Source organism: Limanda limanda, chromosome 22, assembly GCF_963576545.1.
Source record: "Limanda limanda chromosome 22, fLimLim1.1, whole genome shotgun sequence".
In the NCBI taxonomy this organism is placed as follows: Eukaryota; Metazoa; Chordata; class Actinopteri; order Pleuronectiformes; family Pleuronectidae; genus Limanda; species Limanda limanda.
In genome coordinates, this window is record NC_083657.1 from 5,662,724 (window position 1) to 5,910,683 (window position 247,960).

Genomic DNA, 247,960 nt, shown 5'->3' on the forward strand with positions numbered 1-247,960 from the left:
AAAAATGAAGGGGTGCCAATAATGGTGAGCAGGACTGTAAAATAAAATATAGTATACTTATAGATAGAAAAACAAAATAAAGAAATAAAGGAACTCCAAATGCTTACAGAACTATTACACATGTAGAAGTTGATTCCATGAGGAGCATCATTTATAAATCCCATCATCTCAGTAAATACCAGTGCATCAGTCTGGTTTGTCCTCTGTTCAAATGTTGCTCAGGACGACTCAGACTGTTCGTCAGACTTTTTTCTAAAAGAGGGGAGATCTACTACTGTTGTTTTGAATCTGCACTGATGGGGACAAATCATCACAGAAAGACCAACCCTGCAGTGATGGGTTAAGCTAATCGAAGCTAATTGAAGCTAATCGAAGCTAATCTTCAGGAAAGCTAAATAAGTAGCTGACAGAAAGAATATTCCTTTTTAAAGGTAAGATCTCTCACTTCCTCGTCCACCTCACTTCCTCATAGTATTCGTATCTTCTTCAAACTGTCACAGGAAACACCTCCAGTTAGCTAAGTTCACCATGCTAGCTACTTAGCATGCTAACCGGTGCTAAGCTGATGTTAACTCAATGGCAACCGAACCTTTCAACTTTAGCATCAGTTTGGCTAAAGTTAGCCGGGAACAGTTAGCTTGCTAGCTAGCTAGCTGCTTAGCCCTCTTCAGATCATTCAAATGGATTCATATTTAATAATCACAATGATGTGTAAGTGTGAATGCATGACATTAACTTGTAATAGAGTATTTATATATATATATTTACTTCTGCAGTCTGGTGACAATAAAGTGTAAATATATAATTTCTATCTAGTAATTAACACCACCTCTGTTAAACAGGTATTTATTCTACATCCTGTTTCTATGAATAGGAGCGTTTGATTAGAATAAAAGCTTTTGTCACATTATAGGTAATTGTATAATGTGATATAGTAAATCTGAGAAAGGATTTATCGTAAATTAACAAGATAGAAACGTCTAGACGCGTGAAATCAAAACAGGACAAATCAGATTTATATAAAATCCTCCAATATATAACCATACATGTTAAAGAGACACTGTGTGTACTATTATACAAACTGTATTTTTTTAAAGGCTCTGGGTTAGCAACTTAATATTTATGCAAACCCCAGAAGTGGGAGAAAAGGACTGAGGATGTTTATTGACAAGATTACGAACATCAGAAGTTGTCGGAGGAAAACAAAACTTTGTTTGATCATGGTTACTTCAGGGTGAGACTTGCACTTAGACGTCTCCTGTTGTGAGTGCTGGGTGTAGTCACAGATACCAAAAGAGTTTTGAGTACAAATTTTCCTCCTAAATGCGTGGGTGACATTAACCGTTTCTGTTTCTATGCTGTTGACAGGAGTCGATACCATGGAGGGAGGGCTTCCCTGGCTCAGACAAAACACACCTGGTGCTGGTGGTGTGACACAAGGAATAAAGGTCGCCCCGGCGCCTTTCAACATGAACCAAAACCGAGCAGTGGTCCTGCCCCTGCTCTCTGAGAATCAGATGCTTGTGTGGGTGCACCTGAACCAGATCGACCTACAGCTGGACAGTGTAGCAGAGCTCGACAAGGCCTTCGACGTCTTCCCGTATCTGACACAGAAAGAAACCGCTGTGCTGGCGTGGCGCTGCTCCCTGCACCCAGACCAGGTGAAGGAGTGGTTCATGGCACAGAGGCTCCGCTACGGCATTAGCTGGGACTGCGAAGACATCCAAGAGGTTCAGAGGAAGTTCAGTCAGGGAAAGATTCGGGGAAAGAAAGAGGTGCAAACCCAAACTACCCAAAACAGGATGCATGAGGAGGTAAAAGAGGAGACAAGTGAGAAGAAGGAACAGAAGAGAGGGGTAAAAGAATCTGGAAGGAAGAAGGAGGGAAAGGTCCCGGAGAGCTCAAAACTGGGACGAGATGGGAGGGCTGTTGAGCTACTGAAGAGAAAAATGATGCCGGAGCTACAAAAGAACAAAGAGGAGGATAGTGAGGTGGAAACTCTTGTGGAGGTCAGAGAGAAAACTCCGAAAAGGCGCAAAAGGAACGCCGTGCCAAACAAGAAATCTTTAACCAGAGAGAAGAGGGCGACGCTGCGGTTGGCTTTCTCCGACTGCCAGTATCCAAACGCATGTGACTACGAACGCCTGATGAAGACGATCTGCATCCCTCGGCAAACGTTGGTGCAGTGGTTCAGCGACACACGCTACTACGTAAAGAAGGTTAGGCCAGGCTGGATGAAGAAGGAGCAGCACAGCAAGGCGCTGGCCAACATCAGGCACCGGCAAAGGAGCCGCTGAGACCAAGGAAAACGCAACTTCGAAGAGGAAGCTTGAGAGGAAGTAGAAAATGTGCGTTCAGATAAGAAACGATTGACTCCGCCTCTGCAGCCGAAACAACGGGAAAAGGAACGAGGTCAATGACGTATATCGGAAGCATCGTCTACTTTGTGATGTTTGATAACCAGTTGCCATGTTGGATGTTGTGAATTGGCCTGTTCCTTCATATGGAAGTTATTGTTGTTGTTATACTGTCGTTAGTTGTTGATTAGTATGTAAACAGGCATGTACAGCATAGTCGTGTTATAGTAGTTATATATATATATAGTTATATAGTCGTGTCCCACTGTGATGTGCAGAGGTTTTTATTGTCATTCAAGTTGAAACACTTTCATTGATTGAACACGGGTCGTTTTATCATTTTTAAAACATTAACAAACACAGTCAGTCGTGTTTTTTTTAACTAATTACATGAATATTTTACAGGAGATGATGTTAACGATATGATAAGAAAGATAACCACACACGGTTACAGTGGTAATCCCCTGGAATCCACATACATAAAGTTGTGCCTAAAGAGAGCTTAGACCTAAACTAAACAATTGATTGTGAAGGGTTTTGCATTTTTGTGTGTTTTATTCTGTATAATATTTACAATTGTTCATCACATTGTATAAAAGTGTCACTGTGATATTAACTCAAAAGATGGTCAGGTCATTGTTCTTCTACCCCCCCACCCCACCCTCTCAAAACGGATAATTTAATCAATACAGAGAAGCTTACTCGTGAGAAAAAAAAACATTTCGGACATCAAATCAACATCAGACCGAGTTGCTCTTCTTCACGTGTAAAAAAGAAAAGGTGTCCTGGCCTCCTCAGTTCCAGCTGGCCGTGTACTCTGCCCGCTGCGGCTGCCAGAACTCGGCGCCTTCGATGATGCGGCGGATCATTGAAGCGGACGTGATGAGCAGGTGTCCGGCGGCGTGGAGGAGGCCGGAGGCCACACGCAGGGCTTCTCTGAAAAACAGGACAGAGAACAGGAGTCATCAGAACAGTTTTCTACTGTAAACACCCAAGTCAAGCATCATTCCATCATTCCATCTCTCCCCTGACTGCAAGCTGCTCTCATTTCGGACCTGGGACTGGATTTCAAAACTCTTCCTGTCTTTTCACATCTTCTCAGTGAGAAAACTGGTTCCTCAAATATTAAGTTCAGTTTTGAGTTACTTTACATAAAACGTTCTTTGTTACTTGATAATCTACTTCAGAGAGAAATATTGTACTTCATGCTCCAATGTATTAATTTTGCAGCTGTTTAAATACCACTACCATTTACATAAAAGACAAAAACCATATGTTTATATCATATAAATGTGATGCATTGTCAAAGATTAAACCAGCAGTTACCAAAGGTTTTTTGGGCTTGTGGCTCTTTACCAACAAAATTGTTAGCAGTTCCAACAAGGGATATTTAACCTCTGACCTTTTCAATTTATATTAATAATCCTTTGAGGTTTAAAAGTGGCAATGACACGGATAACACTGACTGAACAACAGGTTGTGATCTTGCCTTTTTTTTTTTTTTTTTTTTTTTCTCCATTAGTTTGATGTCTGTTGTCTTTGTCCATTTTATTTATTTTATTCTTCTTTGTCTGTGTGAATGAGTGGCTGTTCGAGGGGATATAAATGAAAATGTTTGTAAATTCGTCATAAAGTTTGATATGCACTTGAAACGTCAATAAAAATATTGTTAAAAAAAAAAAAGTGGCAATGACAGGAGACATGAAAATATAAATTTGTGTCACAGAACATTGTTGGACTCAATTACTTGGTTGTCATTGATCTTAGTCTATTTAAAATAGTTTAAAGTAGCTCCACTTCCTCCAGCTACAGCTTTGATAAGTTTTTGAATGAAGAACTTTTTATTCATGGAGTGTCGGTACATATCCTTAAATGGCATCTGCCTACTTGAGAGGATGTTGCTTATTTGCTTAGACACCTCACCTGAGGATCTTCTTGGGCCCCAGACACTGGAAGTCGGCGCTCACAGAGTACAGCCCCTGAAACGTGGCCTTCACGCTCAGGGAGCCAAACATGTCCTTAGGGCTCATCTTGTAAAGGTCAAAGGTGACACGCGCTATGTCTTTCCCGTTCCGAGGCTTGTTGTTGTCGTGAGATTTGGGCACGACTGCACCCTGGATGGAATCAACGACAATGGTCACATATATTAAATATTTGTGATGTTTTGACGTCTTAAATCAGTTTGAAAGTAACTGTAATAACATGAATACATGTCGGCTTTGGTCACACGTAGGGTTGCAAAATTCCGGGAATATTCAAAGTTTGAAACTTTCCATGGGAATTAACAGGAATATACGGGAATTAACGGGAATTAACAGGAATTAACGGGAATAAACTGGAAATTTTGTGGATAATTTATACTAACTGTATTTACCTTGTCATATAGAGACATAAATATAAACATTTTGTTTCGTTATAGGCTGATTTGAGCCCTGAGGAAACTTTGGGCACTTGACTATATGCTTCTGCGTCTTTGTGTCATTCTTAACATAGGTCTTTGCACAGTATTTGCAAATGTTCACAGCCTTTCCTTCTACATTGGATGGGGTGAAATGTCTCCACACATGAGATAGTGCACGTGGCATTGTTCTGTAGAATAAGATCAGAAAAAGATTGTAAAAAAACACTAATGCAATGCCAGAGATATAAATAGTTAGCAGGCAGCAGGCCTCAATAGCCCTGCTGTAGTGTGAAGGATGCTGGGAGTTATCTGTGCATGTGATGGAAGAATGCACAGGGGAGGGTTGAAATTCAACGTGTAGCTATGCTGCATTACATACATCTTTAAAATAGAGTTTTGAATGATGTTTTTCTTGCTCAGCGTTTAATTTGCTTATTTTAATTTTTTTTTCAAAATTCCCCAAATTCCCGAGCTTAACTTCCCATGGAAAGTTTCCAGAAATTTACCGGAAACTTTCCGCCCCTTTGCAACCCTAGTCACACGTACTGTCTGGGATTTCCAGGTCTGTCCGGGCTCCAGGGCCATGAGCATCGTGTTGTCGGGCAGCGTTGTGAGGAACTCGTCGGTGTCCACCTCTGTGCCGTCCTCCTCACACACCAGGGACAGAGACACTGCAGAGAGGGACAGCAGCAGCGCCTGGTACACCTACAGCACAGGTACAACTTCCTGTTACACCCTCAAAGCAGCGTTCATGTCGTAACAGGGACTTGTCTTGATTGTAATTTCACTCACACAGCAGTTGTGTCGTATGTCGAGCAGAAACTATCTTTAACGTGAATTTTAAAGTTCATTTTCATGCTTAAAGACTACAGTTTAGAATCATGTTTCTTTTTTTGAGTTGAGGGTTTGGTTTGGTTTTATTTGATTTGATTTCTTTCCATTATCCCGCTCACCCGTTCTTTCAGCTCCTCCAGGGTCCCAGCTGTGATGCCCTTCCTGGTCGCCCTGTTGTGACAACACACTCTGAAGGGTCTCTGCGTCGGGGACCACACTCGCTTGGTCACTGACCTGAGGTCAGACAAAACATAAACGCTCGGATCTACATTCAATAATGATTATTTGACTCGGGGATCAAGCAAAAGGAAGCAATATTCATTGAATATCAACAGAACAAAACGAGTTGTTCACTCACTTGATGAAGGAGGATGTGCCTTCCATTCTGCTCGATGTGTTGTTGTCGCTCCCCACAGCGTGATTGTTGTGTAGCATGTTTGGTGGGAGATTTTGTGTTTGACCCAGTAATTGGACTTTGCTCCGAACCTGGTGATTACTCAGATACAGAACAGCAGGGGGTAAGGTTCATCTGGTCACAGTGTGCATGTGGTGGGTGTGTGTCTGTGTGTGTGTGTGTGTGTATGACCTGAAAGACATTTTTCAGCTTGTTTACAACATCAGCACAACTGATAGCAGATGTTTGAGGTTGATATCGATACCTGACAATTAAACACCCACATTTGGACCATACACACTAATTTCTATAGTCAGTTGATTATGAATTAAAATAATTGTTTTATGTTGATCATTTATAAATGTTTGGATTCCTTCAATCACTGGAAAAATTTGAAATAAAATAAACCATAAATCATAAATAAGGACAATTAATTTATACAGATTAATACAGAGTAAACCTGGGCCCACTGGTAATCCAGTGTTGTGTTTAGAGGATACAGATTTTTTTAATTAATATTTTTTAATATTTTGTGTTAATTTTAGGAGCATTATATGTATATAAACTCAAATGTACACCTGCCAACATTGGTATTACTTTCCTGCTCATGTGCTTCTTGATTTCTACACTTTTTATTCATATTTATTTCATATCCATAAGTTCCTTTTATTTCTATTCTATTTCTCCTCTTTAAAAATCACAATTTGCAAAAGCAGTTAAACTGACGTCAGTGCAGGAAACGTCTCTACGTCATAACCTGACAATAAAAACCAATGGGAGCGCCTGTGTAAAGTGATGTTGTGCTCGCGTAGGGGCGGGGACTCCACCATTTGAGCCTGTGTGCTTCACGTACAGTCCCGGAAGCACCGCCCGGCCGGGGACACGCCAGGTGGAGACGCGAGCGCTCCTTCAGATGTGACTGAAGGCGGGAGGATGAAGCAGAAGTTTCCTCGGTAGCTTTGTTTTTCAGCGCGTAGACAACAACAACAACAACAACAACAGTCCGGATAACATGATACAAAGTAACCCGTCGGCTCCGGAGCGAATGAATATCTCAGCGGTGTCTCGGTGATATCTCCCCCCGGGTAACACCAACGGTTTCCCGTCAGGGTTCCTCGCTTCTGTCGCTGACTAGCGGAGCGACTGGTTCCAAGCTGCTAAGCTAACGTTGGCTTCCACGTCAGGTTTTTACGTGATTCCACTGGTTTTAACAGATTTTAACAGCGGGATGGCAACGAGGAAACCTAAAGATACTGGTGAGTGTGACGATGGTTTGATTGTTTATTATTTAAACTGGGAATCAAGACGAGGAATGGAAGGTTTGATCCGCCAGGGTGTTGAACAGCTGGTGTCAGGCTCCTGCTTCAGTCAGTCGGTTGGTCAGTTAATTCATCAATTAGTCAGTTAGTTAATTAATCAATAATTTAGTTAGTTGGATTTATTAACATCCACCAAAGTCCCACCACGTCCCAGCACAATCCACTGTGTCACTGTGTGTTCTGGATTAAGCAGAATCCTTCAACTAGACCTGGGTGACAATCCAAAATAAACAATCATAAAAAGACAGTAAATTATGATCTGCTAAATCAAGTATCCATAGACCAAGATCATTTAAAAGTATTGGCTAAAGAAAATGATTTAAAAGATCTAAGTAAGTAATTTAATGGGTCACTCAGTCAGTTGGTCAGTTAATTAATCAATTAGTAAGTTAGTTGGTCAGTTAATTAATCAATTAGTAAGTTAGTTGGTCAGTTAATTAATCAATTAGTTAGTTAGTTAATTAATCAATTAGTTAGTTAGTTATATTAACCTCCACCACAGTCCCAGTTCCACTGACAGTGTCACAATGTGTTCTGGATAAGTCAGAATCCTTCAACCAGACCTGGGTGACACATCCAAAATAATAATTAATCATATGACTGCAGCTAGAGGTAAATGTGAGTTTAAAATCAAAGACAGGAAATTTAAATCTGCTAAATCAAGTCTCCACAGACCAAGATCCTTGAAAAGTATTGGCTAAAGAAAAGGATTTAAAAGATCTAAGTAGGTAATTAAATGGGAAAACCTAACAATTTGATGTAAGGCTGTTTTTTTTTTTTAACAATATTTTTTATTGAAGTTTCAAGTGCATATCAAACTTTATGATGAATTTACAAACATTTTCATTTATATCCCCTCGAACAGCCACTCATTCAAACAGACAAAGAAAAATAAATAAATAAAATGGACAATCAGACATCAAACTAATGGAGTAAAAAAAAAAAAAAGCAGGATGATTTCACAACCTGTTATTGATGTAAGGCTGTTGAATGGGTTTCGGTGTGTTCTCTGTTAGTGCACTCAGTTGTGTGTGTTTGTGTTTTGTCTCCTTCACAGATGTCAGCCTCCCCTTCGCCGCCCTCCAGCTCCTGGCCCCCCCCATGCGCCTGGTGTCGGCGGCCCTGTGGAAGGCGCTGAAGCAGCGGGACGTGATGCAGTACGGGACCGTGGAGGAGTTTGTGACCCTGGCCTGTGACTCTGTCCCCGGGATGCTCACCGTGAGGCACCAGGGCAAGCTGACCCTGGGGCTGAGAGGACGGGTGAGACACCACCACTTTTAATCTGACACCCTCTCTCTGTATTAGGGTAGTTGACAAATAAGGGTGAAACAGTATTTTTTTTAATAAAGTTCTAATGAGGATTACAGTTGTATGAAATTATAATGTTCAAATGCTGAATTTTTTTAAACTGCTAGTGTTCCGTGGATTTTTTTCTATAATTTCATTGTGGTGTGACGGCCACAGGACATTTCCATCCTTGTGGCCATTTTGAGTCATTGCTATACAATACTGACCTTAGCTATTATGCTAACTGAATAATAACACAGTTTAACCTTAATATGTTTAATTAAATTTAAAAAAAATTTGTTTTGCTACAGCCGTCACACTACAGGACTCTCAAAAAATGACACATTCATTGTCTGACAGAAAGAGTGAAATTTATGAAATTAATCAGAGGTTAACAGTCACGTTTCAACATACACAGTACATTCCAACATCTGAGGGGCTTCCTGGTAGTGGGATAAACTAAGGGCCCCTATAGTTGTCCATGTAACTGCCGTTTCAAAAATCAGATTTTCCATGTCACGCCACAGGACAGCATTTGTGTTACGAATGTTATTTTGCTGTAAATACTAATATACTAGTTTTGTGCATATTAAAACCTAATATTAATAAAGTCATTATATACAATATAATTCCAAGGTAGTTATTACCTGCTCCAGATATTTCTGGTTTATTTTGTTAATATGTAAGTTTAATGCTTCACCTATGTTACGGTCACACCGCAGGACATTTTGCGTATTCACCTTAAAATATAATCAAGACATAACAGATATTTCATACAAAATCATAAGTTTAAAACAAAGTACCATAATATGCATCACATCCATGTGTTGTTTAAGTGGTTAAATGCATCTAAATAAACATTCACACTTAATTACAGAAAAATCATGCGTCATGTCATCCACCCATTTACCTGGTTTGGTAATGTGCACGTCATCGTCCTCCTCCTCCTTCTTCCTCAGCTGATCTTAGAGCTTCTTCGTGGACAAGAACCTGATGTGACACTGATTGAGCTTCACATGAAAAGGATCCGTGCTCCGGCCGCCCCTTCCTCCTCCTTGGCTGCTGCTGTGGTATAAATAATGTCCAATTTCGTGATTATAATGTTAAAAACAAAATTGTATGATACACAAAGCATTCGTCCTCTTTTTGTGTCCCAGAGGAAGGACGTAAAAATCGCCAAAACAGTGGAAAGCTTCCATTCATTTGTTCACGCGCTGCTGACAGACCCGGCAGAGAGAGAGCAGTTCTTCAAGGTGAGTCCACACGGAGCTCGTGACTTTCATCTCCGTTCAGTCGATGTTCGCAGGAATTTAACGGCCGACAACTTTGACTCTTTTCTTCCGACAGGAGGAGTTTCCTGTGGAGTACGGTCCAAAGTATGACGAGGAGCTGGAGAAGCTGCTGTGGGAGTTTTTGATTCGACTGGACCAGCTGCTGCCAGTTCCCAACCTAGCTCAGGTGTGCATGACCACATCAACCCGGGTTTCGTTGTAGATAAAACTTTATTTATTTCTCTTTCATTACAGTTTTTAAACTTCTTAAAAGGTTTAACTTAGACCAGTCTATGTCTCATACAAGTGTTGAGAGTTTAAGAGTTTTAACTGATACAGATGAGAGCCAAGCTGGTCTCTAGTTATCCTACTTGGAAAATAAGTTGTTTTTAGGGGAACTGTAATATCTTCATTTCATTTGCCTCCAGACTGTGTCGTGGCTCAGTGATTCCCCCCCGGTCCTGGAGGAGTGCGCCCGGTCAGCCACCCAGCCGCAGCTCCTCAACATTTTGCTTCAGCATCAATCTTGTCTCGGTCATCTTGAGCCCGCAGGTAGAGTGAGATGGTTTCCTCCTGGAATGACTCTGACAGCAAGACTTTCATTTCAATTATCCATCTCCAATCATCTCACAGGGTTCCCACGGTACATGGAAACCATGGAATTTATTTTTTAATTTTCCAGGTTTGGAAAAGTCATGGAAACTGAGCAAAAGTGAACACTTACATGGAAATTGAAACAGTTGTCCTGGAAAATTTCATTGGATGATGTGTAAAATAGTAATAAAATGAAACTATTGAGCACAGAATTAATATGAGTTTATAAAAACCCTTTACATGTGAACAGCTTTTACTGTAGATAGAAATGGATGATCCCATGTTGTAGAGCATGCTCTTGGCATCCTATCTGGTATATTGAATGTTGGAATTTGATGCAGGAAACCTGGTGATATGGACTTTAAAAATATAGTTTCGGATTGGTGGACTTCTGGAATAATAACCTAGAAACGTTACTCGCGATCTCAATAGAAGGGTCAAATACATGCATTTCCCAGCCAACAGGGGAGCCTTGACATCTACAGTGAAACTTCTTCTGCAAGTTTATTCTCAAATTTAATTAGCTGTGTTTTAACTGTGTGGTAAACCTGGGTTTATCAACGTTAGTTAGTAATCAGTGCAATCTTGCTAGCTAGCAGCTTACACTAGAATTGTTAAGGTAATTTTTACCTTGCTTTTTAAAATACTAGAACTATGTTGATCCCCATATGTATTTCACTCATTGACTTTTCCTAAAACCGTGTTATTCACCACATTTAGGGGAGGGGGGCGCGGATGGGGTCGGAAAGCTTCAGGGGCCTATAGATCATCACTTAATAAGGGCCCCTTGAAAATCAGGAGGTAGCATGGAATTTTTTTTCAAGGCAAACGTGGGAACCCTGTCTCAGTTATTCATTGTGTTGTTTGTTTTTTACAGCATCTCTCCCTCCAAACATGGGAGACTCCATCCTGGATTCACTTTCTCTGCCACCGTCTGGAAGAGTGGCTTCAAATCCAGGAGCCGCCAAAGCTTCTGCAGGGAATCAGGCCGGGAAAGGCAAGACACCGTTTATACCTGTTATTGGACTCATAAATAACGAGGACGTACCGGTCATGGTCTCGGCCAGTAAACGGGCAGCCACCTCCAAAGATGCAACAAACTCAAAGTTCACTGTGGTAAAAGAGAGACAGAAACCCAATGATGGAGGGAGAGAGGGTGAAGAACAGCTGGAGGGGGAGAGGGAAGTCTCCAACAGCAGCAGAGGAACGAAACGCAAACAACCTGACAACAGACAAAGTGAATTCGACGAGGATGAGGAGGAAGAAGAGGAAGACGACGTTGCAGGCGTGACAAAATCTGGGAAGAGGAAGATGAGCAGCGTCAGGCAGGGAAGCGGTGACCAGAGAACAAGTGAGAGTGAGGAAGAGCAGCTGAACGGAGCAGCACTGGCATCGAGCATGACCCGGCTGGGCGTCCAGAGTCTCCACCTGCCGGACGACCCGTCCCTCTGCTCCCTTTTCGAGTGTTGTCTGAGAAAACAAGCCAGGATTATCATCGAAAAACTGCCAGTGGCGTCTGCCGGTGCCAGCAGGACGGGCGGAGGAGCAACATCGTTCTATAACGAGGACGTACCGGTCATGGTCTCGGCCAGTAAACGGGCAGCCGCCTCCAAAGATGCAACAAACTCAAAGTTCACTGTGGTAAAAGAGAGACAGAAACCCAATGATGGAGGGAGAGAGGGTGAAGAGCAGCTGGAGGGGGAGAGGGACGTCTCCAACAGCAGCAGAGGAACGAAACGCAAACAACCTGACAACAGACAAAGTGAATTCGACGAGGATGAGGAGGAAGAAGAGGAAGACGACGTTGCAGGCGTGACAAAATCTGGGAAGAGGAAGATGAGCAGCGTCAGGCAGGGAAGCGGTGACCAGAGAACAAGTGAGAGTGAGGAAGAGCAGCTGAACGGAGCAGCACTGGCATCGAGCATGACCCGGCCGGGCGTCCAGAGTCTCCACCTGCCGGACGACCTGTCCCTCTGCTCCCTTTTCGAGTGTTGTCTGAGAAAACAAGCCAGGATTATCATCGAAAAACTGCCAGTGGTCTCTGCTGGTGCCAGCCGGACGGGCGGAGGAGCAACATCCTTCTATAAGGAGGAGAATCAGAGGAGGAGGTCACCGGTCAAAGCTCCGACTCACAAAAGCAGGAGCTTCCAACTGGAGAAGCCGAACTCAGGCAGTTCTGGCTTGGATGACAAAGAGTAAGAGACACAGTGCAAACGTATGTCACGGCCTAATGTCCCAGTTTGAAACGCAAGAACTCAAACTCCAGCTGAAACAGTTTCCTTATGTGTTCTGGATATTCTATGAATCATATTCTCTTTTATTCATGAATGAAAACAGAATCTGGTCTGCTGATGTTTTAAATTTCACAATAAGGCAGAATCTGACATTTTAAGTAGATTTTAGAAGAGAATACACACAACTTATAGAGTTGTCACTTTTAATGTAGTTTGTTATTATTCAGTTCAAACCTAAAAACAACGGGAACAACTGATTTCAGTGTTCCTGTTTTCATTTGTTTTTTTTTCTCTGTCTCACTAAGATAGAATTAGTGATTTTAATATGTATGTACACTCTATTGTCCATTTAACTGCGTCTCATATAAAAATAAAAACATCTTTATTATTTCAGCGTTTCCTGTTTGTCTTTAAACTCTAATTATAAATGTTCAGGACAAAGCAAATCAAAGCGGCTTGAACTTAGAACTCAGTGTTTTAATGATGTTTCTACGTGACAGGAATCATCCTCTCTTGTCGAGTGCAAGCGGCTCCCCTCGCCGGCGCACTAACACAGGTGATTTCACAAACTGTAAACGGGGAATATTTTATATTTTCAATAGCGTAACCAATCGCCTGCTCTGGATTCAGGCTTAACTGCATTTGCTTTCATGTTTAGAGACGCCGGCCGCTGCAGGAGGAAGTGAAGACTACGTCGCTGATTCTGAGGATGAGGCCACAAAGAACTTCAAAGGGAGGGTGTGTATGATCAAAGGGGGAAGTGAAGAGAAATTAGGGCTGGGCAAGTTAACTAGTTAATTTCGAGTTAACTCATCACTTATTTAACTCAGTTAATTATTTTATCTCGCATTAACTCAGGTTTGATTATTTATTGTTTTATTGTGAAAGTCAGGCTTTTATTTTGTGAAAGTCTGTTGCTGACTGCTGCGGAACCGGAAAAAAGAAAATGATTGGCGGATAAACAACCATGGATAAGGCTACGGAGCTTTTAAATGGCCATTTTCATTTTAAAGTTCTTCCAGACGGCGGAGTCGACAGAACCAAAGTAATTTGTAGCCACTGCCAAGGTGAATTTTCTTATCACCGGAGAACTTCCAGTCTAAAATATCACCTAAATGCAAAACACACAGTTGATATCAGCAAATCATTCAATGAAACAGCGAGCGGAGCGAGGCTTCGGCAGACTACGTTAGACGCAGGGAGGAGTATACATTTTTCATAACGAAGAGGATAACATTTATGTAATTTTGTATTTGCTTTGATAACATTGTTAAGTTGAGATTTACACTGAATATTTTCTGCCCTGTATACAACTGCTACTGTATTAAATGCTGATGTTAAAAGTGTTTGCACAACAAATGTTATGGCACGTTCATTCATATGGCAGAACATTGAAAATAAAATTGCGCTATACACTACTTTTTAATTCATTATTGGATTTTGCGTATACAAATGCGATTAATCGTGATTAATCAGGGAAATCATGCGATTAATCGCGATTAAAACTTTTAATCGTTGCCCAGCCCTAATAGAAATATAAAATAAGTAGTAAAATACAGAGAGTAGTAGAGATAATTTACTAAATGAAATGGAAATTGAAACTCCTCTGATTTTTAAGATCATAAAACCCATTCTAAAGTAAATTAAAAATACACTTTTGCACTCTTCCTCCATGTTTTCTTCCCCTCTGTCTCCCCCAGCTGTTCATGAAGCGCTACTACAAGACCAAGCACGGCACATACGTTCCCACTCTGAGGGAGTACTGGAAGCCCGGGGGGGCTCGGAGAGACTTGCTGTCGCCTGCCAGTAAACGCAGGTGATGAAACTTCACCGCCAAGTTTAGTGAACGCCAGGATCAGGACTTTCTGACGGAGCAACCAGCTACTTAAAGTTATCTCGAGTTAAAGCTGTAACTGTTATGAACTTCAGTACTTAATGTCATCATGGAGAACGTGCCCTGACATGGCATTGACACCGATTATGGCCAATGTCATGCAAATATTAGTTTTTCATATTTTAGACCATTATTGTACAGTTAAAGTGTAAATATATATCGGACAATATCTATTATTTCTGTAACAAATACAATTTTTATACATTTCAAAGACGTGTATGTAACATGTTCTAATAAAGGTGTAGTGAAATTGTGAAAATGTCACTTTGTACAAACCTTGCTCAACTACATTAGTCAGTTGTGTATATATATATGTTTGTGTGTGTATGAAAAACGTGTGTTATCTGATGAAAGATGCATTGTTAAATATATTTTATTTAGAAATTGAAAAGGAGTTTATCAAATAGGCCATTTGTTTAAACTCACATCTTGATTAGGAATCTTAATAATCACAGAACATTAAGAAAACTCTCCCATAAGAGGATGATGTGGCCGTATTCTGGCAGTAATCAAATACACAAACAAACATAATCAACACAGACAAACAAGAATTAAGTGCACGTTTGTGTTGTTGCTGCTGGGGGCTCAGAGTCGACAGCCCATCCCCCCCGTCACCGTGACCGTCTCTCCAGTGATGTACGAAGCTTCGTCCGAGCACAGGAACGCGATCACGCTGCCAATTTCTGCTGGCTCGCCGATTCTGAAGGGAAACGTGAAATATAGTCATAAATTATTCACGTGTGTATATGTATATATATATAATACCAGGGACAAGTTGACGAGTGACTTGTACCTTTTGATACTGAGCTGCTTCTTGAACTCGTCCATCACGTCGTCATTTCCCCACAACTGAGACGAGACAAAGTGGTAAATTAAAAACACTTTCACCAGGAGGAACAAACGCAGGAAACAGAGAAGTGTAAACAGTAGGAGATTTGTAGGGTTTGAAGTATTAGTTATTCTTCAAACCCAAATAACTAATAATGAATCCCCCTGTCAATCCTGTCCTCACCTCAGACATTTCATTGGCTTTTTTCAAAGGGGAATTTTAATATTTTTCAATCAAGCCTTTTATTATATATACTGTTGCTGCCATTATTACTATATACTGCTACTTTATTGGTATAATAACTATCATATATAAATATATTGTATGTTATATTATATACTATATATACACTGTACTATTTTTATATACTGTCTAACATAACATTACCATCATATCATCAGTACTATTACCATCATCTTGCCCCTGCACCTTATCTACCTATTCATCTTGTGTTTCTGTTTTTATTCTTTCTACCTCAATATTTTTTATTTTATTTTATTGTATTTTATTGTATTCAAATATACCGGCTGCTATGACGACTTAATTTCCCTTCGGGGATGAATAAAGTAATCTATCTATCTATCTATCTATCTATCTATCTATCTATCTATCTATCTATCTATCTATCTATCTATCTATCTATCTATCTATCTATCTATCTATCTATCTATCTATCTATCTATATCTTATAGGTGAAAAAAATTACTTTTCTAAACTTTGGGCCCAAGTTGTAAAATACCAGAATTCCACTTTTAAAGGAAATATTATGGCTGTTACTAAATATGAACACTAGGGAGCAGCAGTGCCAACTAAATGTCTTACTTTACCTCTTTAGCTTTATCAGCATTATTACTCTGCTCCATTGTTCCCTCTAGTTTCTCTCTCTCTCTCGCTCTCTGTGTGTGTGTGTGTGTGTGTGTGTGTGTGTGTGTGTGTGTGTGTGTGTGTGTCCTCCTCACCCCAGCGCTGAAGCGGGTCCTGATGACTCCAGGGGCCACGCAGTTCACTCTGATGTTGCTCTGAGCCAGCTCGGGGGCCAACGCCCGGGTCAGACCCAACAAGGCTGTTTTACTGACGCTGTACGGACCCAGCGCCTGCAGCAACATGAATAAACTTCACTTACATTCACCACTGATTGTTCCTCCTATGGGACACAAGCACTGGGCACGATTTACTGGCCACTTGTACAATGTAAAATTAATAATTCAGAGTTGGAAAGTTAAAACAATTCAGGTGCACTGACCTGCATTGGTTGGTATCCAGCCACCGACGACACAAACACTACATTTCCACCTCTAGAAGAGAAAAACACAGACTTCAAATCATTTCAAATTCAACAGTGTTATAGTCTTTATTGTTTGCATCTTGCCGAGCACGTTCAAATGTATCATCTTCTCTCACTCACCCCCTTTTCTCCATGTGAGGCGCCACCAGCTTGGTCATGAGAAAGGCCGACTTCACATTTACAGACAGGATCTAGGAGCGGAAAAGATGTTTCATATAAATTCAAAATTGAAACACAAAGATAACGATGTATTAATTCTTCTGATTCATTCTAACCTATCCTGGTTAGCACCTTGTCCCAGACGTCCTCTGTGGAGTCCATGATGTTTCCGAAGAAAGGGTTGACCGCTGCGTTGGACACCAGGATGTCGATTCCCCCGCACTTCTCCAGAGTCTGTTTCAGGACACACAGGTTGAGATTATAAATGAGGTTATAAGTAAAAAATAATCACTGAAAGACTGAAGATTATGAGGGTTTCAGTCGACAGGAGTGTTTGATAAAACAAGAGGTTTAACTAGGGTTGCAAAGGGGCGGAATTTGGGGAATTTTGAAAAAAATAACTAAGCAAATTAAACGCTGAGCAATAAAAACATTATTGAAAACTCTATTTTAAAGATGTATGGAATGCAGCACACGCTGCACGTTGAGTTTCAACCCTCCACTGTGCATTCTTCCATCACATGCACAGATAACTCCCAGCATCCTTCACTCTACAGCAGGGCTATTGAGGCCTGCTGTAGTGTGCAGGACTAGTCAGGTAAGTTTCAATGATATCACTGGGGAAAATATATTAGCATGCTGATTGAGGATTGTTCATCTGTTCATCTAGCCTATTTCCATTCATTTATCCATCAATTGTAAAATATTTTCACAGACGATTCCAATTATTTGGCTAACTATTTATATCTCTAGCATTGCATTAGTGTTTTTTTACAAACTTTTTTCTCATCTTATTCTACAGAACAATGCCACGTGCACTATCTCATGTGTGGAGACATTTCACCCCATCCAATGTAGAAGGAAAGGCTGTGTACATTTGCAAATACTGTGCAAAGACCTATGTTAAGAATGACACAACGATGCAGAAGCATATAGTCAAGTGCCCAAAGTTTCCTCAGGTTTCAAATCAGCCTATGACAAAACAAAATGTTTATATTTATGTCTGTATATGACAAGGTAAATACAGTTAGTATAAATTATCCACAAAATGTCCAGTTTATTCCCGTTAATTCCCGTTAATTCCCATGGAAAGTTTCCAACTTTGAATATTCCCGGAATTTTGCAACCCTAGGTATAACTAACAACCCAGTCCTATTATGTTGCCTCCTCACCAGTTGAACCAGTTTCTCTCGGTCTTCCCCTTTGCCCACGTTACAGGTGGTGCCCGTCACTTGGATGCTCTGGCTCTGCAGCAGCGCCACGGCCTTGTCCACGTTGGCCTGGCGCCGGCTGCTCACCACCACGTGGGCGCCTCTCTTCCCCAGAGCCTCGGCTGCAGCCAGACCGATTCTGAGGACGGTGGATAGAGGAGCAAACATCATGAATGCGATGTTTGTTTTCACTTTCTTGAACATTAATAAAGCGTTTTCATGCATTTTTGTCAATTTCACCAGACAGGTTCAGGAGACTGGTGATTATGAGTGCGTGCAATTGATTCAGATCACAATCAAAATCAAGATCTGGTGCATTTAAATGTGGTTTCATGAGGTGACTGTTTGGCCTGGATTTAAAATGCAGGTGTCAGGAATGGTTCTTACCCATCTGTGGAGGCGGTGATGATGGCCACCTTTCCAGCCAGGCTGCTTTGGGACATGCTTCTCCGGGCAGAGACAGTGTTGGTCCTCAGGATCCTGAACACACTCCTCAACATCACCTGAGGACACAGAATGGACGTGTGTGTTAATGTGTGTGCGTGTGTGTGTGTGTGAGAACACTGGGGAAGTAGGGCAGAGGTCACCGGAGCTATGGCAGCTGAGTGACATGATCAATAAAGATTTCAGGAATTTAGGATTTTAATAAGTAATGGTGATAAACTAATGGAGACGTATTGATCCAAGCAGCAGTTATGATCCAACACTTTTTTACATGTGCAGGTAACTCGGTGCAAGTTGGTGCATTTGTGTTTATTTTGAAATCACGTAAACATGCATTAGTGCAGATGTGATCAGGAGCAGCAGCTCACCCTTCGGTTTGTGCAAGGTTCAACACGATGTTGTTCTCAGGAGGATTCGGTTAAAAACACACTCAAAGTCCAGTGTTAGGACCTTTAGCTACCGACGACTCACAGACACAGACAGTGTTTTCCGGGTAAAAGTCCCGCTGTCAAAATAAAAGCCTCCACCAAGCAGTCGCTCGTATTCTGTACTTTTAGAAATCAAATTCCCAATAAAATTAGAATGAGATTGAATTCAATGGAGGTGAAATTTGTTGTAGTATCCAAAAATAGCAACATAAAGTGGTTCGTTGTTGTATTTGTCGAAACACACAGCTGAGTCCTCTGATTTACGACGCTACTCGAGCGACCTCAAAGGCCACTTAGAAAAAAACGAGCCAATCACAGAAGCGCCTCACCGCCCGCTGCGCTCAGCCGCTCGATCTCACAACTCCCTGGATGGAGCTCACGCACGGCTCCGACACTCCACTTCCGCTTGTAGATCAGCGGAAGTACAGGTTCGCCAGGAGGGCGGCTACCGAGCTGTTGTCATCGGCGAAAGATGATTGAACGTCGATGGCCGCAGATTTTTTCACGCCTGAGAAGAAGAAGAAGTGATTCCACGCAGCGACGACGTGAAGGAAGTTTATCGTGAGAAGCTCCAGCGAGGTAACATCCTCCCGCCGCATTAGCTTCTCCATGCTAACGCTAGCTTCAGGAGCTAACGGGCTCCGGTGCTGTTACCCGGCGGTGCCATTGTTGTTTTGAACTGAACCTTAGATGAAGAGAAGTCATCTGTGTGCACCGATGCTAACTGGGATGCTAGCGTTAGCATCTAGGCCGCTAGAACGGGTATATACTGGCACTACAGCTCGCTACCAGTTCAAGTAGTCTAATGGTTTAGTCCGGGTATGCGGGCACATGCGGGTTAGGGTGCGGGTTAGCAAGCGGGTGCACGCCACTCGGTTATCTGCGGATGCTAAGCTAACGTTAGCCGAATGGAGGGGGGGAGGGCTGCGTGTGAAGTAGCGTAACTAGGCGTAGGGGGGGGACGGACAGGTGCGTCCCGGTGGCGTGTGTGTGTGGGACGTGTGGATTAACGTGCTGTGTGTGTGTGTCTGTGTGTGTCCGCGGTTTACAGTGTGTGTGATGGCGGCCGACGAGGCTCTCTCGCTGTGAGATGTCCCAGTCCCAGTCCCAGTCCCGGTCCCAGTCCCAGCTGAGCCTCGGTGGTGGCGACCAGTATGAGCCCCAGCGACCAGGACCTGTGAGATCCAGTTCCTCCTGAGGACCCCCCCCCCATCGACCCGACCACCATGTCTGTCTCCGTGAGTATTACCAGTCCTGGATCTGGATTGTGCATTTGTGCTGATTGTGACTCGAATCTGATGCACCAGGATTGTGTGTGTGTGTGTGAGATCCCTGCACCATCATATCTGCATGTATCATCTGGACACTCAACGCCTCCATTACAGTTTTGCGGGGGTCCCACATGGCCCCGGTGGTCCCCAGGGGGTTGGTTTAGAAAATGAAAGGGGGCTTGACTCCACTGGCAATTAAACCCTAAACAGTGAGGGACAGATGTGCCCCCCCCCCAGTCCCCCTCCCCCAACTCATCTCCCTCATTACCATTAAGCCCCTTGTTGTCCACTTGGTCATTGATCCCCCCCCACCGTGCCCCCCCCCTCCGCTTCATTACACAGCTGTGAATTTTCTAGTGAGTCGGGTGAATTTTCTAGTGAGTCGGCATGATAGCGTTTAGCATTTTCAGTCTTTTCATCCGTCCTCTTCCCGTCCTCTTGTCTCTCTCGGGGACGTCTTCCCTATTCACTCCTATTCACTCTCCATTCAACAACTCTCAACAATCGTCCTGTTTGTGCGTCTTCACTTGGCTCGTGTCGTGTCAATGTACTTGTTTGTGTTGCGGTGCACAGATGTGAGACACGAGCTTGTGCGACTTTAGTTTGTCGATTAAACTCCACTTCTTTAAGGCTGTGTGGTGCGTGTGAATAACTGAATGGGCTGGTCTGTGTTGTTGATGTCTCCTCTTGTCTCCTTGCCTCTCTCCTCTTGTCTCCTTGCCTCTCATCTTGTCTCCTTGCCTCTCTCCTCTTGTCTCCTTGCCTCTCTCATCTTGTCTCCTTGCCTCTCTCCTCTTGTCTCCTTGACTCTCTCCTCTTGTCTCCTTGCCTCCTCTCGTCTCCTTGCCTCTCTCCTCTTGTCTCCTTGCCTCTCTCCTCTTGTCTCCTTGCCTCTCTCATCTTGTCTCCCTGCCTCTCTCCTCTTGTCTCCTTGCCTCTCTCCTCTTGTCTCCTTGCCTCTCTCCTCTTGTCTCCTTGCCTCTCTCATCTTGTCTCCTTGCCTCTCTCCTCTTGTCTCCTTGACTCTCTCCTCTTGTCTCCTTGCCTCCTCTCGTCTCCTTGCCTCTCTCCTCTTGTCTCCTTGCCTCTCTCCTCTTGTCTCCTTGCCTCTCTCCTCTTGTCTCCTTGCCTCTCTCATCTTGTCTCCTTGCCTCTTTCCTCTTGTCTCCTTGCCTCTCTCCTCTTGTCTCCTTGCCTCTCTCCATCTTGTCTCCTTGCCTCTCTCCTCTTGTCTCCTTGCCTCTCTCCTCTTGTCTCCTTGCCTCTCTCCTCTTGTCTCCTTGCCTCTCTCCTCTTGTCTCCTTGCCTCTCTCCTCTTTTCTCCTTTCCTCTCTCATCTTGTCTCCTTGCCTCTCTCATCTTGTCTCCTTGCCTCTCTCATCTTGTCTCCTTGCCTCTCTCATCTTGTCTCCTTGCCTCTCTCCTCTTGTCTCCTTGCCTCTCTCATCTTGTCTCCTTGCCTCTCTCATCTTGTCTCCTTGCCTCTCTCAACTTGTCTCCTTGCCTCTCTCATCTTGTCTCCTTGCCTCTCTCATCTTGTCTCCTTGCCTCTCTCCTCTTGTCTCCTTGCCTCTCTCCTCTTGTCTCCTTGCCTCTCTCCTCTTGTCTCCTTGCCTCTCTCATCTTGTCTCCTTGCCTCTCATCTTGTCTCCTTGCCTCTCTCATCTTGTCTCCTTGCCTCTCTCATCTTGTCTCCTTGCCTCTCTCATCTTGTCTCCTTGCCTCTCTCCTCTTGTCTCCTTGCCTCTCCCCTCTTGTCTCCTTGCCTCTCTCATCTTGTCTCCTTGCCTCTCTCATCTTGTCTCCCTGCCTCTCTCATCTTGTCTCCCTGCCTCTCTCATCTTGTCTCCTTGCCTCTCTCATCTTGTCTCCTTGCCTCTCTCCTCTTGTCTCCTTGCCTCTCATCTTGTCTCCTTGCCTCTCTCATCTTGTCTCCTTGCCTCTCTCCTCTCGTCTCCTTGCCTCTCAGACGGTTTTAGCGAAGGCTCTGTTCGACAACACGGCCGAGAGCCCAGAGGAGCTGGCGTTCCGGAAAGGTGACATCCTGATGGTTCTGGAGCAGGTGCAGAGCGGCGGGCCGGGCTGGTGGCTCTGCTCGCTGCACGGGAGACAAGGCATCGCCCCGGCCAACCGCCTTCGACTCCTCCAGACCGCCCCGCCCCCTGGCTCGGACCCTCGCCGCGGCCCCGGGGAGGATTCTGTTTACCTGTCACCTGGTCCCACACTGGCTCGGTCGGCGGTCAGCAGCAGTGCAGAGGATGTCGATGGAGTGTATCGTTCCCCGCCCTGCGCGGGTGAGGGCAGAGGAGCGGGAGTCGCCTCGAGGCCCGGGGAGCTTCGCCGAGTCGAGGGAGGGCGCCCGCGCTCCCACTCCAGCTCTGGCACTCGGCCCAGACCCGACTGGGACGTTGGAGTGGGGGGGCGTCCGCGCTCGCCTTCTCTGAGGGGCCGAGGCACCGAACTGACAGGAACACTTTATCAGACTCCAGTGAGTCCCGTACCTCAGCACGCCAGGCAGCCTGGAGCTCTCGTGGCTGCAGAGTCGGTGTACCTCTCGCCCAGCGGAGCGCCGAGGGCAGTGGAGGAGCCGGAGGACACCACGTACTTAGTCCCTAGAGAAACACTAACAGATTCAGAGGACTGTTATCTGGTACCCAAAGGTACACCACTCGCAGGTGAAGATGTTTACCAGTCCCCAACTGGTGGAGTGGTAGCTGCAGCTGTCTGTTCTAATGGCCACTCTATGGTCAGTGGACCTAATGGTACCCCTCAGGCCAAAGTAGGCCAGGACTCACCTGGGATGTACCAAACGCCCACCCCCGTGGGAGCAAACCTTCACAGGACTCCAGCCTCACCCTTGACCCACCAGCACCCATCTCAGTTATCTTCTTCTCAAGTATCTCTCAGTGGAAAGGGAGTCTCAGCCAACCCGGCTGTCGCCAGGGTCAAACCCGGCCTGGCCTGTAACCGGGGGTCCCCATTGCTGGTCAGAGCCGGGCAGGTCAGGGGGCCTGGGTCACCGAGCTTCGCCCGCAAACCTCCTCCACCGGCACCTCCAGTGAGGGGAGTCACCAGGAAAGACGCACAGCAAGCAGCACCGACATCGGTCACTTCGAACTCTGTCCCCAAACCCACGGCTGCAGGTTTGGGGACAGAAGAAGACAAACAGAAGGAAACTCCTCAGAGTAAAGAAGAAAGGATGAATAACGGGCTGGAGAAAAGCAGCAATGCGATCAACAAAAACGGAGACAACCAGGATTACTCCGATTCTTTGGATGAACAGGTACGTGATGGAAACTTCACTTACACCCAGTGTGGTCCACCAAGGCGTGTGGTCATAACCGTTTATGTATTTGTTGCATCTGTAGGTGTATGACACTCCTCCCAGTGGCCGGTGGCAGCGCTCAGTTCCCTCTTCCCTCGGTGATGAGGACGGAATCTACGACACCCCTCGCTATGTTCCATCCCAAGCTGACTCTGAGTCGGAGGTAAAGATAAATGCTTACTTTGTGTTTCAAGGTTTTTTTTTTGTGTGTAAGAGACAGTTTACAAAGTAGAAAGTAAAGTTCCTCTCCTTCACAGAAAGCCGCGCTACTCAAACTCCGTCACCAGCAGTTCAGCCAAAACTTCCGCCCAATTGTTAGGTCACATAATGCATGTCTGGTGGCTAGTCTGGCACGCCCCATAGTAAATCCAGGTAAAGCATGTGCTGGAAGTCGGTGACTAATCAAAACAAAGTGGGCCGCCTGACCAATCAGAGCAGACTGGGCTTTGTCTGGAGTCTCTTGAGTAGATGTGTGCGTTGCTCGTTAAAAATCAACTTTAATTTATAGTTGCTGCATGTGTACACAATGTTTCTTTGCAATCTTCTTACCTCAAACATAAACCGGATAACTTTCAAATGTGTTTTGCACCTACATGTGATTTCTCTGTAACAACCACCTAGTGACACGGTGACCAGAGAGATGAGTTCTGGGAACTGTGGTGAACCGTTGAAGTCGTGTCTGTACACGTGAAGCCGTTCACCAACAACAGATGAAGATCAGATTCTCGTCGCATTTTCTTTCTCACATTCCGCTTAGTGTGTGTGTGTGTCTCCCCCCCCCCCTCCCGTCACAGCAAGGCCACACCTGTCTCAGTCTGCGCTGCCAGCCTGTCTATCCGGTCCGAGTGCTTGCTTCTATTTTCTCCCAGGCACACCCATCTGTCAGGGCTGAGCCGAGGCCGTGCCACCCCACCCCACCCCCAGCGGTCTCCCCCTTTAATGATACTCGAACACGACTGCCAGTTGTTGGATTATTTTTTCCCCCTCTTTGCCTGCAATTACTGTGTGTGGACTGCAGGCTCACCGCTTTCCCTCTTTGATGCTTAACCGTCCAAATGTGTGTCTGCCATTAGTGGTCAGTGACTCTTTGTTGCATCGACTGACGGATTTTAGTTTGACTTCACCAGTTCCAGTCAGATCACCCACTATAAACCAGTGCTCTAAAGGGCGTTTAAACGTACAGTGTCCCATTTTATTCATTCCAAACTAGCTCGACTGCTCAATGTTTCATCGTTTACACAGAAAGCCCACGGTCCAGAGAATGCATTGCGGGTATCATATTTCTTTCTAAGGTAAACAATACACCATTCAGGGTTCCTACAGTCATGAAAAACCTGGAATAGTCATGGAATTGTAAAATGTGTATTTCCAGGCCTGGAAAAGTCCTGGAAAAAAAGAAAATCCCCAAAGTTTTGGAAAAGTCATGGAAATTTGTTATATTCATATTTTCATGTCGTTCATTTACGCTGAGTTTTAAATAATTCATATGCTTTTAAAGAAATACGCTCAAAATATAAGCAGGCATACACTCTCAAACTAAGTTAATATTAGAGGGTATGTGTAAGGTATACTGTGTGCCTTAGAATTCTCATTGCTAGTTTAAATACTACATTTTGTCACGTTCTCATTTATGTTTGGACATTGAAATTTGGTTTAAAGTTGTGGAAAAGTCATGGAAATCCATATGTCAAAATGTGTATGACCCCTGACCATTTCAAACCGATTCCTTCTGTGCCCCTCCCCTCTCAGGTCTATGATGTCCCCACCATCACTCTGAACGTGTCCACGTCAGATCTTCAGCCGGACGAGGGGGACGATGAAGTCTACAGCGTCCCGACGCTCCCGGGTTTGCCTCTGGGACCCGGAGAGTCCACCATCAGTCTCTGTGGGGAGGACGCCGTGAAGGTCGGGCAAGTCTATCGGGTCCCGGCCTCTGAGAAGCGAGCCAGCAGCGGGGATCACAAACGAGACTCCACCGAGCCCGACTGCGGCATCTATGACATGCCGGCCCTGACCATCGAGGTCCTCCCTCACTCCTCCTCCTCCTCCTCCACCTCCACTCGCCGCCTCTCTTGTTCTAGTAACGGCTCCGGGGACGTGCAGTGGCGGGCTTCGCTTTCCAGCCTCGTCCACTCTGTGCTGAGCGCCGCCTCCGGCCCGGCCTCGGCTCTTACTTCACGAGACCTGGCCACCTCATTGGCTGAGATCCTGTCCACCTGGAAAGCCAGCCACGCAGGCGACCCGCCGCCACCTCTTCAGCAGGCCTGGGCTCGCCTGTCCGACCTGCTGCCGGCGTTGGCCGCCATCGGCAACGCTCCTCCGTCCGAGGGGCTCTTGACACTAGTCCAGCGGTCCCTCGAGGAAAGCGCTCTCCTCCTGCAGGCTCAGGGCCGACCCCGTCTACCTTCCCAGGAATCCCTGTCCCGCCGGCCGCTGCCCGCGCTCCCGGTGCCTGATGGGAAGTCCTCCGGAGGCGGGATGGGCTCTCGCAAAGGGAGCTGGATCCAGGAGCGCCCGCTGCCCCCGACCCCTCACCCTGCCTTCCCCTTGCCTCCTGCTCAGTCCACTGTGACTCTCACAGTGGGCCCCATCGATGGAGAAGATGATCCCAGCAATGAGTACGCCGGGATCGGCTTGACCCCGATCCCGGCCCCGGTTCCGACGGGAGACAGTGTTGGATACGTCAAACTGCAGGTCAGTTTTCGCGATGACGTAAAGGTATTTATTCCATGACCTTTGTTTCTATATTCTGATATATCTGACCTGATCTTTACCTTCCCTGTGCTCTTGATTAATGTTACCTGTAGTGATATTGTGATAAAACAATCACATGTCTCTGTAAACCTGCCTGACAGCTCTCTCCTCCCCACACTAGGGAAAACCTGATCCTCATTCTCATGTTCTGGCGGAGAACGGACTAACACACATGATCACTGCAGAGACGCGGGTGAGTCCAGTGATCACACGCAGGATCCTCACCTCCTTTGGTCTAAAAGCTGTCAGTCAATACGTCTACCTCTTTTATTGACATCCACTATTTTCAAAGTCCTGAACCACACAGAGCAAGTCTTCACAGATAAGACATTGATTCGCTCTGTGTTGACGGTGCACTCTGTTTACTAATGAGCAGTGTGACTCATTATTCCGGGCTGCAGCACCCCCCCTTGGCTCCCGACGTTGTGGAAACCCATGTTTACTCTTAACTCTATACACGCCGTGTTTATCCAGCGTTGCCAAACTTTATGTCACAATCCCCTTTGTGGATGTCTGACTCATAAATCTCTACGCTCATCTCTGTTTGCGTGGACATGACAGAATGTGTTTATCAAATCAGAGTTCCGTGTCTATCGCCCGGCACTGAGGTCACATGGTATTATTGCTCCATCTGCATTTTCTTCTGCTCCTTGCTAGATTCCTTGGTTACGCCACAGACAACTTAACAAGAGATCACTTGTAAATCTTAACAGCATTGCCTTTGCATTGAATGGAGGCTGCTGCACAATGGGGCACAGAGGAGTACAGTCATTCTCTCAGCACAGCCACTCGTTGACATCCTGTATGCATGTGTGTTGGTGTCCAACTCTCTCTGACTTAATGTTAAGCACAAGACTCTGTGCAGCTTAATTTAAAGAGAATTGACTGCACGTTGCTGATAATGTAGTTATTGTATACCTCGTGCTGAAGCTGAAAATATATCTTACTGAACTGTACACATATTAACAGCCTTCTGCCGTTATTCAATTAAGTTGTGAAGTCAAAATCAACTTGTACATACTAGAACCTTCTGTAAAACATTATCCTACTGCTTAACTAAAGTGACTCTATGATTTGACACATAAATCAGAATTTCTCCTGGTGTGGTCACATAAAGAGTCTCTTATATTGGGTATAAAGATAAATAAGTAAGTCACTATCGGTGGCTGAATCTGTCGTGTGACCTCCCTTTATGAATACCAAGTTCATCTTTCCTTCTGCAGCTCACCCCATCCCCACCTCTGCCCATGTCCCTCTCGCTGGAGGACTCGGAGCTGCTGTCCTTCTACTCGTCTCAGAGCCTGGCCCACCTCTCCTGCCTGGCCGACGCCATCGACGTGCTCTTCAGCAGCGTGCAGGGGAACCAGCCCCCCCGCATCTTCGTCGCCAGGGGGAAGAGCCTCATAGTGACGGCGCACAAACTGGTGTTTATCGGGGACACGCTCTCCCGCCTTCTCACCTCTGCCGACCTCCGGGCCAAGGTAGCCAGACACATCCCTCCTAACCATTCAGTTTGCATGACATTATTTGAGTGTATCCCTTGGATTATATCAAACTTGTCTAATAATGTAATGTGTGTTGTTATTTCTGCAGATCACAACCTCAGGGGGGCGTCTCTGCCAGGCCTTGAAGTCGGTGGTGGTGGCCACAAAGGGGGCCGCACAGAACTACCCCTCAGTATCAGCCACGCAGGAGATGGTGGACCGTGTGGCCGAGCTCTCCCAGCAAGCGGCGGGCTTCTCCACTCTGCTCCAGCGGCTGGCAGAAATATCCTGATGATATATCTCGTATCACTCGGCGATTCAAAAAAACTTTGTATAAACTACATATATATTTTCTTCTCTCTGAAATGCCTTATTTGTTGGTAGACTCTTTCGTTACCTTTCCTTGGAATGGGGGTTGGAGCAAGTGAAGTCGGACCCTGAGATGAGTGTTTGGCTGGGTTCTGCCTGTGCTGGGTCTGTCCTCCGACTGTGTGCTGGTTTCCCTTTTGTTTATATACTGACCTCTGTGCTTTGATACCGGGCACACGTGTCTTTTTTGAGTGTTAACTTATTGAATATTTGAAGTCCCTCCGTGGCTTTGAGTGTCCGTGCGGACTGCTTATCTTGGGAGCTTTACTTTATTATGTTTGCCGTATTCCCCCGACCCCCCCCTCACATGATAGCCATTTATCCTTCCTTCCTCTATTTATTTAGACACCGATCCCCAATTCCAAAAATAGCTCAGAAGGAAGCCTCACATCCTGTCTCTGGTCGTATTTGTACTGTGACACCTGAAAGGACTGTTGTGATATTCATTCAGAAACTGTTGAGGCAGCAAAGTGTTTTTGGGCTTAATATGGGAGAAGTGGAATCGGTTGTGGAGTGAGGAAGTGAGCGACTTCCATACATAATCTGTGCGAGTGTGTGTGTGTGTTGTGTTTGTGTCGTGCCAATCTCCCCCTTGGCAGGAGAAGATAATCTGCAGTACAGTTTGTAATCCACTCACTGGGGATTACATGAGTCATCTCTCAGTACACGGTCAGGTTAAATCCCTGCAGATTCTCACATGTCATGAAGACAGCCTCCTTCCCTAACAGAGATAGATGATGTATAATATATCGAAAAATAATGCAGCGACCAAGTGTGAGAGGTGATGGTCGGGGTGAGAATTTGTTCCTAATCCTGTTCTTTCCCACAGTCATGTGATATTCGAGCAGAGGCTCAGAAACCTGTTTTCCGAGGTCACCAGTCCCCACACGTTCTGTACTAATCTGCATGGTTACGTTTGTTTGACTTTGTTTGCTTTTTATGTTTATTTCCCATAAAACACACACAACACTGCATCTGCTAAGATAGTTTAAAGTCAGAAACCCGTTTGTAAAGGGAGTACGGTAGAAACTAAGGCTGGTTCTTATTAGAAACATAATTTATTGGTCATCGAAAGCCTCAGTTTGGTTATTTTTACAAGACAATATTTCAAAAAATATCCAAATGATCATAGATCCAGCCTGAGTAGAAACTGTGAAGGGAAGCACAGCCCACTTTCGAATTGAAATGGGGGAGTTTTGTATTTTACATTCATCAAACTGTGTTTTTCTGTCTCTAAGTGTTGGTTTTCATTCTCACCAGTCCTCAGGTGCACAGACAGCTCAGTCTGAAGCTGTCATGGAACTTATCGTTGACTGGAAGTGGAACAAACACGATATTTCTCACACTACACGTTAGATCGTACATGATTTACCTTCTGTATCATAAGTAATATAACCTAACCAAATCAGTATCGTCAGGGCATTGCATAATCATTTTTGTTCTAGTTGTGTGTCTCAGTATAGATCATCTTCTGTGGAGTTCAGTTTCTTCCTGCTGTTGCATTTTCTCTTCCTGCAGCGCCACCTTGTGGAGGTTTGCAGTGTTGAGTAATTGGACCTCTCCCTGCCACAACACTAATCTGTTCGTATGAAGAGAGCACGATCAGCAAGTAACCTTTAGCTACATATTTATTATGATCATTTTTACGTTTGCTTTTTACAGTTTGCATGGCTTTAACTTGCTTCAATTGTTTTATATATATGCACATCCTGCACCGGGAGGATCTACAACCAACACAACAGTTTGTTTTTTTGGAAAAAAACATCCTAAGTTACAGTTTAATAAAGATACGGCTGTATTTTCTTTTGTACAAAAAAAAGCTTCTTTTACACTACGTGAACCCATGTGAGTCTGTTTTCCATATCTTGAGGTATAGACAAGAAAACTTTTCTTCTACAGTAAAAACAGACCCAACCTACTTCTTTACGTTACACTACATTTTGATGTTTGTCTTGTATGTTCAGAATGCACAAATACATCTTTTGCAATTAAATGAAATGCGTTTGGTTCTTTTGTTATTATTATTATTGCAGTATGTGCCTTGTTGTGGTTAATTGCATGTGTGCTTTGCAGGAAACAGTGCATTTTAATTTCTTTAAAGTTTAATTTGTGAACAAAGGACAAGAAGAAACAGGATCAGCTCGGCAGTGCAACAGTTAAATGGAATTATAATAAAAGCGTTTACTATTAGAAAAAAAGTCAAATACAATACAAGGTAACGTGGTTATTGCATAAATTGATTTATTATATTATTATTGAGCCTTTTCAAGCTGGATGAACTTGGAATAAAGTTTGTTTGGAGGGTACATCGTGTGCCCCGGTCCGACCCGAGCGCTTCCGGAAACAGCCGAGTGGGGTTGGAGGGAGGGGAGGGAGGGGGGGCCACCGTAGTTTCGACAAGCCGAGGGAAAGCAAAATGGCGGACGACGATATTACGCTCGACGGGAAACCTCTCCAGTCGCTGCGAGTGGCCGACCTGAAGCTGGCTCTGGAGCAGAGGAACCTGCCCAAGAGCGGCCAGAAGAATGCGCTGGTCAAGCGGCTGAAGGGGGTGAGTGCTCCCCGGGGTGAGGGGCTCGAAGTCCGGGGAAGTTCAGCCGGAGCAGACCCACGGAGGAGGGGGGGTCGGGTGGACATTACGAGGCCGAGTGTGTGCACTGGGAAGCGGGAACACATGAACCGTGTCCTCCCGCTGAAACCGCTTTGAAACCGGTTTATTCTGGAAGGGACCCCGGCGGGAGGGGAACCGTCCGCCATTACGGCTGTTCCAGCTAATCCACAGCGACTCCCCGTGCATCGTGTGTCCGCGGAAGTGTGCACCTGTCAAGTCGAGGCCTAGCGTACTGTACATGGCCGCCGCGCTTTGTGTGTGTGTGTGTGTGTGTGTGTGTGTGTGTGTGTGTGTGTGTGTGTGTGTGTGTGTGTGTGTGTGTGTGTGTGTGTGTGTGTGTGTGTGTGTGTGTGTGTGTGTGTGTGTGTGTGTGTGTGTGTGTGTGTGTGTGTGTGTCGACGGGCGCGCGCTTGGCGATGTAAACACGTAACAGCGACTCATTCGCGTTGTGTACTTTCGAGTGTTGTTGTTGTTGTTTTTATTGTTGTTTTCGCTGCAGACTTTGAGTTTACAAACCAGCACAGGTTTCAGGGCCAATTAAAAACCTCCTGTTCGCCATATTCATGTAAACACGACACTTACCCCACGTATAGGAAGATCCGGTGTGTAAATAATAACACATTAAATCATATTTGTGTTCATTCATAGGTTTAAAAGTTGTAAGAGTAGATTGTGGATTGAGAAAACACAGGTAGAGATGGAATAACAATCAACACTGTAGGGTAATAAAGCAATATCTGTTATTATTGCGATATCAATAAAGTATTGCAATAACCAATAGTAGCGATCTATGTTCATAACATCTTGTCAGCCTGTTATATCAACTCTGCGTCACGTAATTATATGTTAGGACCACATGTAATATTTACTGTAATAACAGTGTCGTGGTTATTTCAGTGTCAATACAGCATTACAATAGTGTTTAGGAGCAATGAGGGAGTTTGTTTACAACCGATCCGGGTTTAAAACATCTTATTAGCATGTTATATACATACATATGTATATATATATATATACTACAACACAACCAGGCTATCACTATTGTGTAAATAATCAGAATCAGTATTATTTCTATTGCCACGTATATTTGCCTATATTGGAAATTGCCATGGTGTGGTTGGTGCACTGTACATAAAAACAAAACAACAATATAAACAATAAAATAATACATACAGTAAGAAACAGAATGGGCACGTGAGTGATGGGCACATAAGGCCCATCACTCACATGCTGTTTGATATAACTCTCTAGTAATAGAGCTGTATTCCAAGCCAGGATTGTTCGTTATTAAATCCACTTTGAGTTACTTGTAATTGAAATTAAAATTGTGCTTTATGGATTGAAACGATGACCAGAACTGTAAATCCCTGAGTTAGATTGTGTCCATAGAACTTTGCTGCACAACTCTCCCTTCTTCTGAAGTGTGTTGTTGACATTGGCTTTTGAATTTGTGGTATAATATCATGTAGCATAATTATTCCTCTTCCTCATCCCTGGCAGGCTCTGATGCTGGAAAACCTACAGAGGTCTTCCTCCTCCCACAGTGGGCTGCAGCCCAACTCTCAGGTAGGTGCAGATTATCAAAGATGGGCTTGCTTGCTTATCTTTAGACGACACGTGTGATTTCTGAGACGTTATTTCCAAATGTTGAGTTTTTTGTGTGTCTCTCTGTCATAGATAGGGGAGGAGATGTGCCAGAACAGCTTCATCAAACAGTACCTGGCCAAACAGCAGGAGCTCCTTCGCCAGAGACTTGAGAGAGAGGCCCAGCAGGAGGAAGATGATGGTACAACATGACACACAATCAGAAATCAGAGAGTAAACACAATCTGTTCTGTGAGAACAGCGTATGAATGGATAAACACACTCAGACACATAACAGCTAGCTCCCAAATTAGAAGTGTCAATAAATGTTTTTGGAAGAATCACGCATTAGATAGATAGATAGATAGATAGATAGATAGATAGATAGATAGATAGATAGATGGATAGATGGATAGATGGATAGATGGATAGATAGATGGATGGATGGATAGAGTACTTTATTCATCCCCGAAGGGAAATTAAGTCGTCATAGCAGCCGGTATATTTGAATACAATAAAATACAATACAATAGAATAAAATATAAAATATTTAGGTAGAAAGAATAAAAAAACAGAAACACAAGATAAATAGGTAGATAAGGTGCAGTGGCAAGATGATGGTAATAGTACTGATGATATGATGGTAATGTTATTGTTAGACAGTATATAAGAATAGTACAGTATATATAGTATATAATATAACATAATATATATTATATATGATAGTAATTATACCAATATAATAGCAGTATATAGTAATAATGGCAGCAACAGTATATATAATAATAATAGTAAATATAATAATAATAATAATAATAACATGTACACATGTATAAATATGTGTATATAGACTTACATATAAAAAGAATATACAGAGAGTATGATATAATATGATATGATATATAGTAGAGAAGTATAACAGAAGAAAAATTAATAAAGGATTCCCTCATCATGCACATACAACTCAATATTACTCAGCCACTGTTGACATTGAGTTTTTTTGAATCATTGGAAACAGAGAACAGGAGAAGGTCAAATTATGTTAGATATCAAACAACCCACACCATCTCTGTGTGGACAGAAACGTTAGGGAAATGGGTCCGTCCATTTTTGGCTGATAGAAAAGGATCCAAACGTTGTGTCTCGTGAATTCAAATCCGAATTTTGGTGCTGACACTAAAGCACGGCCTTGTTTCCCCTCGCTTACAGAAAGCCCAGCAGTGCCAGAGGAGGATGAAGACCACTCTGAAGACAATGACTGCTATGTCTCTGAGGTCAGTAACGTCCACACACTGAAGAATCAAACGAGCAAAACTAAAGATTCAGGGAAAACTAACGCTGTGAGAAATCTCTTTTCCTCTTAAGCCTCTCTATGTTCTACATCTCATGCCAAAATGTACCTGGTGCTTTTACAGATTAGGTTTTTAAATTGTTATCTATGATCTTAGAAGTGCTGGAACCATCATGAAATCTGACTTGTGATTATTTGTCTCCAGCCGCACCGCCCCACTCCCTCCCAGTCCAATCAGACCAGAGCAGAGGAGAGAGGAGGAGGAGCCTCTGCGATGAGTCATGGGATGATGGGATACAACCCTGACATGGGCCCCAGTCCCACTCTTCACCACCATGAGTCCCCTGAAGCTGCAGGGGCGAGGATGCAGCGAGCCATGGGGCACAAGGAGCCCCCGGCCCCCTCTCCTCCTCGGGCTGTAGCCTCCCTGTCAGTGCGCGTCCTGGGGAAGCCGGACCGCCAGGGGCTGCCCCCTGCTGTGCCCCGGGCCCAGGAGAGGGAGGGAACCGCCCCGAGTGAACCAGGGTCGGCTCATCCCGTGCTCCACCTGAGCCGATCTGCTGGAGTAGCAGGGGGAAGCCATGTCATTATGGATAGTGACGATGACGACGGTGATGATGAGTGTGAGGATGAAGAGGATTGGGGGCCTGGTCCTGGCAAAGCACGGATGGCTAACAGAGTCCCTCCCCAGCCGCAGCAGATGCCCCCCAGCGCCCCAATGGCAGGCGCAAGGTCCAAGCGCAAGCTTCAACCTCCGCAGCACATCCCACCACCACAGGTTCACCACACCCCCATGCAGCTGCGCCACCCCACGCCTCCGCCCTCTCCACCCCCAGACCTGTTCCCCCTCCCTGACACCCCCAAGCAGAGTCCACCAGACGCAGAGAACCAGGAGGGAGAGGGTTCTCAGCCTGCACCGAGGGGGGAGTCTGTCCCACCTCCTACCTTGCAGAGGCAAGACTCCGACTCCAGCTCTCGCTCCAGCAGCCCGGACCCCCCAGTGAAGAGCCGGCACGGACCCCTTTCTCTGCTTGTGCACAAGATGGAGTCAGAGGGAGCTTTCCGTGCATCTACAGAGATGTCAGAAGAAGCAGCTCATTCCACTGCTGGGTCTTCCAGTGAGTCACCACTGCAAAAACTGGAGAGAAAGAGGCAACAAGAGACCAGAGAGATGGAGGAGGAGAGGCACCTGAAAAAAGAGAAGGAGCGAGAACGACAGCTGGAGCAGGAGAGGGAGAGAATTAAGGCACAAGAACAGGAGAGAGAGAAGAAACGCCTGGAAGGAGAGAAGGAAAAGGAGAGAAAACGCCTGGAAGAAGAGGAGAAACGGCGCCAGAAAGAGGAGCGAGAAAAAGAGAGAAAACGTCTGGAAGAGGAAAAAGAAAAAGAGAGAAAACAGCAGGAAGATGAGAAGAGACGAGAGGAGAAGCGGCTAAAGGAAGAGCAGGAGAAGAGACAGCAGACGGCCAGGAAAGCGTGGGTGGTGGTAACTGAGCCACAAGATTCAGGTTCCTCATCTGATTCTGACTCCAAATCAGACTCGTCTTCATCACAATCCTCCTCCTCCAGGGACAAATCCTCCCCTGCCAGGCCGATGAAGGTCAGTTATGGACAAGAGCATTGATAGATATTCATAAGGTTTAGTAATAATGATAACAATCTCATCATTGATCATTTTTCAATCATGTTTATCCCAATTTATTGGAGAAATTTTCAGTATTTTATTCGTTTCAATCACCTCACATTATTTCAGCCATGTGGTGTTTTGTTTTTTTTGAAGAATGCATTTAAAAGCATATTGCGATTTGTATTTCAACGTTTTGTCTTAAATGATTTCACAGAAGGTAAAACAAGGACAAGAAGCAGAGGAAGGAAAAAATACCAACCTGAGTAAGGAGGTGGAGAAACGACACCTTTCCCAAAGGTCAGTAACAGTCATTAAAATGGAGAGAACCTTAATAACAAGTGTCGTTGAGTCCTCGTAATATTCGAGGATGAAGTTGAAGTCACTCCAGCACAATGAACGATTATTATAAATATGCACACACCTCCCTCTTGCCTTTTCTATATTTTTTACTGTGTTTACTGTGCATGCTATTGATTCAATTCTCTCTAAAAGGCCTTTGTCCCTCTTAAACTTTACTTTGTAACTATTTTCTGTTGCTAACTGCCTTTTATTAACTATTATTATTTCTTTTAAGTTAAAAGACAGATTTTTTTAACCTTAGTGAAGGCTGTGGTTTAAACTCTTCTGTATGAGCAGAAAATGACAAACACTTGATAAACAGCCAAACATTTTACAAATCTGAGGTTATACTTCTTCACTGTCCTCGATATATATAATGAACCTTTGTTATATCATTATCACTAGTTAAGAGTTTTGGTAGAATCACATGAAATATTTACTACGACGACGGAGAGGACCGTGTCTACACTGAAGTCAAATAAACTCGGTTGGGTCGGAGCTTCCTCGGTTTCTCCTTAACTGTTAAGTTATATTCAGCTTTGTTTCTTGGCTATTGCTCGGACAAATTTGATTTGTTGCATGAATGGCTGCTTTAATTATATTAGTATATTTTGTGAGCATGGACAGGCATGGGGAATCTAAATATGTGACACAGAGTCGATAACATGCTTACAAGATGTTTTAACCAGGGGTCGGTTGTAAACACACTCCCTCATCGCCCCTCATGGCCATTTGTTATACTGTATATTGCACTGATTACTTATATCGTTTATTGTCCAGCATGCTGTTTTCACAATCCTATCAATGATTCCCTGGTTCTACTTTTAGACCAGTTTTTAAATAAATAAGGGAATAAATTAGTCATTATTTTCCCCAAAAGACAAGTTTTTCTGTCACAGGAGACACTCATGTTGTCTAGATTGGAGTCATGGTAGACTCACATGTAAAATTTACGATAACAGACAGCACCTTGTCTCCACTGAAGTTGAATGATTGTGTTGTAGTTTTATCAATTTCTCTTGAACTATTAAGTTGTATTTGTTTCCCTGGACAAATTTGATTAATTTCCGGCTGTGTATAATTTGTCAGAGTGGACAGATATCTGAAACATGTGTCACGGACTTGAAAACATGCTCACAAGATGTTTTAAACACGGCTCAGCTGTAAACACATTCTCCTAGCTCCTAATTATAGCAGGTTGTATGTCTTGTCAGGCATTTGCACAGATGTCACAACCGACTTCTCCTGCTGTTCCTCCACCTTCCCGTGTTGATACTTTCCTCCAATTTTGATTAAATGCCGAGAGAACGATCCATTAGCGATTATTATCTGGAATGCGCCACATTTTAAACGCCTCACCGGACTTTTATTTTGAAAACCCGCCCACCGGAAGCTATCTTCTGCACTCCGGTAGACTTGACACAGGTCTGTGGAGCCAACATGGCCGCCATGCATGCACCGCATCCCTGATGCCGACGCAGTGTGCAGCTAATCAGAGGCAGACAGCACCCCCACCGGGTTGTCGTGGGTTCGAGTCCCCGTTTTCAAACGACCTTAAACCGGAAGAAGCGCTAGTAGCTGCCGGGGTGTCTGTTTCTACACCCGTGGTTTCCGGTCCAGGCATCATGCTGTCCGAAGGCAACAAAAACGGGTAAGAGAACACACCTGCGACCCCCAGATGTCTGGTTTTCATCCAGGATTAAATGATCCGGTCCCATCGTGTGGATCGAGATCGCCTGGGTGTGAACCGCTTGTCCTCGGTGCCGGTTCGATTCCCTGTAGTCCTCCCCCGGCCTGGTGTTCCATGCTCGTCCATGTGAGGAGCACCGGGGGTGGGGACGTCGTGAGTCTTTTGTTGGGTGAAGGAGCAGGAGGACGTGTGATCGCAGCCTGAAATAGCGTTTCGATGAAGGAACACACTGATGAATAAATGATGGCTTTCATAGTGGCAGTGATTTTTCTCTCTCTCCCCACTGACCTTAACACTGAGTCACGCCAGGTAGCCTCAAACAGGAGGTTTCTTATTCTGAACTGAGGATTTGCATCTTTTACCTGTCTTTGTATTTTTAGATTCATGTGTGTGTGGCTGTAGCTGCTGATGGTCTCACTGCTGTCGAGGGAGATCATTAAAGCAGCAGACATCTGTTCGCTGTACAGTCGGTGTGAATGGGCCCTGATGGTGTGATATCATTCTCTCAGCTGCTCTCACCCTCGTTCACTGGGAGCTGATTACACGTGTGATCTGATCAGTGACCACAGTTGTGAGAGTTCATCTTTTCTTGATTTCAGCAAATTCTGTTGAGCTGCAATGATTCTGAATGGATTCTGCAGCTCACACTAAACCTACGATCTCTTTATGTCAATTATTGTGTGAAGTAACATTTATTTTACAGTACATCTAACATATAGAGGTATTATTCGGCAGGTTGAAGCTGTACGTTACCATGCTTCTTAATTTCAACCTGTAGGTTTATGAATGTGAAGCTCTAGAACGCATCTATACAAAAACACGTTTAATTACCTATTGTGTTTTTTCTGTGCTCATTACCTCACTTTGGCCTGGCCCCTCCTGATCCTAAGGGGTTATATTTCTCGTAGACATCTGTCTCCCTTTATAGAGGGCACAGGTGTGCCCATGGTTTTGCCAAAGACTCACACACACACACACACACACACAGACACACACACAGGCACTGACATCCACACCCAGGGCAGAAAATAATTGGTGCCTAACTCACAAAAGACAAAGCTCAAAGCTGTGATTTGATATCAAAACCTGGAATTCACTTTCAATACCAACCGTTTCCACGTTTGATGAATGGATTATTTACCTCCGTCAGATGCACAATGCAAGGAGCCATATGCTGAATCAAAGAGGTGAGCGTGTGCTCCGTGATGGAGAGGAGGATGTGATCCTCCCACCTGCAGGGGGGTGCGGAGGAGGCTTTTGATAATGCTGGCAGGAGAAGTTGAGGGGGCAGCTAAAAATATCATGATCTTGTATTTGCTCTGTTGTAGATGACGGCATTAAAATATGAAGAAAGGGTTTTGGCTGCTGTGAGCTCAGAGCCGTTTTCAGACATGACCTCTGGGTAAAGTTCGGAGAATTGGCTAAGTAGTTTACCCAGAGTTTGACTTTCACACACGTGTCTCACTCGGACATTTGCGATTTCACAAGCACCGTTGTTTCTCTACTGACCCACTGAGAATCAGATGAAGACGACAAGCATCGAGTGAGCTGTGTGTGCGTCCCGGACGATGAGTTAGTTTGAGGTGTGTTTGTGACCCTGGGTGTCAGTTTGCTGGTGAGTTATTTATAGCTTGACCCAGATCACCGGCCTCCAGCACCCTTCCTCTGACTGCTCCAGTGTTTTCCTCGGTCTTGTCCTACACATCGTTTTGTTTTCCCTTCACACTTATCCTCACACCACCCGGTTCCAAGAGCTGAGCTGGAACACCACCATGTCTGGATTGAGTTCCCAGTGATTATCAAGGGGGAGCCCTATTGAGAATTGCTGGGATCGTCCTGTCTCACCGATCAGTCCCAAGTGACAACAAATGTGTTTCTTCTTCCTGCAGGGAGGTGTCGGAGCCCAGCGCAGCCGCCGTGACAGAGGTGGAACCAGACTCTGAGAGCTCCATGGCCGATCAGCCGGCATCGGGCGCCGAGCCTGAGAGCAGCGAGAACCGCCTGGAGGAGGTAAGGTCACTGAGGGTGGGGCTGCCTTGGTCTTTGTTCTGTCTCCCACTAACCGGCATCCTCATTCACATACAAGCATGTGTAGCTTAGAGGACGACTCAAAACCAACACAACTCCAATGTTTTCACTCAAGCCTTCTTGCCCCTGTGGAGAATTCTACATTCCTTTTCTCAACGTATAATTCACATAGACGATTGTACAATTGACGACCAGTGATGAAACAGTGGCTGAGTTGGAGTTGGGTCCCGAAGTAAAACAGGAATGAACTAAACCTCTCATTTGTGTTTTAATGCAACTAATGTTTCATAACTACCACGTGAATTTTGATGATCTCTCACACACGTCCATTATCTGTCTCGGCCTCTTAGAGGGATGTTAAGTGCTGCTGCTGCTAGAATACAAGTAATGATGTTAATAGAGTGATAAATTAGATGTTTGTGCTCTGCAGAGTGCATGTTCCTCACCCTACGGTTCCTGTCTGTTAGGAGGCAGTGAGAGAAAACACTAAACCCCAGCGCCCTGATGCACCAGGTCAATTATCAATGGCTGTTAATCGTCTGTGAGCGACTACGGCTCTCAGGTTTTATGGAGCATCCTGCACAATTGGCAAAGCACTGAACCGGTGGCAGAGATAGCTGGTGGAACAAATGGTTTCTGTTTATCTTCTTGCCTCTGCCTTTTTCTTTTAGGGACAATACCAGGATTTTCACACTGGATATGGTCCCATTTCTATTTTATTCCTTATTTAATACAATAGTTTTATAATATTTGAATTTGGTTAGCAGCAGATTATTTGTAGTGGAAGTATTTGATTCATGTTCGACTGCCGAAATTAATTAAACAGTACTACTGACTTAATTTCCCCCCCGTGTCACCAACCTTCCGCTTTTGTCTTTGTACGCTACTAAAATAAATCTTGGTGTGTCAGGGTCTTGGAGTCAGACCAGGGTATTTCATTTTATGCTGTCCTATGCAGTTTTCCCTTATTTAAATAAAAAACACTTTAAATTTTTACTTCCGTTTACACATTTACAACCAGATTAGACCACATAACTTTCTTGTTAGCAACGTAAGACTCTCGCAGGCTCATTGCATTGCATGTTATCTAGATTACCTCAAAGAATAACCTCTAGCCATCGAAAGTTATCAGGCATGTGTCCTTTTACCCTGTGTGTGGTTTTGATTTCTCCCTTGAGTTTGCACGAGTAATGGACCCTGACAGTGTGTGTAGAGATGCATCAGGGCTTGTTTCTGCTGTTTCTTTCACCCTCTCTTCATCCTCCCAGCTCTCTTGCTTCCTCCCTTCACGCTGCCTTTCTCTCTTTAACTCAGTGTCTCTCTTTCCCTATTTGCCCCCTTTACTTTCCATCTTTGCCTTTTTTATATCCCATCATGATCGCCTCTCTCTCACTATATATATTTATGGTGTGATTGCTGTTTAAAACCCCATTGATTGCTTTGTTATGAAGGTTCCCATGCCTCTTCCATTGCCCCTAATGGTACCTGCTGCGTACTACTACTACTACCACCACCACCACCACCACCAACACCTCCTCCACTCCTCCTACTCCTCCTACAACTCCTGTCCCGCTATGCCCAAGTGCGTCGCTGGTACCTGAATTAGGCCCAGAGTCTGCAACCGTATGGCACGAGTAAAACCTGAGCCTGCAAGGCCCCCCCCGTAGCCCTCCAGTGATGCGCTGAGCCAGCAGGAACTGCATCTTGCATCCCATCACCACAGACAGCAGCGGCAGCCATGGTAACTGCAGCAGCCCGCAGTCGCCATGGTAACCCGGCCTCGAGGGCTGGGAGCCTGCTCGTTGATCTGAACCGCACTGGACTGTACTGCGCTGTGTGCTGGTGATGAATGATGGGATAGGGGAAGGGGAGTGTGATCTAACGCTCTGCATCGCCTCCTGCCCCCCCCCCGACGCCCATTTTGAGGATGAGCACATGAGTCTCCAAGTGTCATCCTCCAACATCCGTGCTGCTGTCCTCCAAAAGCCAGATGCAGCACCGATGAAAGACAAAATTCTTCTGCACTCCAGTGTCATTTTCACTTCTACCTCCAGTCCCACACTGCCCTCTGCTTGCAGGGTTGAGTAATGACTTTGGACTGAGATCTGCTGTAATAACCCAAACTGTGACCAGAGCAGCTGTATGAGCACTATTTCGGGTTTAAGCTTCACAGCACATTGGAAGATAAGGATAAGACCCGTATCTGTGGATGCAATATGATTATGTGCACTCTCAAATATCTGGAACAGTGTTTTTGCTGCAGCACGGAAGGCTAGCAGTTGCCCTCTAACCAACCTTTTGAAGGGGGACATTCATTATTCAGCTGTGAAAGTGAAATCCTGTCGTCAAGCTGGATGTGATAATCACAAGAGAACTGTTCTACAGAGACATTTAAAGGACATCATATCAAGGACAAGTTAATGGACTAATCGTGCACTGTGGCTTTGGGTGCACGGTGCCATCGATCATCCACACGTGGCCCAAGAGCGCCGGGCATCTACACAATCCTCTGCAGCCACACTGTCAGTGACTCAGTGGCTTGTTCTCCAGGAAACCAAGATCCGCTGCCACCGCTGTGGACCTGGCAGACGGACAACTGGTGGTGTTATAAACATCTATCTCTTCATCTCATCCACAACCTGTGCCCTTGCATTTCAAGTGACTTCCCAATGATTGAATGGCAATCAAACCTATTTTTTCTGGATTGTAATTTTCCAAAGCCAAAAGCTCCTGGATTGCTTTTCCTTTTTATATCCATCAAAAGACTTGTTCCTGTGCTGTCAACTTGATAACAAATGCAAGGACTCTTCAACTGACCGTCAGGCAATCCAAAACACCAATGAACTTTTCAACCACCAACTCAAATCTTTTGGACAACACACAAACTCCTCGCAAGACAAGTTTTTGTCGTTTTGACATTTCCGATACACTCAAATGTCAGAAAGACTTTCAGGACCGTACATCGGAGAAGATGGACACCTTTGACTATAAATTCAAGCCAGTGGATTTATTCCCGATGCACCTCACAGATCATGGACTCCAGCAAAGCAAACCTCGCCCTGACCCTCATCAGAATCCACCATAAGACAATTTGAAACTCCCGGCTTCCCAAAAGACTGTAACACGACAAACGTTTCTCCCCAGCCCCATTCAAGAAAAAAAGTCCCGTCCAGTGATAAGTTCCTGCCTGGTGGCAAATCTGCACACTCTAATCGAGTATCGCCCTCACTCCTCTGCCTTCTCTGATTGGATCCTTGTTGCCTAGATACAGTACACACTGTCGTGCGGTTGGGCCATAGTCAAGCCAGTAAGGAAACAGGTGTCAAATGGTTTAATTGAAATTATAAACTGTAAAAAAAAAAAAAACGTTTTTCTTTCCTTATCTTTTATGTAAATCAGAGGAGTGAATTATTCTCCTGTTTTTAATTCTAGTATAAAATCTGAACCGACACATGTACTGCCGTTTGAATTTGGTATTTTGACACCAAGCTGAAAATGCTCATTATGCATTTGAACACTTGTTTAAATAGTTATTGGTGTATTGGTGAATGTCAACTGCAGTATAAACAGTCCAGACAGATCTTTGACTCTTCAACACTCCTCCTCTCCACCTCTGTTCACAGATGTCAGTTCATATTTAAAGTTTCATATTTAATGATGCTACAGATACTCGGGAATCATGTGCTACCATCACACAAGTTAGAAATTATTATTATTATAATGCCTGGAGAGCTGGCTCATACGTAGTTCACCCTGCCTTTGTTCTTCTGAACCACATTAAAGCTCCCAGATAATTACAGGAGCCGGCTTTGAAAAGGAAAATTAATGAGTAGCAGGTTAAATATTATTATGATTTGACATTAAACGTAGGGTTGGTAATTTGTTTCTGAAACGTATTTGATCTTAGAATCCTCTTCACATCCTGATAATCATCAACGTGTGGTGGGTGTGTTTTGGGGACGTAGCTCTGAAGAGAGGGTCGATGGGAGGGGGGGGAGAGTTGTGTATCAGTTGCTTTTCCAGGATTCACAACCCTAACTTAAACTATTTAGTATTTAGACTGGATTTGGGACTAGGGTTTGTATCACCTAGTCCTAAAAGGGAACTGGAATATATCTCTGGATAGGATTTACACAGATAGGATATGTTATAGGCTCACTGGATAGGACTATATCACAGATTGGGGCTCGTATCATTCCTGGTTTTCGTTAAAGAAAATCAGATGGAGTTACGATAGAGAAGGTTTAAGCACAGTAGTGTTGAGATCACCCCCCCATCCTCGAGAGAAAGTTCACCCAGTCAGTCTTGTAGAGTAACAGCATCAAATCAAAAACAGGCACTTTCTATTCCCAGAGTAGTCTGATGGACATTGTAATGTAATATCTTACAGTATTGAGATATGATCCAGTTTACACACAGCCCTTAATGCACATCATGGACACACACACACACACACACACACACACACACACAGACACAGACACTAGAGGGGAGCAGTGTATAGATTTATCTCTGTGTCTGTGAGCAGAAGGTGGAAGGCAGAAATGTGTCTGAAGTCTCACTATCGACCAAACCATCTTCTTCTTAATGTGGCACGATTGGAGCCTCCAGGTCTCTGTTACTTTAATCCCCCCTCCCCCCCCCGCACCCTCTCCTCCACTTGTCCTGTTTCACCTCCTCTCTGTTGATGTCTGGTCTGGACTCTGGTTCTCATCTCGCCCCGCACCCCTGGGGTTTCTGTATGTTCTCTCTCTGTCTCTCTCTCCTCCCAGAGCACAACTCCTAAGGCTTTCGCTGCCCGGAAGATATCCTTGACCAGTGAGTATACCACTTACATGTTCCCCCCCCCCTCCTCTGACTCCCGGATCAGTCTTCACTTAAATTTAAAATCTGAAAGAAATATCGCAATTTTGAAAGTGCTCATATTTGAAGTACAATCCAAGTCGGCAAATGCAAATCTCGTTAGGGGAATCTACAATACATCTTATTTTCACTGCTACTTCTCGATTCCTAGTATTTCATCTACATACTTTGCATAATATTAAATCAAATTATTTGTCTGAATTCCATTTTGTAAACTCTTTAGCCTTAAATGAGTAACTGTTACCCTCAGAAAAACCATTAGGCTTTAAATAATAAAACAGTCTCTTATGCTCTGAGCTTGCAGTGACTTTAATTTAAGTTCCTTTCAGTGTGTTTTCTCGCTGTCTCTCTCTCTCTTTCTTCTCTTCTCTGTGATAAACTACCTTTCTTTGACTCCTGCAGGCAGTAAGACGTCTCCAGCCACCGCGGACGGAGGAGCAGGAGAATCTGAGACGGCGACGGCAGCAGGAAGGAAGAGGCGCTGGGGCTCCAGCACAGCCGTCACTGCCAAGAAACCATCGATCAGCATCACCACCGACTCACTGAAGGTACTGATAGAAGACCAACATCCTGAAATCCTTATAGTTTCTTCTCAAGATTTGTATTGTGGCTTGAGACTCGCCAGTGAACTCTCCCTCCAACCTCCACGTGTCTGTGTCTCTGTGCTTCAGTCTCTGATCCCGGACATTAAAGTGAACCAGGAGGCTGTGGTAGAGCTTCACCCAGAGGAGCTGCAGCTGTCTGGGGACGAGGAGAACCTGGACAACAGCCACAGCGACCAGGACAAAGGACTGAAGATCAGACGCACCGTCACACAGGTACAGAGAGTTATATCAGTGCGTTTAGCTGGAACCTTTTTGGATTGTTTTCAGGCAAGAAATGAGAAGGTGTGGTTCTTGTTTAAATAGTTAAAATCACATATTCATTTCAAATTATTGTCCAATTTGAAGAACAGGTTGTTGTCAGTGTGTTTTGAACTGTCACGTGACATGTTTTTCAACCTGTTATTCCTCTCCAGGTCGTCCCAGGTGACAGTCAGGAAAATGGCCAGACAAATGAAGAGGAAGAGATGGAGAAACCGGAGAAGGAAAAACCGCGCCGGACTTCCAGAGACAAAAGGAAGAACAGTCTCTCCGAGGAAGCAGCGGAATCACAGACATCCGTCACTCTTGACGTCGAGGCGAAGAAAGGTAAAGTGACTCGCTGTAAAGTTTGTGGGCTTTGAACTGCTGTAAATTGTTGGGTATAAATCTCTTTGCTGCTGCTCTCTTGTCATCATCCCTCAGGCATCTCTCCCTCTCTTCTTGATTACACAAATTCCTGTTTTTTTAAAGTCCCTCTCGCTCTTCTTTCCCTCAGTTACTCCCAGCGACAGTCTGGTGCGTCGCTCCATCAGTCAGCAGAAGTCCGGCGTGTCCATCACCATCGACGACCCGATCCGTGCCGCTCGTCAGCCCTCGCCACCTCGAGGCAAAATCTCAAATATCATCCATGTGACCAACCTGGTGGGTTTGAAACTCTACATCACATTCAAAGGCACAAATACAGCCCAGTGTCTCCAAGTCCAAGTTAAAATGTAATCCCATAAAAAGATCCTGTTATATTTTAGTGTCTTCACTGAACTGGAGCCTGGAACTTTCCCCACAAACTCAAATTATGTGGTTGTTCGGGAAAAAAATTCCAGCTTTTTTTCCAAATCCACTGTACACATTTTTCGTGAATGAGGCGTATTGTGTTGATGCCAGTGGAAACCATATCACCATCATACCCATAATTAGAGTCAGGAGCGCTTAACCAGGTATTATGGCTGCAGTCAAGCATCACTTTAAGTTGGGGGCACAGTGCGTGACTAAACAGATGATGACAAGACAAGACATTACACATTTAATGACTGGTATTTGCACATTTTTTTATTCGTGCTATAGAAGCAAGACTTTAAAGTGACACATGGATCAAAGTATAACGCATTTCTTTTGCCACCCAGCCTCTAATAAAACAGCATCCAAACAAACAAGACAGATCAGAGCTAGTGAAACTGCAAAGATCATCACCATCGTGTTCCTAACTCATTTGAAATATCGGCCTTTCACCGACTTTGGTAACTGACTGGTTCTCTTTCCTCATCCTGAAGGTGCGCCCCTTCACCCTGGGTCAGCTGAAGGAGCTGCTGAACCAGACCGGCTCCTTGGTGGAGGAGGGCTTCTGGATCGACAAGATCAAGTCTCACTGCTTTGTCACTGTGAGCACGAACGTTTTCCCTTCTCTGTGTTGACATCCACCTGTGTGAACATGTATTTAACCTTCAGAAGGATTTCTCAGCCTTGTAACCGTTTCCCTCTCCTCGTGTGTCTGTAGTACGCCACAGCAGAGGAGGCCGTCTCCACCAGATCTGCCATCCACGGGGTCAAATGGCCCTCAAGCAACCCCAAGGTCCTCAGCGTCGACTTCTGTGAGCAGGATGAGGTAATGAACACCTTCAATCTATTAAATACAGATCTGCCAACCTTACAGAAGAGGCTGGGAAGCATATTCCAGCTTAACCTCCTTTAAAATCCTGGTTTATTTGAGACACACAAGTTAGATTTAAAAAAATACATTATTTATGACTTCAAATTGAATCCAGACAGTTTCTGAAAGTGTGGATGCCTCTTCTGTTGCTTTATAAAATATATATTAAAACGTTGTTGCCTTAAAGTCTGTATAAGTGCCCCAGTTAGTCCCCGGGTGATTCAGCATTTCTGTGCACCTGAGCTTGGAATGTGTCAAGTGGAAAAGGCAGCTATTGCTTTCCAAAGTAAAAGGTACAAAGAGTAAAATATTAACAGGTTTATTTTTTGAGCCATTTAAGATGAGCGTCTCAACACTGTGCTTAACGATCACAGGGGTTTTCTTTAATATGTAGGAAGTGTTGAGTCGTCCAAACTGGCTGAAGTTGCCCTTTTGTACCTGAGTCCATAACATCTGCATCACACACAGCAAATCTTCAAATCCGCTGCCAGACTTAAGCATCAGTTTCATCCAGGAATGGATTTCTGATGACGCGTTAAACCTGACTCACAGTGGCATCAGATTATTAATTCATCTGTTTCTAAAATCGTGCATCTCCATACAATCTGACATTTGTCTCTGTGTGTCCTTCCACAGCTGGACTTTCACAAAGGCATCCTGAAACCAGGCAAAGAGGAGGACCACGCCCCCCCGCCCAGCGCCCCTCAGAACCGGCTGCCCCCCCTGATGCCCGAGCGAGACCGGGAGCGCGGAGTCGCTGGAGTGCGCGACCTCTGGGCCGAGCGGCAGAGAGAGATGGAGCGCCGGGAGCTGGCCCGTGGCGAGCGGGAATGGGACCGGGACAAGGTCCGGGAATTCGCCAGACCGGGGGAGGACGGCCGCCGATCCCGATCCAGAGAGAGAGAGCGGAGGAGGAAGGACCGGGCGAAGAGCAAGGAGAAGAAGTCAGATAAGAAGGGTAGGAGAACGAGGAGGGAATAATGGTTGCTTTTTTAGACAAATACATTTTATACAAGTAACATTTCATCTGTTATTTCTGTGGTGATTTAGTTGAAACCGTTCAGCATCAACCGAAGTGTCAACTTTACACCAGAGAATTCACCCGCTTGTTTCCTCACTAACAGAAAAGGGAGATGAGCCTCCGGCCAAACTTCTAGACGACTTGTTCCTCAAGACCAAAGCGGCTCCATGTATATACTGGCTTCCCCTGACGGAGGATCAGGTGGGTCCGACACACACACACACACACACACACACACACACACACACACACACACACACACACACGTGTTTTCAGTCGTTCAACGTTATACTCAGAGTGTCGAGATTTCACCTGTGCCCAGAAAACTAATCGTGTTTTGTGTCCTCCAGGCGACACAGAGGATTTTGGATCGCAAGGAGCGGCAGAAGGAGCGCGAGCTGCGGTGCAAGCAGAAGCAAGAGGATGAGGACAAGAAGCGGGAAGAGGAGAGGAAGGAGAGGCTGAAGGCTCGTGAGAAAGAGGGCGGTGGCGGCGTGACGGTTGGGGGCGGAGTAGCCGCGAGAGGAGCCGACGGAGACCGAGAGAGAGACCGCGGCCGAGACCGAGAGCCGGACAAGAGGAGGGACAGCGGTCCGCGGCCCAGTCGACCTCCGGCCAGCACCGGCAGCGGCAGACGGTCCCGTAGCCGTAGCAACCCTAGGGACAGACGCCGCTGATTGGTGGGAAAGCTGAAGATTGAGGGAGAGAGAGAGGGGGAAGCAGTGTGGCGTAGGACACAGCAGACAGGAAGTCTTGGGGAAAGGAAGTGTTTCCACTCGGTGAATCATGTCTCGCCTCAGATTCAGGACTCGTGTCTGCTCCTCGCCACCTGCGCCCGCCGTGCTTTAATTCATCCACTTCGACGCCAGCGTTGTCTTCCAAACACTTCTGCCATGTCCCCGCCCCCTACACCTCACTTCTCACCAAATGTCGCTCACATGTTCGGTTTGTAGTGAAGTATCGGTCCGTCTCGCTCCTTTCTCCCTCCATCTTTTCTCCGTGTGTCTCTTAGGAGCGAAAATTCAGTCTTCATCCCGTAGAGAGCGGCAGCGTTCCTCCTCCTCCTCTTCGTCCACCTCCTCCTCCTCGTCTCCGTGTAGTGCTGTTCGTTTTTCCCCCGCCAACGAAAAGAAGCCGGGCAGGGCGGCGGTTTCTTTGGCACGACTCAGCAGTTTGTCCCCGCTGAGGTTTGGGAGCCCGCCTCTTTATTTTAGTTCTGTGGGTGAACAGTTCCTTCCTCCTCGGAGCCCTGTAATAAAACCAGTCCAGAATAGATCCCTGACCTTGAAATATGTTCCAGGATCAGTTTTAGCGTTACTCCTCTTTTTCTTTTCTTTTTTTTTATATACATATACGACTAGATCTACAGGCCGTTGTCGTCGCCACCGTGAGGGAAGATGATTTGTTTCTGTGCATCTTGTTTATTCTTTTCTGCCTTGGAGGTTTGTGTGTTTAAAAGCAGGTGACGTTTGAACGAGGGAATCTCGTTCTCCCACAGATTCCTGAAGTCTCCATAACTGTAACTTAGAATCAGCGATAGGAAGAGATGTGGTAGCAAATCTTGTGATGATACAAAAGCCCAAGTTGATCTTAAGTGGTTGATTTCACGGACGGGCTGGATTTCAAGTGGAGGGTTATTCTGTTACTGCTACAGGAAGCTGACCTTCGCTGCACTGACGTCTCCAACTACCAGTCCCTCCTGCCACCTTTCAATCATATATATATTTAAGAGGAGGTAAAAAATAAATAAAGTTTATCTTCTAATAGAATAATGGTTACAATTTTAATATTTTTAATTTAGTTTTTAGTTTAAAACACTTTGATTTTGTTGCTTTTTCTCCTCCTGCAAGTGCTGAATGTACCGAGAACTTAAAAATGAATAAAACTTAAATTGGTTATCAGCTTCTCTGCCTGGATGTTTCTTTCACCCATTTCTCACATGTTGCTGTTTTTCTCTTTTATCAATGAAGGGGGTGTTAAGTGCAAAGGAAAAGCTTGTGTCTGAATAGTGAAAATACTACTTTGTTTGCTTATTTTAATTATGTCAAGTTGACCAGATGTTATTAAACGGCAGCAAATCGTTCCGCTTGAGAATGTTTGACAGTTTCACTTGAATATTACTAAAACATTTATTTATCCTCCGCCGAAAAACTACTAAGTGGATGTTCATGAAACTTGGTGGAGTGATGCAATACCTTTTAAAGTTCTTCTCATTTATCACTTTGAGGGAAAAACTTGAAAGGGTCTTTACATTTTCGATTATAAACATCACAGGGTCTTTAAATACAATGTTCTATGTTACAAATTTGTCATCTACTAGTAGACAGTTGTCGGAACACAAAAGATGAAAATATTTATTACAACATACAGAAATTAAGTAATGTTTTTTCCCCAAATTGTACAGATTCACGTAACAAATCTCTTACAGTTAAGTCAAATTTAAGTGCAAAATGTTTTAGCAAAAAAACAGTTTAGCAAAATCCCTTGTTCTTCTACAGCAAACAGTAGCCACATTGGGGTAATAAAAAAAAATAACAAAAGCAGTAGTTTCGTTCCCTTATAACTATGATACAGTAATAGTACAAGAAGTACAGCAGGCAGTACATGTGACACACGGGGACTGATCCCAGGGAATCAGAGGAAATGTCTCATATCAGCAGTTTCATCTCCGAGAGGGAAACAGAAGAAAACGACGTGAAACCGACGCCACGACCAGCTTTTTCAAAACACCCGTTAGCTGCATAGACGCTGATCAGTGTGTGTTGTGAGGGGGAATGTTGTGTGTGGCGCTGGTGCACACCCGGCCCATGTGACAGGAGTGGCAGAGGAGGTGAGTGTCCAGGGGGAAGCACTGCGAGCCGGGCTTATCCGAGAGCTGCTGTCGACACTCCTGCGGAAGAAAGAGGAATATAAAGACAGGAAGTGAGGTCGGGAATCCAGGATGCTTCACATTAAAAGTCAGAGCCGAGCGGGCGGTGGCTCTGATTTGAGGACATTCTGGGGAAGGTAAGAGAAGAGATTGTGGGGCTTTGTCACTCACCTCGCAGTGATAGCACTCAAAGTGATAGTCCTTGTTCATAGACACGACCCGGAGGATCTCTTCACTGCCCTAAGACACACAACAGCAGAGAAACACTCACGTCAACACAAGAGTTTCAGGAAAATAAACAAAGCAACACGAGAATCTCTTCTGCTATTGGTGGACAAATTTCTTCAGTTATACTTAATTCTTCTATATCTACTTTCTTGTCTTTTAATATTACACCTTTACTCTCAAAAGCTCTTTTTCCCCTTTCAGTGTCCCTCATCCTTCACACTCACCTCAGTGGGTAAGATGGGTTGTAAACAGGCAGCACACTTGGGGGCAAAAGTCCTGCAGAAACAAAAGGAGGAAGTTAGACGGGGGAAGTAAACAGGAGCGCTCACACTGTTGAGTAACGTCATTTCATAACATCTCCTGGAAGTGAAAGACCCTGATGTCGACAGTCGTGGTTTCATGTGGATTTTTAAAATCACCCGTTTGTGTGATGTCGTTGCTTTGCAGAACAATTGAGAGCATGAGTGTCACATTTAAGAATTCATGTTGAAGCAGCATAACTCACTTGTTGTAGTCTGTGACGCAGTAGATGTTGCTGTGCTGGTCCACGGTGAAGGGAACGCCGTCCAGAGCCTTTGAGCAAACCACGCAGCGGAAACAGCCGGGATGGTACGAGTTCCCGAGCGCCTGAAGGATCTGAGGAGGAAGAACAGGAACAAGAAAATGAAGCAAGGAGAAATTCCGAGGAGATTATATGGCTGTAGGGATGGGGGGGAAAAATCGATTCAGTTACTAATCCCGATTCTTGTGAATGACGATTTTAAATCGCCACGCTGCCTCCCAAATCGATTTTTTAAAAATTAAAAAAAAAAAAAAAAAATTACGGGGGGGGGGGATATATGGGGGGAGCAACATCACCCCAGAGCATGTTGACCAGCTCTTGTTTTTGCACAAGAATCTAAACATACCCAAGCACTAGCTTTGCATCGCCTACATGCAAACAACAATAGCCTACTTTTTGTTTATTTCAAAGTTTATATTTTAAGTAAACTTTTATTCATTCTATTTAATTTATTGTTTAAAAGTAGCCTTAGTGGCATACATTTCTTAATCTGTCAGTTTGTGTGCAGTTGACAGGGGCTATACAATAATAGGGCACATTTTTATTTATTTTCTCTATTGGCTGCCCGGCAGTCATTAAGTTAACGTTAATATTTGAAATAAAACTGGTAAAGCTCTAAGTGAATTTGACTGTGTTGTATTTGAAGGAATGATTCAACATTTTTCCATGGTCCAGTATTTAAAAAAAAAAAAATAACCAAAAGAAATCCCAGGAAATCGTAATATCGAAACGCAATACTTACAGAATCGCAATACATATCGTATCGCCACCTAAGTATCGTGATAGTATCGTATCGGGAGGTCCCTGCCGATTCCCGTCCCTATATGTCTGTGACTTTGTTTGTTAGATAGTTCACAGGAAAATTGTTATTTTATTGATTTATGACCTTATTTCTTGTGATTATATTTCCAACTCGGGCTTCAACATGCCATTGCCCATCTGTGTTATGCAGAAAATAAGGCCCTGTGGTTCTCAGACTCCCTGGTAGCCCTGTGTTTATATTATGGGTTTTATGTGGTTCAAATATGGTAAAAACATTCAGAGATCATCAGCGCAGAGTCTTATTTCTCCATTTATCACAAACCCAAGGCAAACATTCCACTGGAATCTGCCGTGGGAACCCGAGGAGACGCCAACAAACAAGACGTCACTGACTTTCTCTGTCCTCTGGGAAAGAAGGGTCGGGGTGGGGGGGTGGGGGGGGTTCTTGAAAGGAATTCTGGGAAACAGGATGTAAGTTTAACTGAAAATTACCCAAAGAGGGTTAAAGGTTAGAGTAGAGTGGTTTAAATGTTACATAAGTCTTGGTGGGTAGACGCATCTGTGCCTCCTCATGAGGCACGTACACACACACACACACAGAAACACACACTCACCTGTTCGAGAATAAGATGGCCACACACACTACACTTCTCTGCAGCAGCCTGGAATCCCGAAAACTGAAACAAAGAAGATTAACATGACCACAAACGTTTAGATTAAGTCTTCTGGCAGATGTATGAAAAGTCCCTGATGGTGACTTATGATATTGTGTGTGTGTTTTTGTGTGTTTGTGTGTTGACGACAACCCGCCTCCACCTCATCTCTCACCATGTAATCCTCTTTACAGTACACAGAGCCACTGACATTGTAGAAGTCCTTGTTCCTCAGGGTGCGTCCTGCAGAGGGACAGAGGTTTAGAGAAGGTGTGGTGGTGGCGACAGGAATCCAGAATAAAGCTCCAATCCTTTAAATCATGGAAGTGTGTGTGTGGGGGGGGGTTGCACTCACCACAGGACACACAGGTGAAGCAGCGTGTGTGATAGAGGTTGTCCAGAGCCTGGCAGGCGTTGTCCGCCCCGTACACGCCTTTCCCACACTTCACACAGGTTCCTGCAGACACACACACACAACACACACATTTAGTGGAGAGTAATCACTTGTGTCTCTTAACACTTCGTTTACGCCGCATTCCAGGAGGATGCGTCTGAAATCCAACGCCACACAAAGTGTCAACACTTGTAAATCCCCGGGTTCGCACCACTGAGGGGGTTTTCACACAGTTGAAACCCGGCGGCCCGTGCCAGCGTGTGTGCTCATCCTCTCCAGTGTCTGTGCTGGAGCTCTGTCATTAAAAGGGAAACTCCACCGGATCCAACTTTTTGTTTTTTTTGGCCGGCGCTTCAGAGGGACGCCTCCTTTCTCCTGGAGACATTCCTTTAATTTTTTTACTTTGAGCCCAACAATTGGAGCCATTTTTTGGGATTAAAACAAAGCGGCGCTTATTCCTCACAACTTGCTTTGGTAGATTACAACAGAAACATCTTAACTCTTCAAGTCAATGAAAAAGATGCTTTGTGTTTTCCCCTCTTTTTTTTGAGTGAAGAATCAGATAAAAAGACTTTACTGACATTTCAGTTAGAAGGTAAATAAACATTTCTAGGTCAATATTGGAATAAGTTCGAGTTTGGCCGGTTAATGGCGACAAAATATATGGTTCACCAACTTTTAAAGGCAGCACCGAGCAACGTTTGATTCCCTCTCTTCACCTTTAGCTGTTCTATGTAACTCTGAAGAGTAAAGATGAACTAGATCAGCTAAAAAACAGATTTTATCTCCAATATTCAGCAGGAAAACTTTGAAACTATGAAGAATTCTAAATCAGGAGATTACAACAGAAACAACATCTTCTTAACACTTCAAGTCAATGAAACAGATGCTGTTTATTTCCCCTCTTTTTTTGAGAGAAGCATCAGATAAAAAGCCTTTACTGTCATTCCAATTAGAAGGTATATAAACATTTCTTGGTTTGTATGGGAATAAATGAGTTTTGCTGCTTAAAAGGCGACAAAATATATAGTTCACCCAATTTAAAGGCAGCACCGAGTAACGTTTGATTCCCTCTTCTCAGCCTAAACGTCTATTCTATGTAATTCTGAAGATTAAAGCTGAACTAGATCAGTTAAAAACTAGATTTTATCTCCAATATTCAGCAGGAAAACTTTGAAACTGTGAAGAGTTCTAAATCAGGAGATTACAACAGAAACAACATCTTCTTAACACTTCAAGTCAATGAAACAGATGCTGTTTATTTCCCCTCTTTTTTTGAGAGAAGCATCAGATAAAAAGCCTTTACTGTCATTCCAATTAGAAGGTATATAAATATTTCTTGGTTTGTATGGGAATAAATGAGTTTTGCTGCTTAAAAGGCGACAAAATATATAGTTCACCCAATTTAAAGGCAGCACCGAGTAACGTTTGATTCCCTCTTCTCAGCCTAAACGTCTATTCTATGTAATTCTGAAGATTAAAGCTGAACTAGATCAGTTAAAAACTAGATTTTATCTCCAATATTCAGCAAGAAAACTTTGAAACTGTGAAGAATTCTAAATCAGAGCTAATAAGCAGCTCCTCGGGTTCAGGAAGCCGGGGATTGTGGGTAAAATCCACCGCTCAGTTGTGTTATTTGCTTTTTTCTACAGTTAATCTTCCTCTGATAAACCACCGTGTGTTTGTGTGTGCCTGCAGAGGGCGCTGTTGCTCAGTGAAAGTCACACAGTTGCTGCTTCAGGTCAACACTTGCACCAAACTTCTTTCTCTTGGTCCCGACAGAGGAGAGTTCACACTGAGCACAAAGTGGAAAAGTGGTGCTGGAGCTTCTGTGATCTATTTAAGGGTCTGCCAGCGTTTTTCCCTTTTCTCCTTCTCCTTCTCTCCCGTCTAATGTGGCCGAGGGAGTGCCACACAAATCCAGAATTCCTCCCCTGTGCCGCCTCGGACAGTCCCTGGGATATTTAGGAACAGATCCGGCTCGCTGCCAAACCCAGAAACCAGAGGCCGAGTCTCCAGCTCAAGCTTTTAAAACACAGCGTCCAGAGCCACCGCAGAGAGAATAAACCTGGAAATGATGGAGTTAAGACTCGGAGTCTTTTTTAAAAGAGTTTTGTAGAATAAAAAACAATTAAGTATATTTTTTATGACTCGTTTTGTGTTGTTTCTACTAAACTCAACACTTTCTCGACAGATTTGCTCCGACTACACCTACGTCACCCTGGATTTGTGAGGAAATATTTGTTGTTTTTACTTTCTTTTTAATGATTGTTTGTTTTCTGGCGTTGTGACTCTTTCCCCCTTCACAGAGGTGTGTAGGTGTGTGTGTGTGTTTGTGTGTGGTTGTGTGTCAGCTGAGCTCTGAGCGTCTGTCTTGACGGCTCACGGCTTCTGATTCCTTCCTAATGGCAGAGCAGTACAGTATTGTATGTCCCCTCCGGGCGCACATACCTGAGCGGAGAAAACAGGCTGGAGCACACACCGAGGCAGCATTACACACACACACACACACACACACACACACACACACACACACACACACACACAGCAACACACATGAGTCACACACACACTGCATTACTGTGGCCTGAAGTCACTCAGGGGAAACACACCCTGCCGCAGAGAAACAATACACACACATATATTTATATTCATCCAGCCACCATAACACACTCCTATCCTGCTACACACACACACACAAACACACACACACACACAAACACACACACACACTGAGCCCTCGACTGCTGTGACTCACAGTAATGGTCACAGTTGTGTTTATATAGAAGCATGTAATTTGTGTCTGACTGTTACAGGAGCGTTGTGCACTTTAATGGTCGTGTAGCTACGCTGCATTAGAACCCCGGGTGCACGGCGCTGTGGCAAATCGGCAACGCCTGCGTGAACCACCAGCTGACTCCGCCCCCTGCCGTGGACACAGGTTCGATTCCACATGTCTCTGCACAGGCCCGGAGCTTTATATTCTTTCCTTACTTTAAGCATCATGCACCTTTCTATCTGCTCGTCTGGATCAGCGTTTGAAGCCTGAACTCTTCTTCTGCTTCTTTCTGCTCTGCAGGCTCCATCCATCCCTTCCATTAATCTGTCCATCCATCCCTTCACTCTTTCAACCATTAATCTGTCCATCCATCCCTTCACTCTTTCAACCATTAATCTGTCCATCCATCCATCCTTGCATCCATCCCTTCACTCTTTCAACCATTAATCTGTCCATTCATCCATCCCTTCACTCTTTCAACCATTAATCTGTCCATCCATCCCTTCACTCTTTCAACCATTAATCTGTCCATCCATCCCTTCACTCTTTCAACCATTAATCTGTCCATCCATCCCTTCACTCTTTCAACCATTAATCTGTCCATCCATCCCTTCACTCTTTCGACCATTAATCTGTCCATCCATCCATCCTTGCATCCATCCCTTCACTCTTTCAACCATTAATCTGTCCATCCATCCATCCCTTCACTCTTTCAACCATTAATCTGTCCATCCATCCATCCTTGCATCCATCCCTTCACTCTTTCAACCAGTAATCTGTCCATCCATCCATCCCTTCACTCTTTCAACCATTAATATGTCCATCCATCCCTTCACTCTTTCGACCATTAATCTGTCCATCCATCCATCCTTGCATCCATCCCTTCACTCTTTCAACCATTAATCTGTCCATCCATCATCCTTGCATCCATCCCTTCACTCTTTCAACCAGTAATCTGTCCATCCATCCATCCCTTCACTCTTTCAACCATTAATATGTCCATCCATCCCTTCACTCTTTCGACCATTAATCTGTCCATCCATCCATCCTTGCATCCATCCCTTCACTCTTTCAACCATTAATCTGTCCATTCATCCATCCCTTCACTCTTTCAACCATTAATCTGTCCATCCATCCCTTCACTCTTTCAACCATTAATCTGTCCATCCATCCCTTCACTCTTTCAACCATTAATCTGTCCATCCATCCCTTCACTCTTTCAACCATTAATCTGTCCATCCATCCCTTCACTCTTTCGACCATTAATCTGTCCATCCATCCATCCTTGCATCCATCCCTTCACTCTTTCAACCATTAATCTGTCCATCCATCCATCCCTTCACTCTTTCAACCATTAATCTGTCCATCCATCCATCCTTGCATCCATCCCTTCACTCTTTCAACCAGTAATCTGTCCATCCATCCATCCCTTCACTCTTTCAACCATTAATATGTCCATCCATCCCTTCACTCTTTCGACCATTAATCTGTCCATCCATCCATCCTTGCATCCATCCCTTCACTCTTTCAACCATTAATCTGTCCATCCATCCATCCCTTCACTCTTTCAACCATTAATCTGTCCATCCATCATCCTTGCATCCATCCCTTCACTCTTTCAACCAGTAATCTGTCCATCCATCCATCCCTTCACTCTTTCAACCATTAATATGTCCATCCATCCCTTCACTCTTTCGACCATTAATCTGTCCATCCATCCATCCTTGCATCCATCCCTTCACTCTTTCAACCATTAATCTGTCCATACATCCATCCCTTCACTCTTTCAACCATTAATCTGTCCATCCATCCATCCTTGCATCCATCCCTTCACTCTTTCAACCAGTAATCTGTCCATCCATCCATCCCTTCACTCTTTCAACCATTAATATGTCCATCCATCCCTTCACTCTTTCGACCATTAATCTGTCCATCCATCCATCCTTGCATCCATCCCTTCACTCTTTCAACCATTAATCTTTCCATACATCCATCCCTTCACTCTTTCAACCATTAATCTGTCCATCCATCCATCCTTGCATCCATCCCTTCACTCTTTCAACCATTAATCTGTCCATCCATCCATCCCTTCACTCTTTCAACCATTAATCTGTCCATCCATCCATCCCTTCACTCTTTCAACCATTAATCTGTCCATCCATCCCTTCACTCTTTCAACCATTAATCTGTCCATCCATCCCTTCACTCTTTCAACCATTAATCTGTCCATCCATCCCTTCACTCTTTCAACCATTAATCTGTCCATCCATCCCTTCACTCTTTCGACCATTAATCTGTCCATCCATCCATCCTTGCATCCATCCCTTCACTCTTTCAACCATTAATCGGTCCATCCATCCATCCCTTCACTCTTTCAACCATTAATCTGTCCATCCATCCATCCTTGCATCCATCCCTTCACTCTTTCAACCAGTAATCTGTCCATCCATCCATCCCTTCACTCTTTCAACCATTAATATGTCCATCCATCCCTTCACTCTTTCGACCATTAATCTGTCCATCCATCCATCCTTGCATCCATCCCTTCACTCTTTCAACCATTAATCTGTCCATCCATCCATCCCTTCACTCTTTCAACCATTAATCTGTCCATCCATCATCCTTGCATCCATCCCTTCACTCTTTCAACCAGTAATCTGTCCATCCATCCATCCCTTCACTCTTTCAACCATTAATATGTCCATCCATCCCTTCACTCTTTCGACCATTAATCTGTCCATCCATCCATCCTTGCATCCATCCCTTCACTCTTTCAACCATTAATCTGTCCATACATCCATCCCTTCACTCTTTCAACCATTAATCTGTCCATCCATCCATCCTTGCATCCATCCCTTCACTCTTTCAACCAGTAATCTGTCCATCCATCCATCCCTTCACTCTTTCAACCATTAATATGTCCATCCATCCCTTCACTCTTTCGACCATTAATCTGTCCATCCATCCATCCTTGCATCCATCCCTTCACTCTTTCAACCATTAATCTTTCCATACATCCATCCCTTCACTCTTTCAACCATTAATCTGTCCATCCATCCATCCTTGCATCCATCCCTTCACTCTTTCAACCAGTAATCTGTCCATCCATCCATCCCTTCACTCTTTCAACCATTAATCTGTCCATCCATCCCTTCACTCTTTCAACCATTAATCTGTCCATCCATCCCTGCAACCCTTTCATTTTAAGAGAAACCTGTGATCTGACACCAGGCAGCGCCGAGGACAATAATAACACAGAGAAAGCGGAGGCTGCGGCGGCGTGATGGCGTCCGTGACCATGTGACGCCATCGGATCAGATTCAGCATGTTGTCACTTCCTTTCTCCTGCTCCTGAAAACAATTTAAAAGAAAAAGAAAGTGTTCTCACCAAAGTACTCCTGCCGGTTCTCCGTGGCGTCCCGTCCCGGGTCCTCCTGAGGTTTGCCGGGCCCCCCCGCCGACGACAGTGTGGCGGCGCTGGGTTTAGAGAGCGCGGTGAGGGCGAGCGACTGCTCCTTCAGCATCAGACCCTCCAGGAGCCCGTCGCCCTCCAGGGCCGCGTCCCTCAGCAGGAGGCGGGTCAGCTCCTCCTGGTACCGGGTCCCGGGCAGGTCCGAGTACCGGGCCCTCTCTCCCATCGCGCCCCCCCCCTCTTTGCCTCTGGACCCCACCTGCTGCTCGTCCCACCAGTCCGGGCCCCCCCGGTAGCATGCGGCCGCCGGGCTCCCTACAGCCGGCGGGTAGGAGTGGCGACTGTCCTGGGCCCCCGGACGCAGCCCCCCGTCCAGGTACTGAGTCCAGGCCTCCACAGGGGGGACCCCCGGCCGCCCGGGGGGGCCGTACCCAGCCACACACCCCCCCGACTGCATGGAGGGGCACGCCTGCTGGGGGGGGAGGCCTCCAGAGGCGGAGTAGCGGGAGTCGTAGCCCAGGCTGATGCCGCTGGTCCGGTTGCTGCTGCAGCGGCTGCCCATGGGGCTGCCCCCCCCACCGCCGCCGCTGGCCGTGCTGGAGGCGAAGCTGGACCGGGGGCTGACCAGCACCGACTCCTGGAGGCTGAAGGAGGAGCACGGGCTCACGGTCGGGCCGGGGGGGTAGAAGAAGCTCCCTCCGACCCCCCCTCCTCCATCAGAGGGCCGGTGGGGCGGGTGGGAGAGGGACGCCGGCCGGGGGGTCTCCCACAGGTCGCTGCCCGTGCTCAGGCGCTTGTAGAACAGCGCCTCCTGCAGAGAGAGACGCTTGTGCCTCTCGGGCTCGGACAGGTACCCGGGCTCGGCCAGACCACCTCGGGGGGCCGAGCCGTAGCCCCCCGGGTACGGCGGCGGCCCCCCGGAGTGAGGCGGCGGCTGGGAGAGGAGCTGCTGGCGTTTGACCAGCTGCTGCAGCTCCAGGGAGTAGCGCCGCTGGTTCAGAGACGTCCGGGACCCAAACGCCCCCCCGACGGCGTCGCACTCGGGTCCCAGGCCGGACTCCCGCCGCATGTGGGCGTCCACGCCGTCGCCAAGGTAACAGGACGCCCGCTGCTGGGGGGAGCGGCGCCGCAGCGGTGCCAGGGTGGAGGCGTGGAGCTGCTGCTGCTCCCCCCCCTCTGAGGAGACGGTGCCCACCGGGGCGGAAGTCTGCGGTGAGGTGAGGAGCTGGGGGGGGGGGACGCCGCCACCCACCCCTCCTCCCCCTCCTCCTCCCCTCCCACCCGCTGGAACACATGCATCACTTGTGGTCGCAGAGGCAAGCGGGAACTGGCCGCCGGGTCTGGAGGGCGAGGCCGCTGCCGAGCCGGGCCCACCACCACCACCACCACCACCCCCGCCCGCCCCACCACCACCACCTCCTCCTCCACCGCCCCCCCCTCTGGAGATGCCAGCGTTGGCGTTGCTGTTGTTGGAGTTGTTGGCAGAGTCGTGTTTTTTCTTGGAGCTGTTGAATTTCACACTGCCCGAGTCCGTGAGCTTCAGCTTCTCCAGCAGCTTGCTGATGGGCCGGTCCATGATGAAGCCTTCTCCTTTGTGTGTCTGTGTGTGTGTGTGTGTGTGTGTGTGTCTGTGTGTGTGTGTGTTTTAAATACCTGTCTGGGCAAAGTCAAGTCTCACAGCTTCTCCTTGAAGTTACAGCAGCAGAACGAGGACGTTTAAAAGGAAACAGCTTCTACTACGACAATTGAAATGTCAGCGTTCAAATACTAATAATAACAAATCAAATACTATAATTAGAAGTAAAAAAAGAAAAAGAAAACTGGCCTTTGAAGTAGCTCAAAGCTAAATAACAATAAAAAAACAAAACGGATTGCTTATTATATATACACAAAAAACAATAAATACAAAAAACAGATAAATAAAAAGCGTTAAGACATTTCAGGGTGGTTACATGACTGGAGTCCTGGGGGGGTCCTGGGGGTCCTGGGTCCCTCTATGTGGAGGGTCCACTGGTGCAAGGGGACTGGGAGGAACCAGGAGCCATCCTACTGGGAGAGAACCACTGGTGCAGGTCACCTCAGTGTGGGATCCAGACAGGAAGCGATGGAGACACACATCCAGGGACCTACGGTGGTGGAGGGCCTCCTTTGTGGGCCCTCATGCGGCTCCACATCTGCATCTTGAAAAGTGTGTGTGTCTGCGTGTGTAGTCCAGAGTCTATGTGTGTGTCTGTGTGTGTCCGTGTGTGTGTGTGAACTTCCCTCTGGGAGAGAACCAGCCAGACAAAGCGGGATATCAACACTTCATGTGGGCTCCGGTGAGAACAACAACACGGATCCGTCCACTGCTGCCATTCATCCCCGGGAGGAAACGTGTGCTCGCTTTTAGAACAAAAATTAAAAATAAAGTAAAAAAAGTCCAAAAAGGAAGTGAAACTTTTTAAAAGCACCGGACTCCGGACAGTGTCCCCGGTCCTCCGCGTCCCGTCCGGTGGTTCGTCCCCGGGGGAGGAGAAGTCCTCTCCGGGACTCACATGAGGAGAAAACCCGGAGCTCCGTTAACTCCGGAGGAGAAGAGGCGGCGGCGGCGGAATCCTTCCCCGGGATCGGTGCACGGTGGCCGGCGGAGCTTCTTTCTTTCTTCCCCCTGAAAAGTGACCGACCGACCTCCCCCTCTTCTTCTTCGTCTTCTTCTCCTTCTTCTTCTTCTCCTTCTTCTTCTTCTTCTTCTTCTTTTTCAACTGTGTCGAGCTGTCCGCGGCGGAGCGAGCTGCTTCCGGTTGCGGCTTTTCGAAGTAAACTTTCCAACTTGGCACTGCAGGGGCGGTGCAAGAGTTTTGATCGCCAAGTCCAGGGGGGGCCTACATCCCTCCGTTAATTCACGGCATAAACAGTTTTTTTTCGTTTTGTTTTTTTTCATATATGTTTATTAGTTTTTAACAGGTAATACAACACAAAAAAAAACAAAAACAAGGCTCACACACATATTCAAATCCATACAGGCAGAAGATTCAGGGGTCACGTCCTATACAAGTAAGAAAAAATTAAAAACAGATAAGTAAAATAAAAGTATACAGAAATAAAAGTAAATCAATTAAATAGTAAAACAGAGTGCCTATTTTGAGGCAGAGCATTCTGAGCTATGATACAAACCCTCTTGTGAGAATGGTGGAAACATTCAGACCAACATAAGACAGAAAGGGTTCCCATGTTTTATGAAAGGCGGCATAAACAGTTTTAAAAGATGGATGGATGACGTGAATAACATCCAAAAGTGAAGCCAGATCTCGACTGCTGGCTCCAGTGTAGGTGGTAAGTCCGTGGAAAGCCGGGGAATTCAATGTGAGGTCCCTCACTCCAAGGGGCCCCCATAGGTTTATTAAATATAATCTGGGTTTGCATTATTTGATTCATCACTCATTTGTTAGAAATTTTTAACTTTTAAAAACAATACTTGAACTGTTTTGGTCTTTTCTTGCTAATTTGTTTTTGAAGCTATGTTGCTATTTAGTGTATCAAATGTTTATTGGTAATATTTATGAGTAAAAACATTTTTTTATAATAAACTACACTTATAAGTTACACCCAAAGAAAACTAACACCACATCACACGTTATTCCTGCTGTAAATCTGACCTCGATTCAGCCGATCCTCTTTTATAAAGGTGATGGACAAAATAATAGAAACACCTGGGGCCTGGGAATTGTTTTTCCGCCAAAGAACTATATGTTAAGATCACGTTTTATTTCACATTTCAAATATACTACTGCAGGAAAAACTACCACATACACAGCAGACTCGTCCCCTGTCAACACAGCCTTTGTATAGTTGGTGCACACTTTATTGTGAAGGAGACTTCCGGTGTGTGTGCAGCTTGACACCGCACTGCTGCTGGATCAGGGGGCAGCCGGAACACCTTTCCACCAGACATGGCTGTTTCGTCATTCATTCGCAAAAACTGCTCAGAGGAAGTTTCTGACCTGATCCTGCGAACAACTATAAAATAACTTATTAATAAAGCCCCTCGACCTGGAGACTCAGAAAGTTTGAAAGAGGGAAAGTTTGGTTGGATTTCTGGATAAAGTGAAAAAAGTTCTCCAGGATTTCTGCCATTTCAAATAAAGTCTTCCACCTCCCACATACTTGAGCTCATGTCTGGATTAGTTTTGGATTAAAACGTGAAGGACTGACAGTGAAAGAAGATCCTACAGGGAAACTTAACTTTGAAAATATACAGCAACATGTTAAACTTCTTACTTAACTTAAACAAACACAAGCTTTACCATTAAAATAAACTTAAAATACCCAAACTGCTCATTTAATACAGTCATAACACACTGTACATTACCACTGGGTTATACTTTAAGTACGTATCCCTATTTCTAACCCTCTATTATTGAAGTACTTTAATTCAAAGCCAGTTAAACAAAAGTATTGGAGTAAAAACTACAGTGTGTCCCTCTCAAAAGTACTTTAGTAGAAGTTATTGCACAATTAAGTAGGCAACAAGTACCTTGGAATGGTAGTAGGGGACAGAGTACGGTACTCTTACTTTACTACCTTAAGTATATTTAATAGCAAGTACTTTTACACAAATAAAAAAGAGAAGTGGTCCTTTTACTTTAAATATTTTAAGTATATTTAAAAGCAGGTGCTAACTTATTTTTACTCAATTAGGAAAGTTAACGTGGTACTTTAACTTTTACTTGACTGATGTGTTTCTCTATTTGCTAAAGTTCGATTCCACCACTGCTCATGATATGAATGATAAAGGAAGTACATTTAAAAGTATTTGTTTGTAACTGAGTATTATTACTGATTTAAGTGATAGTATTCAAAGTATATTTACTTTAACACTGTTGTAATAACAAGTAAACACATGTACATGTTGTTTTGTCACGTTCCAGTGAAGCAAGAGTTGAAACTGCGTCGTTTGGGGCAACGGCTCTACTTTGTTGCAGCGCCAGCCTGTGGAATGTGCGGAGGGACACGGAGCGGTGAGGCGGCTGCTGGATTTTTTCTCCGTGTGTGGATTCTCCAGGGACGATCCAGAGTAAACACTCCGCTGCTGCTGCACCACTGACTGGCTGTTGTTCCACAACTGACCTGCTGCTGCACCACTGACCCTTCTACCACTGACCTGCTGCTGCACCACTGACCCTTCTATCACTGACCTGCTGCTGCACCACCGACCCTTCTACCACTGACCTGCTGCTGCTGCACCACTAAACTGAAACTGCTGCTGCATAACTGACCGGCTGCTGCTGCAACACCGACCTGCTGCTGCTTCACTGACCCTTCTACCACCGACCTGCTGCTGCTGCACCACTAAACTGAAACTGCTGCTGCATAACTGACCGGCTGCTGCTGCAACACCGACCTGCTGCTGCTTCACTGACCCTTCTACCACCGACCTGCTGCTGCTGCACCACTGACCTGCTGCTGCATAACTGACCTGCTGCTGCACCGCTGACCCTTCTACCACCGACCTGCTGCTGCACCACTGACCTGCTGCTGCACCACTGACCTGCTGCTGCTGCACCACTGACCTGCTGCTGCTGCACCACTGAACTTCTACCACTGACCTGCTGCTGCACCACTGAACTTCTACCACTGACCTGCTGCTGCACCACTGACCCTTCTACCACTGACCTGCTGCTGCTGCACCACTGACCCTTCTACCACTGACCTGCTGCTGCTGCACCACTGACCCTTCTACCACTGACCTGCTGCTGAACCACTGACCCTTCTACCACTGACCTGCTGCTGCTGCACCACTGACCCTTCTACCACTGACCCGCTGCTGCTGCACCGCTGACCCTTCTACCACTGACCTGCTGCTGCTGCACCACTGACCCTTCTACCACTGACCTGCTGCTGCACCACTGACCCTTCTACCACTAACCTGCTGCTGCTGCACCACTGACCCTTCTACCACTGACCTGCTGCTGCTGCACCACTGACCCTTCTACCACCGACCCGCTGCTGCTGTACCACTGACCCTTCTACCACTGACCTGCTGCTGCACCACTGACTGGCTGCTGCTGCACCACTGACCCTTCTACCACCGACCTGCTGCTGCACCACTGACCCTTCTACCACTGACCCCTGCTGCTGCTGCACCACTGACCTGCTGCTGCACCACTGACCCTTCTACCACTGACCCCTGCTGCTGCTGCACCACTGACCTGCTGCTGCACCACTGACCCTTGTACCACTGACCTGCTGCTGCACCACTGACTGGCTGCTGCTGCACCACTGACCTACTGCTGCACCACTGACCCTTGTACCACTGACCTGCTGCTGCTGCACCACTAACCTGCTGCTGCTGCACCACTGACCTACTGCTGCTGCACCACTGACCCTTCTACCACCGACCTGCTGCTGCACCATTGACTGGCTGCTGCTGCACCACTGACCCTTCTTCCACTGACCTGCTGCTGCACCATTGACTGGCTGCTGCTGCACCACTGACCCTTCTTCCACTGACCTGCTGCTGCACCACTGACCCTTCTACCACTGACCCCTGCTGCTGCTTCACCACTGAACTGCTGCTGCACCACTGACCCTTGTACCACTGACCTGCTGCTGCTGCACCACTGACCTGCTGCTGCACGACTGACCCTTCTACCACTGACCCCTGCTGCTGCTGCACCACTGACCTGCTGCTGCACCACTGACCCTTGTACCACTGACCTGCTGCTGCTGCACCACTAACCTGCTGCTGCTGCACCACTGACCTACTGCTGCTGCACCACTGACCCTTCTACCACCGACCTGCTGCTGCACCATTGACTGGCTGCTGCTGCACCACTGACCCTTCTTCCACTGACCTGCTGCTGCACCATTGACTGGCTGCTGCTGCACCACTGACCCTTCTTCCACTGACCTGCTGCTGCACCACTGACCCTTCTACCACTGACCCCTGCTGCTGCTTCACCACTGACCTGCTGCTGCACCACTGACCCTTGTACCACTGACCTGCTGCTGCTGCACCACTGACCTGCTGCTGCACCACTGACCCTTCTACCACTGACCCCTGCTGCTGCTGCACCACTGACCTGCTGCTGCACCACTGACCCTTGTACCACTGACCTGCTGCTGCTGCACCACTGACCTGCTGCTGCACCACTGACCCTTCTACCACTGACCGGCTGCTGCTGCACCACTGACCGGCCCCAGATTCTGCTCTCTGCCGCTGGTAACTCATCAGGGACACATCACCTGCTCGTGATAAAGTCCAGCCAGGGTTGTCTGTGGCCCGGAGCCCCCCCCCCCCCCTCACAGAACCCCCCACCCCCCCCTGCAGCGGCTGCAGCCTCCAGTCTGATCTCAGCTCCTGCAGCCCAGCGAGTGGGAACTTGTCTGAAAAGCCAACAGAGAAATTCTTCTGGGCTTAGTGTTGGAGCAGTTCATACAAAAACAATACTTTACACACACACACACACACACACACACACACACACACACACACACACACACACACACACACACACACACACACTACACTCAGCTGCATAATATTTACACAGAGACACTTGAAGTCCTCTCCATCCATCCACATCAATCTTACTCTGCAGTGTATTTGTGTGATTAGCAGTTCAAAGAGCAAGCAAAACATTTAAACACAACTTCTCCGGAGAAATTCGATTTATGTGTTTATTTAAAATTCCTGCTGCTCTGCTCACACCTCACGTTCACACCAGATCATAACTTCTGACGAGGTGAGACAATCTGTTCCAGGGGTCAAGGGTCAAACACACGGGGAACCACCGCATTAAAGCGTATAAACAAGATTTCTCAACTTAAAAATAAGGAAATATGGAATATTAAATAGATAAATACAGAGTCATGGTATCACTATGACATCATCTGATTATTTTCTCTCAGACATGACGAGGTTCAGGTTGACGTTACACTTCTCACACTATGATTATAATATTCACAGTAACACTTATATTACAGTTAGTCACAGCCAGTCTAACTTTCTACTTCATAGTATTCAGGCTATATCCAGTGCTATTCAGAATTTGTGCAATTAATGATTCATAATTTTCTAAAAAGAACCAACGAGATCATTAAAAATAAAAAACATAATACATATTTTAAATCCTTATATAATTAATTACACTTTTTAAATGTAATTATTTAGTTAAGGGCCCATGTACAGTACATAACAAAGAGAGGATGTATTTTAATGATTAATAGTCTTGAGAATTGAATTGAATTGAATTGAAAACAGTAGAAATGAGCCCTGGCCCCCTCTCGGTGCACCTCTAGCTCCCCCCGGTGGTGGACGGTGGGCACTGCATTCCAACATGGCGGCCCCCGTCAGGACGCTGTGCTGCTCAGGTGAGACAGAGGTTATTCACTGATTGTGTTGTTTGTGTGAGTTGTGTTAAAACACCGGAGCCACGTGTGTGTGTAGATCAAGTTGTCGACCTATTTAACACAAAGTCAGATTTAATAACTATTGTAAAAGCCGCTGTAGCCACTGACGAGCTAATGCTAATGCTAACTGTTAGCTCATGTGAACTCCTGGCAGCAGTGAGGTGATGTTTACATTGATGTTTATATTTAAATCCCTGAGCTCTGATGACAAACTGAGTAAATAAAGACAGTTATTAGCAAAGTCTCTTCCTGTTGAACCCACAAACCACTTTAACCTGCTGCTGACAGGGTAAATACAGCTCTGAGCATTGATTTCATGTTGATTTCATGTTGATTTCCTGTTGTTTACATGTTGTTTACATGTTGATTTCATGTTGTTTACATGTTTGTCCTCTTGTTGTTTCCCAGTGTTGAGGAACTGCTCTCGAAGCTTCAGCACAACATGTGGAGCACAGGCCGGAGAGAAATGGAGGAAAGAGTAAGTTTCCTGTTCAGAGTACACTTACTGAGTACTGTGTTTATTATAATAATAATAATAATAATAATAATAATAGTACTGTAACAAGCAGTACTTATATTGAGAAATGATAACCAGAGCCTTTTTGTTTGTGCTAAATTATTTGATTTAAAAATATATAATTTATAGGATGTGGATAGATGAATGGACAGTTAAGAAAGTGAACACTGGTTATGGCTGCAAAAATGAAAAACGCATCAATTTATATTTACATCAATGTCTTCAGCCTCTTCACTTCTTTATCAGTTCATCAGACAAAGTGTTGAACCACAGTTGTTGGTAAAGTTTTGTCCAGTTGTGTATCTTCCTTGTTGTTTAACGTTTGTGTGGTTGCTCTCAGACATGGACTCGCTCGGAGCGGCACAGAATACGGACCTCTGACCGATTTACCTGACTGGTCGTTTGCAGGTATATATTACGTTATTCTTTGAAACATAATTTATATTCAGGGTTATCTTTCTCAAGTTTCTGATCATGACATAGAGGGAAATGAATGAATACGGAATAATAATCTTTTATGATTGTGAGTTATCTGGATGAAGAATAATCTGTTTAGTTTCTTTGCGTTTTGTCTGTAGAAAATCTTATTCGGTGTCTAATGTTTGGTTTTCAAGGTTGAATGTGAAATGTTTTGTATGGATATGATTTTACTCTTGTTTAGGTTTTGTGTCGCAAACTGTGTATGAGACACACTAATTATATTAAAGCTTATGTTGCCAAAACTTCAGCTTATGCTCTAAAGTCTGTGCTGCACCTTTGTCACTCTGATGTGCTCCTTGTAAATATGGGAGAAATCTGTGAAGGTGTGTAGTAAACAAATGTGTGTATCTGTGGCATGTAAACAATGTTTGTGTGTTAACTTTATCTTTGATGGTGGACAGATGGAAGAGCAGCTCCACCAATGAAGAACCACATGAGACGGAAACAAGAGAGAGAAGTTTTAGCTGTGAGTATCGTAGATTTAATTTTTAATCATCTCCATACGTATTATCATTTTTACAACTGTCTGTGTTTCTGCCTTTCCCTCGTTTTCCTTTCAGAGACGCATCGTGATGCTCAACGACGAGGTGGACAAAGGAGTCGAGAAGTGGAAATACAAACAGGGCGAGGCCGAACGACTGGAGGAGTACAAGAAGTCTCTTTTATTAAAACCCAAAGGGAGGCTACTAGTGAAGAAGAAATCTCAGAGTTGAAACTGACCATCCTGTGAGATCCTCATGTTGATGTTCAGCTCCGTGCACAGACTCATGAGGACGTCTCTGTTCGCTCCTGCTTTATAATTTCTGTTAAAATAAATGATTTTCTAATTGAAGCAGGTTCTGCTCATTTATTTGGGATCATTTCTACAGATGGAATGTGGAGTTAATGTCTCTCTGCTTCCACTAGAATGCAGCATTTCTCTTTCCAGGCCGAGTCGGAGCTCTAACGCCATTTTGTTCTGGTGTCGACACTAAATCAGGGAGTTGTGTTGAGCAGGCGGAGGAAGGGAGCAGCTGGCAAACTGACCCATGATCCTCTCTGCACGAGTGAGTGAAGGGCTCACACCTTGGCATGCTGCAGTCAGTCGGTGTCATTCCTCGAAGCACATGACCAAGGCCACAGCTCAGTTTGAAAAGGAAATAAAACCTTCATGTGGCAGAAGAGAGAAACACAAATCACTCCGGATGTTTGGAGTTAGAAAGTGAGCGTCTTTGGAAACTTTCTGGCTCGAATTAAGCTTTTTTCATAACTTGCATGAAGCTTCTTTGTCTTTATTTTTTCATGAGGCTTCTCCACCAACTGGAAGGAGAAGCTGGAGTTTGGTTCTGCAGCCTCGTGTCTGGAAAGACGATTTAACCGACTGCAGCCAAGTTGGCAGGAAGCTCCGTCCCACAGAAAGTGATATTTTCTGGTATCGGCTCAATTTTTTTAAAAGCCGTGGGGGAAAAAATATCTCAATCAAGCTGCAGAAACAATTAAATGTGTCATTGAAGTGTCAAAGCAAAAATACACAAATTCTTTTTGAGGTAGATTGAGTGAGAGGTTTAAATCTGTTGAAATCCTGATGATTAAACTCGACCTCTTGTCGTTTGCACTCTTTGTCCGGGGACATTGAGCAGCTGTGCTTTTTGTAAACTCAGCAATAACTTGCCGGGACTTTGACTCATAAACACACTATTTACTAAATGAGGTAAGCCTCTCCCCCTCTCTCTCCCACCCCCGCTCCCCTTGGCTCACCCTCACTTTTGCTCTCTTCTCCCCTCTTCCTCACGTTCTTCTCTCTCCCTCTCTGTTGCTGTCTGTGCCCGGCTCTGGTTGCAGACTTCAGCAAAGCTCCACTGTAATTAGGGTTTGCTGCAGCCGCTGAGTTGCAGATTCTTTTCTGTGGAGATGGGAGTTTTCTCCCCCCTTTGCCTCCCCTCCTCCCTTCCTCCCCTCCTTGTCTTGACTTCTTTCTTACCCAGTTGACCGAAGCAGCTGACTGCTGGTCACTGAACAGGCCACAGAGGGGGTGAGATGTTGAAAAAGGTGTTTTTAAGAAACGTCAAAGTGGTTAACAGAATTCATCCTCCCTTGCACCTGGAGCATCAGAAGACCTCAGACACTGAGAAATGTGCCCCCCCGACTCACCGTCTTCTCACATCCTGCTTTTCTGTGAATGTCTCTCCCCTCCTCCTCCTCCTCCTCCCATCCACCGACCCCCCCACCACCTCTCCCTTCCTCTCCTCCTCGTGTTGTTTTGGTTTTTTCCTGAAATGAGAACCAGATGTTGCTTATTGTGCAGAAGTCGCCGACAGAGGGGAGGCAGGGAGAGGAGGGAGGGAGACGGATGTTTTAGGGGGGGTGTTAGGTGAGGTCAGTCTGCGAGGATGGAGGATAAAAAGGAAAGAGAGGAGGAGGAGGTGAAGGACGAGACAGATGTGGTTGCGTTTGAGGATTAGCTGACAGGCCTGGTGTAGTTGTGCCCACAGACCAGAACCAGGGAGGGATTCCTGGCACAGCCGACTGGGGAAGGGGGTCGGGTGAGGATGGGCTGGGGCAGAGTCGGGGGGGTTTGTGGAGGATCTGATTCAGCAACTCGTTCCCAGAGACCGCTTCCTGACCTGGGTGTTCCTGGGCTGTGGGGCGACCCTGGGTTAGCACAGCCTGAACATTCTGAACACGACTGTTTGAGAAACGATCGAGGCTGTAAATGTCTTTGTTTGTTGGGCAGAAAACTTTGTGGTCTCTTAGAAGTTACTTCTTTTTTAAATAGTTGATTAGTTTCAGTCTTATTTCACGTCGGTCTGTTAAAATGCTTCTGCTCGAGTGGGAGTTTGAAGAAAGGCTTAGATCCTTTATTTGAATAAAAAGTACAAATGTATCGTAAAAACACGCAGTTGCATAAAAGTCCTGCATTAAAAATCAAGATGTAAGAATCCTTGTTTTTACACAATACAAAACTTGGTTTATTGTCTGTATATGATGTTATTAAAACAAAAGAGTTGAGAAGTTGTTTTCTGCAAACTTTAAGGTAAAAATAACTTAGATATCATTGTATTTAACTGAAATCCTACATCTTTAAGCCCTTAAGTTAAGGTCACTTGAGCAAATTAGTTTCTTTATTGTCAGTGTCGGTGTTTTCTCAGAAATGTTGCAGAGTACAAGTGTAAAGTAAAGTGGAAACGCTTGAGTTCTGGTACTGGACGTCCGGTAGGAGAAGAAAACCAGGAGGGAAAAAGAAGACAAAAAGTTACAGTAGAGAGGAAACTGAGCCATAATGTAGGTCACCCAAACAAGGCCTCAGGTTGAATTGCAAGCAGCTGTCCTGGCCACTTCCTGCCTGCATGGCACGGAGCAGGAGTGCTGAGCCTGACGGTTGCTCCTGCACCGCCCGGCCACAGCGAACGAGTCCAGCAGTAAAATGGCTGACAAAGACAGAGAAAGAGGAGAAGAAGCCAACGTGGCTGCCAGCGATGTCATCTGTGTTTATCTCCCTGACCTACGAGACAGGACAAGCAGATTCTTGGCAGATCGACACGGCAGCAGCTCCACACGGCTCGGTGCAAAGTAACCACGAGTTTATTGACTCAAAACTCATCTGCAGCATCTTTTGATGACTTTAAACTTCACAGTCTCTGGTCTGACTTCACCTCTGTGACGAGAACTCCTCGGTGGGAGAGCTGCAAGGTGAATTTTATAGGTCCCATAGTTTCCTAATCATTTCCTGGAAGAGAACAGGGAATTCTTAGCATGGTTCCTAGAGGGAATTCAGTTGTGGTCACAGGGAACAAAATTGGTGCATAACCAGTGAATAAACTCCAAGTTGCATTGTTAATAAATGGATTTAGCTCCAGATCATTTTTTCCTCAACCAGGACACCTCCAAATTCGAATCAGTAATGTTCACAACTGATTTTTAAAGCATATCATGTATATAAATGCTTTTTTTGAAAGCTGTGACTCTATGATGAGCTCTTGGTCGACTCTATTGTTACTGCCTAAAACTGCAGCCTAATGCAGTAGCAGCTGAGAGATCCGATCTGAGAACCTTCAGTGTTCCCACACAGATCAGCAGCGTCCTCACATCCATCAGACTGTCTGTCTGCAGAGATTCATCGCTCCAAACGGTTATTGTGCATGAGAGAGATCCACTGAGACAAATGGAAACACCAGCGTTTGGCCGGCGATGGAGGAAAGTGGAGGAACAGATGTGAGCAGGCAGGCGGGTTAGAGGACGGAATCGAGCACGTGATGCAGAGACAAGTCACATTTTTTATGACAACTGGTGCAAAAGAAATGTGTCTTTCAGTCTCTCACAAAATGATCCGGAGGAAGAGTTGAAATCTGACCTGCCAATGTCAACTCAAGGTCCGGTCACTCGCTTAATGTGGAGTATGTTAGTTTACAACCTAAACTCAGCATTAAATCTGCCATTACATTATATTACACGTGTCAAAATCCGATTTAAATCAAAAATAAAGCTGTAATTTCAAATGTTCTTTTAAGATATTTTAAGAAAGTCAAACACACTGCACCTTGGGCTGCAACTGCAAAATTTGATTAAAACCTCTTCAGGAATTTTCTTGTTTAAAAAAATCCCTCTGTGTTAGGATGCAACTTGGAAAAAGTCACTTGCATGAAAACAGAGCTTCTGAGAAACCAAACCACAACTGCAACGAGAGATATTTTCCTTCCATTCTTGTGGCTCTTTCGTCCTATTTCTGTAAATCTACCCCAGGTTGTTGTTGTTGTTTAGCTGCAAACTCCCAGCAAGGAGCGGGTGAAGAGTTAAAACACGAGAGCACGGGGGCAGGAGAGAGGGGGGGGGAGGAGAAAGAAAGAAAAGAAAGAGCAAAAACAGAGCAGAGATACTTGTGGTGAGAGGAGGAGTGGTTTGAGACTCAAGCCTCATAAAGAGAATTATTTTGCAATGGGTGAGGAAATAAGAGAGGGGAGAGAGGGGGAGAGAAAATCTCCAAACCAATAAAGTAATTTGTGTTTTTGTGGCCTTCTCACTTCTCTCACCTCTCCTGCCTTTTCCTTTGCCCACTGTTTGTCTTCACACGTTTTTACTATTGATTTTAGGGCGTAAACTTTTTCTTTGCATGAAACTGAACACACACACACACAATCACACACAGACACACACACTCGTCTACACACATGTAGCCTGCAGCCCGAGAGGCTCAGATGTTTCAGGATTACCAGATGCTCAGCTGGAACACACTTCTCTGAAAAATGTGTCCATTCTATCATATTTTCCGACTCATTCCTGAGCACATGACTGCAGGACAGCAACCGGCGGTGCAACTGAGCCCAGACTTCGAGGATTTGTCTCCGACCTTTGTCTCACTGCACCTCCCTTTTGTTTTAATCCAACATCTTTCCACGACAAAAGGAACAGCTTGTCCCCGCTTCCTCCCTCCATCCATAAATCAAGCCAAAATATCCTGGCTGTGAACTTTTGAAGCATCTTATCTTTGTGAAATTGTTTTTTTTGCACTTTGTAGTTTGGCCCATGTCCCATAAACTAACTTGGAGGAGGTGTTGCTTAGGAGCTATACTACACCGAGCCACCAGGTGGCAGCGATCAAGACACTTTGGCTCCACTTTTGAGATTCTATTGTTTAAACAAAGCAGGTTAGTGGAGGTTATTCCACTTTACTTCCACAAAAGTATTATTATATACAGAGCAACATTTATTCTTCTTAAATATCAACACATTTATATTTGGCTGTATTTACGGTTGTGCTTCAGCCTATTGTGTGTGTGTGTGTGTGTGTGCGTGTTGAGCAACAGGTTAAAGATTCTGAAAGCATTGGAAGAAAATGAACGACTGTTTGTAGAAAATAGTTTAATTTCACTTTATCTACTGAAATACAAAAGTGAAAAAACAGACAGGAAAAAAAAAAAAAAAAAATCTCATTCCACTTAATTGATATGATCATCATTATAAATATCATTACCATTATCATTGTTATTAACTGCATCAATTCACCTTCAATTTTGATTTGAGTTAAAAAAAATAAAAACCATTGATCACCATCATCAGTGTCAAAGTTCATAAATAGCATGGTTTGTTATTCTGTGCCAACATTCACCCTCTGATCGGATCTAATTCACCACGTGCTGAATGTAAACTGGGATTCGCCTCCACCATTGTCATGTTACGCCTCTGTCCAGCAGGACTCCAAATGACAATGCACAAAAAAAAAAAAAAAAAAAATCATAACCTTACCAACGAGAACAATAATAACAATAACCATACTTATAATAACAACAATGTCCCATAGCAACGATAATAATTACAAAAAAATTGCACCATATTGTTGGAAACTGTACCGCTCACTGACCGGTTCGGACAAGCAGCAAAAGAACTGGAATGTTTTCAAAGCCGTCGTTTGTGAGTTGAAAGAGAAAGAATCGAGTTCCCGTCTGACTGCACTGGACGACGAGTTCTGGAGTCGCAGAAAAACGTTTTTGACGCGACAATCAAGGGGGAAATCGCTTCTGATTGAACGAACATGATTCATAAATCACACGTGTGCATGTTCAGAAGTCTGAAACCATCGATACCAATATTCCACCTTCAGTCTGCTGCGTTAAATTCATCCCGAAAGAAAAAAAACAATAACTAAAACTTAACATCTTTAGCAGATGAGAGAGAATCCTGTTGATCCAGAATCCAGATTCATAATTGTGTTATTACTTAAAAATGTTAACATGCTTTATTATTCTGTCCGTCGCTGGAGCTCCTCTGTTCAGCCTCTGTCTGAAACACTTCGTTTAAGCTCCTGTCTCTTTAAGGCCCTTCCCCCTCCCTATGATGCCCATCCGGCTCTGATTGGCCAGATCAAGCATTACCTGGTTTTGAAAAGGGGCGTGTCAGATTAGCCAGTGGGTGGAGCATTGTGACATCACTATAGATCGGAAATATGGGCCGAACTACTGACGTTTCAGTGTTTTCTGTCGAGGAGAAGAGGCTTCTGAACTTTGCAGAACTTTTACATTCACAAAGGAAAGTAAAACAAAAAATCATATGTCTCCTTTAAAAATGTTCCACAATAGTGATGATACGATAATTGAGAACAGGCACCAAAACAGACAAACTTGTTTCAGTACCACACTTTGAGGAATGTGAATATTTGCTTCACTTTTTTTGCGTAAACAAAAAGAAGCCAAAGTTCTCACATGTTACACAAACAAAAGTACAACAAGTACTTGATGATTTGGATTTCTGGCTTTACCGAAAAAGTCTGAGGTTCTATTTAGTGGTAGAAAACAATATCATGCTAACACAGGCGATATTTCATGGTTCGTCTTTAGAACTTTGGCACTTTTAAGAAGCACTTTCTGCATTAAAATAAAATAATAACAACAATGGACTTGACAGCAAACATGAAACGATGGATTTATGAGTTAAAAAACAGAATAGTAAAGTTTCCAGGGGGCGGAGTCATGAATCAGACAGCAGTTCAGCTGGAGTCGTCCAGTTAAAGTGGAGGAAGCGTGGAGGGATGTTTCTGTTGGTTTGGATACCTGGGATGTGAGAGAGGAGAGGTGAGTCTTTGCATCTTTCCCTTCTCTACGTGAGACGGTGGCTTTGATCTTCAACCTCCTGACACAGAACATGTAAATAGTTAACATACAAATACGCATTTTTCCTGATTTCAGTTCCTTGGGCCTTTCTCCTTTTTTCCGCTCTGTCGTGGCAAATAAAAAACCACCGAACACTTAACACTGTCTTTTTTCCTCCGCTCGCTCTCTCCTCCTCTTTCTTCTCCTCCCCCCCTTCTCTGTTTCCATCGTCTCCCGGCCCTCGTTTTTTTTCCTCTCTCTCTCGCTCTCTCTCTTTCTCCCTCTGCGGCAGTCTCTCGGTCGCCCGTCGCTCGGCCTACACCTTGTCCAGGAGGGATCTCTGGCAGTAGAGGAGGCGCCGGGGCGTGCCGTACTTCCTGAAGAACAAAAGCGCTCCCAGGGTGACGACCACCAGCACCAGCAGCAGGAGCGGGATCACCACGGCGATGGGCCCGGCCCCGCCCTGCGACTCGTCCACCTCGATGATGATCACCTCCTCCCGACCCTTCTTGGGCTCCTCGCTCTCGCAGCCCATCCAGGCGCTGAGCACGGACTTGGGGTAGCCAGACTCCACCTTCATGTACTGGTTGTTGAACTTCCAGTACTTGTTGGCTTTGTAGAAATACGTGTAGGCTGCGGAAAAATGGACAGAAGTGAGTTCTCCAGGGACTCGAACATCCCTGACTGTCCATGTATGGCTGCAAATTATTATTTTAACAAATTTCTGTCAATACTGTTGTAAAACAACCAATTAAACTATGTATAAATGATCCATATGGTCGCTGATCAATTGAAAATCAATGATTTTTCGTTCTGGCTCTCGGGGAACTTACATCCATCCTCACTCATGATGGCGGCCTTGATGTTCTCGGGCGCTCCGCTCCACATGCTGATGGGTTTCGGGTAGCCGCTGTCCACAGTGCGAGTCTGCTCGTTGAAGCGGTAATATCTGCAAACGACACAAAGACAGAGCGGTTACAGAAAGAGTCATTTGAGGTTTTCTGGTCTCTTCTTATTTCTCAATTCCATTTTAGCATGTTTCTATTTTCGTCTATATTGTATGTAAAGCATTTAAAGCTGCAGGTGCCATACAAATACAGTTTATTATTATTATTAATATGAATATTAAACCAATCAAACTTTCTTTACAATTAAAACTTAGAGACGATATAAGTGAAAATATACTAGAAATGAAATAATAGACTTTTTGGAGGCTGAGTTGGAGGAATTTTGACTCATAACCTTAGCTTCTCTAGAATGACCACGGCCCCATACAGAGGAATTTTATCTTGAACATCTCTGTGCATGGGGGGGGGGGGGGGGGGGCGTCTTGTGGATTGTAAATGTTTTACATGTGTCATCACAGACTCATCTGTTTCAATGCTTTTCTGCATTTTAAATCCGTAGCTGTGGGTATTCCACCCTCAGCTGTTGGAAATCTGACTCAAGGCCAATATGCATTAAGCATGACTCAGGGAACTGAAATGCTGTGCGCTACTTTCAGATAAGCCCGGCGAGTTGTAACTGATCTAATCTTTGCATAAAGCTTGCAGGAATGTTTCTGATGCTTCTTATTGAAACCTCAGGTCAGGAGGGGGTGGAAATATTGGAATTGGACGAGGATGATGAGGATGAATCCCAGTGACAGTACAGTTCTTACAGGTGATATAAAAGCAGAGGTCTGATATCCATGTTGCTTGGACAGACTCACTTGTTGCCTCTGAAGAAGTACGTCTGTCCTGTGGGTGTGTAGAACAGGGCAGCGTCCAGTTTGTCTGTGGGGAGGCCGCTGCCCATGTCGGCCAGACTCTTTGGAGAATCCTTCTCCATGGTGGACTCGCTGAAAACCCAGTACCTGTCTCCTGCACACGGAGGAAAGAAAAAAGAACAGAAAGATGAGAAGGACTGAGAGTGACACCAGAAAGCCAATCTGGATTCGGTGTATTCTCCAGAGGGAACCTACCCTTGAAGAAGACAAACTTCCCATCATCCCTCTCGAAGGCGGCGTTGATGTTTGAGGGCAGGCCCTTCCAGAAGTGACTGATGGCCATCGGGTAACCGGCCAGCACCTTGTTGTTACGCACACGCCAGAACCACTTGTCCTGCATCACAGACCAAGGGGGAGAGAAACTATCTTTTAACGTATGATCCTATTTTTACTACTTTTTATAGCTTCTCTGCCAAAAGCGTTTTCATTTTCGAGGTTTTGCTTGCATGCTCGTGTTTGCCTGTGTGAGCTGTACCTTAAACACAAACTTCTCCCCTCTGAGGACAGCGATGGTATCGTAGTGTCCCTCGCAGATGTCGGGTCCGTTGTCTGGTTTTTCGGGTTTGGACGGTTTTGTGGGTCGAGGAGGAGGAGGAGGAGCCCCGGTTTTAGTTCCTGAAGCGTAGAGGAGAGAGAGAGAGAGAGGAGTGAGAGACGGATAATATGAAGTAAGAAGAGCGACGGTTAATCTTTCAAATGAGACTTGTTTAATCACAAAGGAAAGACAACTCGATATAAGGACTTTTGGAGATAAGGGGACGATGCTGGGTCTTTTTTGGACTTTTCCTGGAGCTCATGTCAGAAACCGACTTGAGAGAACGACTCACCATAGATGGTCTGGATGCCTCTGCGGTCGTCGTCGGGGAGCTGAAAGTTTTCGGTTTCAAACCACTGGTAGAAAGGCGCCATGATGGCAGACGGGTTGTTGGAGTGCTCCAGACCCAGAGCGTGACCCAGCTCATGGACGGCCACCAGGAAGACATCGTTACCTTCAGAGAACACAGACCAGGAGAAACTTCTGTTCAGTACGTTTTAGTGTAAAGTCAGATCCATCTCTTGTCGTCCACTCTTCCTTCTCTTACCTCCCTGGTCGTCGCTGCCGGTGGTCCACGGCTCTGCCAGGTCAAAGTGCGTGTCTCCCCCAATACCGTGTCCGGGGAAGTACGCGTGAGCCAGGAAACCGCCCTCGCCATCGAACGGCGTGCTGTCTCCATGAAAGCCCTCGGAGAAGGAGAGCATGATGTCGGCGAACTTGTCGACCTTGCCTCTGATGTGGCTGTAGGGGATTTCTCTGAAGGTCAGCGGGATGGCGCTCTCCCAAACCCGGAAGGCCTTTCGGATGGCTTCATACGTGGCCTGCTCCCCGATCTTGGGGGTGTAGTTCTGTATGCTGTGGGAGGAGAACAAGGAGATGCAGCGATTTTAGGGCTGGGATGGTTGGAGTTAATTCAAAATAACAAACTGAAGGGAGGCGAGACAGTAAGAAGGCACGGGACTGTCTTTTTATCTTTAGTTGACTTAGTGCTTCAAAATAAAAGCCTAAGCACGAAATGTTAAACTGGACAATAACAGACTTCAATGTTTAGTGGTTGGATAGATAGAAACATAGGAAGGCAATGTAATTACTTCTTTATTTAGTATCTTCAATAAATAAAGTCAAGTCATCGATTTGGGATCTTTAAGTTATTTCTTGAAGTAAAAATGAAAATAATTCAGTGGTTTCACGTCTAAAATGTGAATATTTACTGTTTATTTTTGTCTCCTATGATAGTTAATCAGAAATATTTATGTTTTAGACTGATGCACACAACAAGAAATTGGAATATGTCAGCTGGAACTCACAGAAATTAGTTTGAGACCAAAATGAAATACAAATGTCCTGTAACTTACATGATAAATCATATCCAGTGTGAATCAGTGTACAGGTGTGTGTGTGTAGCGAGTGTTTTCTGACCTGAAGGTCACCTCCGACTTGTCCCACTTCAGACCCTGGACAGCGTATCTCTTCCTCCTCAGGTTCGTCTTCAGCTCCGGGCCGAACTTGTCGGGGACGCCACACCGCGGCCGGCTCATCGCCCTGGCAACAGCGACAAGATATACACGCGTTTCAAACTATGTCAAATATTTCCACTGCTGTGAGGGAGACATATTTCTGTGAATGATAACCTTGTTTTTCGTACTGGCGTCATTTCAACTTTTGAATCCATAACTTTTAATAGTCACATATCAAACCAAGCAGCCATGTGTTATTGAAATCACACCATTGATCAGGACTCACTCTAACGTGTTGGCGTCTATGGAGCCGGTGACGGTCAAACCATAGAACCTCTGCATGCCGCTTATCGCTGTCTTGATGGCCTGTGGCGAGCGGAGAGCCTGAGCTCTGACGTCACCCGGAGGCAGGTAACCGTACGACTGCAGCCAAGCCTGAAAGAGAGAGAGGACCACGGGTTAGAGTTTGTTTGTGCAACGGTTAATCATTCGCTTCTTGGAGGAAGTCAAACTTTGAAAAACATCCCTGAGACGGTTTGAAACTGGTTTGGTATTTCAGTATTTCACGAAGACATTTATATTCATCAGGAAAATGCGTGTTATTCGACCTCGTTTACGTCCAACATTATCTTTCTCCACCAACTCTATGTTTACCCCGTTTATTGATTTCTTTCTTCTGTTTCTTCTACCTTTTTTATTATTATAGCTTTTAATCATGTGTTTTCTATTATAATGTACAAATATAATGTATTTTTTTTTTTTATGACCACAGACAAAAATCCAACAGTAGAAAGAAAGACACAAAGCAGATTTTCCATATTACAAAAACATCAAATACGTGGATCTAAAGTAGGAAGAATCATAATAATCCCTCTCTGATGAATCTGACACCTCCATTCTCATCGTTATGTCTCAAACTGAAATTGATTTAAGTTCTTAAGGAGACGCTGTGTAGATCGGTTATTGATAAACTCCCCAAAAAGCTAAAGAAATTAGGAGTTTCTCTTAAGTGGAACAGCAAAATCATAATCTGATGTTGTCTAAAACCTAAAAACAAACTCCTCATGGGTTCACACGAGGATACAATAGTTCTGCTGTATGATTTTATCTCTCCCTAAAATACAACATGCCAACACAAAGACACACAATTGAAAACATTAGCGTGAAACAGCAGGAAAAGGGGATTTAGCTGCCAAAATAAAAAATGCGGAGTCTTGTATTTTACACGTTGGAAATGATGAGGTGTTGTGCAACTTCTGTTTTGGTTTCTTTGTGAACGTCTGAGTCGTCAGATGAGGTTTCGTCAGATTTGCCAGAAACAACAGGAAAACCAGCAGAAAACATCTTAGTCAACAGAAAAGAAGGGATCGGCCGCTTGTGTGAACCTGTGGGAGTTTGACTGCTTCCAGTCAGCGTCAGTGCCTGTTTCAACCTGAGATCAGATGTGCAAAACAGATTGTATAGGGAGGTGTGTGTGAGTGTGAGTGGGTCAACTCAGCATTTTAAATGTGTTCCCTTCTCTTCATGTGACTGGGACATTAACTCGTTGCCAAACTCTTAACAAGCCAAAATCCTCACGTGTCCAGACAGGAGAGGAACCGACAAAAAACAAATAAAACACACAATGTGAAAACACTGACGTCTTTTCAGTCCCAGTGACCAGAGGTGTCAATTAACGAAGTAAAAATACTTTGTTACCTTACTTAAGTAGAAATGTTGGGTATCTATACTTTACTGGAGTATTTATTTTTCAGACGACTTTTTACTTCTACTTCTTACATTTTCACGCAAATATCTGTACTTTCTACTCCTTACATTTAAAAAATAGCCTCGTTACTCCGATTTAATTTTGGCTTGTTTTCATTCCGGTTTGTCATCGTTCCAAAACACACACAAAAAAAGGCAACACAACCTTGTTACGACTTTTACTTCCTCTAGATAGTCATGTTTGATTATTGGTAGTGTTGAGTCCAAAGGTCTCTTCAAACAATATATGTATTTGCATTGTAATAAAATTTTATAATTTTCAATAGGCATATTTGCAGTTCAAACGGGTAGCTTAGTGCATCCCACATTTTTCAACATAACATTTTAATATAACATTATGGTCATAATGGCCTTTAGAAAAATGTGTTTATTGGAGGAGGGGGGGTAGTGCACTAGGCCCCTGAGACGCGGCTTAAGAGTTTGTCCTTAATGGAAATTTTTTTTCCCTTACATTACTTTTACTTTTATACTTTAAGTAGTTTTGAAACCAGTACTTTTACACTTTTACTTAAGTAAAAAGCTTGAGTTGATACTTCAACTTCTACAAAAGTATTTTTAAACCCTAGTATCTATACTTCTACTTGAGTAATGAATGTGAATACTTTTGACAGCTCTGCCAGTGACCCACAACTGTATCTGGACCAACGCAGCCAAACAGAGAAAGCTGGTCGTCATAACGCTGGAAAAAGAGAAGCTTTCTGCAACACTTGGCTTCATCAAAGTTTAGGATCCTCCTCCTTATCCTTCTGTCTCTGTCCGTCCTCCTCCTTCTGTTTCTCTCTGTCCTCGACCAAAACCACCTCTGTTTATCTTTACACATGAAAAGCCGACCTATTCTTTCCACTGCCGGCTGCTCGTGGTCTCAGACTGGACGGAGACACTGCTAAAGGAATAGTTTGACATTTTAAAACCCCATTTACGTCTTTGAGCTGAACACAAAGCTCGAGTCAGGAGTTTCTAATATACATTAAATATTATTGCTTTCAAACCCACTAAGGGTGATGCACAAAATGTCAAACACTTCTCACGAACCAATGGGTGGTGTCACTTTGTTTCCAGTCTTTATGCTAAGCTAAGCTAAGCTCACTGGCTGCAGATTCATAATTAATAGATGATGCATGTGAGTTCTATCGATCTTCTAAAATCTTCTCTCTCTTGTTGGATTTGTTTTAAGTGTGTGTGTGTTTTCTTTCCGACCACGCATCTGCAGACACACAGTTGACACACATTCTCATCTCCACCGCACATCGAGTCGGTGGAATTACCCAGAATTCCTTCCCTGGCGTCACAGAATAACCCTCAGATATCTCTCTTTCCTCTCAGAGCCTCCGTCCAACGGGTGGAGGGGAAGCAGGGGGGGATGGGGGGTTGGATGGGTGGAGCCACTGGGCAGGACTACCTGCTCCTGCTCGGGCCGGGGGTGCACACACAGCTACTGTTCGTCATGTGGTGGGCCGAGAGGCCGGAGAACAAGGTTCACTTATGAGGCCGGCAGAGACGCAACCCCCTCTCCCTCCTCCCCCCCCCTGCATATCCCACCCCCCCCACCTTTAAGATTTCTCAGGATTATTTAAGCGTCTAGTTAATGTAATTTATCTCCTGACTCAATCGGCCTCTAACGTCGACCAAATTTACTCGCTCTGCCCGTCGGCTGAGAGCTGCTAGTGTGTCCTGTGGCTCCAGTGTGGTGACCAGTCTGCTTCTATAAAAACACACTCTCCCACACACACACACACACACACACAGCGTCAGGACCTCCACTTCTCTGCTCCTGCACCAAACTACTCCACACGCCGCCCACCTCAGGCCCGGGACGCCAGGTATCCCAGCGCCCGCCCCTCCTCCCCCTGGAACTCCCAGCAGCCACCATCAAAGCCTCTATTTATTGAGACTGGTACATGGCTGCTGGTATTGTTGGCGTCGGAGGAGCCGGGTTCGCTCGCCGCGCGGCCATGTGTGGTCACAGGGGCCGGCTGCTGGTTTGGTAAACACACCGCCGGGTCTGTGTGCGAGGAGCAGTGACATGAGGTCTGAATGTATAAAGCACAGACAGTGGGATGTAAACGTGGTGGGACAGGTTGGTTCAGTGGAGCTGCGTGATGTACACATGTGACCTGTGACCCTGCTCTGACCTCACGACCACTTATAGAGCTGAACCAGACAATTCATCAGATTGTTAACAGTCTATTAATAATCTATTCATTAGTTAAATGTTTATCACGGATGGTTAAGTGTAACATTCCTTTGACGTCAACAATCTGTATACTTGGAATATACCCCAAAGACTACATCAGAACAACGAAGCAATCGAAGATGGTTGACTTTGGACTTCTCCATGCAAGGAGAGTGATTGCACTATATTGGAAAAATGTAGAACCACCATCACTGGCAATATGGAAGAAGGAGTTGATGACTTGTCTTGGACTGGAGAGATTGACATACATTGTTAAACAGGAGGAGTTTGCTTGTATTTGGGAATCATTTATGTCATTTTTGACCAATGAAACGGATAACACTGACTGAACAACAGGTTGTGAAATGATCCTGCCTTTTTTTTTATTTTTTTTTTACAATTTTTTTTACTCCATTAGTTTGATGTCTGTTGTCATTGTCCATTTTATTTATTTATTTTTTCTTTGTCTGTGTGAATGAGTGGCTGTTCGAGGGGATATAAATGAAATTGTTTGGAAATTCGTCATAAAGTTTGATATGCACCTGAAACTTCAATCAAAAATATTGTTAAAAAAAATAATAATCTATTCATATGTCTGCCTCTTAATTGGCTGGATTTGCTGCTTATTTGGAGCTTTAAATTGCAGAAGCGTGAACAATCACTAACACTTGTAATAAGTAACTTCAGCTGCCTGGGGTTGGGAGGAGGTCATGTGTTAAAGTTTTATTCAGTCAAACAGTGAAAGGTAGAAACAGCTAACTTGCTAACAGACTAGCACTAGTGTGTTTTTACATTGTTAGAAGTCGTTTGCAACGGAAGTTATAGCAGAAATGGAAAAGGCCATGAGATAAAGCGAATGAAACGCATTTAAAAGGCGACCAGAATGAAACATTGTGTCAACAGTCAACACAATATATATCATATAAATGTAAAAAATCTAAATTTACTTGTATTTCTTACCACTGTTCTGCACCCTGGCCCCAGATTTGCTAAAAAAAAAACTATTATTTTGAATACATGAGCACAAAACTGAGCTCATCATCTCTATTTTGACACTGGTACTTTCCTCAAGATGGAACCTTGATATCAGGTGTCTCAGATGTTCAACAGATGTTTGACAAACAAGTAGAAGAAAAAAGGGATGATGGTGGTGATGTGCATCATGTCTGAAATTCCCCGTGTCCCACATGTGGTCGACAGCATCTACTGTCACACACTCCGACTCACATGAGTGATGATTTGATTTCCTGCTTGCACTATAAATAAATAATAAAACCAACCACAAGTTCCTACAAAACAAAATGGAAAAAACACAAAAAATCCCCTCAGCATTTATAGAATTGTGGTGAAAAGAATGTTGTCATTTTCAGGGGAAAAACTGTCATTGTGTTAGTTAAGGGATCATGTGGGTGTCTGTAGATCTTTGTGCAACAGAAGGAACCAGACGAGAAACAGGGAGGAGGGCATGATCCTGTGTGGACCTGGGTTTAACGCTGTGTTTGCATTTCGCAGTAATGTGTCATTGTTTTGTGTACGTCTGTTTTTCCGAAACTGCTTCTCTGATCCACAGGTTTTCTGGCTTTAGAAAAACACTTAAATCTCAGCTTGGCCTGAGGGTCGGGACGGACGGAGCGTGACGGACAGGCGGAGGATGATCTAAAGTGCAGAGTTACATTAGAGAAGAAGAGGTAAAGACATTAGAGGGGACGCAGCGGTGAATGAGAAGCTGGACGAGAGCAGAGGAGGCTGAGGAGAGTATGGCTGGATTTCAATTTGAGGGCCTGAGTCAGATGTTCCTCTCGCTCGGTGCCAACGGAAAAAACTGAGAGTTCTGCTCATGAGGAGCTGGATCCCACATCGCCTTCGTTACTTGGCTCCTCTGACCCAGTTAGCGTTCACCCAGGCCCTGTGTGATACTTCTTCTACACATCCACACTTCTGCTGGGTCCGATAATCAAACAATCACTGGGGGCTTTTATTGTGCTGAACGAAACCATATCAGACTGATACTTGCAATTCTGTTCAATATATCTATTGCAACAAATGACACTTATACCATATAAATGACAGTTTTCCGATACTTTAGTATTCAAACTTTATGCTACACTTGCAAGCTGTAGTTACCAGTATCCTATAAGACTAATCTTTCTATAATCCTATAAACTACAGGAAAAATAAACACTTATTTTATGCTCATACTTTATTAATATGTAATACACCATTAACTTATTCTTATATATCATTTTAATGGTTAATTCAGCTGGTAAACGCTGCTCCATTCTACACACCGAGTACTTACAGTGCACTATCTGATAAAACCTATTTGCTTTCACTTATGTCAATATTTGAATGGAGTACTTTTACCTGTAATAGACTATGCTCTATTTGTGGTGTTGCTTGATACTTTTTATTTCCAGCTAATGGCAGAGGTGAGGGTTGAGTTTTCCACTCAACTCCTAAAGAAGCCTTTACTTTAAATTATAATTTATGCTATAATATCACACATAAAAGTCCTTATGCAGTATAGTTATATATCCCGCTTGAGTTAATTATTGGTGACTTCATGTGGTTATGCATTGGTTACTTTCATTTGTAGTATGCTGAGTTGGACCAATAACAATAAAGCTATAACTGGAGCCATCTCCGTGACAACCGAGTCAACTTCATCAGCAGATTTATCTCTTTCAAGTCCTCCCTGTAGATCTCAGATCAACTCCCTCTCCCCCTTGAAGTCCATCAGGTTCACATTAAGGCCGATCCAGCTGAGTGCTTTGACATTTCTTCAGTGACAGCCGCCGCCTGCCTCAGCAGCGAGCACTGATCCCGAGCAAGGCCTCCTCTTTGATGCTACATCAACAGCGACTCTATGTCGAGATAAAGAGAATTGAACCCAGATGTGCGTTTGGCCACATCTGCAGCCCTCCGCTGAGCTCACGAGACGTGTGTCTCCAGATGGCAACGGGGAAATCTCCTATTTTTGTTTTGTTTCAGCCAGATATAGAGATATCCTGTTTTAAACTCTGTTGGTTTCCTCGCTGCCCACTTCCTTTCTCTCTCGCGACGTCCAGATTTGCATTTTCATTCCGGCAGAAAAGGTTAGACGAGGCAAAAAGAGAGAAGAATGAAACCAGATGATGGGAGGAAGGTGTGAGGGCCTCACTGAAGGATGGGTTTCAGGGAAGAGCTGAGGTCTTATTCCTCTATTTGCCCAGCTTCTCCTTTTCACTCAGCTTGGATTACGTGGGGGTTTAGTTCGTCGGAGTGAAGTCAGAGAGGGATGTTCAGATGTTGAGCAACGCCGGGAAACCACAAAATTCCCCAAAGTTCAGTGTCTCCGTCTGCTCAGCCCGCTCAGCCCCCCCCAACCCCATTAAAACCGAGCTCTGGCAACGCTAATTAAAACATCTTGTGTCACTGGAGTTTGTCTCTGCAGCTCCAGTTCGGTCGACTTTCTCCACACACACACAGACACGTCTATCTTTTGATCACAGGGTTCACGTGCAGCTCTCAGGTGAGGTCATCCTTAAGCCATAATTAAAGCTGACTGGTGGCTCCGGCAGCTTCACAACACCCGACCTGCCGCGGCACACGACACATTCACCTCTGACCTGATCTCCCAATAAATCCTGCACTCAGGGCCCAGCTGCATGTGAGAGGTATTATCCTCCAGCTGCGGTAAACACTCATGTTTTCTCACTTTGTTTACAGACATTCATCACCGTGTCGGTGCGTCGGCCGCGGGGGGGGGGCGGCAGCGGCCTGCGGCATCTCGTAAACCGTCTGACTCTCCGGAGTTATCCACCATGTCTGGCTTGACTCACACGCCAGCGGATTGTGTGGTCAGTGACTAAGGTCGTCCTTCGCTCCTTCCTGCATCCTGTGTTCTCCTTCGAATGTTTTTTTTTTACTTCTGCATTTATTGCTAATGGACGTTTTTCTCAGTGATTCAATTTCCTGTGACAGCTGACTATTAGTGCATCACTGAGAGACATGTTGTGTGACGTGCGACTCTTTGAGAGGCAAGTCTGGGAAATGATCACAGGACGAATCATTGGATACAATGAGCTGCAGTTGTTGGAGTTTTTACGACTGGATGTGATTCTTTGAAACTTGGTGGAAGGATGAAGTAGGAGTCAGAGAAAAAACATTAAATCTGGGAGCGGATTCACTTCCTTTAACGTTGCGAAATAGTTAAATTATTTGTCATATTTGTTGATTTCTCTGAGAGTAATACATTGATCTTGATTTTAGAAAAGGCGACCAGAATAAAACTCTGGGTTAACAGCCAACACAATATGTAACATAGGTAATTTTTATGATTTTAAATGAAGAAAAATCGAAATGTACTTCTATTTCTTACCACTGTTCTGCTCCCTGGCCCCAGATTTAATAAAAAACTACTTTTGTGAATACACAAGCACAAAACTGAGCTCATCATCTATATTTTGACATTCTTAAACGTTGCGAAATAGATCAATTATTTGACATATTTGTTGATTTCTCTGAGCGTAATTCATGGATCTTGATTTTAGAGATCAGGCGCGTTTACTGCTCCTGTCTCTGTGACTGGATGTGACCTCATGCTGATGTGTTCCATTCCCTTCCATGCACTTATCCCCACACTGCCTGTTGTTGATGTTATCTGCAGGGTGAGCTCGGGGACGAAGCACTAACCTTCAGGGCACAAATCTAAACAGAGCTGAGACCAGAGGCGCCCCTGGCTCCTCGCACCCGGTCATTTACCGAGCTGATGACCAAATGTGTTGTTGAGATGAGAGTTAACCTGCACTTTGGTGGAGGAGGGTTTCACAGGCCTACACTGTCCCAGCTGGAGAGACCCATGTCCAGCTTGTTGTGAAGGCGGACCCACTTCCTGGCCGGCTGTCTGTGCGGCCTGAAAACTATTAACCCCCATCCCCCACATCACCACCACCCACCCCCTCCTCTCTTTCTCAGAACAAAGCAGCCCAGCTGTGGTTTTGCAAACTGTACACCACCCCTACACGCCTGGTTCTCCTCCTCCTCCTCTACCACCTCCTCCACCCTGTCCTTCAAAAACAACATTCAAAGTTTGACGTGACATATTTTGTTCCCTGGATGAACTTTCATCTCCTTAAATCAGTTCTTATGGGAGAAAAACAAAGATCTGGAGTGTTTGAGGGAGGAAGAATAAACACAAGTATAAACAGTTCCTCCCTCCTCTTCCTCAGCTTCTCCCATCTTCAGATTGAGAGATTGAGAAATTGAAAGACCCTCGAGGTGACATCTACACCTTCATCCAACACAATAAAGCTCAGAATAAAATAAATATGTATGCAAGATGTAAAATTCACCATGAATATTGCAGAAAACGGATTCAAGAGAGTGATCACAGTGGACAATACAGCTCGATGACACATTACAGCATGGAAACATTGCATCTATGAACACAAGTCCATACTTCTTCAGGGTCTGAGTGTGTTTCTGTGGGACTTACCTCAGCTTTCAGCACGTCTGCAGAGACGGAGGTAAAACCAAAGCAGCAGACCGCACAGGCCAGGGTGAGGAGCTGGGGCAGCATTCTGGATTCTGCAAACTACCGCCCCTCCAAAACACAGGGAAAAAGTTCACAAAACTAACTTTCTACACGTCCTGGTGGGGAAGGGAAAAAAGTACCGATGGATGCAGGAGCTCCCGTTATGATGTGAAAACGTGGCAGAGAGAGAGAGAGAAGGAGAGAAAGAGAGAGAGAGAAACACGGTGTCGGATCCTCATGGAAATAAAAACTTCCTCTGCTTCAGATCTGAGCTGGAAACAACCGAGGAGAAGAGAAAATGAGTGAAATCATCAGGTGGCTGCAGCTCCTGCTTCTCCAAGTCTGTGTTTCCTGGTGGAGGTGATCGATCCCCACAGAGTGTGAGGACGTGGAGAGAGAGAGAGAGAGAGAGAGAGAGAGAGAGAGAGAGAGAGAGAGAGAAGGAGAGAGAGAAGTGGATTTTCCTCTGGGTCCTCCTCCAGATGTGGTGACGTCATTTTCCCCTCAGCTGGCTCATCCGCCATGAATTTATCGTTGATATGATTGAGACTCAGATATCAACATTCAGAATCAGAATCAGAAGGTATTTATTACCAAGTAGGTTTACACCTACCTGGAATTTGCTCTGGTTATTGGTGCATACAATGAACATAGAAACATAAAAACACAATAAATACACCACACAAAAGAAGAACAATAATAATAATAAAAAAACAATATAGATTTACTCACTATTTACTTCTTATTTACTCACTTTTTCTATCATTTATACAAGGTAGCATTAATTTAGACATAAACATATCTATGTAAAAATATATAAAAGATATAAAAAGTGAAGTAAAAAGTGAAATGCAAAATGAAAAAAGCAAAACAGTGAACAGTGTCAATTTGCAAAAATTGAGATTTTAACTTGACAACACGGCAGAAAAAAATACTTTATTACTCTGCTACTCTATTACATGTTGAAGCTACTTTTTTTTGTATTACTTTGGCCTGTGGTGATGCTGGTTATAACTTATAGCGTTATTATTACAGATATTTATTGAGCCCCTGAAGCTGCAGGTATTCGTGTGGCTGCAGGGGGCGCTGTTGCTCAGTAAGAGTTACATAGTGTTGCTTTAAAAATCATGCATTCGATATTTCACTTGGTAGAATAACTGGGAGAAAATGTACTTTAAGTATCAAAAGTAAAGGCAACTCCATTGATTATAGTACACGTGCTCCTGTGATTGCTCCTGGGTCCAACACCTTATCTTTCTCCCTCATCAGTTTAATGTGTCCAGGTTTTATTTGTTATAAATGTTAATAAACACAAAAATACTTGTGTTGTTTTTGTGAATTGAAACTGATGCTCGACACTGACACCTGGTGTTGAAGAATAAACATTTCACCTTAACATCTCCTGTCACACATTAAAACAAGCTTGTGTAAAAAAAACTTTAAAGTTCTAATTTTAAATATTATTTTTGTGATTGTGAATGAAAAAAAAAATCACATTTTGTTCTTTTTATGAATGAAGGAGAATAACCCTCTTGGACATCACAAGCCCCTCCCCTCCTGTCATGAGCTCAAACACCCGGAAGTGGCTCGGAACTTGTCAACAAGCGAGGCCGACTGACATGGTAACGTACTCTTCTCCTTCTTCCGGCCTTTTCTCACCACTTCACCGCTTCCAACCCGATAGAAGACATTTATTAATATACTTAAATACAAAGTGTTGATGATTTAAAGTCGCTTTCTCGGTGTGTCGCCGCCTGGAGGAAGCGAGGAAGCGGAGAGAGAGCACAGGAAGGGGAGGCTAGCTATTAGCTCCCGATGCTAACTGTTAAATCTCCTCCAGGGAGGTGAAGCGGCTCTCGACACAAACCGAACCCGCAACCTGGTGCTTGTTTCCCCGCGGTGACAACAGCAAGAGCCGGAACCCCGAGTTTTAATAGTTTCACTTTCACCGAGAAGGAGAGAAAAGTCTTTAACAGTTTGTTTTTAACTCGGAAATGGTGGCGAGCCCGGCGTCATTGTTGAGAAGCTTATGGCAAGGAAGTGTGTGTTTGTGTGTGTGTGTGTCCATTGTGTTACTCAGAGATCAGAAAAACCTATTCATATATCTGTTCCCCTTTTATATAACGAGATTGAATTGAATGTAATGTATTTTGAAATCATTTTCGCTGCTTAATTAACTGTATATCAATTATTTAGTTAATTAATCAGATTGTACTTGTATAGCTCATATTCACAATTAGTCTCATAAGGGTCCAGTGTAAGATTTAGGTGAAAGGGATCTATCGGCAGACATTGAATATAGAATAATAAACCGTTAAGAATTGTTGTTTTCTTTATTCTAGAATGAGCCTTTTATATTATTCACACTTGACCACAAGTGTTCTATTGATTGGTTAATTGATTAAGTCACAATCTTGACTATCAAATTAAAAGCACATTTAGAAAGCTGGTGTTATCTAACTTTTCTGATGTGTGTGTTTGCTGACTCATTTCTTCATGGGAGTGGACGTAGTTATAAAAAGTTATCGTGGTGAAAGTTCAACAGTTTCGGTTTCATCAGACAACCACGTCAAACACACCTTCCATTCAACTCCTCCTCTTCCTCTTCGCAGGTAAAGTCTTCCTGAACCACAACCCCTCCCCCCACCCACCCCCCGGCGAGATGGCGCTTCTCTGACCTTTTATTTTTACCCCTTTTTAAAGCCCTCTCTTACTTTTTTTTATATATATATGATTTCCAACCTTTTAAGAGGAGAAGCGTTATCACAATGACGGAGACTTATACAGTCCGAGCCCTCCTGGTTTTCACCATAGCAGGTGAGTGAGTTCACATCCACAACATCTGTGTGTTTCTGTCTTTAACTCTTTATCAGACATTTGTAATGTTTGCACTTTTCACGGTCTATCGCGGTTATGATCTGTGTCGCACGTGATTTGAAAACTGGTCTGACTCGTTGTGTTTTTTGTTCTGCAGCCTGCAGTCGATTGGATCCTGCCCTCTGCTCCGGTAAGGAGACGACGACTCAGCACTTTATCTCATGTTGTGTCTGTGGCTGTCGTGAAAGGATTCTCCAAAGTCACATTCTTGTTTCATACGTCCTTGTAACCTATGAATAGAGGAGATCCGACTTCTAAAGACAGTTCCCTGTTCTATTTCACTTTTCTCCTATTGTGAGGGTCTGTTTAATTAGATAGATAGATAGATAGATAGATAGATAGATAGATAGATAGATAGATAGATAGATAGATAGATAGATAGATAGATAGATAGATAGATAGATAGATAGATAGATAGATTACTTTATTCATCCCCGAAGGGAAATTAAGTCGTCATAGCAGCCGGTATATTTTAATACAATAAAATACAATACAATAGAATAAAATAAAAAATATTGAGGTAGAAAGAATAAAAAACAGAAGCACAAGATAAAATAAAATAAAATAGGTAGATAAGGTGCAGTGGCAAGATGATGGTAATAGTACTGATGATATGATGGTAATGTTATTGTTAGACAGTATATAAAAATAGTACAGTATACATAGTATATAATATAACATAATAATATGTATATATGATAGTAATTACACCAATATTATAGCAATATATAGTAATAATGGCAGCAACAGTATATATAATAATAATAGTAAATATAATAATAATAATAACATGTACACATGTATAAATATGTGTATATAGACTTATATATACAAAGAATATACAAAGAGTATGATATGATATATAGTAGAGGTATAAATCTAAGTATTTGACTATACAATAGATAATATAATATACTATGAGTGTAAGAATATGTAGACAGAGTATCTCAGATCCTATTTAGCATTACTTCCTTTTACTTCTTGACTAAACATTTATTTCATAATCAGTGTTTAGAGAAGCAGAAGTGATGTATTGAAACGAAGGTTGGATCATTTCTCCTTTGTTCTGCTGTTTCCTCAGCTCGATGTGGGCGTTCCCTTCAAGTGTTTGACGACAAAGTGGAACAGATTATGAGTTCTGCGTACCACAGCTGGTCGTACCGCTTCGGCTCGATCTATGACTGCTGGATCATCAGAGGTCGGGAAGGAGAACCCATCGTCCTCAGGTACAGATGCTGAGATGGCTCAAGAGTTGACATAATTTTTCTGCCATAGACTCCACTGTACTCCTTTTATTGTTATTCCAATCTTCAGCTCTGGCAAACCAACTATTGCTCTTTGTCGTAAAGGGAGGGAATGTTGCCGCTTTAAATCAGGTTATATGTTTCCTGATTAACCTTTCATAGCTAATCCCCCCATTCTCTCATTTCAAATCTTTTTTTTTTTCAGCTTTTCCCAGTTTTCAGCACGATGTAGAAAGGAGTCGGTGTCGATAAAATCCTCCCTTGGCGGTGAGCCGGTGGTCCTCTGTGGCTCCAAGCTGCCGCAGCCAATCGAGTTCCCAGGGGGAAATATTACAGTGATGCACCACTTCCTTCCACATTTGTTCCCGGTGTCATCGTTTCTCTTGAACTATGCCAGAGGTATGGTGACATGTTTGTTTCTGTAGAATCTTGTGTTTGATCATTTGCAACGTGCTCATCTCTTGTACCTTTTTCCAATGGAACTTATGTCTGTGCATTTCTGTCATAATCTGTGTATTCACCATCTTTTTCTACACATTCAGACACTGGTGAATGTCCTCTGACATCTTTTCAATGCGTCGGGGGTCGTTGCCTCCCTCACTCCTGGCGCTGCAACGGCCAGGTGGAGTGTCTCGGTGAAGGTCCCGGTCTCGGTTCAGACGAACAGGGCTGCGATGGAGACGAGGAAACTCCAGCCCCCCCAAAGCAGGGCAGCACACAGGAAGTGGGAACTAAAAAGGAAATGAATACCGAGAGAAACCACGACAGGGACTCTGAGAAACTCAGGGTCTTGGATAATAGTCAGAGCTCCGAAAGGTCAGAGGAGAGATACGCCGACTCTGATCCGTGGGCGGAGGAGGAGGAGGCCCAGGTGGATCCAGATCAGCCTCCGACCCATAAGGAGCTCGCCGTGACGCCGAGTCCCATCTGGTGGCCCTGCGGAGGACTCCTGCAGACCTTTTATGGGACATTCTCCCCCCCGGCCAATCGGGGTACTCCTCTGCTCTGTGTGTGGACTCTGGACCCTCAGGATTCCCGGCCCCTCAGGTTGGATCTGCAGCAGCTGCTCCTGGGTTCCAGGGACAGACTCACCGTCTACAACAGAGCGCAAGGCGAAGGAGATGTTATTAAAATTGTGAGTTTGTTCGATTCAGACATTTTTCTACTAATCATCTCTAAAGAAACCTTATGAATCATTCCCCATTGTAAGACAATGTTCCTTCCCGGCATGTTGACAGATCACCAGCGCCTCCAATTACAGTTACTTTAAAGATCATGCATTCGATATTTCACTTGGTAGAATAACTGGGAGCAAAATGTTCTTTAAGTACCAAAAGTAAAGGGAACTCCATTGATTATAGTACATGTGCTCCTGTGATTGCTCCTGGGTCAAACACCTTATCTATTTCCCTCATCAGTTTAATTTGTCCAGGTTTTATTTGTTATGAAGGATATGTTATTAAAATTGTGAGTTTGTTTGATTCAGACATTTTTCTGCTAATCATCTCTAAAGAAACCTTATGAATCATTCTTCATTGTAACACGATGTTCCTTCCCATCTCGACAGATCACCAGCGCCTCCAATTACAAAACCGTCCAAGCCGAGTCCCACACTGGCGTCCTGTCGATGGTGTACGAGGCGCTCTCTGGCTCGGAGGGCAGCGGTTTTAACGCCACGTTCCACGTCGGGAGCTACTGCCCCCCGTGGGAAGGTCGGTGCGGGGGGGCGTCAGGTGGCTGCTTCACCCAGGAGCAACGCTGCGACGGGAAATGGGACTGCTCCGAGACGGGCAAGGACGAGGAGGGATGCCGAGGCTGCAGTCCCAACCAGTTTGCCTGTGGAGTGGTGGGACAGAGGATGGTGGCGTCCAGTCACTTTGCCGGCCGGCCGGTGTGTTACCCGGTGACGGAGAGGTGCAACTACCAGCTGTACTGCGCCGACGGTGGCGACGAGAGGGACTGCACCGTGTGCCAGCCGGGAACCTTCCACTGCGACAGTGACCGGTAGGTTTGTGTCTGTTCATCCAGAGACTCTGAGACTGAAATTCAGTTCTGTAATTGAGTTTCAGTTCTCATGCATGAAGCGCGTGATAAAGATTAAAGTTCAGTCTTTATCTTGGAAATGTTTGTTAATCCATTTACTTCACCTCATGGTCCATACATTAGTTAATCTGGAGATTTTCCATCATATCAAAACTGCTTGTTTCACCAGATTTAAGTCACCTGTGAGCTATTGATGTTTAATGTTAAATTCTAATCACTCTGATTTAATAATTAAAAGTTAGTGGTCAAGGTATATTCAGGAATTTGACCACCAACTTTTTTTATCAAAGTGAGGTGTGTCTAGTGTGTTAGTCAGAAGGAGTGTGAAGATACACAATCATGTGAGAGCTTGACTGCATTTGCCTGAAGTATTGAGCATGAATTTGGTTTGTGTACGATTGTGTTGCTCCATAGTCAAACATTTTCGAACAGGACGAAGCTGAATCTCTCACTCTTCGTACTCTAACACACAAGTGGCCCATTGTCCCGTGTGCAGGTGCGTGTTCGAGAGCTGGCGCTGCGACGGCCAGGTGGACTGCAAGGACGGCACGGACGAGCTCAACTGCACCGTCATCCTGCCCCGCAAGGTCATCACCGCGGCAACCGTCGGCAGCCTGGTGTGCGGCCTCCTGCTTGTGATCGCCATGGGCTGCACCTGTAAACTGTACTCGCTCAGGACCAGGGAGTACAGGTAACTTAATTTTTTTGTGCATTTATCGCTTTTAATACTGCTCATCCCGCAGTTTCTGCTCAGTTCCATATTTGTTTTAGCTCTGAATATCTGAGATAGTGACTCACAAGAGGCGCACTTTGTTTTCATAACTTCTGGATTCGGTAGCTGCCAAAAACGACCAGACAGCCCCTCTCAAAGGCTTCAGAAACTCCCACAGCATGCGTCTTAGAAAGACACACACAAACTACCAGGTTGTTGTCTCAGCCAAGCCGCTCATGTTGTGTTCTCTTCGGAAAATTACACTTCTCAACTGAGTACAGCACTTAAAAACAAACCATGTGTGGTTTAGAGATTGTAGCCGTTATTCAGGATTGTCCACTTTAAAAATTAGCTATGGAACAGTAGATGAATATACGATAAAGAAGTTTATACTGTGGATGAATCTCTGGAAAACCCTCACATCAGAAACCAGTGTCGTGTGTGTTTGGGAATGTGTCCTAATGTGTGTTTTTATCCTGCAGCCTGTTTGCTCCAATCAGCCGCCAGGAAGCGGAACTAATCCAGCAGCAGGCTCCTCCCTCCTACGGTCAGCTGATCGCCCAGGGCATCATCCCGCCAGTGGAGGACTTCCCCACGGAGAACCCCAATGAGGTGAGAGAGGAGAGCGTCACCAGAGCATGTAGCTGTTTATCAATCTCCGATAATCAGTTCCGCTGATGATTGATCGTGTAGTTAAACTTGTTGAATGCTTACTACAGCTTAGAACATTTTGGGTACAATCGTTTTACATTATCATTGGTAAAGTCCACAAAATGTCTTATGTGGCTTGATTATAAGAAGATATTTTTGCAAATTTGGTTTAAAAAAGTTGGGGTTGTATTCAAAGAAGTCTCATGAATGTCGAGGAGTAACACAGGCTCCCACAGTGAGTGTTGCATTATGGGTTGTTTGTAATCTTCTGAGAACATTCCTAAGAAGAGGAGGGTCTTCCTAAAAGTTCTCTCATACTTGGGTCGATACAAGATTGTGCACGACTAGATAGATAGATAGATAGATAGATAGATAGATAGATAGATAGATAGATAGATAGATAGATAGATAGATTACTTTATTCATCCCCGAATGGAAATTAAGTCGTCATAGCAGCCTGTATATTTGAATACAATAAAATACAATAGAATAAAAAATATTGAGGTAGAAAGAATAAAAAACAGAAACACAAGATAAATAGGTAGATAAGGTGCAGTGGCAAGATGATGGTAATAGTACTGATGATATGATGGTAATGTTATTGTTAGACAGTATATAAAAATAGTACAGTATATATAGTATATAATATAACATAATATATATTTATATATGATAGTAATTATACCAATATAATAGCAGTATATAGTAATAATGGCAGCAACAGTATATATAATAATAATAGTAATATAATAATAATAATTATAACATGTACACATGTATAAATATGTGTATATAGACTTATATATATATATACAAAGAATATACAGAGAGTATGATATAATATATGATATATAGTAGAGGTATAAATATACTAGGATTAATAACCGACATCAGTCTTGTGTTGCAACGCAGACTTCAGCGTCTCGTTATAAATTCTCACACGGGCTTATTTGTTTGACCGTAACGTGAAAACACTGGAAATCAAACCCCCGAGCTTCAGAGGACCATAACAAATCCATTTAATGCTGTGAAGTTTGAAAGAAAGGAGTCGGTGTGAGAACCCGACAGGATGAAGAGGAGTGATAACCGACTCATTCTTCAGCCGTCCAGCGACACTGAGTCCACTCTCATCTGCAGCAGCTCCTGTGTCCTCAGTCTTAAAGTCATGTGCTCCACCCGAGCAGCTGACTCCCTTCAGGCCACAGCCGCCTGATGGAGATTAATGAGTTCACATTAAGGTGCTTTATTATTAGCCACAGTCGAGGTGATTTTTAGATGAGGGATTAACAAAGCATGTGATGTCTGATGGGGTCAGCCCCAGATACAAACTAGCTCTTTTTTTTTATTTATTTTTTTTTTATTGAAGTTTCAAGTGCGTATCAAACTTTATGACGAATTTACAAACATTTTCATTTACATCCCCTCGAACAGCCACTCATTCACACAGACAAAGAAAAAATAAATAAATAAAATGGACAATGGCAACAGACATCAAACTAATGGAGTAAAAAAATAAAAAAAAGGCAGGATCATTTCACAACCTGTTCAGTCAGTGTTATCCGTTTCATTGGTCAAAAATTACATGAATGATTCCCAAATACAAGCAAACTCCTCCTGTTTACCTTTAACAATGTATGTCGATCTCTCCATCAGTCCAAGACAAGTCATCAACTCCTTCTTCCATTTTGCCAGTGATGGTGGTTCTACATTTTTCCAATATAGTGCAATCCCTCTCCTTGCATGGAGAAGTCCAAAGTCACAAACTCGCTCTTTAAACTTGGATCAGTTTTTTGGGATTGTTTTAATGCAACTTGTGCAGAAATGGTAGAAGGAATCTTTTGACAATTTTCTGTTTCTCTCCCTCTCTGTCAGACCTCGTCTCTTTCTCTGAGAGGAATCCTCCAGCTGCTCCGCCAGGACGCCGCCAACTCCCCCCACCGCCGGCGCCGGCCGCGCTTCGTCCGCCGGGCCGTCCGCCGCATGAGGCGCTGGGGTCTCATCCCCCGACCTCCCTCCCGGCCCACTCAGACGCCCGGCTCCGCCCAGCAGCAGGCAGACCCCGCCCCCTCTGGCCAGGAGCCGGCGCTGACCACTCCCACCAGCGCCTCGTTGGCGGTGGAGGCGTTGAACCAGCCGGTGCCTCAGAAGCTCGGCCTGTTGGCGGCGTCCGAGCTGCAGCAGCATCAGGACGACGACGACGACGTGCCGCCTCTTCTGCTCCCGCTGCCCCCCCCGCCCGTGGCCTCCCCGCCTCCGCCTCCCTACGCTCCCCCGGCTCCGCCCCCGTCCGTCTCGTTCACCCCCCCGGTCGCCGTGCCGCCGAGCAGCCCCTCCCTCGCCTCCATCTTCCACACGCTGGGCCTGAGCATGTCCCTCTTCCGGGCGTCGCCCTCCTCCTCCTCCACCAACTCCATGCCCCTCTCCGCCTCGCCCTCCTTCTCCTCCTCCTCCTCCTCAGACGACGAGGTGCTGCTCATCCCTCTCTCCGATGACACCACTTCCGAGGACGACGTGCCCATGCTCACCTGAGCGGCTTCCTCCCTCGCCCGGTGACTCACACCCCTTCTCTCTCTCTCCTTTCTACGCACTAATAACTGAGTCTTTCCACATTCGTTTGAACTGAAGCACAGGAGGCGGCCCCCCAGCGAGACGCACCCCCCACTGTGCAAGTCCGGTGCCTTTTTCAAATTGCTTTAAAGTTGGATTTGTTGACCTATGGAAACAAGTATTTTTATTTTTTTTCAAAGTGTAAGTTTTAGACAGAGAGCATGGCTGATGTGAGCGTGAGTCGGGATCGGGGGTGCACTTAATTTCACGCCGGGCTGCACATTGAAGGTAAACTTTTTGCACAGAAGAATCTTCCCTATCCACAAAACTGAGGCAGGCGACTGTCACACTGAATGATGAGAGTTTTTAATGATGGAGAAATTGTTGTGTTTTGTATGGTTGCAGCTGTGTGAATGAGTTTATGTCTGGCGTAGACAGTGGAGTATGTTCGTAGATGTGGTCCATCCCCACATACTTCTGCCACTTGCATCCGGTCTCATGTTATATCCGATGTTATAATAGAAAGAGAAAAGATTTCCCCTATTTAAGTGCCTTTTCGAGGAGTTTCCTGTAGATGGCTCGAGGTGATTGAGACGATTCCCGGTGACACACAAAAAACACAAAAACACAAAAACACACGGAGGCACGTTTTCCTGACACGCATCAACACAATCAGTGACTTCACAATTTAAACACAATGCATGACTACTCTGCAAGCCGGCAATAACTTTTCGGGACCCTGTAGTTTTTGTGCACAATCATGGCCACACACACACACACACACACACGTGTACACTTTCTAAGCGAATGTATGTATTATACAAAAAGCAAATATGTCAAAAGACAATCTCTTTGGTGCCTGGTTTTAGTGTGTGTGTGTGTGTGTGTGTTTGTGTGTCGTGTGCACAGGAAGCTAGTCACAAAATCAACCTCAACTTGAATCTTCAGCCCCTGAGGGGATTGGGTCGCATCCTGTCACGTTTGGACACAGCAGACTTGTGGTGTGCCATTTGTATTGTTGTACATTTTACAGTGTTTTTATTTCAGCAAGTTGCTTCTGATTTTTTCCTTTCCTCTTAAGTTTTAATTTTTGTTCCCCCCTGTTGCTTTGATGAATGTATTGGTGTCGACGACGTAGAGTAGCCGGAAGTTTAAAATTTAGATGAAAATAAGAGAGAAAGTGATTTTATGATTTTATTAGGGTCAACTTCACTGTATATAAGTAAAAAATGTGGCTGAGATTAAACGATTTGCACTTTTAGTTTCGGCGTGTTGTGTTTGTTTTGTTGGTCAGTGAAGAGGCGCGGCCGACACAGAGGAGACAACAGGTGAGAGAGTTGTTGCTTTGTGTATTGTATTCAAACGTCCTCACTCAGACGCCTGGGTGAGCTCCTCAGAGTTTTGTCCTGGGAGGAAAACAGAAGTTGAGATCAGAACTCAGGATTAGAAGTGAACGCGTGGAGACACAGAGATTGAGTTCAGCTACAAGGTAATCATGATGACTGCTTTTAAATGAATTGATTTTGTAGGACAGGGATTGTAGAAGCTAAATTCTCTCAACATTTAACAGCAGGCCCAGTTTCTTCTGACGTGTTTGACCCTTCCAGACTAAAATTTGCCCTCTGATTTAGTCTGGTGCTGTTATAATTACTGTAGAAAGTAGAAACCATATTACTGCATTTTTATCATTGGAAGAAATCCTGGGGGTAGAAACATCTTTTTTTTAATATACTGAGTAAACTTTTGACTCATGTTTAAAATATTGGAAAGATACAAGCTAAATGCAGAGTCATGACTTTGGTTTAATTGAAGGACGAATAAATACACATCACTTTACATTATCTTCATTTACAATTACTTTCATATCGTACAAGTCAACTTTGACAGTTTAATTAACTTTGCATTTTTTCTGTTGGGGTAATTAACCAAACTAAATGACTACTTTAGATTATGCGTCAGCCTAAAATAGAGAAATCAAAAATACACTGACCTCACAAAAGCAGATTTTATCATATGTACTATTAGATTTCAGTTATGTATTTCAGATTTATGCTTTTTAATAATAAAAAACAGACAAATGTTACATCTCATTATGATATGAAGGAATTATTGTAATGTAATGTGTTTATGGCACCTTGTAACTTTAGATTTATACATACAGCTCTTCTCTATAGGCTGCTGGAAATGTCATTAAAGTGTCACTATGATAAATGAATATATTGGTTTGATGGGATCCACTACAGCCTGGAGTAAACACCCTGTGAGCTTCTGCTGCTCATGAGACTCGGAGACAAACTGTGAATCGTGTCCTCACTGTGACCTTTAAATAGATCCCAGCTATAATTATGACCTCCACTCCGGCCCTGAGGCTCCTGGTGGGGACCTTGGTGGTCCTGCTGGTGGCCGAGCCGCCTGGAGCTCTGCAGAAGTGCATCTTTGATGAGGTTCAGGCTCAGGTCCGAGTGGTCAGAGCTGCAAGCATCCACCCCCAAGGCCCCCCCGACGAGCCCACACCAGCACCCCCGACTGGGCCAAGGCACCAGAGGAGCAGCCTGGGAGAGATGACCTCTTCCTCTCCTGGCTCGCCACGGCCAATCAGGATCCACACCTGGATCCCGAGAGAGAGCGACCACCTATCAGACGCAGAGAAGGGGAGACTGGAGGCAGCAGTGGAGGAGGCTGTGAGGGTGGTGTCGTCTTTACTGTCAGGTGAGAAAACAACACACACACACACACACAGACACACACACAGTATAATAAACCCACTAATGATCTTTCATAGTGAACAGGGTTGTGGGTCCTTTGCTGCTCAGTAGAGACGTGAACAAATACTGCAAGTTCATCTGGAGCAATTCAAGAACAAGCAACTACAACAGGTGTGTGTCTGTTTGTGTGTGTTTGTGTGTGTGTAGTTATGACAGTAATGATGGGGAGAGCTCATGCAGACAAACAGAAAAGCCTCAGCCTCACACGTCTTCCCTTTAAAGCCCCACTTCCTTATTTACCCAATAGAACAATATAATCACAAATATAAAAGGAGGAGGGTTGTCATGAAAACTGATTTAAACTTTACAGATGTTTTTCTTCAGGTGTGGTCGATCCAACAGCAACTACAGGAATGAGACGTGTCTGGATGTGACAGTAAGTCTGAATAATTTAAATGATTTCCTTTGTTTAACTGGAGAAGACGTAAACAGCAAGTACCTGTTAGGTCTCTGTTCCTTGTTAGTGAGGGACACATCAAATAAGCACTGTTCAACCCCCCCGTGTTCTACACAGATCCCAGATCAGCACCTGTCTGGATGTGATATTTACCCAGAGCCTGACTCACCACTCAGGACTGTCCTCAGACCTGAAGGTCCCGGACTCCCAGACACCGACTTCCTGCTTTACCTCCACACACAGTCCACTGACAAGTGTCGGGCAGAGGTGAAGACTCACAGGAAACACAGAGTTGTGTACAAAGCACTTAAAGGTTTTCAATCCATTGTAAAATGTTACCAGGAAGCACTTTTCTGAGGGAAGTTACTGTAAGATGTGATCATTAGTCCAAAAGTACCACAGAACAATCAATGCTTATGCGTTTTGCCCTCAAACCACGTGTATGACTCTTTCTTAGTTTGTTCAGTAAGTTTAAGTGTCTCTGGAAACGCTGTTTTCTAAACCAAATAATATATGATACATAAAATATAGTTATTTTCACCAAATATCAGTTCCTACAACAGCAAATATGTTCATTATCACTCAGTTATTTACGATGGAAGAGAAATAAAGATTATCTTAAAGAATTCGAGTAGTCGTCAAATCCTGCTGCAGCTCTTTTATTTTTATTTACTGCCTCTAAATGTTTAGTGTCTCTTCTTCAGCCCAGTGTGTTGGCGTACGCTGCCGCCTGCCAGACGGACCCCCAGGGGCGACCTGTAGCCGGGGTGGTGGTCATCTGCAGGGACAGACTCTCAGAAGCTGCCTACAACCACCAGGCTACAGTACAGGTAAGATTTATCATATTAATAACTCTGAAACATGTTTTTAATATGTTTTTTCCAGCAGGATGAGATGGAAGGATGATAATGAGTGTGTTTTTTTTTACAGACTGTGATTCACGAGCTGTTCCACGCGCTGGGCTTCTCTAGAGATCTCTACCACACCTGGAGAGACTGTTCGTCCTCATCTACAGGTTTTCAACTGTTTTTAGATGTTTTTTTATGTCACTATCTAAAAAAAGAAATAAAACAGTCACTCAGGATTAGGGTTGCAAAATTCCGGGAATATTCAAACTTGGAAACTTTCCATGGGAATTAACGGGAATATATGGGAATATATGGGAATATATGGGAATATATGGAAATATACGGGAATTAATGAGAATTAACGGGAATAAACTGGAAATGTTGTGGGTAATTTATACTAACTGTATTGACCTTGTCATATACAGACATGAATATGAACATTTTGTTTTGTCATAGGCTGATTTGAGCCCTGAGGAAACTTTGGGCACTTGACTATACGCTTCTGCATCGTTGTGTCATTCTTAACATAGGTCTTTGCACAGTATTTGCAAATGTACACAGCCTTTCCTTCTACATTGGATGGGGTGAAATCTCTCCACATGAGTGCACGTGGCATTGTTCTGAAGAATAAGATGAGTAAAAAGTTTGTAAAAACACACTAATGCAATGCCAGAGATATAAATAGTTAGCCAAACAATTTGAATCGTCTGTAAAAGTGATTTACATGATGGATAAATGAATGGAAATAGGCTAGATGAACAGATGAACAATCCTCAATCGTGCATGCTAATATATTTTCCCCAGTAATATCATCGAATCTGACCTGACTAGTCCTGCACACTACAGCAGGACTCAATAGCCCTGCTGTAGTGTGAAGGATGCTGGGAGTTATCTGTGCATGTGATGGAAGATTGCACAGTGGAGGGTTGAAATTCAACCTGCAGTTTGTGCTGCATTCCATACATCTTTAAAATAGAGTTTTGAATGATATTTTTATTGCTCAGCGTTTAATTTTGCTTATTTTTTTTTTTTTTTTCAAAATTCCCCAAATTCCCGAGCTTAACTTCCCATGGAAAGTTTCCGGAAATTTACCAGAAAGTTGCCGCCCCTTTGCAACCCTACTCAGGATCAGTTTCATTGATCAGAAATGTGTTTGTGTTTTTCTTCGTGCAGCTCTGGGCTCTGGATGTTCACCTCGGGGGAAAGTGGTTCACTCTGATGGATCAGGTCAGATGAGGATCTACACCTCGGCCGTCCTCTCGGCCCTGCAGACGCACCTGACGTCCCCGGACCCGGAGCTGGGAGGCCCGCTGGAGAACCTGGTGCTGGAGCTGCTCACGTTCCATTCATTATCAATGGACGTACTCGTCGCCTGTTTCAAACTTCTGACTCCTTCCTTCAGGATGCACCAGGCAGAGCGTCCTCTCACTGGGAGGCCCGGGTCCTGCGGGGGTCCATCATGGCTGCGGAGCTGGAGGACCCGGCCACGGTCCGGATCGACCCGGTCACTCTAGCTGCTCTGCAGGACTCAGGCTGGTACAGGGTGGAGCTGAGCAGGGCACAGAGTCTGGTCTGGGGTGAGGGTAAGAAAAGATAATCTGCAGGATCACTAAAATAATGTTTAATAAAACTAAAGGAACAACAATTGAAGTCTGGATAATTAAAATGGGCTGATTTCTGTGTCTCAAGACTGTTTGATGGACAACAAACTATATAATTTCATATAAATGTGTGTTTTGTAGGTGAAGGATCCTCGTTTGGTTCCTTGTCAACTTGCCAACACAACTCTTCATCCTTTTTCTGCACTGGAAGGTTCATTCAAACTTTGTTTCCTCCAAAAACAACCTGTGCCTTCAAGGGGAACACTGGTATTGTGTTTATTGTAATTTGCTGATTATATTTCCAGCAATAATGTTTGCAATATTTTTCCCTCTCAGTGGACTTGGGTGTCATTTTCTTCACCTCCACAAGGGCGAGTGCCAAACCGATCCATACATGGAGGGGTGTAGAGTATTTAAACCGCTAAAGAATTCAGTGAGTTAAATATTTTTTCAACACAACAGCTTTTAAAGTGCAATTATTATTCTAATGTGTGATTATGGTGTTTTTTCACTGTTTTGCATTTTGCATTTAATTTTCTACTTCACTTTTTATATCTTTTATCTTTTATATATTTTTATATAGATATGTTTACGTCTAAATAAATGTTACTTTGTATAAATATAAGAAAAAGTGAGTAAATAAGAAGTAAATAGTGAGTCAATTTATATTTTTTTTTATTGTTTTTCTTATTTGTGGTGTATTTATTGTGTGTTTATGTTTCTATGTTCATTGTATGCACCAATAACCAGAGCAAATTCCAGGTAGATGTAAACCTACTTGGCAATAAATACCTTCTGATTCTGATTCTGATTTTGTTATTTAGCTCATCTTGGATTGACTTAAATGTGCATTATTCACCTCTATGCTCTGCACTTGTAGCTCTCTAATCCTGTAAAGCAGTAACTTCTCTTTATGTATTTATTTGTAATCTAAGCCTTTTTAATTTTAATTTTCATGCTTTGTCTTCATGCAGAGTGAATGCTGGAAAAAGGAAAACACCAGGCCGACACCTGAGCTCCACCGGAGCGGGGAGATTTGGGGCCTTGGCAGCCGATGCTTCTCCTCCAATCTGACCAGACAGGTGTGTCTGTGTGTGTGTGTGTGTGTGTGTGAATCCTTGTCACCTGCCTTTTTAAAAACTTTTCCCTTAGTTTCACATTATTTTCCTCCTCCTCTTCTCCACGAGCAGATGCAGTTCCTTGTGTCGAGCGGCTCAGTGGAGGGCCGCTGTTACAGACACAGATGTACTGGACCGAACAGATACCAAATCCAGGTGTCTGGCTCTGACTGGGTGGACTGTCCCCCAGGGGGCGCAATTCAGGTAATGAGACCCAACATGTAACAACAGTGTGCTGTAAATCATACCACTTTGTTAAGAGATGCTGTAAACATTAACTCATGCGTCTTTTTTAAATCCTCAGATAAATGGATACCAGGGTTTAGTCTTCTGCCCGGACAGGAGGTTGTGCCTTTACCCGGATGTCACTCCTCCCTCAGATGATGTTGGTGGATTTCCTCCTTCCAACACAAGGCAAGTATGATTTAAAAAATATGGCTTCCTCTCGTCTTACAATAAAGTAACTCATGCTAACTTTAAGTTGTTGTGTTTCTGTTCAGTGACCCCCACGGGATGATGAACTCGGCCCAGGACGGCGGCTGGTGGACCCTCAGGCCTCACACAGAGCTCAGTGTGGCCTCGGCGCTCGGCTTCACGGCGGCTGTCTGTCTCCTGGCTGCTCTCGCTGTGTCTTACAGGAAGTGTCGCTCCTGCAAGAACAGGGTTCGCACTGTTCCAGACGATCACAGTGACCTTTAGAAAATCACTGACCATCAACACTGTTAATGAGTCTTGAGTAGTTCATTTATTTTTTCTGTGCTGTTATTTAAGTGACGTGTTTATAAATAAATAAAAATGAATTCACACACACAGTTCATTTTAATTACAATTTTATTTTGACCACTTAATACTAGTAGATCTCTCATTATCTCTTATAATGTGGTAAAATATCACAAAAGAATAAGATGTTTTAAAGATGATTGTACAAACTGCTGTTTAAATGCTTTTATATTCACATTATCTGCTCCCAATTTAAAAATATAAATTATTTAAACATAAAGGCCCATTCTATGGGTTAGGGTTAGGGTGCAATATTTTTCCCTCTCAGTGGACTTGGGTGTCATTTTCTTCACCTCCACAAGAGCGAGTGTCAAACCGATCCATACCTGGAGGGGTGTAGAGTATTTAAACCGCTAAGGAATTCAGTGAGTTATATATCTTTTCAACACAACAGCTTTTTAATGTGCAAATATTATTATAAAGTGTGATTATAGTGTTTTTTGATTTATTTAGCTCATCTTGCAATTAATTAAATGTTCATTATTTACATCTATGCTCTGCACTTAGCTGACCATCAACACTGTTATTGAGTTTTGAGTAGTTCCTTTATTTTTTCTGTGCTGTTATTTAAGTGACGTGTTTATAAATAAATAAAAATGAATTCACACACACAGTTCATTTGAATAACAAATTTAATTTGACCACTTAATACTAGTAGATCTCTCATTATCTCTTATGATGTGGTAAAATATCACAAAATAATAAGATGTTTTAAAGATGATTGTACAAACTGCTGTTTAAATGCTTTTATAATCACATTATCCGCTTCCGAAGTAAAAACATAAATTATTTAAATATAAAGGCCCATTCTTGGATACAGAAAACCACAAATCATACACTTTAGGTGAAACACATCACATTATGATTATTTCATATAACAGATCCCTGTCCCCTAAATCTTAATGAGTGAAACTTTTAAGAGAGTGCCACTTTTATATCGGCTTCATTTCCTGACCCACACTGGGATAGAGGTCTGTCTGGGAGCCAAACCACCCAGACAGATTTTGTACGCTGAACTGGTCTGGCAACATTCACTCTTCAGTTTTAGGCAGAGGAAGCAGAATGGCACTTGGCATCGAGGGCAATTAATGTTCTTGCAGTTTTTTTGGTTGTGCTGCACCCTCATTCCACATGTCGGGCAGGCCCTGACTGACGGGCAGCCGGTGACACCCTCCACTGCAGGAAGACTGATGGTTGAACATATCTGCAGAAGCTCCAGGTCCTTGTTGGCACAGCCGTCGTTTTCGCAGCGGTCCAACCGAGGGGCCGGACCTTTCCACTCCGTCCGACACTGCCAGCAGAAGTAGTATTTCATCCTCTTAGAAGCATTGCATATGGTGCACTGGACACACAGGTTGGAGAGGTCCTTTCTCACCACATCCGTTTTGCACTTTGGGCACTGATATGGAAAACGGTGAAAAATCCCATCATATAAAGAAAGGAGTGCACTTGATTGTGTTTTAATTATCTGAATCGTAAAAAAAACAAATCCCTGGAGCACTCACGGGCTGACTGCTACCGAAGTCTGCAGCAGCCAGACGAGCCATGTTCTCTTCAAAGTACCTCATCTCTGACCTGGACAGAATGGCCAGTCGGCGAACTTCTTCATACAACAACTGCTTATTGCACCGTTTGGTTCCCTCTTCCAGTGCGTGACATCTGAACTTATAAATCCCCTTGAAACAACAACAGACAAAAGTACCTTAATTAAATTGCTTAGCGATCTTATAACAATAACATGTGACTCACTCTGCATGTAGTTATAATCAATCACATAATAGTACACCAGTGACATTACTTTCCCTTCTGATGTGTTTAAAAGTGAAAGTAAGTACAGGTTGTTTCTTATGTGGGTTTTACAAAGCTGGGCTCGAACTGGGCCGGGTCATTTTTACATTGTGTTGTCGATACTCTTAATTAATTAAAGGATCTGGGTTTGTCTTCTATCTCTGAACAACACACATGCTGTGGATGATAGCATGAGCCAGTGGAACAGGCTGTGTTTCTCATTTCATTTTCAAGCACGTTGTTTTAAACAAAGCCTAGAAAGAAAAAAACAAGTTTGAGTGAGCTACCTGATCCAGCTGCTTGCGACAGCTCTGTGTTAGAGAATCAGGGGAGACAACGTGTCCACAGGACATCACTGCTCGGAGATCACCATCATCTGAAGCTGAAGTGTACGACAGGAAGTCATGAGAAAAAGAGGATTCGTACAATCCAATGTTATAAGAAAAATAAACAGACAAATGAACTTACTAACAAAGGGAAAACAAACATTTTAGCATCTGTAAATGAACTTCAAACACTAGACACTCTTGTAAGAAAGGGAATAAATCTTACAATATGGATCCAAGTCGTTCTTTCTGTCGACTAACTCTAGAGTGGTGTCGCGTGGGTTGTATTTCTTCTTCTTCTTAAATCTCTTAGAAATCCTATTGATTGATGTACGGGAAAAACTCTGGACACCAGACAATAACAAACATAAGATTCACAACAGACATTTTCCCTTTACAACAGTTAGGTTGTTGACAACACTCGTTACTGATATTGAAAACAACTGACAAATAACTAGTTATCAAACAGTCAACATTCAAACTTCCCTGGTGTTCGATCTCTTTTACAGATGGATGCATGAAGCAAAATAAAGTTCTCATGTAATAAAGGATCTGTATTTCTTTAAGATTGGTAGTTTAGGCACATTTTTAATTATGTAGTTAAACAAATGCTATGCTGCTCACACTAAATATATATATCCTGTTTGCACTGTACATTATATTTATATTCTACTGCCATGTCCCCTCGTATTTTATTGCAAGTTTACTTATTTATTACTTTTACCGATTTATATTTCTTGATGATATTTTTTGTTGATAAATTATTCCCTAACAATGTGACCAAAATATTTAAAGCAGGAGTTTTAAAAACACACATTATAACACAATATAGGACATTTTAACACAATATAACCCAATATAACATAATGTAACACAATACTACACAGTATAACATAATATAAGTCAATGTAACATAACATAACACAATAAAACACAATGTAACACAATATAGCACAACGTCACAGATTATCTCGTGTTTTAATTATCTGAACCGTAAAAAAAACAAATCCCTGGAGCACTCACGGGCTGACTGTTACCGAAGTCTGCAGCAGCCAGACGAGCCATGGTCTCTTCAAAGTACCTCATCTCTGACCTGGACAGAATGGCCAGTCGGCGAACTTCGTTATACGGCAACAGCTTATTGCACAGTTCGGTTCCCTCTCCCAGTGCGTGACATCTGAACTGATAAATCCCCTTGAAACAACAATTATTAAACCAGTTAAAAGTTTGTCAATATATCTCAAAAATAGTTTTTGTCATTTAAGATAATCACATTGGTGTTTGTCCCATTGCTCATTTCCCAGTAAGTTTGGATTTAATAAGTTATTCGATGCTGTAAAAACAGAGTGACACATCTGCAAAGACTTCAAATGACGTCATCAGCACAAGATGGCCGAGTTCCAGTTCAAACATTAATTTCTGGGTAGTGGGAGGAGTGGAGATGAGTCATTCACTTGTAAAGTCTGTTTATGGGAATCACTGGACAAAAGTACCTTAATTAAATTGCTTAGCGATCATAGAACAATACAATGTGACTCACTCTGCATGTTATTATAATCAATCACAAAACAATACACCAGTGACATTACTTTCATTTTTATTGTGTTTAAAAGTGAAAGTAAGTACAGGTTGTTATGTGGGTTTTACAAAGCTGGGCTCGAACTGGGCCGGGTCATTTTTACATTGTGGTGTTGATACTCTTAATTAATTAAATGATCTGAGCAACACACATGCTACGGATGATAGCATGAGCCAGTGGCACAGGCTGTGTTTCTCATTTCATTTTCAAGCACGTTGTTTTAAACAAAGCCTAGAAAGAAAAAAACAAGTTTCAGTGAGGTACCTGATCCAGCTGCTTACGACAGCTCTGTGTGAGAGAATCAGGGGAGACAGCGTGTCCACAGGACATCACTGCTCGGAGATCACCATCTTCTGAAGCTGAAGTGTACGAGAGGAAGTCATTAGAAAAAGAGGATTTAATGCAATCCAATGTTATAAGAAAAATAAACAGACAACTGAACTAACTAACAAAGGGAAAACAAACGTAAAGCATCTGTAAATGAACTTCGAACACTAGCCACTCTTGTGAGAAAGGGAATAAATCTTACAATATGGATCCAAGTCGTCCTTTCTGCTGACTAACTCTAGTGTGGTGTCGCTCGGGTTGTATTTCTTCTTCTTCTTAAATCTTTTAGAAAACCTATTGATTGATGTACGTAACATCTGGACACCAGACAATAACAAACATAAGATTCACAAAAGACATAATCCCTTTACAACAGTTAGTTTGTTGACAACACTTGTTACTGATATTGAAAACAACTGACAAATAACTAGTTATCAAAAATGTTTAAATAACTGCAGTGGAGTCAAAGTGTAGTGTGACAGTATGAAACACAATAAAATGAAAATACACTTAATACTTGTGTGACTGTATTTGTTTGTGTTCTTAAAAAGTTGCAAAACGATAAAGCTACAACAACTTACCTTCGTTGACAGCGAGGTAGGTCTCTCTGTGGGTTTGTGTGTGTGTGTGTGTTTGTAGCTACACCAGCAGCTCACTTGGACACTCCCTCAACTACTTCCTTATTTTGTCACGTGGTTGTGTTTTTAATGTTCAGATGATTAAAAGTATTATATTGGAAATTAACTGATAAACTTTACGTGGACCACCTCGTTCCTACAGTTGTCTTTTGTGTCTGTAATTCCATTCCAAACTTCCCTGGTGTTCGATCTCTTTTACAGATGGATGCATGTCGCAAAATAAAGTTCTCATGTTAGAAAGGATCTGTATTTCTTTAAGATTGATGGTTTAGGCACATTTTTTAATTATCTTGTTAAACTGTACATATGCTATGCTGCTCACACACATATCCTGTTTGCATTGCTCATATTATGTCTCTTCTATTGTCATATCCCCTCAAATGTTATTGCATGTTTACTTATTTTTTACTTGTACTTATGTCTATTTCTTGATTATATTTTTTGGTGATAAATTATCCCCTAACAATGTGACCCAAATATTTAAAGCAGGAGTTTTAAAAACACACAATATAACACAATATAGGACATTATAACACAATATAACACAATATAACATAATGTAACCAAATAATACACAATATAACATAATATAAATCAATGTAACATAACATAACACAATACAACACAATGTAACACAATAAAGCACACCGTCACAGATGATCTCTTGGGTTATAAAGTTTTTTTACCCAGCAGCCCACGGTCTCCCTCCGCTGCTGCTCCTAGACGCAGGATGTAGAAAGTAGATCCTCTTTGTGTCGCACTTCTAGGAGGTGAAACTTCCTCCAATCGTCTCCTGAAGACTCAATGTGTCCCTCGACTTAAAGACGGTGTGTTTCCAGCTCGTTGAAACTTGTGTTGTCTCTTATATTAGATCCGTTTGCACCTGGAGGCGGAGGGACGCATCACCACCCGGCGGAGGAGCGAGGATTCAGAATGAGACTGATGTGAGATCTGATGGAGGACTCGTCTGGAGGACAAGAGACACAGGTTTGTGTCTTCAGGACGTTTGTTCTGAGTGTCATTGTGACGCTTTTATTTGTGTGTTTTGTGTTAATTGTGTTTTGTTTATTACTGATTGACAGAAAATGGAGGAAGAGTGAGAAGCTAAACTTATCTAGCTTAAGTTCTGGTGAGCACATGGTGCGTGGCCCTCATCATCATCATTAGTATCAATTAAAGTCTGGATACAGTTTCTCTTTATTTATACTTTATAAACAAGATGGAGATGTTTGAATTAGATACTTTCTGTTGTAGCTAAACTCTTTTCTGTGTCTCCTGTGGCTTTTTCCTTTCGAGGCAGGACCTCTGTGTTTGGGGCAGATGAGAGCAAAGTGGACAGTAAGTAAAACTTTATAATACTGTTACCACTGTGTTTTTACTTTAGTATCAAGAGACTGTCGCTTATTTGACTAATTTTTTCACTAATTTTGCTCTAAAACTGCATGAAATGTTCTTTAATGTGTCAACGTCATGTGATCGCCACAGTTAAAGGGATAGATCACCCAAAAATGAAAATTCACTCATTATCTACTCACCACTATGCCGATGGAGGGGTGGAGTCATAAGGGGTCAACTTTGTTGCAGCATAACGCAATTAGGGTTGCAAAATTCCGGGAATAATCCAAGTTGGAAACTTTCCATGGGAATTAACGGGAATAAATTGGAATAAACTGGAAATGATGTTGGAAATTTATACTAACTGTATTTACCTTGTCATATACAGACATGAATATGAACATTTTGTTTTGTCATAGGCTGATTTGAGCACTGAGGAAACTTTGGGCACTTGACTATATGCAGGGTTTCCCCCAGTGCTGTATAGGCCTGGCGGGCCTTACTCCCCCCCCCCCCCCCCGCCAGGCTAAGCGTCGCATGGTTTTTTTATTTAAAAAAAAAAAAAAAATCCGTCACTCGCGCACATCAACAACACTTCACTTCCTCATTGAGCCCCGATCAGAGACATGGCCCCGATCCCCAAGCAACCATCCTATTGGTCCAAACAGTCACATGTCCCACCCAGACGCCTTCACTGACCCTCGGACAACAGAATGCTCCTTTAACACAGTGTTTTACTGAACATACGTCGCCTTCACTGATCCTCAGACATCAGAACGCTCCTTCAACACAGTGTTTTACTGAACATAAGTCAAAACCGAACATAAACATAAACCTAGTCCGTTACACGATTAGGCTGCAGCTATTTGGTTTTATTTATTTAAAAATAGGGTACTTCTTATTTCATACATTTTCCAGAAAATATGAGGAGGACTCAAATAGCCCTACAAAGTTCTGTGTTTAATTTATTTCAAAGTAGGCCGACACTTGCCTGTGTATTTTGTTTGTTTGTTATTTTGTTGCTTGTCTGTTTGAGTAGCTAGCTTAAAGCAAAGAAGTAGTACGCATATCTTTTATTGGTAACCAAACTGTTACGGTTCATTGTTTCTGAAATAAGAGGCCTGACTGCTATGTTCACAGCAAACTTGAATTTTTTTTAATATTAAGTAGGGCTGCCACTAACGACTATTTTTCTATCGATTAATCTGACGACTATTTTATCGATTAATCTAAACGATTAATTTTCCTCCCAAAAAATCAAATTGACCATTTCAATTCAGTTAATTTTATTTCGATAACAACAAACTGTATGTCACCATATAATGCAGCACAAAACAAAATGTAAACAAAGGCTCAAATATTAAAGTGCAAAACTGTAGGTTTAAACTAGCAACTCCAACGTGATAAAAATAAATAAAAAAGAGGGCTTATAAGTTAAGTCAGCAGTGCAACTCAAAAAGATATCAAAGTATCTATTTAACCCCTTATCAAAATAAAAAAGTTAGGTGTGCATATTAAACAAAGTGCAACATGTTTAGAGTATAAGACTTAACACCCCCCCCCCCCGCGGGTGCCTTCTAGCAGCCCTACCACCAGGCTTAGCAAGTTTTCTGGGGGAAACCCTGTATATGCTTCTGCATCGTTGTGTCATTCTTAACATAGGTCTTTGCACAGTATTTGCAAATGTACACTGCCTTTCCTTCTACATTGGATGGGTTGAAATGTTTCCACACATGAGATAGTGCACGTGGCATTGCTCTGTAGAATAAGATGAGAAAAAAGTTTGTAAAAAAACAATAATGCAATGCCAGAGATATAAATAGTTAGCCAAACAATTGGAATCGTCTGTTAAATATTTTACAATTGATGGATAAATGAATGGAATTAGGCTAGATGAACAGATGAACATTCCTCAATCAGCATGCTAATATATTTTCTCCAGTAATATCATCGAAACTTACCTGACTAGTCCTGCACACTACAGCAGGCCTCAATAGCCCAGCTGTAGAGTGAAGGATGCTGGGAGTTATCTGTGCATGTGATCGAAGAATGCACAGTGAAGGGTTGAAACTCAACGTGCAGTGTGTGCTGCATTACATACATCTTTAAAATAGAGATTTGAATGATGTTTTTTTTGCTCAGAGTTTAATTGGCTTATTTTTTTTTTTCTTCAAAATTCCCCAAATTCCCGAGCTTAACTTCCCATGGAAAGTTTCCGGAAAGTTTCCGGAAAGTTGCCGCCCCTTTGCAACCCTACTCAGGATCAGTTTCATTGATCAGAAATGTGTTTGTGTTTTTCTTCGTGCAGTGCTGGGCTCTGGATGTTCCCCTCGGGGGAAAGTTGTTCACTCTGATGGATCAGGTCAGATGAGGATCTACACCTCGTCCGTCCTCTCGGCCCTGCAGACGCATCTGATGTCCCCTGACCCGGAGCTGGGAGGCCCGGGTCCTACGGGGGTCCATCATGGCTGTGGAGCTGGAGGACCCGGCCACGGTCCGGATCGACCCGGTCACTCTAGCTGCTCTGCAGGACACAGGCTGGTACAGGGTGGAGCTGAGCCGGGCACAGAGTCTGGTCTTGGGTGAGGGTAAGAGAAGATAATCTGCAGGATCACTAATATAATGTTTAACAAAACCAGAGTTTACAAAGGAACAACAATTGATGGACAATAAACTATATAATTTAATATAAATGTGTGTTTTGTAGGTGAAGGATCCTCATTCGGTTCCTTGTCGACCTGCCAACACAACTCTTCATCCTTTTTCTGCACCGGCAGGTTTGTTCAATCTTTGTTTTCTCTAAAATAACTTGTGCCTTCAAGGGGAACACTGGTATTGTGTTTATTGTAATTGGCTGATTATATTTCCAGCAATAACGTTTGCAATATTTTTCCCTCTCAGTGGACTTGGGTGTCATTTTCTTCACCTCCACAAGGGCAAGTGCCAAACAGATCCATACCTGGAGGGGTGTAGAGTATTTAAACCGCTAAGGAATTCAGTGAGTTTTTTTTTTTTTAAACACAACAGCTTTTAGAGTGCAATTATTATTCTAATGTGTGATTATGGTGTTTTTTACTTTATTTAGCTCATCTTGCATTGACTTAAATGTGCGTTCTTCACATCTATGCTCTGGACTTGTAGCCGTCAAATCCTGTAAAGCAGTAACTTCTGTATTTTCTGTATTTATTTGTAATCTGAGCCTTTTTAATTTAAATTTTGTCTTCATGCAGAGTGAATGCTGGAAGAAGGAGAACACCAGGCCGACACCTGAGCTCGACTGGAGCGGGGAGATTTGGGGCCTCGGCAGCCGATGCTTCTCCTCCAACCTGACCAGACAAGTGTGTGTGTGTTTGCGTGTGTGTATGTGTGTGAATCCTTGTCACCTGCCTTTTTAAAACTTTTCCCTTAGTCTCACATTATTTTCCTCCTCCTCTTCTCCACGAGCAGACGCAGTTCCTTGTGTCCAGCGGCTCAGTGGAGGGCCGCTGTTACAGACACAGATGTACTGGACCGAACAGATACCAAATCCAGGTGTCTGGCTCTGACTGGGTGGACTGTCCACCAGGGGGCGCAATTCAGGTAATGACACCCAACATGTAACAACAGTGTGCTGTAAATCATACAACTTTGTTAAGAGATGCTGTAAACATTAACTTCTGTGTCTTTTTTAAATCCTCAGATAAATGGATACCAGGGTTTAGTCTTCTGCCCGGACAGGAGGTTGTGCCTTTACCCGGATCTCACTCCTCCCTCAGATGATGGATTTCCTCCTTCCAACACAAGGCAAGTATGATTTTAAAAAAATATGGCTTCCTCTCATCTTACAATAATGTAACTCATGCTAACTTTACCTTGTTGTGTTTTTGTTCAGTGACCCCCACGGGTTGATGAACTCGGCCCAGGACGGCGGCTGGTGGACCCTCAGGCCTCACACAGAGCTCAGTGTGGCCTCGGCACTCGGCTTCACCGCTGCTGTTTGTCTCCTGGCTGCTCTCGCTGTGTCTTACAGGAAGTGTCGCTCCTGCAAGAACAGGGTTCGCACTGTTCCAGACGATCACAGTGACCTTTAGAAAACCACTGACCATTAACACTGTTATTGAGTCTTGAGTAGTTACTTTATTTTTTCTGTGCTGCTATTTAAGTGACGTGTTTATAAATAAATAAAAATGAATTCACACACACACACACAGTTCATTTTAATTACAATTTTATTTTGACCACTTAATACTAGTAGATCTCTCATTATCTCTTATGATGTGGTAAAATATCACAAAGCAAAGGAATAAGAGGCTGCAATGTTTTAAAGATGATTGTACAAACTGCTGTTTAAATGCTTTTATAATCACATTATCTGGTTCCGAAGTAAAAATATAAATGATTTAAATATAAAAGCCCATTCTAGGGTAAAGAAAACAACTATTTATACACTTTAGGTGAAACACATCACATCATGATTATTTCATATAACAGATCCCTGTCACCTAAACCTTAATGAGTGAAACTTTTAAAGGACCCATCGTATGCCCATTTTACCACAGTTGATATGGTTCCTTGGGGTCTTAATGAAATGTCTGTAACATATTTTGGTCAAAATACCACAAGGATCATTTAAAACAGCAGCCTTTTTACCCTGTCTAAAACAGCCCTCCTCAGATTGACCTGTTTTGAGTGCCCCGCCCCCCCTCTCCGCGAGCTAACGCAAGCTAACCGGCCGGTGGAGCCCGGGGAGACGGAGGAGCACGTTAGCTCGCGAGCTAATGAGAGCCAGTGAGATGATGGTGTGGGGTGGTCCAAGGCCATGTAGCGATGCTCCCTACATGGGCATGGGCATGTGTGACTATGATGTATTTTTTTCGCTCGTAATCCCATTTAACGCACTCTAGAGTATCATTTCTGACATAGAGGAACCACAACAAATCGCGGGAGTTGTTTTTTTCCAGAGTTTTGGGGGTTTGCAGACATGCCTGATACCCAAATTAACATGTAGAAGCACTACAAAAGTGGAATTTTCATAATATGTCCCCTTTAAGAGACTGCCACAGTCTTTTTATATCGTTTTTATTTCCTGACCCACACTGGGATAGAGGTCTGTCTGGGAACCACACCACCCAGACAGATTTTGTACGGTGAACTGGTCTGGTTACAGTCACGCTTTAGTTTCAGGCAGAGATAGCAGAACGTCACTTGGCATCGAGGGCAGTGAATATTCTTACAGTGTTGTTGGTTGTGCTCCACCCTCATGCCACATGTCGGGCAGGCCCTGACTGACGGGCAGCTGGTAACACCCTCCACGGCAGGAAGACTGATGGTGGGACACATCTGCAGAAGCTCCAGGTCCTTGTTGGCACAGCCGTCGTTGTCGCAGCGGTCCGACCGAGGGCCCCGACCTTTCCACTTCCTCCGACACTGCCAGCAGAAGTAGTATTTCGTCTTCTTATCAGCAGTGCATATGGTGCATTCGACACACAGGTTGGAGAGGTCCTTTCTCTCCATATTCGTATTGCACTGTGGGCACTGATATGAAAAAACGGTGAAAAATCCCATCATTCAAAGAAATCTGTGCACTTGATTGTGTTTTAATTATCTGAATCATAAACAGAACCAAATCCCTGGAGCACTCACGAGCTGAATGTCACAGAAGTCTGCAGCAGCCAGACGAGCCATGTTCTCTTCAAAGTAACTCATCTCCGACACAGACAGATCGGCCAGTCGGCGAACTTCTTCATACGACCACAGCTTATTGCACGGTTTGGTTCCCTCTCCCACTGCAGGGCATTTGAACTTATAAATCCCCTTGAAACAACAATTAAAGAATCAGTTAAAAGTTTGTCTCGGGACCATTTGAAAGCCCCATAGACTATCTGAAGATGGACATCTAAAAATGAATACATCTCAAAAATAGTTTGTCATTTAAGATAATCACATTGGTGTTTGTCCAAATGCTCATTTCCCAGTAAGTTTGGGTTTAATAAGTTATTTGATGCTGTAAAAACAGAGTGAAACATCTGCAAAGACTTCAAATGACGTCATCAGCACAAGATGGCAAATATAATTCGGCTTCATTTCTGGATAGTGGGAGGAGTGGAGCTGAGTATGGACCGTTTATGGGAATCACTGGACAAAAGTACCTAAATTAAATTGATGAGCGATCATAGAACAATAACATGTGACTAACTCTGCATGTAGTTACTATTAATTGCATAATAACAGTGACGGACTTTCACTTTTGATTTGTCTAAAAGTGAAAGTAAGTAGAGGTTGTTTGTTTTGTGGGCTTTACAAAGCTGGGCTCAAACTGGGCCGGGTCATTTTAAATTGTGGTGTTGATTTAATGAATGAAAGGATCTGGGTATGTCCTCTACCTCTGAACAACACACATGCTGCGGATGATAGCATGAGCCAGTGACACAGGCTGTTCCTCGTTTCATTTTCAAGCACGTTGATTTAAACAAAGCCTAGAAAGAAAAGACTGGGTTGTTCAGGGATCTACCTGATCCAGCTGACTGCGGCACCACAGTGTCAGAGACTCGGGGGACACAGCGTGTCCACAGGACATCACTGCTCGGAGATCACCGTCTTCTGAAGCTGAAGTGTACGACAGGAAGTCATGAGAAAATGAAGATTCGTACAATTCAACTCTTGTGAGAAAGGGAATAAATCTTACAAAATGGATCTAAGTCGTCCTTCCTGCTGACTAACTCTAGTGTGGTGTCGCGTGGGTTGTATTTCTTCTCAGACATCTGGACGCCAGACAATAACAAACATAAGATTCACAACAAACATTATCTCTTTACAACAGTTGGTTTGTTGACAACACTTGTTGAAAACAACTAAAAATTAACTAGTCATCAAAATGTTAAAATAACTGTAGTGGAGTCAAAGTGTAGTGTGACAGTATTTCCATGTATGAAACACAATAAAATGAAAATACACTTAATACTTGTGTAACTGTATTTGGTCGTGTTCTTAAAAAGTTACCAAACAAATAAGCTACAAGAACTTACCTTTGTTCACACAGAGCAGCAGCAACATCTATCCTCTCTCTCTCTGTGTGTGTGTTTGTGTGTGTGGGTTTGTAGCTACACTAGCAGCTCACTTGGACACTCCCTCAACTACTTCCTTCTTTTGTCAGATGGTTGTGTTCCATTTCAAACTTCCCTGGTGTTCAATGTATTTTACAGATGGATACATGAAGCAAAATAAACATCACATGTAAAAAAGGATCTGTATTTCTTTAAGATTGGAGGTTAAAGCACATTTTTTAATTCACTTATTAAACTGTACATATGCTATGCTGCTCACACACATATCCTGTTTGCATTGCACATATTATTCCTCTTATATTGTAATATCCCCTCAAATGTTATTGCATGTTTACTTATTTTTTACCTGTACTTGTGTCTATTTCTTGACAATATTTTTTGCTGATAAGTTATTCCCTAACAATGTGACCCAAATATTTAAAGCAGAAGTTTTAAAAACACACAATATAGGACATTATAACACAAAATAACATAATGTAACCCAATAATACACAATATAACATAAATAAATGTAACATAACATAACACAATAAAACACAATGTAACACATTATAGCACAACGTCACAGATGATCTCTTGGGTTATAAAGTTTCTTACCCAGCAGCCCACGGTCTCCCTCCGCTGCTGCTCCTGGAGGCAGGATGAAGAAAGTAGATCCTCTTTGTGTCTCACTTCTAGGACTTGAAACGTCCTCCAAATGTCTCCTGAAGACTCAATGTGTCCCTGGACTTAAAGACGGTTTGTTTCCAGCTCGTTAAAACCTGTGTTGTCTCATGTATTAGATCCGTTTGCACCTGGAGGCGGCGGGACGCAGCACCACCCGGCGGAGGAGCGAGGATTCAGAATGAGACTGATGTCAGATCTGATGTGGAGGACTCGTCTGGAGGACAAGAGACACAGGTTTGTGTCTTCAGGACGTTTGTTCTGAGTGTCATTGTGACGCTTTTATTTGTGTGTTTTGTGTTAATTGTGTTTTGTTTATTACTGATTGACAGAAAATGGAGGAAGAGTGAGAAGCTAAACTTATCTAGCTTAAGTTCTGGTGAGCACATGGTGCGTGGCCCTCATCATCATCATCATTAGTATCAAAGTCTGGATACACTTTCTCTTTATTTGTACTTTATAAACAAGATTGAGATGTTTGAATTAGATACTTTGTGTTGTAGCTAAACTCTTTTCTGTGTCTCCTGTGGCTTTTTCCTTTTGAGGCAGGACCTCTGGTGTTTGGGGCAGATGAGAGCAAAGTGGACAGTAAGTAAAACTTTATAATACTGTTACCACTGTGTTTATACTTTAGTATCAAGAGACTGTCGCTTATTTGACTCATGTTTTCACTAATTTTGCTCTAAAACTGCATGAAATGTTCATTAATTTGTCAACGTCATGTGATCACCACAGTTAAAGGGATGGTTCATCAAAAAATGAAAATTCACTCATTATCTACTTACCACTATGCGGGGTGGAGTCATAAGGGGTCAACTTTGTAAAAATAAACTGGAAATGTTGTGGGTAATTTATACTAACTGTATTTACCTTGTCATATACAGACAAAAATATAAACATTTTTTTTGTCATAGGCTGATTTGAGCCCTGAGGAAACTTTGGGCACTTGACTATATGCTTCTGCATCGTTGTGTCATTCTTAACATAGGTCTTTGCACAGTATTTGCAAATGTACACAGCCTTTCCTTCTACATTGGATGGGGTGAAATGTCTCCACACATGAGAGAGTGCACGTGGCATTGTTCTGTAGAATAAGATGAGAAAAAAGTTTGTAAAAAAACACTAATGCAATGCCAGAGATATAAATAGTTAGCCAAACAATTGGAATCGTCTGCAATCATATTTTACAATTGATGGATGAATGAATGGAAATAGGCTAGATGAACAGATGAACAATCCTTGATTAGCATCCTAATATATTTCCCCCATTAATATCATCGAAACTTACCTGACTAGTCCTGCACACTACAGCAGGCCTCAATAGTGCTGTAGTGTGCAGGATGCTGGGAGTTATCCAAGCAGTTATTATGATGGAAGAATGCACAGTGGAGGGTTGAAATTCAACGTGCAGCGTGTAGTGCATTCCATACATCTTTAAAATAGAGTTTTGAATGATGTTTTTATTGCTCAGCGTTTAATTTGCCTAGTTGTTTTTCTTTCAAAACTCCCGAGCTTAACTTCCCATAGAAAGTTTCCGGAAAGTTTCTGGAAATTTACCGTAAACTTTCCACCCCTTGCAACCCTAAACGCAATACATTTGAAGTCACGCAATTCTTCAAACGCAACATAACAACAGTAACACAACATGCCTCCATACTGCTCGTGCGGTCTCACCCAAGTGTCCGCAAGCTCCGACATTCAAATTCAACTTGAAAAAGTAACTTTAACTGTGTTTCAGGCTTAAATGTCCACAGAAAATGCCCAAGCCAGCGGGCGTTAGCATTTTCCGCGTTCAAAATGAACTAGTTCAAGTTCAGAGGGTTAGTTAAGTTTTTTTTTTATTGGGATGATTTAGGTGTCAGCTGTCCTGACTGTGAGCGTCACGTCTCGAGTTGTATTCAGCACAAGGAGAGAGCAGAGAGGAGGAGGAAACAGAAACTCCAGCTCGGTACAAACCACCTGCAGCTTCTGCTCTGATCATGAAGCAACTGATCACTGAGAAGATGTGACCAGAGAAACGCCGGTCAGTGACAGCCAGTGACCCAGATTCTGGGCAATAGATATCCAAGCATATGTGTCTCTGTGGCGCAATTGGTTAGCGCGTTCGGCTGTTAACCATTCAAGTACAACTAGGGACGATTTCTCTTCTTACCTTATCCCTAACTAAATAGACAGTCACTGCTGTTACATGTGTCCGATTGAAACCCGATTTCTGGCGTTGTCGGGTTTCAATCGAAGATCCATGTCATGTAACTCCACAAATCTAGATTTCTTGTGTCCGACTGAAGTCGGATAACCATCCCCAGATAGGTAGATCGGATCTGGCTGTATATCGGACAACGCGCGCATGTAACTCTGGAAGCTAGACAACAACTGGAGAAGACGTCTTTGCGCATGCTTGAGATCCTGCCCCCCCTCCCTCCCTGGCCGTGACCCGGAAGTCGACACGTAGATAAAATGTCGCTGCCCGGTGCCGGCCGGCACTCGCCATTACCATTCTAATCAAATGGCCGTTCGCATTCGCAGTACTCCTAGAGTAAACATGCACAACATCATGTAGAGGGACGTAGCTTCACCTTGCTCTCCGTTCGTCATCTTTCTCGCATGCTGAGTTGAAGGCTGTTGTTGTTTATGGTTGCTAGTGGTGACGAGGTCAAGCGGAAATGGCTGTATCACCACTAGCTGTAATGGAAACAGCGCCACCTATCGTAGCGGGGTATGAAATGCTTTCGGACAAGAGTCGGATTTCTCAGTGCCATGTACCCTGAGATAGAGCAGTTAACCCCCCATGGATAGAGAAACCCGATTTCGGCCGAAATCGGGTTTCTGCCATCATGTAAACGTAGTGAGTGTAACCTTTGGGCATGTTATGCACTTGGTTTGTTCCTCCACACCTTGTCACAGCATCAACTCTATTGGTCATGTATAGAATGGAAACCCTCTGCAGCCGATCTTTCAGGGTGCATAGCCTCTCTCTTGTGGGCCTCTTCGCTACTCTCCATTTGAGCTGACCATAATTGTTTTAGGTTCTTTGGAGGTCCATAACGCTTTCTATGTGCCAGAGTCCCCCTTTGACCACAGAGCTTGCAGAATGGGCCCTCTACATGTAAATGTAAAACACTGATTGGCGGGTACGGGTAAATGTGGTTAACTCCACCCCCTACATATCGTAGAACATGTCTCTGTGCCTAGTTATACAAGATCTCAAACAACTTAAATCTCCCTTGCTGCCTATAATTCAACAGATATCCAATTTAAAACGAAAACTGTTAAAACGTGTTGTTTTATTCTTTAAGAGATAGAAGGTCCGACCTCAGTTTATTCAATTAAGAATATATTTAGGAAAGCAATGAACAGGTTACGCAAAGCAATGGGCTTCCAGTACATTAGGTGTATCAGAGCGCCTCGAACATCCGGCTTCTGTCCATTTTATACAGTAGATCTTCGTTCCTCCTCCTCGGAAGTGCGCAGGCGTAATCCATCCTCCTGGCTTTTGGACTACGGAAGTAGAACAGGGAGACACTCCCAATGACGCTATAGTTGCTAGGCAACCTGTTAACTTCATAAATGTCCTTGAACCACAGATGCAATATGGGCCAAAGGTGTTTACAATTGGAGAAAAGATTATTATGTTTCAGCCTCATCAAAACAATCCTGCCTGTGTAGACATTTGCAGCAACTGAACCAAAGCAATGAAACAGAGTCAACAACGTCACTCTGTCTGACGTCCTATCAAGACAGCTGTGAGACTGTCCCTCAATATGACACATACACAATTCCAACTAGTTACAAGATTGAACATTCTGAGAATCAAAAGGTTAAACATTAGGAAGGAAAGGTTATTATTAAAATCATTTGTATGAATGCCTAATATCTAGCTTAAACTGTTCCTAAATTTATTATTAAGAATTCTGTCAGCTCAGACTACATTTAAAAGTTTGAAATTCTTAACAAAACCCAGGTAAATATGGTGTTTTTACATACTTAACGTTCGTTATACCGTAACTAATCTGTAGTGCTGTTAAGAAGGCACTTGCGGGTGGCAAGTCCCAGCCCGGCTAGCTCAGTCGGTAGAGCATGAGACTCTTAATCTCAGGGTCGTGGGTTCGAGCCCCACGTTGGGCGCACAATCTTTTCTCTTTTGTGTTTTTGATGTACTTCGTGATGGGGGATTGCCTTTATATTCAAAAAGCAGTTAAATACTTACATTTAATAAGATAATATATCATTTTTAGCTAGCTTGTTTGTCTCTCTGCTCCTCAGACCTCGAAGAACAGACCCCATTCCAATGGGAGGGGTCTGTTCCCAGTAAGGACCTGATTTGCAACGCCCCCCTCTGCTCCCCCCCATCCAGCTACCCCTACAAACAGAGCACGTTCCTGCTCGTATCCCTCCCCCGCTTCACATATAAGATCTCTGTTTTCACATGAGGGGGATATCTTTGTCTCTGTGGCGCAATTGGTTAGCGCGTTCGGCTGTTAACCGAAAGGTTGTTGGTTCAAGTCCAACCAGGGACGATTACTTTTTTTTTGTATTAAAAAACACAATAAAATGTTAATTTGTTTTACAGGGAAGTGGACAGAGTAGGCCCTTCACCCAGCGCCCCACCCCCACAGTCCCTGTTTTCTGAACAGTGGCTGTTTCAGACCTTTCTCCTCCTGCTGTAAGTGTTTGGTGGATTTTGTTATTTTAGCTGTTTGTTTAAAACACTGCAATCTTTACTTTCCCCCACTAATCACACTTCTCCTCACTCTATAGATGCAGAGAGATTATATAAACAGTGTTTTATACGTGGACACCACCTCTTCTGTCTTCTCAACACAGGATCTCTGAAGCTTTGGCAAAGTAATTCATAGAAATTAATTGAGTTTATTGAAAAATTCTGTTGGGGTGATGTTAGGAGGCAGTGTGCAACGTATTTAAAAGTATATTTCTCAAGGGGAAAAAAAAAATTCTTGACGTCCCTGGTTGGACTTGAACCAACAACCTTTCGGTTAACAGCCGAACGCGCTAACCAATTGCGCCACAGAGACTAGGTGGAAACACTGTCTCAGCAATGGTATATTTAAATAACCAAATACAAATGTGGGCATTTCTACAGACGAACAACTGAAAATGCCTCCATACTGCTTGTGTTGTGTCAGCTAAGTATCTGTAAGCCTCGACATTCAGATTAGACTCGAAATGGCGTAATTTACACCAGGTTTTAAACCTATAAGTTGCCTCATATCCTCCTCTGTTCACGTGTGGATCATATGGAGGACGATACATGACTTAAGTATAAATAAACAAATGAATAAATAAATGCATAAATATATATATATAAATAAATACAATAATAAATTAGTAAATACAGAAATGTATAAATGAATGTCTTGAATATATGTCCACATTTATTTATTTATTTATTTCTGTGCCCGGATGCTAATGAGAACAGTTTGGTTTGTTATAAACGTCAGAGATGTAGATATGACACTGCATACTTAACAAACCAGATCGTCTAAAAATCGGTTGAAAATTGAGCAAGTTATGGTTATTTACCACTACCAACTAGGGGTGTAACGATTCATTTTAACAACGATTCGATTCAAATCACGATTCATGGTTGCCGATCTTGGTTAATTTAGAACGATTCGATTCGATTCAGTGACTTGAAATCGATTCAGTAACTTTACTGGACAGTGCAGGCAAAGTTTCCGAGATCCCTGTTGTTTCTTGTAAGGAAATCAGGTTTAAATTAATTATGGATATTATAAACAAGCAAACAACAATTAATGGCAAATGTATTAACCTTTTATTTGAATCAAGTGCAACCATTTTCAATGTAAACATTACACAATAAAGTGCAACCACCTGCTACTTCTGCTGTTGTTTTCAACATAAAAATAATAAAGTATCAAAAATAAAGTGCAACCAACATTTCTTAAGTTTGAATTAACAGTAGGTTTACCTGCTACTTCTGCTGTTGTTTTCAACATAAAAAGAGTACAATAGTCTCTCTTGTGGGCCTCTTCGCTACTCTCCATCTGAGCTGACATAATTGTTTTAGGTTCTTTGGTGGTCCATAACGCTGTCTATGTGCCAGAGTCCCCCTTTGACCACAGAGCTTGCAGAATGGGTCCTCTACATGTAAATGTAAAACACTGATTGGCGAGTACGGATAAATGTCGTTAAATCCACCCCCTACATGTCAGAGAACATTTCTCTGTGGCGCAATTGGTTAGCGCGTTCGGCTGTTAACCGAAAGGTTGGTGGTTAAAGCCCACCCAGGGACGGGTCTCTATTTGTTCTTTACACTTATTGATTACGTCGTAGCTGTTCCTCTGCACCTGTATCCTTACATAGAATCTGAATGTGCCATGGAGATGCCCCCTGTACTCTGTTCTGTTGTGTTCTCTCTCTGATTAAGTGAGCATCATTGCTGCTCTGTTGCAGAACCTGCAGGACCAAAACAAGCAGAGGGTGGTGGTGGTGGACAGAGACAGGCGGCTGAAGAAGCAGTGGTGATGCAGGGGTCCTGTCCAGCCGCTTGTCTGTTACAGCTGACTGAAGAGGCTGTGTCCAAGGAGTAGTGGCTAGAGGACATTAAAAAAAGTTATGTTATTGTATATAGTTATAGATGAATGAAGGGAGTTACGATGACTTTATGACCCTGTGGTTTAAAATAAATTTTGTTCACAACAAAAATGTCTTTCCCTCCTTTGTGATTTCCAACAATAAACAATAAAGTTTTATGACCATCTTAATTTCCTGCAGCGCTGCTGGCTGGCCGTCCAGGTCATGAACCCACCCACCTCCTCCACGTTAATCAATAAGACCATAGACCAAACTAAAAGTAAAAGCACAAGTCAAATACATTTTTATTTACATTGGACGTGTATTTGTTGATGAATAAAGAAAATTCGATTAAATAAGGCTGATAAAGTAAAATAATAAATAATACATTTCTACAAGCTAAGAATGAGCTTCATAACGTTGTGGCCCTTTCTTTCCTTATATTTTGAAGGAGAAAAGTAACATTTATAATACTTTTAATTAACTTTTACTTTTTCATTTAAATGTACATTTACGTACTTCCGCTTCAAAACAGGAAGTGCATCACTCGATTCTCAACTGAAACTTAACTGATGGTCCTGCAGGTTATCTCAGGTTAAATCTCTGCGTGAAGCCTCACGTGTGTGTTTGTGTTTGTGTTGTGTCACTCCTCACTTGTGTGTTTGTGTAGTCTCCCTCCTTGGGCGTGTGTGTGTGTGTCTGTTTGTTTTCTCTGCCGCTGGTTTTCAAAGTGAAAGTTTACAGCCGGAACTCGTCAGATCATCGAATCCGCTGCTCGGTGAGTTTCCTCCCACTTCCCCACGTCAGTTGTCACATGGGGTGTTGCTGCGTGTGTTATACCGTTGTGTACATGTCGCACGTTATTGTGTGTTAGTTATTGTCTTGTGTTGTTTTATTCGTCATTGTTTATGATAATGGAGGATCGAGAGGCGGCGTCGGTTCCCATTACACCCAAACACAACAGTTGCCTTCACTGTCACTGGGTCTTTCCAGATGTTTGTGTTTTTTTTCCTTTCAACATCCTTTTATGTTTATATATTTAAAATGTAAATACATCTTCTTTCTTATTGGGTTTTTTGTTTAGTGAGCAGTTTGATTTAGTATAGAGACACATCTAAAAGCGCCACAAGTCTCCTTTTAGTCGAAATGGAGGTAGTAGAAATTTCCCACTGTGAAAATACTCAATTGCAAGTAAATGGTGATGCTGTGTTTTTGACCATATCTTGTAAAGCTGGTTTCTGTCCCTTAACTTCTTTCTCTGTCTTATTTCGTCCACAGGCTTAAGCCAAACATCTGGAAGAAGAAGGTTCAACGATGGGAAAATGCCTACACTCCCATTTGAAGGATCCCAGAATGAATTCTGAGCTTGTAGAGAAGTTCAGAGAGAAACTGGACCACCTCACAATCTCAGGTAAAGGACATTACATGACACCACTTGTGTATCAGGGTTTAATGATGACTGTTGTGTCTTTAGATCACCACGGCCTCCGCAGTCCAGGTCTGACCTGTTACCTGAACACTGTGCTGCAGCTGCTTTTCATGACGGAAGACTTCCGGGACTCGATCAAACGGTTTGTAATCTCACTTTTTAAGAGATGTTCTTGTAGTTTGAGACAAATCTGATAAAAAATATATGACTCGGAGCAATTTCTCTGAGGACATCTGACCAGCAAGCTCCTTATCCTCTTTTGAATCCCTCTTGAAGACACACTTTTATAAGTTTGCTCTCTCAGGACTCGGAGTCTGATCTTTGTAAATATTTTTAACCCTTCATTCTATTGATTGTAGAATATTTTACTTTGATAGGTACTTTTGAAATAAAGTGTATTATTAGTATCTTAAAGCTCATTAATGAATAAAATCAGTGGAGTGGAGATTCCAGGGAGTCACTGGTCCCAGGCAAGAAATATTCGGAAACAAAACTTACCTTTTGTCAAGAAAGCAAATAATGATGATAGAAGATATTCCTTAAAACTAGAAATAATGTTATCTCGGTCAAGATATGAAATCAGTGCTGTTCACATGAACTGCTTGTTGTTTTTAATCCTAAGCTACATATTCTTCTCACTGTGCTTCAGGTGCTGCAGCAAAGACTCCACAACCATTGATGCACTGCTGAAAAAACTGTTTGACGACCTGGAGATAGGTTTGGCAAAAACACATCGTCTTACAAGAAAGCTGGGGATCGTAGATGGTAAGTTTAGACTGGAGGCGTTTCACTGCAGCTGTAGAAGCAGAATATAACAGAATATATCTTTTTGTTTTGTCGCTTAGTGTACGAACAACGTGACGCTGCTGAGTACTTTGAGAAGATCCTGTGTCTGACCAGTCCGGAGGCGTCCAAGGTAGAGACATGTCCATGTTTTCATTTAAAAGGGACAGTGTCCATGAATCCTATGGATTTAATATCATAATTAAATTCATTTTATTTCTTGAAAATGCTTTTTGAGCTCTTCATATCAATTTGAGCAATGTCAGATAAAAGTAGTAGAGTAATGGTAAAATGGAAACAGCGACGTATACTACAGACACAGTAAATATACACATAAATACTTATAGTTACAGTATTAATTCTACTTGTTAGTGTATTATTCCTTGAACAGAATCCAACTGAACCTCTGCTGTATCTTGTGTGTGCAGATATTTAAGGGCGAGCTGAATCATAAAACCACATGTGGCGGGTGTAAGAAGAAGAGCGACTCCAAGGGCTTCTTCTGGATTCTGCCTCTCCCGATGGAAGATTCAAGCCGTCATACCTTCAGCGTGGTACTGTGCCATGTTTTAACGAGAATGGGAGAGAGTATTTTTCGTATAAAGTGAGAAGAAGACAGGATGAATGAATATCAAACGTTTACAGGAGCGAGGGTTGATGGCGTTCTTCAGGAAAGACAAAGTCTACGGAGAAAACAGGATGTACTGCACCGAGTGCGATAAGAAGCACGACGCAGACCTTGTGAGTCGATCATCGGATCTTTATTGGATAACGGGTGAGTTTGTGACTGTGTGTTGTTTATGCTGATGTTTTCACCGTGTGCTTCAGGAATGTGAGATGACACAAAACCCAGAGATTCTCACGCTGCTGCTGAAGAGATTTACCTTCGAATACAAGAGCAGACACTACGTGAAGCTTCACTGCCAAGTGAAGGTTCCTCAAACTTTGCACATAAAGGTATTTCTTTTAAATTAATAAGTATTTACCGTGTTGCAGAAAAGTGATTTCATTTAACATTTCTTGAATCGGTTGTTTTATTTCCCGCTCTGCAGGACTGTAAGTATGACCTCTACGCTTTAGTTAACCACTTTGGGAATCTCACTGGAGGTCATTACACTGCAGAGATCAAGTCTTTTGAAACTGGGGCGTGGTATTGCTTCAACGACGACACTGTTGGCAAGGTGAGGAGGCTTGTTTTTTTTTATTTCCTGTCCAATTTCCTGATAATAACCTAATGTTTAACAAATCCACATTTGAGTGACTGTGACGTTTATAATATATTCTACTTCTACAGGTCAAACCACTCTTTAGGTCTGGAAACGGCTCAGTGAGGTAAATATTTCATTTTAACAAGACAAACTCTGTTCTTTGGTTATATCTCTCGACTGGAACTGAAACTGCAGAGTCCCACTCACTGAATTTAAACAAAACTGAACGGTGGATATTACCCATGATCCTCGGCTTCCTGAACCAGAAGTTCTGACTTCCTGGTCGTTCTTAAGGCCAATTTATGCTTGTACGTCTTTTCCAAAATGGACAGATAAGACCGCCCTATCCGTCGTGGAACGCCCTATTCAAGCGCATCGGAGAGCTTTTCGTACACGTCTGATTTTTCTAACTGTCCGTCTTTATGTCGGAGAGCCCACGGAGAGCTCTTGGCTGTGATTGGTCCGCGAACGACATAATTTCCCTACGACGTCATTTCCGGACCTCACACTTCCTGCCTTCTTCCCTGTGTCACATCAAACCCAAACACAACTATTATTCTACGATTAATGTGACGTGTGTGTTAAGCCAGCGGAGTTGTCCAGCTGACGGTGGCTCGTTAGAGCACTGACGGCATGTGTGCACGGTCACATAAGGTTATAACGAGCTTTCAAAACGGCGCTAGCGGGCTAGGCTAGCGGGCTAGGCTAGCCACCATGCTAACTGCGGTGGTAACAGAGCAAAAACCCGCCGTCACGACTTTAATTCCACTTCTATCATGACACTGTTTCTATAATATCGTCAGATTAGAAGCAAACACTGGGTAGTAGTAGTTAGTGTCGGGAGTCCCTGCTGACTGTGTGTGGAAGCTGGGGGGGAGCTAGCTCCATGTAGCTTCTAGCTTCATGTAGCCTCAAGCAGATTCAAGCTGTGGAATCAGCAACACAGTTCGGAAACAAGACCTGGGAACCGCTGCGCTAAGAAACGATTACATCAGCATTTTGACCCGCTGGGTGTCACTTTATTTAGTCCTGTTAGTTGCCATGGTTCAGTGTGTGGGGACGAGCCACAGAGATAAACAGACACACGTGGACTTCTTCTTCCCAAAATTGGGGTAGGCTTCTCTGAGCTCGTCTTCCGTTGCGCCACCTATGGGTTTGGCGGTGAATTTTTTTCGACGTACAGTGGTCGGAGAAGCAAAAATCAAAAAGACTCTTTGCCCTCCGTGGAGCCCTCTCCGAGAAATGGATACGTTGAAGCATACTGGAGCCTTTACTGATCTACACTTCAGCTTTACTCTTCAACTTGCTGGACCTGATTCATCTGACAATTGAAAATGCGACTCTCAGTCACTTCTCACAGGCGAGGTTTATGTGCCTTGCTCAAGGGAGATGAATAAGTATTGTGGTAAGACTTTTTTCTTCTCAAACCAGGTCCAATACAGCGTATCTTCTCCTGTACAGGAAGGGTAAGCACAAGCAACACATTTACTTTTGAGTTAACGTTTAAAACGAACGATTTAGTTTGGTATTTCATGTTTTAGATTTTTACCGTTCTGCATTTTTTAGATGTCAAGGCTGAAAGACGACTCAACGAGGCAGAGCGAGGAGAGACTCCTGATCCTCATCGTACACCGAGGGATGAAAGTGGCTGCGGAGGGGAAAACGTGAATCACTTGAAGAGGAGCTGCGGTGGCGACGACTCTCCTTGGGAACTGGAACAGCAGCCAAACCAGGGAGAAGCGTGTGGGAGACACAAAGACACTGAAGTAGACGGAGACACGTTGCTGACAGAAAAGTCACGTTTCTCAAAGTCGCAAAAAGATGGACGTTGTGAGCCAAACAGACGGCATCTGAAAACCAATTTGGAGCACATCAGAACACCCTTTGTGGAAAATACGTGTGAACAAACCCATAGTTACCAGGATAAGAGGCAACAGCCAGAGGATATTACCTGGGAAAAGACTGGCAGCAGCCCCAGAGTCAAACCGTCAGAAAGTAAACGTGTGAAAAATAAAAGGGAGGCAGCCGCAGAGATAAGCTTAGGAGGAAAAGGTACTGTAAAGCCGTGTCAAGTTTCCTCCATTTACTATAGTAACTGCAGAGTGAATGAACCCGCTGCCTGTGGCTCCTCACCCCCCCTCAGGAGATATTCAGGCAAGGTAAAGAGAAACGAAGGTGAAGGCAGGAAACTGGAGGCCACGCAAAATGGGACGGCCAGAGCAAAGACGCCAAGTGAGAGGAAGAGAAAACACACGAAAAAGAACCAGGAGAAAATAAAACCACCGCCGTGGAGGTGACTAGATAAACAAGGTCGATATTTTTTTATTTATAAGTTGGATTGGAAGCTGAAGGACTCTGGAAAATTGGGTCTGGACATTTCTCTAGTCTCTGCAACGGAGGATTCTGAGAAAAAAGTAATAGTATTACAAGAATAAAGTTGTAAATGTACGAGAATATTGACCCTAATGTTGGTTAATCCTTTTTAGCAAGGAGTTCGGTGAAACCTGAGTTTAAAACCAAGAATCAACATCCATGGTCAGGTTCAGAGTAGAGATATTGTGTCCTACAGTTGTGAAACACGTTCATACCAGGAAATAAAAGATGAAATTCTGAACGTTTGTCTTGTTCGTCATTTGATCTTAAACTCAAATGTGCTCTCTGTAAAAGATACAGGGGAGTTTACCTCGTCTATTCCTGGCTTTCTAGAAACTGCTGATTCACACTGCACAATAGACTCCACCTCCTGTGAAATGTTTCCTGACCGGAGCTTGTTTACTTTTACTTTCAGTCTCGATGCTTTTACAATAAATCACGTGGATAAGAAGGAGCGGGTGGGGATTCCCCATTTGGTTATAACTTCAAAACAAAATTGGGACGGGGAAGTTTAGTCCAAACAAAGCTGCTGGAAATCCGGGTGATTTCCAGGCGACATTTCAGTGACAACAACATTTAATGAGGTTTAAAACTGTTCCGGTGTTCCCCTTTTAACTTTTTTTTTTTTTTTTTTAAATGTATACAGCTTCATTAGTTTCTATTTCTTCTCAATCCTTTTACCTCTTTCTGACCTCTTTGGTTTTGCTTGTTTTATCAGTATTTTATGATTTTTAATTTTGTCTGTCTAAAGTGCTGCACAGGCACATAGCTCCTCAGTGTTATCATTGGTTCACTGTTATTTTTTATCATAGATCTTTATGATTCCGTTCAGTCTGGCTATTAAATCAAGATTATGTTTATGGAAACTTTGACCAGTTGGCAGCTTCACTGTTTTTGAAATAATGTGCTGCTCTTTTATATTTTAGTCACACACTGCTTATTTTATTTGGAAGAGACATTAAATAGGCATTCTGTGTTCAGGTGAAGGAACCTTTATTAAATGATACAGGGATTAATTAAATTTGTAAGGAACAACATTGTAGGAGAATACAGGAGATATCCGTAGCTCTTTCAGATTAAGTAAATATAGGTCAAAACTCAAACAGGAAACACAAGAAGCCCACGTCCTGCACAGTGAATGTGTGCGTTTCTGGACCCTGTTATTTGTGGTGCCACACGGGGATGGAGGTCTGTCTGGGAGCCACGCCGTCCTTGCAGGGGATGAAGTAGGAGCTCTCCTTCAGACACTCCTCGGTGAGCTTCAGGCACACGAAGCAGAACTCCACCTGGCAGCGAGGACAGATGATGTTCTTACAGCCGGTTCTGTCGTGCTCCACGCGCTGACCGCAGGTCGGGCAGGCCCGGATGGAGGGACACTTGTCCACGCCCTGCACCTGAGGGAGACTGGTGTCCTTGCAGTTCTTGAGGAGCTCCAGGTTGAGGTTGACGCAGCCGTCGTTGTCGCAGCGGTCAGAGCGCGGCATCGGACCTTTCCACTTCTTCAGACACTGCCAGCAGAACGTAACCTGATCACCATCGTCTTCCTGGCAGACTGTGCACAACACGCTGAGGTTAGTCAGGTCCTCTCTCTCCACAAAGGTTTTGCAGCCAGGACACTGGTGGAAAGAAATCATTTGGAAAATTGGTTGTTTGAGGAGAAGATTAATACCAGTCTCATATTTGGGGGTTCATGGAATTAAAGTTTAACTTCAGGACCACACCTCCACCACTGCTCTTCCTCTCATATTTATAAATCCTAATAATCTTCCTTCCTTCTGTCTTTTCCATCGTCTCTAATAGGGGCCCTGTGAGTTTAAACAATTCCTTTCGAGCTACCTAAATCAGTCTGTATCTTTCAACGGTAAAGACGACACTGGGACACTCACCTCTTTGATTTCACAGTATTCTACGGCAGCCAGGCGGGCCATCTTCTCTTCGAAGTACGCCATCTCTTCCATGGTCAGCACTGCCAGCCTGCGCACCTCCTGATAGGACCACACTTTATGACACTGCTCTACGGTGCCGTTCTTCAAAGCCGGGCACTTAAATTTGTACTGGCCCTGAAATCAAAAGAAGAACACATCAACCAGTCAAAGACATAATGATTGACATTACAAAAGTTCTTACATTCATATTGTACATCTGTTAACACATGATTATTTACAAATTCGGAAGTTACGGTGTAATATCTGTGCAATATAGCTAACACACAGCTCAGTAGTCAATCTTTTTGCTCCGTTTTTGGTCTCCTCCATCGCCTGAGGGAAGCAACTAGGACTAACTTGGTCGAGCAGGCGGTGCAGACAATGAAATCTAAGCTTTTTCACTAATGTTGGGGGGGAAGGCAGCTTAACAATGACTGAAACTCACTGTGAAGCAGTTTTGGGGCCTAAGTGCAGTAGAAACCTGTGAAAGTGTGATGGTGGAAGGTACCTGATCCAAGAGGCTGCGGCACCACCCGGTGAGGGATTCCGGGGTGACGGCATGACCGCAGGACATCTCTGCTCGGAGACCCTGGTCCCCTTCCTCTGGGGCTTCAGGACAACAACAACATCAACAACAACAACAACAACAACAAGAGCATGTTATTTTCTATTCATGTTTTTATCTTTAGTGTCTTTTTAGTGTGTCCTTAATCCTATGCCATGTGTAGATGACCTTCTTTTAAAAGTGCTAAACAGATAACATGTATTATTATTAATCAAATTATTCATAGACCAGAAACAGTTGTTGATATTTTGTAGATGTAATTGTGTTATTAATAATAACAAATAATAATAAGAGTTACATGAACACAGTGCATCTCCTTTGTTTAACTAAATGAGAGTTATAAACAGGAATCCTGCATTTAAACAGTGGTGGAGGAAGTACTGAAGTTTAGTACTTAAATAAAAGTACAAGTACCCAGGAAAATATATACTTAAGTAAAAGTACTACATCAACAATCCTACTTACGTAAAAGTAAAAAGTACTTACTTTTAAATTTACCTTAAGTATTAAATGGGATGTCTCTCAAGGCTGTGCCATTTTAATAAAGAAAGCAGATATAGCTACTGGTAATAATCATGCTTCTACAGATGTCACTACTAGTAATAATTATAAGCAACAACATTTGTTTATTGGAAAGGTTGGTGTACTTATTATACTTACCCTCTGTAATACTGTTCACACTCTATCTTACAATTCTCCACTAAAACATTCTGCAAATGTCACAGACAGATAGAGGGAGAGAGAGAGAGGGGGAGAGGGAGAGAGAGAGAGTCACAGACAGTTAGAGGGAGAGAGAGAGAGGGGGAGAGGGAGAGAGAGAGAGACACAGACAGATAGAGGGAGAGAGACACACAGACAGATAGAGGGAGAGAGAGAGAGAGCGAGAGAGGGAGAGAGAGAGACACAGACAGATAGAGGGAGAGAGAGAGAGAGAGAGAGACACAGACAGATAGAGGGAGAGAGACACACAGACAGGTAGCGGGAGAGAGAGAGAGAGAGAGAGAGGGGGAGAGAGAGACATAGACAGATAGAGGGAGAGAGGCACACAGACAGATAAAGGGAGAGAGACACAAAGACAAGTAGAGGGAGAGAGAGAGAGAGAGAGAGAGAGGGGGAGAGAGAGACACAGACAGATAGAGGGAGAGACGGAGAGAGAGAGAGAGAGAGAGAGAGAGAGAGAGAGAGAGAGAGAGAGAGAGAGAGAGAGAGAGAGAGAGAGAGAGAGAGAGAGAGGGGGAGAGAGAGAGACACAGACAGATAGAGGGAGAGAGAGAGAGAGAGAGGTGCGCCGTGCTGCGCCAACCTCCGCTGCTCAAGTAACGAGCCAGTTTTGAGATTGTAAGAAGTAGAAAGTACAGATATTTGTGTTCAAATGTAACGGGTAACAGTAAAAAGTCGTCAGGGAAACGAATACTCTAATTAATAACTTAATTACTCTAAGTAAAGTACAGATATGTGAAAAATCTACTTAAGTACAGTAACGAAGTATTTCTACTTCGTTACTGTCCACCACTGCATTTAAATGGTAAATTATTAAAGTCTTATTTCTTACGCATCGGATCCAGGTCGTCAGGCCGGTTGACGAACTTCAGGGTCGTGTCTTTGGGGTCGAACCTCTTCTCTCCCTGGTTGGTTGTGGTCATTTTGAACTCAGCTCCTCTTCTCTCCGGGCTGGACGGTGAAGACTGTAGGCAAAACAATCTTATCTCAAACTCTCTGTTTCAGCTAAAAATAACTCAGGTGGAATGGGTGGAGTCTCGGGTGAAAGTGAAAGCATCCTACTCGTCCCCAGCCACCCTCTCTAAAAAACAACAACCCGCCACGGGAGTCCGAGGCAGAGCAGAGGGACAGAGTGCAAGCGAGCGGTTCACCCAGAAATCAGCATGGGCAAGATTTACCAGGTCGTGGTTCACGGTCTCCGGGGCGAGAAAATGACCATCGACTTGTGCAACACGGAGGAGCAGATGAAGACCATGACGGTTGAGCAGCTGAAGGAGAAGATTGCAGAGAAACTTCCTCAGAGTGCAGGTAAACACACAGAGTGACGTTTAAAAAAAGAGTCTGTCGCTTTATTTCTATGATTATTATGATGATTATTTATTTTTATTTCTCTGAGGGAGCTGAACGGAGTCTGGGAAATGTTCCTATTGTTTGTCTGTCGGCAGATTGTCATGGAGCGTGTTATTTAAGCAGGAGCGTTCTAAGGGATTTTGGGTTCCTAGGCAAAGAGGTATGGGGGGGGGGGGCTAGCTGAGTTTCAATTGGGGTATAAATGTAATGCTAATAACTAATGCCTACTTTAAGCTTTAAAAAAAATGTAATATATGTCTTACAGTTTGACTAACTGTGTGTGTGTGTGTGTGTGTGTGTGTGTGTGTGTGTGTGTGTGTGTGTGTCTGTCTGTCTGTCTGTCTGTCTGTCTGTCTGTCTGTCTCTCTGTCTGTCTGTCTGTCTGTTTCTGTGTGTGTGTCTGTTTGTGTGTGTGTGTGTGTGTGTGTGTGTGTGTGTGTGTGTGTGTGTGTGTGTGTGTGTGTGTGTCTGTGTCTGTGTCTGTGTCTGTGTCTGTGTCTGTGTCTGTGTGTGTGTGTGTGTGTGTGTCTGTGTGTCTCTGTCTGTGTGTGTGTGTGTGTGTGTCTGTGTGTGTGTGTGTGTGTGTGTGTGTGTGTGTGTGTGTGTGTGTGTGTGTGTGTGTGTGTGTGGTGTGTGTGTGTGTGTGTGTGTGCGTGTGGTGTGCCTGTGTGTGTGTCTGTGTGTCTGTGTGTCTGTGTCTGTGTGTGTGTGTGTGTGTGTGTGTGTGTGTGTGTGTGCAGGAGAGCAGGCTCTGCGGCTGATATTCACAGATAAGATGTTGGACGGAAACGACACGCTGCTCTCTGAATATGGAATCCAACACATGTCCGTGATCCAGATGGCGTTGAGGGTTCCTGGAGGACTGACGGCCTGACACCACCACTGTGCTGATTCACGATGCTACTTCCTGTTTACAAATGTCGAACCTTTATTCCAATAAACCTTAGGGCTGTTCCCAAGTTGCATTGAAATATGTTTGTATGCTGTTGCACAAAATAAAATGTCTCATCTTTGATCAGTGTGTGGTTATTCAGAGGTTAAAGTGAAGCCTCAAGACTCTTTAAAGGGGCATCAAATACTGGTGAACAACAATAACAATAACAATAACTTTACTTTACCAGGGAATAATACTTGGTATAAACAAATATTCTACACATGAAAGTAAACAAACACATGTATGGTTAACTGAATGTGTACGATCCTCAGATGAGGCATCACTATGAACAAGTGTCACGGTATTAAAGCATTTCATTAATTAATAGTTAAGTAATTCATAGCTTTAAATCCCTTTTAAGTTATTTTTAAGTTAGCCATTAAAATATCAAATCTAAAAATTATCAACTTTGAAACAAAATCTATTAATTTATAGATTATTGTATTTACTAGTGAATAAATGCATTAATGCATGTATTTTTTTAATATTTACCATTTCCTTGTCACGTGTGCTCCTCCATGTAACTCAGTGTGTCACTTTTGCGTTCAGGTTTTGCATGGAACGAATCCAAGGTGTGTCTCAGACAAAATAGCTTTCAGTTCCTGGACTATTTTTAGAGCTGTTTTTATTGCAAACTTATATTCAGTTTCTTTGTAAGAAACTTGTGAGACTTGTTTCTCCTGTTTATGGAAACTTTGACCAGTTTGCAGCTTCGCTGTTTGTGAAATACTGTGCTGCTCTTTTGTATTTTATTATTCAGATAATTTAGTCTTATACACGGCTTATTATATTGGGAAGAGACAATAAAAAGGCATTCTGTGTTCAAGTGAAGGGACCTTTATTGAGTGATACAGAGATTAATTCAATGTGTAATGAACAACATTGTAGGAGAATACAGTAGATATCCGATAAAAGAAACTTGTGAGACTTGTTTCTCGTAAGAGGTGTCAGCTAATTGAAGCTTATTATTCAGAGACAAAAAAAGCAGCAGGTTCCCAGCAAGTGAAAGTGAAAGAGCTCCTGCAGTTAGAACAGTTGTTGGTCAAACAGAGGAGAGGGTGTGTGACTGTTACGGCTCGATGTATTTGTGTTTTTTGAACAGTCGATAAACTGTGGTGACTGATAAAGGATCATGATGAACACTGGTCTACCTAACACTCCAGGTAAGATACACTTCCTGTTATCTACAGCATTGTGTGAGACGTTCCTGACTTTACATGCATTTGATCAAACTCTCCTCCCAGCAGCTGATATAGTGTATCATGGCCTGTTCAACCAAGGGGCCACAGATTACCTGAACAGTGTGCTGCAGGTGCTGTTCATGACCAACGACTTCAGAGAGGCTGTGGAAAGGTGTGTTACAAAGTCCAACTCACAATATGATCATTTTAAATAAGTGCACCTTTGACTCTGGGTCTGATTTCTGTTCAGGTGCGCCCCTCATAACCCTGAGAGTATTGATCCTCAACTCAGAGACGTGTTTGATGAGTTACTGAAACAAAAATCATACGCAAATGAGATCACAAACAGGCTGGGCATCCACTCAGGTATGTGGAACAACATGTTGCCTTAATAGAGGCTTGATGTTGAAGAATCAAACTGTTTTGATTGGTGCTGTGTCTAAGATGGACGACATGTCTCCTCCTCCTCCCACTCGCCACAAAACACCTCCATCTTGTGCTGATGATGTCATTCAGAGCCAATGTCTGTGGAGTAGGGATCCAACCTGTTTTTATATCATCAAATAGCTCATTTAAACCAAACTTACAGGAACCATACATTAGTGAGAAAATGTATTTATTAACATTTGAAGATTAGTTGGTCCATGTCTCATCCACTAGCATGTAGAATGCAGGGTTTGTGATCCATACTGCAGCCAGCCACCAGGTGGCGATCAAGACGCTTTGGCTTCAGATTTAGGGAGCAGTCATGTCGGCCATCTTTATATACGTCTATGCTTGTGTCTGAAACCATTCACTAATCCCTATATCGTCCATTTTATAGTGAGATCTCATCGTATGCATCATGAAAAGTAGTGTACGAATGATGGACATTAACTGAGCAATATGTACCATCATGTATTGCGCTACTGCTTAGTGTAAAGTGAACATTTTAAGTTTATAATGGGATTTTCAACTGGTCGACACTGTTGTTGCTGTACGTCATTGCATCAGTCACATATTGTTTTTAATTGTTGTAATTGTGTCTTTTCTTTGCCCATGTTGTTTTCTATGTCTGTCTTATTATCATATTGTCAATCATATGTTTGGGTTGGTGAATGAGTGAATGTCAGACACAACTTATGTCATCTATGTATCTTAAAGGAACATCATGTGATTCAGATCTGCGTCACGCACATAGAAGTATTAACATAGAGTCATTTAAGACCCACTGAGAAAAACCTGACATTAGTGTTTTCTGTCCAAACACTGATTTCCTCTCCTCCCTGTTCAGTGTACGAGCAGCGTGACGCTGCCGAGTACTTTCAGAAGATTCTAAATCTGTCCAGTTCTGACGCATCACAGGTAAACATGCCACCAGTGCTGAAGATGAACACGGGAGTGACATGTTTCATGTAAAGTAACAATTGTTTTTTCTGTGTTTTCAGATCTTCAACGGAGAGTCGACGCATACGATCACATGTTCCCAGTGTCGCAAAGTGAATTACACAAATGGGAGATTTTGGCATCTTCTTGAACTGGTGGATTCCCACAGTGACGTCTACAGTGTGGTGAGAACCTGACTTGCTATGAATTGTTATTTGTAATAAACTGTATGATATTAAACCTCAATATATTTCAATCCATAATGGTTAAAAGCAACTGCCGATATATCAGAGCAGATATAGAAGAGGTCTCTTACTGTTATGAACATTGAGGTGTATAAGTCCATGACGGTTTCATGTGTTTCATCAGGTGGATGGCATCAAGGAGTATTTCGGAACCTCACATTTCAGTGGAGAAAACCAGATGTACTGTGACCACTGTGAGACCAAATGTGATGCTACTAGGGTGAGTAATGACAAACCATGTTTCTGATTCATGTGCACCAAGCGGAACTATAACAACATGACAACGCGTGTTTCACACAGACATGTGTTATGAAGCATCATCCAGAGGTTTTGACGCTGCTGCTGAAGAGATTTGACTTTGACTACCGTTACGAGTCGCATGTCAAAAACAACCGGGTCGTAGTTGTTCCCTCCTCCCTACAAATCCCAGAGGTACAGTCTGTATTTTATTTTGTAGTATTTTATCACAGCACATTCATTTGTCTACTGCTCACTCTGCTCTTTCCCTCTGGTGATCAGAATCAAACGTATGAGCTGTATGCGTGCGTGGAAAACTCTGGTTATTTTAAAGGTGGATATTACACAGCAACGATAAAGTCCCAGGATGATGAGAAGTGGTACAACTTCAACGATGCCAGAGTCACGTTGGTAAGAGTGATCACTTTGACTTTTATTCATCTGTGTATTTATTTTCCATCTCAATTTTAGTTGTGCTTTCCATCAACAGCTTGATCACCAGCCGTTCCAGACTGGCAATACTGAGAAGTAGGTTTTCATTCGTCTTTTCTTTCCCATCAGACGTTTTGCTGAACATGAAAATAACTTTATTTTCTCTCATTCATCCCTTCAGATCCCAGAGTGTTCAACTTCTTTTTTACAAGAAAAAGAAAAGTGAGATATTTCTATTATTCTTACTTTCTTGTGGTGTGGATTTCTGCTTTAAATCTGTTTGTTAATTGATTATTTTAAACCTATTTTCCAGGTGCATACTCCAATGGATTGTGTCAGCCTGCAAACAGAGGCGATGCTCCCGATCATAAGGGTTATAACAAGAATAGACAGGACTCAGGGGATTCAAAAGAGGCTAGAAAACATGAGAGAGATAATACGAAGATGATGAAGGGTGAGGAGGAGGAGGGAGGAAAGGAGGCAGAAGCTTATGCCAGTGCAGAGAAGAGAGTACTGTTGTCAGTAGGAACCCCACTTATGAAAAGAGAAGATGATCCGAACTGTGAGCGTGTAAAACAGAAACCTGCTCGGAAGAGACCACAGACGGATTTCATTCCCAACAGATCAGATCCTGAACACAAGCATGAGAAAGAGGCCAGACACAGGTCCTGTGATTATCCTCCAGTTTGTGTGGAGGAACGTAGAGATAAGGAAAGAATTGATGAAAAAGAAAAGAGAAAAAACTTACCAAGGGAGGCAAAGCACCTAGGACATGTTGGATTGGACAACGTGGATGATGATGAGGGAGGTAAACATGGAAAAGGTTATGCTGGTCAGAACAGTACTTTACCTGCATTTGATCAGACTCTCCTCCCAGCAGCTGATATAGTGTATCATGGCCTGTTCAACCAAGGGGCCACATGTTACCTGAACAGTGTGCTGCAGGTGCTGTTCACGACCAAGGACTTCAGAGAGGCTGTGAAAAGGTGTGTTACAAAGTCCAACTCACAATATGATCATTTTAAATAAGTGAATCTTTGACTCTGGGTCTGATTTCTGTTCAGGTGCGCCTCTCATAACCCGGAGAGTATTGATCCTCAACTCAGAGATGTGTTTGATGACTTACTGAAACGACCATCGTACACTTATAACATCACAAACAAGCTGGGAATCCACTCAGGTATGTGGAACAACATGTTGCCTTAAAAGAGGCTTGACGTTGAAGGATCAAACTGTTTTGATTGGTGCTGTGTTTAAAGATGGACGACATGTCTCCTCCTCCTCCCACTCGCCACAAAACACCTCCATCTTGTGCTGATGATGTCATTCAGAGCCAATGTCTGTGGAGTAGTGATCCAACCTGTTTTTATATAATCAAATAGCTCATTTAGACCAAACTTACAGGACAAATCAACACTTGACCATACATCACTGAGAAAAATGTATTTGACATGCACTTTGACGATTTAGTTTGGTCCAGCAATATGTACCATCATGCATTGCGCTCCTGCTTAGGGTAAAGTGAACATTTGACATTTATAATGGGATTTTCCACTGGTCGACACTATTGTTGCTGTACGTCATTGCATCAGTCTCATATTGTTTTGAATAGTTGGAATTGTGTCTTTTCTGTTCTCTTGTTGTTTTCTATGTCTGTCTTATTATCATACTGTCAATCATTCATAGTGAGTCTGGGTTGGTGAATGAGTGAATGTCAAACACAACCTATGTCATCTATGTATCTTAAAGGAACATCATGTGATTCAGATCTGCGTCCCGCACATAGAAGTATTAACATAGAGTCATTTAAGACCTACTGAGAGAAACCTGTCATTGGTGTTTTCTGTCCAAACACTGATTTCCTCTCCTCCCTGTTCAGTGTACGAGCAGCGTGACGCTGCCGAGTACTTTGAGAAGATTCTCCCTCTGACCAGTTCTGACGCATCACAGGTAAACACGCCACCAGTGCTGAAGACGAACACGTGAGTGACATGTTTCATGTAAAGTAACAATTGTTTTTTCTGTGTTTTCAGATCTTCCACGGAGAGTCGACGCATAAGATCACATGTTCCAACTGTCGCAAAGAGAATAACACAGATGGGAGATTTTGGCATCTTCCTCTGGAACTGGTGGATTCCCACAGTGAAATCTACAGTGTGGTGAGAACAGGACAGCAGGATTCCCTCAGACTGAATGTGCTTTTGACAATTTGATTGCTGTGCAAATCACCAGTTAGGATAAGGAGAAAGCGTCACAAGTTTCGGAAACAGAGTGTTTCAATACAGACTTGATGAGATCTTAACATAACTTAAATACCAATAGAGCAGATTTTTTGTATTGCCAAAAATATCAGCCTATATTTGCCATATCGGTATTTATGTTTATCAAAATGAAAACTTTATTTTACAGAATAAACCATGCAGAAAGGATTTGTATTTATTTTATATTTTACACTTAAAAAGCATTTTTTATTTGGTAGTAGTTGTATTTTCTTTTTATTAATTGTTATTTATAATAATCTGTCTGATATTAAGCCTCAATACATTTCAATCCGAAAAGGATTGAAATAATAACGGATGATTTTTTTAAAATATAATGTGTGTTTTATTAGGTGGATGGCATCAAGGAGTATTTCGGAACCTCCGATTTCAGTGGAGAAAACCAGATGTACTGTGACCACTGTGACACCAAATCTGATGCTACTATGGTGAGTAATGACAAACCATGTTTCTGATTCATATGCAGCAAGCGGAACTATAACAACATGACAGAAATACAACACGTGTTTCACACAGACATGTGTAATGAAGCATCATCCAGAGGTTTTGACGCTGCTGCTGAAGAGGTTTGACTTTGACTACAGTAAAATGTCGCACGTCAAAAACAATCGGGTCGTGGTTGTTCCCTCCTCCCTACGAATCCCAGAGGTACAGTCTGTATTTTATTTTGTAGTATTTTATCACAAAACAATCATTTTTCTACTGCTCACCCTGTTCTTTCCCTCTGGTGATCAGAATCAGACGTATGAGCTGTATGCGTGGGTGGATCACTTTGGTGATCTTAGAGGTGGACATTACACAGCAACGATAAAGTCCCAGGAGAATGAGAAGTGGTACTACTTCGATGATGCCAGCGTCACATTGGTAAGAACATTAACTTCAGTTTTATTCCTTTTTCTAATTCATTGTGTAATGTTTGTGATTCTTGTCATCAACAGCTTGATTACCAGCCGTTCCAAAAGGACATCATTGAGAGGTTAGATTAAGTTCTTATTTTCATACCCTCTGTACATATTTGGTGTTACCAGTTACCAGTTTTGGGTTGTGGAGTCAAGGTGGCCTCACAAAACATGCTTTTGGCCTCTTGAACAGGATATTTAAGATCTTCCTCCAGGGAACTTCACTCCATTTTTTAACCAGTTGTCACTTGGTCAAAAAAATGAACAGATGAGATTTCAATGTTCGGGGTCAAAGGGTCACGGGGACCTCATGTGATTCTGGAAAAAAATGCATTGTTTTGCTTGTTTTACTGTATTTGAAAATGGCCTTTATTTATTTTCATGTCTTCCCCCCACTATAGCTCCCAGAGTGTGTATCTCCTCTTTTACAGGAAAAAGAAACGTAAGACCCTTGTTTTTTGTCTCGTTATGCTCGTGCATCAGGATGATGGCACTTAGCTTGAATTCATTCGAATCCTGCTTTCTGGTCCATGTTGCAGATATTCATATTCAAGAAATCAGTGAGGTGTTCACCGATGGAGACAATGGAGCTGGTGTCATGCAGAGGAAACCACTCAATGATCAGGAGGGTAATGAGGAGAGCAGTCACACGTGTGGTTATCCTTCAGATGAAAAACAAGAGGAGGATGAGAAAAAGAGAAAAAGACAGATATCTGCAGAAGCTCAGCTTGAAGATAGAGTGGAGGATCAGAACTGCGTCAATGCAGAAATAGATGATGTTAGACAAGGGAGAGCAGATAGTTATCAGGATTTGAAACTAGAGGCCAGTGACAGCGATGCATCACGTAAACGTCTTATTGAAAAAGACGAGGTGAGAGAAGTAGAGATGGGCAGGGATGGAGGTAGTGAAAGGTTAGAAAAACCCAAATATCTGGACAGTCGGTCAGAGATCCAGGACAAAGAAAGATCACACGATATTAGACAGACGCTTGATGAAGATCAGGGAGATGAACAGGAGGATTTAGACCTTCATCTTGTTAGTACGGACAAAAATGAAGAGGAAGAGGAGATGGAAGTGGACGATAGCGAAGGACAGACAGGAGCTAATAAACTGACCTCAGAGCCAGAAAACCAAAAAGGCAGTTGATGAGAAGACGAGAACAGATGATAAAGAGGACACGGGAGGAGTTGGTGGTGGTGAGCAGGGAGGCAGCAGCGGGTTGTTTGAACGGAGTGAGCGCCAGAAAGATGAGAGGAGGGAGGAAAAAGGAGACAAGGAGCCAAAAAGAGGAAATGACGAGGCCGCACAAGGATCCACAACCAAGCCTGACTGTAGTGAGGGTGTGGACAATCAGGACGAGGGAGGGTTAGATGAGGGCAGACAGAACGGACCAGAGGAGACGATCGGTGTCCATGAAGGTGTGGGTGCAGAGGAACCAGCTAAAGAAAATAAAGAGCCCTCTCAATCAGGAACGGAAGAGCTGAGGGAGAACCAAGGAGGTGAAGGTGTGAAAGAGATGGAGAATTCTCAGCCAACAGAAGGAGCTGTAGTGGAGGGTGGAGGTGGGTCGGATATGACAATACTAAAGGGGGAGATAATTCATAAGGAGGTGGTTGTAACATCTTGTGGCGTTCAGCTAAGTATCGAGAGGAAACCGATAAGAATAGAAATTGGAAAAGGAGCAAAAAATACAAAGATACACTATGAGTAATGTGAACCAGACTTCAGAGTGGGATTAGAGATCATAACACTGCTCGTCACTATAGTAATGCACAAGGTTTTCCTCATGTTGTCAGTAATCAGGCAGTAACATTAGTGTAAATCTGCTTATTTCATTGGCCGGTAACAGAAAGCATCAAGTAGAAGAAGTCACTGACGTCACTTTTGACTTTGATTAAAAAGTTTATGTTTTAAAGCAATATGTAGATTCTGACATTTTTTAGAGATAAATAAATAAATGACGCTGAATTTAACGTATGATTTTGTTTCAGAGAAAAGGTTGTGAAGGGAAATTCAAATGTAAAACTTTGTTGAGATATTTGTATTGTTCGTTGTCTAATTTTCAATGCTACTGTCTACACTGACAATTGTAAATAAAACTTTCAGTAAGTTTAGAGTTTATTATCTTTGAAACTAATGGATTGTGTTGTTGTTTACCTCATGTCACTGGAAGGGTTTAAATTAAAATAATAAAATAAGTATACAATAATAATGATAAGGATGTTAATAAAAATTATAATAAAGAATCGTGGATAAAAAATAGTTGCATGTCGTTTTATTGTTCTCAATTGTATTTCCATACCCTTAAAATACAATGTTTTTTTCAGAGTGTCATCACTGATGAATCTCATAGTAGAGTCATTATCTCTGATTATGTTTTTAAATATTGTGTTTTCCAAATTCCTTTAAATTTGCTTTAGCTTTGAATTTCTGCTGCTTACACTTAAAAAATAAAACGTGGTCTTCACACTTCAAGGTTCACGGGCGTTGATTTTCCTCTGCAACAAAATGAGGAACAATAATTAGTCCATTTAAAAATCAATTCCTCACATTTACCTACACGTGTGGAGTTACTATATGAATTTGTATATCTGCAAAATGTTAACGGCTTGTGTTGAGGTGAGGATATACACTATGTTTTAATATATGATCCACAAACAGGACTGACAATATCACTGTAAAATATATTCTTGTTTCTTCCTGTTGAACAACTGCGTCACGTAGACTGTGTCAAAAATAGATTCAGCTGCTTAAGAAGCTTCATGGCAGCTCGGGGTGTTTTTACATGATCAGTGGCCTAAAGGGCGTTTCATTCAAAATACTCAAGCTTCTTGTAAGTCATGTGATCCTGAACACAGCATTCCAGCATCAGTGAAACAGAAAGTGTTCTGAGGTGGATGCAGGAGACAGAGAGACTGTGTGTGTGAGTCGATAGTAAACAGAGGCAGGGTTGTGTGAATCTTACAGCTGGAGGTAGGCACATGTTTTAATTTATTAATGATTGATTTGTTGTTTTGAACAGAAGATTGTTAATCTGCGTGGAAGTGACTGATAAAGGATCATGATGAGCTGGCTTTACACTGGTCTACCTAACAGTCCAGGTAAGATCCACTTCCTGTTTTCTGCAGCCATGGTGTGAGACGTTCCTGTACTTTACATGCATTTGATCAAACTCTCCTCCCAGCAGCTGATATAGTGTATCATGGCTTGTTCAACCAAGGGGCCACAGGTTACCTGAACAGTGTGCTGCAGGTGCTGTTCATGACCAACGACTTTAGAGAGGCTGTGGAAAGGTGCGTTACAAAGTCCAACTCACAATATGATAATTTTAAATAAGTGCATCTTTGACTCTGGGTGTGATTTCTGTTCAGGTGTGCCCCTCGTAACCCAGAGTGTATTGATCCTCAACTCAGAGACGTGTTTGATGAGTTACTGAAACGACCATCACACACCTATAAAATCACCAACAAGCTTGGCATCAACTCAGGTATGTGGAACAACATGTTGCCTTAATAGAGGCTTGACGTTGAAGAATTAAACTGTTTTGATTGGTGCTGTGTTTTAAAGTGGACGACATGTCTCCTCCTCCTCCCACTCGCCACAAAACACCTCCATTTTATGCTGATGATGTCATTCACAGCCAATGTCTGTGCAGCAGTGATCCAACCTGTTTTTATATCATCAAATAGCTCAATTTAACCAAACTTACAGGAACCATACATCAGTGAGAAAATGTATTTTACATGCACTTTGACGATTTAGTTTGGTCCATATCTCATCCACTAACATGTAGAATGTAGGGTTTGTGACCCATAGTGCAGCCAGCCACCAGGTGGCGATCAAGACGCTTTGGCTTCAGATTTAGGGAGCAGTCATGACGGCCATCTTTATAAACGTCTATGCCTTTGTCTGAAACCATTCACTAATCCCTATATCGTCCATTATCTAGTGAGATCTCATCGTTTGCATCGTGAAAAGTAGTGTACGAACGATGGTCATTAACTGAGCAATATGTACCATCATGCATTGTGCTCCTGGTTAGTGTAAAGTGAACATTTGACATTTATAATGGGATTTCCTCTCCTCCCTGTTCAGTGTACGAGCAGCGTGATGCTGCAGAGTACTTTGAGAAGATTCTAAATCTGACCAGTTCTGAAGCATCACAGGTAAACACGCCACCAGTGCTGAAGATGAACACGTGAGTTTCAAGTTTCATGTAAAGTAACACTTGTTTTTTCTGTGTTTTCAGATCTTCCATGGAGATTCGACGAATAAGATCACATGTTCCAACTGTCGCAAAGAGAATAACACAGATGGGAGATTTTGGCATCTTCCTCTTGAACTGCAGGATTCCCACAGTGACGTCTACAGTGTGGTGAGAACCTGACTTGTTATGAATTGTTATTTATAATTAAGGTTAAAAGCATATGAGGATTTTTTTTAAATAAAAAAATCTGACGACATATCAGAACAAAATATATCATGTGTTTCAATAGATGGATGGCATCGATGAGTATTTCGGAACCTCATGTTTAAGCGGAGAAAACCAGATGTACTGTGACCACTGTGAGACCAAATGTGATGCTACTATGGTGAGTTATGACAAACCATGTTTCTGATTCATGTGCACCAAGCTGAACTATAACAACATGACAACACGTGTTTCACACAGACATGTGCAATGAAGCATCATCCAGAGGTTTTGACGCTGCTACTGAAGAGGTTTGACTTTGACTACAGTAACATGTCGTACGTCAAAAACAATCGGGTCGTGGTTGTTCCCTCCTCCCTACAAATCCCAGAGGTACAGTCTGTATTTTATTTTGTAGTATTTTATCACAACACATTCATTTTTCTACTGCTCACCCTGTTCATTCCCCCTGGTGATCAGAATCAGACGTATGAACTGTATGCGTGTGTGGATCACTTTGGTGATTTTAGAGGTGGACATTACACAGCAACGATAAAGATAAAGTCCCAGGATGATGAGAGGTGGTACGACTTCAATGATGCCAGCGTCACGTTGGTAAGAGTGATCACTTTGACTTTTATTAATCTGTGTATTTATTTTACATCTCATTTTTAGTTGTGCTTTCCATCAACAGCTTTATAACCAGCCGTTCCAGACTGGCAATACTGAGAAGTAGGTTTTCATTCGTCTTTTCTTTCCCATCAGACGTTTTGCTGAAAATGAAAATTACTTTATTTTCTCTCATTCATCCCTTCAGATCCCAGAGTGTTCATCTTCTTTTTTACAAGAAAAAGAAAAGTGAGATATTTATATTATTCCTACTTTCATGTGGCGTGGATTTCTGCTTTAGATCTGTTTGTTAATTGTTTTATTTTAAACCAATTTTCAAGGCACATACTCCAATGGATTGTGTCAGCATGCAAACAGAGGCGATGTTCCCAATCGAAAGGGTTGTAACAAGAATAGACAGGACTCAGGGGATTCAAAAGAGGCCAGAAAACATGAGCAGGATAAGATGAAGATGATGAAGGTTGAGGAAGAGGAGGGAGGAAAGGAGGCAGACGCTTATGCCAGTGCAGAGAAGAGAGAACTGTTCTCAGTAGGAACCCCACTTATGAAAAGAGAAGATGATCCAAAGTGTGAGCGTGGAAAACAGAAACCTGTTTTGAAGACAACACAGACGGGTTTCATTCCAAACAGATCAGTTCCTGAACACAAGCATGAGAAAGAGGCCAGACACAGGTCCTGTGATTATCCTCAAGTTTGTGTTGATGAACGTAGAGATAAGGAAAGAAATGATAAAAAAGAAAAGGGAAAAAACTTACCAAGGGAGTCAAAGCAACTAGGACATGTAAGATTGGACAACGTGGATGATGATGAGGGAGGTAAACAGGGAAAAGGTTACGCTGGTCAGAACAGTACTTTAAATGCATTTGATCAAACTCTCCTCCCAGCAGCTGATATAGTGTGTAATGGCTTGGTCAACCAAGGGGCCGGATGTTACCTGAACAGTGTGCTGCAGGTGCTGTTCATGACCAAGGACTTCAGAGAGGCTGTGAAAAGGTGTGTTACAAAGTCCAACGCACAATATGATCATTTTAAATAAGTGAATCTTTGACTCTGGGTCTAATTCCTGTTCAGGTGCGCCCCTCATAAGCCTGAGTGTATTGATCCTCAACTCAGAGAAGTGTTTGATGAGTTACTGAAACGATCATCATCCACTTATGACATCAGACAGAAGCTGGGCATCCACTCAGGTATGTGGAACAACATGTTACCTTAATAGAGGCTTGACGTTGAAGGATCAAACTGTTTTGATTGGTGCTGTGTTTAAAGATGGACGACATGTCTCCACCTCCTCCCACTCACCACAAAACACCTCCATCATGTGCTGATGATGTCATTCAGAGCCAATGTCTGTGGAGTAGGGATCCAACCTGTTTTTATATCATCAAATAGCTAATTTAAACAAAACTTACAGAAACAATACATCAGTGAGAAAAATGTATTTGACATGCACTTTGACGTTTTAGTTTGGTCCATGTCTCATCCACTAACATGTAGAATGCAGGGTTTGTGACCCATAGTGCAGCCAGCCACCAGGTGGCGATCAAGATGCTTTGGCTTCAGATTTAGGGAGCAGTCATGTCGGCCATCTTTATATACGTCTATGCCTTTGTCTGAAACCATTCACTAATCCCTATATCGTCCATTATCTAGTGAGATCTCATTGTTTGCATCGTAAAGAAAAGTAGTGTACGAATGATGGTCATTAACTGAGCAATATGTACCATCATGCATTGTGCTCCTGCTTAGTGTAAAGTGAACATTTGACATTTATAATGGGATTTTCCACTTGTTGACACTGTTGTTGCTGTGCGTCATTGCATCAGTCTCATATTGTTTTGAACTGTTGTAATTGTGTCTTTTCTTTGCCCATGTTGTTTTCTATGTCTGTCTTATTATCATATTGTCAATCATACATATTGAGATTGGGTTGGTGACTGAATGAATGTCAGACACAACCTATCTACGTATCTTAAAGGAACATCATGTGATTCAGATCTGTGTCACGCACATAGAAGTATTAACATAGAGTCATTTAAGACCCACTGAGAAAAACCTGACATTAGTGTTTTCTGTCCAAACACTGATTTCCTCTCCTCCCTGTTCAGTGTTGGAGCAGCGTGACGCTGCCGAGTACTTTGAGAAGATTCTAAATCTGACCAGTTCTGAAGCATCACAGGTAAACAGGCCACCAGTGCTGAAGATGAACACGTGAGTGACATGTTTCATGTAAAGTAACACTTGTTTTTTCTGTGTTTTCAGATCTTCAACGGAGAGTCGAGGCATAAGATCACATGTTCCAACTGTCGCAAAGAGAATAACACAGATGGGAGATTTTGGCATCTTCCTCTTGAACTGGTGGATTCCCACAGTGACGTCTACAGGGTGGTGAGAACCTGACTTGCTATAAATTGTTATTTGTAATAAACTGTACGATATTAAGCCTCAATATATTTCAATCCACAAAGGTTAAAAGTAACTGCCGATATATCAGAGCAGATATAGAAGAGGTCTCTTACTCTTATGAACATTAAGGTGTATAAGTTCACGGTTTCATGTGTTTCATCAGGTGGATGGCATCAAGGAGTATTTCAGAACCTCACATTTCAGTGGAGAAAACCAGATGTACTGTGACCACTGTGAGACCAAATGTGATGCTACTAGGGTGAGTAATGACAAACCATGTTTCTGATTCATGTGCACCAAGCGGAACTATACCAATATGACAACACGTGTTTGACACAGACATGTGTAATGAAGCATCATCCAGAGGTTTTGACGCTAGTGCTGCAGAGGTTTGACTCTGACCACTGTTACGAGTCGTATGTCAAAAACAACCGGGTCGTGGTTGTTCCCTCCTCCCTTCAAATTCCAGAGGTACAGTCTGTATTTTATTTTGTAGTATTTTATCACAACACCTGCATTTTTCTATTGCTCACCTTGTTCTTTCCTCTGGTGATCAGAATCAGACGTATGAGCTGTATGCGTGCGTGGAAAACTCTGGTTATTTTAAAGGTGGACATTACACAGCAACGATAAAGTCCCAGGATGATGAGAGGTGGTACAACTTCAACGATGCCAGAGTCACGTTGGTAAGAGTGATCACTTTGACTTTTATTCAGCTGTCTATTTATTTTCCATCTAATTTTTAGTTGTTCTTTCCAACAACAGCTTGATAACCAGCCGTTCCAGACTGGCAATACTGAGAAGTAGGTTTTCATTCGTCTTTTCTTTCCCATCAGACGTTTTGCTGAACATGAACATAACTTTATTTTTTCTCATTCATCCCTTCAGATCCCAGAGTGTTCATCTTCTTTTTTACAAGAAAAAGAAAAGTGAGATATTTATATTATTCCTACTTTCATGTGGCGTGGATTTCTGGTTTAAATGTGTTTGTTAATTGTTTTATTTTAAACCAATTTTCCAGGCGCATACTCCAATGGATTCTGTCAGCCTGCAAACAGAGGAGATGTTCCTGATCGTAAGGGTTGTGACAAGAAAAGACAGGACTCGTGGGATTCAAAAGAAGCCAGAAAACATGAGAGAGATAAGAGGAAGATGATGAAGGTTGAGCAAGAGGAGGGAGGAAAGGAGGCAGAAGCTTATGCCAGTGCAGAGAAGAGAGAACTGTTCTCAGTAGGAACCCCACTTGTGAAAAGAGAAGATGATCCGAAGTGTGAGCGTGGAAAACAGAAACCTGTTTTGAAGACAACACAGACGGGTTTCATTCCCAACAGATCAGATCCTGAACACAAGCATGAGAAAGAGGCCAGACACAGGTCCTGTGATTATCCTCAAGTTTGTGTGGATGAACGTAGAGATAAGGAAAGAATTGATAAACAAGAAAAGAGAAAAAACTTACCAAGGGAGGCAAAGCACCTAGGACATGTTGGACTGGACAACGTGGATGATGATGAGGGAGTTAGCAAAGGAAAGACGGGAGCTAATAAACCGACCTCAGAGGCAGAAAACCTCAACAAAATGCCGCCTCTGTGGCAGTGTACTTGTATGTGATCAGAGCCCTCCAGATGTCATTGTGGACAAAAAGGCAGTTGATGAGAAGACGAGAACAGATGATAAAGAGGACACGGAAGGAGTTGGTGCTGGTGAGCAGGGAGACAGCAGCGGGTTGTTTGAAGGAAGCGAGCAACAGAAAGATGAGAGGAGGGATAAAAAAGGAGACAAGGAGCCAAAAGGAGGAAATGACGAGGCTGCACAAGGATCCACAACCAAGCCTGACTGTAGTGAGGGTGTGGACGATCAGGATGAGGGAGGGTTAGATGAGGGCGGACAGAACGGACCAGAGGAGACGATCCATGTCCATGAAGGTGTTGGTGCAGAGGAACCAGCTAAAGAAAATAAAGAGCCCTCTCAATCAGGAACGGAAGAGCTGAGGGAGAACCAAGGAGGTGAAGGTGTGGAAGAGATGGAGAATTCTCAGCCAACAGAAAGAGCTGTAGTGGAGGGTGGAGGTTGGTCGGACATGACAATACCATACGGGGCGATAATTGAGGAGGAGTTCAAGAAAACATTTAGTGGCATTCCAGAACTTAGCGAGACGAAATCGATAAGAATAGAAAAAGGAAAAGGAGCAAAAAAGATGAAGATACACTATGACTAATGTGAACCAGACTTCAGAGTGGGATTAGAGATCATAACACTGCTCGTCACTGTAGTGATGCACAAGGTGTTCCTCATGTTGTCAGTAATCAGGCAGCAACATTAGTGTAAATCTGCTTATTTCATTGGCCGGTTACAGAAAGCATCAAGTAGAAGAAGTCACTGACGTCACTTTTGACTTTGATGAAAAAGTTTATGTTTTAAAGCAATACGTTGATTCTGACCTTTTTTTAAGAGATAAATAAATAAATGAAGCTGAATGTAACGTATGATTTTGTTTCAGAGAAAAGATTGTGGAGGGAAATTCAAATGTAAAACATTGTTGAGATATTTTTATAGTTCGTTGTCTAATTTTCAATGCTACTGTCTTCACTAACAATCGTAAATAAAACTTTTGGTATGTTGAGACTTTATTATCTTTGAAACGAATGGATTGTGTTGTTGTTTACTTCATGTCACTGGAAGGGTTTAAATAATACAATTTGTATACAATAATAATGATAAGGACATAAATAACTGATAATAAAGGATCCTTTTTTTAAATATTGTGTTTTCCGAATTCCTTTAAATTTGCTTTAGCTTTGAATTTCTGTTGCTTACACTTAAAAAATAAAACGTGGTCTTGACACTTCAAGGTTCCCAGTAAGGGATTTTCCTCTGCAACAAAATGAAGTACAATAATTAGTCCATTTAAAAATAAATTCCAACAACAGTTTCACATTAACCTACATGTATGGTGTTACCATAGGAATTTGTATATATGCAAGATGTTAACGGCTTGTGTTGTAGATGAGAATATACACTATGTTTTAATATATGATCCACAAACAGGACTGACAATATCACTGTAAAATATATTCTTGTTTCCTCATGTTGTACAACTGCGTCACGTAGACTGTGTCAAAAATAGATTCAGATGCTGAATAAGCTTCATGGCAGCTCGAGTTGTTTTACATGATCAGTGGCCTAAAGGGCGTTTCGTTCATAATGCTCAAGCTTCTTGTAAGTCATGTGATCCTGAACACATCATTACAGCATCAGTGAAACAGAAAGTGTTCTGAGGTGTATGCAGGAGACAGAGAGACTGTGTGTGTGAGTCGATAGTAAACAGAGGCAGGGTTGTGTGAATCTTACAGCTGAAGGTAGGCACATGTTTTTATTTATTAATGATTGATTTGTTGTTTTGAACAGAAGATTGTTGAACTGCAGCTCCCTGTGCATCACTGTGGATGTGACTGAGAAAGGGTGATGATGAGCTTGTTGCCCAGAAATCAGCAGTTCTCCAAAGGTGTGTCCACCTCTGCAGGTAAGATCCACTTCCTGTTATCTGCAGCCATGGTGTGAGACGTTCCTGTACTTTACATGCATTTGATCAGACTCTCCTCCCAGCAGCTGATATAGTGTATCATGGCTTGGTCAACCAAGGGGCCACATGTTACCTGAACAGTGTGCTGCAGGTGCTGTTCATGACCAAGGACTTCAGAGAGGCTGTGAAAAGGTGTGTTACAAAGTCCAACTCACAATATGATCTTTTTGTGCGCCTTTGACTCTGGGTCTGATTTCTGTTCAGGTGCGCCCCTCATAACCCCAAGTGTATTGATCCTCAACTCAGAGAAGTGTTTAATGACTTACTGAAACGACCATCATACACCAAAAAAATCAGAAAGAAGCTGGGCATCCACACAGGTACGTGGGAACAACATGTTGCCTTGGAACCAAACCCACATTTGAATCAGTTCTCACTAAACTAACATGGAGTTCTACTTTAAAATCCACCCATTGATATATTCCTGATTTCCTCTCCTCCCTGTTCAGTGAACAAGCAGCACGACGCTGCCGAGAACTTCGAGAAGATTCTAACTCTGACCAGTTCTGAAGCATCACAGGTAAACATGCCACCAATGCTGAAGAGGAACACGTGAGTGACATGTAAAGTAATATGTGTTTTTTTGTGTGATCTCAGATCTTCCATGGAGAGTTGACGCATAAGATCACATGTTCCGACTGTCACAAAGACAATAACACAGATGGGAGATTTTGGAATCTTGCTCTTGAACTGGGCGATTCCGACAGTGAAGACTTCAGAGTGGTGAGAACCTGATAAATCATGTATAAATAAATAATATATCCCATTGGCTTCAAGTAAGTAGTGTCTCATCCTTCTGGAGTCCACAGAGAAATGTCCCTGCACTGCCCTCTCCTGGATTTGTTGTAAAACTTTTTAGAACAACCTTTTGCCCTCTGTCCATCAATAAGGGCTTCAGGAGTGTTTCAAAGGACTTCTCACAAAATTCTCCTTCTCGGGCCCCCCCTTCGCTAGTCCCTAATATCAGCATAGGCCCCTAAAACCTCTTTAAAAATGTGTGTGTGTGTTCGTGTGCATGTAACGGGATCATGTGTTTTATTAGGTGGATGGCATCAAGGAGTATTTCCGAACCTCACATTTCAGCGGAGAAAACCAGATGTACTGTGACCACTGTGAGACCAAATCGGATGCTACTATGGTGAGTTATGACAAACCATGTTTCTGATTCATGTGCACCAAGCGGAACTATAACAACATGACAGCAATACAACGCGTGTTTCACACAGACATGTGTAATGAAGCATCATCCAGAGGTTTTGACGCTGCTGCTGAAGAGATTTGACTTTGACTACTGTAATATGTCGTACGTCAAAAACAACCGGGTCGTGGTTGTTCCCTCCTCCCTACAAATCCCAGAGGTACAGTCTGTATTTTATTTTGTAGTATTTTATCACAGCACATTCATTTTTCTACTGCTCACCCTGTTCTTTCCCCCTGGTGATCAGAATCAGACGTATGAGCTGTATGCGTGCGTGGAGCACTTTGGTGATCTTAGAGGTGGACATTACACAGCAACGATAAAGTCCCAGGATGATGAGAAGTGGTACTACTTCAACGATGCCAGAGTCACGTTGGTAAGTGTGATCACTTTGACTCTTATTCACCTGTCTATTTATTTTCCATCTAATTTTTAGTTGTTCTTTCCATCAACAGCTTGATAACCAGCCGTTCCAGACTGGCAATACTGAGAAGTACGTTTTCATTCGCCTTTTCTTTCCCATCAGACGTTTTGCTGAACATGAAAATAACTTTCTTTTTTCTCTTTCATCCCTTCAGATCCCAGAGTGTTCATCTTCTTTTTTACAAGAAAAAGAAAAGTGAGATATTTCTATTATTCTTACTTTCATGTGGCGTGGATTTCTGCTTTAAATGTGTTAATTGTTTTATTTTAAACTTTTGTTACAGGCGCACACTCCAATGGATTGTGTCAGCCTGCAAAAAGAGAAGATGTTCCCGATCGTAAGGGTTGTAACAAGAAAAGACAGGACTCGTGGGATTCAAAAAAGGCCAAAAAACATGAGCAAGATAAGATGAAGATCATGAAGGTTGAGGAAGAGGAGGGAGGAAAGGAGGCAGAAGCTTATGCCAGTGCAGAGAAGAGAGGACGGTTCTCAATAGAAACCAAACTTGTGAAAAGAGAATATGTTCGGAACTGCAAGCGTGTAAAACAGAAACCTGCTCAGAAGAGACCACGGACAGATTTCATTCCCACCAGATCAGATCCTGAACACAAGCATGAGCAAGAGGCCAGAAACAGGTCCCCTGATTATCCTCAAGTTTGTGTGGAGGAACGTAGAGATAAGGAAGGAATTGATGAAAAAGAAAAGAGAAACAACTCAACAAAGGATGCAAAGCACCTTAAAGATGAAGGATTGGACAACGTGGATAATGAGGGAAGTAAACAGGGAACAGGTTACGCTGGTCAGAACAAAAAGAGAGAGGATGAGAGGATGGAAAAAGACAACAAAGGACGTGCTGGTGATAGAAAACGTGACACCCGGGGGTCTAAACTGGGAAGGTTCAGCAGATGGCACGAAAGACTGAAGCAATGGAAAAAGGAGAGAGAAGAGAAACGGAGGAGAAGAGGTGATGAAACTACACAATGGAAAAGAAGATCCTCAGCCAAGGGTCACTTTGGAGAAGTTTCAGAGGATGAGAGAAGATTAGGTGATGGACCAGAGGAGAAATGTTTCAGAGAGAAACAAAATAAAGGAGATGCTGAATGTAGTAAAATCAGACAATCAGGCAGGAGGAGGCAGGCAGTGAACCAGGGAGAGAGCGGTGCTGGATATGAGGAGTGGGATAGGAAAAGCCAAAGAGGCAGTGAGTCGAAGTACAGAGAGAAAACCCCACAGGACACCTCAAAGAATAGAAAGAGAATCGAAAGAGAATCTGACCCAAGACCGAAGAGGAGGGGGACTTTGACGAAGGGCCTGAGCGGGATAAACCTGAACGAGTCGCCTTCTCCAGATCCACAGCGAAGCACGGCTGGAAACACACAGGAGGAGAGTGAGTCAGACGCCGCTCCTCAATCCAGAGGAGAACATGCAAAGAAACATAGAATAACACAGAATGACAGACCGTTGACTGGCTGTTTCCCTTTTTTTTTCAAGAATCCAGTGTCAGAATAAGTTAAAGTATACATGTTGTTCAAGATGACATGATTTTACATGACTGCATGTCAAATTGGTGATTATCAGTACACACTACAGTATAATCAACACTCTAATACTGCATATTTTGTGTTGTTGGAAGTCTTTAATCCGTTCTGTGTTGTTCCATCTATTTAACAGATTCAAACCATTTAGGTTTAAGTGAGAGACAGGGTTGTTGTTTTTATGTTAAAGTGCTGAATTATTTTTTCACTTTGTAATAGAAGATAAGTTAATGGGTTAATCTACTATGAGGAAAACAAGATCATATTCATTTTTTATTTCATTTTAAGTTGTATATGTTCTTCACACATTTTTTTTTGTATCTGTTGTGTTGTCTGTCTCTGTTGCTTCATTGTTAGTTTAATTTTAAATTTACAATATTCAGATTAAAAAATGACCAGACTGGATTGTTAAAAGATTATTGATGAACTGATGCAACAAATATGTGACGTGTAATTTACATTTTTTATTTCACTGTTAAAGTTCAAGTTTTATTCGTTTAATCATTAATTTATTGTATCTTGAGAGATTATCGGGACTAATAAAAAACCTTTGCTTAATATTGAAAAATATATTTGAATAAATATACATAAAATGTGTTAATATTGTGATATATTTTATTGAGTGCTTGGATCTTCTTCTTCTTCTTCTTCTTCTTCTTCTTCTTCTTCTTCTTCTTCTTCTTCTTCTTCTTCTTCTTCTTCTTCTTCTTCTTCTTCTTCTTCTTCTTCTTCTTCTTCTTCTTCTTTCAATAAAGAAAAACTGGAAGTAAAAAACAAAACACTGCCCATGCGAGCAGCGCGTTGCCACGAACTGGCTCCGCTCTCTTGCCGTAGCGCGTCATCCCCCTTCTTCCCTGTCAAACATGGCGGCCATCAGGAGCGGGCTGACACCGGGCTGCCTGGCCAGAACCTTCCTGAGACAAACTGGGAAACCGAGCCGCGGCAGTCGACCCGTCTCCGACGCCTGGAGCCACGTAGGTTCTCTTTGCTGTTCCACGTCTGCGTCTCGGTTCCTGCTTCTGAAATAACGACGTAAACAGTGTCTTCCAGCGGCTAACAAGCTAGCCGGGTTAGCATGCTACATGCTAGGTAGCTGAGGGTGCATGTCTCCTGTGACTTTGACAGCAGCAGCAGCGTAACACAACAGTAACACAACAGTAACACAACTGTTACCGCACCGGGGGTTTGAGCCAGAACAACGTGGGGGGGTTAGATATATGTGTTTAAACATGCTAGCGATCACCAGGGGAGGATAAGTACATTAATGTGTTGGTGCTTCATTTATTATGGTTTCAAGTCACTGGAGCTGTGGTTCTGCTACAAGCTAAGCTGTGGTATGATGGTGAGGGGGGTTCACACCTTACCTAGATGCACCTATGTAGTATTTATACAGTATATATATAGTATATAAAGATAGGAGTCAATAGCCACCCAGTTGCTGAGACTGGTGTAAATTACCGAACTCCCACTAGAGGTCGCTGTGTCTAAAGGAGAACTTCAACCTGCTCCACACCTTTAAGATATGATGATGATGATTATTCAGATAAATTGCAACACTACACATTTATATACACGCAAAAGCCCCAACGAGAAAAATATATATACATTTTAATCTCCTACATAAAGATAGCAATAGCAATGTTTACACTGCAGTGGATTGTTAGCGTATAGTTCTAAACATAGTATTTGATAATAATAATAATTAAATTTTCGGAGTCACTGTGCTGACAAGTAAATGTGTACATAACATTTCTTAGGGCACATTGAAAAGTGCTGACTCCTGCATCTTCATAAATTAGTGTTGTGCATATATAAAGTAAACTATGAAGTTTGTACAAGATGTAGTGTCAGTCTGTAACTTTCCCTTCTCTGGGCTTACAAATCCCAATTTCAACCGTTTCTTTTTTGAGTTCGATTAGCTTTGCATCAGATATTTGACACAGTAACAACCTCAGTATTTTTCATCAGGTTGTAGTTTTATTGTGTGAAGTGTCGACCCCACTGACTCTGACCCTCGGGCTCCCACACAGCGGCTGCTCCAGAGGTCCCACCTGCACACGGTGATCGAGTGTCGTACCGAGACCACCAGGACCCTGCTGGGCTGCAGACAACGGGGGAAGTTCCTCTGGGTGAACGCCGTGACAGTCAGACACAACAGCTCACAGGTGATTGGTCGTACACAAGCTGCTGTAGTCCAGCCAACATTCTTACTAGACTGATACTCAATGTGCATTTGAATCTTTCCAGATCCCACCTGAGGATGGATCAGTGGCGGCTCCAGTGGTGGAAGCTCCTTACAGTTCTCCGATCCTGGAGTCCACCCCTGTCTCTCTGCCCGCTGACCCCACCCCCATCTTCGGACAGCCAATCGCTGAACAGGTGGAGACCACATCTGGAATTATATCATCTGTCTCAGACCTGAACACTTATTAATTCAGTTATTTGGTCTTCATTAATATTTTCAGATTCCAATTGAATCCCTTTCCATGGCCGTACCAGTAGCAGAAAGCGCCATTTCTACTCCCGTCTTGGATTTGTCCCTTGAGCACGTGTCCACTGACCCCACCCCTGTTTTAACGCAGCCACTCCTCGAGTATGTGGCAGATGCTGCTCCCACCGCAGTGGAGGTCCTGCACGTTGCGACCGCAGATTCCACCTTAGCAGAGCTGGGCCTGGCTGCTCACACACCTGTGGGACTGATCCAGAACCTTTTAGAGTTCATGCACTTGGATCTGGGTTTGCCCTGGTGGGGGGCTATTGTTGTAGGTAAGCACGGTGCTCAACAAAAAGGTTTAACATATCATTAATCTGACATTCCTGGGAAATAGTCAAGGTAGATTGTATCAGCTTTTGATATAATATCCTGCGCCCTTTTTCCTTCTCTTCCTCCTCTTCCTGCTTCGATGAATCCCAAACAGGAACCGTTCTGGCTCGTATGGCTGTGTTCCCAGTCATCGTGAAGGGCCAGAGGGAGGCGGCCAAGCTGAATAACGTAATGCCTGAAATGTCCAAACTCACCGCCAGGATGTCGGAGGCCAAACAGAGTGGAAACAAATTTGAATGTAAACTTAAATTCTTCTCTTGTTTGTGTGTACAGTATGTGTGTGTGTGTTCCCAATCTGATCAAGTTGTCTTTGCTATTGTTTTTATGCTGCAGTTGCCAAAGCCTACACAGACCTGAACATGTTCCAGAAGAAGCATGATGTGAATCCTCTGCGTGGCTTACTGGTTCCCCTGGTGCAGGTCAGTTTGTCTCCACCAGGGAGGAGGTTTTCATCCCAGTCTGTTTGTAGAATAGTCCCTGGATCCTATTGGAAATATCGAACATATTTAGGGGAACTGATTTCTACTCTAGTGTGTTTGGTGGAGAATTCAAAGGGATTCATGTGACATTTAGCTGCCAGTGTTTTTGATGATCAAGACAAATCACTTATCTCTCTGTTCCCTCAGGCACCAATCTTCGTCTCGTTCTTCATCGCACTGAGGAAGATGGCTTACCTGCCGGTGCCCAGCTTGCAGACGGGAGGTATGCTCTGGTTCACAGACCTGACGGCAGCAGATCCTTTTTACATTCTACCTGTAGTCGTTACTGGAACCATGTTCTTCATCCTGGAGGTGAGGCAACACAAACGTCACATTTAAACACCATGAACCTGTTATGATCATTGTATAAACTTAATGATGTAAATGATCTTTTCCTTTATAATAAATGTGTTGTTTTCTCTCTTTCAGTTAGGAGCCGAGTCTGGTGTTGACAACCCCAATCTGAGAGCCATGAAGACTGTGTTCAGGATCATGCCTTTCGTCATCCTCCCTCTCACTATCAACTTCCCCACGGTCAGTCAGTCGTTCACTCACTCACCATCTTTTGTAACTGTTCACATTATAACAAAAAGACACTTTCTAACAGTAAAAGTCTTCTTTTCTGGACTTCAGGCGGTGTTCACATACTGGCTGACCTCTAACTGCTTCTCCCTGGGTCAAGTGGCTCTGCTCAGACACCCACTGGTCAGAGATAAACTGAGGATCCCAGAGAAGGTCAAACACCCAGAGTCTGCTATGCCCCAAAATGAAGGATTCTTCTCGACCATGAAGAAGGGTGGGTGTTACAGACATGCAGACAATGATGTGTTGGGTTTTGACAGTAATGTTACACCAGAAAGGCATCCAGTGTTTGATTTGTTTTTTAAAAAGCCAGGGAATTGAAACACTGATGATTCTGTTTATATTGTGACTCTGTTTTTTTCCAGGCTGGAAGAATGCTCAGCTGGCTCAGCAGCTGGAAGAGAGGGAGAGGAGGATCAAAAATCACCTTGACCTTGCTGCTAAAGGTCAGAACCCCCAACTAGTTTGAGCGGCTTTATACCTTTGTTTAGATTAGTGTTTGTTTTCCTCTTTCTCAAATATGTATATCTTTCTTACATGGTCTCAAATTAAGTGTTAAATGAAGTATATTGCACTTATTGTTGCCTTTTTTATAGAACAGACAATGAATTAGTTATTTGAGAAGATGAAATGTAGATTAATTCACATCAGGTAAACATTTTTTAGATTCCATCTTAGGTATGGTTTAATTTATTATTGGACAATTGGAACCTTTCATGTTGTCACGTGTATAAAGTCAACGAGGGCTCACTCTTGGTAACAGAGACTGAACAATGACACTCCATCAGGATTTATAAAATGTACCTACACATCATGACGGCCAGATGGAGCTGTTAGCATTGTTCTTCCTCTTCACTCTTTCACTTTCATGTGCAGTGAAAGCACAGACTGTATTTACTGATAGAAAAGTGAAGCCCAAGTGTCTAGATTGCCCCCTGGTGGCCGTCTCCTCCTTGTCAGTGGGTGGACATTGTCTGAAAAGTCAAAGTTCACATTAAATAACTTTTTCTCAAAGATAGTTTCTGTGATTTTACGTAGCACAGCAGAGCATAGACACGTATTTCCTTCAGTTTATCATCTAAGTCTTTCTGTCCATTTCCATCACAGGTCCACTGAGGCAGACTTTTACCCACAATCCTGTGCAGCAGACGCCTCCCATGGCCGCAGCATCAACAAAAGACAAGCAAGCTCAGGACAAAGACAGACCATGGAAGGACACTATTGGATAAATCAGACTTCCTCGTAGCTTTAAAGTTTTAAATCTACGACAAACGCATTGTAAATATTTATGGATTGAATTGGGACAGGTTGAGACAGTGTATGTATAATGCTAATTAAAATGTCAAATCTGTCTTGAAACAACCACTGTGGCGTGAACGTTGTCTTTATATTCAAGAACATGCACACGCGAGGAATTCAAAAAATGAGTCTGTTGTTTTGTCAACAAGTAATTTTATTATAAATACATGTTTTCAGCTCAACTGTCTCAAAATTACATTTAACAGCCCAAGAAAATACTGAGTTACTTTGTGTAAAAATAGCCCTTTACTTCACTAGACCTCGCAGGTGACTGTGTATAACACTTTATATGATATATATATACTTTATCCTCCACTTTGAATGTGAAGCTTATTCTAATCTATATAAGTCCTTTCTTTTCTTATGTGATAATAATTATAAAACCAAGGATGTTTCAATGGTCACCCTTACTGTCAGTTTCGAAGATCATCTCCCGTCCGCTCAAACAATTAAAACCATATTTGTCACCTTCCCCTATGATCAGAAAGGTGTCGCCTGTATGTGTCTTCACACAAAACACTTGTCTCGATATGTCAATTAAATAATTATCGACTGTTCTGTTACAGAAACCGGAAGGTGATTTCTTCAGAGGTACATTTAATTGTTCTTTCTGAAATCAGTCAAGTCAGTTAAGAGTGAAATCCTGCCTTCAAGCACCTGGAGCCTTCATTCATTAAACATATTACAGGGTGATGATTGACAGGTCGGAGAGCTGGGTCCAGCTCAGACCCAAGTGTTCTTCAGTCGAGGCCGAGCGGCGGCAGTTGACCGGCCAGGATGAGTTCGAGTCGAGCCTCTGTTTGTGCGTGGTCGGTCTGCGGCTGCATGTTGAAACCAAAACGTCTACTCTTCCTTGTCAATGTCCATTTCAGTCAGAACAGAGAAGCAAACCTTCTGGATCACCAGGCCAGATTTAGCTGAAAGAGGCCGAGACGAGAGAGAAAGGTTAGAGCAGCTTGTTGCGTCTGTTGACAACCTGAAAACAGCTGGATTCAGTCGGATAAAATGAGAGAATCCTGCGGGTCTCTTACCGATGAAGCGCCGCACCCACATTGGCCTCTTAGTGGCGGGAGTCTTGATGCAGAGGAAGTAGACGGGCACTCCCGAGAGGGCGATGCCGATTCCAATCAGGGAGTTGATGGTGTCGCTGTAGAGCGGCACGACCACGAGGAAGACGGTGAGGAGGCAGAAGACGATGGGGAAGAAGAGACTGAGCTGTGGGAGGGAGAGAGAAGGGAGAGTGGAGAGGATGATCACCACGTCAGATAGGACAAAGAAATAGGTACCATGCTAGAGCCTGGTGGGTTGGGTAGTACATTGACATTGGTATTGATGTGGAAAACCTAAATTTCCAAGTCTGCACCAGTGGCTGCAGCAAAAGTTCAACCGGATTTACCTTCAGTGGTCTCTCTCTGTCCGGCTGCTTCCAGCGCAGGTACAGCTGCCCCAGAATGGACAGACCCACAAAGAACCAGTAGCTGAAGCTGTAGTAGTTGATCAACCTGAAGACGTCTTCTACACACAAGTATATAAGAGCCATGACGCCCTGCAGAGACGTGGGAGAAACAGTAAGTCAGACAGAGAGACGCGGGGATGAATGTGAAAAAAGACATTTAGGCAATGGAGGATGAATGGATGGTGAAGGTCGACTAACATTGAAGAGCAGCGCAGGGACGGGTGTGTAACGGTGGACGTGGATCATGCACAGGTAGTCGGGGAGGTGGCCCTCTCTGGAGCCCACGAAGAACAACCTTTCAAAGACAAAAGAGATGCAACAGGCGGGATGGAGATGAGTGACTCTGATGGACACGATGAGCGGGGGCCCGAAACATTCAAATGTCGCCGATTCTCTCACCTGGACGAGGCCAGGATGGAGGCGTTGAGTCCTCCGAAGCAGGAAAAAGCCACGGCGAGGGGAATGGTCCAGTTCATCACGCCAAACACCTGGTCTGCAAACGTCTGGAGGGGAACGAGGGGAGAATCTTAGATGAAAAGCCGCACCTGAGCTGAAGGATGGTATAAAGTATAAAGCTGAAGTAGCACAGGCACTCACCACAGCTACAGCATCACTGTCTAAGATGGCGTTCATGGGGAGGACGGTGTAGTACGCCACATTGGTCAGAATGTAGATCACAGTCACTACGGGCATGGAGATGGCGATGGCCAGTGGCAGGTTCCTGTAATTCACACACAGAAACACCAGGGGGAAGCAGAGCAGATGAGAGTGTTGAATATGAGAGCGGTGACGGGATGGAGTCCCCACGTCAGGAGGCGATGGACCCTGTGGTTGAGGGAAGGATGGGGAATGCTGGGATAAGGGTCGTGGTCGTGGTGGTGGTGGTGGTGGTGGTGGTGAGGGGGGTGTTTGTCAGTTAATCTGCCTGGGAACTCTGGGAGAGGCTTGTGATCCAATCACGTGTGTCGTCCGCCCTCATTTGATCAGCTGTCAATCCCAGCGATCGGCTTAAACCTGATGTTTAGAACGGCTGAGACTCTGTTGTAATTATCGTTTCCTACTTAACAGATGCAACAGGCGATGATCAAATCACAACCTGCAGCTTTTCATATTCATTTATAATCAGTAGGCTATGTGTCATTTTTTACATGAAGCAGTACTGAGCAGTGGTGTACAAAGTACTTGAAAGCCCTACTTGAGTAAAAGTACATATATCTTACCTGAAAGTGACTCCGGTGAAAGTAAAAGTCACCCGTCAGAAAATGACTTGAGTAAAAGTCTTAAAGTAGCTCATATTAAAAGTACTTCAGTATCAAAAGTATCTGGTGTTGACATGTACTTAAGTATCAAAAGTAAAAGTACAAGTACCGAAATTAAAAATGCAAAGTGCTTTTTATAGTAGGCCTATGACGTCATTTAAAGTTGATATGATCGAACGTGATCGAATGTGTAATATCAATCGGGGGGCAGCGAGTGAGCGTGAGAGAGAGAGAGAGAGAGAGAGAGAGAGAGAGAGAGAGAGAGAGAGAGAGAGAGAGAGGTGCTCAAGTAACGAGTCAGTTTTGAGAATGTAAGAAGTAGAAAGTACAGAAATTTGTGTTCAAATGTAACAAGTAAAAAGTCGTCAGGAAATAAATACTCAAGTAAAGTACAGATATGTGAAAAATCTACTTAAGTACAGGAACGAAGTATTTGTATTGCGTTACTTCCCACCACTGGTACTGAGAGGATGATGATCAAAATGTGAGCCCACGTTTGAAATGAATAACCTTAATTACAGTGTTACAATAGGTGCTAAGCTAATTCCTAAAGCTTCACCCTGCAGCACCACGAGTAGCTATCACTAACTGGAAATGAACAATTAATGAAGTCCGTCATAATTTGTCTGGATGCAGGTTTATGTCTATATAATATGTGCAGTTATCTCCTGCCGTCCTCACCTCTCTGGGTTTTTAATCTCCTCTGTGACAAAGTTGAGGGTGTCCCATCCGGAGTAGGAGAACAGGGCCGAGTACAGAGCCAGGGCGATGTCCCCCGGGTCCTTAGACGAGCCGTAGAAAAGATCCTCGAAGTTCTGAGTGTAACCTGGAAAATCAAAAAAACGGAATCCCTTTAATTCGCATTATCGAGATCGATGCCATCTAGGTATTTGTTTTAGTTGTGTTAAAATTGCAGTGTCGGGTATCGGGGGGGGGATTGAGGGTCAGCACCTTGTCCGAGCTTCACCAAGCCGGTGATGATGACGGCGATCAGAGCGATGACTTTGGCGTAGGTGAAGAAGTCCTGGACCCGGGTGCCCCACTTCACATAGGCACAGTTCACAAAGGTCAGCAAACCTGAGGGAGAGGAAACACAGCTCATAGATACAAATGTGCATTCATTACTCTCTCTCTCTCTCACACACACACACACACACACACACACACACACACACGTATACATAGAGAACAAACGGTTGCTGTGTGAACTGAATGTGTGCCAGCGTGTGTCCGGGGAAGAGTTGGGCTGATTTAAGGAAACGCTGTTGCTGACTCAAGCAAACTGGCCTGTTGTTTTTCAGACGAGGAAACAGCTGAGTGCAGCACATACAACTTCACACACACAGACGCACACACACACACACACACACACACACGCACAAGCAGGTACACCCAAGGAAGCGAGACTTGGGATTTTAGCGACAGTTGTGAAACCAGCGCTAATCTGATGACCTTGTGTATTGAGGTGATGTGTGACCATGTCCACTTATTGACCAACAGTCTGAGCAGCTGATAGGAAAACTGCTCTCCCTCCTTCACTTGGAGCATCTCTGGTGAACTTGGAAAACATGTTGTCGTGCTTATCTGCCTTAAACCTAACCCTAACCCTAACCCTAACCCTAACCTCTGGTCAGCGCATGATTCCCTTGCTGCAGTTCATAACTAGGGAGATAGTGAAGGCTCAGGTTGGCGGCTCATATCTCTAAATCATACTGGGATTGTTCGATCATATTTCTCTAGAAAGTAGAGTTTAAGGAGTTTTCAGCACTGTGTGTTTACTCGTTTGTGAACAAGACTAGACAAAAACTACTTGATGGTTATTCGCACAACTTAGTGGAAGGATAAAGGGCGGGTGACGGAAGAAACCATGACATTTTGGCGTGAATCCAGACAATATGGTGCATTATCAGAAGTGATCCCTCAGAGAAGCATTCTTTGGATCTTGATTTAGAGGACTGATATTTACGAGTGTTTGAAGTTTGCTGCTTGATTGAATGAGAGGGGCCTTCGTGGAGGTCTGGGCTCCACTCAGCCATTCTAGTTTTTGTTTAAATCCTCCTCCTGTCTCCTGGAGTCTTGTGGTTCCTGATCAAACAACCTCACCTGCAAAGCCCCTGTCTGCACTTCCCAGTCCACACAGACCTCCACACACCACCCAGACGTTTAGAGAAAAGACGCACACAGGATTCCATCACCGCGGCAGCCGCAGTGAAGGGAGGTGAATCACAACACTATCGTCTTCCACCTCATTGACAGGTGGAGGATCATAACAAGCCCCTTCCCGGCAGGACGCCTCTTCAAACACAACAGTCCGCGAGGGCTCAGACGGAGGCGTCCGGCGACGGGCAGCGGAGAGGGGGACGCTGCCACACAGAAGTAGAGGCGTGGTGTGTTGACAGTGAAAGGATAGAAGGGTGGGAGGTGTGGGATCGGGTGGAGGAGGCTCGCTGACGGGCGGCGGAGGTCAAACACGGTCCAGATGTGCAGTGAAATGGAGATCTTTAGAAAACTGCTTCACTTGCTCTCTGGCTGTGACCTCACGTGAGAATGTGAGACCTGGGCGCCGGATGTCATACAGTTTGAATGTAATGGAGAGAGTAAGTATTCAGTACTTTAAAAATACTTTTGCATTCCTTTAACTTCAAAACGCAAAATATTTCGACTCATTAAGTCAAAATTACAATCATGACAGAGTAACTGGTACAGTTTCCAAGTCAAGGTTATTTCTTCCATTTTTGACTTTACAGTTGTGAGATGCTAAGTTATAATTATGAGTTAATGTGTCAAAAATTATAAGATAATTAATAAACCAATTTTTACTTAAATCTGTCATATTTATATTATAATGAAATACACCATAACAGGTTAAGTCCAGATTTATAAAGTCAGGATTATTAGATTGTAATTATATTGAGACATACTCATAAACTGTTTAAAATTTGATTACCTGACTTATAGTTTGGATTTAATAAAAGTCAAATAGTTTACTGTGCATCTGATCATTTTTACTGAGCTTCTGTACAAATTGAACCATCTTCTCTTAACGCTCAGTGGGAAGTTCTACATTGAACTAAGAGAAAAAGACAGGAGGATGAAAATTCACTTTTAACAATATTGGCATGAACACAATCTTATTCTAATCTCCACCATATCCGATTAGAATTGGGGGAACTACAGCGCACAGCATTCCCTGGGAAGTAAAAGCTTTTCTTTAAGGGAGACCTTCACTGACTGGAGGTGGAGTTTACTTGGGTTTAAACTGTGGCTCCTGTGCTGAGCTGTCAGTTTGCCTCTCAGGTCCCAGTGTCCCTGCAGTGAGGAGGATAACAATATTTTCTTTTATCGTGCACATGAGTTATTGCTTCATTAAGCTCTCTGTCTGCCTTTGGCCTTTTGCCTCAGCGACTGGTTGCCTAAGTGTTGGCATTTCACTTGAGTCGGGCTGAGGTTCTTGTTAGTTTGATTTATTCACTTTGTAAGTTTAGCTCTTTCCCAGTGGCCTCCTGTTCAAACTGCTTTGGGCTGTAATCTTGCCGCTACACGCATGGAGAGTTTCCAGATCAGAAAAACATCTGTTTAAAGTTCCCATATGACAAAATGCTGGGATTTCTAAATCTGAAGTAATTAAAATAGCTTCTCCTAAGTTTCTAGGTTACTCACTTCCCTGTTTCATCTGATATCAGCGACTCTTTGTTCCGCAGACCTGCTGACTTCATCTGTTGTGTCACAGTGTTTCACTTCTCTACGTCTCTAACGCTCACGTGCTTTGTCTAAGATGTGACACCTACAGTGGCCTTGACAGATCATCACTGACTGTATGTGTCACGGATTCATCATCTTTTGTCTCTCTGTCACACACAAGCACAAACACTCTCCAGATGTGTACTTACATATACATGCAGCCGCCAGCATCCTGTTGGCCAGGTACGGAGCTATACAGGTGGGGAAGATGGGCTGCACCATGTAGTTGGAGAACGTGATGGCGATGACGGCCTGGCTGGTCGGCTCGATGATGAGCAGCGACGTCCACAGGCGGATGAAGGCCATGAAGCCCCCGAAGGCCTCCAGGATGTAGGCGTAGGAGGCCCCCGACTTGGTGATGGTGGTCCCCAGCTCGGCGTAGCACAGGGCACCGAACACGGAGAAGATCCCGCCAACGGTCCACACCACCAGCGAGAGGCCGTAGGAAGCGCTGTGGATGAGGACGCCCTTGGGCGAGACGAAGATCCCCGAGCCGATCATGTTGCCCACGATCAGGCAGACCCCGTTCAGGAGGGAGATCTCCTTCTTCAGCTTCATGGACTCTCCCGGGGGATTGGACTTCTCAGACGGGATGTCGCCATTCGTCTCCTCTTGTGTTGGGGCGGGGGAGTAGGACGCCATTGTTCGTGTTTCAGCAGTTTATTAATCAAGTTTAAAAGTCTGGATCTGTTCTCTGCCGATTGAGTCACAAACGAAGAGCTTTTCCTTCTCGATGGGGACAAGTGATCTCTCAGTTATCGCTCATCACCTCCCGGCCATCTGTGGAAGCAGAAACACACGGTCAGGTCAGCGATGCGGTTACCACGGAGACTCGTTGCATTTGTCACAGACAGCAGACGGCAAATACCCGTGTTGTTTCAATCCTGTCCGAATCTAGTCAAACAAAGATATGTTTACATGCTGCAGGCGCTAATGTGGGAACAAATATGCAAAAAATCATAATACGGCACCGGTGTGGACACTGGTGGATCTGAGAGCAGTTTTGTGGATTGCGGAGCCATTAGGCCCCACAGCAAATGGCCTTTTGAGGTTGAGTGTATTGACAGAGAGAGGGGGGAGCGGAGCAAACATGTGGCATGTCTAAAAAGGCCGGTTCCTCGCTAGTAACCATAAGCTGAGGAAGAATTACGAGGCCAAGACGCACATTCTGACTCACGGCCACCCAGCAATCCACCGAGATATAGAGCGTCAGCACCGAGGCTGGTCACATGTTTTCCAAAGTTCATGATCCTCTGGAGTTTAATGATGCGACAGGCACATGTGAGGCAGCGTGCTCACTCACCTCCCCGCTTCAAGAAGGCAGCGTCACTCTGCGTTATCAGGTTGCAACACTCTCGTATACTGATAATGCGATTTTAAGTGTGAGAGAGTGCTTCCTCAAAGCCAAGTATGACACGAGGGCTATCGACAAATAGTGCAAATGTGCTGAAAACAGTTTCTTGGTTGAGAGGAACCCAGGATATATTAAGATTGTAGATACAGCAGTTGTTTCAAGGAGATTTCCATGACCTTTAAACTCTTTCAGCTCAAGAATCGTCACGTTTCAACCAAATATATCCAAGTTTGAACCCGGCTGACTTAGAAAATGACCTCTGAGCCGCTCAAGCTTTTCTTAATGAGCAGAACCAAACGTGAGATTGATCAAATGAACCAAGAACTTGAAATTCCTAGTAGTTCAGACAGAAAGACTTAGATAGGAAGAACAATGAGCTCAAGCTAGGAAACAGAAAAGGCTAAATAAGTTATTCAAAGGCAGAGATATGAGCTGACCGGGTTTCAACGTGCACACAAACACAACTTTCTGTCGATTTAAGTGAGTGTCGGAGTAGTTCACATTACCTTGAGGCAGCAGCAGCAGATCAGCAGCACGTGGGCTCGTGAGGGACTGGGACTGTGGAAGGGTGCAAAGGAGAAAGGACAGTAGATGTGAGCTTGCCTGGAAATGATCAAACGTGAGCCGGAGACACTCAGAGGTGAGGCCCCTGCCACAGAGAGAGAGACAGAGAGCAAGGTCCAGGAGCTGCTGATAAGTCGTCCTTCCTGAGCTACTCAAGATTACATCCTGGATCCATGAAGTGCTCTCCAATCAAGTGTGCAGTGGTGAATCTGTCTGACTAATTAATGATCAAGTGGATTTGGTTTATTTTATAGAAATTGGATTGGGACACTGAGATGTCAGAGGAGAAAATCAGCTGGTTGCAGGATGTCCAGTTCCTACTTAGCCTTTACTGTGTTCTCTGGTTTGATGATACTTCCTCCTAAAATAATAAACAGGGTAAAAGTCCTCAGATGAATCACTTTTCAATGAAGTGATTCAGTTTACAGATCTCTAACTACAAGTGGAATGACATCTATAAAATAATAAATGATATATGAAGTGTGTTGTAAAGCTACCACCAGTGTTACCTGGTGTGAATCACAGGTTAAAAAGCAGCATTGAGCAGATACAGGAAAAGAAAAGTTCTCACCTTCTCCAGACGCGTCTCAGCTCCGTTTGCAGCAGAATCACACCAAAAAAAGAAAAAGGTGGGATCTAAAATCAATAATTCACCATCTCCTCGCCAGCTCCTCTGTTATCTTCCTTCCTCTCTTGCTGTCTTCCTCTCGGTTCTGATCCTTTACGTGCGTCTTTACGCAGCGGCTCCCTCCTGTTCCTGCTCCGTGGTTTCCCACCTCTGCTCCTCAGCTGATGCACTTGTGGCTTTTATGCGCTACTTCTTCCACCTCGACGCGTTTTACTACCAAGGAAACGGGTCAGGCTGTGGGTGGGGGGGTGAGGATGTGAGGAGGGATATCACCACTGATGGATGGAGGATGATGGCAGCACTTTGATTAACGTCACATGGATGGTGCGGTGATTAGAGATGTTGTTATGCAAATACACTTCTGAGTTGATTTAGTGAAACAACCATTAGTCCATACAGTGATTCTTAAATAGATGCATGAATGGTGGGAGGAAGATGTGTTTTCTATGGATGTGAGTGATGAATGATTTCATAAATCTTTCTCAAAGTCTCTCTATGGAGGTTAAATCTGCCTCTCAACAGCAGGACAACCATTCAAAAGCACAGTATACTTTACTGGGCAACTACCAATAAAATAGATAATATACAATTAAATAAACACAACTTTGTTTCTGTGTAAGACGGAATAATAAAGTACTAATTCAGTCAGTTAAATACAAAATGATCAAATGTAGTTACAAATACCTCACTCATTGGATTTCAAAACTATGGACCATGGCTCCATCTTGTGGATTGTAAAAATAGCACATGGATTTATGAGTGTGTCTCCCACTGACATCTGTATAAGTTTAAAATGAGTTTTAGGAAAATAAACTATATCATAAAACATCCCCACATTATGTTTTTCAGGATCCAATATCTATTTCACTTCACTTAGACTTTATTCTGATATTGTTTATATGTATACATACTGTATATGCATACATAATATTTATGTCCTTTGTAACATACTAGTTGTAGGGACATATTCAGGTTCAGTATTGTTTCACACGTAGACATGATATAGTAACAGTTTTATTGTATTGTCTGCTGATACATCAGCCGCTGATTAAAACATTAACAAACACTTATATTTGTTTTAAACATTATAATCTGCCTCACATTTCATATATTATATTTGTACATTGTGCTCAGAAAGGCTACAGGACTAAATAAAATGTTTCTATTTCAGATTTTTCTTTAAAACAAATACAAAAATTATCTGATAAGCGAATTAATTCAAAAAACAGCATCTGGAGATGTATTTATATTTCAGTTAAATGGAAACTAATTACCAAACATCTGATTAATTAAAGGTTGATGTGCGATAAACAACTGTTTTGTTGCTCCTTTAATGTCCTTCCACTTAAGATTCAGGTTTCATGGCCTTTCACACCTTCAGCAGCGTTTGTCCTTCTCACTGAAGATGACTGATTGATTAACGCTTATTGACGAGTGATGAATGTGTTTCCTGTGATCAAAGTCTGCAGCCATCACCTGTGGACTTCTGTCTGCACCTCGCCCTCTTTACCTTTTTCTCTAAACTATTTAATAGACGTACTTTTTTCTAAGTCCCTTTTTGATTGAGACACATCCCTTGTTGCTGGTGAACGCATGTGGACAAACTTCTCACACATGGCTCCTTTCACTCCCTTTGTCCTGCTTTCTGCCCTGGCCATTCTTGTCCTCGGTTACTGGTTGTCATGGTTTCGGGGAGCCCCATGTAAGCTAAAAAACTGGAGGGATTAAAGGCGGCCATTTTGGGGACAGCTGGGCCAGGTTGGTCCTTGTTGCCCCCTGTCCCGCTCCCAGTCACTCTGGGGGGAAGAGGGATGGCATTGTGTGAGGATTAGAGCTTCCTGTGTGTCAGCTCATTACACGGGGTGTGAGAGGGGGAGTACAGGGGTGATGGGGTGAGTAGAAAGAGTGAGGGAGAGAAATGAAAGAGAAAATGAAAGAGAGTGCGTATGAAAGAGAGTATGACACAGGGAGGGGAGGGAGGGGAGGTGGCGGCCTCTACAGCTGCACCCTCAATCACACTCATACAGGCTCTGATTATCCTTTTCACACACACACACATACACACACACAGTACTGGGGAACTGAAACATATTAAAAAGACACTGAAGGCAAAAAAAGGCAGAATTAAGAGACAGCCTTGCCAGCGTCCCTGGACAAAGGACTCCCCCGAATCCCAGAGCTGGAACAAACATGAGAAAGCTGAGCGTACATGCAGGCGCACACAGAGGACGAGTCATGCAAACAGAATACTGAAGCAGATAATTGAATTCACAGGCTCCAACTGAACCCACACACATTCGAGTAAAAGAACCTCCACAGACGAGCCACACACAGGTCTCCTCTTCACATCGCCATTGTTTTATTTATCTTTTACACATCACATTTGGGGAATCATGGGAACAAACCGTGTCATCGCTACAACAAACAAAAAAAGTTTGGGTTTTAACAAGTGGGGTTTACACAGGGTCAAAGCAAAGCGTACAAATCCTAAACTGGGCTGAGCAGGAATGCGGTGAGTGCAGACAATTTCTGCAGGAGACGAAAACTCTCAAGTGCTTTGAGAGGGGGGGGGGGGGGGGCGGGTAAAGAGGAGGAGAAGGAGGGGGGGGGTTATAACGGACGGGGCTCATCTTTGTTGTCGGCGTGACGCTGCAGATCAACAACAATAGAAACATTTACAATCATCAGTATGGATAAGGTCATTTGCTGCTAGGAGAGGGTACAGCTGTAGATACAGTACTGATAATCTAACACAATCATCGCCATCATCATCTTCATCATCATCATCATCATCATCTTGGTTATCTTCATTGCTAGCATGCGTTTGCTCCAGTGGATGTTTCGGCAGCTCACAGTGCAACGCACATCAGAAACATGCGTTCAGCAGCATCACATTTAAAAAAAGAAAAGAAAGAAGAAAGTAACAACAAAAAGGCATAAAACACAACCGCAGCTCATATTTACAAACTTTGGCCATTTGTAATCTGGCCTGTTTTGGTATGGAGTTCCTTTTTGTAAAATTCTGGACCCTCCACTGTGTGTGTGTGTGTGTGTTTTTAACTCAGCTTCACGCTGAAGTAGGTGTCAGCAAAAAAAAATGTATTGTCATCATGACAGCGCTGTGTAAGAGTGTAAGATAAGGCCTCACTGTGGTCTTTGAAATACAAAAAAAAATACATACCTAAAACACTACATTCAAAAGTCTCTTGTAATGGTGCTACGATATAAACTAGATCTATTTGCCTAATACAAAAAGGTACAACTTGAATTAATAACTCTAAAAACAAAATCTAATCCAACAAAACAAAAAATACATTCCCTTGTCAGGACCCTTTAAAAATCATACTGCAGCCATTCGACATTAATAACTACACAGTAGCGTCCATAGGCTCGTCCGCCACTTCAGCGCCAACACTGATTGGTAGAGGATCCGTGCTGTCACCTTTCTTGGGGGATTCAGCCAATCCCTGCTTATCATCTTGCTGAGTCGGGTTCTTATTGGTTGCATGTGAGCTGTGATCCTCTGCAATGTCATTGTCATTGGTCTGGGCAGGGGCGGGGGTGGGGGTGCTGGTCAAGGCTCCAGGGTGAGTCTTCATATGTCCCTGTTGGAGAAAGATACAACACAACAGACGTTTACACACGAGTCCAAAAGTACAACAAAATTAAATAATAAAAAAAACCACGAGTTAAGACTAAAGCACATTATTGACTCTTACCTTGAGTCCACTCCGGCTGGCATAGGCCTTTCCACAGTGGGTACAGCTGTAGGGTTTGTCTGATCGGGGGGGCTGGCTCTGTGGTGCTGCTGCTGGGGCAGAGGGCTCTGGGCTCGCTGAAGGCTTTTCTGGAACACTGTTACCCCCGTCCCCTGCGGTGTCTTTGTCCACCTCTGGATCCAAAGCTGGCAAAGTCTCCCTGGGTGTGATGGTCTCCCCCTTCCCTTTACCCTCCCGTGGGCTTTGTGGGACACTTCCACCGGCCTCTTCTCCTTCTGGGACAGCTTTGGGGCTGGCAGGAGGGGTGAGTGCAGGTGAGGTATTTGCAGCTTGGGGTTTTGGGGTAGAATCCGTCGCGGTCGTGGGTTCGTCTGTGGCGTTGGCTTCATCCACACAGACCTCTTTCTGCGGTGTATCCTTTTCTACCCGAGGCTTCGAGACACAGAGAGAAAGAGGGGTGTCATCTGCCTCTGGATCTTCATTCATTCCAGCTGACTGAGAGCTAGCTGTGGGTGCTTTGAAAGGGCTGTTGATGCCCAGGTCAGTGGGGGTCTCGTCTTCTGGGCTGTTCATGCCACCATCAGCTGGGGCGTTGTCTCCCAGACGCAGGGGGTCTTCAGCTCCTGCTGTAGGGGGATTACGGGTCATGGGCGGACTAACACTGAGTGCCGAGCCCTCAGTTTCCTCCATCTTCACAGTAGTAACATCAGCAGCTGTGGGTTGTTTAGAAGTGGGCCCTAACTTGAGCACATCACTTGACGACTTGGAGCCTATCGTCAAAGCCAAGGGAAGGAGCTGTTGGCCTTTAGACGGGGAGCCGAAGGCGTCGCTCTCACCATCATCGAAGACGGCACTTTCTGTTTCTGCACCATCTTCATGGGGCATGTCTTCATCAGGGGGTATTTGCCCTCCCAGGTGCAAACGAATGTGATGCTGAAGAACCAAGGCATTTGTAAATTTGCGTGGGCACAGCGGGCAGGAGTTCAGGGCACGGGCATTTGCCGGTCTTGCACGATGAGTGGCCAGGTGAGCCCTTAGGCTACCCTTCGTGGAGAAGGAGCGTCCACACAGCTTACAGGGGAATGGACGCTCTCCCAGATGTGTGGCCGCGTGCAAACGCAGAGCTCTGGGGCAGCTGAGGACACGCAAGCAGACGCCACACTGGTTAGGAACCTGGGTACTAGGCATAGAAGGGGCGGTGGTGGTAGTTGGTGTGCCTGAAACTGAGTAGCCCTGGCTGGTCACTAGTCCTGCAATAGTGGTACTTGGGCTCAGGCCGAGTGCGGCCAACATTTCCCTGCGATAGGCACTGGAGGTGGTGGTCAGGTCATGACCATATGTGTCCCTATTGGCTTCGGCAAGTGTTTGTGCGGAGGTGGATGAAGAGGAGGCAGAGAAAGAGGAGGAAGAACCTCCCTTCTCGAGTTTCTGGACCAGACGCTGCAACTTGGAGGTGTCAGAGGTCTGGGTAGAGGTGGTGGGAGAGGATGAGGTGGGAGACGAGGTTGATGGTTTGGGGAAAGGTGGGAAGGGGAAGGGTAGCTGATGAGAAGTGAGGTGGGGGCTGGATGGGTGGCCCGGAGGCCGCAGAAGTGCAAGGTGATGAGGGGAAGTACCTCCAGGGAATAGTATCTTAGGGAGGTGGGCCAGCTGGGAGTATGGGGAGGTTGAATGTAGGGCAGAGTGAGGAGGTGTGTTTTCATCAAAACGCTGCTGCTTTACACTTTTAAAGTGGTTTCCCATGGAGGAGGAAGAGGAGGAAGAGGAAGACAGTAGAGGGCCTGATGCACTGGCAGCGGCTGCAGCTGAGGCTCTGTTCAGCTGCAGCAGTGAATGAGCCGTGGACAGCAGGGCCATGTCCACCGTGGGGGGCAGAGGTAGAGAGGATGGGGAGGGCCGGGTGGATGCACCAGGTGGGAATCCTAAAGACATGCTCTCTGTCATTCCGGGAACACTGCCTTTCACTGCATTAAATGGCTCGTCATCATCAGCCCGCCGTTTTCTCCTTCTCTGGATGGCTGCAGGAGGAGCCAGCATTTGCTCAGACAGGGCTGGGGGCAACAGGGAGAGGGACAGCTCCGGGTTCTGCTCTCTGTGTCGCAGGAAATGAGCTTTGAGGTTCCCTCTGGTTGTGAAACGGCTCAAGCAGACCGGACACTGGTAGGGCCTTTCACCCGTGTGTGACCTGAGATGGATCTGGAGGGACGAATCACTGCTCAGCACTTTCCCACAGTAACGGCAGACGTGCTGAGGGCGTCCAGCTAAGGCGGCCGCGGCATTGGCCTGTAGCTCCTGGGAAAGGCTGGTGGTGGGAAGCGGAGGAGTAGGGAAGCTGACACCGTTGCTGTGGCTGAATGAGGAAGTGTTCGACGATTTCTCATGGAGGTAGCGTGGCGTTAGGCCCAGTGATAAGGACAGTGGGTGCAGGGAGGCGACAGACGAGCCGATGGAGGACAAAATAGATGAGGAAGAAGAGGAAGGTATTGAGGAAGTGGTAGAGGAGGATGAAGCTCTGCTGCCATTAACGTGTGAAGCACCTGATTTGGAGGTGGCGGACTTGGGGAAGAGGGAAGATGGAAGGCCTGTCAAATATGATGAGGCTGTGGACACTGGAGTAGCAGTGGAAGGGTGTGTTGGTGATGAACACACTGCTCCGGATGACTTCTGGTTTCTTTCTGATCCATTTTGCTGTGCGTTAACATCCTGTCCGAAGACAGCCCCTCCCAGCCTCAGAACCTGCCGACAGATCTCCTCTGTGATCTGCATCTGGTGGATTTGCCTCTGCTGTAAAACCCTCAGCTCCTCTAGGAGTACAGCCAGGGTCGGAGGCACCTGGAGCTGTCCCTGCAGCCCCGGAGAGATGGAGGACATCTGCTGACCCGGACTGGTGCTGTCCCGGTTAGGCAGCGCAAACTGAGAGGATGTGGAGGAGGACGAGGAGGAGGTAGTGTTGGTGGCCGAGCTGCCCATTGGTGGGGAGGTCATGGTGGAGTGAGAGTTTCCCTGGTGGGACAGGCTGTGGGAACCTGAGGTTTGACCAAGGGGAGGAGGCGAGTGAGTCTGGGAAGACAGCGAGGGGTGAGGGAAGTCTGGGGAAAGGGAAGAGTGGGTGTTGGGGAGGGATGTGGTGTAGGGGGCGATGTGGCTGGGCCAATGGGGAGGAGGCGAGCTCTCGCTGGGTAAGGAGGGCGCGTGGAGCCCACCGGGGGATGGGCGGGGGGCCAGAGGCGGCTGGCAGTCCTGGAGAGAGGTGGGGGATGAGGACGATGATCCTGATGATGTCACTTCAGAGCCCAGAGATGTGGACGGTGACTTCATTCCCAGGTGGTCATCTGAGGATTGACAGGAAAAAAAAAAAAAGGATGCTCAGAACTTTGTAAAAGTCTGAAAATCGGTTTTTCATTGCATGAACATTATTCTGCAGGATGTTTTCAAATAACTAAGTGCACAAATCCTTTGAAACTTTCTGCCTCGGTTACAAACTTTGTTTATATAATTGTTTCCAGTCGCTGTTTACAAATTTAGTTTTGAGATTTGTGTGCAGAACCAGGAGATCCTGTTTCACCTTCACAAGAAATGCCTGCTAGGAAATGGCCTTGAACAAGCAAATAAACAAGTGGAAGAAACTCTGCAGTCTATGAGTCTTTGTAATGTCTCGTCTCAATCTGTGTTCTCCGCAGCAAAACTCCTCAAACATCTTGCACACACAAAAAAGCTTACAGACCACCTTGTTGCTAAGGCAACACATTTTAGAGGACAATGGGCATCACCAAGACAACCCATAACCCCTCTTAACCCACCCCCTCCCTGTAGCAGTTACGTCTTTCATCTCCCTATTCACCCATCCCCCCTTACGTCACAGTGGAGGTCAAGGGTCAGGCCACGCTAAGGGTTCTGGGCACTGTCCAGACACTCTGATTGGTCAACTAATCTGACCTCTGCCGCTCAGGGGTCAAATTCTTTCAGAATCTTGAGCACAGAGTGAGAAAGAGGTAACAGAAAAAGAAGGGGGAGGGTAACAACAATGGAGAGACAAACTAACTATTCCCTCCTGGAGAGATATAGTGATGGAATGAAAGACTGTACCTCAGTGGAATTCCTTCCCGGTGACTTATAAACAAACCTGAACCCGCAGGCCACACATAAATAAATCTAAACTTCCACTTTCATTTGTGGAAGTTTACCTGCAGGGACTCTCACATGCATGCACTTGAATCTACGTCCCATTGCAGCACAGTACAAGGGCAATCTCTCTATCCCCTCTCAATCTTTTTTTCCCATCCACCCCCCAACTGTGAAGGAGTATACAGTCAATAGGGCTGGAGGGGGGGGAGGAAGAGGGAGAAAGGAGGAGGGGGGAGGAAGGTATTGAGGAGGTGGAAAGTAGGGGGGAGAGGGGTGCATGAGGAAGAAAAGCATGGCAAAAGAAGAAGAGAATAGCAGGGTGGAAGATTAATCTTGACCAAAAACACTGTCTTCCCTTCCCCCCCACCCGTTGCACCTTATTGTTAACAAATAAGAGGGAGCTCAGTGCTAATCAAAGAGCTCCAGCAGTCAGCTCGGAGCAGCCTGTTGGTTTCCTGGACATGAAAATGGCCACAGATGTATGTTAGTTAATCCTCCTCTCTTCACTTCACAGGGACAAGTTTATTGGCCTCCATTTAGTGGGGCCCATAGCTGGGAGTGAATCAGCAGGAGACAAACTTTTTTATAAAACATTTTTAAATTGCATTAAATCAGGTGCGTTTGCAGGAATGTGGCCACGCACGGGCCTGCGTGAAAACCAAAGAGCAGCAGTCACACACACAACATGCAAACATGCAAACCACAAACCCACAAACATTTAACTCTAAAGTTTCTCTCTGACTCCGATTGAAATGCACATGCACGTTTCTCTCCCTGGGACCCGCAGCTTCCCCCCTTTGAATGAAATGGAAGTTTCTTACCGTGAGAGAGCAGCCGTGGCCCACCCAGGTCCGCGTTAACGAGATGCTGGGGTCGCTTCTGTTTCCGGCGTGACATGATTCACTGAGTCCCACAGAGAGGGGGGGCATCCGTGGTGGGTCGAATGGCACAAGGCACTGGGGGTCTTTTTTACGCACTTGGAAACGCGCTCCTGGAAGCATCCGCGCGTCCAAAGTCCCAATTTAAAAACAAAACAAAAAAAAAGTTCCTTTCATAAAAATAATGAAATCGAAATGATATCAAAATCAATTGAAGGGGTCGAGAGAGCGATCTGCTGTGGGAGAAGCGAGATAGAGAGGATTCGGAAAGGTGAGTGAAAAACCCGCAGGTCTGCACCGAGTCAGATGGATCCACCGTGTGTGTGTGGCTGCTTCTCTAAAGTCTCTTCTCCCCCAAAAAACTTGTCCAATTTGCGCCCCTCCTCTCCCACTCCTGCCTCGCTCTGCATGCACATACAGGACACACACACACTCTCACATGCATACACACACACACAGGAACACACACACACGCCATACACACTCATACACACAGAACCACTCCTTGTTCCTCACTGATATTTGCATTTCAATGGCGTGTAACACAGCCTCCCCGGTCCTCTCTCTTTCTCTGTCTGCCCAGCTTTATTTTGTCTTTACACACTCACAGCAGCTATAAACTTCCAATATGACAATGAGGTGTCAAAGCTGCTGGAACACAGAGGGAAACCAATTAAAAGTGGGGTAGCCTAGGAATTGACTGTTTGTTTGCTGGTTGTGATACATGTTTTAAATCATTGCAGGGTAGAACACATCATGGAGAGGGGAAATCAACATGCAACATGTATGTAAGGAGTCTAACAGGTGACATCTGTTCAGGGTTCCCTCAGGTGTCCTGTGCTTTTAATCCTATCAAAGATCATGTGGTTATAATAATTGACTGGCAGGTGCAGGGCTCCATTTGCAAAAAGTCAAAAAAAAAAATCCATGATCCCAGCTGTTATTTGGCCCAACGTGGCGTGTGCAGGCAATATTTCTACGCTTTGATTTCTATAGGGCCAATTATCAACAACAGTGCAGTGAGTGGCTGCTGTTCTGGGAGAGGGGCCACACAGCATCCACACATGCATGCATGTATTTCGTGTGTTATCACCAGCCGCATAATAAACCCCCTCCCTCCCTCCCTCTCACTCCCCCCCTAAAAAAAGCATCTTACACTGGAGCTCTATTTAAAAGGCAGAGAATAGATGGGAATCTTTGACAATGGCGTGCTGGACACAGTTGAGTGAGCATCTCCCCTCTCGCACTATGAACCCCCGGATCCACTGCTGCACAGCACAATGCCCCTCTTTCACCCCCTGCCTTTACTCCTGTACCACGTGGAGAAATGGATAAAAGGGAGAGAGAGAGAGAGAGAGAAAAGGGGGGAGGAGGAGGAGGAGGAGGAGAAGGGCCATATTTAAGTTGGTGTCTCACATTATACATATATCCACTCAGAGACCGCGGGTAAGAAACATAGACTGTATAGGGCTTTATTTGATTTGTGGGAATATTTATCTAAAGGGTTACAGTCTGGGGGGGCTTAACAAAGTGTCCGACTTCATTAAAGCTAATTAGTGTCACATAGAAAACAAATGGAAAGGAGGTAAGGCCAAAGTCAAATAAGTGGTTTTAATCTCCTCAAGGAAACAGGCATTACCACATTGAAAGATATCAAATTAAAGTCAGAATCCAGAATTCAAAATGTCACTTAAATGAAAGCCAACTAAAAAGGTATTGTCAACAAAATGAACTTAAAGTACCTAAAGTAAAAGTATTATTTTAAATGCAACTGTTTAAAGAGTTGCCATCGGCCTAGTTTTACTATTTACTTATTACGTCTGCTTACAAGCTACAATAGCATCAATGTATTTTTAATATGTAGGAAGTTTGTTAAATACAAATTCAACAATTTCATATAGGCCACAAGTCTACTGTTTGGTAGTTTCACCCATAGATGCATCAAGTTTGATAAGATGATTGTATGTGTTAGATGTAAATATTAATCTAAAGTATAGTTATTGTATGACTGAAAAGGTACAAATGTAAAAGAGTGGAAGTATATATAACTATAGGGAGCAGAAAATATAGATAGAGGAATACAAGTATTTATAAAGTAGAAAGATATCTTCATAACTACAAAACTTCATAACTATAAGTACAGTTATTATATGACTGAAAAGGTACAAATGTAATAGAGTGAGAGTATAAACTACAGGGAGCAGAAAATACAGATAGCGGAAGATAAGTATTTTAAAAGTAGACAAATATCTTCATAACTAGGGTAAATATGTCCCAATAGTGTTATAAGCCTTTTCTGAAGAAGGTAGTTTATATAACAATATACACTGAAGATGACTTTGTATTCATATATATATATATATAAATCTATATTTAGAATTGAAATAACTATTTTTAGTTGTTTTTGCTATTGGTTGCAATCAGCCAATCAGAGTTCAGCATTCCTCCAGCGTCACCTGCTGCTACCTGCAAGAGGAAGAGCTAGCATCAACAGGTTGGTTGGTACATTTCCCGAGATTAACTCTCAAATAAAAGTTAAATTCAGGCTTTTACGTCGGATTAAACTCAACAGACAGATTAGTTGTAAAAGCCAGAGCGTGTTTTTCAACAGTTGAGTATAATTAAATGTTTAGTTTTAAGTGAAACTATGATTAAGCTAGCATGCTATTGCTAACCTTTCATTGCAGTGGATGTAAAACTAGCTAGCTTGCTAATTAGCCATACATCTTAAACTTACATTCACACGTCGTCATAGAACACAGGGATGTGTTTGACCTATTTAGTGTTTCCTTATCTCATATGTTGGAAATAAGTTATAAGGTCAAATATAAACAGTGGGACAAGCTGCTAACTAAAGTAATGCTGCTTTATTATTTACATGATGGGGAATCTGTGAAAGTTAGATTTGAGTTGTACATAAGTATATAACCTTGACAAAAAATGAGTTTTTAATGATTACATTTGAGAGGGTTGAGAGTTAAATGAGAGTAAGATATATTTTTCATTCATTTAAAAGTGGGTTTCAAAGACAGTGCTTCTATATGTTAACAATGGCCACATTCTAAACTCTAGTTATTGTCATACTTACAATATTCTCAAGAAAACAATGAGTGGAGAGAAAAGCTTGAAATCTTAACAAAAGTAACATCAACTCAGCATTTAGTGATAAAACAAGATACATGAATAAAAGTTAATTATTAAAGTGTCGTTTTCAATCCAAAATGTAGTGATTTTGACTCCCTAAATTTAACTAAATTGAAATCACACAAATACATGTTGATTGAAAACCAAATGAAGAATTTATTTGATATATTTTCTTTCTTTTCTGTATAACGTTGCATGTTTTGTTTTTTTTGCTGTTTTCCCTCTTTCTGTTGTTACCTTGTGTTTTTTTTTTTTTTGTTTGTTCCTGAAGTTATATTGCCCAATCCAGTCTGTCTGGACACATTGGTGTTGATTGTTGTACTCATGTTTACCTCCTGTCTCTGTTATGTCCATTCATCATTGCACTTATATATATTGAAAATTCTTCAATAAACAGATTTTGATTTGAAAACCAAATGAATTCCTTTCACGATGTGTCTGTCCTCTACTCTCCTCAGCCATGTCCCTTTGCGACGACACACTCCTGTGCAACTTCCCAAAGTGCCGCACCAAGCTGAGCGGCTTCGCCTGGGTCACCGCCTGCTCTCACGTCTTCTGTGAGAAGCACGGGTCGGGCGAGTTCAGCCACTCTCCTGTCAGCTGCCCGGCCTGCTCCTCTGCTCTCTCCGGGAAGCTGGACATCGTGAGGACGGAGCTGTCGCCCTCCGAGGAGTACAAGGCCATGGTGCTGGCAGGTCTGCGTCCGGACATCGTGCTGGACATCAGTGCCCGTGCTCTGGCCTTCTGGAGCTATCAGGTCAAATCTCTCTGTCTATGAACTGCTCCAATCTGTGTCTGAGAACCTGGAATTGCCGATATCAATTTTTTTGTTATTTGTATACAGGTCCATCAGGAGCGTATGTACCAAGAGTACAGTCTTTCCCGGGCAGAGTCGCAGCTGAAGCAGATGGAGAAGGTGTTGAACCAGCAGAACCAGAGCAGAGAGCTGGACCTCACCACCATGAGAGGGGAGATCAATTCCCAGAAGAAAGTAAATCACAACTTTGTTTTACACATGATATAAGAATGACTAGATAGATAGATGGATACTTTATTAATCTCGAGGTAAATTCAGATCATCCAGTAGCTTATACAGTTAACACTTAAACACCTCACTGACATACATACATAAATCACATACGGAGAATATATACAGATACAGGAATAGGATGCAATGATGTGATTGTGTCAGTGTCCAGTAGGGAAGTCTTGTTGTGCTGCTGGAGTGGAAAATACAATAAAATATATATATATAAAACAACAAAAATATATACATAAATAAATATATAAGAATATGTAGTGGTAAAGTCCATGCATGGGGCTAGTATAGCCAGTAAAGGGATGGACAGTTGGTTGGTATATAATAATGAGATGAGAAGAGTAGAATCTAAAGACTACAGTCTTTATCTCTCTTTTCTTGATCTTAGATTATCCCAAAAAGTAGAAATGGGAGTAAAACATGTCTCTATTTTGATATTTCTTAATTTGAATGATTGTTGGTCCTGTGTCGATGCCCAGGACCATAGGACAGAAACTTCATAATCTGAAATCTGATGTAGAATTTCATAAATTCAAAAGAATAAATCAAATTTTTTCCCGTCAGGTGATGGAGGAGTACAAGAGGAAGTACAGTGAGGTGTCTGAGAAGCTGATGGACAGGAACCGACAGCATCAGAAGCTCCAGGGGCTGTACGACTCTCTGAGGCTGCGCAACATGGTGGTGGGAGTTGGGGAAAGAGATGTGCAGCCACAACCAGGACATCGGGACTTCATCACAGGTAAGAACTTCATCAATTTCAACTCAGATTAAGGCTGTGACAAATTTAAAACTTTACTTTTGAATTGATAGATGCTTTAATGCCATTTTACCCTGAGAGAACAAAACGTTTCAGGTGGCTTGTAGAAGTTTAGGGTTTATCAGGTCACAAATTCAGTCCTTTTCTTCATAGACAAGGAACATTATTATATTATTTCCAATTCTCCATGTTTAAATGCTACGGAAACTTAAAGACTTTTGATACTTACAAGTATTTCTTACTCACTTGTTTATCAAATAATATCCCATTTAAGTTTAAACAACGATATCAGTTCTGAGATGATTATTTGAAAGAAAACTCTTCACTGTTCAGCAATTTCGATTCATCATTTAATAATCCAGTCATTTATGAAGCAGAGATGTGACAGTGGGTTCTGGGAAGAAATTTATCCAGTTTCTGGTTGTAGGACATATTTATTAAATCCCGAAAATGAAAGATACCGTCAGTTGCACTATGAGACATTGTGTCCGGTAGAGAAAAACAAATAAACTTAATCCAGTACAGATGTGAATAAAAACTTTGAATGCTTTTATAAAGACACTTGTCGCATTGTGCCCACGCTGATGGATGAGAAGAGGAAGGAAGCTCAGCAAGAATAATGTTAACTGGCACAAAGGAAGACACAGCTGTAGGTGTTTTGTTGTGTAGGAAGAACCGTGGGAGTAATGAGCTGATTGTCTATGTCAGGGAATTTTAATTCGGAGCAACAATGAAAGACAATCCCTGAACCTGCTGTGTGTCACCCAGGGACGGCCCGAGCAGCGTCTCCCCAGAGAAGCCCCGAGTTCCACTTCATGGGCCCTGATGTGGACACTCGATTCTTCTCCTGCCTGGAGGCCGAAGGAACCAAGACCTTCTTCCAGTTCAGCTCCCCCACCAGGGAGCGAGGCCGGCCATTCATCAAGAAGCACTGAGAGGAGCAGGTTTCATAACCGCCATTACTCTAGTCACCCAATTGTTGTGGTTTAATGTTAAGTTGAAAGTTTTTTGCCTCAGGTTATTTTTTGTGATGGATTTTGAGCCTGAGATGTGGTTTTGGACAATAAGAATTGTCGGGTTTATATTGTAGATTCACTTTAAAGTCCAGTGCAAGTCATTAAAATACAATATTAACTGAGCACCTCCAGCCTGCCAGTGTCTTTCAATTTGCCATTTGTATTTTCTTGCAGTAGACAGACAAGCATATACTGTAAGGTGACATGAAATAAGGTCAGCATAAACACTTCCTTCACTTCCTTGTATTGACGTTTCTGAATAATTACAGTTAATTGTGTGAATTGTGAAGTTTGTAACGGCTCAGCACCAAAGTGGCAGGTAAACTGGTTGAGCTAAACCCAAAGAATGTTAAAATAAACTTAATTCATAACTTTGACATCACATTGTCGTCATAACAGGTTCATTCATTTTAAAAAAATCAACTCCACGTCTGCGCAACAGAATACAAAAAAAAAGAGAAATATTTATAAATATAAACAAGTTGTCTCTAGAGACCATGTGAAACTTACATAATTAAAAAACAAAACAGGCACAAACGTTGGAAACTTCAAACTTCCATAAATATCCAGACTGTTCTTGCTTTGCCAGCAGAAAGAAGAAAAAAAAGATTGGTCCTCTTGATTCTTGCTCGGCTTATTCACACTGAGGCTTGTAGCTGACGGAGGCAGCGATCTGACTGTTGACGTTTTGTTTCTTTCCGTTGACGATGAGCAGCAGAGGCGAGTCCACTCGTATACTCCTGAAGTCAAACGACTGTCAGAGAGGAGAGAGGCGACAAGTCAAAGTCAGACAATCAGACGTTTTTCAGTCAATTTTCTGACAAAATGCACGAAACACTGACCTTGTCTTTATGTGTTATACTGTGTCGTTTGAGCTGAGGTTCAGGAATGACTACACTGTCTCCTATCAACACACCCCAGCTGTTCGCTGTGTTGTAAACCATCACCACCATACAGGTCTCCTCGCTGTCCACCATACCGAATGCACTGAGGAAAAGAGAAATTCATATTTTACTTCCGAAAGCCAGAACTCTTCTTTAAGATACATTTAAGATACATTTATTTATCCCACACACATGCACAGGCACACTCATGCAAGGGGAAATTTAACCTCTGCTTTTAATCTGGTGCCAGACACACAGAGCAGTGGGCAGCCGTGTACAGCGCCCGGGGAGCAGATGTTAGGGGAGTAAGGTGCCTTGCTCAGGGGCACTAGACAGGGTACGGAGAATCCTCTTGGATTTTTGGACAGATCAATCCAGGTTCGTCTTGTTGTTGTTTCTCCGTGGAGTCGAACCAGAGACAAACCAGAGACCTTTTCTGCCCATAGTCCAAGTTTCTGCCACTAGTCCACCGCCTCTCAAACCATCACACAAAGACTGAAGAAACCTGCATGAGGATAAGTGGAATATTATTGATAAGAAGAAGCGGGACTCACAATGACATGCGACCCTCAGAGGCCAGGCTGAACACCACCTTCCCCAAGGCGGCCACCCCAGCGTTGTGGCCGTGGGACAGGGAGGAAAGAGTCCGAGGCTCCAGGCTGCCCACACGGCCGTTGGGGGAACGGAACTGAGGGGAGGAGCAGGGACCCAAAGCCGACGTGTTGAGGTTAGAGAGCATGTTCCTTAACCGACGAGCCTTCACTGTCCCCTGAGGAGAAACACAGACTGAAGGTTAGTGTCTAAACAAGTACTATGGCTGCACTGTGCTGCCACCCTGTGGTAAAAAAGGATAGCAAAGTGTCTCATAGGTTAATTCTCTTACGAAAAACAATGAAGTGACCAGCCTTTCTCTGACCTTTTTCTGTACGAGTTCCGTGACTCTCTCCAGATACTTCAGCAGCGTCTTCTCTTTCTCCGGAGGATCCTCCCAGCCCGGGTCCAGTGCTGCCGCTCGGCTGTAGCCTTCAAGCGCACAGCCGAACATCTCCTCGTACTGGAATAGTGTCGCTCGGTTGAAATGCAGCTCCGGGTAACAACAGGCAGCTTTGTCCACTTTCTCCTACAAAGGTGGGAGAGGAGTCAAATATTAGTGCAGTAGTTGATTTGAAGTGAAGTTGTGTGTTTGTTTGTGTGTGTACTCACAGATTGAGCATAGGCACTAAGAGCTTGCTGAGACAACTGAGGGTTCTGTCCACAGGTGAAAAACAGGGACACGTAGGCATTTCCCAGGATATCTATAAAAAACAATATTGGTCAATTACGTGCATGATGGCAACATTTGTATAATGACTGTTATAATTTCTGGATTTAATCTTAATCTGGGTTCAGGTCCCTTGTTACACAGAGCTAAAGGAACACTCTACTCACACCAGGAAGTCCCGTCTGTGACATCTAGTGTGACAGCTAGTCGGGCCATTTCCACACTCTCCATCACCTGTTTGCTATGTGCGTCGCTGTTCGCCGCCGGCAGCTGCCTCAGCACCATGGACAGGTTACGTAGAGACACTTTGTTCTTGCTCTACAGAGATGCAACATAGACACATTGTTGAAAATGTTCTCAATCCTGGCTTTTGATATTCACACAACCCTCTCTTTATTTGGTTTACCTGCTGCAATGCTCCCGTGAAGCAGTTCTTAGACCCAATCAAGTCTCCTTTTTTCCAGTACTGCTCCCCCAGTGTGTTCCAGCCATCAACCAGGCCAGGCTCCAGCTTCACCGCCCGGGAGAGACACTTCTCTGCCACGGCGCTGAAGTCTGGAGCTACGTTCAGACACCGGCCCTTCTGCAGCAGGAACTCTGTTTTGTGTTCGTAGACATCTGTAAGAACAGAAGTACGTGAGGTGCAGTGGGCGTCAGAGATGTTTTCTTCAAACTGAAAATGTTGTGTAAAACCTAACAATCACCTTCTTTCTCTTCCAGCTTCTTCAGCGTCTTCTCCATTTCCTGCACGACATCGCTTTGCTTCCGTCCGGCCTCCTCCACGCTGTGAGTCTCAAAATAGCAGTCTCTAAAGTTATACAGTTCATCCACCAGCTCCTGTGATTGAAGGTAGCATGGAGAGGGAGGGAGGGAGGAGGGGGAGGTAGGAATTAAAAATAGACCAAAGGCACATTTCCTCACCGCTTAATCTGCCTGTGGCACAGGACTGAGTTTGTGAATAATTAGGACAACCATGTGCTCTATTGAACAAAGAAGGCTATTGGTTTGAATCCCTGGTCAAAGTTCACATGTTCTCCCTGTGTCTGAGTGGGTTTCCTTAAGGTGAAGATACTTCGATATGGAGGAAAGACAGATTTATAATTATATTAGGGTTATTTCCCTAAAAATGACTTAATCTTTGCACTTGTATTTGTCCTGGTGGTGTGTAGAGATAGATATAAGGCTACTGATAAATGACTGTAAGCATTTGGGGCCGAGCAATATGGCCAAAAATGATATAAAAGATAGATAGATAGATAGATAGATAGATTACTTTATTCATCCCCGAAGGGAAATTAAGTCGTCATAGCAGCCGGTATATTTGAATACAATCAAATACAATACAATACAATAAAATAAAAAACAAGATAAATAGGTAGATAAGGTGCAGTGGCAAGATGATGGTAATAGTACTGAGGATATGATGGTAATGTTATTGTTAGACAATATATAAAAATAGTACAGTATATAATATAACATAATATATATTTATATATGATAGTAATTATACCAATATAATAGCAGTTTATAGTAATAATGGCAGCAACAGTATAATAAGAGTAAATATAATAATAATAACATGTACACATGTATAAATATGTGTATATAGACTAAGGATATACAAAGAGTATGATATAATATGATATGATACATAGAGGTATAAATATAAGTATTTGACTATACAACAGATAATATAATATACTATGAGTGTAAGAATATGTAGACATGGTGTGCAAAATACAATATTATTGAATAAAATGATATATAATATCAATATGGTTTATATTAACACATATCACATATGATGTGAAGTAGAGGTTGTACAGGGTACACAGTGCAAGGAGACAGGTATATTTACTTCAAATAAATCCATATTGATTATCATCTCAATAGATATTACATTTGAATTTGTTAAGGTTTAAAGACTTATGTCAGGATATCTTGAACCTTTGTTATAATGCTATTGATGACGGTTATATTGCTATGGATTATTGATCAAGGGAAATTGCCCAGCCCATATTAGTTTGCTGCAATAAGCCTCCAGACATACCGATCTGGTGACTAAAAGAAAGAAGAAGAAATAAGAAATACTCATAATTAATAGAATACAAGTATCATGTAGATAAATGAGGCCCAATCAAAGATCTGTGGCCCCTCCACACCTTTTACAATAAGTGTGATGAAAGCAAGAATACAGTTAGCATTGCAGTTGTTATAGTAACAAGCTGACAGGAACACAACACAGGAACAAGTGCCACACAATCCCTCAGCAACACAACCCAGCTGCAGACACTGTGTGAGGGTTTAAACCTCCTTTTAGTTAACAAACGACAGGACTTGCCTTGAAACCCTGCAGCTCGGTATTGTCTGTCGCTGGCTCGCCACTCTTCTCGTCTTCCGCCATCTTTTCCCTGAAGCTGTCAGGAAGCCTGTTCGCAGGCTGGAGAAGCGGAAGAAGGAAACGGACCGGACTCACGGATAAAAACGTTTCAAATACGAGGCCTCGATGTGGATTCGTGTGGAGAAAAGTGTCATTTCTTTCCACAAGTGCCCGAGCATGCGATGATGCAGGGAGAGCAGCCTCAAATCGTGGCAGCGGGAGCTCGGAGAGGCACTTCCGGTGTCAACAGGAACTGCCACCGGATATTTAGCAAGCTGCCTTTGATGCTTCACTGTTTGGGGACAGCTGCCTTTGATGCTTCCCTGTTTTGAGGCAGCTGCCTGTGGTGCTTCACTGTTTGGAGGAAGCTGCCTTTGATTCCACACTGATATGTAGGAAGCTGCCGTTGATGCTTCACTGTTTAGAAGCAGCTGCCTTTGATGCTTCACTATTTGAAGGCAGCTGCCTTTGATTCCACACTGATATGTTGGAAGCTGCCTTTGATGCCACCTGCCACTTGCCTCCCAACAGCCGCGGGAAACTGGCAGCTGCCTTTACATATCAGTGGCAGTTTTCTGTTGCCACCGGAAGTGCCTCTCCAAGCTGCCGCTGCCACGATTTGAGCTGCAGAGGAAACCGGGGATTTTAATTCCAGTGACGCCGGAAGTCGAAGCCGTCCGCCCTGAAAATGATTCCCCTCCTCACAAATAAACGTTTTTACTGTAGAGTTATGATTACTTTAAATATTCACATTCAAGCTATATTCATGGAATCGTGATAATTGTATTAAAAATATGAATAAAAAGCGCCAGGGGTTATTATTTAGCTGTGAGGCGGAACCTTCGAGTCAAGCGGGAGGGACCGAGACATTTCCCCAGCGCACCGGACACCATCACTCTCTGCAGGGCGGGTTGTGTTTGTCTGTGTGTGTTTGTGTCTGTGTGTGTCGGTCTGTGCCGTCAGATCGATTAATTTCCTGCGGGTGTCGGTGTGTGTTATCGCCGGTGAAGGCAGCTCGTCATGTCGGACACTTGGAGCAACATCCAGGCTCATAAGAAGCAGCTGGACTCTCTGCGGGAGAGGCTGCAGCGGCGGCGGAAGGATCCTGCGACACTGTCCGCGGGTACGAGCCACACCGGGGGGTCCCATACAACCCGGGTTATTCTTATGAAGTCATTAAATCAGATTTTAAAAGCTCTTTACTGACTTATGATTATCATTAATGGAGAAGCATGGCAGTTTGTTGTGATCAGAAGCTTCTGCGATGTCTTAATCGTCAGAAAATACTGTGAAATGTTTAGTCAACACACGATCAGCTGTCAAAGTTGCACTTTATTTGGCTAATTGATTAAATTACCTGCTGTAAAATGAACTTTCATCGTCCATTTTCAGTCCATTATCCATAGAATGATTATATGTAAGAACACCTCACATCCAGATAACGCAAGATTTCACCTATTTGACCAAATAAACCTATTACCTAATGAAAATTCTTCAATTTTGCACATACTGTAAGTATTAGGATTAGGGTTGCAAAATTCCAGGAATATTCAAAGTTGGAAACTATCCATGGGATGGCATTGTTCTGTAGAATAAGATGAGAAAAAAGTTTGTAAAAAAACGCTAATGCAATGCCAGAGATATAAATAGTTAGCCAAACAAATGGAATCGTCTGTAAACATATTTTACAATTGATGGATAAAAGAATGGAAATAGGCTAGATGAACAGATGAACAATCCTCAATCAGCATGCTAATATATTTTCCCCAGTAATATCATGGAAACTTACCTGACTAGTCCTTCACACTACAGCAGGCCTCAATAGCCCTGCTGTAGAGTGAAGGATGCTGGGAGTTATCTGTGCATGTGATGGAAGAATGCACAGTGGAGGGTTGAAATTCAACGTTTCATACATCTTTAAAATAGAGTTTTGAATGCTCAGCGTTTAATTTGCGGAGTTTTTGTTTTTTTCAAAATTCCCCAAATTCCCGCGCTTAACTTCCCATGGAAAGTTTCCGGAAAGTTTCTGGTAATTTACCAGAAACTTTCCGCCCCTTTGCAACCCTAATTAGGATCAACTCTCTCTCACTTAGGGCATCAGCCAACTTTAACTGTTGTCCCTTCTCCACCACGTAGATGGCGGAGGCAGCGCTGAGACGTCCACGGTCCGGAGCGACAGCCCAGCTCCGTCGACTCCTGTCACGTCTCCGGAGCAGACAGAGAAACCACCAGATCCTGAACTGGAGAAGAGGCTGCTGGGATATCTGTCGGATCTGAGTATCTCACTCCCGGCCGACTCTCTCGCAATCATGGATGAGCTCAACAGCGTGAGTCTGGTTTTGAGTTTTATATAGGAAAGCCCTCATGGCTGTGTCCTATTGACAATTTGATCTTACTGTTTCTAAATTTTTGTGTTTGTGTTCTATTTGTTTGTTGCCCACAGTCTGCATCAGCTGTTAGTCACAGGTGTATCGTGAGTCTCCTGCTCAAATTCTCAGCTCAGGAGCTCATCGAGGTCCGACAGTCCACCTCAGCCTCCTCCTCCTCAGCCTCCTCCTCCTCTTCCTCCTCCTCCACGGTCGTCATAGCTGTGGACCACACAAAACTATGGGCTATGATAGGAACTGGGGCTGGAGCCCAACGGGCCAGCGTCAAGAGAAAAGCAGAGGATCAAACCCACAACAAAAGAGCTGCGGGCTTCTCGCCCTCGCTACAGAGCGCTGCTTCTCCGCCACACGCCACCGCCACCTCCATCACGCCAGCTTCCACCTCGCCGCTGGCAGGGCCTTCAGCATCGGGGAGCGGGGCTGAGAAGAAGGGCAGGAGCAGTAAGAGCCAGTCGTCTCATGTGGACATGGAGATCGAGAGCCTCTTGAACCAGCAGTCCACAAAAGAGCAGCAGAGCAAGAAGGTAACGATGAATAATGTGATGTCGAGCCCGGTCCCATCTGGACCAGACAGCATGTTCGTTGATTTGAGGTTCAAGTGGGAAAGGTTAATAATTTAGACAAGTTCAATGTTCCAAAGTTTCACAGTAATCAGTTTATTGTATAAGAACAATACTTACAGAGAGTCTCTGGGGTTCTGCGGGACACGTCACCAGGTTCACTGGATCATGTCGAGAAGCCCCCCCTCATCCTAAGTCCACAGTATTTGTAAAGACACAGGGTGCAACACAGAGGCGGTTCTTTCCTTGAGGGAACTCGGCAATTGGCCAGATGTATACTGTCACACAGTTTTTTGCAAGCATATCACTTGTGAGAGAAAGTCCAATCCATCAGGTGTCCCACCACTGTGCCCTTATCAAAGAGGGAGTCTCTTACAGTGGAGAGACACAGCAGATTAGACTCAGAGGAGGATTTCATACCATTTTCTCACAATATTTCATGAATTACTTCATTGTATTAATTCTATGTTGGATTCCTGTCTCGTTGCACTTTCTGTGGTTTTGCTCTGTGTCTGACCCTGCATCTGAGTCAAACAGATACATCTTTCCATTTAAAATAAACAGTTGTAGTATTATTGATTCTTTAGACTATACAGCTAATATTTATTCACAGGATATAAATGTAGGTAAAATATAGTAGAATATAGTCATAAGATAAAGAACAAAACATAGATATCTCAACAGTGACCAGTGAAATGTTAAACCGTTCAGAATCAGAGTAACATGAGCAACTGTCTCTCCCAAGTCTGAAGAAGTCTCCCACAGGATCCCAGTATATCTTCCTCTACTTGCGTCACCCATTCCAACAGCAAATCCATGAAAAGCTTGAATTACTGTCACTCTCTTTGTTACATGTAGGTGTTCACATCCTATTGGATAGTTAATCCCAGAGCATGCATTCCGAAATCACCTTGTGTCCTTATTTCTTGCCACTAGTGAAATATGCAAAAGACTTTAGTAAGATATGAAACTCCCTGAGCGTAGACACAACAATGAACTGCTAGTTGGCCCGTTATCTCTAATCTGACCTTGGGTACTGCTTGGAGAGAGAAGGGAGTGTCTGTGGAACCAGGCGTTGCCCACTCTCCTGGCTGTGAACAGATGCAATATGCCAAAAATCCTCAACCGATGTTATTTGTGCGCATTAGGTGAGCAGAGAGATCCTAGAGCTGCTAAATGCCAGCACAGCCAAGGAGCAGTCCATCGTGGAGAAGTTCCGGTCCCGGGGCCGAGCTCAGGTCCAAGAGTTCTGCGACTGCGGGACCAAAGAGGAGTGCATGCGCTCCGGCTACACGCCGCAGCCATGCACCAAGCTACACTTCCGGTCAGTGATTCTCAGCATACTTTAAATAATCAAAAAATCATTGAATATGTTAACTGCTTTGCCTCTGCCACATTAAAGACTGAATCCAAGGTTGACAGATTTTTTCTTGATCGATATTCATGTCTTCTTTTATAGATTCAGAGTTTTACACTTCATTTTTTAGACAAACGATGCACTTGAATAGAACTTCATTGTTTATACTCAGCTTGGTCTGCAGAGGGCACTGTAATACAGGTAGAGGAAGGATTGTGTCTCCTCTTAGTTGCATTTAAATTAAAATATTTGATGTCTGGAGGTTCTCCTCATACAACTACATTTCCTTTGAGGCATTGATGGCGTTCAGGGTCTTAAAAAGGTATAAATTCGAGAAGATTAATAACTGCAAATGCAATCATTGATTGATTGGGAAATCATTTGTAAGTTGCTACACATTTGAAATCAAATATTGGAACCTGAAGCTGTCGTCACACAAACAGGAAATGACTGTTTCCCTCTGTGATGTGTATTATTCTTCACGCAGTCGCATCATCAACAAGCACACAGACGAAAGCCTCGGCGACTGCTCTTTCCTCAACACGTGTTTCCACATGGACACCTGCAAATACGTCCACTATGAGATCGACAGCCCCCCGGAGGCCGAGGGGAGTCTGCTCGGACCCCAGGCCGGCACCACGGAGCTCGGCCTCCACGCCGAGGACACAGACAGCGACGAGGGCAAACTGTTCCCTTCACAGGTGAGAGAGAGAGAGGATGTGGAGAGGCGAGGGAAGGAGATGGTGCGGGACAGGTTGTTAATCTCTTTGTGCTTTTGTGTGTCGCAGTGGGTCAACTGTGATATCCGCTTCTTAGACGTTTCCATCCTGGGTAAGTTTGCCGTGGTGATGGCCGACCCTCCCTGGGACATCCACATGGAGCTGCCCTACGGAACCCTGACCGACGACGAGATGAGGAAACTCAACATCCCCATCCTGCAGGACGATGGCTTCCTCTTCCTCTGGGTCACCGGCAGGTAAATAATGGTGGTTTGCTCTCTAGTGGTGTAATTTAAATTTTATTTAAATCTTAACCGCCTCAAAGAGTATTAGAAATGAAGATAGCAACACATTGATAAGAGATCATCTGCTCCTTTGCTTTCCAGGGCTATGGAGTTAGGCAGAGAGTGCCTCAATCTGTGGGGGTGAGTCTCTCCCTCCCTTTATCTCCCACCATCAAGTCATGGTTTCCTTTGCACTACATTCGATTCAATATCTTGATACGTTTCCTCTTTTCGTTGCTTTTATTGTTTCTCTCAGTTATGAGCGTGTTGATGAAATCATCTGGGTGAAAACCAACCAGCTGCAGAGAATCATCCGCACTGGGAGGACGGGCCATTGGCTGAACCACGGGAAGGAGCACTGTCTGGTAGGTTTACATGTAATATGAAGTCACATAGCTAGAAGGTGTTTCAGAGGAAGATACTGAGCTGCTGCTGCTTCTACTCCTGACACGTGTTTTGTTTCTCTTCAGGTGGGCGTGAAAGGAAATCCGCAGGGTTTCAATAGAGGTCTGGACTGTGATGTGATTGTGGCCGAGGTACTTGTCTATTTCTCCTGTCAAACATGCTTCAGTTACCTCATCCTGAAAGGTTTGCTTTATTAAACTCTGCCCACTCTCTCTCCCCAGGTTCGCTCCACCAGTCACAAGCCAGATGAAATCTACGGCATGATAGAGAGACTCTCGCCCGGCACCCGGAAGATCGAGCTGTTCGGGCGACCCCACAACGTCCAGCCCAACTGGTAATTCACTCATTTTCTGCCGTTCTTTTGCACTCATGTAGGTTCACCTGCTTATTTGTACGGTAATTGTGGTTTTAATTTGGTATTTGATGGCATAAAAATAGAGTGAAATGTCACGATTGACTGCTGAGACTCGGATTGCTACTGGATCCAAATCACATCATTTCTGTATAGTGGGAGGAAGTGTCGACATGTCGTCCATCTTGCTGAACAGTCTATGATTCTTCCTGCTTTCCATTGTTCCCCCTCCAGGGTAACTCTCGGAAACCAGCTTGATGGAATTCATCTCCTGGATCCTGAGGTCGTGGCTCGGTTTAAGAAGCGTTATCCCGACGGCGTCATCTCCAAACCCTAAAAACCCGTAGTGATGAGATCATCTGTTGGTCATAGGTCTAGAGAAGTTTGTCTATAGGTTGTTTTTGTTCTTTTCTTTTCTTTTTATATATCTGGAACTACTTTTTAAAATACAAATTGTGAACAAGATGCATCGTCTGTGTCTTGGTAGAAGAAATGAAACCCCATGAGGAATGTGTGTGAATCACTTTTGGAGCAATGTTTTATAAATCATGTATGTAAACCTCTTAATTAATTCAGTAAATCAATCAATAAAAACACGAGGCATTTTTTTATGTACATTCTTATTTTGTTAGTCAAGAATAAAGATATTTTCTTTTGACATTCTGTGGATTTGAAAAGCCAATGATTTGCATCAAAGGACAAAAACATGACAGCGGATTTCTCAGTCATTCGGGATCAGTGCTTACATTCATATCTGTTCATTTTAATATTTTTAATATCAAATGCTACCAGGAGTGTTTAAATTATAAAACATATAAAGACAGAATGAGCTGAAGCCAAGTGTGAATTACAAAATACCCACGAGAACTTTAATAGCTGTGCAGCTCAGTTTACGAAATGTATTTTACAACGAGGAAGTAACTAGAGGCAGCTGTCGAATATCCTCAAATCTGAAATATAATACATGTCAACATGACACCAGTACATTTATTCTATATTAAGGGTTAATTCCTTTTGAAAAATAAGAATAAAAAGCAGGTTTTTGTGTCAAAGGGCAGGATTAGAAAGTTAAATCAATGCAGGTTAGGAGAAATGTCAACATTAGGTTTAGAAATATGATTAATTCAAGATTTAAACTGAGATATTAATATCCATACTCTGCCTCATCCTGCTTTATGAAACGCCCACAATGGGCCATGATGTCATCTGCACTTTGGAAAATAAAATACTGCATTTTCCCCACATAGGTTGCTAAAAATAGAAATTAAAACAGCACGGTAGAAAAAACAAAAACTTCCCCCACCCACCCTCCCAAGAAAAGAACTAGAATAATGCACTTGTTGGTGTTGAACGCTGTAAACAAGTCTCTGTTGTCCTCGGTTCATCAGTAACCTGTCCAGTGGATTCGCTCCGTGAAGTATTCTAACGTCTGAAAGCACTAGAACTGGGAAACTAAGTCTATTTCAGTGTGTTTTCACTTGTCCCCTTTTTGGATCTAATGAATCCTCCAGAGTTGTTTGTTGGCAGCAAAGACCGACGGGTCCAAAAATGTGAATTGTGTCCCGTCCCCAGTCCCTTGTCCTCCTTTCAGTAGGTGGCGTCCACTGCGTTGATGTTGCTGTCGAGCTGGTGTCTGAACGACAGCCGGGCCTTGGTGGAGAAGTAGATCTGTGACCCTCGACTGAGCCCCCCCGCTCCTTCGCTGTCGCTGCCGCAGGATGTGGTCGAGGACAGGCGGGGCTTCATCTCCTCGATGGGAACTGAGGGAAGAGGTCAGAAGGTCGGGCTCTAGTAGACTGTACTGCTTTTTATCTCACTCTACATTTGATTGTTCTGTACTTGCTCCTCACCTGTGGCGGGGGGGCACTGCCTGTTCTTGCAGCGCTCTTTACAGCGTCTGTAGAACGGGAAACACTGAAGCATCTTCACACCCATGATGGAGCCGTCTGTAGAGAGAAGAGAACGAACAGATGCATTAATATCAAAGAAATTGTCTCAAATTTGAAATATATACAGCATTTCCCAGCATGCCCAGTTCTCCTCCTTCACGTTTGAGCTGCCTGACTTCAGATCTGAGAGGCCTCAACCTGGAATTACGATCATGCACTTCTGTAACATGATAGCCTAATGTAAGCTGATGATATCAGCAATGAGTGGCCCGGTGAGCAGACATCACTCACTAATTACAGTCCCATTATCATCATCATCATCATCATCATCATCCTGTCCGCCGTCTAATCCTGGAAAAAGGACGTCAGTGTTGTTCAGCAGCCGGAGACACTGATGAGCTCTCACACAGATTTACTGGGCTGTCATCTGCTGAGTGGGAGCTTTGATTAACAGGTGGATAACTAAAGACAATTTAAGACAATTTTTTTTTTTGTGGGTCAACCTGCACCCGTTGGACATTACTAGCTGTCAATTACACGATAGCCGCGCCCCCAAAACACTGTGCTTTATCGTCTGTCTGACTCTAAATGGACAAAATGAACGTCGTGCTGTATTGAAGAAGAGATAACACTCCTGAAAATGCTTCCTGACATTATAAATCAGTCATTTACTCAAGACCTTTATAGAAACCAATGGAGTCACCCTCTGCTGGTCATTTGAGACATTACAAGTTTCTCTTCTACCTCAGCTTTACTTTCTGCACCCAGACTCTTATGTCCATTTTTATATCCAGTCTGTGGTTCTCTCTCTCAAAAGAGACTTATCCTTAGCTGCAAGTTATTCAAATAGCTAATTTCCCGGAGGATTGTCCTTCAAATCGTGGCACCTCAGAGAGATAAGATAAAGTCAGGGCCACACGATAGCGCCGAGCTTTATTTACTTAGAGTCGGGAAAAAAAAGGTCTTTATTTGAGTCTAATGAGGTTTTGAAATAGGTCAGGAGAAATGGAGCAGAGCTTCTATTGTAGGAGTGAGAGGAAAGATTAAAGCTAACAAAACTTAACACAATCGAACATCAGCAGTGTCAGGGATAGTTTCAATATCTGTTATATTAGGCTCCAATAAAAAGTGATTTATATAAAGGGTTATGACAGGATAGGAAGTTTACTTACTACCAAACTAAAGGGAATAAAACTGAAAAATGCACATGAAGTGACCACTAGAAAAGAAAAATATCTTGTCAAATTGGCACCCAGATGCAAAATGACAGGAAAGATACAACAGAGTACAAAATGGAGCAAAACAACGACAACAATTCAACAAACAACCGCAGACAATTAAGCACAAATAAAGAATCAAAACACAACGCGACCACAAAGAGTTTGCAGTCTCTCCCTGCAGAGGGGGGGGGTGTTATCTCAGAATCCTGCATGGCTGTAACCATTTTGCAGCAGATAGTTATTTATAGTCTTTTATATTATGATATTGAAACGTGTTAAAGTAGCATTGATTCATTATGAAACTACTAAAAAAACTTTGTGTTAATAACATATTTATAAATGCTCTGACTGCCTCATTCACTGCTTCTGCATGTCCTGAAGTTTCACAGCATTCAAATCAATATCAGTGCACATTGTTTCCTCAAAGGAGTTACTGTCCCACAACTACTAATGTCCCAGGAATTCGTCAATGTATTTTCACTGTGCTGCAGTTTCATTAAAATCCTCCCTGCAGCGCCGGAACCGAAGCAGCAGCCTGCTCGGTCTGATGAGTCCAACCCACTGCTGTGATAATCTACTGAGCCCCATTGTTCCCTGATCACAGAGGGACAGATTTCTGATATCTGATGACAAACTGTGAACTGTGACTGTGACGTGAAGGAGCCCAGTGTTGGACTAACATCTCTCTTTTTTCCTTTTCCCCTCCTCCTCTGTTTACTGCTAGTCCCTGGTCCCGCTCGACGGTGTGAGGCAATCGCGTGCAGACGTGACGGCTCACACGTAGCGTTCACACTCGCCCAGTCGCAGGCAGACACACAAACCAGAGGAGAGAGAGCTGCAGTAAGTGACCGACTCTGAATCCACAGATCCGCCCCGATTCCTCTCGTTTCTCCTGCACCTCCCTTCTCTGCTTCACTCAGGTGTGCCTCTGAAATCCAATCCCCATTTACACACACAGTGGAGCCATTATGGTTGTGGTCAATGCAGAGGTTCTCACAATATGCAGTCGCACACACACTGTGAACTGAGCACGACACAGCTTCCCACATGGAGGTGGACTGGAGCTTGCATGCAGAGATATAAGAAATTCTTGTTATTAGTCACTTGTTGCCTCATTAGGACCAAGCTTGGGTCCCCATGAAGTCTACTGGTCTTGACAAGGGGCAACAAAACAAGCACACGCACACGCACACGCACACGCACACACACACACACACACACACACACACACACACACACACACACACACACACACACACACACACACACACACACACACACACACACACACACACACACACAGTGCTAAGTGCCTGGTCAGTGGTGAGGAATTTTGGCCTGTGACCATGATTGGTTGTGGGGGTCTGGCAGCATGCAGCGCCCTGGTAGGCTGAAGGAGAAAAACAACCTCAGATGGCAAACATGCACGACTACACACACACACACACACACACACACACTGACTGCAGAGAGAAAACACTAGCAGAAGACAGAAGGCCTTGGGACTGGTCACGTTCTGCATGTCCAGTGACAAGGTTGTTGTTATTATTAGATGTAGTTGTTTCATTATTGCACAGACTTTACACATATTTGCACACAGGTTGACTGGACACGTGTTGTATTTAGAAATGTATTTATTGATTGATTCGTTGATTAGTTTAAGTTAAAGAGATAGGACAGAGAAGAGGATGTGATAAATGATCAACTTAGCGCAGGACAGGTTTAGGGAGGAAGTAAAAAGGCTCGAAAAGGGAAGAGAGTGAAACTCGTGCTTGATCTGTTTCTCTCTTCTGCACACAGCCTCGGAATAATGTGGCTTTACTCGTTCAATCAGTGTCGACGTGTCGATGGAGGTGACAATCACACAATCCCTCCGGGGGAACATTACTGAGCGGCTTTTGACTTGTGAATTTATGTTCTGCGCTGTGACACGCGTGGCTGGTTTTCATCACCTTACAGGAGTTTGTTGGAGGGTTAAATATTATTCTCTTACATATATTTTCCAGGTTTACAAGTCCCCCTCTGTCCTCACTCGTTCCCTTATCAGCTCTGTAAACACTGTTAAAACAAGCAGTGGACCTCATGTATTTAAAGTGACGCGATAAGAATCTTCCTGCAGCTCCACATTTCCACTGAGACGCCCTTTTTTACGCTCTGTGGCTCTGTGAAAGAAAATGTGTGGTTCTGTGTCGCTGCCCTCGACACAAAGCTGCACACAGGCCCGGCCAGGGAGGATGACGCACACACTGTGCACGCTCACCTGCACGAGTGTGTGTTTGTCCATCGATAGCAGTGCACAATCCTCTTTCATGTTCATCACAGAAGCAGCTGTCAGGCTTCGCTACAGCTCCAACATTAGAGAGACTCATCGAAATAATGCCGATAATATCACTGATGGAACATGAGTATGGTTTATTTGGTCAACTACTTTGTTTAAAGACACATTTACCTCCTTATTGCCTCACTGCAGCTCAGATGCAAATGTTGTGTTTGCTCTGCCTTTATCTGACATGTGAGATACTGCAGCTGCATTAACAATATCACAAACAACATAATGTGTTGTTATGGATTAAAGTACAAAGTAAGATTTGTAGCTGCAAGAAAGTGCAAGTGAACCTTGTTTCTTTTATATAATTGTACTCATCCTGTTTCTATCTGTCCTAATATTTAGAAAGGTGTTGGCTGAAGTGATGGCTTATTACTCTTTATACACAGAAGTTATATTAATGGCTGCCCTATGAGTTCTGAAGCTTAAATATAATACGTTGTCTTTATCATCTTATTTTTAAACATTTTTTATAACCCTCTGCCTCCTCATCCCTTTCCCTCAGTCCCTAACCTGTCACTTATCACTTTCACTTCAACACAGACACTAAATAATGGTTGTGCACATTTTCTTTCTTTCTACGCCTTTATTTTACATATTAATAATCTCTATCCAGCTGCATTACAACGCTGTAATTTCCCCCTGCCTCTTGTTTATTTTGTTGACTTGCGTGGGGCTCGTGCACGAGGTTCGAGAGCCTCCGTGCACGCCGGAGGTGGAAGGTTGAACGAGAGGCTGCGTCAGACAGGTTAATCTGAGCTTTCATCTGGAGCACTACACTCATCACTTATCCCTCCTCTCTGTCTCCGGGAATAAACAATCACAGACTCGCTTGTTGACCCAGCTGAAGTGGGAGGGAAGTGGAAGACTTGGTTTTTAAATATATCTGAAGATAATATCACTTATAAACCTGCAGACGGAACAGATGACGGGTTGAGGCGCAAAATAAAAGTTGAGGTTTTCACAAACGGCAGCAGGAGCCCTCTCACTGACACGCCCCCTGCTCCACTGTCAAAAAAGCAACTTACATTTCAGCTCTGGAGTTAAAAGAGATCATTTCACTTCTTCTGACCTTTTATTTGGCCTAAACAGCTTATTTTTTCACTTATAAATAAACCAAGTCACCTACCTGGTGGAAAAACCTTGTAGAGCAGCAGTGGAAACTGGATATTCTTGATAATGATCCCCAGCTACAACGACGTCTGTTCTCTCCTCATCTGCTTCCCTTCATTACACAGTGGTTCAGTGTGTGTGTCTGTGTGTGGGTGGGTGGGTGTGTGTGTGTGTGTCCAGGTCCAGGGAGCGCTGCCCAGTCCTGCTGCGTCCTTATTGCCAATGGAAAGGTTTGTGCAGTGACTGAACTTTAAATAGCTAATCCCCGGAGCACGGTGGTTGAGTGAGTGAGTGGACACGCCTGCTTCCTCCCTCCCTCCCTCACCCTCACTCCCTCCCTCACCCTCTGCCTCCATCCCTCCCCCTGCGCTCCTGTCCTCCTCGTCCATCTCTCACCCATCCCACATTCTGCACATACTGCACTCTGCTGCACACCTCCCTGCACTCGGTGATACAATTACTCATTTAATTACTCCCATGAACCTACTCATCAAACTATTCTATCAGGGTGTTAGGTTTCATTATTACCACAAGGAGATAATCACCTCCTAGCAACAGTTTTATTTGTTCTTCAATCACACATGAAGTGAGGTGTTGATAGATCCTGATGCGTGGGAGGATTCTCCTCTTCAGAGAAGTCAGAGGTCAACATCAACAGTGAGGTTTTCCTTTCTGGCTTCTGGTAGTGGTTTCTTTTTAACTGTGTTATTTCACTTCCATTTTCAGATTTCAGCCGGTGTTGGAATAGCAGCAGCACTTTGAACTGTGTTTAGTCACAAAGATGCTCTATAAATACAGGTTTTCAGCATGAGTGTTACTGTGTTATACTTCTGCAACCGTAAATCTAATCGCTGACAACTGGATGTTGCAGTGAGCAACTTTAAAATACACATCAAGACTGTAAGAAATGAAGGAAATGATAGAATCACACTTTCCTCCATGTCAGTGTGATGTGAGTTTAATAGAATTAAACATAATTTGATGCTTAAATATGTAAAAACAAGGGGAAGGAGGTTTTGATGGTGCACGTTCATACATATTATCTTAGTCAGGTTCCAACTAATTCCCCTCCACCTGGAGCTTATATAATAATTGCTGTTGGTTATCTGAATCACTCAAACACTGCTAAACCCATTTTCATAATTCAGTGGCTGGGTGGGGCATGACCCAATTCAAGATCGGATTCTTGAGAAACGGGCAGCTCCAGAAAATCAGTTTCTTTTACCGAGATGAGGTGTGACCCATGGTGGAGGTATGTCTCCTCCAAACGCCTTTCAATCCCCACTTCTTCATTTTAGTTTTGATTGTTTGTCTGTTACTCATTGCACGGAAACAAAAGAGAAAGATGTTGTATTGTTCAGTCGGAGAATATTAAGTATCGGTGTGCATCCAAGAATATGATGTCTCCTGTGTGGCCGTAGAGGAAATCCCTGTCCTGTTAGAGTGAGAGTGTTTAAATCTGATGTGGATTAAAACGACAGAGTGCAGCCTTTTGGAATCGTGACGGATTTGTGACTCTTCATGGGACAGCAGACGCTTCTCTCTGCCTTTCTCTGTCTGTTCAACCACTTTATTCCAACACAGCCCGACTCAGTGAACAGTTTACTGGCATTTTGATTGTCCATGCAAATGCTCCTTGATTTCTCCACAGGATCAAAAGTTACTGTCACATTTGAATCATAACAAACTTGTTCACTCCTGTTTCTTGGCTCATGTTCACTTTTAAATTATTAGAAACCTGTTTTGAAATGTTGTCGTCAAAGAACAGTTTGTCAACGTACGATTCTCGGTGGATAAGATGCCAAGCGAGTGATGTCTCCGTAAAATAAAGGTGTGGTCGGGTGTCACTTGTCAGCAGCACGAGTGAGTCTCACACACAGTCTCATATCTGTTCTGCTTCTTTCAGACACATCCTGAAGTCTGGATATTCTCCTGAAATTATCCTGAAGGGCTGTTTGTGACAAGGCAAATGTTTGAGTCAGTTGTCCGGAGAATTGACGATGATAACGTTTTTAACACGTGACAGGCGTGAAACTGATTGAATAGGAATATGGAAAGGCGATGGACTAGTGGCAGAAACTTGGACTATGGGCAGAAAAGGTCTCTTGTTCGTCTCTGGTTCGACTCCACGGAGAAACCACAAAAAGACGAACCTGGATTGATCTGTCCAAAAATCCAAGAGTATTCTCCCTACCCTGTCTAGTGCCCCTGAGCAAGGCACCTTACTCCCCCAACATCTGCTCCCCGGGCGCTGTACACGGTGTGTCCTGCACCAGATGGGTTAAATGCAGAGGTTAAATATCCCTACAATTGCATGAGTGTGCCTGTGCATGTCTGTGCATGTGTTTGGGACAAATAAATGTATCATAATCTTAATATCTCAGTATAGGAGCAATACACGTAGACTCCAGACTCCACCCCTAACCTGAACATCTTCCTGTTGTCGTGAACGCTGCATATGTGAAGTCTTTACATCTGAAAGCGGCTTGTGCAACGTGGAACACATGCAAACCTCAGCATCAGCCTGACCTGCACTGTAACTACACCTAAAATCTATATTCTGCATTTTCCACATCAGGCTGGAAACCAAAGCGATTCTCCTCATTATGTGTCAACACATTAAAATATGACTTGAGGAGAATTCTCCCGTCTGGCAGGTCTGAACATGCGTATTGTTGTTGGCTCTTATCAGCTGACTAGATGGCTCATAGCTGTTTATTGGCTCTGCAGCCGCAGTTTAAGGCTTATTGAGGCCACTCCGCCGGCTGCAGAGATTTGTCCCAGTGGAAATTTACCCAGATGAGTTCTCAGAGTGAGTCGGAGCTCGCCGGTCAGAAATCACCCTGGAAACGCTCTGTGTTTTCCAAAGCTGCTGTTGCACTGAGATCCTCACCAGGGACTCACCCACAAGGAGAAAAAAAGACTGTTCTCATGTGGAGTTCATAGGAAAATGTCCACTTTGTGCAATGTAAGGTTGTGAAATAGGTTGGTTATTGAATAGCTTGTAACCGGGTGAAGTTGGCAGCTTGTGTCTCATTCGTTAATCCAACAATAGTCATGGGTTTTTACAAATTTGGGCCTTTTTTTGATGCTTGTAGACAAAAAGCCTCCGAACGAACCTTCACAGAATCGTTAACTTTGATTTCTTAATACATGGATATCATTGTTTTGCTAGATTTGCCTTATTTCTATCATTTGAGCTTTAATATCTCCGTCATCTGTGTAAATGTCCAGTCTTACCCACCAAGGTGAGGTGAGGTGCACGCTCACATGTCCAGATTTACACTGTGGACGTGGATGAAGGACGGACATGCTTCAGTAGGGCATTGACTCTAATTTTAAATCTGGCCCTTGTGATGATTAACAGCAGGACAGTCGACTTGGACCCAGGCGGTCACAGAAAGTTATGGTTTTGAATTAAACTACGTATGATGGTGGTTATTGCAATGTTGCTATTGTCACGCCTTCATAGAAAGTCCAGTGGTCGCCTCATTGACTTTGCATTGACCGACTCGTTCCTCTCCATGTAAGGTGGCGAGTTTCCTTCCGAATGTGATTAGGAGTCGAGCCCGGTGGCTTCCTGTGGCTCAGATATCAGCAGCTGAACTGCTCCCGCTGCCCCAGTGACCTCAAGTGCCACCGTGATATCAGACACTTTGAGCCACGGGTGGGAGGCAGGGAGGTCGGGGGGGTGTCAGCGGACGGCAAGTGGAAACCGACATTGTCATAATACTGACATCACCGCTCCCTATTGGTTTCAATATATTCCGATGACGACTGGAGCCAGTTTTTTTGTGATCAAATTTTTATTGGGATTTGAAGGACAACAATCATCATCATTCAACAGCGCATAAATAAAATAATTACCGTATACAAACATAAGTATACCCATGTACTTACACACACAGATACACACATATGTGCCGGATAATCATAAAATGAATACATAAAAATAAAAATAGAACGATATAACTGAAGATAAATATATAGCAAAAATTAAGTACAATACATAAAATGGGAAAAAGTGCCATTGAAGTGTAACCTAGTTAGATCTATCAAATGGTTAGATTCCGTCCACAATTTGCAGTACACAGTAAAACATAAACAGGAAACATAAACCAAAGAAAATAAAAGAAAAACCACCAAACTTTTTAAAATCAAGACAATAAGAAAGGTCATAAGCCCCAAAGCTGCACAAGTGTTTTATAAGTGGACTGTTCTCTTGTCACTATAAAACACTGCAGCAACTTTAAATCCCCAGAAAGCCAAACATTGTGAGCAAAGCCAAAAAATAGTTGGCACAAGTTTTCCTCTGTATCTGAGAAGTTCTTATTCATCGCACGACACTTCAGATTTGTCAAGTGGCCACAAGTCCTGACCCACGGGTCTAAATCCCCTCTAAGAGTTTTAAAGTCTTTACTTATTTACTGAGAAAGGTCGTGATCTTACATTGCATGAGAAGACGGAGGTTTTATGAGGCAGTTTACTCAGTAAGAGTTTCTCAGTTTAACAGCTGGAGGAGTTGTCCCACGCCCATGGAATGACATTTAAAATCAGACTAATTTCATTTTAAAATGCCAAAATCTGTATCCAGTCATTGTTCTGCAGCCGAACTGCTGACCTAAAATAGAGCCTTTGCAGGAACAAACCAGATCTCTGTGAATGTTTACTGCTCCCCAACCCGAGTGCATGTTCTCCTCCTCCTCCTCCTCCTTCTCCTCCTCCTCCTCCTCCTCCTCCTCCTCCTCCTCCTCCTCCTCCTCCTCCTCCTCCTTCTCCTCCTCCTCCTCCTCCTCCTCCTCCTTCTCCTCCTCCTCCTCCTCCTCCTCCTCCTCCTCCTCCTCCTCCTCCTCCTCCTCCTCCTCCTCCTCCTCCTCCTCCTCCTCTCCCCTCAGACCTCCAGACATTCCCATGCCCAGGGTTTGTTGATTTTCTGTTGATGTTGGCGTTGTTCTGCGGAGCCGGGCCAGCTGAGGTCGCTTGTGGCCGGTTCAATCCTCTGTGGTCGTCCTCGTCTCATCAGTCGCCTCCTTCCTCTTCTTCCTCAGAGCACTGTGTCTGTTATCAGGTGCCTCTTCATCACGTCTACGTTTACAGACGAACCTGTGCATGTGTCGCTCTCAGTGATTTCATCATGGGGAGTCTGATAGGCTGTAATCTACACACTATGCAAATCAGCTGATACTGTAGTAGAGTGTAGTCAATAAACCGTCTGAGGGCAATGGACGACCGACTGTCTTTATTTCTCCCTCTTCCGCTTTTCCTTCCTTCACTTTTTGATGTCAAATCAAAACTAAAAAACTTCCTTAATAATAATATTATATATAATATTAAAGCAGTGTAACAGAAATCAACTGCAAACATGTAGAAATGTTAATATAATGTCTTGATTTGATTAATTTAAAGGTCATTATACAGGACTCAATCAAACTTAAATACTTTAAAATGCAGCTGCTGAATCCTTTCAAAATGTAACTATCGACCATCAAAATACACAGGCCCAGGTTTTGTTCTTGGCCATTTGTAACTTTATTTTGAAAATTCCTGCTTTAGGTGATTATCAAAACCCGGTAATAACCTCATATCTGCAGGAACTGTGTAATTGAATGTGACGTGTCGGTCACGGAGAGTTACAGACGACAGAGCATCTCTGGTGCTGAGCTGCCGACAACTCTATCAACCGGGAGATCCAGTTTATTTAAGTGTCTGTGCTCCTGGGACAGCCGTGCATGAAAACCCGAACACACAAGAGACACTATGTCATGGGGCTAATATGTGGTTCGGGTGCAAAATGTCACGTCTCAGTGTTGTTTGATAATAAGGAGCCAGGGACACAGGCGCTGACAGAGTCTTTTAACAATTATTACCTTGGCAGAACTTCTTGCAACTCAACTTAAATGAAGAACTTACATCGAGGCTCCACAGGACACAATGTTTGGGATCCTGCATCTGAAGACTACAAATTCTTAAAGTTACAAATGATTTTAAAGTTAGAGTAGAATAATGGATCGGATCTGACTCCAGACCAGCTGAAGGTGCCTGACTGTCTGCTCCTGGGATCCACTCGGGTCGCTCATCCTGTGGTTGAGATAATCGCCGGGTGGCGGTGGACGCTGCTGAGTTATCAGCTGCGTCATGATGTGTCTGAGTCGAGACTTCTGTCTTCTTCGTTGGTCACAGGATGACCGGTGCTTTCAAACCAGGCTGCGGTTGTTGGTGTGAAGCTGAGATTTTCACAAGCTGCATATTATCGTGTTGCTCAGAGTCGTTTGCACTGTTGTGTCCAAATAGCTCAGACAGTTCATGCTGACTATTTATTTTTCAGTGTCCTTAAATCCTTCTACATTTCTAAATAAAAGCCTGAGAGATGGGTATTTGTGCCTTTTCTCGCTTGTTGAATACTTTTCTTGTTTCTCTCCTGTTTTTCTTTTCTCTTTCTGGGCGTGGGGGTGGTGGTGGGGGTGGGTGGGGACCTTTCCCTGCCTTTTCAGCCTCCGTCAGTGCCTGTGTGCTCTTACATCACTGTTCCGCCGCCTCGCCATTAAAAAGCACTTTCTCTGCCTCTCTGGATTCTTTCAGGGCGCCTTTTTTTTGGATTTGCATGAGAAGCAGCTGGGAACGGGCCCCCTTCCCGTTCTCCTCCCTTTGTCCCTCCGTTCTTTTATTCCAAATTCTCCTCACTGATGCCCCTTCCTCGCTTTGTGCCGTGCATTATATAAGACGGCTGCATAACGTAATAACCGGCCAATCGTTTAGCTGAGATGCTCGTGGTGTTGGGCACAGCACTTGTTTTCCACGGCAGAGAGAAACAACATCCCCACCCTGTCCCGGACGTGTGTTTTGGAAATAAGTTTTAAATTTGAAACAGGTTGTGAGAGTTTCCAGGCCAAAGCACGTGGGATTGTGACTCAATTGGATGCACTCAGAGAAAGGCAGAGGGGTTTTTAATAGAGCAGGGTGAAAAATGTTCTGTAGACATTATTAATGAGGCCACTGAAGCGGGTCTAGATGTGTTTATCTGCACGACCAGGGAGTCTTTGAGCTTGTTTTGCCTCTCTGAAGAGACTAGCTCTATATTTACCTGGTTGCCGCTCTGCGACGGGCTTTTTTCTTGAAAGTTAGGTAACAATTACCTAGAAGTCGCTGCACGGCAACAAAAGATTAAGAGCTTAACTCTGCAAACGGCCACTTGGGAGGACCATGCAGCGTCTGTGCAGCTGCACTGTTCGCCGCGTCCACAGGGGGCGCTCTGACCTTTGACCCTTGGTCTTGACGCACGACAAATCCTGTGAGAAGTGACTGTCTGTGGGGGGGGGGGGGGGATCGTTTGAGGCAGTCGATGACACAGAGGTTACTGAACAAATGTGTGTGTGTGTGTTTGTGTGTTTAAGGAAAACAATATATATATATATATATAAAACAAAAAAGCAAGATTCACAAAGTAAATTTCTTGGGAAAAATACGTTTTAATAATCATTGATGTAGCTTCACTTTCACTCATGATGCACAAGCACTAAAAAAATAGATTAAGTTAAAAACATTATTTGAAATTCATCTATTTCTCTTATGTCCTCTGCGATGTATGTTTGTTTCTTTATAGCAAAAGCAAACCAGTCCTCACCATTACAGTGTGATTCATGCTGACCCGCCTTGTTTTAAATCTTCATATTGGTTCAATCCAAAAAAAAAAGAAGCAAAGAGACAAACAACCGACATGAACAACAAATGGAGTAAAGCTTCTCGAACAGGATCGCCTTCAGAATAAAAGTACAGGGGAGTATCAGAAGAAAATCTCAATCTGCTTCACAGCATTCGATCCCTTCCTCCTTGTGGACGCAGGTCACAGAAGGTCGGTCCTCACAGGCCACCGTCATCCTGCAACGGGACACAAGTCACGGGTCAATTTCAATGTTTCAGACAGGAAGCCATGTTCAGATGACTGACAGGGTCTGTAAATAAATGTGCGCGTCGCGTTAATGTGTAGTCGACGTTTGCTGATGTGTCTGTTTACTGAGAAACGTGTGGAACAAGTGTTGCTCAACTTTAAATCATGATTTGGATGATCCTCCAAATGAAAAAAGCTAAATTAAACCCATATTATAATGTGATTTACTCTTTACCTCATTTGTTTAATCCATTAAATATAGCAAAAAAATGACGTGATGTGTTTTTAAGTGTATTTCCCTTTCCTAATGTTTTCTGTAGTGGACTTCCTCTCATAGGTGGGAGCCATTTTCCTGTGTCGTGGCCGAACCCATGCTACAATCCCACTAAAGCCATTAACAGTCAATCGGCCCACTTCCCCGCGCCCACGTTATCAACACAGGATCAGAACTCACAAAACTCTGCCCTTTCCTGTTTTCCATATACCTGGCTCACTTCCTGAAACTCCACCAGTACAGAACCCCTCACGTTGGTGTGTTCCTGTTTGATAAAACTGTGTAACATGTTATCGCTTCCCCCTTTTCATAACCGCCTGTAATCCTTTGTGTTTATTTCATGACCTGAAGGGATCAGAACTACAAAAATGTGCATGTATCTCTTCCCTTGATGGGATTAAAATGTTCTTTCATGAAGAAAAACTAAAAACTTCAACTCCGGTAAACAGGGTTTGTAGCAGAGTGCACATTATTTGGTGTATTTCTATTTCTACATGAACGCAGTGAACAATGAACATGCATGGTTATGGTTTATATCCTTACGTTATATCGTTTGCCTGAGGACAACACGTCTGATGGCCATTTTGTTTCTGTGTGTCTTTCTTTTGTACATCTGTCCACCGGTTTAAAGAAAGTTACTGGGATTTTCCTAGGTTTGTGGAGGGCTTAAGTGCTGCACTGTGTGTTTGTATGTTTGTGTGTGTGTGTGTGTGTGTGTGTGTGTGTGTGTGTGTGTGTGTGTGTGTGTGTGTTCGCCATAAAAAAATTACAAGTCTTACAGTGAGGGATTTGAACTGTGATTTTCTCATCCTTCCATTTATCAATACTTGTTTTTTATTTATTTAATTATCAAAAATAGAATTAAATTACGGATTCAGAACAGGATTAGATTTGCAATGTGACAAACATTAAACACAATATCACTTTGTGTGTGTGTGTGTTTTCATTTTGTTAAATTTTCCAAAATTCCTCCGATCTCGCTCGGCAATGATAACACAGCTGGTAAAAAGGGGAGTTCAACATCAACAGACATTTCCAATTTATGTTGGAATTTGAAGCTGATTCTATCTGCCCCTTTATAACTTTCAGCCCCTGCCCCTCTAAAGGTCTCTGCACGGCCCTGGTGTTTACCCACATTGTCTCTATCGCGGCAGTCCCCACAGATGCAGCCCAGGCAGCCGTTGACCACCTGGATGCCACAGAGCACCATCTGCAGCAGACCCATGGCCAGCAGGATGAAGAAGAGCACCACGTGCCACATCACTGCGTTGAGAGGGGAGATGCATTCCGTCCATAAGGTCTGGTTCACGATGTAGTTACCCCTGAGAGGGAGAACAGACACACACACACAAACACACACATACAGAGATTCAGTTAAAAAAGTGCAGAGTTTGGGGGTGAAGGAGGAAAAAGATGGAATGACTGAGGTGAAGAAATATGTGTCATTCAGGATGTTAATGGGAAACAAAGGGGGGTGGAGGAGGAACACACACTGGAAAACAAAAAGGAAAAGTTCTTGCAGAGTTTCAGAGTTCAAACTTATTATTTAAATGAGTATTTCGACACCGATGAGCAGGTTTGTACAACTCTCGTGTCTAGAAACAGTTCCCGTGCTCTTTGTACAAAGTAACAAAATCACTGCAGCTTTAATGGTCACTGATTAACATATTATATCGTGATCGTTTAACCTGTGGAATAACCGAAGTGTAAACTTGCAGGTTTTTGCTGTTCTGGTTTAAACCAGGTTGAGATTAATTTGCTGCCACAGCTTTAAATTCATCTTCAGACGTGAGAGTAGCATCGAGTTTCTCGTCTGACTCACAACCACGAAGCCAATAAAGTGAATATTGAGGTAATTCTTTACTTTTCCATCTTTCTACTGTAAACATAGTAAATTGTAGTTACTTACTTCACAATTAAATTTATTTTGAAACTTGACTTTGAAGGCAAAATAGATGAAAGGTCTCCAAAGAGTGTTACGAGTCTTGTTCAGCATCTATATGTTTGACATATTTGTATTAAGGGAAAAGTGGGTTTTGACTACTCTCAAACAATATATATTTATAATCATCTGTTAATCTCTAGATCATTTTGTTTGATCAATCCTTCATTTATCTGTAAAATACCAGAGACCAGTGTGGAATTCCCATTTCAGTCTCCCAGTATCAGTGGTGATGTTTACAAGTTTTTTGTTTTGTACAAACGGTAAAAACCTACAGATATAAACTTTACCGATGATACAAAACGTTGCAAAACTGTAAATTCTCACGTTTAGAATGCAGCTGAATTCCCTGCTTTTCTGCTTGATAAATTTCCCAAATGATCAATAATGTTGTTGATTAAATTCCTCAGTGATCATCTGATTTTCCTATAGATTGTTGTTTTATTATAACGCAGAAACACTTAGAAAATCAGAATCTGAGCTTTGCTGTCGGAAGCACCCGCTCCGGTCGACTATAAATAGCCCATCATGCAATGTGTAATCAAGCCCAGTTCCCCTGCTGTGAACAGTGACGCCCTTTAATCTCCCATATCTATTAACCCGATGGTTTGTCTATCAGGTGACTCACTGGTTCCTGCCTGAGCTCGGGAAATGTCTCATTGGAGCCAAACACGTTATCGCTGTGGCTCCTCCCCCTTTTAAATATCAGTTTTCAAAAATCTGTCAGCAAGAAGATGAAATATATAGAGACTAGATATTTAATTCAAGAATCAGAACAACCACAATCTGTGGCCTAATCACATACTTAAGGCCTATTATTGCCTTTATCTTGATATTAAGATTAGTATTCAGTTATTATTATATCTTTTTCTACATGGTAATTTCCTATTTCCACATTTTTGCATTAATAAGGTGAAGACCTCTCGTACTTTTCTATGTTTTTTTGAAAGAGTGCAAATAAATATCAAATCAAATCAACATGGCTACTGATCAGAATATAAGAATCGTTTCTTTTAGATCGTTTGGCCAAATGTTTTTTATTATTTATTTATTCACGTATTAAAATATCATGGAGAGAAAGAGTAATTTTCCAACTACAGCTGCAATGACACAAACCGAAGAGGTTGGTTCAGTCTGCCACCTACTGGCCTTTAGGAATATGACAAGTCTAGTTCTCCTTTTCTTTTCTTTTTTCATGATAATAAATCATAACTGTTTCTGTTCTCAAGAGACAGATAAGGAAGCTGCCTGTGTGGTGGGGTCCGGTTTGCTGCCTCAGACTTTTTGACTCCACTGTAGCTGATAATAAGATAACACATAGATACACAGAATCTATAAGGAGGCAGTTTGCAGGGGGGGGAGAAAAAGCACATTTAAAACTCCAGTGGCGTGAAGAACACTCACGTGCCAGCTGCTTCAAACGGGTACGCCCATCCCTCATCGGTTAGACACTTGGGTCCGATAGCCAGACCTGCCGAGGCCACGCTGGTGCAGTAGATGGCTCCGATGAGGCCAAACACCGAGGAGAACACAGAGCTCAACATCTGAAGGGAAGACGAGGACAGACATCACTTCACCTCCAGTAGCTTCAACACTGCAGAAGTTATACCTTCTGTATTCTTACTTATATTACATCAGTATTCTTTACTCATTTCTTTCTCATATTCAAAATTCAAAGAGCTTCATTGTGGTGTTGTAGATATTTCAAGATATATATTTATATATAAATGTAAGAATATAGAATAATATAGGTGTTATTAGGCACGCGGCAGTAGAGATTGAACTCTGCTTGACTTTGGAGAATCCTCAGTCTGATTCCTTATCACATAGAGGAGGATGGTGAAAGTCTCACTCAAAGGATTTGTCTCGTCTGAATATTTCTGGATTTATTCAATTAGTGATATTTTATTGTCTTTTTTCGATTGTAGGATTTCCTTGGCCGAATTCCAAGATTAGATTAAGTAAATTAAGCATTATATTCACTTACTCACTCAAGGGAGTTTTTTTTTTAAGAAACTTGTCCCATTCTTTTCCAGTGTCGTAATGGAATCACTTGACTTGTTGCCTCAAACAGTTTTTGCTGATATCATATTGTTTTTTCCCCTCCAGTCTTTCTAGTGGCAGCCTGTGAGGTATCCCTGTGTTGAATACACACCTAATCACATCTTCTCTCACTGTAATAAAGTCATAATAGAATAAAAGTGGTTTCTCTAATGAAAACTGTCGAATGACTGAAGTATACTGCAGCTGCACTTCTGCAAAAAACATATTTGGCAAAACCTAATAACTTTAAACTGTTATTTCAAAATGTGGAAGTGCCCTGATAAGGTGCTTCCAGTACAGTTAACGCTTTAATAACCCGGTTGCACTGCTCATCTGGGGCATTGCTGATGAAATACACACGATTCAACTTTGTCCTTTGCTCGTTTTTATGGGGTCTCCCTCGCCGTTTGCCCCCGTCACCTCCAACCTTCATTATCAGGCCGGTTCCCAACAACGCCTATATATATTAAAATCTTTTCAATGACTTTACTCACCCGGCAACGGTTGCCACAGCAACCATATCCGCAGCAACCCTTGCCCCCGGCCTTGATAGCCGAGCAGCTCGGACACAGCATCTGAAGAGTGGACGATATGAAAAGATGCATCATTTCATATGTTTGATTCTCTCTGAAGCTTTTAATATGCAGGTTTAGTGTGTTTGTGTTTGTGTCTTTTAATGCACACATGTACGTGCACCTACTCATTTGCATTTCCATGTGTGCGTCTCTCTCCGAGCGCCGTCTTATCTCATAACCAAATATTTGTGAAGAGTTTGACTTTCTCATCCCAGCAGGCGATGACATCCAGGTAGATTTATACTTGTCCCTGATCCAAACTATTATATCACAGCAATAAAGACATGTCCCTCTGCTGGACTCAAAGGTCTCTAATCAGTTTAGGAGGTTAAACATTGATCATTTATTTATTCATATCGTATATATTTATTGCCCCTGTCCAATAGAAGGATAGCGTGAGTGGAAACTCTGTGTGTGTGTGTTTTCGATGATGAAGAACAGGAGATAATTCAGTATTTCCCTCAAAGCTTCTCCTCTGTCCAATCAGCAACAACTACATGTATTCAATTTAGTGAAACTACATTTTATCTTATTTTTGTACATGGTGGAGATAATTTAATTGAAGTTATAGCTGGTGAATAAATGTAGTTGAGTATTTCCTTCTGAACTGGAGGAATACTCCATCACTTGAAGTAAAGTAGAATTGTACTTGTGTTAGTTCATGTACTTCAAAGTGAACGTTGAGTTTAAATCTCAATGTAAAGGTATTTTATTTAAGATAAATCTTTTCATGGTTTTTCATTTAAGATTTAAGATCTCGAGTAGAATTTAAAATACAACCTCTTTTTCCAGAGGTATCGTTATGGTTCACAAGTCAAAACCCAGATCAGGAAAATAGTAACAAGACAAATTCTGATAGAGGAACTCAAAAATAATCAAACGAAATACAACAATTTAACAAAGTGTACAAAATATTTTCCGCGGTAGTCCCCAAAAAATAATACTAGTAAAACTTACTCGTAAAAGTAACCAATAAAATGTTTACAGGTTTACACAAGGCTGAGTAAATGACTGGAAAACCAATAAAACATCCGACCACGCTCCATTACTCACAAAGAGGCCTCCTCCGATCAGCCCCCCCATGAGCCAGACCTGGACGGAGATCTGGTCGGTGTCCAGACTCTTCCCATCGGGGAAGAACAGCAGCAGGTTGGCGATCATGCAGATGAAGGCGGTGGGCAGCAGGATGAGGCCCACCAGGCGAGCGCACTTCCCCGTACAACACATGATTTCACACCCTTGTTTCTCTCGCTCACTGCTCCCTGTCCTCGTTCTCTCCTCTCACTGCCAGGTGTCTCCCCGTCCTCTTAGAGTCAGGCAGAAGTCGGTGGTGGGAAACTGGTGGGAGGGAGGTAGGGGGAGGCCCAGGACCGACGGCTCACCCCTGCTCACGGTGAAAGTCAAACACGAGCAGTCACAGTTCGAACAGGGAGGAGAGAGGGAACAAAGGCCGAGTATTGGCGTGGTCGACTCTAATCTGATACCAGAGCTGTGTGTCGTCTCACTGGACTCAGATAAAGAAGATAAACCTGAACGTGAAGATCGTAGCTTCTCACAGCAAGAAAAGCAACATTGAGAGGAAAGGAGAAAGGGTCAAGACTTGTTGAACTTTTTTAAGGTTCAGCTTTAAGTTTGGGTTTAAGGTGTGATGTTTGACGTCAGGATAAGAGACCAGGGAAAGCATGACGTCAACACACAAAAACACACACACACAAGTTCAACGTGTGTGTGTTCAGGGGGCTCCCTCATGCCCTTTGATACTTGCTGATGATTATACCGGTCTGTTTGTTCTATTTATGGCCTCTTGCAAACACAGGCGTGGGTTTGGTCCACAGAACAGAGCTACAGACGTTTCACTCAATCAATGGTTTCAAACGTATTCGCTGCTTTGGAGCTTTTTACAAACTGACCATTGAACCCGTGTGTCAACTTTACAAATATCTGTCGTCCAAAGGAGTTGTACAAGTAAAGCTTATTTCACCACAACAATATGTGATTTAAAGTTTTGTATGTTGAGGGGAAATCAAAAATTAAAATGTATTTCATTTTGAACGGTTGGTTTTAAACATTTTCTTTTATGACAAAATAATGTGTTAAAGAATCAGGTGCAACGTGGACAGCACATGTAAAGCAGAGTAAATATACATGTAGAATATGTACAAATATACATGGTAATAAATAAATACACTTTTCATACAGTTTAAAAAAGTTCACCAGATACTCAAGGGCGTCATCTTCTGGATGAATGTAGTAACATCACTGAGTTTGAACTAACCCTAACGCTTACTCTAGCTAGTATTGAAATGTGTCCAGTATTTTTATGGGGTATTTCAAATTCAGAAAACAAATGATAAATTGCTCCTGTGCTATGTTTAAAAAAGGTACAAGAAGTATTGCAATATGAGAGTGTGGTGTATTTTATGTAGAATTTAGAAATTTACTTTCTTAACCTTAACCTGTTCTAAATACACTACTTGTACCTTTTATAACTTTATTTAAATGTACAATACAAATGTAGTCCTTAAATTTAGGCAGATGCCAGATTTAAATATATAAGTCACAAAAAGAATCACAAAAACAATGAAAACAGATTAACAGAAATTAAATCAAAACACAAAATGAGAAAGAAAGAAAATATAATTAAATATGATTATTTAAATATTTCAGCAGTCTTGTTATTTTTATTTAATTACATTTGTTAATCAACACACTTTAGGGTCTTAAAATAATCTTTAAAATCTTGCAAAAGGCTTTTGGGTAATTTGGTTATCCTAAAAGGCTATTTAATAATTAACAAAAATTAACATTTTATCGTACATATTACTTTATGTTATTAGAAAACATTTATAATTTATTTAATTTCAATACAATGTTTTTTTAGGGTTAAAACCTGTTATTTCTTTCTTTCTTCTGTTATTTTGGTCTGGTTGATGACGCACTGTCCCAACAACCAATAACGTGAAGGCAAACAATGCACATGCAGTGGTCCCAGTGCCCCAATGTGTGTGTCTGTCTCTCTCTGTGTGTGTGTGTGTGTGTGTGTCAGCTGCTGTCAGGACTGAAGATCACTCACTGACATCATCAGGACTCAGATTGTGTGTCTCTTCAAGCTCTGCAATGTCAGGTGAGTGTTGTGATTCTCTCCTGTTGTTGTTGTTGTTGTTGTGTGCTTCATCCCATCTGACCCATTCCTCCCTGTTGGTTGTGTCTCATCCTGGTTTGTGTCTTTTTGTCCCAGATCAAGTAAAGGAACTCGTGTCAAAGTGTCTCCAGGCTCGGGACATGGCTTACTGTCCATACAGCCACTTCCCAGTCGGTGCTGCCATACTGACAGCAGATGGCGCTATAATCACAGGTAATAACCAACAGGTCTCTGTTCACCTTTAAAAACCTGATGTTGGAGATTGAGTACACGTTTTCAGGTACTTTTATACTACACTTTATCTCTTCTTAATTCAATAGAGTACTTTTTACTTCACTCTATTCATTGTAAAACTTTTTTACTTATAATATGTATATTGCGTTGGTAAAAGTTTGAATGAATGACTTCTACATTAATGGAAAGACTTTTAAATTGTGTTTATTTATTTATTTTTTGGTTACTGAAGTAAAAGATAAGGAAATGTTTTCTTCTACGTAAATTCATCCTTAAAATAACTGAAGAATTAAAGTGCAGTGGTAGAATACATTAATGTAAGTACATGATAATAGTAATAATATTAATAATAATAGCTTGTAATTGAATTTCATACCTCTAACACTATTTGCAGATGCAATATAATTTATACCTTCTATTCCAATTTTTTAATTAGAATTTTAAAATGTTTGTGTTAATAGAGACATATAGAAAAATGTCTTCCACTTCTGAAATTCACCAATAAAATAAATAAAATAATTAAATTTGAGTGAAGAGGTTCAATTTGACTATAAGTACATTAACGTAATATTATGATAATAATAAAAAGGATATATATATAAAACAAGGAAATGTAAAGGTAAATATTGTGAACTCTTCTTCTTCTTTCCCAGGCTGTAACGTGGAGAACGCCTCCTATGGTCTGACGGTGTGTGCCGAGCGCACGGCCGTGCAGAGAGCTGTGGTGGAGGGACACACACAGTTCAGGGCCATCGCTGTGACATGGTGAGAGTCTGTGCAGTGGCACTGTCGGCTCATGAAAAGCTCCATATGACACATATTTCTATGCATTCACCGTCTCCTCCATACAGCGACATCAAAGATCGCTTTGTTGGCCCGTGTGGAGCCTGTCGACAGGTTCTCATGGAGGTGAGGCAACTCTTTTATCACCAGTAGACAATCATTGTCCCCAGATCAGAACATCATGCACCGAAAAGACTTTCACAATCAGAGGAAGTTGTTTCTGAGCGTAATTGGAAAACTACCCTTAATTAAAAAGCATGTGGATTCAAAACTGCAACACATTTATTCTGGTTTTTGATAAGACTGGGAATGAACATGTTGGGAGTTTACATTCTACATTTGTCTGCTCAGAAACATGATTGATGCTTTATATATTGGATATATACAATCTAGAGTTTTTCTGTTACCTGAATGATTAAGTACATTTTTAAGTAGTATAGTGTTTTTGTATTCAGGCTGAAGGTGTCACCTTGTCACTCAGAAGGATCGATATGTTTGTGAAATACAGAGAAACTGTAATATAATAATAATTCATTCCTCACAATATTATTATTCCTGTTACTTTCGATCATCCTCACATGAATCCCGTCTTCCTCTCGTACATGTTGTGATTTTCTCTTTCCTCACTGTGCATCTCTGTCCTTCACCAGTTTGGATCCGACTGGATCGTGTACCTGGCCAAGCCGGACGGATCTTACAAAGAAACCAGCCTCAGTGAACTGCTGCCTCTCGCCTTCTCATCGGCACATCTCGCAAAGAACTAATGATGGATTCTCAAAAATAATACTGGTCTTATTTCTACAAAGAAAGGAAATATATTTGTTATGTTCTTCTTTGAAGTTGATTTATAGAAAATTACACATCAACAATAAAGTGTCTTTTGTCCCTTAAAGCTGTGTCTGATTCTTTTTCAATTGTTATTTATAGTAGCAGGTATAGTATTATTAAGTAGTAGTGGTAGTAGTAGTGGTAGCATGTATTATTAATATTGTTATTATTATTGCTATTATTATTATTATTATTATTTGTCGTAGTATTGTTGGTAGTAGTTATAGTATTATTGGTAGTAGTGGTAGTAGTAGTTGTATTATGTTGTTATAATTATTATTGTTATTATTTTATTTATTAGAAAGTGATTGTATCATTATTATTATAAATTCATAATAATTATCATAATTACTACTATTTTTATTTTTATTATTTTTATTTTTATTACTATAACTATGATCTGTATTATTATTATTATATTTAGTGTTTTTTATATCCACAGTTGTTCGTAAAGGTGACGTTAGAAGCCATTGTGTCACATGATAAAAGTGGGCGTGTCTTGGGGCTGTTTCCGGAAACATGGAGGCTGTTCTGAGCGATGTGGTCGCGCCGGAGGATCTTTTAGTGAGTTTCCACTTGATTCAACGTGTTTCTATTCACCACACAAACACACAAACACAACACACACCTGCCGCGAGGTCCTTGTCACACCTGGGTGGTTTGTAAACACTGACATTCAGATTAAATGTGACGTATCGAGTCGGACTTGCGTCACTTAGCATTAGATGCTAATGCTAACGATCGTGTTTTTGTGATGACAGGGTTTTGATCAGTACAGATCACATGATTGGAATGTAATGTTGCTGTGTCACTTTACTTCCTGATGTGTTTAAACCTTTATATATATAAACAGTATATATAGTTTAAACCTGACGGAGGAATCAGCTCCGAGCTTCGGGATCGACCCTTTGTTTTGTTTCTGTCGCCACAGAAGTTTGAGAAGAAGTACAACAACGAGCTGACGAAGGGAGCCGTGTCCAAAGACACCAAGTTCGAATATGCCTGGTGTCTGATCCGCAGCAGGTTCTCCGAGGACATCAAGAAGGGGATCGTGTTGCTGGAGGGTGAGTGACAGCTGGGTCTGGGTTCTGCATTCTCACAGCTACGAGATGGAGACATAGACTGTATATATAGGGATGAAGACTGTGTTAAACCTATGGAAGATAGATAGATAGATAGATAGATAGATAGATAGATAGATAGATAGATAGATAGATAGATAGATAGATAGATAGATAGATAGATAGATAGATAGATAGATAGATAGATAGATAGATAGATAGATAGATAGATAACTTTATTCATCCCCGAAGGGAAATTAAGTCGTCATAGCAGCCGGTATATTTGAATACAATAAAATACAATACAATGGAATAAAATAAAAAATATTGAGGTAGAAAGAATAAAAACAGAAACACAAGATAAATAGGTAGTTAAGGTGCAGTGGCAAGATGATGGTATTAGTACTGATGATATGACGGTAATGTTATTGTTAGACAGTATATAAAAATAGTACAGTATATATAGTATATAATATATATTTATATATGATAGTAATTATACCAATATAATAGCAGTATATAGTAATAATGGCAGCAACAGTATATATAATAATAAAAGTAAATATAATAATAATAATAACATGTACACATGTATAAATATGTGTATATAGACTTATATATACAAAGAATATACAGAGAGTATGATATAATATGATATGATATATAGTAGAGGTATAAATAAAAGTATTTGACTATACAATAGATAATATAATATACTATGAGTGTACATATATGTAGACAGAGTGTGCAAAAGACAATATTATTGTATAAAATTATATATAATATCAATATGGTTTATATTTACACATATCACATATGATGTGAAGTAAGTGTATATGTAGCGGAGTGTTGTACAGCCGTACACAGTGCAAGGAGACATGTATATTTAGTGCAGTTCTCTACTGTAAACCTGGAATATGTGGAAACACCAAAGAGGAACTTTTACATCTTTTTTGTAAAGGATGTCGATTTTACAGCTTAAAAAAATGATAACTATTACTACTATCATCATATATTTCTTTTTACTAGAACCTGACTTATGTATTTCAGTGAAATCAGCCAATATGAGCCTTTTAAAGTCATATCAGTCTGTGTGTTTATGTTTTCTGATGTTAAAAATGTATAAACAAAGCAAAATAGATATGTATTTATGTTCCAAGTCATTTTCTTAATTTAAATTCTATATATTTGGTTGGATTTGTTTTCCCAATTTCACATAAGGTGCTAATTAGAAATCAACAGATGAGCAGAATATCAGCTTGTTGTGTCAGATGCTAGTTTGCATCTTTTTCATTTTCATGGTTTGAATTTTTTCTATTTTAATTGCAGAGCTCGTTCAGAAATCCTCCAAGGACGACTCCAGGGACTTCCTGTTCTACCTGTCGGTGGCCAACTACAGACTCAAAGTTAGTGTTGTTCCCTTTTGCGAGTTTCTCTAACTCAAAGCTTTTATTATCATTTCTACCTGGACCTTCACACATTTTTTTTGTTATTTTATTTTCTCATGTAACTCTTCCTCTTGCAGGAATATGAAAAAGCCCTGAAGTACATCCGGACCCTCAAGAGGAACGAGCCGGGGAACAAGCAGGCGCTGGAGCTGGAGAAGCTCATCGTCAAGGCTCTCAAAAAAGGTAAACGAGACAATACATTTTAATAGAATGAGTTTCCTCTTAATTGATGAGTTGAGTTTTATCTACAACACGGATGTTCTCCCCATTATCACCTAGATGGCTTGGTTGGCATGGCGATCGTTGGAGGAATCGGCCTGGGCGTGGCCGGGTTAGCGGGACTCATCGGCTTGGCGGTGTCGAAGGGAGCTTCCAGATAACTGGGATGTGAGATGACGCCCCCTACTCCCACCCTGACCCTTCCCCTGCATAAAGAAATAATAAAAGCTGAGCGGAGAAAGGTTAAAGGGGCTTAACATCTTGGTTTGAACTCTAATGTGCCAGTGATTAACCTGTTCTCATATTTTAACAGGGTTGAAATTCACTCTTCATGTATACATTACTTTGCTATCTGCTCACCGTACCATAGCATGGCACCTTCATAGTCCTTATGTAAATAAAGTAGGATCAATCAGTATTTGCATTTTAGCCAAAAAAAACCTAAGTTGACATCTACATATGTTTGTAAAAATACAGATGTGGTTCTGTATTTTCATTGTTTGTTGACATGAAGGATTGTTTTGGAAAGTGTTGCTGGTGCAGAGGGAAGTTCGCCTGTGTCATGATAAAAAGGAACCGAGTCATTAGTTTCCAGGTAATAGTGACTCGGCAAAACTGCTGTTGGAAAACTGATCGCCAGCTGATGCTTTGGGGAAAGAGCTATATTTTGTTTTGTTCTGAAAACAACTTTTAAGTTGAAAGATGCAAATCCCTTATTTGAACTAAATACATTTATTCATGTGATGTGCCCTTTAAACATTCATCTGTGCTGCATTCACTCACCTGTGTTTTCATGTGGAATAAATAAACTAATTTAAATATAAAATGATTGTGGAGCTTTTCACTGACGGCACTGTTTGTATTTGAGTCCGACACAAATCCTTTGTATTGGGTAGAATATCTAAAAATTCTAGAGAATAATTATAAAATGAAATAATCAAAAGGATAAGCAGCAACGCCTCTAATTGAGAAGCTTGAAATATTTACTTTAAAATGATTGCCAATTAATGTCCTGTCAATTTACTAATCAAGCAAATGTCTATTAACTTTATTTTACTATTTCCACAGATAAACTGTTAATTGAAGGTTATTTCAAATGGCTTTTCCTAAGTTTTGTCTTGATTTACAAGTAAAGTTTCTCCTTTTTGAAATTAATTGCAGCTTTGGAAGGAGATTTTGAAATATATGTTATAACATAACAAAGCCAGTTTAACAAAGTTGTTGCATCATCTCTCATATTACTGCTAAACTTATAATCATTTATTTCACGATTTATAATCGGACATTTCTGATCCAGCACACAGGAATTCAAAGTAATCTGATCACATTTCTTGATTCAAAGTGCAATATAAGATTTATTAAGTAGATTGATGTCCTTAATTTGTAATAAAACACCTCTGGCTTATCAACATTTCACTTTAGCACACTCCCTGTGTTCTATGACACTGTCGTCTACATGAACTCGTCCCCATGAGTGTGTCCTTTATGTTCTCAGGTGTTACAAAAGGCCGGTGGGGTGATTTTCCATTTCTCTATTACTGCAGTGGAATCCATTCATCCAAAGTCATTTTCACAATGTTCTTTTATTGATGTTGCAAAGTCCAGGATACAGTCACACTCTTATCGCTGCCATTTATTGACTCTATTAAATTTACAGTGAAGCTCTGGTGGACACTGTGGGGGGGAGTCTATTAGGATCATTATCTACTTGAGACTGAGTCGTTCATAATCGCACTGGAAAACATGTCTGGCCTAGTTCAGCTTGCCGCTTCTCGCCGCTGCTCATCCTCACATCTTGACCCACAGTGTGTGTGTGTGTGTGTGTGTGTGTCTCTGTGTGTGTGTGTGTGTGTGTGTGTGTGTGTGTGTGTGAGTGGGGGGGTTGGAGCCGCCAGCCTTTACGACAGGAGGCCTTATTGAGACTATCAGTGGTGTGTGGCGTTATCAGCCTCGTGGGGTGTTACTCATTAACCCACCTGACAGCACCGAAACTCCCCCAGGGACATATCGGTGAAAACAACCATCTTCTCTGGTGTGGACGAGGTGATCGAGTGGGCGAACGCAAACACGAGGCCGGGCTGGAGGTTCCCCCCCTCCACCCCACCCCAAAAAAAAGATAGAAAAATCAATCCCATAGACAAACAGAGGAGAAGGAAATTAACGTTTCCCAACGAGACCTGGAATCGTCTCAAGACTCCTCTCGTGAACATCAATGATTCATCAGCATCAGTGTCGGGCTTCGCTTGGTTTCAGCAGCGAGGTTCATTGACCCTCCATAGCTGAGGAATATTAATGTGCAATCACCGTGAAGAGAGGAAGAACATGTGGGAACTGGGTTGTTTGGTGAAGTCACATCCTGCAGATATGTCACCGGACAGTAAATTAGAAGTTAATTGAAATTGAAGTTTGAAGACGCAGGGAAAGTACATTTTCTCACAGTCCTGTGTGCGGTTAATGTGTACGTGAGATTTATGCCTTTCTTCCGAATGCACTGATTGTGATGTTTGAAGAAGAAGAGATAAACAATATTCCTTCACCTATTCTGGATTTTTCACTTATTTCTGCAGACAAAAACGATATCAATAGTTAAAAAGGCCGTCGAGAGAATAAAATAAAACATCTTCTTCAAAGTTGCTGTGCTTTAGCAGGATGAATATTATTTTATCCATCATGCTTCAATGCACTGGATGTGTGGGACACTTGTTTTAAGGTTTTTAACAACATAAAACTACGAACTTCCTAAAAAAATACGATCGACTCCACCAAGGATTTGATGTTTGGGGATATTTGGGGAACTGATGTGTATGATTTAAGGGGACTATGCATCATTCTAGTTTCCATCCCATGGAATCAGATTTAAAATGATCTGTTGATAACCTTTAGGACCAATTAGTATAATGTAGTATTGTGCAAATTTGAAATGTTCCCCTTGACGATGGCAGTGGAGGAGATGGGATCAGCAGAGTCATAAGAAATAATCTCCTGGTTGATCTTTGTACTAAAGTTTGAACCAATCCCTTTAGTTTCTGGATAATCATCCCTACAGTCGTGCTGATAACAGATGAAACGTGAGATAACAGGAGGAGTCTTCCCTCGTCTCATCCTGTGTTCACAGGCTAACCCTGACCCTAACCCTATTTTTATTCACTAAAATGACTTCGTAAATGTTTTTAAACAGCCTGTCGAACCATGTGTATGTTACAAATTCCACTATTTATGCAAAATAGAAATAAAGCATTCTTCTTTAAGAATTGATTAAACAGGGTTTGGGCTACATCCATCTCTTAAACGTCAATTTAAATGTTTTAATTGTTAACTCTCTCTTTTCTGCTGCCTCTTGCATGTCGTGTCTCCTCATCCCTTGTTCATCCCACTTCCCTTGAATGAGACTTTTTCCTAGAAAGCACTCAACAAAGTTTACGGCCCTCTCTCCAGGTTTCCCTTTCAAAACTCACGATAAAGTAATTTTTTTAATATAGCCAAAACACACACAAACTCAACCGCAACTCCAAGTGAGCTGTAAAAATCAGCTTCGCAAACACGCTCGGCCATAAAAGGAGATGAAGTTTATGGAAGAGGAGGGGGATGTGGTGTTCTAGAGCACATCAGACGGGGGGTGGGAGAGATCAGGGCGCCGTGTTTAAATCTCTGCCTTTGTTTTGATACACACATGAGAAAGAGAGAGGCCGCCCCTCATAATTATAATAACTTTTTTATCAATAAGAAAACTTCTTAAATATACTTCCACGAAACATCTCCGTTGTTAATTTAGGAACTAACTAACTAACTAACTAACTAACTAACTAACTAACTAACTAACTAACTAACTAACTAACTTCATTGTCATGCACTTTATTTATGCACTTGAGCGAGATCCTAACAATTTTAATGACACTTATCTTTATTGCTATCACGGAAAATTGAAACTTTCCATGATACCATTCTCTGTAATCTCTTTAAATCATCTCAAATATTTGCACAGTTTAAACACATTATTTAGCGGGGGTGAGGTTGTTGGATCTTCTTATTTTTATTTCATTATTTTACAACGTTTGCTTTGTCAACTGATTTACAGTTAACAAACTCTTCTCACTCGGTTCCCAAAATTGAATCTTGGATCGGCGTCCATTTCTGGAAACTGATTCTTGAGCCTTGGATACCAATAAAGGAATTTATTGGTTTTTAAATCTCCGGGCCTCTGCTCACGTTGTCTGGGATGCAGGTGAAGATTTAGCCTGTTATTATCAGCGCTGGGAACTCGGTGTGCTCAGCGTGGCCTGGATTTGGCAACGATGACCCAGCAGTTATAAGGAGGATTATTAATGAAGGCACACAAACCCGGAAACTGCAGCAGGAACTGGACAAACCCACAACCTTTGTCTGCTGCTTATATATACTTGTGACTTTGCTCCTTAAATCAAAACAGTTAAACGCTGCTGAAACTTTTCCAAATATTATAAAACGCTGGGTGAGGCTCCGGGTCATTGTGACCTTGTGTCTTGTGGCCTTGAGCAAATCAAACTATATAACTATATAAAATATACATATCATTATGCTGTTGAATTAGTATTTGCTGCGTTAGATGCCTCTTCAATGAGAAACTTTGAGAATAAACCAGCAAATATCATCAAAAATCACCTAATAAGTCTCATTGTTCATCGATATCACTTAAAATCAGGTGAATGTGGTTAAATCTTTGCGTTCGGAGGAATTTCTTATGTAGAAAAATATGAATATGTCTAATAAACAGACCTGAAAACATACACAGTGCAGTGTCATTACACACATGAACGACCATTGGACCCTGAGAGTGAGCCGATAAACACCTGCTCAGTTTCAGGGGTGTAAAATGCAAAAAGAAAAAAAAAAAGTTGAGGAAAAAGAAGAGTGTGTGTGTGTGTGTGTGTGTGTGTGTGTGTGTGTGTGTGTGTGTGTGTGTGTGTGAGGGAGAGAGAGAGAGTGAGACAAGGGGGAGGAGAGAAAGCCAGACATAAATGATTATACATATCTGCTGAGTTGGACACATCTCACAAACGCCCCACAGACCCTCACACACACACTCACACACACTCACACTCACACACACACTCAACCAAGTCTTCTCAGATGTTCTGACTTTTCAACACAAGTCACCTCCAATCATTCCATTTCTGGATCTGGACACACTTTTGCTCGGCTGCTGGACCAAGGAGGGGGAGCATGGATCCCATCGTGGAAGTGGTGGCCCTGGTCCTGGGGTTCATTGGGTGGGCGATGCTGGGGATCGCCCTGCCCAACCGGTACTGGAGGACCTCCACCGTGGACGGGAACGTCATCACCACGTCCACCATCTATGAAAACCTGTGGATGTCCTGTGCGACCGACTCGACCGGGGTGCACAACTGCAGGGAGTTCCCTTCTCTGCTCGCTTTAAGTGGTACGTTAACAAAAAGAACAAGATTCATTTTTAATTTGTACCCTCAAAACATCAATTATAGATCACTTCGATTAAGAATAATGACAGGAAAACATATTACACAACTAGATGCACCGGGTAAAGGCCAATTTCAGGGTTTTATAGGCCCTCGGACAAAGCCAGGTAGAAGATGGTTAATCCAGCTCCTGGCTTTTGATTTCACGTCACCTCCAGGTTACATCCAGGCGTCTCGAGCCCTGATGATCACGGCCATAGCGTTTGGATCCCTTGCACTGTTTCTGGCCCTGGTTGGAGTACAGTGCTCGAAGGCAGGAGGGGAGAACTACGTCCTGAAGGGAAGGATCGCCGGCGCTGCAGGGGTCATGTTCATACTCCAAGGTAAAGATACAGCAAGGAAAATCAGTGAGATTGAATCAAAAGTCAGGAAAACTGTTCTTTCTGTTGACTCTGGTACTAATGACCTTTTCATACACCAGCATATAAATTCAGTTTATGAGGGAATATCTCCTAAAATAAATCTTTTCTCAACGATTAAAGAATATTTGTGGGATGTTTTATATCAACAGGTTTGTGCACGATGGTCGCAGTGTCCTGGTACGCCTTCAATATCACTCAGGAATTCTTCGACCCGTTCTACCCTGGGATAAGGTAAGACAGTGTTGGGCGAAGGGGTTGGAAAAGGGACACCCACCTGACGTGAGTGTTGGCTGACTGTGCACGCCGTGTGTTGCAGGTATGAAATAGGAGAGGGGCTTTACATCGGCTGGTGCTCGGCTGTGCTCGGCATCGCAGGAGGCGTCTGTCTCACCTTGTCCTGCAAACTGGGCAAAGAGGAGCAATAGTAAGTTCAAGATTAAGTGTTTGGTCCGTCTCTGTCTTTATCTACAAGATAATAACACTTTGAATTCATTAACTTAACTAAATGTTGCTTTTGTGTCCACACGTCTTAACACACCTGTTTATGGCATCAAATTGTTATCAAGTTTGAAACCAAGAGGCTTCGGCAACTACAATATATAATAAATCAGAGGCGTGGTGCTTGATTAGTCATGATTGCAATTGGTTTATTACCTGGTTACCTGTGTGAAACATTTTAAAGTTCAAATGTACAAGATCTAGAAACGTCAACTTTTTCCTTGTAAAGTCAGTAGAGTGATGGTCCTGAGCAGAGATCACAACTCACACTCCCTCTGTGTGTGTGTGTGTGTGTGTGTGTGTGTGTGCGTGTGTGTGTGTGTGTGTGTGCGTGCGAGTGTGTGTGTGTGTGATCTGAGCCCCTCTGTTAAGCTGTTCTGGCTGCATGTTTACGTTGGTGCATGTTAAACTGGGAAAGGTCAATAAAGCAAGATAGTTCCAGCCCCAATTGGCCGTTAAGTCAACATGACACCCTGATGGATGTGACAACTTTCAGAGCACCTGCACAACCACAATCCTGCTGAACCACAAACTCCATGGTTACACCTTATTTTGGGCACAGTTATGCTAAAGATTCAAGTTATGCTTAATTGCTACTTGGCAGGTTCACTGAGTCTGAGAGCTCAGAGTTGTAAAAGTCAGAGCAGCCCCCGAAATACCTCTTAGTATCTCATTTACAGCCTTACAAGGAGAATCTGACACTGAAAAGAGCACATACCAATTATAAAAGGCTGTGGAGTATCTTTATTCAGTTGTGTTTCTAGTTGTGTGTTTAGTATAAACTTTCATTGGGTTAAGCAACACCTTGCTGAGAACATAAAGGTAGAGGGGAGTAGTTGAGGCTTGAGATTCTGTTTCCAGTGCGACATCTAGTGGCAATTAATATCACACGTACAACCTTTAGTAATTCAAACGTGCAGGGGAGGAAATAGAAGAAATTGTGGAAGAGTTTTGCAGTGGAAAGAGTTTGGCGCCCTCCAGTGGTGGGACAAGAAAGCTGCTGCTTCAAATAAGCAGGACTGAACCATTTTCCACAAGAACTCAACACAGATAATAACTAAACATAACTGTCTCGTACTTTTATTGTGTAATATGCCATGTGGCATGAAAAGCACACGTGTAAATATTCCATTCCATTGAGCTGCTTCACTTTTAGGGGTATTTGTTATTGCCTGATCAGATCTAAGAAATGCTGATTGACCCCGAGGAAATTAAATATCTATTCTGTGTGATTGACATTTTTCTTTCCACCCTCTTTCCCCCCCCGCAGCCCTTTGCCGTATCAGACCAGAGGAACCGCATATTCTGGAACTGTTGCTGACAGAAGTGTGGCTGCCAGCACTTACGGCCGAAATGTTTACGTTTGAGCCGACTGTGAAAACAGAACTATGTCGATCAAATCTCCTTCATGTGGCCGGGTCACTTTCTGTTGATGCACCTGACATGTCCAAGTGTTTTCTACTCTCTGCTGAGCGTCCATGCTTCCAAACCCAGCACCACTGGACTGTAAATAACCACGATAACAAGTGTGTGTTCTGTCAAATGGAAAAGTCGCGTCCACGTTGTAAAAGTTGTACAAAGCATCTTCTCACTGTTTTAATGCACAACCAAACCCAAATGTTTGCAATGATTTTATTTATGTTCCTGTTTGCATATTTACACTCACTTATTCAGAAGTTCAATCATGTAACGATCAATATACACACTCAGACGTTTGTAAGGGGAAGGTCAAGGGCGTGATGATTCAGGTTTCTCTCTCTGTGTTGTTTTATACAGTTCTTTTTTTTTTTTTAAGATATTATCTGTGTAGGATGGTGGAGGACACGTTATCTTTGTTTGGATGATATTTCGGTTGTTGTTTTTTACGATTGCACACAATAAAATGTATTATACTTCACATTCCTCTTTGACTTTTTACAAACAGTTGCAATGTAAATGATTTTTTTCCTTTGAATTATCATAAAAGTGCAAATATATTACACAGAACGTACGTCAGTCAACCAGAATTTCACACCTATTACCAAAAATTAGACTGTAAAATGCAGAGATGATTGAATTAATTCGATTCATTTTCAAAGGGTTTTACATTTATGATTTGAAAATACTGGATATAGTAAAAATTATAATATAACAGGTGGATCAATACCCAAATAGTCTTAAATTGTTTATTATGATATGACATGACATGAAATATTCTATGGAGATTAAAACTACCTCGATTTTTTAGTTTACACAACATGGTTTGACCAAAGTTGGATGATTCGCCAAAAAAAAGGGATTTATTATAACTCTTCTGTGCATTGTCCAATCAGTCCCAAACCTATTATTATTTTTATTTATAATTTTTAAAAATATTAATATTAATATGAATATGATCCTAAAACCTTTAACTTTCAGTTTCTGTGCAAAGGAATGCCCTTCCTATTAAAATAGTCTGGCCAATGAGAGCGGCCCACGTTTCCAGACGAACCCGGATCAGCGCTGTTGTGGACCAATCACAGACATGTAGGCCAGAAAGGGGCGGGGCGGAGGTGTCCTCAGATTTGAAGTCATCAGCTGTTCAGTTTCTCTTCCGTCACTTTGCGTTTAGATGTTTTAAACTTCACGTAAAGTCCAGATGATCCAGATGTTAAAGAGGTTTTTTTAGTATTTCATAGAGGAGGGGAGCGGAACCTTTCTGTGGCGTATCTGATTTCCAGCCGGACCACTGTCACGCACGGGTCGTAAATACAGCTCTCCGGCTCCGGCAGGCACACAAGCGATGAGGAGTTCCGGCAGGACACCCCTATTTCAATGAGGCACAGCGGGGGTTCGAGTCCAGGAGCCGGGGTGAAGGAGTGAACCAGAGCCGGGGGTTCGAGTCCAGGTTCCGGTGTGAGGGAGTGAACCAGAACCGGGGGGATGGAGTCGTGTGGCCGGGCCGGACTCAGCGGGGTCCTGTGCTCCCTGTCACTGCTGTGTGTCATCCTGGACATCCAGCTGGACGGTGAGACTCCATTACACACACACACACAAACACACACCAGGACTCACACCCACTGACTCACACACACTTACAGCTGGGTTGTGTTATGATGACACTTGTTTAAAGTTCCTCGGATCCGGAGGGGACGTTAGCTGATGTGACAAGTTCACAGGATGTCACCTGATCCAACACATTAAAGGTCCGGTGGGTAAGATGTAGGTGAAAAGGATCTATAGGCAGAAATTGAATTTCTAATAATCCTAGAGATGATTTTACTAGTGTCATTTATCTTAATTGAATAAATTGTTGTTGTTTTTTAAGCCTAGATTAAGCCCTTTATATTTAAATACCTTATATTTACATCAGGGAAGGGTCCATGTTTTTTGACAGTGGCCCAAACTGGACAAAATAAACCTTTTGAAGTTTTTATGACAGCTAAGGTCTACCTCAGGTTCTCCTCCATGTTTGGAAGGGAAGGGTGAGGTCAGGTGTTCAGCTGCAATGCGCAATATTACCACTAGATGTCACTAAATTCTGCACAATGAACCTTTAAAGGTTCTGCTGCAACCTACAGTTGTCATAAAAACTCAAAAGAGGTTTAGTTTGTCTAGTCTGGGCTACTGTAAACATGGCTGCCTTCATAGAGAGGACCCGCACGTATTTAAAAAACACAAATGAAAACAATACTAGGATTATTTTTTATTCAATATAAGCCAATATTTGCCTTTCACTTAAATCTTACACACTGGACCTTCAAATTCCTGAAGAGTAAAAACATGTACTTAAACTTATTGATCCCAAAATATTGATATAAAGTAGCCATACACGAAAATATATTATATAATACAAATACATGTATCGATCAGTATATTAGTCTATACTACATGCAGATCACAAACAGATTTAACTGCTTGAATGCGATGACACCGGTAGCGTTTAGAGTTAAAGACGTGAAGAAACAGACAAACAGGACAAAATTAAACAGTTGCAGTATTTATTTATTTTCTGCCCTCCAGCCGCAGCTCATGCAGTTTTATATTTCAGGTGTCTTGGGGGCGACTCAAGTTGAGATCGAGCACCACTTGGAAATGGGCCGCAAACTTTTGGCAGCCGGTCAGCTGGCTGAGGCCTTGTCCCACTACCACTCTGCTGTGGGTAAGGTTACACACGGCGACACGCAGACACACACACACAGATGGATATATTTCCACCGCTATCTGACATTTACAGTCTGTATCTTTGCTCTTTTAAAGATAATCCGACTCACTGATGTTTGTTTTGATATTTTCCAGAGGGAGACTCTAAGAATTACCTGACCTACTACAAGCGAGCTGCGGTTTTCCTGGCGCTGGGAAAATCCAAATCCGCCCTGCCCGACCTGACCAGAGCCATCCAGCTCAAGCCTGACTTTTTGGCTGTAAGCTCAGCTGCTCACTCGCCACCAGAAAGATGATCAGTCTCTAAAATCTTGTTTGTTGTCTCCTGGGGATCTCTCTCACCACCTCTTCTTGTCATCCCTTTACATTCCTCCACTTTCAGGCCAGGTTGCAGAGAGGGAATATCCTGTTAAAGCAAGGCAGCACACAGGAGGCATTGGAGGACTTTGAAGCAGTGGTGAGTTAAACGTTTCCTAGCCTAAATCACCGTTCTTATAATTTTAATGTTTTGTCAGGATGTCGTTAAAGGAGAAATTTATCATTTTTTAGCTGCAGCGCTCTCCAGAGCATGAAGAAGCTCACATCCAGTTCCAGAACGCCAACGAGCTGGAGGAGCTGCAGGAGGCCGCCCATGCTGCGTACCACCAAGGAGACTACAACGCTGCCATCCACGAGCTGGAGAGAGTCATTGAGGTGTGTGTCAGCTTGTAGTGGCGTCTACAGATCGGGTCAGGTGGAGGAAGATGGCTGAAAGCTTTTAAATTCTTTGCATAGTTGAATGAATTTGCATATTTCTGCTCACCTCCTTTCTCCAGTTGTCTCCCTGGGATCCTGAGTCGCGGGAGCTTCGTGCAGAATGCTACATCCGAATGGGGGAGCCGCAGAAAGCCATCCAGGATCTGACGCCCACAGTGAGGCTGCGCAACGACAACCGCGCCGCCTTCCTGAAGCTCAGTTTGCTCCACTACAGCCTCGGAGAGCACCACGACTCTCTCAAGTGAGCTTTTTCAAACAAGACGTGATTAGGCAGACATGCAAAAAAGCTCATTTCCGTCTTCAGAGCGGCCTCTGTACTCAGGATTTGTTTAAAGTCAAAATATACAGTAGCTACCTTTGCACCACCTGCTCCTCTCATCCTTCTGTCCGTCCTTCTCTGTGCAGTCACATCCGAGAGTGTCTCAAGCTCGACCAGGATGACAAGGAGTGTTTCAGCCACTACAAGCAGGTGAAGAAACTCAGCAAACAGCTGGACGCAGCAGAGGAGCTCATTCATACGGAAAGGTCGGTTCTTCTGTAGGATTTTTTCCCTTGTTCCTCCTGAATTATAATCTTCTTCGTACATCTTGACAGTTGTTTAACCATGGTTTTATTTATTTCACGCATCTGAAACGGAAACAACTTTTTATTCTCTCCCTGCAATTAGGTATCAGGTGGCCATTGATAAGTATGAGTCAGTGATGAAAACGGAACCTGACATTGTTTACTACACCAACCTGGCCAAAGAGAGGATCTGCTTCTGTCTCGTCAAGGTAAGGGAGAGAGAGTTTGAACTCTTAAAGGTCTGGGGGGATTTCTTGCCAAGAGATAGTAATTTTCTTTGTGACAAATGGTGAAGAAGAGGAGAAACTTTTAAATAGTCAGTTAGAGGTTTATGGCACGTCATTTCCTTGAATGCATGTTTTCTTAGGTGTATGCCAGGTCAGATTGTAGCTTTCCACCTCGGCTGGTACGTTTAAGTCTTTCTATCTGAAATATCTCGTGCTCATCACCAACTCTAGCTCAAGTTGGCTCCGGAGGCGATAGACGCATGTTCAGAAGCCCATCAGAGAACCCCCCGCAACACCAACGTCCTCCGAGACCGAGCGGAGGCGTTCATCCTCAACCAGGACTACGAGAAAGGTAACAGCTCTACCAATGAGAATAAACCTGCAGCAAAACTGGTTTAGAACAGGAAGCAGAGCGAGGAATCTCAATAGAATGAAAACAAGTATGTGGTGGACGAACACCTACCATGTGATCATGTATAAAATGTCTTTTCCGTGTTTTTGCCTCAGCGGTGGAGGACTACCAGGAGGCGAGAGAGTTCGATAGCGAAAGCAACGAAATCAGAGAAGGACTGGAACGAGCACAGAAAATGCTCAAAGTCTCCCGGAAGCGAGACTACTATAAGATCCTCGGTGTCAGCAGGTAACCGCCTCACTTCCTGCTTCACTCTATGTGTCGGACGTGTGATTCATGAGCGTATGAAAGAGTTTGATTTACTTCCTGTGGACTGACATCCAGGCCACTGCAAATCACATGGACTGATGAACTTTCTGTTTTTTCAGGAATGCCAACAAGCAGGAGATCATCAAGGCGTACAGGAAGCTGGCACAGCAGTGGCACCCGGACAACTTCCAGCTAGAGACCGAGAAGAAGGAGGCGGAGAAGAGATTTATCGAGATTGCGTCAGCGAAAGAGGTTCTAACCGACCCAGGTCAGGAGCTCACTACTGCATTCTAATATGAGGAAGAGTCGGTTTCAACAGAGTTCAGTTTATGTGTAATGTTCAAGGGTACGTTAGTGACTCCACTCTGTGATTTCTCACTTCATATGTGTGAAAAAGCAAAAGGTTGTACCGTGGTTAAGGGCAGTAAGAGAGATATTATTCCTGTAGCTGTTTTGCTGAAGAATATGTTCATAATTCTATTATTTCAAAGTGTCCTTATTCGAGTAAATTTCTACCAGGTCCTCTCAGATCCACTTATGTCTTTGAGGAGGGATTTGTCTTTTCGCCATCTTACATCTTTGTCCCCTTCCTTCCTGTTGTCTTGCCAGAAATGAGGCAGAAGTTTGACGCTGGCGATGATCCACTGGACCCAGAGAACCAGCAGGGTGGTGGAGGACAACAGAACTGGCCTTTCCACTTCAACCCGTTTGATTCTGGAGGCAGCTACAGCTTCAAGTTCCAGTACAACTAGACTGACTCGGAGGACTTTACGGACACACCGACGGTTGGAGGGGTGGGTGGGGGACATTTCGGACGGAGGAGACATTGAGAGAAGATTAATGGAGGCGTCTTTCTCCAGAACTTTTGTTTCATCCTGGAATCAGTTTTGTGCGTTACTGATTATTTTTTTCATGCCGTGTTTGGACGGCAGAGGTTTGAGCTTTTTAGTAAAAGAACCTGGACATTTTACCACAAAACTAAGGACAGTGACTTGTCGCTACGATCGTTAGGAACAAAACGGTGATGGTTGAAGGCATTGGTCTTCTTTTATGTTTTTGGGACGTCTGCTCTTATTACTTATTTCTCTCTTTGTGCCATTTTTTAAGACTTTATTGAGGAACTCCATTTTTTAAAATGCAGTAGCTTCTGCTTGGACAGAGATGTCTGTCGGTTTGTTGGTTTTCTTCGCGGTAATCTCTAGGAATCAAAATGTTTACTGATCTCAGTCGATACTTTCACAACGTCAAGCAGCTCCTCCCCAGAGAAACTAGATCTGTTGCTTCTACTGAAATCAAAAGTCACATGTTGTTGAGCTTCTATATTAATGTGAAACTCTTACAGGAAACTTGTTGCTGTAGAAGTCCTGAAATCCTACAGATCTTAAATCACTGTAGCCGCTCTGTGAATGTTTAAAATTTTGCTTTAAACTACCATAGAGTTTTCCTTTGTACAGTTACTGAATTGGAATAACGTGTAAAGTTTAGCTATAAATATACATTTTTACATGGGCCATATATTGAACTGTACGATGGAGTATTAGGAAAAAAAATTGAGATTTTGGGTAAACATTTGTGATTTATTTAGAAATAAGTCATCAATTTACGTGAAATACAGAAAACTAATTTGGAAACTACAAAACCTTTTCAACATCCCAGATGTTAAACGAGCTTTCACAATCTTTTTCAAAATCGTAATACTTATTATGATGTGAACCATATGAGCCAAAAGATTAAGTATGTTATTTGTGAAACCTCCAGTGAAGTAGAACAAGATCATCCTCATCACAGGCTGATTTTCTAATATTTCCCTCTAAAATGACACATCACCTAAAATGAGAACTTAATTCTCATAATCTACGATGTTCTTTCTCTAAGTGGCCCCGAATACTCCATCATACAACTGTAGACATTATGGCCGTAACCAGATTTGAAAAGTGGCTTGAAAACAAAAGGAAGTAACATATAGTTCACTATTTATTGCACAAAGTTGTGGCCACTGATGACTGAGTGAAGAACTGTTTTATTTCTCGTCTCCATTTGACTCTTTTCTAAGCAAATCTTTGAAGTTATGCACTTTGACTGTATTTGAAAAAAGAAAACACTCCGTGTGCTCCACCCTGAAATGTTACTGCAGAGATTATTTACAAACCGGGTGTGTCTTCAGTGGCTTATCGGATGGTGTCATAGATTAGGTCACAAAGAAAGTACACATGTCTAATGTTATACTGGATTTGGTCCAACAGGTTGCACTGAGGCACAAACTAAAGGTGGAGTCAAACTACTTTACTAATTCGGATTAGTTTTACTGACTTGAAAGACACAACCGTTTGAACCATGAGGTTTTTTTTCTCAGTTTGTTTTTGCACAATTTAAGTTATTCTGTCAAGTGACTGAACCTGTATTGAATCCCATCTACTTTTAAAACATTGTGTGAGGACATGTTGGCAGGCTCTTTGTATTTAAATCAACCGGGTAGGACTGTTTGGTTTCTGGGGTTTTTCCTGTTGTAAGCAACACCGATTGTATCTGTTGCCAAGCAGCTGACATGTTCAAGTGTATTAAAATACTGACACAATCAAACGTCCTCATTCTGTACAACATAATTTGAGGGGAGAAGGGAAAGCAACACAAATGGTGTCAAATACAGCTATTTATTTATAAAACATCACAACAAAGACATTTCCTGTACAACACACTGAAACACCTTTTCCACACATATCAAGGTATCTGCTGTTTGCCCATTTCTTATCATACACACATGCTGTTGCTGTACAGCTGACACAGCTTCTTCAACCATGGAGGAACGTGGTTAAATCCAGGATTCTGTAAAATCCTCCACAGCACATGTCCTGAGGTCTCTGGGCTCAGCCACAACCTCACGTCATGGCTCCGTGAGCGTCAGTCACATGAATGCAACACGAGTGTTGCTCAAGCAGCCAGGGGTCCGTCAGTGGTTCACCCCAAATCCGTCTGTGTCCTCCAGACTGTCGGCCTCCACCTCGATGGAAACCACGTGGTGACCGGGGATCATGGCCAGGCCCAGGACTCGGGGTTCACCCTGGGAGAACGTGTCTGCGGAAATAATATCAAGAAAAATCCAGTTGAATTATTCTGAATCTTAAAATGTGAGCATCTTAACAGCTATTATATTTACTGTTGCTGCCATTATTACTATATACTGCTAGATATACTGTACTATTTTTATATACTGTCTAACAATAACATTACCATCATATCATCAGTACTATTACCATCATCTTGCCACTGCACCTTATCTACCTATTTTATTTTATCTTGTGCTTCTGTTTTTTATTCTTTCTACCTCAATATTTTTATTTTATTCTATTGTATTGTATTTTATTGTATTCAAATATACCGGCTGCTATGACGACTTAATTTCTCTTCGGGGATGATAAAGTACTCTATCTATCTTATTTACATTTGCTCCTTCCTTTTCAGAACTCACTTTGTTCTCAAATAACATATCACATTTTAACCCTTAAAGTTTATTCCTGACCTTGGGAATAACAATAAGTAAAGTAGAATTAAATTTCCATGTCTACGTAGGGGAAAAAGGAGAAATTCAATCAAAGTGCAGTTATCAAAGTCAGATGAGAGCAAATGACCAAGATCATGCATTTCAGTCAAGTAGTCGGTCAGAGCAATTAAGATATGAATAACTAATAATTATTTGGCTAGCAAGAGGCTCACGGTTGATTATTGCTGTTGCTGTATTAGTGTTTTCTGCCATGATATCACTCTCATGCAGGTGAAACAGTTTGTTACTCTGGTGTCAAACTGCTTCACGATGGAAAGAGCTCTTTAACCTGTGGATTTGAGGAACTCCTGCGCCGAGCCCAGGATGACGTTGCAGTCCCGGTCCGTGCAGAGGAAGAGTCCCACCAGCGTGCGTCCGTCTGTCATGCGGATCTTCATGTTCTTGTTCAGGAGCCCCTCCAGCTTGTGCCTGGCCTGGTAGGACAAGGGCATTCCAGGCTGCTCCTGTTTGTGGACAAAAAAGACACAATGGACTTTAGTGTATATTTAATTAAAGCTGTTAATTGGTACTTTTTTAATTAATGACCAAAATAACATGTACATTGGACGCTTTTTTTAATGGTTTTCTATTTTATCACTTTAAAGAAGCTGAGAAATACAATTGAGCTCTGATTATGATATATATTTATTTATATTACTGACAATAATCTGCAATAGATTCTGAGACACATCTGTGTTTGCTGTCCAGTTAGCATTGATAAACACATGTTTTATAATCATACACACTCCGGAACATGTACTCTGTATGACCTCAGATTAATATATACATAATAAAGTTATATATGCAATCATAAACTGGTAAATCCTATTAAATACACTATGTTTAACAGGTGTAAAGATAGTGGTGCAAGCTAACTCGTTAGCCACCAGCTACATGTTAAACTATAACCGATGCCTTGATGCTAATAAAGTGTGTTTCAAGTCAAACTGGTTTATTCAGTCATTTAAAGTTAGAACAATAATATAAAACTATAAATATTTACTACATACGTGACTGGAAGGACCGTTTTCCTCAATCATTGTCGCCATGGCCGCTTCCTCTTCTCCTTCTGCGTTTACACACGGACGGATTTCACTGACGGACCAGGCCCCGAAACCGGAAGCTCAGTATCCAGTTGTTTTTTTAAAGGGAACGACGCGTGAATAAAACATTTAGATTTAAGATGAAAGTTAAAAAAAATGAAGAGAAGCAGCGAACCGGCAGAATATTAAAGAGAAGAGAAGAGGTGAAAAGAAACAGGAACTAACTTTTACACGTAAGAATTCATCGTTTAAAGCAATTAAATATTCACACTTGACTTTTAGCATCTTTTTAGCTAATTGTGTTGATGGAGTCATGTTTTTCAGACACACAAATATTTTCACATGAAAGTAAAGTTACAAGTTAAACTTAAAAGTTATTGAAAAACACGATATGATGATTCAAAGCTTTTCAGGTGTGTGTGCATTGGGCTGAACTGCGGCCACAGGTGGTGAGAAGAAGAAGAAGAAGAAGAAGAAGAAGAAGAAGAAGAAGAAGAAGAAGAAGAAGAAGAAGAAGAAGAAGAAGAAGAAGAAGAAGAAACAGAAGGAGGTGACTAGATTTATTTTCCATGTCCTCACAGGGACTTCACACAATATAGTTTTTAAAGTTTTTAAGTTTATTACGATAGAAAGAGCTTATTATTCAATTATAGTCCAGTGCAATACAAAATCAGCCCACACACACACACACACTCAGAATCAACACACACACATTATAGAAAAGTCCAGTGAGTCAGGTAACACAACAATGGCCATATTAGATCATTTATTTAGCTGATAATAATTTTGAATAGTCATTTTTAAGAGATCTATCATCTTATTTCATTCTCCTTCAAGTCTCCTGAACAAGTTACAGTCTCACTTTAAACAACAATTTCCAGAGGAGACAAATGTTTAAACCGTAAAGTTTCTATTGTGGTGTATCCGTCCACATACTGTCAATCTAGCCTTATCATTTGTGAAACAAGTTAAGATATGATTAGACATAATAGGATGGAAAACTGTAAAAAGGCCAAAACAGGAGTAACCACACATCTAGAAAAATATATATGATTCAATATATAAAGATATATTTTAACTTGGTCATGATAGTGTAAGGTACAGAGTGTAAAGTGAACATAAAATTGTGGAATTGTGTGGGTGCACATTGGTTTCACACTGAGTATGAATAAGATGTTATTGTTTGGTTAAATTCATCAATGAGCAGCAGTTTTCAGCCACATCCCTGATTTACTAACGTGTTTATCTTCTCCTCTCAGACCCAAACCTCAACAAGATCCTTGAATCTCCAGACGAGGGTTCGTCCTGCACCTGCTCCTGAACGTTTGAGGGATGAATTTTGAAAGGTGGCACCTGGACATCACAGGAGCTGCTGCTGGAGGTGAATGACATTCCAATCATATAATACAGATAACTCCATATACTGTATCTTGACACCTGGGTAACATACGTGAAATACAATACAATAGAATAAAATAAAAAATATTGAGGTAGAAAGAATAAAAAACAGAAGCACAAGATAAAATAAAATAAAATAGGTAGATAAGGTGCAGTGGCAAGATGATGGTAATAGTACTGATGATATGATGGTAATGTTATTGTTAGACAGTATATAAAAATAGTACAGTATATATAGCAGTATATAGTAATAATGGCAGCAACAGTAAATATAATAGTAATATAATGATAATAAGTATAACATGTACACATATATAAATATGTGTATATAGACTTATGTATACAAAGAATATACAGAGAGTATGATACAATATATGATATATAGTAGAGGTATGAATATATGTAATATATCCTTTTTTATTTAAATCTGTATATGAGTGGACTTATGAGGCAATAGATGAGATTTAAACAGTGTTTTGTGTAGAAAATGAAACGTGTCCTTCAGAGTCTGTGAATCTGAAACAGCCCAAGACTCATAATTGGATTATTAGCTGACTCATGCTCCACTAGAACACATGTGAGACTTTTACATGGAACGCTTAGTTGGAATATGTCAGGCTGACATTCTTCTTCGCATCCCCTCCTGCACGGGGGGTGATTTAATCATGATCTGCTCGCTCGCTGTCTCGCTCGCCCGCTCAGCTCTGAGCCGCTGTCTCCCTCTGTGTTCTGTCACATTGCATAAAATCTGTGTTAGCTGGAGTGCAGTACCCAGGGGAGGCGCTTCTCCCTCTCATCTCCGACATGTCTCCCCCCCGCCAAACGGACACGGGGGTGGGTTGGTGGCGGAGGGGGAGGAGGGGGGGGGGGGAAGCAGTCACAGCAACAGCACAGTAGTGCAGTGTGTCAGGGCCGCCAGCATATCTGGCTCTCCCATAGTGTAGACACGTCGTCAGACACATGCACAGTCACTGCTACAGATACCCCCTCCCTACACACACACACACACACACACACACACACACACACACACACACACACTGGGATGCTGTGGGTGAGGATATATAAACTACACACATACACTGCGGCCGTCTCGCCAGCCGCACAATCTGGCAACTGCAGACACATCAGTGGCCAGAGGCTTTCAGGGATGGGAGGTGGGAACATCTCCCCCCCCCCTCCCACTCGTGTTTCTTGCATCGCACTCTCTCTCTCTCTCTCTCTCTCTCTCTCTCTCTCTCTCTCTCTCTTGGCAGATGTGGTCGTTGGATCTGACAATAACAAATTCCTCCCTTCTCATTTGTGGCCGTGTGCGAGCCAGTAGCTGTTCAGACACCTGTTGCACCAGAGATAGAGAGAGAGAGGGAGAGAGGGAGAGAGAGGATGAGGAGAGTGCACAGCCGATGATGCATAATTGAAATGCTTGTTTACATGGTTTCCAGTTATTGGAATGAAAGCCGTGGCTGACAGAGTTGCAGGTGAGGAGAGGAGGCAGAAGTCGTGGTTGACTCAGAGTAGCGGAGGTATGGAAGGATGAGCTGTCATGATGCAACACGTTCAAATGGAGACTCTCACCTTCTGTCACGTTGTTGTCACTTCTCTCTTTTCCCTCTTTCTTGTCACATTAGACAGAAATATCCAGGGTTGGTACGTCACTCTTTGAAAAGTTGTTGCAACAATTCAATTAATTCTAGTTTCTGGGATTTGAAATGGTGTCATTCAAGGTTTTGGACTTAGGTTAAAACCAAAAGTAACATTTGCAGTAACAAAGAGAGTCCCCTGAAACACTCCTGGTTACAGTTCAGCTGTGATTTCATGCTTATTAGGTCCTTTTCTAATTGCTTTTCAATAACCTACTGCAAAAAAAACGTTGTGGCAACCATTTATGAGCATAAGAGCATAAGCAAGACTTTTATTTCCATTGTAGTGAATCAGAATCTTAAGAAATATCCTATTTACCTGTGGGAATAAGTTATAGTTTTCATATAGCTTTCTTTACTCTAGATAAACTTTGACTGTGTGAGTCAGATTTGAGTTATTCTCTGACCTACAACTCCATCTACACCTACTGTCGAAGCAAAACCATTGTGTTCAACTATGAGGACGTTTCCTTGATTCTCTTTCTCCTTGGAAGGAAAAGCAAACTGAAGCAGCTGAATGGAATCCAGCCCTAATGACTTCATATACGAGTTACACGTGTGCTTTTTCCTACTGAGACGATGTCTAATAGGGAAAGAGGTCAGTGCGACATCACATCAGGCTGCTCAGATGTGTTAGTCATCAGGTAAATACACTGTAATACAAGGTTTTCTGTCCAGCTACTGTTTCAGACTTTCATTAGAGTCATAAGAACAAAGGCCTCTTCTAATAATGGACTTTTGCTGCTCTGACTAAATATTCAGTGGTTATACCGTATAATTACTGCATTAGTTGTTGCAGGTTTAATAAGCTTCTCCTGTTAGAATGCTTTAAATCTTTAAAATCCTTATTCCTGCATGACATTTTCATTCCCTGAACCCACACGGCTGCTCCTCCATGTTTTGTGTGTGCACCGGTGTCCCACTGTCTCCTGTCTGACCTCCTGTTTCATCCAGAGGGGTTTTTGAATGTGAGCAGCAAATCAAAATTGCTTTTTCTCCAAACACACACGAGCCCAGAGCAGAAACCGAGGGCTGGCCGGGGTGTGTAGGGATTCCACTCGGCCTTCTGCGTTTTATCACAATCCGATTTTTTAAAATAACGTCTCCCGTGTGTCTTTTATCAAACCTCCGTCTGCAGGAATGAACCAGTCGCTCCGAGCTGCTTCAACATGGTGGGTTTCCTGCAGTTTGCATATTGTGAATCATTTTCATCCCCACCACAAGTAGTTAATTTTTAAGCAATACAATCTGATGTAAGTCTGGGCATGGCTGCGGCAGATTTTCCCAACCCCCCTCTCTCTCTCTCTCTCTCTCCCTCTCTCTCTCTCTCTCTCTGAATCCCTCCCCAGCACACACACACACACACACTCACACGCACACACACATGCACAGTGCTCCAAAATATTTCTTTCCACCATGGTGGGGAGGGGGGGCTTCCAGTGAGACTGTAAGGTGGCCATGTTTGATAGATGTGTGTCGGGCTCTGCAATGCAGGAAAGCGAGAGTTGTTGTGTAGTGTGATCCTGCAAAAAGTGACAGTGACACCAGGGGGGAGTGGGTCGGATTCGTGACTGATCCGGACTTTGTCGTGGTGGGGGGGGGAGAAGAAGTAGAGAGAGAGAGAGAGAGAGCGAGAGAGAGAGTGAGAGAGTGAGAGAGAGGGTGTGTGTGTGTTTTTTTTGGTGTGTGTGTGTGTGAGAGGGAGGAAAGAAAGAAAAGGGGGGGGGGGCAGACAGTAAAGAAACAAACAAGTAACAATGTAACTCACATGCAC

The 247,960-nt window shown here is 43.1% G+C and overlaps 29 protein-coding genes, 1 long non-coding RNA gene and 3 other non-coding genes across 35 annotated transcripts; 19 read left to right on the forward strand and 14 right to left on the reverse strand.

The window, feature by feature from the left end:
• Positions 1-2,625: 2,625 nt before the first annotated feature.
• On the reverse strand, positions 2,626-6,048 carry cideb (cell death inducing DFFA like effector b). The gene is made up of 5 exons (XM_061066113.1): positions 5,951-6,048; positions 5,712-5,826; positions 5,305-5,463; positions 4,281-4,471; positions 2,626-3,293 (listed from the first exon to the last, which is right to left on the reverse strand). Exons 1-5 carry the CDS (start codon positions 6,025-6,027, stop codon positions 3,152-3,154), a joined length of 684 nt encoding a protein of 227 aa, XP_060922096.1. The 5' UTR covers positions 6,028-6,048; the 3' UTR covers positions 2,626-3,151.
• Positions 6,049-6,847: 799 nt separating this feature from the next.
• tinf2 (TERF1 (TRF1)-interacting nuclear factor 2) lies at positions 6,848-14,849 on the forward strand. Its single transcript, XM_061095648.1, has 10 exons — positions 6,848-7,242; positions 8,363-8,565; positions 9,552-9,662; positions 9,750-9,845; positions 9,940-10,050; positions 10,292-10,415; positions 11,335-12,652; positions 13,192-13,247; positions 13,350-13,429; positions 14,392-14,849. Exons 1-10 carry the CDS (start codon positions 7,215-7,217, stop codon positions 14,509-14,511), a joined length of 2,247 nt encoding a protein of 748 aa, XP_060951631.1. The 5' UTR covers positions 6,848-7,214; the 3' UTR covers positions 14,512-14,849.
• A 93-nt stretch (positions 14,850-14,942) lies between these two features.
• On the reverse strand, positions 14,943-19,078 carry LOC133028690 (dehydrogenase/reductase SDR family member 4-like). Its single transcript, XM_061095649.1, has 9 exons — positions 18,882-19,078; positions 18,457-18,572; positions 18,031-18,208; positions 16,991-17,092; positions 16,820-16,890; positions 16,658-16,709; positions 16,374-16,508; positions 15,379-15,434; positions 14,943-15,285 (listed from the first exon to the last, which is right to left on the reverse strand). The coding sequence occupies exons 2-9, from the start codon at positions 18,567-18,569 to the stop codon at positions 15,171-15,173; spliced, it is 822 nt and encodes a 273-aa protein (XP_060951632.1). The 5' UTR covers positions 18,570-18,572; positions 18,882-19,078; the 3' UTR covers positions 14,943-15,170.
• Positions 19,079-20,051: 973 nt separating this feature from the next.
• On the forward strand, positions 20,052-30,142 carry efs (embryonal Fyn-associated substrate). The gene is made up of 7 exons (XM_061095647.1): positions 20,052-20,179; positions 22,182-23,495; positions 23,581-23,700; positions 25,287-26,231; positions 26,413-26,484; positions 27,515-27,772; positions 27,885-30,142. The coding sequence occupies exons 1-7, from the start codon at positions 20,168-20,170 to the stop codon at positions 28,065-28,067; spliced, it is 2,904 nt and encodes a 967-aa protein (XP_060951630.1). The 5' UTR covers positions 20,052-20,167; the 3' UTR covers positions 28,068-30,142.
• A 410-nt stretch (positions 30,143-30,552) lies between these two features.
• acin1b (apoptotic chromatin condensation inducer 1b) lies at positions 30,553-49,607 on the forward strand. Its single transcript, XM_061066711.1, has 17 exons — positions 30,553-30,695; positions 32,256-32,321; positions 32,433-32,541; positions 33,549-33,613; positions 33,836-35,230; positions 35,472-35,554; positions 39,176-39,296; positions 44,087-44,132; positions 44,580-44,725; positions 44,849-44,995; positions 45,196-45,367; positions 45,537-45,682; positions 46,309-46,416; positions 46,533-46,640; positions 47,322-47,643; positions 47,810-47,907; positions 48,057-49,607. Exons 1-17 carry the CDS (start codon positions 30,561-30,563, stop codon positions 48,381-48,383), a joined length of 3,594 nt encoding a protein of 1,197 aa, XP_060922694.1. The 5' UTR covers positions 30,553-30,560; the 3' UTR covers positions 48,384-49,607.
• Positions 49,608-50,074: 467 nt separating this feature from the next.
• Positions 50,075-62,067, reverse strand: ajuba (ajuba LIM protein). Its single transcript, XM_061066117.1, has 8 exons — positions 59,342-62,067; positions 53,136-53,237; positions 52,956-53,023; positions 52,742-52,804; positions 51,309-51,439; positions 51,028-51,079; positions 50,747-50,815; positions 50,075-50,596 (listed from the first exon to the last, which is right to left on the reverse strand). Exons 1-8 carry the CDS (start codon positions 60,939-60,941, stop codon positions 50,459-50,461), a joined length of 2,223 nt encoding a protein of 740 aa, XP_060922100.1. The 5' UTR covers positions 60,942-62,067; the 3' UTR covers positions 50,075-50,458.
• A 5,609-nt stretch (positions 62,068-67,676) lies between these two features.
• mrpl52 (mitochondrial ribosomal protein L52) lies at positions 67,677-69,585 on the forward strand. The gene is made up of 5 exons (XM_061066362.1): positions 67,677-67,717; positions 68,165-68,234; positions 68,614-68,681; positions 69,155-69,219; positions 69,314-69,585. Exons 1-5 carry the CDS (start codon positions 67,684-67,686, stop codon positions 69,464-69,466), a joined length of 390 nt encoding a protein of 129 aa, XP_060922345.1. The 5' UTR covers positions 67,677-67,683; the 3' UTR covers positions 69,467-69,585.
• A 4,988-nt stretch (positions 69,586-74,573) lies between these two features.
• Positions 74,574-89,939, reverse strand: mmp14a (matrix metallopeptidase 14a (membrane-inserted)). The gene is made up of 10 exons (XM_061095764.1): positions 89,489-89,939; positions 80,359-80,507; positions 80,035-80,157; positions 79,163-79,470; positions 78,908-79,069; positions 78,556-78,695; positions 78,276-78,414; positions 78,024-78,174; positions 77,146-77,261; positions 74,574-76,945 (listed from the first exon to the last, which is right to left on the reverse strand). The coding sequence occupies exons 1-10, from the start codon at positions 89,570-89,572 to the stop codon at positions 76,629-76,631; spliced, it is 1,689 nt and encodes a 562-aa protein (XP_060951747.1). The 5' UTR covers positions 89,573-89,939; the 3' UTR covers positions 74,574-76,628.
• Positions 89,940-92,157: 2,218 nt separating this feature from the next.
• lrp10 (low density lipoprotein receptor-related protein 10) lies at positions 92,158-100,862 on the forward strand (the record flags this gene model as incomplete). Its single annotated transcript, XM_061066669.1, has 9 exons — positions 92,158-92,344; positions 92,502-92,534; positions 93,486-93,630; positions 93,854-94,047; positions 94,191-94,783; positions 95,216-95,652; positions 96,188-96,382; positions 96,886-97,015; positions 98,927-100,862. Coding segments are annotated over 9 exons (2,571 nt in total), but the record flags the coding sequence as incomplete, so codon positions are not given.
• A 1,084-nt stretch (positions 100,863-101,946) lies between these two features.
• Positions 101,947-107,100, forward strand: LOC132996211 (ciliated left-right organizer metallopeptidase). The gene is made up of 14 exons (XM_061066542.1): positions 101,947-102,310; positions 102,384-102,477; positions 102,691-102,742; positions 102,881-103,030; positions 103,468-103,593; positions 103,694-103,778; positions 104,785-104,933; positions 105,014-105,194; positions 105,354-105,423; positions 105,549-105,645; positions 106,187-106,294; positions 106,403-106,534; positions 106,635-106,744; positions 106,831-107,100. The coding sequence occupies exons 1-14, from the start codon at positions 101,947-101,949 to the stop codon at positions 107,027-107,029; spliced, it is 1,917 nt and encodes a 638-aa protein (XP_060922525.1). The 3' UTR covers positions 107,030-107,100.
• An 818-nt stretch (positions 107,101-107,918) lies between these two features.
• LOC132996324 (uncharacterized protein DDB_G0292642-like) lies at positions 107,919-115,566 on the reverse strand. Its single transcript, XM_061066670.1, has 5 exons — positions 115,483-115,566; positions 111,333-111,447; positions 111,068-111,162; positions 108,616-108,786; positions 107,919-108,509 (listed from the first exon to the last, which is right to left on the reverse strand). The coding sequence occupies exons 1-5, from the start codon at positions 115,564-115,566 to the stop codon at positions 108,054-108,056; spliced, it is 921 nt and encodes a 306-aa protein (XP_060922653.1). The 3' UTR covers positions 107,919-108,053.
• An 899-nt stretch (positions 115,567-116,465) lies between these two features.
• Positions 116,466-117,282, forward strand: LOC132996325 (ciliated left-right organizer metallopeptidase-like). The gene is made up of 4 exons (XM_061066671.1): positions 116,466-116,471; positions 116,551-116,682; positions 116,783-116,886; positions 116,975-117,282. The coding sequence occupies exons 1-4, from the start codon at positions 116,466-116,468 to the stop codon at positions 117,171-117,173; spliced, it is 441 nt and encodes a 146-aa protein (XP_060922654.1). The 3' UTR covers positions 117,174-117,282.
• Positions 117,283-117,329: 47 nt separating this feature from the next.
• On the reverse strand, positions 117,330-120,152 carry LOC132996089 (uncharacterized). The gene is made up of 5 exons (XM_061066411.1): positions 120,108-120,152; positions 119,768-119,843; positions 119,594-119,688; positions 118,726-118,896; positions 117,330-118,617 (listed from the first exon to the last, which is right to left on the reverse strand). Exons 2-5 carry the CDS (start codon positions 119,841-119,843, stop codon positions 118,162-118,164), a joined length of 798 nt encoding a protein of 265 aa, XP_060922394.1. The 5' UTR covers positions 120,108-120,152; the 3' UTR covers positions 117,330-118,161.
• A 4,709-nt stretch (positions 120,153-124,861) lies between these two features.
• trnak-cuu (transfer RNA lysine (anticodon CUU)) lies at positions 124,862-124,934 on the forward strand. Its single transcript has one exon. It is a non-coding gene; the product is annotated as a tRNA-Lys (tRNA).
• A 318-nt stretch (positions 124,935-125,252) lies between these two features.
• trnan-guu (transfer RNA asparagine (anticodon GUU)) lies at positions 125,253-125,326 on the forward strand. The gene has a single exon. It is a non-coding gene; the product is annotated as a tRNA-Asn (tRNA).
• A 442-nt stretch (positions 125,327-125,768) lies between these two features.
• On the reverse strand, positions 125,769-125,842 carry trnan-guu (transfer RNA asparagine (anticodon GUU)). Its single transcript has one exon. It is a non-coding gene; the product is annotated as a tRNA-Asn (tRNA).
• A 2,086-nt stretch (positions 125,843-127,928) lies between these two features.
• si:ch211-212k18.13 (ubiquitin carboxyl-terminal hydrolase 47) lies at positions 127,929-133,379 on the forward strand. Of its 2 annotated transcripts, XM_061066262.1 has the most exons (12): positions 127,929-128,142; positions 128,643-128,775; positions 128,839-128,935; positions 129,443-129,558; positions 129,639-129,709; positions 130,005-130,130; positions 130,222-130,317; positions 130,405-130,533; positions 130,629-130,757; positions 130,871-130,908; positions 132,216-132,250; positions 132,351-133,379. In XM_061066262.1, the coding sequence occupies exons 2-12, from the start codon at positions 128,679-128,681 to the stop codon at positions 133,079-133,081; spliced, it is 1,665 nt and encodes a 554-aa protein (XP_060922245.1). In that variant the 5' UTR covers positions 127,929-128,142; positions 128,643-128,678; the 3' UTR covers positions 133,082-133,379. The 2 variants fall into 2 exon arrangements, with proteins under 2 accessions (XP_060922245.1, XP_060922244.1); XM_061066261.1 differs by having other exon boundaries at positions 128,643-128,935.
• A 765-nt stretch (positions 133,380-134,144) lies between these two features.
• On the reverse strand, positions 134,145-137,385 carry LOC132995894 (uncharacterized). The gene is made up of 4 exons (XM_061066137.1): positions 137,200-137,385; positions 135,591-135,691; positions 135,044-135,217; positions 134,145-134,773 (listed from the first exon to the last, which is right to left on the reverse strand). Exons 1-4 carry the CDS (start codon positions 137,288-137,290, stop codon positions 134,318-134,320), a joined length of 822 nt encoding a protein of 273 aa, XP_060922120.1. The 5' UTR covers positions 137,291-137,385; the 3' UTR covers positions 134,145-134,317.
• Positions 137,386-137,458: 73 nt separating this feature from the next.
• zgc:194655 (uncharacterized protein LOC794380 homolog) lies at positions 137,459-138,677 on the forward strand. Its single transcript, XM_061066138.1, has 3 exons — positions 137,459-137,669; positions 137,878-137,892; positions 138,461-138,677. Exons 1-3 carry the CDS (start codon positions 137,531-137,533, stop codon positions 138,589-138,591), a joined length of 285 nt encoding a protein of 94 aa, XP_060922121.1. The 5' UTR covers positions 137,459-137,530; the 3' UTR covers positions 138,592-138,677.
• A 14,674-nt stretch (positions 138,678-153,351) lies between these two features.
• On the forward strand, positions 153,352-154,491 carry LOC132996167 (uncharacterized). The gene is made up of 4 exons (XR_009677071.1): positions 153,352-153,420; positions 153,500-153,537; positions 153,623-153,663; positions 153,756-154,491. It is a non-coding gene; the product is annotated as an uncharacterized LOC132996167 (long non-coding RNA).
• A 5,843-nt stretch (positions 154,492-160,334) lies between these two features.
• On the forward strand, positions 160,335-164,718 carry oxa1l (OXA1L mitochondrial inner membrane protein). Its single transcript, XM_061066309.1, has 11 exons — positions 160,335-160,445; positions 161,502-161,636; positions 161,719-161,850; positions 161,937-162,237; positions 162,390-162,533; positions 162,629-162,714; positions 162,922-163,086; positions 163,204-163,308; positions 163,408-163,570; positions 163,722-163,802; positions 164,464-164,718. The coding sequence occupies exons 1-11, from the start codon at positions 160,335-160,337 to the stop codon at positions 164,583-164,585; spliced, it is 1,545 nt and encodes a 514-aa protein (XP_060922292.1). The 3' UTR covers positions 164,586-164,718.
• A 109-nt stretch (positions 164,719-164,827) lies between these two features.
• On the reverse strand, positions 164,828-171,851 carry slc7a7 (solute carrier family 7 member 7). The gene is made up of 9 exons (XM_061066310.1): positions 171,261-171,851; positions 168,322-168,447; positions 168,052-168,196; positions 166,709-166,832; positions 166,511-166,614; positions 166,310-166,406; positions 166,052-166,201; positions 165,687-165,870; positions 164,828-165,572 (listed from the first exon to the last, which is right to left on the reverse strand). Exons 1-9 carry the CDS (start codon positions 171,751-171,753, stop codon positions 165,499-165,501), a joined length of 1,497 nt encoding a protein of 498 aa, XP_060922293.1. The 5' UTR covers positions 171,754-171,851; the 3' UTR covers positions 164,828-165,498.
• Positions 171,852-177,025: 5,174 nt separating this feature from the next.
• Positions 177,026-182,398, reverse strand: si:ch211-212k18.5 (sal-like protein 4). Its single transcript, XM_061066707.1, has 3 exons — positions 182,323-182,398; positions 177,377-180,708; positions 177,026-177,262 (listed from the first exon to the last, which is right to left on the reverse strand). The coding sequence occupies exons 1-3, from the start codon at positions 182,396-182,398 to the stop codon at positions 177,026-177,028; spliced, it is 3,645 nt and encodes a 1,214-aa protein (XP_060922690.1).
• A 3,585-nt stretch (positions 182,399-185,983) lies between these two features.
• Positions 185,984-188,259, forward strand: LOC132995887 (E3 ubiquitin-protein ligase CCNB1IP1). The gene is made up of 4 exons (XM_061066122.1): positions 185,984-186,280; positions 186,368-186,514; positions 187,127-187,301; positions 188,088-188,259. The coding sequence occupies exons 1-4, from the start codon at positions 185,984-185,986 to the stop codon at positions 188,252-188,254; spliced, it is 786 nt and encodes a 261-aa protein (XP_060922105.1). The 3' UTR covers positions 188,255-188,259.
• A 216-nt stretch (positions 188,260-188,475) lies between these two features.
• Positions 188,476-193,083, reverse strand: ttc5 (tetratricopeptide repeat domain 5). Its single transcript, XM_061066121.1, has 9 exons — positions 192,822-193,083; positions 191,185-191,317; positions 190,887-191,098; positions 190,648-190,798; positions 190,423-190,514; positions 190,136-190,339; positions 189,774-189,988; positions 189,178-189,322; positions 188,476-189,089 (listed from the first exon to the last, which is right to left on the reverse strand). Exons 1-9 carry the CDS (start codon positions 192,882-192,884, stop codon positions 188,970-188,972), a joined length of 1,335 nt encoding a protein of 444 aa, XP_060922104.1. The 5' UTR covers positions 192,885-193,083; the 3' UTR covers positions 188,476-188,969.
• A 673-nt stretch (positions 193,084-193,756) lies between these two features.
• Positions 193,757-199,582, forward strand: mettl3 (methyltransferase like 3). Its single transcript, XM_061095916.1, has 11 exons — positions 193,757-193,983; positions 194,997-195,187; positions 195,304-195,771; positions 196,956-197,131; positions 197,652-197,865; positions 197,953-198,140; positions 198,270-198,308; positions 198,424-198,532; positions 198,638-198,703; positions 198,794-198,906; positions 199,159-199,582. Exons 1-11 carry the CDS (start codon positions 193,881-193,883, stop codon positions 199,259-199,261), a joined length of 1,770 nt encoding a protein of 589 aa, XP_060951899.1. The 5' UTR covers positions 193,757-193,880; the 3' UTR covers positions 199,262-199,582.
• A 178-nt stretch (positions 199,583-199,760) lies between these two features.
• si:ch211-237l4.6 (uncharacterized protein LOC446130 homolog) lies at positions 199,761-205,688 on the reverse strand. Of its 2 annotated transcripts, none has more exons than XM_061095918.1 (3): positions 205,489-205,688; positions 200,775-200,870; positions 199,761-200,684 (listed from the first exon to the last, which is right to left on the reverse strand). In XM_061095918.1, the coding sequence occupies exons 2-3, from the start codon at positions 200,857-200,859 to the stop codon at positions 200,512-200,514; spliced, it is 258 nt and encodes an 85-aa protein (XP_060951901.1). In that variant the 5' UTR covers positions 200,860-200,870; positions 205,489-205,688; the 3' UTR covers positions 199,761-200,511. The 2 variants fall into 2 exon arrangements, with proteins under 2 accessions (XP_060951901.1, XP_060951900.1); XM_061095917.1 differs by lacking the exon at positions 205,489-205,688 and adding an exon at positions 202,515-202,811.
• Positions 205,689-212,918: 7,230 nt separating this feature from the next.
• Positions 212,919-219,623, reverse strand: tm4sf5 (transmembrane 4 L six family member 5). The gene is made up of 5 exons (XM_061066163.1): positions 219,245-219,623; positions 218,111-218,191; positions 216,978-217,117; positions 214,767-214,953; positions 212,919-213,347 (listed from the first exon to the last, which is right to left on the reverse strand). Exons 1-5 carry the CDS (start codon positions 219,416-219,418, stop codon positions 213,330-213,332), a joined length of 600 nt encoding a protein of 199 aa, XP_060922146.1. The 5' UTR covers positions 219,419-219,623; the 3' UTR covers positions 212,919-213,329.
• Positions 219,624-221,196: 1,573 nt separating this feature from the next.
• Positions 221,197-223,242, forward strand: zgc:103586. Its single transcript, XM_061066068.1, has 5 exons — positions 221,197-221,315; positions 221,430-221,546; positions 222,221-222,332; positions 222,419-222,476; positions 223,001-223,242. The coding sequence occupies exons 1-5, from the start codon at positions 221,309-221,311 to the stop codon at positions 223,112-223,114; spliced, it is 408 nt and encodes a 135-aa protein (XP_060922051.1). The 5' UTR covers positions 221,197-221,308; the 3' UTR covers positions 223,115-223,242.
• A 429-nt stretch (positions 223,243-223,671) lies between these two features.
• Positions 223,672-226,732, forward strand: fis1 (fission, mitochondrial 1). Its single transcript, XM_061066016.1, has 5 exons — positions 223,672-223,742; positions 224,110-224,242; positions 225,569-225,645; positions 225,765-225,870; positions 225,967-226,732. The coding sequence occupies exons 1-5, from the start codon at positions 223,698-223,700 to the stop codon at positions 226,065-226,067; spliced, it is 462 nt and encodes a 153-aa protein (XP_060921999.1). The 5' UTR covers positions 223,672-223,697; the 3' UTR covers positions 226,068-226,732.
• A 4,221-nt stretch (positions 226,733-230,953) lies between these two features.
• cldn15a (claudin 15a) lies at positions 230,954-234,105 on the forward strand. The gene is made up of 5 exons (XM_061066399.1): positions 230,954-231,322; positions 231,536-231,700; positions 231,889-231,970; positions 232,056-232,163; positions 233,508-234,105. Exons 1-5 carry the CDS (start codon positions 231,106-231,108, stop codon positions 233,602-233,604), a joined length of 669 nt encoding a protein of 222 aa, XP_060922382.1. The 5' UTR covers positions 230,954-231,105; the 3' UTR covers positions 233,605-234,105.
• Positions 234,106-234,787: 682 nt separating this feature from the next.
• dnajc3b (DnaJ (Hsp40) homolog, subfamily C, member 3b) lies at positions 234,788-241,147 on the forward strand. Its single transcript, XM_061066177.1, has 12 exons — positions 234,788-235,223; positions 236,247-236,357; positions 236,495-236,619; positions 236,742-236,816; positions 236,909-237,052; positions 237,175-237,356; positions 237,521-237,640; positions 237,783-237,888; positions 238,138-238,258; positions 238,414-238,546; positions 238,687-238,835; positions 239,177-241,147. Exons 1-12 carry the CDS (start codon positions 235,139-235,141, stop codon positions 239,317-239,319), a joined length of 1,494 nt encoding a protein of 497 aa, XP_060922160.1. The 5' UTR covers positions 234,788-235,138; the 3' UTR covers positions 239,320-241,147.
• Positions 241,148-241,204: 57 nt separating this feature from the next.
• naa38 (N-alpha-acetyltransferase 38, NatC auxiliary subunit) lies at positions 241,205-243,195 on the reverse strand. Its single transcript, XM_061066178.1, has 3 exons — positions 243,116-243,195; positions 242,395-242,569; positions 241,205-241,639 (listed from the first exon to the last, which is right to left on the reverse strand). Exons 1-3 carry the CDS (start codon positions 243,152-243,154, stop codon positions 241,515-241,517), a joined length of 339 nt encoding a protein of 112 aa, XP_060922161.1. The 5' UTR covers positions 243,155-243,195; the 3' UTR covers positions 241,205-241,514.
• Positions 243,196-247,960: the final 4,765 nt, after the last annotated feature.

Excerpts from the sequence above, each read along its gene's own strand:
- cideb (XM_061066113.1), bottom strand. The coding sequence starts at position 6,027 with ATGCTACACAACAATCACGCTGTGGGGAGCGACAACAACACATCGAGC. Across the intron at positions 4,472-5,304 it reads AGACCTGGAAATCCCAGACA|GGTGCAGTCGTGCCCAAATC; the intron begins GTACGTGTGACT and ends GATTCCATCCAG. Across the intron at positions 3,294-4,280 it reads GGGCCCAAGAAGATCCTCAG|AGAAGCCCTGCGTGTGGCCT; the intron begins GTGAGGTGTCTA and ends CCTGTTTTTCAG.
- tinf2 (XM_061095648.1), top strand. The coding sequence starts at position 7,215 with ATGGCAACGAGGAAACCTAAAGATACTG. Across the intron at positions 9,663-9,749 it reads CCTCCTTGGCTGCTGCTGTG|AGGAAGGACGTAAAAATCGC; the intron begins GTATAAATAATG and ends TTTGTGTCCCAG. Across the intron at positions 9,846-9,939 it reads AGAGAGAGCAGTTCTTCAAG|GAGGAGTTTCCTGTGGAGTA; the intron begins GTGAGTCCACAC and ends TTCTTCCGACAG.
- LOC133028690 (XM_061095649.1), bottom strand. The coding sequence starts at position 18,569 with ATGTTGAGGAGTGTGTTCAGGATCCTGAGGACCAACACTGTCTCTGCC. Across the intron at positions 16,891-16,990 it reads CAGAGGACGTCTGGGACAAG|ATCCTGTCTGTAAATGTGAA; the intron begins GTGCTAACCAGG and ends TTCCGCTCCTAG. Across the intron at positions 16,509-16,657 it reads CTGGATACCAACCAATGCAG|GCGCTGGGTCCGTACAGCGT; the intron begins GTCAGTGCACCT and ends ATGTTGCTGCAG.
- efs (XM_061095647.1), top strand. Across the intron at positions 26,232-26,412 it reads TTGGATACGTCAAACTGCAG|GGAAAACCTGATCCTCATTC; the intron begins GTCAGTTTTCGC and ends TCCCCACACTAG. Across the intron at positions 27,773-27,884 it reads CTGCCGACCTCCGGGCCAAG|ATCACAACCTCAGGGGGGCG; the intron begins GTAGCCAGACAC and ends TTATTTCTGCAG.
- acin1b (XM_061066711.1), top strand. The coding sequence starts at position 30,561 with ATGGCGGACGACGATATTACGCTCGACGGGAAACCTCTCCAGTCGCTG. Across the intron at positions 32,542-33,548 it reads CCAGCAGGAGGAAGATGATG|AAAGCCCAGCAGTGCCAGAG; the intron begins GTACAACATGAC and ends CCTCGCTTACAG. Across the intron at positions 39,297-44,086 it reads GCGAGAACCGCCTGGAGGAG|AGCACAACTCCTAAGGCTTT; the intron begins GTAAGGTCACTG and ends CTCTCCTCCCAG.
- ajuba (XM_061066117.1), bottom strand. The coding sequence starts at position 60,941 with ATGGACCGGCCCATCAGCAAGCTGCTGGAGAAGCTGAAGCTCACGGAC. Across the intron at positions 52,805-52,955 it reads ACTGTAAAGAGGATTACATG|TTTTCGGGATTCCAGGCTGC; the intron begins GTGAGAGATGAG and ends TCTTTGTTTCAG. Across the intron at positions 51,440-52,741 it reads GCCATCTTATTCTCGAACAG|ATCCTTCAGGCGCTCGGGAA; the intron begins GTGAGTGTGTGT and ends CTTCCTCCTCAG.
- mrpl52 (XM_061066362.1), top strand. The coding sequence starts at position 67,684 with ATGGCGGCCCCCGTCAGGACGCTGTGCTGCTCAG. Across the intron at positions 67,718-68,164 it reads CAGGACGCTGTGCTGCTCAG|TGTTGAGGAACTGCTCTCGA; the intron begins GTGAGACAGAGG and ends GTTGTTTCCCAG. Across the intron at positions 69,220-69,313 it reads AAGAGAGAGAAGTTTTAGCT|AGACGCATCGTGATGCTCAA; the intron begins GTGAGTATCGTA and ends TTTTCCTTTCAG.
- mmp14a (XM_061095764.1), bottom strand. The coding sequence starts at position 89,572 with ATGCTGCCCCAGCTCCTCACCCTGGCCTGTGCGGTCTGCTGCTTTGGT. Across the intron at positions 80,158-80,358 it reads ATAGACGCCAACACGTTAGA|GGCGATGAGCCGGCCGCGGT; the intron begins GTGAGTCCTGAT and ends CGCTGTTGCCAG. Across the intron at positions 78,415-78,555 it reads GGGAGAAGTTTGTGTTTAAG|GACAAGTGGTTCTGGCGTGT; the intron begins GTACAGCTCACA and ends TCTGTGATGCAG.
- LOC132996211 (XM_061066542.1), top strand. The coding sequence starts at position 101,947 with ATGACCTCCACTCCGGCCCTGAGGCTCCTGGTGGGGACCTTGGTGGTC. Across the intron at positions 105,424-105,548 it reads TCCTTTTTCTGCACTGGAAG|TGGACTTGGGTGTCATTTTC; the intron begins GTTCATTCAAAC and ends TTTCCCTCTCAG. Across the intron at positions 106,295-106,402 it reads CCTCCAATCTGACCAGACAG|ATGCAGTTCCTTGTGTCGAG; the intron begins GTGTGTCTGTGT and ends CTCCACGAGCAG.
- LOC132996324 (XM_061066670.1), bottom strand. The coding sequence starts at position 115,566 with ATGGACCCCCGTAGGACCCGGGCCTCCCAGCTCCGGGTCAGGGGACAT. Across the intron at positions 111,163-111,332 it reads GGACGACTTGGATCCATATT|CTTCAGAAGATGGTGATCTC; the intron begins GTAAGATTTATT and ends CGTACACTTCAG. Across the intron at positions 108,787-111,067 it reads GTCGTAAGCAGCTGGATCAG|GGGATTTATAAGTTCAGATG; the intron begins GTACCTCACTGA and ends TGTTGTTTCAAG.
- LOC132996325 (XM_061066671.1), top strand. Across the intron at positions 116,683-116,782 it reads CACCAGGGGGCGCAATTCAG|ATAAATGGATACCAGGGTTT; the intron begins GTAATGACACCC and ends TTAAATCCTCAG. Across the intron at positions 116,887-116,974 it reads TTTCCTCCTTCCAACACAAG|TGACCCCCACGGGTTGATGA; the intron begins GCAAGTATGATT and ends GTTTTTGTTCAG.
- LOC132996089 (XM_061066411.1), bottom strand. The coding sequence starts at position 119,843 with ATGTCTGAGAAGAAATACAACCCACGCGACACCACACTAGAGTTAGTC. Across the intron at positions 119,689-119,767 it reads GGACGACTTAGATCCATTTT|CTTCAGAAGACGGTGATCTC; the intron begins GTAAGATTTATT and ends CGTACACTTCAG. Across the intron at positions 118,897-119,593 it reads GCCGCAGTCAGCTGGATCAG|GGGATTTATAAGTTCAAATG; the intron begins GTAGATCCCTGA and ends TGTTGTTTCAAG.
- si:ch211-212k18.13 (XM_061066261.1), top strand. The coding sequence starts at position 128,679 with ATGGGAAAATGCCTACACTCCCATTTGAAGGATCCCAGAATGAATTCT. Across the intron at positions 128,936-129,442 it reads TTCCGGGACTCGATCAAACG|GTGCTGCAGCAAAGACTCCA; the intron begins GTTTGTAATCTC and ends ACTGTGCTTCAG. Across the intron at positions 130,534-130,628 it reads CTCAAACTTTGCACATAAAG|GACTGTAAGTATGACCTCTA; the intron begins GTATTTCTTTTA and ends CCCGCTCTGCAG.
- LOC132995894 (XM_061066137.1), bottom strand. The coding sequence starts at position 137,290 with ATGACCACAACCAACCAGGGAGAGAAGAGGTTCGACCCCAAAGACACG. Across the intron at positions 135,692-137,199 it reads TGACGACCTGGATCCGATGC|CCCCAGAGGAAGGGGACCAG; the intron begins GTAAGAAATAAG and ends GTTGTCCTGAAG. Across the intron at positions 134,774-135,043 it reads AATACTGTGAAATCAAAGAG|TGTCCTGGCTGCAAAACCTT; the intron begins GTGAGTGTCCCA and ends TCTTTCCACCAG.
- zgc:194655 (XM_061066138.1), top strand. The coding sequence starts at position 137,531 with ATGGGCAAGATTTACCAGGTCGTGGTTCACGGTCTCCGGGGCGAGAAA.
- oxa1l (XM_061066309.1), top strand. The coding sequence starts at position 160,335 with ATGGCGGCCATCAGGAGCGGGCTGACACCGGGCTGCCTGGCCAGAACC. Across the intron at positions 162,715-162,921 it reads TACTGGTTCCCCTGGTGCAG|GCACCAATCTTCGTCTCGTT; the intron begins GTCAGTTTGTCT and ends CTGTTCCCTCAG. Across the intron at positions 163,309-163,407 it reads TCACTATCAACTTCCCCACG|GCGGTGTTCACATACTGGCT; the intron begins GTCAGTCAGTCG and ends TCTGGACTTCAG.
- slc7a7 (XM_061066310.1), bottom strand. The coding sequence starts at position 171,753 with ATGGCGTCCTACTCCCCCGCCCCAACACAAGAGGAGACGAATGGCGAC. Across the intron at positions 166,833-168,051 it reads GAGATTAAAAACCCAGAGAG|GAACCTGCCACTGGCCATCG; the intron begins GTGAGGACGGCA and ends TGTGAATTACAG. Across the intron at positions 166,407-166,510 it reads TCCATCCTGGCCTCGTCCAG|GTTGTTCTTCGTGGGCTCCA; the intron begins GTGAGAGAATCG and ends TGTCTTTGAAAG.
- si:ch211-212k18.5 (XM_061066707.1), bottom strand. The coding sequence starts at position 182,398 with ATGTCACGCCGGAAACAGAAGCGACCCCAGCATCTCGTTAACGCGGAC. Across the intron at positions 180,709-182,322 it reads GCCACGGCTGCTCTCTCACG|ATGACCACCTGGGAATGAAG; the intron begins GTAAGAAACTTC and ends GTCAATCCTCAG. Across the intron at positions 177,263-177,376 it reads CCAGCCGGAGTGGACTCAAG|GGACATATGAAGACTCACCC; the intron begins GTAAGAGTCAAT and ends TTTCTCCAACAG.
- LOC132995887 (XM_061066122.1), top strand. The coding sequence starts at position 185,984 with ATGTCCCTTTGCGACGACACACTCCTGTGCAACTTCCCAAAGTGCCGC. Across the intron at positions 186,515-187,126 it reads AGATCAATTCCCAGAAGAAA|GTGATGGAGGAGTACAAGAG; the intron begins GTAAATCACAAC and ends TTTTCCCGTCAG. Across the intron at positions 187,302-188,087 it reads ACATCGGGACTTCATCACAG|GGACGGCCCGAGCAGCGTCT; the intron begins GTAAGAACTTCA and ends TGTGTCACCCAG.
- ttc5 (XM_061066121.1), bottom strand. The coding sequence starts at position 192,884 with ATGGCGGAAGACGAGAAGAGTGGCGAGCCAGCGACAGACAATACCGAG. Across the intron at positions 189,989-190,135 it reads CGGAACTCGTACAGAAAAAG|GGGACAGTGAAGGCTCGTCG; the intron begins GTCAGAGAAAGG and ends GTTTCTCCTCAG. Across the intron at positions 189,090-189,177 it reads GTATAACACATAAAGACAAG|TCGTTTGACTTCAGGAGTAT; the intron begins GTCAGTGTTTCG and ends CCTCTCTGACAG.
- mettl3 (XM_061095916.1), top strand. The coding sequence starts at position 193,881 with ATGTCGGACACTTGGAGCAACATCCAGGCTCATAAGAAGCAGCTGGAC. Across the intron at positions 195,772-196,955 it reads AAGAGCAGCAGAGCAAGAAG|GTGAGCAGAGAGATCCTAGA; the intron begins GTAACGATGAAT and ends TGTGCGCATTAG. Across the intron at positions 198,309-198,423 it reads GAGTGCCTCAATCTGTGGGG|TTATGAGCGTGTTGATGAAA; the intron begins GTGAGTCTCTCC and ends TGTTTCTCTCAG.
- si:ch211-237l4.6 (XM_061095917.1), bottom strand. Across the intron at positions 200,685-200,774 it reads GCAGTGCCCCCCCGCCACAG|TTCCCATCGAGGAGATGAAG; the intron begins GTGAGGAGCAAG and ends CTCTTCCCTCAG.
- tm4sf5 (XM_061066163.1), bottom strand. The coding sequence starts at position 219,418 with ATGTGTTGTACGGGGAAGTGCGCTCGCCTGGTGGGCCTCATCCTGCTG. Across the intron at positions 217,118-218,110 it reads GCTGTGGCAACCGTTGCCGG|ATGTTGAGCTCTGTGTTCTC; the intron begins GTGAGTAAAGTC and ends TCTTCCCTTCAG. Across the intron at positions 214,954-216,977 it reads CCGTTTGAAGCAGCTGGCAC|GGGTAACTACATCGTGAACC; the intron begins GTGAGTGTTCTT and ends TCTCCCTCTCAG.
- zgc:103586 (XM_061066068.1), top strand. Across the intron at positions 221,547-222,220 it reads AGATGGCGCTATAATCACAG|GCTGTAACGTGGAGAACGCC; the intron begins GTAATAACCAAC and ends CTTCTTTCCCAG. Across the intron at positions 222,477-223,000 it reads GTCGACAGGTTCTCATGGAG|TTTGGATCCGACTGGATCGT; the intron begins GTGAGGCAACTC and ends GTCCTTCACCAG.
- fis1 (XM_061066016.1), top strand. The coding sequence starts at position 223,698 with ATGGAGGCTGTTCTGAGCGATGTGGTCGCGCCGGAGGATCTTTTA. Across the intron at positions 224,243-225,568 it reads GGGGATCGTGTTGCTGGAGG|AGCTCGTTCAGAAATCCTCC; the intron begins GTGAGTGACAGC and ends TTTTAATTGCAG. Across the intron at positions 225,646-225,764 it reads TGGCCAACTACAGACTCAAA|GAATATGAAAAAGCCCTGAA; the intron begins GTTAGTGTTGTT and ends TTCCTCTTGCAG.
- cldn15a (XM_061066399.1), top strand. The coding sequence starts at position 231,106 with ATGGATCCCATCGTGGAAGTGGTGGCCCTGGTCCTGGGGTTCATTGGG. Across the intron at positions 231,323-231,535 it reads TTCTCTGCTCGCTTTAAGTG|GTTACATCCAGGCGTCTCGA; the intron begins GTACGTTAACAA and ends CGTCACCTCCAG. Across the intron at positions 231,971-232,055 it reads CCGTTCTACCCTGGGATAAG|GTATGAAATAGGAGAGGGGC; the intron begins GTAAGACAGTGT and ends CGTGTGTTGCAG.
- dnajc3b (XM_061066177.1), top strand. The coding sequence starts at position 235,139 with ATGGAGTCGTGTGGCCGGGCCGGACTCAGCGGGGTCCTGTGCTCCCTG. Across the intron at positions 237,889-238,137 it reads TCTGCTTCTGTCTCGTCAAG|CTCAAGTTGGCTCCGGAGGC; the intron begins GTAAGGGAGAGA and ends CACCAACTCTAG. Across the intron at positions 238,259-238,413 it reads CAACCAGGACTACGAGAAAG|CGGTGGAGGACTACCAGGAG; the intron begins GTAACAGCTCTA and ends TTTTTGCCTCAG.
- naa38 (XM_061066178.1), bottom strand. The coding sequence starts at position 243,154 with ATGGCGACAATGATTGAGGAAAACGGTCCTTCCAGTCAC. Across the intron at positions 242,570-243,115 it reads AAAACGGTCCTTCCAGTCAC|GAGCAGCCTGGAATGCCCTT; the intron begins GTATGTAGTAAA and ends GTCCACAAACAG. Across the intron at positions 241,640-242,394 it reads GGAGTTCCTCAAATCCACAG|ACACGTTCTCCCAGGGTGAA; the intron begins GTTAAAGAGCTC and ends TTATTTCCGCAG.